Genomic DNA, 285,461 nt, shown 5'->3' on the forward strand with positions numbered 1-285,461 from the left:
ATCATCTGGGCACTTTGTGCATTTTTTCGTATCTGGGAATACAAAAAAGCAATATTTCTTTAACATTCTCACTTTTCAAGAAACACCTGCTTTAGATGTCACCTGATATATTTTCTCAGGTTTTCGCGGGTGTTTGTATGTAGGTCTTTGGTTATTCGGGTCTTCTCCCACGTAAAATTGACACTTCCAATTTTACGTGGGAGAAGACCCGAATAACCAAAGACCTACATATACATATACATATACATATACATATACATATACATATACATATACATATACATATACATATACATATACATACATACATACATACATACACACACACACACACACACACACACACACACACACACACACATATATATATATATATATATATATATATATATATATATATATATATATATATATATATATATATATATTTTTCTTCTAACCAGGTTTTCCCTATGTAACCGAGGTTTTTTGTAGCTCCAGCTCAGTAGAATCACATCTACTCGGTTCTGGGCTTTTTTCCTTTCTAACAGCTAGCAAGCTCTAACTGCTAGGTGGGAGACCTAAATAGATCCATTTCTAGCTCGTTTGCTTTCATCAGTAGGCCACACCCATATCTTATGTATCCTCCCTGTAAAGGTACAGTATCAATTTTCTTACTTCTTCGTAGGGTTTATGTGTGTTTTTCTTCTAGCCAGGTTTTCCCTACGTAACCAAGGTTTTTTGTAGCTCCAGCTCAGTAGAATCACATCTACTCGGTTCTGGGCTTTTTTCCTTTCTAACAGCTAGCAAGCTCTAACTGCTAGGTGGGAGACCTAAATAGATCCATTTCTAGCTCATTTGCTTTCATCAGTAGGCCACACCCATATCTTATGTATCCTCCCTGTATATATATATATATCTTTAGCCAGGTTCTTCCTACATAAACCAAGATTTTTATGCAGCCCTAATTCAGTGAAATCCGAATCCACTAGTTTCTAGGCTTTTTTTTTTCCGGCAGCCAGCAAGCACCCTGCTGCCCATTGGGAGACTAAGGAGATTAACATAGATCTATTTCGGATTTATAAGCCCTCATCAGTTAGCCACACCTTCATCCCATGTATCCTCCCTGTAAAGGTACAGTATTTGTTTTCTTTTCTTTTCGTAGGCCTTTATGTGTATTTCTCTTTAGCCAGGTTCTTCATTCACAAAAAAATTGTAATATGCAAGTCTTGGCGTATTCGGGTCTTTTCCTGTGTAAAATTGAGAGTATCTTGGTGACGTTTCGACGAGGTCCCACTCATCATCTTCAGGCTGGTGTCTTCGGCATCGTGCTTGTACGAGCAAAGCGTGATCGGAGATGCCGTCTCTCTATAAATACTGGTGGGGAGGTGGGGAGTGCTGGTTTTGTTGTTGTAAGCGGGTTGGTTGGCTGTGTTGTTACATCTTGATTAGTTGATGGAGTTGATGTTTGCAGATTAGTTGACTGTTTCGTAACATCCTGTGTGGGTGTGGTCCTAGCTGTGTGCCCATTAGTCTTTTGTATTTTAATGACTTGGGTAATGGGTTGTGTGGTAGCATCCTGAACTCTAGTGTTGTGACATCCTGAGTTCTGTGAGTTGAAGGAATTCTGTGAGTTGAAATCCACAAGTCTTAAAGTTGCCAAGGTTGGAGACCCTTGCTATAAAGCACTATACATAAGTTTAAGTGCTACTGCTATTCTCCTGCTGTCGTGGTTCCAAGTAACAATACCAGTTAGTTCAAGACTCTGAGGCAGTTGTTTTCTCAAAAATCCTGTTTATTGAGTACATCAGCCCTGTTCTGACCTAGGACCTTTCCTTAGAAAGCATGAAGCAAAATCTTAATTCTGGCCAAACCTCTTTTATTTAAATGACTGTGAATTACTGTCATTCACAGTCAACAAGGCTTTGACAAACAGTCTTTCAGAGGAATGTTTATTAACACCCACCATATCTTACTTGGAATGCTGCCAGAGAACCAAGTTCCAAATGTAGGGCAAGGCCAAACTTGGCATAGATTCTATTAGAGTCACGAACAATACTTTCCAAACTTGAATCGACCAAATGAACTAATTAACTGCAAAAGCACACATCCCGTTTGCTCCTCTTTTATGTCCTATGGAAGGGGCCAATTATCTCCAAGGTGTGGCCTTACTTCCGAGTCGACCTGTTTTCTTAATAGTTCTTGTCTTCTGGCAGCTCTGTGCATGCACACACTGGGAACAGGCTCCAGATGTTCTTCTGCCTCGCTGCTGTCTATCTCCCTCTCTGCCTCCAACACAGAGCCCTCATCAGAACTTTCCGCAGCCCCCAGGACTGGCCCAAGTTCCTCCCCAACCTCCTCACTGTCTGACTCTGCTGCCAGCTCCGCTGGCCGCCGGCGGGCCACAACAGGCACGTTCAATTGTAAAGCCAACTCTGAATAATTTCTGTGCTTTGGCATACTTAAAGAATAGATAGATAAAATAATAGAGTCGTTTCAAGAGTTGACACCTGTTCATTGAGTGGTAGCTGTGAGTCTAGGAGGATCTCTAAATTGTGCACCACCTTCATCCAGGAGAGTGCCACCCTATTCAGAGTAGGAGATGATTGATCACTAGGCCTGCGGAAGTCAAAACCAGAAAGTTACTCAAACTTGCATGACCTAAAACTATTCCAGATTTTCAGAGTTCAGATTTTCCTAAGAGAAGTAAACACAGAAGGACAGTTCCAAACTGAGAAGTAGAAGAGATACTTCCTGGGGCAGAAGGAACCTTGCACACTCTGCCAAATCACCATATGAGCCATGGTGGCACAGTGGTTAGAGTGCAGTACTGCAGGCTACTTCTGCTGATCACCGCTGCAAGCAGTTTGGCAGATGGAATCTCACCAGGCTCAAGTTTGACTCAGCCTTAAATGCATCTTGCAACATGAACCTTGACCTAAAGCCTCTGAATAATCCAGTACCCTTTCACCCAATGTCACCCACCTTCCTGAGTGGAGATGGTCCCCTCTGGACAAGGAACACAGTCATAGCAGCAAATTGGTCTTCCTTCTCGAGCCCGCTTGAAAAATCCAGGACGACAATTATCCACACATTTGGACTGAGGCAGAGACTAAGCAGAAAAAGAAAAATGCCAAAGAAAATGCATCAAAACTAATCATGTATGGAAAATGAAGGTAGACTTAACATTGGCCAGGCAATCTCTGGGCTTCACTTAGGCAAATATGAAATCTTTAACTAGCTCAAGACAGATGTAGGAGATATAACCACTTGCAGACTGTTCATTTCTGTTTGCTTTGGGCATATTACATTGTAGGAAAGAACTTTTCTACTTGATAAAGTCTGGAGGGATGGATTTGAGTAAAGATTTAAGTTACAACCAATGGGTTCTTCCCTATGGTTGTATTATCATGCATTCCTCCATTCTTCATATGTATGATGATCTATTCATGTTAAAAATTAGAAAAAAAGTATTTTAAAATTGTTTATTTTATCAGATTTATTAAAATACAATAAAAGTGTGATGAAGAAAAAAACCATTGGGACACCTTAATAGAATAACAGAAGACAGAGTTTGAAGGGACTTTGGAAGTCTTCTTGTCCTGCTCACCCTGGTCAATAGTACAGTGACTAGGCTTAGACCAGTTGAAATGGGTCCTAAGGCTTTGGCAAAAGTGAAAAGACACCAATATTTTCCTCACCACATTGAGCAACTTCAGTTGTGAGACTGCATCTTGGTTAATAGTAAGACTCTGTCTTGCAAAACTCCCCAGGTGCTCTTTCATAAGATATTCCTTGAAGAAAACCACCATACTTATGATGTTCAGATCTGCTGCTACATCTCCATTGTGGTCCAAGTACAGTTTCCTCCAGGAAAGATTGCAAAACTCATTCTTCTCCAGAAAGGGATGGAACTAGAGTTGAACATTCAAGAATTTTAAGAGGAGAAACCTTGCTTTCTTATCACAGGTGGTCTTTTCATGCTGGAATCTTTATTCTACATTTGTCTAATGTGCAAATATGCTTAGCTGGGAGAACAAGGTGTTCTGAAAAGTGAAAAATGTTTCTATGTGGTGGTGATATGGTAATTTTAGTACATTGTTAAGTTACATTAACAGAAGTTTGCAAGGGGGAAATTACTATCGTGTTTTCCCCGAAAATAAGACCCTGTGTTATATTTTTTTGAAACCTGACATAAGCGCTTGGCCTTATTTCCATGCACTGAAAAGCCCGATTGGGCTTATTATCAGGGGATGTCTTATTTTGGGGAAAACAGGGTAATCTCTCACGAATAGTTTTTACAGCACAAACGTTTAGGAAGGATCCTTCCTGAGTTTCTTTCTTTGCCTGTTATGTATCTTCCTCCATCTTATCTGATCATTTTTAGGCAGCATCTCTTCCTCCTATCCCCAAAGGTCAATCCCATTAAGGAAGTATAAATGTCCTTATACTTCCTTAATGGATTGTGGGAATTGTGGTGATATAACTTGATTAGGGCAAAGTACTGACAAACTACTTCACGATGTGATAATAAGGAAGCTAGTTAAGTGAGGGCTGGCTAGTACGATAAGTAAATGAATTATAATTGTTTGAAAAATTGTACTCAATTTATTTTCAATTTTCCTCATAAACCTGGGGAGTTATTAATAACAATTATCCCTTAGTTAGCTATAGTTCTATATTTTGATTAACATAGACAGATATAGTTGACTACTAATAACCTGATGCAAGATTTTGTGATGCAAGATTTCTATCAACACGCTTTTAAAAAATGTGAAGAATCCTGTCAGTTCACCATAGTTGCCTATCGGGACGCTGCCATTCTGGTGGGAGGAGGACCCGAAAATATTTTATGACCTATTACTAGCTCTGATCTTTCCTTTACTTTGATGTACCTTCCTGAGAACGGTGGGGGGGGGGAGGGAGGGATGTGCCTGGGGCCATCAGTTTTGTCTCATCTCCAGAAAGACAGGTATATGGCACCTGAGAAAAGCTCTGTATCACCTTCTCAGTTCGAAATTCTCACAATAATTTCATACTTGAAGATTGGCTTAGGACAGACTAGACGATGGGGACAAAGGGGAGGGGTTTCTACAATTTTTAATCTAATGTTTTCACACGGAAACTTTAGATCCTGCCTTCCCTCCTTGCTGTCACTATCTCTCAATAAAAGTTTCCTTTGGAAATGCTGATTATTTCAAGAGTTCTGCTTTCTTGAGGGGATAGAAGAGGCAAGACCTTAGAGATCCAGAAAAATATTGATGATTTACTGATAGAAAGAATTGCAGAAATTAAATCTATTAGAAAAACATCTCATTTTTAGCAGCTAGGACTTGACAAACGATGGGTTGTTAGGTAAGAAAATAAAATGATAATTACAATGCAGATCTATATGTATAATGGTCAATGGTTTTTAAAAATTGGTAGTAACATTTTAAGTTTTAATAATCATATGAATTGGAAAATAATGACATTAATGATGCACTAGAAGCAGTGTGACGGATACCAAACTTTATAATATACAATATTTGTGAAGGTGGTCTCAAAATAGTAGTTGATTGCAAACTGACTTTGAGTTGGTAGTGTGATGTTCATGGAAAGAAGGAAAATGCTTCCATAATTCCTTGAATGTTCTGGTTGGGGTGACCCCAACTCCAGTATAAGGTCAACTTGCAGACAAAGGTCTATGGAGAAGACATTGCACAAAAACTGGATGAGGTTTATGGAAGGACAATGAAGCCAAGTAAGATCTGTCAGGGTATAAAGAGTTAATAGCTGTAACTGATGAGAAGGTGTAAGCAGAGGCAACCAGAACCTGATGCAATGGAGGGTTACTGCTGCTTTAAGAAGCTGGGTAAGAGGCTGCCTATATAAGGGAAGCCATTAGAGGGCATTTCCTTCTCCTCATGCATTCTCCTCATGTTCTCTCATCATGTATATTATTGCTCTCCGTGTATCAGTAGCTGTAAAGGTATTTAACCACGTATAAGTCTGTAAATATTTAACTGTAGAAAAAACCACTGTTATTTATCTAAAGGCTCTGTGTGCTGTGTGCTGTGTTTTGCTCCTAGGTTTATCTCATAATACTAGTTATGCTGCCTAAACTCTGACAAGATCAAAGGAGCTATTAACCTCAATGAAAGACAACGATAATAGCCATATTGGTCTACTGGAGTGGAAAATTAGGAATCTGGTTATTGGATGATTGTTGGGTCCCCATACCTGCCATGGCTGCAGCCTTGGAATAGCCAATCTCTCTTCACCCTCCTTTTTCCCCCTCCTGGATCTGGAAGAATATGCAGCTTTCAAGATATGGGCCAGAGTCTTAATGACACTGTAAAGATGGTGGTAAGTTCGGATCCATATACTGTTCCTTTTCTGTTGGTTTTCCAGTGGTGCTTTCTGGGTGCATCTCCTTCGGTCTTTGACAGAAAAGACATTCTTTGAAACAGAACAGAGAAAATAACGATCTTCAAATTCCTGTTCCACGAATACGTCAGGTTGAAAATAATAATCTTTTGGCCTTTTTTTTTCCTGAAAAGCAAAGGTCCAAATACTATGTATATATCTGAACAGTTTGTTCTGTATTATTTTATATGTCCCCAAGAATGTTGTGATCCAGACTTTCCCTTCAATGGGCCCTGGAAAATGGTTAAATACTGTATGGAAAGGAAAAATTCTCTCCCGAAGAGAATCATATTCCACAAAATGAACAAATACATTGACTTGTCTCCACTTAGTGACGGCATCCCTGAAGTATGATATAAGTGTAGTCCATGAGAATAGTTGTGATACAACAACACAAATCCCATTCCTGAAAAGCACAGGAGACAAAGTTCTCATGAAATGCTCTCCATTCTCTGTGTCTGAAGCAAAGAGACCAATCAAGGTCCATCTGAAATGCAGGAGCACCTGGACGATTGCTGGGTAGTGGAATCCTAATTTGGGGAAAATCCGGTAGAAAAAAGGGAATTGATTTTTTTCACTCAGAGTCTCTGAAACAATTTTGTCACTGATCTGGAAAAGCAATGAGGAATGCTGTGTTATATTTGGGGACTGATCAAGTCAAAAATATTATTTTACTTTTAATAAATCCCACTTGGTTTGGATGAAAAATTATTGTTGATTGCTCTTAGACTGTATATTTCCCTGTTTCTTTGTTTCTAATGCAAATTATATTTATATATCATCTCTACCATCAACTGAACTGTTTTGTTCAAATAAAGAACTCTATTATACATGGGGATGCGGTGGCTCAGTGGCTAAGATGCTGAGCTTGTTGACCGAAAGGTCAGCAGTTCAGCGGTTCAAATCCCTAGTGCCGCATAACGGGGTGAGCTCCCATTACTTGTCCCAGATTCTGCCAACCTAGCAGTTTGAAAGCAGTTTGTAAAAAATGCAAGTAGAAAAATAGGAACCACCTTTGGTGGGAAAGTAACAGTGTTCCATGAGCCTTAGTCATGCTACTTCAGAATGACTAGCACATATGTGTGAGGGGAACTTTTACCTTTACCTTTATTATACATACATTTCGATTTTTGATCACACAGCAAATACATTGTTTTAATATAAAGATACCAATAGGTCTTTCATCTAATGTGCAGTCCAAGATATTGACTTCTTACACAGTGGAATTCAAATCATAGGTGCGTTACATCCTCTATCTCTCAAAAATCCACAAATATAACTTTCTTCGCTATAATTTTTATATATAATTTTATATAAAATTATAATTTTCTAATTTTAGTTTTCTAGTATGATTTTGATTGCTTATTTAGAATCCTATCACTATCACTAAGTGTTGCATCTTGATTCTTGTATTTTTTATACACACTGAGCTTTTGCACCAAAGACAAATTCCTTGTGTGTCCAATCACACTTGGCCAATAAAGAATTCTATTCTATAAGGGAAGAGGATGTCAGCACTTCAAGCTGCATTTCCTCTAGTGCTGACATAAGAAGGAGAAGCAGAGGCATCAAAACTTGACAGAGAGGTTCCATAAACATTTTTTCCAGCTGCTCAAATCTTGCTGGAGTAAATACTGTCCAAAGATGTTTAGGCATTTCTGAGTTTCAATACTGAACAATTAGGAAGGGATGTTTGTAGCAGCTCATCCATTTCAGCTTCCCAACCTTACCTACATTAGCTGTTTCTTTCCCTGCTTGAGGATCAAAGATTCTTTGTGCAACAAACTTTCTATCTTGTTCTCCAGTTGCGGAAGAGACAGAGAGACCACAACTCCTAAAATAATTTGTCTGTTGTACAATCCAGTAGGTCTTTAATTGAAATTTTGTCTGTTCAAACAGACACAAATTTGAGAATCTGTCAGTTTCCATAGCTTCAATTAGAGATTGAAAATATTTTTTTTTTTTGCTAAGATCATGTACAAAATATGAGCTTCCCATTATAGAACACTCTTTGATTGGATCCAGAGCCTCTCCTCACCTTCAGAAGAAGCTCCCATAACAATGGGGATGGTGTCATAAGAGGATATGTCTGTTTTGAACCTTTCTCCCTCCCCATTTTGAATCCCAATCTATATTTGTGACACCTACAATGGCCATGGTGAAAAGCATCTTTTGAATTCCATAGAGAAGATATGGTTGAATCTATTGCTCACTGACAACCACCACACCTGTTTTACCAGCTAGAGAAACACACACAAACTAACCTGTGGGACTTTGTAGGGGCCTACTAAGGTTGACATCTGGATGGAGATGTCCCTGGCAGCTCCATCAAGAAGAGCCAAAAGGTGGTCCTTCCTTCCACAGCTGTAATTGGGGACGTTGGCTTCTCCGGTTGAGAGCATGTCCAATAAGGCATCTGAAGTGGCAATGGCATTCATATTTTTCTCATGGATGTTGTAGCCCAGAGTGAGATTGAACAGAAGCTGGAGATTATTGTTGACCACTTGAATGGCAAAAATGAAGCCAAGGATTCTAGACTTATCAGTAGACAAGCTACTGTAAAAAAATATTCATGCCATCATCATGATCATCAAATATCTTTATTTATTTCTCTTTATCTTCAGAAGCCTATTGAGCCTTAATCCAATTTTGATCCCAAATGAGAGACTAATTACAGTCACCCATACCTATTTAATTTTTATGAATGTTGAGAAGAGTGGATGGAGATAGTCTTCCAACAAAGTTAATAATCACAAATAGATCATTATTTATAGTAGGGCTTATTTTTGTTTGTCCAATAATCAGTATTGAAAATCATTGAATCATTAAAGTAGAAGCTCCAAAATAGGAAGGAGATAATTCATGTGGAACCCAGAAAAAAAAACTCTATAAACAAGTCAGTCTTTATTTTATAAGCATTTGGATTTGAATATCAATGAACGGTCATAAAAATATAGGAATAGTCTGGGCAGAGGTGAGTATAACTCTTCTAATAATTCAGTTTTGAATTGTTGAAATCAAGATTGGATGTGAAGGGCAAAATAGTCTGAATTCTTTCAGGATTTTTTTCTGCCTGATCTTTGGTTTTGGGACTCTTCCATAAAATAAGACAAAACAGAGAAGCCATGGAAATCAACCAATTCATGAAATTAGACATGTTCTACAATCTAGGAGTAAATGAAATAAAAAGAAAAATAGAAAATTATTAGAAATGCAAATGGAAGGAATGCAATGCCATCATAATGAATAACTTACGAGTGAGACTGACTATATGGAGCCCTGTTGTAAGACAGCTTTGCGTGTGATAGCTGTGCTGCAGTGGTGAGCACACTAATGATATGGTCCCCTGGCTTGTAATATGAATTTTCTCCAGTCTGGTGCTCCAAGGTTAGTGGACACTTCAATCTACGTTTCCCAGAGACTGGCTGGGATACCAATAGTATCAGAAGTAGAAGCAGGATCTCCATAATTTATACAGCTGACTCATCACCTTCCCATTTCTAAGCAAGAACAAGAAGAGATAGTAAAACTCCAAGCACTTTCACAAGATGGAAATGCCAGTGGCTTTCTCGATTTTGACAGAGACAAGCTGAACTTCACTTGGAAAGTAGAGAAAATACATTAAAGGGCACAGCCCCTGCCTCTTCCAAAACCTATGCCATGCAGAGCGGAACCTGAGGCACTTATCCTTTTCTAAGATCCCTTCCATGTTGCTTCAGTCTGATGTTTATATGAAAGGCAGTCACTGGAGAATAGCAGAAGAGGTCTCAAAGGAAAGGGATGGTGATAATTACAGTGAGAAGCAACTTCTCCTCTGGGGTTCCTGAACTTCTCTTTGGCTCCATGTGCAGAGAGGTAGCTGGAGAAACCATGTTACTGAAAGAACAGATACACCCTTGGAGGCAGAGGTGGTATTCAGCAGGTTCTGACCAGTTCTGGAGAACCGGTAGCAGAAATGTTGAGTAGTTCAGAGGACCAGTAAATACCACCTCTGACTTGCCCCACCCTCATCTATTCTCAGCCTCCCGAGTCCCAGCTGATTGGGAGGAAATGGGGATTTTGCAGTATCCTTCCCCTGGAGTGGGGTGGGAATGGAGTTTATACAGTATCTTTCCCCCTCCACACCCACCAAGCCACGCTCACAGAACCATTAGTAAAAAATTTTGAATCCCACCACTGCTTGCAGGCACTGTTCTGTCATGGTTATGGTCCTTCCTGTCTTGTCTAGAAAGTGATGCTGAAGTTCAATACTCAATGGATAGTCTTCTGAGTTCATTCAACATGATATCTTGTCACTACAGACTGTTGGAGTGGGTACCCAGAAGTGTGAGCTTGGTGCCAATGTAGGTTGATGACACTTAACTCTAGTGCTTCTAATGCCAAGGAAAGAATCCAAACACTTGAACCCTGTCTAATGTTAAGAGTGGGATATGTTTCCGATTTCCTTTTCTATTATACCTTCATACAGTAATCTTAAATTACAGCCGAATTGCTTATGTCTGAAGTTAAACTTCATTTCCCATCTGTTGCAGAAAATCCATTTTTTGATAATAGCTGACTAAGATCCTCAAACCCTCACGGCTTAAACCTTAAACTGTCTCCCGTGGACCTCACCCCATTCCTAAGCGGTCCGTAAAACGGTGCATAACCGCACTAATGTGCTTACCGTCCCTGTCCTACTGTCCCCATTTATTTGTATTCATTTTCTTCGTTCATGTCCATGTCCATGTTCATACTTTTATACCTGCTATCTTGTATATGTTTGACAATAAATAAGTAAGTAAGTAAGTAAGTAAGTAAGTAAATCCATCCATCCATCAATCATAAATAAATAAATATATAAATAAATAAATAAATAAATAAATAAATAAATAAATAAATAAGATCCAGCAAAATGTCCGGCTGTGAACTGTATTGTTGGATAAATAGGATGAAAGTTGTAGACTGCATAGACATTTTAATTTTTTTCTTGATGCTTTCTATGTGGTCTTCCGTATTCATATTCATCTAAGACACTGATATCCTTTATATTTTGAAGATGTTTTTTTAGTTTATTATATAAACGGTTCTTCTGGTTCTGTTGTCATATTTGGTGGTGTGGTGCCCCTGTGGTCTTCCTGTATGTGCTGTGTGTCACCTCTCTAAAAGTCTTCCATATGTTTGGAAGATGCAATTGAGAATCCTTGTGTTTCCTAATCTATCTGGCTCAGTTTTTGGGGAGATCATATTTCTTAGCTGGAGGAGGGCGCATTGTGTGTAGATATATCAGGGGTGAAATCCAACAGCTACTGACAGGTTCTGGAAAACTGGTAGCAGAAATTTTGAGCAGTTCAGAGAATCGGTAGCAGAAATTTTGAGCAGTTCGGTGAACCGGTAGTGGAAATTTTGAGTAGTTCAGAGAATTAGAAAATACCACCTCTGGCTGGCCCCAGAGTGGGGAGGGAATGGAGATTTTGTAGTATCTTTCCCTTGGAGTGGGGTGGGAATGGAGATTTTGCAGTATCCTCTCCTGCCATGCCCACCAAGCCACACCCACCACACCACGCACACCACACCACGCCATGCCCACCAAGCCACACCCACAGAATACGTAGTAAAAAAAATTGGATTTCACCACAGATGTCTATATGTATGTCTGTGTATATGTTTATATTGTGTATATTGTGTATATTGTGTATATGTCTATGTGTATGTATATATCAATGTGCCCTCCTCAAGCTAAGAAACATGAACTCCACAACAACTGACCCAGATACATATAAATTTATATACAGTACAATAAATATCTACTGCCCTCCAACTCCTATTTTTATCTCCTATGCCTCCACTCCTGTCAATCTGTTGTAAAGAAAGGATACAAACCCCATAATATCTGCAATGAAAAATTAAATGTTATGAGTCTAAGAAACCATTTCACTATTAAGTCCCTACTTTTATCATTAAATATTCCTTAGTGTTTAGATCTGGTCTCAGGATGATAATGTAGCACTTGGGAAAGAAGATGCAGCCCAACAGACCAGTACTTGAAGCCAAGATAGAGAAGACTTGCACGGCCACCATGGACTTTCCTTTTGTGCTCAGGTAGGTGGGCAGGAAGGAGATCCAGACACTGCAGAAGACCAGCATGCTGAAGGTGATCAGCTTGGTTTCATTGAAGGCCCCAGGCAGATTTCTGGCCAGGAAAGCCACCATGAAGCAAATAGCAGCAAGGAAACCCATGTATCCAAGGACAACATAAAACATGATGACAGAGCCATCACTGCATTGAAGGATGATCTCTCCAGGCTGGGAGTGAAGGTCAGAGTCAGGAAAAGGAGGAGAAACTCCAAGCCAGATGGAGCAGATGATAATTTGTCCAGCAGAACAAAAAAGGATGATGGAGTTGGCCAAACCCTTTCCCAACCATCTTCTCACCCTGTTGCCTGGTCTTGTGGCAAGGAATGCCAGCACCACTGTGATTGTTTTGGCCAACATAGAAGACACAGCTACTGAGAAGACGATGCTGAACACTGTTTGTCGGAGAAGGCAGGTGGCTTTCCTTGGTTGACCAATGAAGAGAAAGGAGGACAAGAAGCAAAGCAAGAGAGAGACCAGAAGGATGAAGGAGAGATCCCGGTTGTTGGCTTTGACAAGGGGAGTTTCTCGATATTTAAGGAATAGGATTAAAGCAAAGCCCGTTGTTAGAAACAAGAGTAGAGCAAAAGAGACCAGGATGATGCCGAGATCTTCTTCATAATACAGGAAAGTTATAACTTTTGGGATACATTGGACTCGGTTCTTGGCTGGATATTGATCATCTGGGCACTTTGTGCATTTTTTCGTATCTGAGAAAACAAAAAAGCAATATTTCGTTAACATTCTCACACCTTCTTTAGATGTCACCTGATATAGATAGATAGATGATAGATAGATAGATAGATAGATAGATAGATAGATAGATAGATAGATAGTTAGATAGATAGATAGATAGATTTGTTTTCGTAGATTTTCACGGGTAGAGGTATGCAAGTTTTGGTGTATTCGGGTCTTTTCCCGTGTAAGATTGATAGTGTCTTAGCGACGTTTCGAAGAGGTCCCACTCATCATCTTCAGGCTGGTGTCTTCGGCTTCGTGCTTTTGCGAAGAAAGCGTGATCGGAGCTGCCGTCTCTCTATAAATACTGGTGGGGAGGTGTGGGGTGCTGGGTTTGTTGTTGTGAGCAGATTGATTGTCTGTGTTGTTACATCTTGATTGGCTGATGGAGTTGATGTTTGCAGATTAGTCAGCTGTTTCGTAGCATCCTGTGTGGGTGAGGGCCTTGATGTGTGCCCATTAGTCTTTTGTGTTTTAACGACCTGGGTAATGGGCTGTGTGTTAACATCCTGAGTTCTACTAACTTAACTACTTATTCTACTAAGCTTTCGGCAGCCATTTGCTGACATCATCAGAGTATTAAACTATCATTACAGTGATCTCTGCCTTTATATGTCATTACTCAATTTGGCCATTGGGCGCGTAATAGGCCCTTCCAACTGTCTCCCACTTGTAATTAGCTGTGTTGATTTTGCTGTTGTCATGCTGGTTGATGGAGGCTTAATTCCTACTGTTTCCTCCCTCCTAGCTGGTTTGGCTGCGGGGGAAGATGTTAGCCTGTCAACCATTGCAATTTGCTGTTTTGTCCATGACCTCGTGGTCGGCCCGGTTTGTTACTCATTAATCCTGTCTGTTATAGCTTGAGACAGCTCTGCCAGGTTGCTCTGTATTTGTTCAGGACTGACGATGCCTTCACAGGCTGAGCCTGTGAATTTTCATCCTACACTGGTTGGACTCTGTCCAGGGGTGAGTTCTGCTTACCTTTACTACCGGTTCACAACGGGAGCATGCGCCTTGCGCAAATCACCAAATATGACATGAGGGCAGGTGGGCAGAGCCTCCCGCTGTTTTTACTACTGGTTCTCAAGAACCGGACAGAACCAGGAGCAACCCACCACTGGTCCTGTCTGAGCTTAATGGGACGGGAGTTCTATAAGGAAAGGGCTGTAACAGAATAAGCAGGTTTGTAAGAACCCACAATGTGCCCATGTTTTAAGGAATAGACCTAAAGCATGCCTACTATATCTGTTCTGCTGGCACAATCAGAAATCCTTAGGGTGAGGAGATCCCACAGATACCTTTTCCCAAGCCATGTAAGCCTTTACAAGTGAACTTAATTGCAATTGAAAAGAAATTGGGAACCTGTGAAGCTCATACAACAGGAATGCAATGTAGTTGAACATAGGGGAACTCAACGAGGTACATGCCATCGCATTCTCTCTCCTTGACTACTCTCGCCTTGACTACTGTAACGCTCTCTACATGGGGCTCCCCTTGAGGAGCACCCGGAGGCTCCAGCTGGTCCAGAATGCAGCAGCGCGGGTAGTGATGGGAGCAACATGGCGCTCCCATGTAACACCGCTCCTGCGCGAGCTGCACTGGCTCCCGGTGGTCTTCCGGGTGCGCTTCAAGGTGTTGGTTATCACCTTTAAAGCGCTCCATGGCATAGGGCCTAGCTATCTCCGAGACCGCCTGCTGATACCGATGACCTCCCATCGACCCGTGCGCTCCCACAGAGAGGGCCTCCTCAGGGTGCCATCAGCCAAACAATGTAGGCTGGTGGCCCCCAGGGGGAGGGTTTTCTCTGTGGGGGCTCCCACCCTCTGGAATCAGTTGCCCCCAGAGATAAGAAGAATCCAGGACCTCAATGCCTTCCGTCGTTCCCTGAAAACCTATCTTTTTCAGCAAGCCGGGTTGGCTTAAGAAGAAATTTTTAAAAAAATTTAAATTCTTTTAATTAGTCTGTGATTCTTAATTTTTGGGCCAAAATTTATATATATTTTTAAATGTTTTAATATTTGTATTCTATGTTTTTTATCTTGGCTGTACACCGCCCTGAGTCCTCAGGGAGAAGGGCGGTATATAAATTCGAAATTAAATTAAATTAAATTAAATTCTACACCATTTATATATTCCAAGTGGTATTCAAGACTAACACAATATAGAGCACATTCCAATAATTTAACGCTGCCAGAGACCCAATTTCCAAATGCAGGGCAAGGCCAAACATGGCACAGATTTGATTAGAGTCATGAACTGTTGCTCCTCTTTAATGTCCTATGGGAGGAGCCAATTATCTCCAAGGTGTGGCCTTACTCCCGAGTCGACCCTGTTTTCTTAATTGTTCTTGTCTTCTGGCAGCTCTGTGCATGCACACACTGGGAACAGGCTCCAGATGTTCTTCTGCCTCGCTGCTGCCTATCTCCCTCTCTGCCTCCAACACAGAGCCCTCATCAGAACTTTCCGCAGCCCCCAGGACTGGCCCAAGTTCCTCCCCAACCTCCTCACTGTCCGACTCTGCTGCCAGCTCCACTGGCCACTGGCGGGCCACAACAGGCACGTTCAATTGTAAAGTCAACTCTGAATAATGTCAGTGCTTTGGCATACTTAAAGAATAGATAGATAAAAGAATACAGTCGTTTCAAGAGTTGACACCTGTTCATTGAGTAGTAGCTGTGAGTCTAGGAGGATCCGTAAATTGTGCACCACCTTCATCCAGGAGAGTGCCACCCTATTCAGAGTAGGAGATGATTGATCACTAGGCCTGCGGAAGTCAAAACCAGAAAGTTACTCAAACTTGCATCACCTAAAACTATTCCAGATTTTCAGAGTTCAGATTTTCCTAAGAGAAGTAAACACAGAAGGACAGTTCCAAACTGAGAAGTAGAAGAGATACTTGGTGGGGCAAAAGTAACCTTGAGCAATCCACCAAATCACCATATGAGCCATGGTGGCACAGTGATTAGAATGCAGTACTGCAGGCTACTTCTGCTGATCACCGCTGCCAGCAGTTTGGCAGATGGAATCTCACCAGGCTCAAGTTTGACTCAGCCTTCCATTCTTCCGAGGTTGGTAAAATGAGGACCCAGATTGTTGGGGTCAATATGTTGACTCTGTAAACTGCTTAGAGAGGGTTGTAAAGCACTATGAGGTGGTATATAAGTTTAAGTGTTATTGCTACTGCTATATCCTTCTATCTCATCCTATCACATCTTTTTCTATTTTTGAATCTTTTTCTTTCTCTTTCCATTATCAATTTTTTTTTTTTGAAATTGAGGAACAACAACAAAATAGCCAAGCTTATATGCATCTTTCAACATGAACCTTGACCTAAAGCCTCTGAATAAATCCAGTACCCTTTCATCCAATGTCACCCACCTTCCTGAGTGGAGATGGTCTCCTCTGGACAAGGAACACAGTCATAGCAGCAAATTGGTTCCCCTTCTCGAGCCCGCTTGAAGAATCCAGGATGACAATTATCCACACATTTGGACTGAGGCAGAGACTAAGCAGAAAAAGAAAAATGCCAAAGAAAATGCATCAGAACTAACCATGTATGGAAAATGGAGGTAGACTTAACATTGGCCAGGCAATCTCTGGGCTTCACTTAGGCAAATATGAAATCTTTAACTAGCTCAAGACAGATGTAGGAGATATAACCACTTGCAGACTGTTCATTTAGTTCTTTCTTTTTGCTTTGGGCATATTACATTGTAGGAAAGAACTTTTCTACTTGATAAAGTCTGGGGGGATGGATTTGAGTAAAGATTTAAGCATTAAGTTACAACCAATGAGTTCTTCCTTATGGTTGTATTACCATGCATTCCTCCATTCTTCATATAGTTATGACTTCAAAGTATGATGATCTATTCATGTTAAAAATTAGAAAAAAATATTTTAAAATATTTTTAAAATTTTAAAATAAAAATTTTAAAATATTCTATCAGACTTATTAAAATACAATAAAACTGTGATGAAGAAAAAAACCAGTAGTATCTGGAAAAGTTTCTCCTGGACTATGTGAAATATTATAAAGTCACATATCCCCCCCCCCCGGTTTCAAAGTAGTCGAAAACAGTCTCCCAATTAAAATACAAAGAAAACCAAAAGGTGTTTTTTCAAAAGACAACAGGACTTGGTTTTCCCGCACTAAAGTGCAGAGGGAAGACAAAAGGGCCATGATCTGGGTCCTAAGCAATAGTCACCCGGAATCCATGTTGTACATGACTGAATCAGCTTAAAACAGGGTTCCCTTTTACAGCATCTGAAGGAGGCCATAACAGAATAACAGAACAACAGAGTTTGAAGGGACCTTGGAGGTCTTCCAGTCCAACCACCTGCTCATCCTGGTCAATAGTACAGTGACTAGGCTTAGACCAGTTGAAATGGGTCCTAAGGCTTTGGCAAAAGAGAAAATACACCAATATTTTCCTCACTGTATTGAGCAACCTTAGTTGTGAGAGTGCATCTTGGTTAATAGTAAGACTCTGTCTTGCAAAACTCCCCAGGTGCTCTTTGATAAGATGCTCCTTGGAGAGAACCACCAAACTTATGATGTTCAGATCTGCTGCTACATCTCCATTGTGGTCCAAGTACAGTTTCCTCCAGGAAAGATTGCAAAACTCATTCTTCTCCAGAAAGGGATGGAACTAGAATTGAACATTCAAGAATTTTAAGAGCAGAAACCTTGGTTTCTTATCTCAGGCGGTCTTTTCATGCTTGAATCTTTATTCTACATTTGTCTAATTTGCAAATATGCTTAGCTGGGAGAACAAGATGTTCTGTGAAAAGTGAAAAATGTTTCTATGTGGTAATGATAGGGTAACTCTAGTACATTGTTAAGCTACATTAACAGAACTTTGCAAGGGGGAAATAACTATCATGTTTCCCTGAAAATAAGAACCTGTCTTAAAGTTTTTAGAATGTGCTTGGGGCAATCTGTTTTGACTTGGCTCCAGAAAGACAAGTACATGGTACCTGAGAAAAGCTCTGTATCACCTTCTCAGCTCAAAATTCTTACAACAATTTCATAGCTGGAGATTGGCTCACGAGAGACTAGACAATGGGGACAAAGGGGAGGGTTTTTTACAACTTTTAATCTAATGTTTTCATGCGGAAACTTTAGATCCTGCCTTCTTTCCTTGCTATCACTATCTCTCAATAAAAGTTTCCTTTGGAAATGCTGATAGTTTCAAGAGTTCTGCTTTCTTGAGGGGATAGAAGAGGCAAGACTTTACCGATCAGAAAAATATTGATGATTTAATGATAGAAAGAATTGCAAAAATTAAATCAATTAGAAAAACATCTCATTTTTAGCAGCTAGGACTTGACAAACGATGGGTTCTTAGGTAAGAAAGTAAAATGATAACTACAATGTAGATCTATCATTCAGATTTGATTTCTACTTTTTCTCATTTTGTTATTTATGTATAATGGTGAATGGTTTTTTAAAAATTGGTAGTAACATTTTAAGTTTTAATAATCAAATGCATTGGAAAATAATGACATTAATAATGCACTAGAAACAGTGTGATGGATAACAAATTTTATAATATACAATATTTGTGAAGGTGGTCTCAAAATAGTAGTTTATTGCAAGCTGACTTCGAGTTGGTAGTGTGGTGCTCATGGAAAGAAGGAAAATGCTTCCATAATTCCTTGAATGCTCTGGTTGGGGTGACCCCAACTCTAGTATAAGGTCAACTTGCAGACAAAGGTCTACGGAGAAGACATTGCACAAAAACTGGATGAGGTTTATGGAAGGACAATGAAGCCAAGGAAGATCTGTCAGGGTATAAAACGTGAATAGCTGTAAGCTGATGAGAAGGTGTAAGCGGAGACAACTGGAAGCTGATACAATAGAATGAGGCAGCAGGGTTACTGCCGCTTTAAGAAGCTGAGTAAGACAAACTTGAGCAGTAACCAGACGTAAAGAACAAGAATTAAAGAAGCAACAAAATCAGATAATAACTCAAGAAATTGCAACTACAAATATGGAAGCTGTGGGAGGAGCTAGACCGAAGAGGAAATTCCAGGAGGACTTCCAGTCGGTGCTTCATAAGCTTTCGGGGGCCAAGGATGGCAAATAAATTTTTGACCTGGAATGTTAATGGCTTAAACTCACCACAAAAGAGGAAGAAAATATTTCACTATTTGAAACAGTTTAAAAATGATATAATTTGCTTGCAAATTATAGAACAAGTGATCAGAAATACCTAATAAATGCTAGACTGGCCAAACATTTTGTTGCATCAGCTCCTGAGAAGAAAAATGGTATAGTTATATACTTAAGAACAGATTTAATGGCTAGATTAATTGAAGCAGATCCACAAGGAAGATATATAATGATTGAATTATTAATAGAAGGGAAGAAAATACTTTTAGTGGGAGTATATGCACCTAATCAACAACAAGAGAAATTTTATAAACTTTTGCATAAAAAATTAATACAAATGGATTACAAATCATGTATAATGATGGGTGATTGGAATGGTGTATTGGACACTAAAAAAGACAAAAAGACCCTTTTGCCAAATATTCAAACACGGGCTAAATTGCCTAAATCTTCTTTTGACATGATGGATGATATGGAGTTGAGAGATATATGGCGTGAATGAAATTTTAAAGAACAGGATTTTACTTTTTTTTCTGATAGGCACCAAGCTTTTTCTAGAATTGATTTTATACTAATTACAAATGATTTTCTTTCCAGGGTAAAGAAGACGAAGATATGTCCAAGAACTTTAACAGACCATAATCCGGTGTGGATGGAATTAGAGTTTGGGGAGGGGTCTAGGAGATCTTGGAGACTGAATGATTTATTTCGATATGAGGCAAATGTGATAGAATGTAAAAAGTTAATGAAAGAATTTTTTGTTTTAAATATGCATAAGGGTACACCTGTGGAAATGGTATGGGATGCAAGTAAAGCATATATGAGAGGAGTTTTAATAAATTTGAATAATTCTTACAGACGTAGACAGGGGAAAAAATGGAGGGAATTGGAAGAGGAAATAAAAAAGAAGGAACAGGCGTCAGTGGATAAACCAGATGACAAGAATATAAAAGAAGCCATTACAATATTGCGAGGACAGTTTAATATGTTGATGTCAGATCAAGTTGCAACGAACTTGCAATATGCTAAACATAATACTTTTTGTAATGCAAATAAACCAGGCAGGTGGTTAGCATATATGTTAAGGAAAAAACAAAAATCTCATACAATAGAAAAAATAGAGTATAAAGGTAAAGAGGTGTATCAACAGAATATGATTAAAAAAAAGATTTTTAGATTTTTATACGAGGTTATATGCTGGTGATAATATACAAGGTAATGATATAGAGAGATATTTGCAGAAGGAGAATATTCTTGCAATTACTGATGAACAAAGGGAAAGATTGAATGTATTAATAACCACTGAGGAAATTCTTTTAGCAATTAAACAATTAAAAAGTGGAAAGTCTCCTGGCACAGATGGTTTGACAGCAGTGTATTATAAAAATTTTCAATTAGAAATGGTAGAACCTCTTAAGGAGTTATTTTCTAAAATACAACGGGGAGGAGAAGTGCCACCATCCTGGAGAACAGCTTTTATTTCCCTGATTCCGAAAGAAGATCAAGATCATAGTCAACCCAAAAATTACAGACCCATATCATTGCTTAGTACAGATTATAAGATCTTTGCAAAAATTTTGGCAAATAGACTAAATAGTCAGTCTATTTAGTCAGTTATGCAACAAGTGATTCATAAAGATCAAACTGGATTTATACAAGGGAGACAAATGAAAAGTAATGTAAGACAAATTGTTAATATACTGGAGTATTTGGGGAAGAACAACCAAATCCCTGCAGTGCTTATGTTTTTGGATGCAGAGAAAGCGTTTGACCGATTGAATTGGCAGTTTTTAGTGAAAGTAGCACAAAAGATGCAGTTGGGAGAGCATTTCATACAATCTATTAAAGCAATATACCAGAAACAAACAGCACAAATAATAGTTAATGGTAGTCTCACAGAAACTTTTAAAGTTGAGAAAGGAACAAGACAGGGATGTCCCTTGTCTCCACTATTGTTTATTTTGACTTTGGAAGTATTGCTGAATAAAATACGGGACTTGGATAACATACAGGGTATTAAGATCAGGCAACATGATTATAGATTACGAGCATTTGCAGATGATTTGGTTGTAACTTTAACCCAACCAGTAAATTCAGTTACAGGTCTGATGAATATAATTAGGCAATATGGTCAAGTGTCAGGGTTTAAAATAAATATAGGGAAAACAAAGATGATAGCTAAGAATATGAATGCAAATCAAAAAGAAGAATTGGAAAGAGTAACAGGATGCAAGATAGTGAAAAAGATTAAGTACTTAGGAATCTTTATTACAACGTCAAATGGGAAATTATACAAGTATAATTATGAATTGTTATGGCATAAAATACAGACAGAGATGGATAAATGGAAAAAATTACAATTGTCTTTGTTGGGAAGAATAGCAGCAGTTAAAATGAATGTTTTGCCCAAGTTTCTATTTCTCTTTCAAATGATGCCAATAGTTAAAAAGGATGCAAATTTGGAGGAATGGCAGAAAGGCATTAATAACTTTGTTTGGGTAGGGAAGAGACCGAGAGTTGAATTAAAAATAATGCAGGATATACGTGAAAGAGGAGGTTTGAAATTGCCCAATCTAAAATTGTACTATGAAGCAGCTGTTTTGTCAGCAATTAGTGACTGGATTAATTTAACAGATGGAAGAATATTGAATATTGAAGGGTATGATTTGCTATATGGTTGGCATGCCTACCTATTTTATGAGAAGAAGGTGGATAGGAATTTTAAAAGTCACATATTAAGGAATGCCCTCCTGCGTGTTTGGAAAAAATATCAATATAAATTGAATGGTAAGATACCCATGTGGGTAGTACCCAGACACGTGATAGAAAATATAAGTATAGAACAAAGACAAGATGTAATTACTTATAAAGAACTTCTGATTACAGAAAGAAATGTACTATAGTTAAAGTCTCTGAATGTATTAAGAGAGGAAAGGACAATTCAAACCTGGTTTCAGTATGTACAGCTGCAGAATAGGTGGAAAAAAGATCAGAAAATTGGTATTACACAAAGTGAAGAAAATTTGATAAAACAAATTAGGGACCAGAGTAAAATGCACATAAAAAGGTTGTATAATATATTGATAGAAATAGACTTGGAGACAGAGTTAGTTAGAGATTGTATGATAAAATTGGCACAAAATTTTGAGGAACCAATAACGATGGAAACATGGGAAAGGATCTTGGTAAGAAATGTAAAATTTACACAAGCTCGAAATTTGAGAGAAAATTTTTATAAAATGTTTTATAGATGGCATTTGGATCCTAAAAAGTTAGCTTGTATGTACCCAAACCTACAACCCAACTGTTGGAGATGAGATTGTGTTGATGCTACCTATTTTCATGTTTGGTGGACTTGTAAAAAAGTTAAAGCATTTTGAATAAAAATATGGTGGGTTATTCAAAATATTTTTTAAAAAAGGATAAAGTTTACTCCACAGTTGTTTTTGTTAGGTATAATTACAGATTGTACAGCTATAGAGACTAATTTGATTCTGAACTTAATAACTACAGCAAGACTCTTGGTGGTGCAGTACTGGAAGAAGGAAGATTTACCTACTATTCAAGAATGGATATTAAAAGTAGTAAATTTAGCAGAAATGGTGAAAATTTCAGCATATCTAAAGGACCATTCAAATGAGAAATATATGTTAGAATGGAGAAGATGGATGATTATATTCAAGGCAAATATCGTACTAAAAATTTTCAAATAGCTTATGAATGATCAAAGAGATTTTATAAAGTATTTAAATTTAGTTTAGTAAAAGGGGAGTTAAAAGTTCAAGAGGGGGATAGGAGGCTATAGTTAATTAGCTTATATTAGCTTATGATTGTCAAATGTTATACCCTGTATTTTGCTCTGGGGGGGAGGGAGGGGATGGGGAGGGTGGAAGGGGAGGAGGGAGGGGGAAGGGGAAATGTCTGTAAAACTTTTTAAAACTTTTCAATAAAAAAAAAAAGAAGCTGGGTAAGAGGCTGCCTATATAAGGGAAGCCATTAGAGGGCGTTTCATTCTCCTCATGTTCTCTCGTCGTGTATATTATTGCTTTCCATGTGTCAGTAGCTGTAAAGGTATTTAACCACGTATAAGTCTGTACATATTTAACTGTAGATAAAACCACTGTTATTTATCTAAAGGCTCTGTGTGCTGTGTGCTGTGTTTTGCTCCTGGCTTTATCTCATAATACTAGTTATGCTGCCTAAACTCTGACAAGATCAAAGGAGCTATTAACCTCAATGAAAGACAACAATAATAGCCATATTGGTCTACTGGAGTGGAAAATTAGGAATCTGGTTATTGGATGATTGTTGGGTCCCCATACCTGCCATGGCTGCAGCCTTGGAGTTGCCAATCTCTCTTCACCCTCCTTTTTTCCCCTCCTGGATCTGGAAGAATATGCAGCTTTCAAGACATGGGCCAGAGTCTTAATGACACTGTAAAGATGGTGGTAAGTTCGGATCCATATACTGTTCCTTTTCTGTTGGTTTTCCAGTGGTGCTTTCTGGGTGCATCTCCTTCGGTCTTTGACAGAAAAGACATTCTTTGAAACAGAACAGAGAAAATAATGATCTTCAAATTCCTGTTCCACGAATACGTCAGGCTGAAAATAGTAATCTTTTGGTCTTTTTTTTTCCTGAAAAGCGAAGGTCCAAATACTATGTATATAACCGAACAGTTTGCTCTGTTTTATTTTATATGTTCCCAGGAATGATGTGATCCAGACTTTCCCTTCAATGGGCCCTGGAAAATGGTTAAATACTGTATGGAAAGTAAGAATTCTCTCCCGAAGAGAATCATATTCCACAAAATGAACAAATACATTGACTTGTCTCCACTTAGTGACAGCATCCCTGAAGGATGATATAAGTGTAGTCCATGAGAATAGTTGTGATACAACAACACAAATCCCATTCCTGAAAAGCACAGGAGACAAAGTTCTCATGAAATGCTCTCCATTCTCTGTGTCTGAAGCAAAGAGACCAATCAAGGTCCATCTGAAATGCAGGAGCACCTGGACGATTGCTGGGTAATGGAATCCTAATTTGGGGAAAATCCGGTAGAAAAAAGGGAATTGATTTTTTTCATTCAGAGCCTCTGAAACAATTTTGTCACTGATCTGGAAAAGCAATGAGGAATGCTGTGTTAGATTTGGGGTCTGATCAAGTCAAAAATATTACTTTACTTTTAATAAATCCCACTTGGTTTGGATGAAAAATTATTGTTGATTGCTCTTAGACTGTATATTTTCCTGTTTCTTTGTTTCTAATGCAAATTATATTTATATATCATCTCTACCATCAACTGAACTGTTTTGTTCAAATAAGGAGCCCTATTATACATGAGGATGTGGTGGCTCAGTGGCTAAGATGCTGAGCTTGTTGACTGAAAGGTCAGCAGTTCAGTGGTTCGAATCCCTAGTGACGCGTAATGGGGTGAGCTCCCATTACTTGTCCCAGATTCTGCCAACTTAGCAATTTGAAAGCAGTTTGTAAAAAATGCAAGTAGAAAAATAGAGACCACCTTTGGTGGGAAGGTAACAGCGTTCCGTGAGCCTTAGTCATGCTACTTTAGAATGACTAGCACATATCAAGAGCCTTGGTACTACAGTGGTTTAAAGCACCCTGTTATTAACACAGCTGCCTGCAATTTACTGCTGGTTCGAATCTCTCCAAGGCTCAAGGTTGACTCAGCCTTCCATCCTTTCTAAGGTAGGTTAAATGAGGACCCAGTTTGTGGGGGCAATAAGCTGACTTTGTATAAATATACAAAAGTATGAAGGCTATTGCTTAACGCACTGTAAGCCGCCCTGAGTCTCCGGAGAAGGGCGGCATATAAATCAAATTAAAAAAAAAAAAATATGTGTGAGGGGAACTTTTACCTTTACCTTTATTATACATACATTTCAATTTTTGATCACACAGCAAATATGTTGTTTTAATATAAAGATACCAATAGGTCTTTCATCTAATGTGCAGTCCAAGATATTGACTTCTTACACAGTGGAATTCAAATCATAGGTGCGTTACATCCTCTATCTCTCAAAAATCCACAAATATAACTTTCTTTGCTATAATTTTTATATATAATTTTATATAAAATTATAATTTTCTAATTTTAGTTTTCTAGTATGATTTTGATTGCTTATTTAGAATCCTATCACTATCACTAAGTGTTGCATCTTGATTCTTGTATTTTTTATGCACACTGTGAGCTTTTGCACCGAAGACAAATTCCTTGTGTGTCCAATCACACTTGGCCAATAAAAAATTCTATTCTATAAGGGAAGAGAGGTTCCATAAAGATTTTGTCCAGCTGCTCAAATCTTGCTTGAGTAAATACTGTCCAAAGATGTTTAGGCATTTCTGCATTTCAATACTGAACAATTAGGAAGGGATGTTTGTAGCAGCTCATCCATTTCAGCTTCATTAGCTATTTCTTTGTCTTGAAAATCCCAGGTTCTTTGTGCAACAAACTTTCTAGCTTGTTCTCCAGTTGCGCAAGGGACAGAGAGACCACAGCTCCTAAAATAATTTGTCTGTAGGTCTTTAATTGAAATTTTGTCTGTTGAAACAGACACAAATTTGAGAGTCAGTCAGTTTCCATAGCTTCAATTAGACATTGAAAATATTTTTTTTTTGCTAAGATCATGTACAAAATATGAGCGTCCCATTACAGAACACTCTTTGATTGGACCCAGAGCCTCTCCTCACCTTCAGAAGAAGCTCCCATAACAATGGGGATGGTGTCATAAGAGGATATGTCTGTTTTGAACCTTTCTCCCTCCCCATTGTGAATCCCAATCTATATTCATGACACCTACAATGGCCATGGTGGAAAGCATCTTTTGAATTCCATAGAGAAGATATCGTTGAATCTATTGCTCACTGACAACCACACCTGTTTTACCAGCTAGAGAAACACACAGAAACTTACCTGTGGGACTTTGTAGGGGCCTACTAAGGTTGACATCTGGATGGAGATGTCCCTGGCAGCTCCATCAAGAAGAGCCAAAAGGTGGTCCTTCCTTCCACAGCTGTAATTGGGGACGTTGATTTCTCCAGTTGAGAGCATGTCCATTAAGGCATCTGAAGTGGCAATGGCATTCATATTTTTCTCATGTATGTTGTAGCCCAGAGTGAGATTGAACAGAAGCTGGAGATTATTGTTGACCACTTGAATGGCAAAAATGAAGCCAAGGATTCTAGACTTATCAGTAGACAAGCTACTGTAAAAAAATATTCATGCCATCATCATGATCATCAAATATCTTTATTTATTTCTCTTTATCTTCAGAAGCCTATTGAGCCTTAATCCAATTTTGATCCCAAATGAGAGACTAATTACAGTCACCCATACCTATTTAATTTTTATGAATGTTGAGAAGAGTGGATGGAGATAGTCTTCCAACAAAGTTAATAATCACAAATAGATCATTATTTATAGTAGGGCTTATTTTTGTTTGTCCAATAATCAGTATTGAAAATCATTGAATCATTAAAGTAGAAGCTCCAAAATAGGAAGGAGATAATTCATGTGGAACCCAGAAAAAAAAACTCTATAAACAAGTCAGTCTTTATTTTATAAGCATTTGGATTTGAATATCAATGAACGGTCATAAAAATATAGGAATAGTCTGGGCAGAGGTGAGTATAACTCTTCTAATAATTCAGTTTTGAATTGTTGAAATCAAGATTGGATGTGAAGGGGAAAATAGTCTGAATTCTTTCAGGATTTTTTTCTGCCTGATCTTTGGTTTTGGGACTCTTCCATAAAATAAGACAAAACAGAGAAGCCATGGAAATCAACCAATTCATGAAATTAGACATGTTCTACAATCTAGGAGTAAATGAAATAAAAAGAAAAATAGAAAATTATTAGAAATGCAAATGGAAGGAATGCAATGCCATCATAATGAATAACTTACGAGTGAGACTGACTATATGGAGCCCTGTTGTAAGACAGCTTTGCGTGTGATAGCTGTGCTGCAGTGGTGAGCACACTAATGATATGGTCCCCTGGCTTGTAATATGAATTTTCTCCAGTCTGGTGCTCCAAGGTTAGTTGACACTTCAATCTACGTTTCCCAGAGACTGGCTGGGATACCAATAGTATCAGAAGTAGAAGCAGGATCTCCATAATTTATACAGCTGACTCATCACCTTCCCATTTCTAAGCAAGAACAAGAAGAGATAGTAAAACTCCAAGCACTTTCACAAGATGGAAATGCCAGTGGCTTTCTCGATTTTGACAGAGACAAGCTGAACTTCACTTGGAAAGTAGAGAAAATACATTAAAGGGCACAGCCCCTGCCTCTTCCAAAACCTATGCCATGCAGAGCGGAACCTGAGGCACTTATCCTTTTCTAAGATCCCTTCCATGTTGCTTCAGTCTGATGTTTATATGAAAGGCAGTCACTGGAGAAGTAGCAGAAGAGGTCTCAAAGGAAAGGGATGGTGATAATTACAGCGAGAAGCAACTTCTCCTCTGGGGTTCCTGAACTTCTCTGTGGCTTCATGTGCAGAGAGGTAGCTGGAGAAACCATGTTACTGAAAGAACAGATACACCCTTGAGGGCAGAGGTGGTATTCAGCAGGTTCTGACCAGTTCTGGAGAACCGGTAGCGGAAATGTTGAGTAGTTCAGGGGACCAGTAAATACCACCTCTGACTTGCCCCACCCTTATCTATTCTCTGCCTCCCGAGTCCCAGCTGATCGGGAGGAAATGGGGATTTTGCAGTATCCTTCCTCTGGAGTGGGGTGGGAATGGAGTTTATACAGTATCTTTCCCCCTCCACACCCACCAAGCCACACCCACCAAGCCACGCTCACAGAACCATTAGTAAAAAATTTTGAATCCCACCACTGCTTGCAGGCACTGTTCTGTCATGGTTATGGTCCTTCCTGTCTTGTCTAGAAAGTGATGCTGAAGTTCAATACTCAATGGATAGTCTTCTGATTTCATTCAACATGATATCTTGTCACCACAGACTGTTGGAGTGGGTACCAGAAGTGTGAGCTTGGTGCCAATGTAGATTGATGACACTTAACTCTAGTGCTTCTAATGCCAAGGAAACAATCCAAACACTTGAACCCTGTCTAATGTTAAAGAAAATGTTTCCGATTTTCTTTCCTATTATACCTTCATACAGTAATCTTAAATTACAGCCGAATTGCTTATGTCTGAAGTTAAACTTCATTTCCCATCTGTTGCAGAAAATCCATTTTTTGATAATAGCTGACTAAGATCCTCAAACCCTCACGGCTTAAACCTTAAACTGTCTCCCGTGGACCTCACCCCATTCCTAAGTGGTCCGTAAAATGGTGCATAAGCGCATCAGTGTGCCTACCGTCCCTGTCCTACTGTCCCCATTTATTTGCATTCATTTTCTTCGTTCATGTCCATGTCCATGTTCATACTTATACCTGCTATCTTGTACATGTTTGACAATAAATAAGTAAGTAAGTAAGTAAGTAAGTAAGTAAGTAAGTCCATAAATCATAAATAAATAAATAAATATGAACCAGCAAAGTGTCAGGCTGTGAACTGTATTGTTGGATAAATGGGATGAAAGTTGTAGACTGCATAGACATTTTAATTTTTTTCTTGATGCTCTCTATGTGGTCTTCCGTATTCATATTCATCTAAGACACTGATATCCTTTATATTTTGAAGATGTTTTTTTAGTTTATTATATAAACGGTTCTTCTGGTTCTGTTGTCATATTTGGTGGTGTGGTGCCCCTGTGGTCTTCCTGTATGTGCTGTGTGTCACCTCTCTAAAAGTCTTCCATATGTTTGGAAGATGCAATTGAGAATCCTTGTGTTTCCTAATCTATCTGGCTCAGTTTTTGGGGAGATCATATTTCTTAGCTGGAGGAGGGCGCATTGTGTGTAGATATATCAGGGGTGAAATCCAACAGCTCCTGACAGGTTCTGGAAAACCGGTAGCAGAAATTTTGAGCAGTTCAGAGAACCGGTAGCAGAAATTTTGAGTAGTTCAGAGAATTAGCAAATATCACCTCTGGCTGGCCCCAGACTGGGGAGGGATGGAGATTTTGTAGTATCCTTCCCTTGGAGTGGGGTGGGAATGGGGATTTTAAAGTATCCTCCCCTGCCATGCCCACCAAGCCACACCCACCACACCACGCCCACCACACCACGCCATGCCCACCAAGCCACACCCACAGAATATGTAGTAAAAAAAATTGGATTTCACCACAGATGTCTATATGTATGTCTGTGTATATGTTTATATTGTGTATATTGTGTATATTGTGTATATTGTGTATATTGTGTATATGTCTATGTGTATGTATATATCAATGTGCCCTCCTCAAGCTAAGAAACATGAACTCCACAACAACTGACCCAGATACATATAAATTTATATAAAGTACAATAAATATCTACTGCCCTCCAACTCCTATTTTTATCTCCTATGCCTCCACTCCTCTATTTTTATCTAAAGGTTTCTCTTTCTTATGTGGGCATAAGGCTCTCACTCATGCCCTCATAACATTTTCCATCTTAATTCCATTTTAGGCAAAGACTTCCTGTCCCTCTATTTCTCTTCTGTTCAGATATATGATGTGAATAGAGCATATCTCATTTGTTATACTGTCCTTCTCTGACTGCATGAAGGTTTTAATTATTCATTCATTTATTTTACTGTTTGATGATTACATTGGATTTTAATCTCATTAGTTTTACACTCTTCATAGTTTCATTTCCTTTGCTTTTCCTTTGTTTTCCTTTCCTTTCCCTTTCCTTTAAAAGGCCTTGTCAATCTGTTGTAAAGAAAGGATACAAACCCCATAATATCTGCAATGAAAAATTAAATGTTATGAGTCTAAGAAACCATTTCACTATTAAGTCCCTACTTTTATCATTAAATGTTCCTTAGTGTTTAGATCTGGTCTCAGGATGATAATGTAGCACTTGGGGAAGAAGATGCAGCTCAAAAGCCCAGTACTGGAGGCCAAGATGGAGAAGACTTGCACGGCAACCATGGACTTTCCTTTAGTGCTCAGGTAGGTGGGCAGGAAGGAAACCCAGACACTGCAGAAGACTAGCATGCTGAAGGTGATCAGCTTGGTTTCATTGAAGGCCCCAGGCAGATTTCTGGCCAGGAAAGCCACCATGAAGCAAATGGCAGCAAGGAAACCCATGTATCCAAGGACAACATAAAACATGGTGACAGAGCCATCACTGCATTGAAGGATGATCTCTCCAGGCTGGGAGTGAAGGTCAGAGTCAGGAAAAGGAGGAGAAACTCCAAGCCAGATGGAGCACATGATAATTTGTCCAGCAGAACAAAAAAGGATGATGGAGTTGGCCAAACCCTTTCCCAACCATTTTCTCACCCTGTTGCCTGGTTTTGTGGCAAGGAATGCCAGCACCACTGTGATTGTTTTGGCCAATACAGAAGACACAGCTACTGAGAAGACAATGCTGAAAACTGTTTGTTGGAGAAGGCAGGTGGCTTTCCTTGGTTGACCAATGAAGAGAAAGGAGGACAAGAAGCAAAGCAAGAGAGAGACCAGAAGGATGAAGGAGAGATCCCGGTTGTTGGCTTTGACAAGGGGAGTTTCTCGGTATTTAAGGAATATGATTAAAGCAAAGCCCGTTGTTAGAAACAAGAGTAGAGCAAAAGAGACCAGGATGATGCCGTGATCTTCTTCATAAGACAGGAAAGTTATAACTTTTGGGATACATTGGACTCGGTTCTTGGCTGGATATTGATCATCGGGGCACTTTGTGCATTTTTTCGTATCTGAGAAAACAAAAAAGCAATATTTCGTTAACATTCTCACACCTGCTTTAGATGTCACCTGATATAGATAGATCGATAGATCGATAGATCGATAGATCGATAGGTCGATAGATCGATAGATCGATAGATCGATAGATAGATAGATAGATAGATAGATAGATAGATAGATAGATGATAGATTTGTTTTCGTAGATTTTCACCGGTAGAGGTGAAGTTTTGGTGTATTTGGGTCTTTTCCCGTGTAAGATTGATAGTGTCTTAGCGACGTTTCGAAGAGGTCCCACTCATCATCTTCAGGCTGGTGTCTTCGGCTTCGTGCTTTTGCGAGGAAAGCGTGATCGGAGCTGCCGTCTCTCTATAAATACTGGTGGGGAGGTGTGGGGTGCTGGGTTTGTTGTTGTGAGCAGATTGGTTGCCTGTGTTGTTACATCTTGATTGGCTGATGGAGTTGATGTTTGCAGATTAGTCAGCTGTTTCGTAGCATCCTGTGTGGGTGAGGTCCTTGATGTGTGCCCATTAGTCTTTTGTGTTTTAACGACCTGGGTAATGGGCTGTGTGTTAACATCCTGAGTTCTACTAACTTAACTACTTATTCTACTAAGCTTTCGGCAGCCATTTGCTGACATCATCAGAGTATTAAACTATCATTACAGTGATCTCTGCCTTTATATGTCATTACTCAATTTGGCCATTGGGCGCGTAATAGGCCCTTCCAACTGTCTCCCACTTGTAATTAGCTGTGTTGTTTTTGCTGTTGTCATGCTGGTTGATGGAGGCTTAATTCCTACTGTTTCCTCCCTCCTAGCTGGTTCGGCTGTGGGGGAAGATGTTAGCCTGTCAACCATTGCGATTTGCTGTTTTGTCCATGACCTCGTGGTCGGCCCGGTTTGTTACTCATTAATCCTGTCTGTTATAGCTTGAAACAGCTCTGCCAGGTTGCTCTGTATTTGTTCAGGACTGATGATGCCTTCACAGGCTGAGCCTGTGAATTTTCATCCTACACTGGTTGGACTCTGTCCAGGGGTGGGTTCTGCTTACCTTTACTACCGGTTCACAATGGGAGCATGCGCCTTGCGCAAATCACCAAATATGACATGAGGGCAGGTGGGCAGAGCCTCCCGCTGTTTTTACTACTGGTTCTCAAGAACCGGACAGAACCAGGAGCAACCCACCACTGGTCCTGTCTGAGCTTAATGGGACGGGAGTTCTATAAGGAAAGGGCTGTAACAGAATAAGCAGGTTTGTAAGAACCCACAATGTGCCCATGTTTTAAGGAACAGACCTAAAGCATGCCTACTATATCTGTTCTGGTGGCACAATCAGAAATCCTTAGGGTGAGGAGATCCCACAGATACCTTTTCCCAAGCCATGTAGGCCTTTACAAGTGAATTTAATTGCACTTGAAAAGAAATTGGGAGCCTGTGAAGCTCATACAACAGGAATGCAATGTAGTTGAACATAGGGGAACTCAACAAGGTGCATGCCATCGCATTCTACACCATTTATATATTCCAAGTGGTATTCAAGAGTAACACAATATAGAGCACATTCCAATAATTTAACGCTGCCAGAGACCCAATTTCCAAATGCAGGGCAAGGCCAAACATGGCACAGACTTGATTAGAGTCATGAACTGTTGCTCCTCTTTTTTGTCCTATGGGAGGAGCCAATTATCTCCAAGGTAATTATCTACTTATTCCTGTGTTGATCCTGTTTTCTTAATTGTTCTTGTCTTCTCGCAGCTCTGTGCATGCACATACTGGGAACAGGCTCCAGATGTTCCTCTGCCTCACTGCTGTCTATCTCCCTCTCTGCCTCCAATGCAGAGCCCCCTTCCAAGGTTTCCCCAGTCCCCAGGACTGGCCCAAGTTCCTCCCCAACCTCCTCACTGTTCAACTCTGCCGCCAGCTCCGCTGGCCACCAGCGGGCCACAACAGGCACGTTCAAATATAAAGCCAACTCTGAATAGTTCCTGTTCTTTGGCATAATTAAAGAATGGATACTGGCCACCCCCCCATGTGTCAAAGGTCACATTAGCCAACCAAGCAGGTGATTAGCTTCTTTGTACTCCCTCCTGCCAGGGTACATTGGGTTAGCCTTGGTTCTCATGAGTCTTATCATTGTTATGTCTGGCACTTTGGAGGAAAACATTCTACATTCCACAGGTCCACCTCCCCTCCCCCTCATAAGTGTGGCAACTAAGAAACGAAGCAGAGAAAATTATGGCTTCCGCTAGAGTCATTTCAAGAGTTGACACCTGTTCATTGAGTAGTAGGTGTGAGTCTAGGAGGATCCATAAATTGTGCACCACCTTCATCCAGGAGAGTGCCACCCTATTCAGAGTAGGAGATGATTGATCACTAGGCCTGTGGAAGTCAAAACCAGAAAGTTACTCAAACTTGTATGACCTAAAACTATTCCAGATTTTCAGAGTTCAGATTTTCCTAAGAGAAATAAATACAGAAGGACAGTCCCAAACTGAGAAGTAGAAGAGATACTTGCTGGGGCAAAAGTAACTTTGAGCAATCCACCAAATCACCATATGAGCCATGGTGGCACAGTGGTTAGAATGCAGTACTGCAGGCTACTTCTGCTGATCACCGCTGCCAGCAGTTTGGCAGATGGAATCTCACCAGGCTCAAGTTTGACTCAGCCTTCCATTCTTCCGAGGTTGGTAAAATGAGGACCCAGATTGTTGGGGGCAATATGTTGACTCTGTAAACTGCTTAGAGAGGGCTGTAAAGCACTATGAGGTGGTATATAAGTTTAAGTGTTATTGCTACTGCTATATCCTTCTATCTCATCCTATCTCATCTTTTTCTATTTTTGAATCTTTTTCTTTCTCCTTCCATTATCATTTTTTTTTTTGAAATTGAGGAACAACAACAAAATAGCTAAGCTTATATGCATCTTTCAACATGAACCTTGACCTAAAGCCTCTGAATAAATCCAGTACCCTTTCATCCAATGTCACCCACCTTCCTGAGTGGAGATGGTCTCCTCTGGACAAGGAACACAGTCATAGCAGCAAATTGGTTCCCCTTCTCGAGCCCGCTTGAAGAATCCAGGATGACAATTATCCACACATTTGGACTGAGGCAGAGACTAAGCAGAAAAAGAAAAATGCCAAAGAAAATGCATCAGAACTAACCATGTACGGGAAATGGAGGTAGACTTAACATTGGCCAGGCAATCTCTGGGCTTCACTTAGGCAAATATGAAATCTCCAACTAGCTCTAGACAGATGTAGGAGATATAACCACTTGCAGACTGTTCATTTAGTTCTTTCTTTTTTGCTTTGGGCATATTACATTGTAGGAAAGAACTTTTCTACTTGATAAAGTCTGGGGGGATGGATTTGAGTAAAGATTTAAGCATTAAGTTACAACCAATGAGTTCTTCCTTATGGTTGTATTACCATGCATTCCTCCATTCTTCATATAGTTATGACTTCAAAGTATGATGATCTATTCATGTTAAAAATTAGAAAAAAATATTTTAAAATTGTTTATTCTATCAGACTTATTAAAATAAAATAAAACTGTGATGAAGAAAAAAACCAGTAGTATCTGGAAAAGTTTCTCCTGGACTATGTGAAATATTGCAAAGTCACATACCCCCCCCCCATTTCAAAGTAGTCGAAAACAGTCTCCCAATTAAAATACAAAGAAAACCAAAAGGTGTTTTTTCAAAAGACAACAGGACTTGGTTTTCCCACACTAAAGTGCAGAGGGAAGACAAAAGGGCCATGATCTGGGTCCTAAGCAATAGTCACCCGGAATCCATGTTGTACATGACTGAATCAGCTTAAAACAGGGTTCCCTTTTACAGCATCTGAAGGAGGCCATAACAGAATAACAGAACAACAGAGTTTGAAGGGACCTTGGAGGTCTTCCAGTCCAACCACCTGCTCACCCTGGTCAATAGTACAGTGACTAGGCTTAGACCAGTTGAAATGGGTCCTAAGGCTTTGGCAAAAGAGAAAATACACCAATATTTTCCTCACTGTATTGAGCAACCTTAGTTGTGAGAGTGCATCTTGGTTAATAGTAAGACTCTGTCTTGCAAAACTCCCCAGGTGCTCTTTGATAAGATATTCCTTGGACAGAACCACCAAACTTATGATGTTCAGATCTGCTGCTACATCTCCATTGTGGTCCAAGTACAGTTTCCTCCAGGAAAGATTGCAAAACTCATTCTTCTCCAGAAAGGGATGGAACTAGAATTGAACATTCAAGAATTTTAAGAGGAGAAACCTTGCTTTCTTATCACAGGCGTTCTTTTCATGCTGGAATCTTTATTCTACATTTGTCTAATGTGCATATATGCTTAGCTGGGAGAACAAGGTGTTTTGAAAAGTGAAAAATGTTTCTATGTGGTGATGATATGGTAATTTTAGTACATTGTTAAGTTACATTAACAGAACTTTGCAAGGGGGAAATTACTATCGTGTTTCCCCCGAAAATAAGACCCTGTGTTATATTTTTTTGAAACCTGACATAAGCGCTTTGCCTTATTTCCATGCACTCAAAAGCCCAATTGGGCTTATTATCAGGGGATGTCTTATTTTGGGGGAAACAGGGTAATCTCTCACGAATAGTTTTTACAGCACAAACGTTTAGGAAGGATCCTTCCTGAGTTTCTTTCTTTGCCTGTTATGTATCTTCCTCCATCTTATCTGATCATTTTTAGGCAGCATCTCTTCCTCCTATCCCCAAAGGTCAATCCCATTAAGGAAGTATAAATGTCCTTATACTTCCTTAATGGATTGTGGGAATTGTGGTGATATAACTTGATTACGGCAAAGTACTGACAAACTACTTCACGATGTGATAATAAGGAAGCTAGTTAAGTGAGGGCTGGCTAGTACGATAAGTAAATGAATTATAATTGTTTGAAAAATTGTATTCAATTTATTTTCAATTTTCCTCATAAACCTGGGGAGTTATTAATAACAATTATCCCTTAGTTAGCTATAGTTCTATATTTTGATTAACATAGACAGATATAGTTGACTACTAATAACCTGATGCAAGATTTTGTGATGCAAGATTTCTATCAACACGCTTTTAAAAAATGCGAAGAATCCTGTCAGTTCACCATAGTTGCCTATCGGGACGCTGCCATTCTGGTGGGAGGAGGACCCGAAAATATTTTATGACCTATTACTAGCTCTGATCTTTCCTTTACTTTGATGTACCTTCCTGAGAACGGTGGGGGGGGGAGGGAGGGATGTGCCTGGGGCCATCAGTTTTGTCTCATCTCCAGAAAGACAGGTATACGGCACCTGAGAAAAGCTCTGTATCACCTTCTCAGTTCGAAATTCTCACAATAATTTCATACTTGAAGATTGGCTTAGGACAGACTAGAGGATGGGGACAAAGGGGAGGGGTTTCTACAATTTTTAATCTAATGTTTTCACACGGAAACTTTAGATCCTGCCTTCCCTCCTTGCTGTCACTATCTCTCAATAAAAGTTTCCTTTGGAAATGCTGATTATTTCAAGAGTTCTGCTTTCTTGAGGGGATAGAAGAGGCAAGACCTTAGAGATCCAGAAAAATATTGATGATTTACTGATAGAAAGAATTGCAAAAATTAAATCTATTAGAAAAACATCTCATTTTTAGCAGCTAGGACTTGACAAACGATGGGTTGTTAGGTAAGAAAATAAAATGATAATTACAATGCAGATCTATATGTATAATGGTCAATGGTTTTTAAAAATTGGTAGTAACATTTTAAGTTTTAATAATCATATGAATTGGAAAATAATGACATTAATAATGCACTAGAAGAAGTGTGACGGATACCAAACTTTATAATATACAATATTTGGGGATGTGGTCTCAAAATAGTAGTTTATTGCAAGCTGACTTCGAGTTGGTAGTGTGGTGCTCATGGAAATAAGGAAAATGCTTCCATAATTCCTTGAATGCTCTGGTTGGGGTGACCCCAACTCTAGTATAAGGTCAACTTGCAAACAAAGGTCTACGGAGAAGACATTGCACAAAAACTGGATGAGGTTTATGGAAGGACAATGAAGCCAAGTAAGATCTGTCAGGATATAAAGAGTTAATAGCTGTAAGCTGATGAGAAGGTGTAAGCAGAGGCAACCAGAACCTGATGCAATGGAATGAGGCAGCAGGGTTACTGCCGCTTTAAGAAGCTGGGTCAGAGGCTGCCTATATAAGGGAAGCCATTAGAGGGCGTTTCCTTCTCCTCATGCATTCTCCTCATGTTCTCTCGTCATATATATATATATAATTTGATTTATATGCCGCCCTTCTCCGGAGACTCAGGGTGGCTTACAATGCGTTAAGCAATAGCCTTCATACTTTTGTATATTTATACAAAGTCAGCTTATTGCCCCCACAAACTGGGTCCTCATTTAACCTACTGTAGAAAGGATGGAAGGCTGAGTCAACCTTGAGCCTGGTAAGATTTGAACCTGCAGAAATTGCAGGCAGCTGTGTTACTAACAGGGTGCATTAAACCACTGTACTACCAAGGCTCTTGGCTATTATTGCTCTCCGTGTGTCAGTAGCTGTATAATCACATATAAATCTGTACATATTTAACTGTAGATAAAACCACTGTTATTTATGTAAAGGCTCTGTGTGCTGTGTACTGTGTTTTGCTCCTGGGTTTATCTCATAATACTAGTTATGCTGCCTAAACTCTGACAAGATCAAAGGAGCTATTAACCTCAATGAAAGACAACGATAAGAGTCATATTGGTATACTGGAGTGGAAAATTAGGAATTTGGTTATTGGATGATTGTTGGGTCCCCATACCTGCCATGGCTGCAGCCTTGGAATAGCCAATCTCTCTTCACCCCCCTTTTTTCCCCTCCTGGATCTGGAAGAATATGCAGCTTTCAAGACATGGGCCAGAGTCTTAATGACACTGTAAAGATGGTGGTAAGTTCGGATCCATATACTGTTCCTTTTCTGTTGGTTTTCCAGTGGTGCTTTCTGGGTGCATCTCCTTCGGTCTTTGACAGAAAAGACATTCTTTGAAACAGAACAGAGAAAATAATGATCTTCAAATTCCTGTTCCACGAATACGTCAGGTTGAAGATAATAATCTTTTGGTCTTTTTTTTTCCTGAAAAGCAAAGGTCCAAATACTATGTATATATCTGAACAGTTTGCTCTGCTTTATTTTATATGTTCCCAGGAATGATGTGATCCAGACTTTCCCTTCAATGGGCCCTGGAAAATGGTTAAACACAGTATGGAAAGGAAGAATTCTGTCCAGAAGAGAATCATATTCCATGAAATGAACAAATACATTGACTTGTCTCCACTTAGTGACGGCATCCCTGAAGGATGATATAGGTGTAGTCCATGAGAATAGTTGTGATACAACAACACAAATCCCATTCCTGAAAAGCACAGGAGACAAAGTTCTCATGAAATGCTCTCCATTCTCTGTGTCTGAAGCAAAGAGACCAATCAAGGTCCATCTGAAATGCAGGAGCACCTGGACGATTGCTGGGTAGTGGAATCCTAATTTGGGGAAAATCCGGTAGAAAAAAGGGAATTGATTTTTTTCACTCAGAGCCTCTGAAACAATTTTGTCAGTGATCTGGAAAAGCAATGAGGAATGCTGTGTTATATTTGGGGACTGATCAAGTCAAAAATATTATTTTACTTTTAATAAATCCAACTTGGTTTGGATGAAAAATTATTGTTGATTGCTCTTAGACTGTATATTTCCCTGTTTCTTTGTTTCTAATGCAAATTATATTTATATATCATCTCTACCATCAACTGAACTGTTTTGTTCAAATAAAGAACTCTATTATACATGGGGATGTGGTGGCTCAGTGGCTAAGATGCTGAGCTTGTTGATTGAAAGGTCAGCAGTTCAGTGGTTCAAATCCCTAGTGCTGCGTAATGGGGTGAGCTCCCATTACTTGTCCCAGATTCTGCCAACCTAGCAGTTTGAAACCAGTTTGTAAAAAATGCAAGTAGAAAAATAGGGACCACCTTTGGTGGGAAGGTAACAGTGTTCCGTGAGCCTTAGTCATGCTAGTTTAGAATGACTAGCACATATATGTCAGGGGAACCTTTACCTTTACCTTTATTATACATACATTTCAATTTTTGATCACACAGCAAATATGTTGTTTTAATATAAAGATACCAATAGGTCTTTCACCTAATGCGCAGTCCAAGATATTGACTTCTTACACAGTGGAATTCAAATCATAGGTGCGTTACATCCTCTATCTCTCAAAAATCCACAAATATAACTTTGTTCGCTATAATTTTTATATATAATTTTATATAAAATTATAATTTTCTAATTTTAGTTTTCTAGTATGATTTTGATTGCTTATTTAGTATCCTATCACTATCACTAAGTGTTGCATCTTGATTCTTGTATTTTTTATGCACACTGTGAGCTTTTGCACCGAAGACAAATTCCTTGTGTGTCCAATCACACTTGGCCAATAAAAAATTCTATTCTATAAGGGAAGAGAGGTTCCATAAAGATTTTGTCCAGCTGGTCAAATCTTGCTTGAGTAAATACTGTCCAAAGATGTTTAGGCATTTCTGCATTTCAATACTGAACAATTAGGAAGGGATGTTTGTAGCAGCTCATCCATTTCAGCTTCATTAGCTATTTCTTTGTCTTGAAAATCCCAGGTTCTTTGTGCAACAAACTTTCTAGCTTGTTCTCCAGTTGCGCAAGGGACAGAGAGACCACAGCTCCTAAAATAATTTGTCTGTAGGTCTTTAATTGAAATTTTGTCTGTTGAAACAGACACAAATTTGAGAGTCAGTCAGTTTCCATAGCTTCAATTAGACATTGAAAATATATTTTTTTTGCTAAGATCATGTACAAAATATGAGCGTCCCATTACAGAACACTCTTTGATTGGACCCAGAGCCTCTCCTCACCTTCAGAAGAAGCTCCCATAACAATGGGAATGGTGTCTTAAGAGGATATGTCTGTTTTGAATCTTTCTCCCTCCCCATTGTGAATCCCAATCTATAGTCATGACAACTACAATGGCCATGGTGGAAAGCATCGTTTGAATTCCATAGAGAAGATATGGTTGAATCTATTGCTCACTGACAACCACCACACCTGTTTTACCAGCTAGAGAAACACACACAAACAAACCTGTGGGACTTTGTAGGGGCCTACTAACGTTGACATCTGGATGGAGATGTCCCTGGCAGCTCCATCAAGAAGAGCCAAAAGGTGGTCCTTCCTTCCACAGCTGTAATTGGGAACGTTGGCTTCTCCGGTTGAGAGCATGTCCAGTAAGGCATCTGAAGTGGCAATGGCATTCATATTTTTCTCATGGATGTTGTAGCCCAGAGTGAGATTGAGCAGAAGCTGGAGGTTATTGTTGACCATTTGAATGGCAAAAATGAAGCCAAGGATTCTAGACTTATCAGTAGACAAGCTACTGTAAAAAAATATTCATGCCATCATCATGATCATCAAATATTTTTATTTATGTATCTTTATCTTCAGAAGCCTATTGAGTCTTAATCCAATTTTGATCCCAAATGAGACACTAATTACAGTCACCCATCCCTATTTAATTTTTATGAATGTTGAGAAGAGTGGATGGAGATAGTCTTCCAACAAAATTAATAATCACAAATAGATCATTATTTATAGTAGGGCTTATTTTTGTTTGTCCAATAACCATTATTGAAAATCATTGAATCAATAAAGTAGAAGCACCAGAACATGTGACTCAGAAAAGCAACTCTAAAAATAAATCTATTTGTATAAACATTTGGCTTTGAATATCAATGAATGGTCATAAAAATACAGAAATAGGCTGGGCAGAGGTGAGTATAACTCTTTTAATAATTCAGTTTTGAAGTGTTGAAATCAAGATTGGACGTGAAGGGGAAAATAACTTGGATTCTTTCAGGATTTTTTTCTGCCTGATTTTTTGTTTTGGGACTCTTTCATCAAATAAGACAAAACAGAGTAGCCACGGATATCAACCAACTCAAGAAATTAGACATATTCTACCATCCAGGAATAAATGAAATAAGAAGAAAAATAGAAGATTGCTAGAAATGCAAATGAAAGGAATGCAATTCCATCATACTGAATGACTTACGTGCGAAACTGACTATGTGGAAAGTTGAAAGGCAACTTTGCATGCAATAGTTTTGTTGCAGTGGTGACCACACTAATGATATGGTCCCCTGGCTTGTAATATGAATTTTCTCCACCCCAGTGCTTCAAATTTAGTGGACACTTCAATCTACGTTTCCCAGAGACTGGCTGGGATGCTAGCAATATCAGAAGCAGAAAGATGAGGTCCATAATTCATATAACTCTCAATCGCCTTCCCATTTCTAACAATAAGAACAATAAGAAGAGTTAGATGAATTGAAAGCCCTTTCACAAGATGGAAATGCCACAAGATGGTTTTCCTGATTCAGACGGAGACAAACTGAGCTTCACTTGGAAAGGATAGAAAGGTACATTCATGAGCAAAGCCAAAAATTGTATCACATAAAGTGTCTTCTAAGGCATTTATTCTTTTCTAACGAAAAATCTCTTCCATGTTGCTTCAGTTTGATGTTTACAGCAAAGTAGCAGAAATGATCTCAAAGATCAGGATAGTGATAATTACATTGAGGAGCAGTTTCTCCTCTGGGAATCTTGAAGGTCTTTTGGGGTTCCATGTGCAAAGAAGGGTTATGCAGAAAAAAACATGTTGGTGGGGAAAAAAAACAGAGACACACATCTGGGGGACATTGTTTTGTAGTGTTTTGGCTCCTTCCTGTCAGGACATGTACAAAAAGTGATGCTGCTGATAGATAGTTCACCATCCAAGAAACTGATTTTTGCTATTCTGGTATTTTGCCTTCATAGACTTCTAGGGAAGATCACCAGTGATGGGATTCAATTTTTTTAACAACTGGTTCTGTGGGTGTGGCTTAGTTGGGGGTGTGGCTTGGTGGTCATGTGACTGGGTGGGCATGGCTAGCTGGACATGTGACCAGGTAGGCATGGCTATGTGCATAGGGACTACTCAGAGGGCTGAAAATAAGTCATTTCTTACTGGTCCTCGCACTTTTGACTGGTCCTCACACTTATCACCATCCTCACATTTATGCCGGTTGCAGCATTCTTAACAACCGTGTCACTCATTTTACAACTACTTCTCTTCACCATGGTGAAAATATAGGGCACAAAATGTAAAATGTGAGGACAGTCGTAAGTGCGAGGACCCGTCAAAAGTGCAAGGACCGGCCAAACATAACTTTTTCAGCCCTCTGAGTAGTCCATATGCACATAGGGACTACCCAGAGGGCTGAAAAAAGTGTTTTCTCACAGGTCCTCACAGTTTTGACTGGTCATCATTTATGCCCATTGCAGCATTCTTAATTAAATTAATTAAATAAAAATGACTTACTGGAGTAGTCGGAGGCAGTCCGAGGCAGGCGTTCGGGCCGGCTGCAGGGCAAGGTGATACAATCGGGGTAGGTAGGCCGCTGCTGCCCAGGTGGGAGGTGGGCGCAGGTCTACAGGGCTGGCTGCAGGGTGAAGCGATCGGATGGGGTAGGTCAGGGGTCTGAAACATTAAACACTCAACCCTAAACACAAGTAAACACTTAAACACAACCTTAAACCTGAGTGGGCATTGCCAACTCCATATCATTTACTCCCACCCAGGTTTTATGGCTCCCAGTATTGTCTTTTAAACAGGTATCTCTGTGTTTCTCTTTCATCTCTCTCATCTCTTTCTTTCTCCCCCTCTCTTTCTCTCCTTCATCTCTCTTTCTCTCCATCTCTCTTTCTCCTCTCCCGCCCAGGTGATGGCGGTGGCAGCGCACCTACTGCAGCATTGGGTCGCCCCTCGCCCTGAAGGCAGCACCTTAAGTCTGCGCCCCACTGTGCGTGTGCCCACCCAGCTGTGCCTGCAGCTGGCTCAGGTTGCTCTTACTGAGCTTTGCAATGGGGCAGATGGCGCCCCTCCTTCTCCTGGAGCCCATTACGATGTGGAGTATCAGCTGCAGCCTGGGCAGCCAGTGTTCCGGGACAGAGAAAAGTCACGCATCTTCCCCAGCGACAGGATGGGGTAGGGAGGCAGCCACAGGAGAATCCTGCTGGGTCGGCAGCAAGCCGAGACACTTGGATGGGGTAGCCAGAGGCTGCCAGCCCCTGGCTACCCTATCCAAGTGCCTCGCTGGCCACCCAATCCAAGCGCCTTGCTCAGGGGTGGGTTCTAAAAATTTTTACTACTGGTTCTGTGGACGTAATTTATTTTGCGGGTGTGGCTTGGTAGGGGGGGTAATGTGACGGGGTGGGTGTGGCCAACTTTTTTTTTAACTTTTAAAAGCATTTTTTCTACAATCTTAAGAGGTTGCAGAAAAAAATGCTTTTAAAAGCCTCTGGTGATCAAGCAACTCAGCTGGGATTGCCAGAGGCTTTTTTTTTTTTTACTTTTAAAAGCATTTTTTTGGCCAAAGAGGTTGTAGAAAAAACAACTTTTTTACTTTTAAAAGTAAAAAAAAAAAAGCCTCTGATAAGGTGGGCAGGGTAAGCGAGTGGCAACCGGGCCGGGGACTGGTTCAGGGGTGTGGCCAGCCAACATTATTACCGGTTCTTCGAACTACTACAAATTTTTACTACCGGTTCTTGCGAATGGAGCAACCCAGCACTGTTTCCCAGCTCCACTTTCCCGAGGGCAGCACTTGGCTTTACTTGACTGTTCTGCTGCTCTAGCGGTTGGGGATAGTCTGAGGTGGGTGTTTGGGAACAGAGTGGGAGGCCGCCACGGGCAAAGGAAAGCAAAGGAAAGCAGGCTGGGGCACATGGTCGAGGAGCCAAAGAATAACTGCAGGCAAGCTGTGCAGCACTGCGAGCAAGGCCAATAAATAGTGGTGGGTGGGGCGGGGCAGTGTGAGGGGCAGGCGAGCCAGCAATTTAACAAATGTTCCGGTATGCTACAAGGCCAATAAATTACAAAAAAACACCGAACCGTTTGTTAAATTGCTGGCTCGCTCGCCCCTCGCCCGGCCCCGCCCTGCCCACCACTGATGTGATGGGAGTGATGGGGAGGGGCGTGCGAGCCAGCAATTTAACAAATGGTTCATGGGCTGCGAGGGCCAAGGCCAATAAATAGTGGTGCGGAGGGGCGGGGCAAGGGGAGGGGCGAGCCAGTAATTTAATAAACGGTTCAGCCGAACCGCCTAGAACCGGCAGAATTCCACCACTGAAGATCACCCATAAGTATGGAGTTTTGTGCCATTCTAGATTGATGAGACTTAATTCTATTTTTTTTAAAGAGTTTTTATTGAATAAGCAAGATTATAACAATTCAATGTTTTCAGTTTGGCTACGTGCAATTATATTATATACATTATGTAAATAGTAGCGAATAAAGTTTATATAATTTAAAATTTAAATATTCAGTGTTTATACGTTATTACATTGTCAGTTATAGTAGATCTTATTACTTTACCTATGTTTGATGCTGTGACTCCCGATGATGTGGACAGGATTTTGGGGAGACTTAGTATGGCCACATGTTTACTGGACCCGTGTCCCTCCTGCTTCGTGATGTGAGCAGGTTTGACACCCCTGTATTAGAGGACTGGGTCAGTGATTACTAGACTCCCCTTTATTTATTTTATAGAGCCTTGATAGTACAGGGGTTTAGTGCACCCTGTTATTAACACAGCTGCCTGCAATTTCTGCTGGTTCGAATCTCTCCAAGGCTCAAGGTTGACTCAGCCTTCCATCCTTTCTAAGGTAGGTGAAATGAGGACCTAGTTTGTGGGGGCAATAAGCTGACTTTGTATAAAATATACAAAAGTATGAAGGCTATTGCTTAACGCATTGTAAGCCGCCCTGAGTCTCCGGAGAAGGGCGGCATATAAATCAAATTTAAAAAAAAAACAAAACACCCTTGAACACAAACAGAGTAGGGCCTGTTTGTGATTTTCTTTTATATTAGATCTCCATATATTTATGGTAAATCAAAGCTGAGTTTAAAATTATTTCTTCATGAAGGGACATTTCATTTCCCACTTGTTCTGGCAATACAAATTTTTGAATGAGACCTTATTAAGAGACAGGAAAGTAGCAGCCTGTGGACTGTATGGATGGGTAAATTGGGAGAAAGTTATAGATTGGATAGAAGTTTGTATTTATTTATTTTTTCCTTGACACTCTCTACGTCAGGGCTGTCAAACTCACGGCCCATGGGCCGGATGTGTCACACACTGGCCATGCCCATGCCTGGTTTAGTGAAGGGGAAAAAATAATGATATGTCACGTGACAAGACCGTGACGATGTAAGTTTGACACCCCTGCTCTACATTGCCCTTCCAGCATATGCAAGACACTGGAGATTCTTTATATTTTGAAGTTGATTATTTTATTAAATAAACAATTGCCTGGAAGGTCTGCAGCTGAGGTAATGGCGGTGACCACCAATCGGTGAACAGGGAGACCTTATTTCTTGCCACATCCTGCCAGAAGCAGGTTTGGGGTCACCTGGTGGCCCTTGTTCTGGCTGTGTGTATATGCTTTTTGTTCCAATATCTCAGGGGTTGCTACAAAGAAGAAGGAGTCAACCTTTTCTTCAAAGTACCTGAAGAAGCAATGGTTGGAAATTAAGGAGAGAAGCAACCTAGAACTAAGAAGAACTTTCCTGATAGTTAGAACAATTACCATATTTTTGGCATATAAGATGCACCTTTCCCTCCCCCCTAAAAGTGGGTGAAAATTTAGGTGAGTCTTATAGACTGAATATGGGCATTTTTGGCTTCCCGAACTCTCCAAGTGTCATGTTTTCGCCCTCCCTGGCCCCCAGAAGTGCTCTGCACTTCTCCGCATGGCCTGTTTTTGGCAAAAATTGGCCTGTTTTTGGGCTCCCGAGCCCACAGTCCATCGCATTTTCACCTTCCCCAATCCCCAGAAGCACTCTGCACTTTGGCAAAAATGGACCTGGTTTTGGTGAAAACGGGCTGTGTGGAGCACTGCAGAGTGCTTCTGGGGGACCTGCGAGGGCCAAAATGCAATGCATGGAGGGCTTGGGAGCCCCAAAACGCACCGGTTTTTTGTGAAAATGGGCCATGTGGAGCACTGCAGAGTGCTTCTGGGGGCTGGGGAGGGCAAAACCTATTTTTTTCTTGTTTTCCCCCTGTAAACGTAGGTGCATTTTATAATCCGGTGCGTTTTATAGTCCAAAAAAGACGGTAATCAGTGGAACAACTTGCCTCCAGAAGCTGTAAATGCTCCAACACTGGAAGTTTTTAAGAAGAGTTTGGGCAACCATTTGTATGTGGCAGCCCCTCAAACTATGAATCTAGATTCATAGTTCTGTGAGAAGTACAGATGAAGATTGTGGCTAGGTGCTTCTGCCCAACTTTGGCAGGTCAACCATCCTTTCCATAATCACCACTTGGGTAATGTGTTCTCCGGAGGGATTTCTTCAAAAATCATTCAGAAATTTCAGCTAGTGTTGGATGCAATGGCCTGGATGCTCATTGGCAATGCAAGCTTTTGTTGTGGCCCGCCAGCTACCAGCAGAGCTGGTGGCAGACTCAGAATGTGAGGTGGTTGGGGAGGAACACGGGCCATTCTTGGAGTCTGGGGAAGGCTCTGATAAGTGCTCTGCATCAGAGGCAGAGATGGGGCCAGGGCCATCCGACAGTTATCAACTGCCTTCGGAGTAGGATATCAGTGGGGCAGAAGAACAGCTGGAGCCTGTTCCCAGTGTGAGCATGCGCAGAGCTGCCAGGAGAAGAGAACAGCTAAGGAACAAGGGCCGACTCAGGAGTAAAGGCACAGGTGGACAGTGAATGGCCCCTCCCATAGGGAATAAAAAGGAGCAAAGGGGAGGGGAGTTTACAGGAGACAATTAGTTCAATTCATTAGGGTGAAGATCTGTTCCTGACTTCATGCCAAGTAATTACTGCTACAATGTGGTGCTTGGAAGATATTGGCCTGGCAACTCTCTAAGCCTGATAAAGGTCTGTAGTTGTGAAATCTCATGAAAGACTGTTTACCAGGACTTTGCTGGAGAGGAATTCCCTTTAACCTAAATAAAAGAGGTTGTATTGGGATGAGGAGTCTGCTTCATGATCTTGGGAGGCCTAGGTCAGCTTTACAGTCAGACCTGCCTCCATTTAAACCTCTAAATAGAAACCATCCTTTGCTCAATTTGTTGAGAATGGTATAGTTTTATTAGTAATCAAGTGTACTGCAGTAATAAAAAGCCAGAACTGAGAATTGTGCACCAAAATCCCTAAGTTAAGGGAGGGAAATCTTTCCCTCCCTTAACTGCCTCCCATTGCTGACTCCCAGTGACTAACCAGGTTCAAGTAAGATGTTTTCAGAATGGTCACTTCAAATGAGGTGGGTATGCATCTGTCTTCTTCTCCCACCCAGGTGATCTTGAAACAGCATTTTGGGAAGATACAGCAGTCACTTTCATTTTCCCCCAATCATTCCCGTTCCCATCCACCCTCCCCAGAGTCCTTGGCAGACTGTCACCAGATGGTAGCGAAACACAAGCAAGTGTAAGAGGGCAGCTGAAACCAACACTGGTTGCATATCAATTATCAAGTTCAAAGAAAAGTGCTGGTCTTATGCTAAAGAGCACTAGATCTTAGAATCAGGCTATCTCCAAGAACCACACTGATCTGTCCCCGTCCCCACACACACACACACAGCCAGTCGAGGGTTAAGGAAACACTTTGGAACGCATTCAGTTCTTATCTCCGACTTGGCAGCGATAGACACACCGTCTGCCAAGTTACTTTATTTTCACAAACAGACAGATAAGATACGAACGTTCAAGAAAGTCCAAACAGAAATAATATTCCTCCCAGCAGTTCCGGACGAGGCTTTAGTGACTCCAAGGTTTTGCTTTGTTCGTCACAAAAGATCCTTGACCACCACTCTCTATTATATAGTCTCTGGGGTGTGGTCTCTGGGGTGTGGTCCAGTGACTCAGTTCTAATCCCTAGCACGCCTCCCAAGCTGCTGCAAACGTTTATCACGCCTTCGGAGGCGTGCGTCCAGGAATGATGTGTCATTATCACTTTGACTCGAATCAGCTGTCTCCTCTCCCTCGGCCGGCACTTGAGACAATGCCAGAGGGGAGGGGCCTGGAGAGGGAGGCCTGGCTGACTCCTCTTCCTCATGCTCGGAGCTTTCTTCCTCCGATGGGACAGGCTCAGAGGGCGGGGCCACAACACTATCCCCCACCGCAGGGCCCTTCCCCCGGGTCTGACGGTCGGGATGGGGTCGGGACGGGAACTGTTCGTGGAAAGCCCGCACCAGGTCAGGGGCCTGAACGGCAGACGCGTCCACCCAGGTGAAATCCTCGGGCCCGTACCCCTTCCAGGCGATGAGGTATTGGAAGCGCCCCTTCAGCCAACGGGAGTCCCGGATACTGTCCACCTCGTACGTCGAGGCGTCGTCCTCGTCGGCTGCGGCTGGGGGGGCAGGCGTCGGCGGGCGGCGGAGATGGCTCGCAGGGGCCTCAGGGACCAGGAGGGACCGATGAAAAACAGGGTGGAGCCGCATGGAGCGGGGTAGAGTCAACCGGTAGGCCACCGGATTGATGACCGCCTCGATAGGGAAGGGACCGATAAAGCGTTGGGCCAGTTTCCGTACCGGCCGGTCCGTGGGGAGGTGTTTTGTGGACAACCACACCCGATCTCCTACTTCCAGCGGTGGCGTCGCCCGGCGGGCGCGATCGGCAAACCGTTTATAATCCTCTTTCGCCCGGATCAGCTGCCGCCGCACCAGTTGCTGCACCGCCTGCAGCTCTGAGAGGAAGTCCCGGGTCTCGGGAACAGGGGAGTCCATGATGGTCAACGGGAAAAGCCGTGGATGGTATCCGACGTTGGCATGGAACGGGGTCATCTGGGTGGAGGTGTGTTGGGAGTTATTAAAGGCGAACTCCGCCAGGGGAAGGTACTCAGCCCAGTTGTCCTGCTGCTGGTTGACAAAACAGCGGAGGTACTGCTCCAGTATGCCGATGACCTTCTCCGTGCCCCCGTCAGTCTCCGGATGGTGCGACGACGACAGGCACACCTGCACCTCCAGCGCGGCCATCAGGCTTTTCCAGAAGCGGGCCGTGAACTGGGCCCCGCGGTCCGAAACCACCCGGTCCGGCAGGCCGTGGAGGCGGAAGATATGTTGCAGGAACAGGCGAGCTGTGGTGCAGGCCGAGGGCAGGCCGCGGCACGGGATGAAATGTGCCATCTTCGTGAGTGCATCCACCACCACGAGGACGGTCGTGTACGTAGCGGACAGGGGCAGGTCTGTCAGGAAGTCCATGGAGATGGCTCCCCACGGTCTCTCCGGTGTCGGCAGCGGTTGGAGGAGTCCAGGAGGGGGGCCGGACGCGGCTTTGGCCTGTCGGCACGTCACACAGGACGTCACGTAGGCGTGCACGTCGTGCCGTACCTGAGGCCACCAAAAAGTCCGTGTCACCAGGTTCAAAGTCTTAAAGAAGCCGAAGTGCCCCGCCGCGGGGTTGTCATGACACTGGTTCATGACGAGGGCTCGGAGCGGACTCGTGGGCACATACAGCCGACCCCGATGTCTGAGCAAGCCCTCCTCCACGGTCCATGGGGACGCGGGGCCGACGTCCGCTCTCCGCTGCTGCGACCAGTCGTCCCGTCGCTGCGCTTCTAGCACCTGAGCCCGCAGGTCCACCGGTTCCTGGACCGCGGCCAAGGAGTCCGCTGGCAGCACCGTCCGGGGGGGAAGGGAGTCCTTGGGGCAAAAGTATTCCGGCTTACGGGATAGCGCGTCCGCCCTCTGGTTGAGGTTGCTCGGAATGTAGGTGACGTGGAAGTTGAACCGGGCGAAAAACAACGACCACCGGATCTGCCGCTGGTTCAACTTCCGTGCCGTGGTGAGGTGCTCCAGGTTCCGATGGTCCGTCCGCACCTCCACCTGGTGTCGGGCCCCCTCGAGGTGATGTCGCCAAGCCTCGAACGCGGCCTTGATGGCCAGCAACTCCTTTTCCCAGATGGTGTAGTTGCGCTCGGAAGGGTTGAGTTTCCGGGAGTAGTATGCGCAGGGAAAAAGAGTGCCGCCATCCACCGGAGCCTGTAGCAGCACCGCCCCAATCGCCACGTTGGACGCGTCCGTCTCCACCACGAACGGACGGTGTGGATTGGGGTGCCTCAGGACTGGCTCCGTGAGGAAGGCCTGCTTGAGGACCTCGAAGGCCTGCTGCTGCGGGGGCCCCCACTGGAACGGGACCTTCTTCCGAAGGAGCTGGGTCAACGGCAAGGTCAGGGTGGCGAAGCCCGGGATGAAGGTCCGATAGTAGTTGGCGAATCCCAACAGACGCTGGACGTCCTTCACCCGACGCGGGGGTTCCCAACTGCGCAAGGCCTCCACCTTGTGCGGGTCCATCGCGATGCCCTCGGGGGTGATGATGTGCCCGAGGAACTCTATGGAAGTCTGGAAGAAGTAGCATTTCTCCAACTTCGCATAGAGCTGGTGCTCCCGCAGGCGCTGCAGGACCTGGCGGACATGCTGGAGGTGACTTTCCGGGGTCCGGGAATAGATCAAAATGTCATCCAAGTAGATCACCACGAACCGATCCAGCATGTCCCGGAACACATCGTTCATCAAGTGCTGGAAGACCGCGGGGGCGTTGGTCAACCCGAACGGCATGACGGTATACTCGAAGTGTCCGTACCGCGTGCCGAACGCCATCTTCCACTCGTCCCCCTCTCTCACGCGCACCAGGTTGTAAGCCCCTCGGAGATCGAGCTTAGTGAAGATCGAGGCCTCCCGCAACCTCTCCATCAGCTCCGGGATCAGCGGCAGGGGGTAGCGATTTCGCACTGTGATGGCGTTCAAGCGCCGGTAGTCGCAACACAGGCGCAAGTCCCCCGTCTTCTTTTTAACGAAGAGGACCGGGGCCGAGAGCGGGGAGGTCGAAGGCCGGATGAACCCACGGGCCAGGTTCTTTTCCAGAAAGTCCCGTAAGGCGGCCAGCTCGGGCTCCGACATGGAGTACAGGCATCCCGATGGCAGGGGCGCGTTGGGCATTAGGTCCACCGCACAGTCGTAGGGTCGGTGCGGGGGCAAGCGGTCCGCCTCCTTCTCGCTGAACACGTCGGCGAAGGGCGTCAGCTCCGGAGGCAAGGAGACGTTTGGGGCAGAGACATCCTGGCCGGCGCAGGTGTGGCGAAGGTGGTCGACACACTGCAGGCTCGGGAACGAGATGGCGTTTCTCGACCACGCCACCTGAGGGTCGTGTGCCCGAAGCCAGGCCATCCCCAGGACCAAGGGAAAGTGCAGATCCGCCGTTACGTAAAACTGGATCGCCTCCTCGTGGTTTCCAATGGCGAGGCGCAAGGGCTGGGTAGCGGTTTTGATGGGCCCCGCCACGAGTTCCCGCCCATCTATAGTTTCAACCCTCAACGGAGGGTCCACTGGAACCAAGGGGACTTTGTAATGGGCCACAAAGGCCTGGTCCATAAAGTTCGTGGTGGCCCCCGAGTCCACCAGCGCGTGCGCTTGGAGCCCCTCCGACCGGTTAGCCAACAACACCCGGGTGTTCAAAATCAGGTGCCGAGGGGGCTCACAGTCCACAGCCGCCGACTCCGGCGGGGCATGGTCACGTGCCTGACCCAGAGTTTCCCCTAGGCCAGGCCTGGCCCGTTTCCCGGCAGGTCATGCCGAGACTCCGGAACAGGCTTGAGCGGTCCACTCCGCTTCCGGGGACACGAGGCGGCAAAATGTCCCGCCTCGCCGCAATAGAGGCACAACCCCCCTTGACGTCTCCGCATCCGCTCCTGGGCCGTCAGTTGAGGTCTGGCTGCTCCGAGCTCCATAGGCTCCTCAGCCATCGCCACAAAACGCTGTGCGGTCCTGAGCGCTGTCGGTGCGAAACGCGGGGGTGCCGACGCTGTCGATGGTTCCGGAAGAGCCCGACGGGGCCGTCGCCGTTGCAAGCGGGCGTCGATGCGCAGGCATTGGGTCACCAGCGCGTCGAGGGTCGGTGGCGCCTCCACACGAACCAGCTCGTCCTGCATCTCGTCGGAAAGGCCGTCCTGGAAGGCGTCCATCAGCGCCACCTCATTCCAAGCCGAATCCTGGCCTAGCAGTCGGAACTCTGCAATATAGTCCTGCAGGGGGCGCTTGCCTTGGCGGAGGTCCTTGATGCGCCTCGCTGCCATCTGCACCCGGAGGGGGTCCTCAAACATAGTGCGCAGGTGTTGTAAAAAGCCCTGAAAGTCCAGGAGCAAGGGGCTATCTTGCAACAACAGGGGCGTGGCCCATCGGGCGGCAGTGCCCGAGAGGGAGCTGATAACAAATGCCACCCGAGCCCGGTCATCCGGAAAATCCTCCGGCCTCATTGCCATAAACAGTTGGCATTGTCCCAAGAAGGCCGGAAACATCTCCTGCTGCCCAGAAAACCTATCTGGCACATTCACTGGGCATCTCGGACGGGGAGGGGGAGGAGGTGGAGCTGCAGGAGCATTTCCCAAAGCAAGTTGGGCAGTTAGCTGTGCTACTTGCTGTTGCAGAAGCTGATTGGCCTCCAGCATCTGCTGTATCTGCTGCTGCAGCTGTTGGTCCATCGTGGGTTAACGATGGAGTATGTGGTGACGAACAAGATGATCTGTCCCCGTCCCCACACACACACACACAGCCAGTCGAGGGTTAAGGAAACACTTTGGAACGCATTCAGTTCTTATCTCCGACTTGGCAGCGATAGACACACCGTCTGCCAAGTTACTTTATTTTCACAAACAGACAGATAAGATACGAACGTTCAAGAAAGTCCAAACAGAAATAATATTCCTCCCAGCAGTTCCGGACGAGGCTTTAGTGACTCCAAGGTTTTGCTTTGTTCGTCACAAAAGATCCTTGACCACCACTCTCTATTATATAGTCTCTGGGGTGTGGTCTCTGGGGTGTGGTCCAGTGACTCAGTTCTAATCCCTAGCACGCCTCCCAAGCTGCTGCAAACGTTTATCACGCCTTCGGAGGCGTGCGTCCAGGAATGATGTGTCATTATCACTTTGACTCGAATCAGCTGTCTCCTCTCCCTCGGCCGGCACTTGAGACAATGCCAGAGGGGAGGGGCCTGGAGAGGGAGGCCTGGCTGACTCCTCTTCCTCATGCTCGGAGCTTTCTTCCTCCGATGGGACAGGCTCAGAGGGCGGGGCCACAACACACACCAAGATTCTGTAGTGGTGCTTCTTGTCTGGATTTGCAGGGTTAACATCAGATGTGGGTTCTAAAATTTTTTACTACCGGTTCTGTGGGCATGGCTTATTTTGTGGGCATGGCTTGATGGTCACGTGACAATTCTTTAGGATTTAGCAGAGGTACTGATCTACCAGGCTTTTAATTGCTTGCAGAGCTGTACCAGTCTACTCATTTGTTTTTGGAGGCACCGGTCTACTCATTTCTTTTTGGAGGCACCGGTCTACTCATTCGTTTTTGGAGGCACTGGTCTACCACCACACTGCCTTTTAACACTGATCAGCTGTAGGGCGGCCCTTTGAAGCCCCGCGGCAAGAGTTTAAACAGTTTTTTTTCCTTCTAGCCGATCAGCTGGGACTCAGGAGGCAGCAATAGATTGGGGGTGGGGCCAAATAAAAGGTAAGAATAACACGGGGGGGGAGAGAGAGCCCAGCTCCCGAACAAAGAGAACCGGTCCAGTGACGTCATATTGTCATCACTACCGGCTCGGCCGAACCGGGCCGAACTGGGAGGAACCCACCACTGGTTAACATCAATTTTACAAGACTGAAAGTACTTCTCTTAAATCCACTGAATCCATCTCGACTCTTTTCATACATACTCTGCCTCACATATACACTGTTACCCACTGTCAGTCAGAATAATTGCTCAAATTAATTATTAAAAGTTTCAGGGTTATTGGCAGTTGCCAAACTTCAAATTGCTCTAAGTGATGTTCACAGAGTTCTCTTTAGCAGGATAGATTGAGATGATAGAGAAGGGAGTTGCAAAAAGTCATTCAACAATTTCCAATTCCAGAAATATATACATCTGATTTTCTTGGACTACTGCATCCAATCTAAGTGGACATAATTAATATTTTCTTTCAAACACAAGAAATTTTACAATTCTTCCAAAATCATAATAGTGTTATGTCTCATGGTTTTACATTTATTCTGGCTGTAAGATGCTCCTTTGTGTTCAGGTCTGGCCTTAAAATAATAATGTAGCACTTAGGGATAAAGATGCAGCCTAGCAGACCAGCACTGGAGGCCAAGATGGAGAAGATCTGCACAGTGACCATATATTTCCCTTTGGTGCTCAGGTAGGTGGGCACAAAAGTCACCCAGACACTGCAGAAGACCAGCATGCTGAAGGTGATCAGCTTGGCTTCATTGAAGGCCCCAGGGAGATTCCTGGCTAGGAAAGCTAATGTGAAGCAGATGGCAGCCAGGAAGCCCATGTAGCTGAGGGTGATATAGAACATGACAACAGAACCTTCATTGCATTGCAGGATAATCACTCTAAGTTGGGAGTGGAAGTCAGAGTCAGGGAATGGGGGAGAAATTCCAAGCCAGATAGAACAGATGACAACTTGGACAGCAGAAGAAGAAAGGATAATGGAGTTGGCCAAGCTCTTCCCCAACCATCTCTTCATTCGATTTCCTAGTTTTGTGGCTAGGAAAGCCAACACCACTGTGATGGTTTTGGCCAAGAGACTAGAAACGGCAACTGAGAAGATGATGCTGAAAAATGTTTGTCGGAGAAGGCAGGTGACTTTTCTTGGTTGACCAATGAAGAGAAAAGGAGGCAAGAAGCAAAGCAGGAGGGAGACAAGGAGGATATAAGACAGGTCTCGATTGTTGGCTTTGACAATGGGAGTTTCTAGGTATTTAATGAACATGAGTAAAACAAATCCTGTGGTTAGGAACAAGAAAAGGGAAAGGGAGACAAGGATAACTCCCAGATGTTCTTCATAGGAGAGGAAGCATATTCTTTTTTGGATGCATTGAACTCGGTTCTCAGTTGGATATTGATCATCTGGACACCTTGTGCATTTTTCAGTATCTGAGAAAACAGAAAGTAATATTTCTTGCACAGTGTCTAATTTAAAAAGGTATTATCTTGCTAGGATTGAGTTGAAGTCAATTCCTCCCATTCAGATCCATACAGCCTTTGCATGCTGAAAAAGCTAAAAGCCTCTGATGATCCCAGCTGAACCGTGCGATCATCTGAGGCTTATTTTTTTTACTTTTAAAAGCATTTTTTTTGGCCCCCCAAAAAAGAAAAAAAATGCTTTTAAAAGTTTTTAAAAAAAAGCCTCTGATGATCACACAGCTCAGCTGGGCATGAGGGGGGCGCAGGGATTTTGCTACCGGTTCTCTGAACAACCGGCTGCCATCGCTACCGGATCAGGCGATCCGGTCCAAACTGGAAGCATTTCAACCCTGGTTCAAGCTTTTCGATTGCTTTCTTGATGTTAGAAGACAGGCAGTACAAGAGTTAACTTTGTTTGTTTGTTTGTTTGTTTATTTATTTATTATTTTTAATTTGATTTATATGCCGCCCTTCTCCGGAGACTCAGGGTGGCTTACAATGTGCTCAGCAATAGCCTTCATCCTTTTGTATATTTATACAGAGTCAGCTTATTGCCCCCACAACTGGGTCCTCAATTTACCTACCTTAGAAAGGATGGAAGGCTGAGTCAACCTTGAGCCTTGGCGAGATTCGAACCTGCAGTAATTGCAGGCAGCTGGTCTTAATAACCAGCTTAATAACAGGGTGCCTTAGACCACTGTACTACCAAGGCTCTTATTTATTTATTTATTTATTTATTTATTTATTTATTTATTTATTTATTATTTGTCAAGTACATATTAGATAATATATATAAATATAAACATGAATTGAATACATAAAATGAATACAATTAAAGGGAACATTAGGACAGGGATGGTAGGCACGCTGGTGAGCTTATGCACACCCCTGACAGACTTCTTAGGAATGGGGTGAGGTCAACAATAGACAGTCTAAGATTAAAGTTTTGGGGGTTTGGGGAAGAAAGCACAGAGTCAGGTAGTGCATTCCAGACATTGACCACTCTGTTGCTGTAGTCATATTTTCTGCAATTGAGTTTGGTGCAGTTTACTAAATTTGTATCTATTGTGAGCTCGTGTATTGTTGTGGTTGAAGCTGAACTAGTCATTGACAGGTAGGACATTGTAGCAGATGATTTTATGAGCTATGCTTAGGTCATACTGAAGGCGGAGTAGTTCTAAATTTTCTAAGCCAAAATTTCAAGTCTGGTAACATAAGGTATTTTGTTGTGAGTGGAGGAGTGGAGGACAAGTTGACTCAGCCTTCCATCCTTCCAAGGTCAGTAAAATGAGAAATGAGGTTGTTGGGGACAATATGCTGACTCTGTAAACTGCTTAGAGAGGGCTGTAAAACACTGTGAAGTGGTATATAAGTCTGCTATTGCTATAAATTGACACAAAGAGATATCTTGCATAGAACATCGGTATCCTTTGTGCCTCATGTGGATTCTCGCTGTTCCACAATCAAAATCACAAAAGCCCATAGGGATCTTAATCATGTCATATTAGACCTTTGACCTGCAGTCATTACTGTGTCTACGTGATAAGAGGGGTGACTGTACAAGTGACACCAGAGCAATAGTTCAGATGATAATGTGTCTGTTCCATGAAATCTATGGGGTATAGAAGACCAAATGTTTCTTGGCTTGGAAGTGGGATGGATTAGAACCGCCAAGGCCTTACATGGCAGGAGAACATCTCCTTGTTGGGATCATTTTTGCAACACATACTCAATTTACACTAAGCAGTTTCAATAATAAAGTTGGAAGTGATCTTGGAAGTCTTCTAATCCAAACTCCTGCTTCAGCAGGAAACCCTATAACATTGCAATAGTGATGAATATCTGTAGCTCGGGTGTAGGATGAAGGTAAAGGTTCATTCTTCAAGCCTGTGAGTTGGTTTCTGAAGACCCTTTACAAGACCTTTATTTGACACACACACAGCTGACTCATCACATCAGAAAACCCTCACCTGACATATCCACACAGGACCCATCACAAGATTTAAGATTTTTTTTGATCAGTTCCCTACTTTTATCATTAGATGTTCCTTAGTGTTTAGATCTGGTTTTAAGATGATAATGTAGCATTTGGGGAAGAAGATGCAAAGCAGCAGACCAGCACTTGAGGTCAAGATGGAGAAGACCTGCACAGCCACCATGGACTTTCCTTTGGTGCTCAGGTAGGTGGGCAGGAAGGAGACCCAAACACTGCAGAAGACCAGCATGCTGAAAGTGATCAACTTGGCTTCATTGAAAGCTCCAGGGAGGTTCCTGGCCAGGAAAGCTACAGTGAAGCAAATGGCAGCTAGGAAACACATGTAGCCAAGGACAACATAAAACATGGTGACAGAGCCTTCATTGCATTGAAGGATGATCTCTCCAGGCTGGGATTGAAGATCAGAGTCAGGGAATGGGGGAGAAACTCCCAGCCACATGGCACAAATTAAAATTTGACCAGCAGAACCAGAAAGGATGATGGAGTTGGCCAAGCTTTTCCCCAACCATCTTCTCACTTTGTTCCCTGGTTTTGTGGCAAGGAAGGCCAGCACCACTGTGATTGTTTTGGCCAACACAGAAGACACAGCTACTGAGAAGACAATGCTGAACATTGTTTGTCGGAGAAGACAGGTAGCTTTCCTTGGTTGGCCAATGAATAAAAAGGAGGACAAGAAGCAAAACAGGAGGGAGACCAGGAGGATGAAGGACAGGTCCCGGTTGTTGGCTTTGACAATGGGAGTTTCTAGGTATTTAAGGAATATGATTAAAACAAATCCTGTGATTAGGAATAAGAGTATGGCAAAGGAGACCAGAATAATGCCCAGATGTTCCTCATAGGACAGGAAGGTTATTCTTTTGTGGATACATTGGTCTTTGTTCTCAGTTGGATATTGATCATCTGGGCACTTTGTACACTTTTCAGTATCTGAGGAAAGAGAAATCAATGTTTATGCAGCAATCTCTCCTTCCAAATGACTCACCTCTCAGTTTAATGCACATTATAGAATGGAAAGGAGAAGGGCCCTAGGGCCTGAACAATGTCCCCCAACAAAATCAACAGAAATCATCTGTGAAGAAGAGAAACATTGCTAAAGTCTGCCTCTAATTCTCAATCTCCAATGCTGGTCCAGAAAGGTACCTTTGTTGATAGTAATAAAAGCTTATGAGAGATTCAGAAAAGACAGTATAGTTTTACCACCCCACATCCTGAGCTCTGCAGAGGTCATTGGCAAGAGCAACCGGTGTCGTCTTTCTGCTGTAACTCAGACAACAGGCTGGGTACTATACCTGAGCAGCCACCATTTCGCATCAAATTGTCCTAAAAATATTCCACAGTGTATGAAAGTTTGTGTTTTATGGTTGGGCCTATGGAGAGGCCCCTGGGAAAGGGGTTTGCTACTGCCTCCTTCTGGACAGATGGTGGTACCATCCATTCCTGGGAAAATACATTAACTACTTTACTTTTATAAGTGTATAAGATGCACTCCACCCCCATAAAACGTGGGGGGAAATTGTGCTGTGTCTTATACACTGAATGTTGCTGAAGCCCCACCCACCCGCTGTCCCCCACCCTTTGGCTATTTTTGGCCTCTACACGTCACATTTTTGCCCTCTGCACACTCCCTTTTAGACCCGTTCCAGGCTGTGGAGATTGCCACAGAACATCACTGCCGATCACCGTCTCCGTGCGTTTTTGGCCTCCTCACACCTGTTTTTGGCCTCAATGCATTTTCCGCTGTTTCCAGGAAGCAGGGATCAGTGGTGCGCAGAGACCAAAAACGTGGTGCACAGAGGTCAAAAATGTAATGCGCGGAGGTGGTGATGGGCTGTGGCGATCCCTGCAGCTTGGAACAGCTGATTGGCAGTATTCCGGGAGGCCGATCCAACTGCCAATCAGCTGCTTGCACTGAATCAGACTGTGATAACTTGCTGAAGCTGACCAGACTGTTTGCTGTTTGCTACAAGGACACTAGCTAGATGAATACTGATGGATACTTGTAGGCAGAATTTTTTCCCTTGTTTTCCTACCCAAAAACTAAGGTGCGACTTATACGCTGGAGTGACTTATATTCTGAAAAATACAGTACTTAAAGTTGAGATTAACTCCAACATTTGATTTTTTCTGTTGAATAATTGTGATTCGTTCAACAGAGCTGATCTTAGTTTTTTAGGTTTCATTGATCTAATTTGGGTTTGTAAAATATTTTATTGTTGGCTTTAGAGAATGCCACCCAGAATAAATGGAGAACTCAGGATTGTTGAACTGGGCTATAAGCAATATCGGTGCTTTACTTCTCAATCTATAAGACAGACAGATTTTATCCCTGCTAATAGAAAAATTAGTTTTGTCCCTCCTCTCACAGTGAAAATCCCTAATGGATTTTATGATGGGTGCTCAATTTAGTTTTCTCTTGTCCCTTGAACCCAACTGCTTACCTCCATGTTCCTCGTGACTATACATTTCTCTTTATAAGGCTGTATAAGGCTTTATAAGGCTGTATAACCTTAATAAACATTGAATAAACAGGTTACTCAATTGATTGAGTAAGGTATTTTATTTGTTTGTTATATTTATATTCTGCCTATCACATGTTTGATGGCTTTATATCCTTTGGCCCATAATGTAAAGTTGATTTGGGTGAGAACAAAACATTGATCTGAAACTGTTTCTCAACTTTCAAAGAATTTAGATGTTCCTAACAAAGGTAAACATGGAAAGACTGACTACTAGTCCAAACTGACTAGTAGAAGAGAGATTACCTCTGGCTAAAACGTCCACCATGTTCTTCTTGCCTCGTCTTCAAGAACTTTTTCTTATTCCTCCTACTCTGAAATAAATTGTTGACTATAAAGAGCAACAGCAAAATATTCAAGCTTACATATATCTTTAAAGTGCACTTTGGTCAAGATCTCTGTATACCTCCAGTATCCTCCAGAGTCACCCACCTTCCTGGGTGGAGATGGTCCCCTCTGGACAAGGAATGCAGTCATAACAGCAAACTGGTTCTCCTTCTCGAGCCCGTTTGACAAATCCAGGATAACAATTTTCTACACATTTGGATTGAAGTAGAGACTAAGCGGAAAAATAGTGAATGCCAAAGAAAATACATTAGGGCTCACCGTTCCATGGGAAACTGAGGTCAACAAGAACATTTATCAAGTAGATTATGGGCTTCTTTTAGATAGATATGAAATTTCTAATTAGTTTCAAATGGTTGTAGGAGATATGACTGCTGGCAAATTCTTTATTTAATTCTTTCTTTTGCTTCTGACAGATCAGCTTGCAAGAAAAGTCTTTTGTACTTAACAAAGTTGGGAAGAATGAAATAGATAAAAAAATTAAGCATTGTGACAAAAAATGGGTTGCTTCTCATGGCTGCTTAAAATCCATTCCTCCATTCTTTATATATTTATAATTCACTATTTGAATCGTCTATCTCTGAATTTGTAAACAGAGCAAATAGTTTCATATTTGCTCATTGAGATTGCAATTGTGATCTACTTTTTTTTACCATACACTAAATAAATAAATAACCTGTCCTGTCAGGAGACCCTGATCCCAACCATTCTGTTTTTAATTCCAAAGATGATTTCTTATTGGAACCGAAAGGACCTCCATCCAGTCTTGATTCAGTTATAACCTGAATTCAGGCACAGTTCAACTGAATTGCCTTCTTCTTTGCTATTTGAGCACAAGGAATAATTGAACCTGAGGGATTAGCAAGACAATCTCCAATACTTGTGGGTTACTCTTTAGTTAGAGATTCTAATAACAGAGGGGACACAAAAAAGCCATGATCTGTATCCTAAAGAATAATTCCCCAGCATCTGAGTCTGGATTTAGCTGAATCATCTTAAAATAGTACCGGTAAAGTATAATATTTGTAGGCCAGGGTTGAGTTGAGGGATCCTTGGCGCTCTCTAAGCTTGGTTGTTTCCTTGCAGATGTTTCATTGCCCAAACTATCTGTTAGCATTGATGATGTTGCCTAGTTTGGGCAATGAAATGTCTCCTAGAAATGTCTATGGAGATTCTCAGTCATCCAATGGTGCTTTTTCAAGAGGCAACTGGAATTTCTTATCTTCCTTTGAATATGTTTCGTTTCTCATCCAAGAAGCTTCCTCATCACTGACTGGATGATGGGGAGAGCTTAAAGCAGCCTCCCATATTATAGCATCTCAAGGATACCTTGGTCAATAGTGTTGCAGCCTACCAAATAGTCTGAGGAAACTATAAAGTTTCTACTTCCACATTAAATTCTCATGGAAAATCCTCCACCTAGCTGACTAGCTTACTTGAAATATGTCCTGAGGCTGTGAAAAAAAAAATAGAATAATGTCACCCACCTTTTTGAGCTACTTTAGCAGGAAAAGATCATATTAGTTGATAATAATATTCACCTAAGAAAATTATAAGTTTTATTCTACACATTCAATTATCAGTGAAATTCACCCACCTTTGTGACTGGGTCATAAGGCTTTTGAAAACAGAAAAAAAGGCTATATTTCACCCACCATGTTGAGCAAGGAAAGAATCTGTTGGCTGATGATAAGTCGCTGCCTTTCAAAACTTCCCATTTGCTCTTCAATATAATCCTCCTCGGGGAAAACCACCAAGCTCATAATATCCAGATCTGCTGTCAGATCTCCATTTGGGTCCAAATACATTTTCATCTCTGAAAAATTGCAAAATGCATTCTTCTTCAGAAAGGGATGAAGCTAGAATGGAAACAACCAGAAAGTTTAAAAGTGGAAATCTTTGGTATCTTATCCTTCTTGGTCTCTACATAATTGAACATTTGACTTGTTCTAATACAGTTGTCTAAGTAGCAGATATTCTTGAGATTCTAGATCTAAGATGTTGAGACTCTAGGAAGAGTGCAGAGAAGAGCAACAAAGATGATTAGGGGACGGGAGGCTAAAACAAATAAAGAACGGTTGCTGGAACTGGGTATGTCTAGTTTGATGAAAAGAAGGACCAGGGGTGACATGATAGTAGTGTTCCAATATCTCAGGGGTTGCCACAAAAAAGAGGGAATCAAGCTATTCTCCAAAGCACCTGAGGGCAGGACAAGAAGCACTGAAAGGAAACTAATCAAGGATAGAATCAACTTAGAACTAAGGAGAAATTTTCTGACAGTTAGAACAATTAATCAGTGGAACAACTTGCCTCCAGAAGTTGTGGATGCTCCAAAAGTAGAAACTTTAAAGATATTGGACAACCATTTCTGAAATGGTTCCTGCCTGAGCAGGGGGTTGGACGAGAAGGCCTCCAAGGTCCCTTCGAATTCTGTTATTCTGTTATTCTTAATTGGAAGAACAAGTTTTACCATTGTCTTCAAAGAGTTCTGTGAAATTTTTCAATCATATATAAATAAAATATATACTGAAAAAATAATGAAATGTAGGGAACAGTCTAGAGCAGAAACTGAACTAACAAAGAAATCAAGAGATTATTCTTAAACTCTATGAAAACCACAGGGAGATTATGCAAAGAATGGATAAAGGACTTCCAGTTTGGTGTCACGGTGAGACACTCAGGGAATTTGTGGGCTCCGATGAGCATCACGAAAACCCCGGCTGACAAACCGCCGCTGATGGGTCTTCAGACCAGAACCGTCCTGCAGGGACGGGGTATAAAGAGAGGTGCTGACTAAGAGGAACAGGCAAGTTCCTCGGAGGTCGGAGGGAACTCTCTGTTATTTGGCAGTGGGGGGCGGAAGCCATGGCAGCTCCACGAAGCTGGGACAACCGGACTAAGTGATGTGCAGGAGGAAAGTGGATTGAAATGGAGCTCTTTGAAGGCAGGTGAGTGACAACCAACCCCGGCTTGTAACTACGCTTAGAGCAATATTTTTAACTATAAGACCCCAAGCCATAAAACAGCGGCTGAGCAGCAAAGGGGCATGAAAAGTTTGAAATGTAACTTCAAAGAAACAAAAACTCAACAAACAACTGATTTTTGAACAGAACCAATTGAAAAAATTAAATATTGAGACATGGTTAAAAGACTGGACAGAATTTTAAAATTTGGACTGGATTTTAAAAAAGAAGAAGATTTGATATTTTTAAAATTAAAAGAAGAAGAGTAATCAAGTTGGACTGTTATATAAAGAATGGATAATCTTTGAAGAGAGGAAGCATTTGGATCACCTTGAAATTTATGAGCATAAAATACTAGAGGGACAATAATGAACCCATACATACAGGAATTTATTTTAAAAATACACACATCGTCCTTTCTAAATCATCAGTGCTTAATATTAAAATATATCTCTTGGGAAGATTATGCCCCAAGCAACTAGGTTGGCCAAACCTGTTGGCCTTTGGTAGCACAAGTAGGTTGAGATAGTTCCAGTCTCAGCCCCTCTGGAGCCGCCAGTGCTTCACCGGGTGCAAACGAACATGCACATACGAAAAGGAGGATTTGTTCCAAAACCCGGTTTAATGGAGGAAACATAGCAGCATACAGTAGAGATTGAGCTGCTAAGCAAAACGAAGTCAGAGACGCCCTGGCTCTCCACCCGTACTGTTTTATAGGGCGTGGATAGTTAACTATCATTAAGCAGGCAATGATTTCTCACAGCTGTCACAATCAAAGCTGCCGCTTGTTCCATTCATGCTCGTCGCAGACATAGGACATCATTCCCCTCCGCACTATTATCTCTTCAGCAGCTGATTTACATTCCCATTCCAACCTCCCTCTTCTTGCCTTCCGTCCATCACCCACTATTAGGGTACATGGTGTCCTAACGCAACACCCCCCTCCACCATGTTTTGTTGCTGGAATCCTTCAGTATTCTCCGGATCCCCTTCATGGTCCTCAATACCATCCATCAAGGTGTTGGGTTGTTGAGGGGTTTTTGATACTCAACATCCAGTTCTTCTCCTTTGGATTCCTTTTTCAAAAGAACTAAGCTTGATGAATCCATGTAATGTCCCCTTACCTGCCATGCCTGAAGTCTTGAAGGCACCAACCTCTTCTTCCTTCTTCTCTTGGATCTAGAGGAATATGCAGCATTCAAGGCATAGGCCAGAGTCTTAATGACACTATAAGCACGGTGGTCAATATAGTACATGTCATTGTGTATTTTCCCTTCGGTCTCCAGGGGCTCTTTCTGTGTGCATCTTCTTCGGACTTTGACAGAAAGGATGTGCTTTGAAAGAGAACAGTGAAAAGACCGATCTTGAAATTGTGGTTGCACAAAGATAAATGGCTGAAAGGTATCATCATGCTCTCTTTCCTGTATATAAAAGTGCCAAATACTGTGAACGTATTCGTAAAGTCTATGACTTTTCACTGGCAAATCTCCAAAAAGTGTGATGATCCATATTTTCCCTTCAATGGGTTGTGGCAGACCTTCAAGTGCAAAATGAACATGGTGAATTCCATCCATCATGGTACGAAAGTCTGTAAAGAAAACAAAGACATTGACCTGTCTCCATTTAGAGATGGCATCCCTGAAGGATGCTGTAGGTGTAGTCGTTGAGAATCGTTGTGATATAACAACACAAATCCCATTCCTGACAAGCATTGGAGTCAAAGTCCTCATAAAATTCTCTCCCTTCTCCGTGTCGGAAGCAAAGAGTCCAATCAAGGTCCATCTGAAATAGAGCAGCAGTTGGACGATTGCGGGATACTGGATCCCATTTTTGGGGGCCATCCGGTAGAAATAGGGGAATTGTCTTTTATCACTCAGAGCCTCTGAAACAAATAAACAAGTAATCTGAAAAAGGAATAAAGAATGCAGTGTTATATTTGGGGTGAGTTCATGTCCAAAATATTTACTTTGAATAGATCCAACTTTGTTCTAATGAAATAATAAAATGGCTTATTGTTGATTAGCCATTGGCCATATCAAGATACAGAATATAAAACAGGGATTAAGAGAGTGAGAGAGATGGGGGTCACTGTTGCAGTGATAGAATGTATTTTCCACAGGGCTCTATGGAAGTTCTCCAAATTCCTTCTGCCAGAGGGTCGGAGGGACCTACGCCACACTGGAGGGGTGGTGAAGAAGAAAGGACACTCCACAAGGATATTGCAAAGTCCTTCTTTGATATGGAGGAAAGTTCTCAAACCGGCAGGAAGAAAAAGACAGCCTGATTGAGGCTGTGACTGCCCGACCGGAGAAGAATCAGTGAAGATTGGGGAAGAACAGTGTGGGTGAGAATTTTCCAACTTCTGTTGAGGAATTTTCCCCTTTTAAACCTGGCCTGAGTGGGACTGTAAAAGAAGGATGTGACTTTGTCTATCTTCCACCCCCTGAGAATAATGGCAAATAAGCACAAATATAAAATAGATCCAGATAAGAAATTTGAATTATTTGAATTATTTGAACTGTTTGAGAGAAATAAGCTTTAAAAGAGGAAATCTGGACTGGTTATTCTAAGGATAATATTAATTGGATTAATTGGATTTCATTGAAGTAAAACTTTTTTTTTGGAATATAAAATTCGGGCTCTGGAACCCCTAAAGGAAAAATATTTGATGTATGTTAAAGGAAGTTAAAGGAGAGAAGAGAAATAGAGCAACAGTGACACCTGCTGGTTGGGAAAAAACTGTTATCGAGAGAAAGTGAAGAAAAGAAATTGAGATTAACAATTGACCTTGGGTGGTTTATGAAAAGAACATTGTTACAAGGCTCAGATAAACTGCCTGCACCTGTTTACAGAGCTGTTTACAGAGAGAACTGCAGAGAAAGAGAATGGAAACAGTGTAATTTTTAAAAACTGTAGCTCATGTAGTAAAAACATGAGAGTGATTTTAAATACATTGGAGTATTGTGTAACACACCCTGGAAAACAAGTGGCATTGATTTTCCTAGATGCACAGAAAGCATTTCACAACGTTAATTAGCAATTTATGCTATTACAATTAAAATATATGGACTTTGGGGAGAGATTTATTAATATGATTAAAGCAATATACCACAAACAATCAGCTAGGGTGAATGGCAAACGGGAGTGATGAATAACTTTGATAGTGACGAATAACTTTGATATTAAAAAAAGCACCAGACAGGGATGACCCCTGTCCCCTTTGCTATTTATTCTGACTCTGGAAGTCTTAGCCAGAAATATTCGACAAGATGAAGAAATAAAAGGAATGGAAATAAAAAAAGAGAAATATAAGCTACAGGCATTTGCAGATGACTTGGTCTTTATTTTAGAAGCCCCTTTAGGAACTGGAGTGGTTAATCAGAAAGATAGAAGAATATGGGGAAGTTGCAGGATTGAAAATAAATAAAAACAAGACAAAGATTTTGGTTAAAAATCTCACAGATACACAAAAAAGAATGTTGATGGAAAGAATTGATATACAATTAATTGATATAACAATTAAAGAGGACAATTATATGAAACTGATGCAACAAATTAAACTAGATTTGGAGAAATGGAAAGATCTGCAACTGTCATTAACAGGAAGAAAAAAGAATATTTTACCAAGACTATTATATTTAGTCCAATATTTGGCTAGGGAAAAAAGCAAGAATAGGTTTGAAAGTGTTGCAAGATTCCCCAAAAAAAAAAAAAAAAAAAAAAGAGGGAGTTTGTACTACCAGGCCTCGGTACTTACATGGGTGAAAGAATGGATCAATTTGTGGCATAAAAGACTATTAACTTTAGAAGGACATGACCTGCAACTAGATTGGGATGCTTTTTTTATGGTATGGGAAGAATAAGATACCTAGTTACTTTCAAAGACATTCTGTTAGATATGCACTGTTATCAGTAGGGCTTAAAATTAAAGAACAACACTACTTGAAAATACCAGTCTGGCAATGGAAGCATTGATACATCCTAATCTTATTAATATGGAAAAAATTGTAAGATATAAAGATATTTTGAATGAAAAGGGGGAATTAAAAACCAAGCAGGAACTTAATAGTCAAGGGATGGACATCGCATGGTGGCCAAATATGCAGATACAATCTCGATATCAGAAAGATGTATGGTTTCAATAAAGAGTTAACAGAATTGAACCAGATACTAACTGGAACGGATGAAAAACTGATAAAGAAAATATATTGTAACTTAGTAAATATCAAACTGGAAAGGTTTGATACTGGTAAAGGAGACAATGATCGTTTGGGTTAAAAAAATTGGATATGCAATAGAACTAGACAAATGGCAGAAATTGTGGGATAGAAATGTTAAATCGACTATGTCAACTGCATATAAAGAAAATTTGTATAAAATGTTTTTATAGATGGCATTTTGCACCAACAAGACTGGCAAAAATGTATAAGGATAGATCTGCTAAATGTTGGAAATGCAACCAAATACCTGTTCATATTTCCATATGTGGTGGACATGTCCAAAAGCCAAAAAATACTGGACGGAAATACATGCTTGGTTGGAAAAAATGATAAGACAACATATAGAGATGAAACCAGAAATATTTTTATTGGGCATTCTGCTGGAAAGATATGACAAAGGGACTATATACTTGATTTTATATGTATTAACTGCAGCTAGAATTGTACATGCTCAACAACGGAAGTGTGATGAGATCCTGACAGATGAGAGTGTAACTAAGAAAATATTAGAACGTGCAGAAATGGATAGACTAACATTTACTATTAAGGACAAAGAAGAAACTGAACACTTTTTGACATGGGACTTATTTTACCAATGGTTAGAAATGCGGGGATGTAAAAAGGATAAATGTTAAAACAGAAATTGGATAAAATAGACAAACAAGATATTATTGTTATTATAGTATCAATGTTGTGATGAATGTTATTGTAAACATTTTGGTTATGATTGCCAAAAACAACTGTACCCAGACAACACGCTATTTGATTGAAATGGAATTTTTATATGTTGTTCAAATAAAGTAAATAAAACAGGTTTTTTAAAAAAGGAATGCAGTGTTATATTTGGGGTGAGTTCAAGTCTAAAATATTCACCTTTAATAGATCCAACTTTGTTCTAATGAACATAAAAGAATGGCTTAGAATTGTTGATTAGCCATTGGCCATATCAAGATACAGAATCTAAAACAGACAACATTAACAACATGTACACGGATATGGCTGCTTCAGTCCTTATCCCTTCACCACTAGGAATCCCTATCCCTATCCATGACATCTACAATGGCCATGGTGAAAAGCAGCTCTTGAATTCTATAGAGAAGGTATGTTGGATCTGTTGCTCACAAACCACCATTCCACTCATTTTACCTATAGAGAAACACACACACAAACCTGTGGGACTTTGTAGATGCCTACTAATGTTGACATCTGGATGGAGATGTCTCTTCTGGCTCCATCAAGAAGAGCCAAAAGATTGTCTTTCCTTCCACAACTGTAGTTGGGAACATTGGCTTCTCCAGTAGAAAGTGTGTCCAACAAGGCATCTGAAGTGGTAAGTGTGTTCAAATAGTTGTCATGGATGCTGTATCCAAGTGTTAGATTGTGTAGGAGCAGGGAATTCTTGTTGACCACTTGAATGATGAAAATGTAGGGTTGCATTCCTGCCATATTAGTGTTTCTAGTACTGTACAAATATGTTTATGTTACCATCATGAACAACAGAAACATCAAAATAAGCCAATATTAATAAAAAAAAATGAGAGGCAAATTATAGTCACATATCACCATTTAATTTCCAAAATTGTTGAGAGGATGGGATGGACATAGCTTTAAACCAGGGTCAATAGTCACAGATATATCCAATGACCACGATTCATAGCCATTCAGTCAAGTACAGCTGCTAAATCATTAAAGCAAGAACATGGATGCATAACTGAGCCAGCTAAGTAATTCTAAGAATAAATCATTCTTATTCTACAAGTCAGGCAATGAATGCAACTATAAGGACAGGCAATGAATGCAACTATAAGGACAGGCAATGAATGCAACTATAAGGACAGGAAATGAATACAACTTTCCAATAACTACATGAAATCAAAATAAATATGAATAGGATGAACTCATACCCTGTGAATTCTGTGTTTGTCTTTCTCAAACTCTTTTAGGTTTCCTTCTGCCCATCCTTACATTTGAGTCTTTTACAAGATAAGGCAAATGAGGAGAGCCTTATAAATCAAAATATACATATCCTACAATTTAGAAATAATTGGAAGAAAAAGAAAGGAAGAAGAGTAGTAGAAATGCAAATGAGGGGAAATGCAACCCCATCCCATTGAATGACTTACAGAGAAGAAATATAACGAGCCCCGTTAAATTGTAACAGCTCAGGAGAAGGATTTGTTGCAGATTCAAACACAGTAATGATATGATCTCCTGGCCCGTAATAGTTCCACGGCTTTCCTTTGTCCTGCTGCTTCAAAATCGGGGGGCATTTGGTTGTGAGCCTCCCAAAATTTCTTTCGGTCAGCCCAAGCATCAGAAGCAGTGGCAGGAGGTTCATTGCTCCTTTGGCTGAATCAGTCACTTCAGTTTCTAAACCATAAAAAGGCTTTGAAGCATTCAAAGCACACTCACAAATGGAAAAGCAAATGATTTTCCTGATTCAGACAGAGACAAACCAAGTTTCACATGGAAAGGAGTGAAAGATACATTCAACAGACGAGACTTTGCCTGTCCTAAATGTTGCGCATAACATTCAGGATGACTGGAGTCTGATGCAAGATCTCTTCCATATTGCTTTAGTCTGATTTTTACATGAAAGGCAATGGTTGGAGAAGTAGCAGAAGACGTCCCAAAGACTGGGATGGTGATAATTATATTGAGAAGCAACATCTCCTCTGGAGACCTTTGAGTTCTTCTGAGTCTCCATGTTCAAAGGGAGGGCTGGAGAATAGCATGTTAGTGAAAAATCACAGATTGGCCTCTGGGAGTACTGTTTTGCAGTAGTTCTGGCCCTTTCTACTGGGATACCTTAGGAAATGAACATTGGAGGATGAGAGTTCAACTCCCAGGGGAAATTCTTTGTTGATCAGGATATGATGATCAGGATTCATTCATTAAAATGACTGAATTAAAGGGAATAAACAAATTGTTAAAATGTGTACCTGTCGTACCCATGGAGGCATGACAGGAAACCACAGAAAGAGTGTTTCAAAGGTGTTTTTTTTTTTTAATAGGCAACTTGACTTTCTGGTTTTTCTTTGAAGACATTTTGCTTCTCATCCAAGAAGCTTCTTCTGCTCTGAAGAATGGTGGGGATTGGAAGGATTTATACTCCTTGCAGACAGCTGGTCATTTGCCTTGTTTTAGTGGGTCGTTAAGATCACCTGGAGGTTTACCTGTGTCATCAGGGTCACCTGAGTGGTGGAAATGGGTGTGGAGCCTTCTTGGAACTGTTGAAAGGACTGTGTTGAAGAATGGAGATCGATGATATCTTATCCTTCCCCCTCTGTTGTGAGAGGGCTGTTCAGTTTTGACATAGATGGCCTCTTTAACATGGTTGTCCCACCTTTGGGACAACCATGACTTGGATGAATGAAAATCTTCCCTAGACACAGATATGGTGCAATATCTGAGAGCTTATGCACCGGAGACAATTTTCTTATGTGTACAAGTACACTTGGTCAATAAAGAATTCTGTTCTGTTCTGTTCTGTTCTTTTTATTTTTATTTTTTAAATTATTTTTATTATTCATATTTCTATGCCGCCCACTCTCGGAGGACTCTGGGTGGCTTACATCAAAGACAGTATACTAAATAGCATATTGCCCCCAACAATCTGGGTCCTCATTTTACCCACCTCGGAAGGATGGAAGGCTGAGTCAACCTTGAGCAGGTGAGATTTGATCCGCTGATCTGCTGAACTAGCAGTCAGCTGAAGTAGCTGCAGTACTGCACCCTAACTACTGCACCACCTCGCAATATCTGAGAGCTTATGCAAATTCCTTATGTGTACAAGTACACTTGATCAATAAAGAATTCTGTTCTGTTCTGTTCTGTTCATAGGCTTGCTAAATATGCTTCTTTCTGATATAAATAAAGTCCATGCAGGATTGAAACTGATTACAAGTATTCACGCAAGTGTTTAAATCTGGCTGTGTCCTGACTCTCAAAATAATAATAATAATAATAATTGTAAGTAAAGGACAAGGAAACGATTAAGCAAAACAAGAAAAGTAAAGAAAATTCCTGGGAATGAGAAATCCAGATCGTCTTTTTTTATATAGAATAAAATATTTTGAGGTCTCCTTTCATAGAAAATCATTTTTGAAAGGAATTATTCAGTCTCTGCTCTGATTCAACCATTATCCCTATGCCAAATGAAATTGTTTGGTTGTAAGGAATTCTAAATGTAGTAATCATCATTAACACTACATTTTTACTCTATTTTGATATAAGCTGCTCCTTAGTATTAAGATGTAGCCACAGGATAATAATTTAACATTTGGGGATGAAGGTGCAACTCGGCAGCTCAGCACTGGAGGCCAAGATGAAGAATGCCTGCATGGCCACCATGAATTTCCCCTTGGTGCACAGATAGGTGGGCACAAAAGAAATCCAGACACCGCAGAAGACAAGAAGGATGAAGATGATCAGTGACAGAGAAAATGGGGGTACAGAGAGATTGTTTTATAGGGGGACTGTCCTTAGATCTCTAAATAGAAAGAATCCTTGGCTTCATTTCTTGAGAAAGGCATAGTTTATTAGAAGCCAAGTGTATTGCAATATTGCAAAGCCAGAACTGAGAATCATGGGCCAAAATCCCAAAGTTCCACGTTCCCCTCCCTTAGCTAACTCTCCTTGCCCATCCCGGAATAACCAATCAGGTTCAGGCAAGAGGTTTTCATAATGGTCAGTCCAAGCTCAGTTTGGTATCCTGTTCCGTACTTCTTCCAGCTGGGTGACCTTGAGGCAGCATCTCAAGGATATAAATCACTTACTTTCATTTCCCCAAGCCTTCCCTCCTTCAGTCGTCCTCCCCACAGTTCATGGCAGCCTGTCACCGCATAGCAGGGAAGCACAAGCAAGCAGAAGGTGGCAGCTGACAGTGTGTGACACTTGAGGGGCATGTGTACATGTTCACTTGAGAGAAGGGGTTGCATCTTTTTGTTTGTACTGTGAGTGTTATAATTATTTTTACATGGTGTAAAGCCTCAGGAAAGCCCTCCTGCCATTTTCTATTTAAGATTATTTTTCAATCCGCATGGTACAATGCTGAAAGTTTCCAATTGGAGACAAGAGGATCAAGTGGTTTCTTTTGCTAAGAGGCTAATCTAGTCTCAAGTTTTCTTTTTTCTTTCCTGCATTGAGCCTTCACAAAGGTTGTTGCACTCCTTCTGGGTGAAGCTTTACAATAGGATCATTCCTCCCCCTGCCCAGATTTTTAATTTTTTTTAATTTTTTAATAAAAATATCAAATCAATGAGTGAACAGTGTGGCACCTGGGCATCATACATTCCAATACAAATAAAACTGATCAGATTAAACATTATTATTACATTCAATCAACTTATGTATTTATAATAACAATACACATCTATATTAGGTTACAATCTATCATTATTCAAGTATTCCACCTATTTCTCATTATTACTTTCATGTTATCAAATAAAAATGTATACATTATTATTCCCTTTATTTCTATCACTTATTCTAGCTTTTAATCATGTCACCCTATATTAAAAGGCTTTTTCTTTCTTTCCTGTCTAACTACTAATCATGTCACCTGCCTTAAAAAAAAAGAGAAAAAAAGAGAGTGGAGAGTGAGAGTGACTAAAAGACAATTCAAAGCAGCGATAGAGAAAGGGAGTCATCCATCCATCATCTCTTGCCCGCTTTATACTTTAATTGCTATGCTTTAAAAGAAAGAGAGGAGAAAGGGAAAGCAGAGAGGGACTCCTCCTGGTGCCGTCGGCCAAACAATGTCGACTGGCGGCCCCTAGGGGGAGGGCCTTCTCTTTGGGGGCACCTACTATCTGGAATGAGCTCCCTCCGGAGATACGGAGGATCCCGGATCTGCGCACTTTCCGCCATGCTTTGAAGACACTCCTATTCCAGCAGGCCGGCCTGGCCTAATTTTCTCCCCTTCTTTTAAATTTTTAAATTGAAATTTTAATTTGTTTTAAATTATTGGGAATTTTAATTGTCTCGGGCAAAAATTATTTAATTTGGTTTTAATTATGTTTTTTAACTTTTGTATTTATGTGTTTTATTTTGTGCCTGTTCACTGCCCTGAGTCCTTCGGGAGTAGGGCGGTATACAAATTTAATAAAATGAAATGAAAAATGAAAATGAAAAGTCAAAACAACAATAAAGTTTAACACTCAGTTCCATTCAAGTACACTGAGAGGTTATCAAAAGCCCTTTATGTCCTCTTTCCAAATTCGATCCTCTCATATAATGTTCAAATTTCTCTTTAATTGAATCACTTCTTTGTGGTTTTCCTTTTTGTCAGCAGGTGGCAGTCTCCACTTAGATTTCAGTTTACTAGTTTATTGTTATTTGGATTATATAACAAATATAAAGATAAAAGCAGAGTAAATTTTGTATATGGATAATTCTAATATTTAAAAATGACTTCCCAGTATGGCTTCTCCCCATTTTAAGAGTCACTTCTCTGTTTATTTAAATATCTGTTTTTTATTCTTCTGCACCTTTCATTTCCAGTTAGGTATTTCTTCAGCTCACTCCAAAAACCTTAGGCACCACTTTAACCCATGGTTCTGGGCAAATAGTTCTGGTTTATTTCTTGGTATAATTTAAAACAAAGGAAAATCCTTTCCCCCAGTTCCACCATGTCTCACCTTCTCTCCTGCACCAGTCTTAGCTGTAATTCTTCAGTTGTCCCAGCTTTGTAGCAGCCATCTTTAGGCTGCTTCTTCTTCTTGCCGTGTCTGAGAGGGAAAAAAGACCCCAGACCTGAAGGGAGAGCTGCAACTCTCCCCAACCTCACAGGGTGCACCCCTCTGCTTCAACACCCCTGCAGGGTGGCTTAGGCTCCCTCCAGAGCCCACAAACATGAAGAATTCAGCATAGGGAACACAGAGACCCATTCCTCTGTGGGATGGAATGACCCATTCATCTGGATGTCTGGGGTTATACAACAGAGTCTATAAAAGATATTTATTTATTTATTTATTTATTTATTTATTTATTTATTTATTTATTTATTAAATTTTTATACCACCCCCTCTCCCAAAGGACTCGGGGTGGTGAACAGCCAAAATTAAAAACACACAATACAAATATTAAAATACATTAAAACGAAATTAAATTATCTTTGGCTTCTCCAATTTAAAACCCCTTGCCCATAAAATTCCCCAATTAAAAGATTTTTAACCCAGCCCGGCTTGTTGAAATAAAAAAGTCTCCAGGGCCCGGTGGAAGGTCCGGAGGTCCGGGATCAGTCGTATCCCTGGGGGTAGCTCATTCCAGAGGGCAGGTGCCCCCACAGAGAAGGCTCTTGCCCGAGGGGTCGTCAGCCAACATTGCCTGACAGACAGCACCTTGAGGAGGCCCTCTCTGTGGGAGCGTGTTGGCCGGTGGGAGGTTATCAGAGGCAGAAGGTGGTCTCGTAAGTAACCAGGTCCTAAGCCATGGAGCACTTTGAAGATGAGAACCAACACCTTGAAGTGCACTCGGAAGACCACTGGAAGCCAATACAGCTCGCGCAGGAGAGGTGTCATGTGGGAGCGCCATGTCGCCCCCATAAGTACCCACGCGGCTGCATTCTGCACCAGTTGGAGCCTCCGAGTGCTCCTTAAGGGGAGCCCCATGTAGAGAGCATTGCAGTAGTCCAGGCAGGAAGTAACAAGGGCATGAGTGACCGTGCATAAGGAGTCCCGATCCAGAAAGGGGCGCAACTGGCGTATCAGGCGAACCTGATAGAAAGCCCCCCTAGCCACAGCCGTCATATGCTCTTCTAAAGACAGCCGTGCGTCCAAGAGGACAGCCAAGTTACGCGCCCTCTCCGTGGGGGCCAATGTCTCGCCCCCAATAGTCAGCGATGGCACCAGCTGACTATATCGGGACGCCGGCAGCCACAGCCACTCAGTCTTGGAGGGGTTGAGTTGGAGCCTGTTCCTCCCCATCCAGACCTGCACGGCCTCCAGGCACCGGGACATCACTTCAAGGGCATCGTTGGGGAGGTCTGGGGTGGAGATGTACAGCTGGGTGTCATCAGCGTACAGATGGCACTGCACCCCAAAACCAAGGATGATCTCGCCCAGCGGCTTCAATTAAATGTTGAACAGGAGAGGCGAGAGGACCGACCCTTGTGGCACCCCACAAACCAAGTGCCTTGAGGTCAACTTCTGCCCTCCAGCCAACACAGACTGCGACCGGTCGGAGAGATAGGAGGAGAACCACCATAAGACAGTGCCTCCCACTCCCAACCCTTCCAACCGGTGCAGCATGATACCATGGGAGAGTGATGAATCAACACCAAAGGCATGAAACTCTGAGATCCCATAAAGTCTATGTTGTCATGTAACATCTGCAGAAATAACTGTAGTAGGTCATGCAGAATGTTGCAACTGAGGGGTATCAGCATGTTCTTGACAATCAGCTCTTCTGTCCTCACCTGCCTTTGAGAAAGAGAAGAATACTATGCTAAGAAGTTCCACATAAGAATTTATTTCACTATCAGTTCCCTACTTTTATCATTAGATGCTCCTTGGTGTTTAGATGTGGTCTCAAGATGATAATGTAGCACTTGGGGAAGAAGATGCAAACCAGAAGACCGGCACTTGAGGCCAAGATGGAGAAAACTTGCACAGCCACCATGGACTTTCCTTTGGTGCTCAGGTAGGTGGGCAGGAAGGAGACCCAAACACTGCAGAAGACCAGCATGCTGAAGGTGATCAACTTGGCTTCATTGAAGGCCCCAGGCAGATTCCTGGCCAGGAAAGCTACAGTGAAGCAAATGGCAGCTAGGAAACACATGTAGCCAAGGACAACATAAAACATGGTGACAGAGCCTTCATTGCATTGAAGGATGATCTCTCCAGGCTGGGATTGAAGATCAGAGTCAGGGAATGGGGGAGAAACTCCCAGCCACATGGCACAAATTAAAATTTGGCCAGCAGCAGCAGAAAGGATGATGGAGTTGGCCAAGCTCTTCCCCAACCATCTTCTCACTTTGTTCCCTGGTTTTGTGGCAAGGAATGCCAGCACAACTGTGATTGTTTTGGCCAACACAGAAGACACAGCTACTGAGAAGACAATGCTGAACATGGTTTGTCGGAGAAGGCAGGTGGCTCTTCTTGGTCGGCCAATGAATAAAAAGGAAGACAAGAAGCAAAGCAGGAGGGAGACCAGGAGGATGAAGGAGAGATCCCGGTTGTTGGCTTTGACAATGGGAGTTTCTAGGTATTTAAGGAATATGATTGAAACAAATCCTGTGATTAGGAATAAGAGTACGGCAAAGGAGACCAGAATGATGCCCAGATGTTCCTCATGGGACAGGAAGGTTATTCTTTTGTGGATACATTGGACTTTGTTCTCAGTTGGATATTGATCATCAGGGCACTTTGTACACTTTTCAGTATCTGAGGAAAGAGAAATCAATGTTTATGCAGCAATCTCTCCTTCCAAATGACTCACCTCTCAGTTTCATGCACATTATAAAAAGGAAAGGAGAAGGGGCCTAAGGCCTGAACTCTGTCCCCCAACAATATCAACCGAAATCATCTGTGAAGAAGAGAAACATTGCTAAAGTCTGCCTCTCATTCCCAATCTCCAATGCTGGTCCAGAAAGGTACCTTTGTTGATAGTAATAAAAGCTTATGAGAGATTCAGAAAAGACAGTATAGTTTTACCACCCCACATCCTGAGCTCTGCAGAGGTCATTGGCAAGAGCAACCGGTGTCGTCTTTCTGCTGTAACTCAGACAACAGCCTGGGTTCTATACCTGAGCAGCCACCATTTCCCATCAAACTGTCCTAAAAATATTCCACAGTATATGAAAGTTTGTGTTTTATGGTTGGGCCTATGGAGAGGCCCCTGGGAAAGGGGTTTGCTACTGCCTCCTTCTGGACAGATGGTGATACCATCCATTCCTCGGAAAAGACATTAACTACTTCAAGTTGAGATGAACTCCAACATTTGAGGTTTTCTGGAAATCCCTTAAAAATGTGATTTGTTCAACAGAGCTGATCTTAGTTTTTAAAGTTTCATTGATTTAATTTGAGTTTGTAAAATATTTTATTGTTGGTTTTCAAGAATGCCACCCAGAATAAATGGAGAACCCAGGATTGTTGAGCTGGGCTATAAGCAATATTGGTGTTTTACTTCTCAATTTATAAGATGGATAGTTGGAGTGTTGGTGACGAGACAGATAGATTTTAGCCCTGCTAATAGAAAATTTAGTTTCGTTCCTCCTCTCACACTGAAATTCCCTTAATGGATTTTACAATGGATGCTCAATTTAGTTTTGTCTTGTCCCTTGAACCCAACTGCTTACCTCCATGGTCCTCGTGACTACACATTTCTCTTTATAAGGCTGTATAATATTAATAAACATTGACAGCTTATTCAATTGATTGAGCGAGGTATTTTATTTGTTTGTTATATTTATATGCTGCCTATCACATGTTTGATGGCTTGTATCCTTTGGCCCATAATGTAAAGTTGATTTGGGTGAGAACAAGATATTGAGCTGAAACTGTTTCTCAACTTTCAAAGAATTTAGATGTTCCTAACAGAGGTAAACATGGAAAGACAGTTCCAAACTGACTAGTAGAAGAGAGATTGCCTCTGGCTAAAATGTCCACCATGTTCTTCTTGCCTCATCTTCAAGAACTTTTTCTTATTCCTCCTATTCTGGAATAAATTGTTGAATATAAAGAGCAACAGCAAAATATTCAAGCTTATATGTGTCTTTAACATGCACTTTGATCAAGATCTCTGGTATCCTGTCCTCCAGTGTGACCCACCTTCCTGGGTGGAGATGGTCCCCTCTGGACAAGGAATGCAGTCATAACAGCAAACTGGCTCTCCTTCTCGAGCCCGCTTGACAAATCCAGGATAACAATTTTCTACACATTTGGATTGAGGTAGAGACTAAGCAGAAAAATAGTGAATGCCAAAGAAAATACATTAGGGCTCACTGTTCCATGGGAAACTGAGGTCAACAAGAACATTTATCAAGTAGATTATGGGGTTCTTTTAGATAGATATGAAATTTCTAATTAATTTCAAATGGTTGTACAAGATATGACTGCTGGCAATTTCTTTATTTAGTTCCTGCTTTTGCTTCTGACAGATCAGCTTGCAAGAAAAGACTTTTGTACTTAATAAAGTTGGGAAGAATGGAATAGAGAAAAAAATTTAAGCATTGTGACAAAAAATGGGTTCCTTCTCATGGCTGCTTAAAATCCATTCCTCCATTCTTTATATATCTATAATTGACTATTTAAATCATCTGAATTTGTAAACAGAGCAAATAGTTTCATGTTTGCTCATTGAGATTGCAATTGTGATGTGCTTTTTTTTACCATACGCTAAATAAATAAATAACCTGTCCTGTCAGGAAACCCTGATCCCAACCATTCTGTTTTTAATTCCAAAGATGATTTCTTACTGGAACCAAAAGTCTTGATTCAATGTCATCGGATTCAGTTAAAACCTGAATTCAGGCACAGATCAACTGAATTGCCTTCTTCTTTGCTATTTGAGCACAAGGAATAATTGAACCTGAGGGATTAGCAAGACAATCTCCAATACTTGTGGGTTACTCTTTAGTTAGAGATCCTAATAGCAGAGGGGACACAAAAAAGCCATGATCTGTATCCTAAAGAATAATTCCCCAGTAAATTAATTTAATTTAATTTATCACATTTCTATGCCGCCCAACTACCAAGGAACTCTGGGCAGCTTACAGCAAAAATAATGCGAACGATGAACATAGAAAAATTATTTAAAAATACTATAAAAACATTTTAAAAACATTAAAAGCCCATGCACACCATTCACGGCCGGATCTCGCAAGATTGCAACAGGGAGATCAAATATAAGGAAGACAGAAAAACTTACGAAACACAAAGAGTGAAACATGAATTAGACAAAATTATATTAGGATCAGAAGAGAAGCTAATTATCAAAATTTATAAATTTCTATTACAATATAAAATGGAGGAAGAGATAGTGAAGAATACAATGATTAAATGGGTGCAAAACTTTAATTATACAATAGATCTGGAGAGATGGGAAATAATGCGGCAAGTAAATACAAAACTAACATTATCGGTGGCATACAAAGAAAACCAGTTGAACATGTTTTATAGATGGCATTTGCCACCGACAAGACTTGCAAAGATGTACCCAAACTATAGCTCAAAATGTTGGAAATGCAAGAAATCCCAAGGAACATATTACCATCTATGGTGGACGTGCCTGACAGCAATAAAAAAAAATTGGGCAAATACTAAGAAGTGGATAGAATAAATAACAAACCAACAAATAGAAAGAAAACCAGAAACATTACTGTTAGGAATTTTTACAAGACCATATTCCAAGGAAATAAAATATTTGATGCTACACATCTAAACAGCAGCACGAATAGTATATGCAAAAAACTGGAAACAGGAAAGAACTCCAACTGAGGAAGAATTGATAGATAAGATTTTAGAATGTGCTGAGATGGACAGATTAACAAAAGAAATTAAAGAAAAAGAAGAGACAGATTATTATAGAATATGGAATAAATGGTATAAATGGCTTAAGGTGAGAAATAAAGAATAATAACTATCAGGGGAGAAAATTAGAAGTATAAAATATATACATAACAAATGTATGGAGTGGAATAAAAATTGGAATGGACAAAAACAAGTAGTATAAATAAAAAAGATTTTTTTTAATATAACATGAATATAGAAATGTATAATATTAAAGATATAATTAAAATATGTATATAATAATTGTAAAAGAAATGTATAAAGCTAAGTCATGAAACATCATGAACTTATACGATTTATAGTAACCCCAAAAACGTCAGTGTTCCAGAAAAAAACCCACTCCAAGTAAAGATGCGGAAGCAAACATTTTCCAAAGTCCTCTTTCCTAAAATAGGCAAACTGGCACATCTGGGAAAACCCGAATCTGAAAAGCCCGGGTTTTCCTTCAGTAAATCAAAGCTCCCAAAACCATCTGCTTTTCACCCCAGTTGGTCACATGCTCCAATCAACGTCCGTTCCATCCTGATCCATCCCCCTGATCACTCCTCCTCCAGATGCGGGATCGCCCTGACCTTGACTGACAGGAAGAAGGCTATTATGTCTACTAACTCCTTCTCCTACTTTCCCACACATGAGAAGGTGGCAGCATTGGAGCTTCCGGCCTAACGTGGCTTCCAAAGCTGACAGGCATCCCCCCCCCTGCAAAAAGAACCCCTCCTCCAGACAAAACACAAAAGAAAGTGATTAACCCAGTGACTGTCCAACTTAGACTCTCACGCATCTTAGGGAAAGTACACCCTGTTTTCCACAGTAGCTTATTGAAACTGGTCAGAGAATCTACCCTCAGACCTTTGCCAGCTGCTCCGCCCCCTCCTTTAATAATACAAGGGGAGACTCATTATGAGGTGAAGAAAATCCTGGACTCTAGACTCTATAGGGGTTGATTACAATATTTAGTGGACTGGAAAGGCTACCTTTTGGCTGAAGCTACTTTGGTTAAGAGTTAGGATGTGAATGTTGATGCGTTTGTGAAACAGTTTCACGACAAATTTCCTGATAAACCGAAAGGTCCTCCTGGGGGGGGAGGGTGTTAAAGGGATTGTTGCTAGGCGTTAACCCTTTTTTTGTGTGTTTTGTCTGGAGGAGGGGTTCTTTTTGCGGGGGGGGGGGAGACGCCTGTCAGCTTTGGAAGCCACGTTAGGCTGGAAGCTCCAATGCTGCCACCTTCTCATGTGTGGGAAAGTAGGAGGAGGGATTAGTAGACATAATAGCATTCTTCCTGTCGGTCAAGGTCAGGGCAATCCCGCATCTGGAGGAGGAGTGATCAGGAGGCTGGATCAGGATGGAACGGACATTGATTGGAGCATGTGACCGACTGGGTGGAAAAGGGGATAGTTTGGGGGGCTTTGACTTATTGAAGGAAAACTCGGGCTTTTCAGATTCAGGTTTTCCCAGATGTGCCAGTTTGCCTATTTTAGGAAAGAGGACTTTGGAAAATGCTTGCTTCCGCATCTTTACTTGGAGTGGGGGTTTTCTGGAACGCTGACATTAAGCTTGTTAAAGCTAAAAAACTTATTTTTTTTTAGGGGGAAGAAAAGGACAATGGGGGGGGGGAGAAGAAGAAAGAAATGAAGACATGGGGAAGAAAGATAAAATAACTGAAAACCCCCCCCCACAAAGAAACAATGTTTAAAAGAGATAAATTATGTATATGTTGTATGTTATGTGAATGTTATATATATGTTTTAATAAAATTACAATTTTTTTTAAAATAAATTCTCATGGGAAATCCTTCACCTAGCTGACTAGCTTACTTGAAATGTGTCCTGATAGAATAATGTCTGAATTTCACCCACCTTCTTAAGCCACTTTAGCAGGAAAAGATCATATTAGTTGATAATAATATCCATCTAAGATAGTTATAAGTTTTACTCTACACATTCAATTATCAGTGAAGTGCACCCACCTTTGTGACTGGGTCATAAGGCTTTTGAAAACAGAAAAAAGGCTAATATTTCACCCACCTTGTTGAGCAACTTTAGGAAGGAAAGAGTCTCTTGGCTGATGATAAGTCGCTGCCTTTCAAAACTTCCCATTTGCTCTTCAATATAATTCTCCTCGGGGAAAACCACCAAGCTCATAATATCCAGATCTGCTATCAGATCTCCATTTTGGTCCAAATACATTTTCATCTCTGAAAAATTGCAAAATGCATTCTTCTTCAGAAAGGGATGAAGCTAGAATGGAAACAACCAGACAGTTTAAAAGCAGAAATCTTTGGTTTCTTATTTGAATATTTGAATTGTGCTAATACAAAGGGACACGGTCGCTCAGTGGCTAAGATGCTGAGGTTGTCAATAGAAAGATCGGCAGTTCAGTGGTTCAAATCCCTAGTGTCGTGTCATGGGGTGAGCTCCCGTTACTTGTCCCAGAAGGTTTCCCTTCTTCTCCTTTGGATTCATTTTTCAAAAGAACTAAGCTTGATGAATCTGTGTAAGGTCCCCTTACCTGCCATGGCTGAAGTCTTGAAGCCACCAACATCTTCTTCCTTCTTCTCTTGGATCTGGAGGAATATGCAGCATTCAAGGCATAGGCCAGAGTCTTAATGATACTATAAGCACGGTGGTCAATTAGGTACTGATGGCTGTGACTTTTCCCTTCGGTCTCCAGGGGCTCTTTCTGTGTGCATCTTCTTCGGACTTTGACAGAAAGGATGTGCTTTGAAAGAGAACAGTGAAAAGACCGATTTTGAAATTGTGGTTGCACAAAGATAAATGGTTGAAAGGTATCATCATACTCTCTTTCCTGTATATAAAAGTTCCAAATACTGTGAACGTATTCGTAAAGTCTATGACTTTTCACTGGCAATTCTCCAAAAAATGTGATGATCCATATTTTCCCTTCAATGGGTTGTGGCAGACCTTCAAGTGCAAAATGAACATGGTGAATTCCATCCATCATGGTACGAAAGTCTGTAAAGAAAACAAAGACATTGACCTGTCTCCATTTAGAGATGGCATCCCTGAAGGGTGCTGTAGGTGTAGTCGTTGAGAATCGTTGTGATATAACAACACAAATCCCATTCCTCACAAGCATTGGAGTCAAAGTCCTCATGAAATTCTCTCCCTTCTCCGTGTCTGAAGCAAAGAGTCCAATCAAGGTCCATCTGAAATGGAGGAGCAGTTGGACGATTGCGGGATACTGGATCCCATTTTTGGGGGCCATCCGGTAGAAATAGGGGAATTGTCTTTTATCACTCAGAGCCTCTGAAACAAATAAACAAGTAATCTGAAAAAGGAATGAAGAATGCAGTGTTATATTTGGGGTGAGTTCAAGTCCAAAATATTTGCTTTGAATAGATCCAACTTTGTTCTAATGAACATAATAGAATGGCTTATTGTTGATTAGCCATTGGCCATATCAAGATACAGAATATAAAACAGGGATTAAGAGAGTGAGAGAGGTGGGGGTCACTGTTGCAGTGATAGAATGTATTTTCCACAGGGCTCTATGGAAGTTCTCCTAATTCCTTCTGCCAGAGGGTCGGAGGGACCTAAGCCACACTGGAGGGGTGGTGAAGAAGAGAGGACACTCCATAGATCACCAGGAGATTGCAAACTCCTTTTTTGATCTGGAGGAAAGCTCTCAAACTGGCAGGAAGAAAAAGACAGCCATTGTGTGCCTGACTGAGGCTGTGACTGCCCGACCAGAGAAGAATCAGTGAAGATTGGGAAGAACAGTGTGGGTGAGAATTTTCCAAATTCTGTTCAGGAATTTGCCCCTTTTAAAACTGGCCTGAGTGACAGTGGGACTGTAAAAGAAGGGGGTGGATTTGTCTATCTTCCACCCGCTGAGAATAGTGGTGAATAAGCACAAAGATGAAATAGATCCAGATAAGAAATTTGAATTATTTGAATTATTTGAATTATTTGAATTATTTGAACTGTTTGAGAGAAATAAGCTTTAAAAGAGGAAATCTGGACTGGTTATTCTAAGGATAATATTAATTAGATTTCATTGAACTAAAACTTTTTTTTTTAAATATAAAACTCGGGCTCTGGAACCCCTAAAGGAAAAATATTTGATGTATGTTAAAAGAAGTTAAAGGAGAGAAGAGAAATAGAGCAATAGTGACACCTGCTGGTTGGGAAAAAACTGCTATCGAGAGAAAGTGAAGAAAAGAAAGTGAGATTAACAATTGACCTTGGGTGGTTTATGAAAAGAACATTGTTACAAGGCTCAGATAAACTGCCTGCACCTGTTTACAGAGCTGTTTACAGAGAGAACTGCAGAGAAAGAGAATGAGAACAGTGTAATTTTTAAAAACTGTAGCTCATGTAGTAAAAACATGAGAGTGATTTTAAATACATTGGAGTATTGTGTAACACACCCTGGAAAACAAGTGGCATTGATTTTCCTAGATGCACAGAAAGCATTTCGCAACGTTAATTAGCAATTTATGCTATTACAATTAAAATATATGGACTTTGGGGAGAGATTTATTAATATGATTAAAGCAATATACCACAAACAATCAGCTAGGGTGAATGGCAAACGGGGGACATGACGAATAACTTTGATATTAAAAAAAGCACCAGACAGGGATGACCCCTGTCCCCTTTGCTATTTATTCTGACTCTGGAAGTCTTAGCCAGAAATATTCGACAAGATGAAGAAATAAAAGGAATGGAAATAAAAAAAGAGAAATATAAGCTACAGGCGTTTGCAGATGACTTGGTCTTTAAATTAGAAGCCCCTTTAGGAACTGGAGTGGTTAATCAGAAAGATAGAAGAATATGGGGAAATTGCAGGATTGAAAATAATAAAGATAAGACAAAGATTTTGGTTAAAAATCTCACAGATACACAAAAAAGAGTGTTGATGGAAAGAATTGATATACAGAGAGCTAAAAAAGTTAAGTACCTAGGAATACAATTAACAGCAAAATGTATAACAATTAAAGAGGACAATTATATGAAACTGATGTAACAAATTAAACTAGATTTGGAGAAATGGAAAGATCTGCAACTGTCATTAACAGGAAGAAAAGCTACTATAAAAAAGAATATTTTACCAAGACTATTATATTTATTCCAATATTTGGCTAGGGAAAAAAGCAAGAATAGGTTTGAAAGTGTTGCAAGATTTAAAAAAAAAAAAAGAGGGAGTTTGTACTACCAGGCCTCGGTACTTACATGGGTGAAAGAACGGATCAATTTGTGGTATAAAAGACTATTAACTTTAGAAGGACATGACCTGCAACTAGGTTGGCATGCTTTTTTTATGGTATGGGAAGAATAAGATACCTAGTTACTTTCAAAGACATTATGTTAGAAATGCACTGTTATCAGTATGGCTTAAAATTAAAGAACACTACTTGAAAATACCAGTCTGGCAATGGAGGCATTGATACATGCTAATGTTATTAATATGGAAAAAATTGTAAGATATAAAAATATTTTGAATGAAAAAGGGGAATTAAAAACCAAGCAGGAACTTAATAGTCAAGGGATGGACATCGCATGGTGGCCAAATATGCAGATACAATCTCAATATCAGAAAGATGTATGGTTTCAATAAAGAGTTAATAGAATTGGACCAGATACTAACTGGAATGGATGAAAAACTGATAAAGAAAATATATTGTTACTTATTAGGTATCAAACTGCAAGTTCAGATCCCCCAGGCTCAAGGTTGACTCAGCCTTCCATCCTTTCAAAGGTAGGTAAAATGAGGACCCAGATTGTGGGGGCTATAAGTGGACTTTGTATAAATATACAAAAATATGAAGGCTATTGCTTAACGCATTGTAAGCCGCCCTGAGTCTCTGGAGAAGGGCGGCATAGAAATTAAAGCAAAAAATAAAAAACCTGGAAAGGTTTGGTACAGGTAAAGAAGACAATGATTGTTTGGGTTAAAAATTTTGGATATGCAATAGAACTAGACAAAAGGCAGAAATTGTGGGATAGAAATGTTAAATCGACTATGTCAACTGCATATAAAGAAAATTTGTATAAAATGTTTTATACATGGCATTTTGCACCAACAAGACTGGCAAAAATGTATAAGGATAGATCTGCTAAATGTTGGAAATGCAACCAAATACCTGGTTCATATTTCCATATGTGGCGGACGTGTCCAAAAGCCAAAAAATACTGGACAGAAATACATGCTTGTTTGGAAAAAGTGATAAAACAACATATAGAGATGAAACCAGAATTTGAATAACATAAAAATTCCATTTCAATCCAATGAGAAGCGAAATGTCAGACAACACACTATTGGATTGAAATGGAATTTTTATGTTATTCAAATAAAGTAAATAAATCAGTAAAAAAAAGAATGCAGTGTTATATTTGGGGTGAGTTCAAGTCTAAAATATCCACCTTTAATAGATCCAATTTTGTTCTAATGAACATAATAGAATGGCTTAGAACTGTTGATTAGCCATTGGCCATATTAAGATACAGAATCTAAAACAGACAACATTAACAACATGTACAAGGATATGGCTGCTTCAATCCTTGTCCCTTCACCACTAGGAATCCCTATCCCTATCCATGACATCTACAATGGCCATGGTGAAAAGCAGTTCTTGAATTCCATAGAGAAGGTATGTTGGATCTGTTGCTCACAAACCTCCATTCCACTCATTTTACCCACAGAGAAACACACACACAAACCTGCGGGACTTTGTAGATGCCTACTAATGTTGACATCTGGATGGAGATGTCTCTTCTGGCTCCATCAAGAAGACCCAAAAGATTGTCTTTCCTTCCACAACTGTAGTTGGGAACATTGGCTTCTCCAGTAGAAAGTGTGTCCAACAAGGCATCTGAAGTGGCAAGTGTGTTCAAATAGTTGTCATGGATGCTGTAACCAAGTGTGAGATTGTGTAGGAGCAGGGAATTCTTGTTGACCACTTGAATGGCGAAAATGAAGGGTTGCATTCCTGCCATATTAGTGTTTCTAGTACTGTACAAATATGTTTATGTTACCATCATGAACAACAGAAACATCAAAATAAGCCAATATTAATAAAAAAAATGAGAGGCAAATTATAGTCACATATCACCATTTAATTTCCAAAATTGTTGAGAGGATGGGATGGACATAGCTTTAAACCAGGGTCAATAGTCACAGATATATCCAATGACCACGATTCATAGCCATTCAGTCAAGTACAGCTGCTAAATCATTAAAGCAAGAACATGGATGCATAACTGAGCCAGCTAAGTAATTCTAAGAATAAATCATTCTTATTCTACAAGTCAGGCAATGAATGCAACTATAAGGACAGGCAATGAATGCAACTATAAGGACAGGCAATGAATGCAACTATAAGGACAGGAAATGAATACAACTTTCCAATAACTACATGAAATCAAAATAAATATGAATAGGATGAACTCATACCCTGTGAATTCTGTGTTTGTCTTTCTCAAACTCTTTTAGGTTTCCTTCTGCCCATCCTTACATTTGAGTCTTTTACAAGATAAGGCAAATGAGGAGAGCCTTATAAATCAAAATACACATATCCTACAATTTAGAAATAATTGGAAGAAAAAGAAAGGAAGAAGAGTAGTAGAAATGCAAATGAGGGGAAATGCAACCCCATCCCATTGAATGACTTACAGAGAAGAAATATAACGAGCCCCGTTAAATTGTAACAGCTCAGGAGAAGGATTTGTTGCAGATTCGAACACAGTAATGATATGATCTCCTGGCCCGTAATAGTTCCACGGCTTTCCTTTGTCCTGCTGCTTCAAAATCGGGGGGCATTTGGTTGTGAGCCTCCCAAAATTTCTTTCGGTCAGCCCAAGCATCAGAAGCAGTGGCAGGAGGTTCATTGCTCCTTTGGCTGAATCAGTCACTTCAGTTTCTAAACCATAAAAAGGCTTTGAAGCATTCAAAGCACACTCACAAATGGAAAAGCAAATGATTTTCCTGATTCAGACAGAGACAAACCAAGTTTCACATGGAAAGGAGTGAAAGATACATTCAACAGACGAGACTTTGCCTGTCCTAAATGTTGCGCATAACATTCAGGATGACTGGAGTCTGATGCAAGATCTCTTCCATATTGCTTTAGTCTGATTTTTACATGAAAGGCAATGGTTGGAGAAGTAGCAGAAGACGTCCCAAAGACTGGGATGGTGATAATTATATTGAGAAGCAACATCTCCTCTGGAGACCTTTGAGTTCTTCTGAGTCTCCATGTTCAAAGGGAGGGCTGGAGAATAGCATGTTAGTGAAAAATCACAGATTGGCCTCTGGGAGTACTGTTTTGCAGTAGTTCTGGCCCTTTCTACTGGGATACCTTAGGAAATGAACATTGGAGGATGAGAGTTCAACTCTTGGGTGAAAGACTTTGGTTGTTGTTTTTTAAATTTGTAATTTTATTAGAACACATATTGGACATTTACACAACATACAACATATAAATAACTTATCATATTTAAGCATTGTTTCTTAGTGGTCTTCCAGTTATTACTTTATTCTTCTTCCCCTTTATCTTAATCTATTACTCCATCTTCTTCCCCTCCTTTTCCTTCCCCCCCTCTTTTTTTCCTTTTTCCCCTATAGATAACATTTTAGTTATCTCTTTACTATTATACATTTCTACCTTCATATTATACACATTTTTATTTCACTCCGCACATATGATACATCTCTATTTTGTACTTCTATTTTTCTCTCCTAATAATTATTATTCTTTATTGTTAGTTTTAAGTCAATTATACCATTTATTCCTTATCCTATAATATTCTCTCTTCTTTTTCCTTAATTTCTTTTTGTTAATCTGTCCATCTCAGCGCATTCTAAGATCTTATCTATTAGTTCTTCCTCTGTTGGAGTTCTCTCCTGTTTCCAGTTTTTTGCATATGTTATTCATGCTGCTGTTAAGTTGTGTAGCATCAAATATTTTATTTATTTGGAATATGGGTTTTTTTCCCCATTTTTTTTAAACATAAAACATAAAATACATCTTTTTAGAGCAAGGGTTTGATCCGGCACAAAATGAGTACAATTATTCACATTCTCTCAATCAATTTTGTTCCAAATTTTATCCAGTTACATCTTTAAAAAAAAAAGAAAAAAGAAAAAAATCTTATTCTAAACATTTATCATTCTACTATTACACCCAAAATTCTAAACAATAAACACCGTTCTAAATCTTTATCATTTTAACAATCAATATTTCATATATATTCCTCAATCCAACACCCGTTGCCTCAAATTATATTTTACTTCTCTTAAATGACATCTAATATCCATAATCTTGACAAAAAGTATTTTCCTCCTCTCTTAAAGTCATTTCATAAACAACCAACATTTCCTTCTATAGTTTGTTACTTCCACAATACTTTATTTTATTTACTTCAAGTTTATTCTCATATTTTATTGAATCTAATTTTTAACTGGTTCATAGTTTAAATATCTATTTCCCAGCTGTATTTTCCAATACTGCTGTCTGTATTTATTTAAATTGGTTCACAGTTTAGCTACTATTCTCCAGTAAAATCTCTTCCACTTCCTCCTAAATTTATTTTTTAGCTGGTTCACATCTTAATCAGCTGCTTTCCAGCAATGCTTTCCTCCACTGGAATATGGTTTTGTAAAAATTCCTAACAAGAATGTTTCTGGCTTCTTTTCTATTTATTTATTTTATTTATTTGTTCAACTTGTATGCTGCCTTTCTCTGAAGACTCAAGATTTGTTGTTCTGTTATTTGTTCTATCCATTTCTTAATGTTTGACCAAAATTTTTTTGCTGCCGGACACATCCACCATAAATGGTAATATGTTCCTTGGGATTTCTTATATTTCCAACAAATTGCGCTGTTGTTCGGATGTATCTTTGCCAGTCTTCTCGGTGACAGATGCCATCTGTAAAACATCTTCAACTGGGTGAAAGGCTTTGTTGATCAGGATTATGATGATTAGGATTCTTTCATTGACATATCTGAATTAAAGAGCCTAAATGAATTGTTACAATGTGTGCCTGTCTGTAGCTCAATGGAGGCATGACAGGAAACCAGAGATAGGATGCAATATCTGAGAGTTTATGACCAGAGACAAATTCCTTGTGTGTACAATCACACTTGGCCTGTAAAGAATTCTGTTCTGTTCTGTTCTGTTCTGTTCTGTTCTGTTCTGTTCTGTTCTACTCTACTCTACTCTACTCTACTCTACTCTACTCTACTCTACTCTTAAGCTTGCTAAATATGCTTCTTTCTAAATGTACTTGTTGAGCAATAACACTATAGCAACTTCTGTTTTTAATTACTTTCATGCAAAGAGCTTTATTTCCTGCTTTATTCTGTCCCCCTTCCCCACACAGGCAAACACACAACCAGGCACGCCTGCCAAGATTTTATTAAGCAATCAGACTAGAAACCCTTGCAGATAAGAGTTTTGGCAGTAAACTGCGAAATGCCTGCCAAATCAGTTTTCACTCACAGTCAGCAAGAGAGAGTTTCTCCTCAGTCCATTTCAGTAGCAAAAAGTAATCCACGAAGCCAGAATTGGCCAAGGTCCAATCCAGATTTCAGGTAATGCGATGTGACTCTCAGGTTTTTAACTTTGACTGTCACAAAGCCTGAAGAGCAATCACACCCACTTTTATTCCTTGTGGGGTGTGGCTCAGTGACTCAGCTCAATCTCTGGCCCTCCCATGCCTCTTTCGTTGCTGCGCACACTTCTCCCTCTGACGCTGCCTGGGATCAAGCCAGGATTCATCATCCTCACTCCCTATCTGTTGTTGTTCTGATATGTTTTCCTCCTGGCATATCCCAGGCTGTTCCTCTTGGCCTTCGGATGGAACCTGAGGCATTGCCAGAGAGGAGGGTCCTGGAGAGGGAGGCCTTATCAGTTCCTCCCCATCACCTTCTGAGTCCTCTTCCTCTGTTAGGACAGGCTCGGGGTCACAACATGCTTGTGTAACCAAGTAAAGTATAAAGGCATGCTGAAGAAAGCATTTAGGTTCTTCAAGCTTTATGGCAGGACCCACCTTTGTCCAGATTTGAATAAATGTGTGACACAGAGAGAATTGGATTCTGTCTCTTTGTTCTTGGCAGGCCAGTCATAAGCCTCCTGCTTAACAACTTCTGATGTCGTTCTGGATGGTATCTTCTCTTCTTTGCTTTTCAACATTAACAGAGACCACTCGGGAAGGTCACACACACACCCATCCTTGGTGTTTGGTACCACTATATGCTGATGATAACCAGCTCTATTGCTGGATGGTCACTAGAGAGGAAACTGGGTTCCAGTACTTTATTTCTGCACAGTAAACACTTGGGATCCAAGTTCAAATCCAGCATGTCTACTGATATTCAATAATCTGTTTTTATAACATAAAATAATTGTCAACTGTCCGACTAGTGAGAACCCAACTAAGGAAACTCGCTCGGGAGCTTTGAATTCCAAAAAGTAACACTTTATTGGATGCACCATTTTGGTACTGAAGAATCAAAACCAGCTCTGGTTTTCCCATGCAAATGTTTGTTTAGTTAAATAATAGCTTCCCCTTCTCCCCACCCCTGGATGATCTCATTGTCCAATTATAAGATGTCCTTTTGTTATGGAAACAGTCCAGGGGTGAAATCCAGCAGGTTCTGACAGGTTCTGGAGAATTGGTAGCGGAAATTTTAAGCAGTTCGGAGAACCGGCAAATACCACTTCTGGCTGGCCCCAGAATGTGGTGGGAATGGAGATTTTGCAATATCCTTCCCCTAGGAGGGAATGGGGATTTTGCAGTATCCTTCCCCTGCCATGCCCACCATGCCACACCACGCCTACCAAGCCATGCTAGAATCGGTAGTAAAAAAAAATTGGATTTCACCACTGGAACAGTCCATCTCTTTCTTAAGCACCTGCAGTGGTGACCTTGATGGTTGTCTCATGGTCTAGGCACACATAATAAGTAAATAATTGAGCCTGGATGAGAATCCAGGTGAATCAATAAACATCAAGCACAATAGAAACCATAATCATTTTATTCATTTTATTTTTCTTGTTTAATCTTTTAGTACAATGGATATAAATAAAGTCCATGTAGGATTCAAACTGATTACAATCATGCACACAAGTGTTTATGTCAGGCTGTGTCCTAAAAAATAATAAATTGTAAGTAAAATAAATTACGGAATTGTAAGTAAAGTCAAGGAAAATATTAAGCAAAAGAAGGAAAAAATAAGCAAAATTCCTGGGAATGAGAAACCCAGATCAAGCTTTGTTATATAGAATAAAATAAAATATTTTTATGTCTCTTTTCGTAGAAAATCATTTTTGAAAGGAATTATTCAGTCTCTGCTCTGATTCGATCACCATCCTATGCCAAATGAAATTGTTTGGTGATAAGGAATTCTAAATTATCATCTTAAAATTAAAAACAAAACAAAACATAAGACTACATTTTTATTTTATTTTAATATAAGCTGCTCCTTAGTGTTGAGATGTGGCCTCAGGATAATAATGTAACATTTGGGGATGAAGATGCAACCCAACAGCCCAGCACTGGAGGCCAAGATGGAGAAGACCTGCACGGCTATCATGAGTTTCCCCTTGGTGCACAGATAGGTGGGCACAAAAGAAATCCAGACGCTGCAGAAGACCAGCATGCTGAAGGTGATCAGCTTGGCTTCATTGAAGATTCCTGGCCAGGAAAGCTACTGTGAAGCAGACGGTAGCCAGAAAGCCCAGGTAGCCCAGGGCTCCATAAAACATGACAATTAGTTGATTGAAAACGAGTCTTCATTCCGCAGATGATGCCGCTAATGAGAAGGTCTCCTAGCTTGCCATGACTCAATGGCTGTTCCCCATCCCGCTCCAGAGTCAAGGGGCAGTGGGTCTTCCACATCCTGGAAGCTGTGCAGGGTAGGAAGAGGAGCAGCAGAAATAGCAGGAGTAAGAGGACCATCCTTCCTATGTTTGTACTCTCTCCTGCTTTGTAACTGTATTCATATCATTGTTAGCAGAACATCTTTGAAGATGAACCTGCACTGGCTTCTGTAGCCCAGACAAATAAAAGATTAACACCCGGAGGATGAGACAATATCCATCTACATACTCCCAGTGGTCTTCCGGGTGCGATTCAAGGTGTTGGTTACCACCTTCAAAGCGCTCCATGGCATAGGACCCGGGTACCTTCGAGACCGTCTTCTGCCACCAATAGCCTCCCACCAACCAGTCCGTTCCCACAGAGAGGGTCTCCTCAGGGTGCTGTCAGCCAAGTTATGTCGGCTGGCGACACCCAGGGGGAGGGCCTTCTCTGTGGGAGCCCCAGCCCTGTGGAATGAACTGCCCCTGGAAATACGTAAGATCTCCGACCTCCGGGTGTTCCACTGCGCACTGAAGACCCTGTTGTTCCGCCAGGCAGGGCTATCAACATAATAATTTTAAATTGGGGTATTTTAAATTTTTGGGATTTTAAATTGGCCAAATCTATTTAATTATTTTAATTTTTAATTATTGTTGTGTCCTGTGTTTTTAAATTGGCTGTACACCGCCCTGAGTCCTTCGGGAGAAGGGCGGTATAGAAATAAATAAATAATAATAATAAATTATTATTATTATTATTATTATTATTATTATTATTATTATTATTTATCGGTTAATCTTTAGTGAGATTCACAGCCTTTGAGGCTGGTTAATAGCTCAGCAGCTCGAGTCCTAACCAAGGACCTAGGAACTGTTAAGGTATCGTCGGAGGATGTAAGCTGTTCCGAGTAAGGTGGTTTTTTGAAGAGTCAAAATGTTCAAGTCCGGCAAATTTAGAATTTCTAAATAGCGGGGTAGCCCTTTGGGTATTGCTCCGAGGGCTCCAATTACAATCGGGACAACACACGATTTCTTTTTCCACAGTCGCTCAACTTCAATTTGTAAGTCCCGGTACTTTGTGATTTTTTCTTGCTGCTTATCTTCAATTCGTGCATCACCAGGTATTGCAATGTCAATGAACCATACTTTTTTCTTTTCAACTATTGTTATGTCAGGTGTGTTGTGTTATTATTATTATTATTATTATTATTATTATTATTATTATTATTATTATTATTATTATTATTATTATCCGCTCTGCCCAAAGCCTTACCTAAGATGTTTATGCAGCCCGGATGATGGATCACGCCATCTTGCTCTTCAGATTGTTGGGAAGGAAAATCCCAAGGGACGTGGCATTGCGATGAAACAAGAGATTACTGTGATTTGGAAAATTATAAGCAGAAGAAATATCACTCGTGTAACTTCCTCAAGAGTGTAGTTTCCAAAGTACTCCACTGGGAAAGAAAGTTTAAGAATGCTAGTGGGCCCTATGTTTTACAAATATACTGTATGTAAGATAATCCATTGGGATTCTTTTCACAAATCTGGGATTGCTCACCATTCAAAATATCATTAATTTAACTAAGATCATACACACAGTATTAACTTCTTATCTCTACTTCAATTTCCCTTTGTACAAAGACCCTTTGATTGGGTATAGTATCTGTCCTGTCTTTTTATAGTTTTATCAATTTACCGCTGGTAAATTAAGTAATGCTGTGAATGTCTTATATGAGTGCCTGGATGCTGTGAATATCTTGATGGGAAACAATAGGCTTCAGCTGAATTTGGGCAAAATTGAGTGGCTTTGGGTTTTTGAGCCTGCCGGTTCTAGGATTACTCCATCTTTGGAGCTGGATGGGATTTCTCTGCACATGACAGACCATATATAGCCTTGCGATTTATATTGACTGTTTCCTAATATGATTTGTTTGCTTATTTGTTCCCTATGACTATCATTATGTGTTGTACCTTATGATTCTTAACAAATGTATCTTCTCTTTTATGTACACTGAGAGCAGATGCACCAAGACAAATTCCTTGTGTGTCCAATCACACTTGGCCAATAAAGAATTCTATTCTATTCTATTCTATTCTATTCTATTCTATTCTATTCTATTCTATTCTATTCTATTCTATTCTATTCTATTCTATTCTATTCTATTCTATTCTACTCTACTCTACTCTACTCTACTCTACTCTACTCTACTCTACTCTACTCTGTTCTAGTCTATGAGCATCTAGAGTTCCTACTGGACTCATGACTTCTGCTTCTGGGTTTGTCAAAAACAGATCATGCCAGACAAACAAAAGGACAAATTTAGTGGATCAGAGAAATGCAGTGGATATAGTTTACTTGGACTTCAGTAAGACATTTGATAAAGTAGACCACAATCTACTACTTGATAAGATAGAAAAATATGGGTTAGGCAACATTACCGCCGTGTAGTCCTTAATGGAACTGCATCTACATGGAGGGAAGTATGTAGTGGGTTACTCCTAGGCTCTGTCTTAGGCCCTTCAATATGTTCATCAATTATTTGGATTAGGGGATAGATGGGGAACTCATCAAATTTGCAGTTAACACCAAGAATAGCCAACACTCCAAAAGATTAAGATACAGAAAGATCTTGACAGACTTGAACACTGGGCCCTATCTAACAGAGGGATATTCAATGGTGAAAAAGTAAGGTTCTACATTTAGGCAAGAAAAAAACAAATGTACAGGTATAGGATAGGTAGTACCTGGTTCAATAGTAGTAATTGTGAGAGGGACCTTGGAGTCCTAGTGGACAATCACTTAAATATGAGCCAGCAGTGTGCTACAGCTCCCAAAAATCCAATGCAATCCTAATCTGCATTAAGAGAAGGATAGAATCAAGATCACATGAAGTTTTAATAACATTTTATAATGCCTTGGTAAGGCCACACTTGGAATACTGCATCCAGTTTTGGATACCACAATGTAAAAAAAAAATGTTGAGACTCTAGAAAGAGTGCAGAGAAGAGCAACAAAGATGATTAGGAGACTGGAGGCTAAAACATATAAGGAGTGGGTGCTGGAATTGGGTATGTTTAGTTTAATCAAAAGAAGGTTTAGGGGTGACATGAAAACAGTGTTCCAATATTTGAGGGGCTGCCACAAAGAATGGGTGTGTGTGTGTCAACCTATTCTCCAAAGCATGGAAACTAATCAAGGAGAGAATCAACCTACAACTAAGGAGAAATTTTCTGAATGTTAGAATAATTAATTGATCAGTGGAATGACTTGCCCCCAACAAACTGGGTCCACATTTGACTGACTTTGGAAGGATGGAAGGCTGAGTTAGCCTTGAACCAGAGGTGGTATTCAGCAGGTTCTGACCAGTTCTGGAGAACCGGTAGTGGAAATTTTGAGTAGTTTGGAAGTATTATAGTTTATTTAAAGTCCAGACTGTAATCTTTCCACTTTAAATCTTTCTTTCTTTAATATAGAATCCAATAGTCTTAAACAGCCTTAGAAGTGCTAACGATGTTAACAATCACTTTCACTATAACTTTCACTTTTCCCATGCCCTGTTACAGTTCAGGCACCATGTTTCCTTTCCTTTTTGAAGATCTTAGAAGGAAGAAATATTGATATAGAGTTAAAGTTCAGTACTTGCAGTTACTAGGACTCCTGTTTTTGTTCTGCCTGCTTTAAGATTATTTTGAAGCTAAATGTTGATTGCAGGGGTGGTCACGGCGTCTTGTTCTGCTTAAGCAGAAAAGTCCCGGATCCGGAGCTCAGTCGGACTACCAGGGAGCTCTCACCCTCCAAGCCCCAGAATTACTCCTAGGGCTTTTGGGGAACTCTACCTTTGTCTGGCTGCTTGCCTTCCTCTCTTCTCCCGAGGGGAAGGTTTCCAAACCGCCAGACAGCTGATTTGCGCTGTCTTAGCGGTTTTAACAAGATCGCAGAGCTGACGATCCAAAAGGAGCATCTGCCAGCTCCTGCGGTGCCACCGGAAGTCCATATAAATAAAAGAAGTTTTGTGGGACTAAGATTGTGCTTTATACTTTCTAAGGAAGCCTAGATCAGAACAGTAAATTGGGTCCAGATTACACATTCCTATGGATGCTCTATGGTTGCTCCAAACCACCACTTCAGGAATCTTTACTAGAATAGGAAAGGTTGGTAACTCTTAAAGAAGAGATGCTACAGGATCTCTTCTAAGGATGTTGGCATTGGAGGTTTCACGGAGTTTCATTTTATAAAAAAGACTCTATTTGTAAAGCAACACCCATTGAAGACATCGAATATATCCTTTTTGACTGCAAATTCTACTCCGAAGGGCTGCTTATTTAGACTCTTATTTAAAAATGAAAAAGTACTGGGGCACCCAGGAGAAACTGACTGACATTCTGCAGAGAACAAAACTGCATATGATTATTAGAACTGCACTCTTTATATCAAAGGCCATTTTGAAGAGAATGGAATATTGTGATCAGATTGGGGTAAAAATAGTAAGATGATTTAATACCAGCATATCCTATTGTTTCTTTGCATCTACTTGTATATCTATATTAATTTTAGATTTTGATATGGTTAAGTAACTAAAGCAATAGTTTCTATTCTGTATCTAGAATCTTTATCTTGTATTCGTCTACCAAATTCAGCACACAACTGAAAAATGTCTTTATTTTCCTGAACTGCAATGTCTACAGGTAAATGAGGCTGTTTACATTTCCTTGATTCAAAGATGCTTTTTCAAGAGGCAACTGGACTTTGTTTTTCCTTGAAGATATTTCACTTCTCATCCAAGAAGCTTCATGTCAGCGTTGCAACGCTGGCATAGAAAGGGAGCAGAGGAGAACGAAAGATAAACTCTGAAACTTTTGCCTGATAAATCCCTTTGAAGCCTGGTTGTCGTGGAGATGAGGGGAGGGGGCACATTCCTGGGAAATGATGAGGAAAAGAAGTCTGAAGAATGACTTGGAAGACAGCCAATGAGAAGCAGAGATTTGGGGATCGGAAAGGGAGGGATTGGGAGGCAAAAGGTCAGCCTTGTCCGCGCGGAGTCATGATCCGGTGGCTGAGCTCAATTAAAGAAAGATTTCCTTAAAGATTGGTAGTTTGGAAATTCATTTAATTTTGAGATAGCACCACAGTCTGACACTTCTTCAATTCTGACTGAATGGTGGGGAATGGAAGGATTTATATCCTTTGCACTCATCTGGTCATTAGCACTCTTTCTGAGAGTTGTTGAGGCCACTTGGAGGTTTATCTGTGCCCTCAGATAGGTGATGTCAAATCCGTCCCCCTCTGTTGAGAGAGAATATAGATGGCCTCTATGACCCTCTGTCAAACCAGTGGTCCTCTATGTCCAGGAATATGGACTTTTCTGTCTTCGAAAGAGTGGTCTTTGTCTTTCAAATGCAGGTGGACTGCTGAATCTTGTCCTGATGGGCTTGTTCTCCTATGTTGTGCCATGTGTTTGTGAAGTTGTTGTTTTGTTTCTCCAGTGTACACAACTTGAACATTTCTCACTGCATTGTACTATGTATATCACATTGCTCAGTTTGTGTTTGGGTGTTGTATCCTTGGGGTGGACAAGTTTCTGCATTAGTGTATTTTGGGGTTTAAAGTGTGTATGTATGTTGTGTTGTTTGAAAATCTTCCTGGGCTTTTCAGATATTCCTACAACATATAGAATGACTACATTGCTTCATTTATTGTTCTCTTCTTTGTCTGTTATGGAGGAGCTTCTTCTGGGTCTTTCTGTGGATTTGATTATAGCCCAGTTGGGATAGCCACAACTTCTGAGGACTTCCTTGATGTGTTTTTAGTTCTTTTACTTTTCCCTCTTTGCTGATAGGCAGACCTTCAGCCTGTTGGTGTAGTGTTCTGATCACTCTCATTTTGTGCTCCTGCGGGTGGTGAGAGTCAAAATGTAAATTCCATCCACTCACTGGTTTAGGTACATGGATGATACTTCGGTCAAGATTAAAACACAGGAATTGGAAGCCTTCACCAGACACATCAACTCTGTAGACAGATATGTCATGCTCACATGGTAAGATATTAAGGAAAATAGTCTGACCTTCCTGGACTGTGCATTACACATTAAGGATGTCAGAAATCTTAACATTGAAGTTTACAGAAAACCCACACAAAGCTTCTTGGATGAGAAGCAAAATGTCTTCCTCAAGGAAGAAACAACCCAGTTGCCTTTTGAAAAAGCACCTTTGAGGTAGAAGGAATTAATTCCCTGGGTGTTAAACTATGTTCTTCCAGCATCACCTTCTGGATATGTCCTAGCTGAAAAGATTACAACCACTGGAGAACAGTTCCCCAGGGGTGTATCTGTGATTCTTCACCAACATGCTTTTCTCCAGATGCCTCTCTGCACATGGAGCCCTGAAGAAGTTCACAATCCCCAGAGAAGAGGATACTTGTCACTGTATTTTTCACCATCCTGCTCTTTGAGACCTCTTCTGCTACTTCTTCAGTGGCTGCCTTTGATGTAAACAGACTGAAGCTACCTGAAAGAGATCTTGCATCAGAAAAGGATATATGCCTCAGGTTACAATCTGTGTGGCACAAGTTTTGGGACAGGCAAAGGCTGTGCTTCTGAGTGCATGTTTCTTTCCTTTCCAGATGAAGCTTGGTTTGTCTCTGTCTGAATCACGAAATCCATTGAAATTTCCATCTTGTGAGATTGCTTTGAATTCTAACTCTTCTTTGTTGTTCTTCCCATTTAGAAATGGGAAGGGAATTGATTCATCCCTATGGATGATGGAACTCCTGCTTTTGTTCCTGATGCTGCTGTTGTCCCAGCCAGTCTCTGGGAAGCTTAGAATGAAATGCCCACTGATTTTGGAACAACAGGATGAAAAAAATCCGTGGAGCTGTTATAGACCAGGAGATTATTTTATTGGTGTGGTGACCACTGCAACAAAAGAATTGCGTTTAACATTGCCTTTCAATATGGCTCCTTTTATTCAATTTGATTCGTAAGTCATTCGGTGTGCATTCCCTTCATTTGCAGTTCTAATACTCCTTTATCCCCCTTTTCTTCATATTTTGCTTACTCGTATATTGCAAGACATTTCTAATTTCTTAAACTGTTTTGAGTTCCATGGCTTCCCTTTTTTGTCTTTTATATAAGAGACTCAAAGATGTGGCAGAAAAATACCTGAAAGAAGTCCAAATTAGTTTACTCTCTGCATCCAGTCCTTCATTCATCACTTGAATATAGACTTTTGTTTAAAGTAGCTATAATTGCCTCTGCCCAGCCCACTTCCATATTTTTTATAACTGCTCATTGATATTCAATGTCTGATCCTTATAAAAATAAAGGTTGATTTGATGTGAGAGTTTCTTTTCTGGGTCATTTATGAAACGTTCTCTCAATTTTCTGATGGTTCTACTTTTAATGACTGAATATTATTAAATGCGGTTTATTGGACCAATGAAAATTAGGACTGCTACAAGTAACAACTCTTTGTATTTTTGAATCTTAACTCTGGTGGCCGTCTATCAATAACTCATCTCCTCAACACACATTAAAAATTAAACGGTAATAACTGATCTGGGTTTGGATCAGTATTGACTTAAAACTCAATAAGCTTGTGGAGACAAAGAGGACTAAATAAATAAAAAATGGTTTTTGCTGCTGATGATAACAACATAAATTCTTTTGTATAGTACATCTTCTGATCACTCTAGAATTCTACGCTTCATTTTCACAACTGAACTTGTCAACAAGAATGTCCAGCTCCTACAAAACCTCACACTGGGCTACAACATCCATGACAACTATTTGAACCCACTTGGCACTTCAGATGCCTTGCTGGACATGCTGTCTACTGGAGAAGCCAATGTTCCCAATTATGCCTGTGGAAAGAATGACCACCTTCTGGTTCTTCTCGATGGAGCTGACAGGGACATCTCCATCCAGATGTCAACATTAGCAGGCACCTACAAAATTCCACAGGTTTGTGCGTATATGTGTTTCATTATCTGATAAAGTGTGTAGAGTGGTGGTGGATGGACAATGGATCTAACCAACCTTCCCTATGAAATTTGAGAGCTGCACTTCACCATGGTCATTGTGGATGTCATAGCTAGGAATAGGGATCCAAAGTGGGGATGAGGCAAGGATCAAAGCAGTCCTCTTCTCTCATGACCCCATCTCTGTATGTATCCCTGAAATATCACACAGAATTCTTTGTTGCTTTTTCAGATCAGTTATGCAACTGCTTCAGAGGCTCTAAGTGATAAAAGCCAATTTCCCTTTTTCTATTGGATGCTCCCAAAAGTAGGGATTCTCTTTCCAGCAATTGTCCAACTGCTTCTCTATTTCAGATGGACCTTGATTGGTCTTTTTGCTTCAGACACAGAGAATGGAGAGAATTTCATGAGGACGTTTACTCCTGTTCTTGTCAGGAATGGAATTTGTGTAGTCATATCACAAAAAATATCAACGACTGATGCTACAGCATCCCTCAAGGATGCCATCTCTAAATGGAGACAAGTCAATGTCTTTGTGCACTTTTTAGAATATGTTTCCCTCTGGGATAGGCTTCTTCCTTTCCATTTAATACTTCAAGGATTGCCAGAACCCATTGAAGGGAAAGTCTGGATAATCACACCTATTGGGGAATTGTTAGTGAGAAGGCATACATTTCTCAAATATGTCCATAGTATTTTGTCCTATGCTTTTCAGTGGAATGAAAAGACAAATGAGGGTTCCTTTGAACCAGATCTTTTTGTGGAACCACAGTTTGGAGATCAGTCTTTTCACTGTTCTTTTTCAAAGCACATCTTCTCTGTCAAAGGCCGGAGAAGATGCATGCAGAAAGCACCTCTGGAGACCAAAGAGGAAAGGAACAGCATCTGGTTCCGATATACTCGCCATGTTTACAGTTTCATTAATACTCTGGCCCATACTTTGAATGCTGCATATTCCTCCATATCTAGGAGAGGAAGGAAGGAAGGTCAAGAGAGGTTGTGGGCTTCAAGGTTGCAGCCATGGCAGGTATGGGGTTCCTGCAGGTTCCATCAAACTTCATTCATTTTGACTAAGAGACAAAAGAGAAGAAGGGAAACCATCTCAAGCTCCTTGTGTTACAAAAAGCTGACAGTTTTGGCCATTATAATTGCTCTGGGTATAACATTCCAAGTGAGTGGGAATGTTATACATAAAATGTATCGCTCATGAATGGGCACCATGAGCGATACATTTTGTATCAGTAATGGAGAATATTTGTAGCTCAGGGTTGAAATGTGGGGGCCTTGCTGTTCTCTGATCTTGGTTGTATTCTTGCAGATTTTTATTACCCAAACTAGGTAACATCTTCAGTGCTAATATCAACTCGCAAAGCATCCCTGGCCTGCTCTCAAGTTGCCATAGGCAAAGGGGATGGGAAACCAATGAAGCAACATGGCAGTCAAAGACAGGAGCACATTCCAGACATATCTTTCTCAAGGCTGTCTTCCAGGGTTACCCACAGTGGCTGGAGGGTCGAGGCTCAAGGCTCATGATTTAATTAGGGCATCCGTTGGAACCCTGACAGCTAGTGGACCCTTCAGATATATTTTGATATAAATACTGCTAGTTGTAAAGCAGACGTATGCATTTTTGAATAAATTCCTATACTTATGGGTTTGTGATTAGCACTGTAGAATTTTACCATCATTAATTTGAAAGAGACCCTGAAACCATCTATCCCAACCCTTCATCTCTGCTGGAATCACACTTTATACTTCTCTGACTGATGGCTGCTCGGTCAATGAAGGGAGATTGAACTTCTCTGGTTCACTGGCTCCTCGGCTTCTCCTTTTAGGATTTTTCTGCTCTCATTCAGCTAGTACCTCCTTTCTAATGACTAAGTTTAATTTTCCATGTCCCACTCTCTGGAATAACAGTGGAAAGATTTTAAGCTTCTCTATAACATCTTTCAGTGATTGGAAGAGTGCTGTATCCTCTCTTAAAGACAATCTCTTTATTTGTTGGTTGGTTCAATTTACTTTTGACCTGCTCTAGAATTTTCTTGATAATTGAAAAAAAAATTCAATAATATTATGTCAAAGATACATTTTTGTCAAGATACGATTGACAAATTGTGCTGAACCTTTTCTTGGCAGCTGTGTACATTCAGAAAGGATCCTCACCAACTTTCCATGCTGTAAAAAGAGTTAGCAAGACATTTGCAATTGTTATGAGATTTATGTGAAGTTTCCGAAAGATGTCCTAATTAATACATGAGCCATGAGCCGAACTTCAAAAGAAATACAGTCATTTATTTGGAGCACCATTTCGGCAATATTCAGATGCAGTTAGAAGTAATCCCATGTAGATTTACGTTCCCCTATGACCCAGTCTCTCCCCTCCTCTCTGGCCATGTCATAAATCACATTCTCCAATTAACCACTTTGGCTGGCTGTGAAATCCAACACCTTCCTTCTGATTGCAGTCAGGAAGAATGTATGGAATGCACTTCAGTTAGGGAAATCAATCAGCTCTATCAGTTCTCCCTCCCACCTTTGCAAGTTGACATTTTATAGTTTTCTTGTACTTCCAACTAAAGGCATTTGTGAGTTAGAAAACTGTAGAAGAAACATTCAAAAGGGAATAGACCACAGACTAAATGAGAAATCAAGCTTTCTGCTTTTAAAATTCTCAGATGGTTTTATTCTAGTTCCACCCCTTTCTGGAGAAGAATGAGTTTTGCAATCTTTCCCAGAGGAAACTGTACTTGGACAAAAATGGAGATGTAGATGCAGATCTGAACATTATGAGCTGTGTGGTTCTCCCACAGATGGATATCACTGTGGAACAATTGGGGACTTTTGAAAAACAGAGACTTATTTTCAACCAAGATCATCTGTCACGGCTAAAATTGCTCAACAAGGTAGGGGAAAATATCGGTCACTTTTTTTCTTTTTCCCAAAGCCTTTTCAAGTGGGTTAAGCCTGCATAGAAGAGAAGAGAAGAGAAGAGAAGAGAAGAGAAGAGAAGAGAAGAGAAGAGAAGAGAAGAGAAGAGAAGAGAAGAGAAGAGAAGAGAAGAGAATTCTTTATTGGCCAAGTGTGATTGGACACACAAGGAATTTGTCTTGGTGCATATGCTGCCAGTGTACATAAAAAGAAAAGATACATTCATCAAGAATCATAAGATACAACACTTAATGATAGTCATAGGGAACAAATAAGCAATCAAATCATATCAGGAAACAGTCAATATAAATAGTAAGTATACCAGCAACAAGGTTACAGTCATACTGTCATAAGTGGGAGGAGATGGGTGATAGGAACAATGAGAAGATTAATAGTAATGCAGACTTAGTAACTAGTTTGACAGTGTTGAGGGAATTATTTGTTTAGCAGAGTGATGGCATTCGGGACAAAACTGTTCTTGTGTCTAGTTGTTCTGGTGTGCAGTGCCCTATAGTGTCGTTTTGAGGGTAGGAGTTGAATCAGTTTATGTCCAGGATGCGAGGGGTCTGTAAATATTTTCACAGCCCTCTTTTTGACTCGTGTTTACCAAGGTGGATGACTTTCACTGAGAATTAAATGTAGGGAATATAACCATTATAGTTTTGTTAGACTGTTTGGGAGGCTCCAGTACTATTCACAAAGATGTCATTCATATGCTATAATACAGAATTGTTTTATGTTCATGTAGCCATATCCAAAATGGGTAGTGAGATGATGATTTTTTCAGGACTTACAGCCCTTTTGTGTCCCTTTTGCAATCCAGTATCTCCCTAAACTGAGAGAAAGAGAGAGACTCTCAGGTGTTGGGGATTGTAGAACTGATTGTAGAATGTCTTCAAAGAAAAAAAACAGTAGGATCTGCAAAAAAAAAATTAAGAATCCCAAAGATGCTTTTTCAGGAGGCAACTGGACTTTTTCATTTTTTCTTTGAAGATGTTTCACTTCTCATCCAAGAAGCTGCACGATGGGGGCTGGAAGGATAATCCTAAAGAGCTGAAGAAGTTTGGATGAGAAGTGAAATATCTTGAAAGAAAAAAAACAAGTCCAGTTGCCTCCTGAAAAAGCACCTTTGGGATTCTTCAAAAATTCTTTGCCGATCCTACTGGTCCAAAGTTTCTTTCTTTATCATAATTTTCTTCTCTTTTAATAAACTGAATAGAAGAAAGATTAATAAATATTTTAGAACAAATTTTATTGTAACATTTTATTGTAAAAATTAATATGAATAGATCGTCATATTTTTTAAATGATGGATACACGGAGAATGGAGGAATGTATCAGGGGTGAAATGTAAAATTTGTTACCACCGGTTCTGTGGGCGTGGCTTGGTGGAGGGGGGTAATGTGATTGAGTGGGCGTGGCCAACTTTTTTTTTTTTAACTTTTCAAAGCATTTTTTCTTTTTTTTTTATTGCAAAAGTTTTACAATTACATTTTCACCCCTTTTCCCCCCCCCACCCACCCCAAACTTCCCAACCTCCCTAACCCTCCCTAACCCTCCCCTCCCCCCAGACTTCCCTATATTATACTCATATCTGGTAAAAAAATAAAAAAAAACCCTTAATATAAAACTTGTGTAAAAACTTGAACCCCTCCCTCCCCTTTATAATTTTTCTTGTTACCCTCATTACATTAAAATATTTCTAATACATTATTTTCAAATAAAAGCTATTTGATACTTTCTAGTTTGATATTTGTTCTGAACATATTCTATCCACTTTTTCCATTCCCATTCATAAGTCTCTTGTGAACAATCTTTTAAGTATGCTGAAATCTTCGCCATCTCTGCAAAGCTGGCCATCTTCAAAGTCCATTCCTCAATAGTGGGCAAGGCTTCATTTTCCAATATTTACCTATCAACAATCTTGCTGCTGTTATCATATACAATATCAGTTTTGTTTCACCCAATGTAAAACCCTTAACTATACCCAATAAAAACAATTGTGGAGAGAATTGAATTTTTTTCTTCAAAACATTCTGCATGACCCACCAAATTTTTATCCAAAAAGCCTTAACTTTCCTACAGGTCCACCAAACATGATAATATGTAGCATCCAAACATTCACATCTCCAACATTTTGGCTGAACATTAGGGTACATACATGACAACTTTTTGGGATCTAAATGCCATAAAGCATTTTTTCTAATGCTTTGAAAAGCCTCTGCCGATCAGGCAACTCAGCTGGGATGGTCAGAGAGGCTTTTTAAAAAATACCTCTCTGACTTTAAAAAGTCTCCTCTGATGATCCCAGCTGAGTTGCCTGATCGGCAGAGAAGTATTTTTTAAAAAATACCTCTCTGTCGATCAGGCAACTCAGCTGGGATGGTCAGAGACTTTTCAAAGCATTTTTTTTTTTACCACATCTTCAGCCAAGAGGTTGCAGAAAAAAATGCTTTGAAAAGCCTCTGATGATCCCAGCTGAGCTGCGTGATCATCAGAGGCTTTTTTTTTATTTTTAAAAACATCTTGCATCAGAAGAGGTTGTAGAAAAAATGCTTTTAAAAGTAAAAAAAAAAAAAGCCTCTGGAGATCCTGCGGCTCAGATGGGCATGGAGGGGGCAGGGATTTTTGCTACCGGTTCTCTGAACCACCCACCGCCATTGCTATTGCATCGGGCGATCCGGTCCAAACTGGGAGCATTTCACCCCTGGAATGTATGTTAATAGGGCTGTGAGGGGGAACCCACTAGTTGTTGCTTAATGTACATATCTTTTCTCATTTCCATTCCTCCAGCCTTTATTAAGTAGAAAAGTCTTTTAATGCAATTTGATATGCCAGAAGTAAAATGGGAGAAGCTAATAGTTGTATCTCCTGCAATAATTTGAAACTAGTTAGAAAAATACTTCATCTAGAATATATCTAAGTGAAGCCCAGAGTCTACTTAGCTGATGTTCATGCCAACCTCCATTTTCCATGGATGTTGCTCCTGACCTATTGTCTCTGAAATTCCTTGTTTTTCTGTTTAGTCTCTCCCTCAATCCAAATGTGTGAAAAATTGTCATCCTGGATTTTACAAACAGACTCGGGAAGGAGAGCCAGTTTGCTGCTACGACTGCATTCCTTGTTCGGAGAGGACCATCTCCACTCAGGAAGGTGGGTGTCATCAGAGGCAAGGATGCTTGTTTGATCAATGTGCATGTTAAAAGAGACACATCGAAGCTTGACTGCTCTGTTGTTTATTTTCAACCTGCCCAATTTCTATTATAATGAGAGAAATTAGGAAAAAAAAATCTTGAAGGATGAGGTAGGAAGAGATACCAAGGGGAATTGGACAAGATTACTTTTGGTCAGTGGTGGGATTCAACCGGTGTAACAACTAGTTTGCTGAGTGTGCGCTCCGTGGGTGTGTGGTTCCTTTGAAAACAGCACTAAAAATTACATTGTACTGCAGCCCTGGTGAGTAAACAGCTGAGGTGCGGCAATCTGCTCTGGCACGCCTATCAGCTGGGCTTCAAACAAAGGAAATATAGGTCAGTATAGTGCAGGAGCGGGAGGGAGGGCCAACCTGATCGTTGGAGTGAACTGGCTCACTCTCAGCTGTTTGGCGGAGCTAGGGGTTCGCCCGAACAGGTCTGAACCGGCAGAATTCCACCCCTGCGTCTGGTACAGGAAATCTCTTTTCTATTTATCAGTTTAGAAGAGTCTTTCCATGTTAACCTTTCTTAGGAACATTTGAATTCTTTGAAGCTTGAAGAAAGGATTTAGGTCAATGGCTCTTGTTCATCCATATCAAATTAACTTATAGGACAAAGGGACATAACAGAGTTGGATAGGACCTTGAGGTCTTCTAGTCAGGCAGGAAACCCTATCTCATTTCAGACAAATGACTGTCCAATCTTCTCATTTTCAGAAACTAAAGAGTTTGCAAAGACAGATAATGGACTCATTTTCTCTTCTGGAATTACTTCAGGAATTAATCTTCTTTTTGTTTAAATAAAATTCAAATTCACATGGCCATCCATCCCACACAAAGTGACTCTGGGTGGCATACAATAAAACCAACAATAAAACAATTTACAAAGCCAGATTAAAACAATGAAACATTTTTTTTAAAAAAAATCAAAATTACAAGATGGGAATATGTGGAAATATTACCTATGCGATCAGCACACAGGGTCCCTGTTACCAGCGGATCCTCTAGCCTCAACATCTTCATAAATGATCTACATAAGGGAATAAAAGGAGAACTCATCAAATTTGTAAATGACACCAAGTTGAGGGGAATTTCTGGCAAGGAGCTTTGATGACATAGTGGTTAGAATGCAGTATTGCAAGCTAACTTCCCACAGATTGGAGTTCAAACCTGATGGGCTCAAAGTTGACTCAGCCTTCCCTCCTTTTGAGGTCAGTGAAATGAGGACCCAGATGGTTAGGGGCAATATCCTGACATTGTAAACTGCTGTAAAGCACTATGGGGTGGTATATAAGTCTCAGTGCTATTGCTATTACAGTTTGGGAATATAGTCAAGATTTAGAAGGATCTTGATAGACTGGATCACTGGGCCCTATCGAACGTCAACTCGTAAAGCATTCCTGACCTCCAAGGTGCAGTTCAGTGGTGAAAAAAAAAAAAATAAGGTCCTGCATTTAGGCAAGAAAAACCAAATGCATAGGATTAGTGATACCTGGCTCACCACTAGAAACAGTGAGAGGAAATCTAGATATCCTAATGGACCACCATTTAAGTATTTGTTTGTTTGTTTGTTTGTTTATTTATTTATTTATTTATTTATTTATTTATTTATTTATTTATTTATTTATTTATTGGTTCGGTTTATATGCCGCCCTTCTCCGGAGACTCAGGGCGGCTTACAATGCGTTAAGCAATAGCCTTCATACTTTTGTATATACCTGCTTAGTAGGGCTTTCGGTCCCCCCTAAGCGGTGTTCTTTTTTATACAAAGTCAGCTTATTGCCCCCACAAACCGGGTCCTTATTTTACCTACCTCGGAAGGATGGAAGGCTGAGTCAACCTTGAGCCTGGTGAGATTTGAACTTGCAGTAATTGCAGGCAGCTGGTGCTAGTTAACAGCACTTTTACTCTGCTGCGCCACCAAGGCTCTTGGTGGCGCAGGCACAAGGATCAAGTATGATCTAGCAATGTGCTTCAGCTGTCAAAAAGGCCAGTGCAGTCTTAGGTTCATCAACAGAGGATTGCATCAAGATCATGAGAAGTGATAGTACTACTCTATATTATACTAGTGAGGCTATACTTGGAATACTGCATCCAGTTCTGCTCACACAATACAAAAAAGATGTGGAGACCCTAGAAAGAGTGCAGAGAAGTGCAGAGAAGAGCAACAAAGATGATATGAGATCTGGAGGCTAAACTAGGGGTGAAATGCTCTCAGTTCGGACTGGATTGCCCGATCCTGTAGTGATGGAGGCAGGTGGTTTGGAGAACTGGTAGCAAAAATCCCTGCCCCCCGCCCATGCCCAGCTGAGCCGCACGATCATCAGAGGTTTTTTTTTTAACTTTTAAAAGCATTTTTTTCTACAACCTCTTCAGCCAAAAATTGCTTTTAAAAGTAAAAAAAAAAGCCTCTAATGATTGCGCAGCTCAGCTGGGATCGTCAAAGGCTTTTGAAAGCATTTTTTTTACAACCTCTTCACTGAAGATGTTGTAGAAAAAATGCTTTTAAAAGTAAAAATAAAAAATTGGCCATGCCCACACAGTCACATTACCCCACCACCAAGCCATGCCCATAGAACAGGTAGTAACAAATTTTAGATTTCACCACTGGGCTAAACCATATGATGGACAGTTAATGGAACTAAGCATGTCTATCTTAACAAAGAGAAGGATTAAGGGTGACATGAAAGCTGTTTTACAGCTTACAGTGCTGAAAAAGGAGGCTTAAGAAGGTAAGTAGAACAGTGAGGGGGGGAAATCTGTGCTGCATGATTTAGTTTCGCTAGAAAGCAGGATTTCCTGCTTTTTTTTTTACTACCACTTCACCTAAACTGGTAGCTTTTATTACTACCGGTTCACCCGAACCGGTAGCATTTCACCCCTGGCCTAGCCTCATTTCCGCCCTTTCTTTTTGACATTTAGAAATAATTTTTAAAAATCTTTTTGTTGCAACAGGATATGAGGCTCTTTTATTAACACGACTGTGAATTACTTTCATTCACTTTTCATTAACTGTTTGCTTTGGCAAACAGTCTTTCAGAGGAATGTTTATCAACACCCACCGTATCTCACTTGGAATGCTGCCAGAGAGCCAATTTCCAAATGCAGGGCAAGGCCAAACTTGGCACAGAGTCTATTAGAGTCACAAACAGATCTTTCCAATCTTGAAATGACCGAATGAACTAATTATTTCCTGCAAAAGCTCATGTTCCATTTGCTCCTCTTTTATGTCCTATGGGAGGGGCCAATTATCTCCAAGGTGTGACCCTACTCCCAAATCAACCTTGCTTTCTTAATTGTTCTTGTCTTCTGGCAGCTCTGTGCATGCGCACACTGGGAACAGGCTCCCGCTGTTCTTCTGACTCGCTGCTGTCTATCTCCCTCTCTGCCTCCAACACAGGGCCCTCGTCGAGCTTTCCCCAGCCCCCAGGTCTAGTCCATGTTCCTCCCCAGCCTCCTCAATCAGAGTCAGATGTTCGACTCTGCTGCCAGCTCCGCTGGCTGCCAGTGGGTCACAACAAAACTTTGCCACTTTGTCTGCCTTTTCTGTTGAAGCCCCTGTTCTATAGAAACCCCACTTGTTGAGATATGACAGATCTTTACCCTTCTAACCTTCCAGAGAAAGATAAAATGTAGTGGTCTTGTTGAAAGGTAGCACTGGTGACAGGTATTTCTCTTTTGGGTTTCATTTTTCTTATTCTTCATATCATTGTATTTATAACTTGTGACTGTGTATGTATATTTGTATGTACAGGTTCCTATTTAATATTTACAATGGCTTTCTGGTTTCTTATTACTACCTGTCATAAAAGAAGATCTATCTTCAAATATGAAAGGGGAGTTTGTATAAGAAATATTACTTTCTATTTTCTCAGATACTGAAAAATGCACTAGGTGCCCAGATGATCAATATCCAACTGAGAATCGAGTCCAATGTATCCCCAAAAGAATATCCTTCCTGTCCTATGAAGAACATCTGAGTATTATCCTTGTCTCCTTTGCCCTATTCTGGTTTCTAACCACAGTCTCTGTTTTAATCATATTCATTAAATACCTAGACACTCCCATTGTCAAAGCCAACAACCGGGATCTCTCCTATATCCTTCTTGTCTCCCTCCTGCTTTGCTTCCTGTCTCCTTTACTCTTCATTGGTCAACCAAGGAAACTCACCTGTATTCTCCGACAAACAGTGTTCAGCATTGTCTTCTCAGTAGCCGTGTCTTCTGTGTTGGCCAAAACGATCACAGTCGTGCTGGCTTTCCTGGCCACAAAACCAGGTAACAGGGTGAAGAGATGGTTGGGGAAGACCTTGGCCAACTCCATCATTCTTTCTTGTTCCATTGTCCAAATTACCATCTGCTCCATCTGGCTGGGAGTTTCTCCCCCATTCCCTGACTCTGACCTGCACTCCCAACCTCGAGAGATTGTCCTTCACTGCAATGAAGGATCTGTTACTATGTTTTATGTTGTCCTCGGGTACACGGGTTTCCTAGCTGCCATTTGCTTCATAGTGGCTTTCTTAGCCAGAAACCTGCCTGGGGCCTTCAATGAAGCCAAGTTGATCACCTTCAGCATGCTGGTCTTCTGCAGTGTTTGGGTTTCCTTCCTGCCCACCTACCTGAGCACCAAAGGGAAGTACATGGTGGCTGTTCAGATCTTCTCCATCTTGGCCTCCAGTGCTGGGCTGCTGGGCTGCATCTTCTTCCCCAAATGCTACATTATCATCCTAAGACCAGATCTAAACACTAAGGAACATCTAATGATAAAAGTAGGCAAGTGATAGTGAAATTGTTTTTAGGCTCATAATATTTAATGTTTTATTGCAATATTTAATGTTTTTATTCTGACAATTAAGGTTATTTTAAAATGAAGAAATTAAAATTATCAATATAAGAATAATGAAATTTAGAGTTCCATGGCTGTGTTGTTGAGTCATCACTCTTCCAAAACCATATCTGGACATGTCCCAACAATAATGACCCCCAGGTAGGTCCCTTAGGTAAGAAAGATCCTCGATTCCATTTTGTTGACATGATAGGTTCTTTTACTAATGGATACTGGTTGCAGCAAAATCAGGCTAGAACTAAGTTTTCCACGTGAAAAAGATAGAAAATGTTTCTCCCCATGACTACTCCATCTTCAGCCAATGAAGATTCACTTAGGTGTTTTGAGAATACTGAGCAAACAAAACAGGTAGGCTGGTAGATTCCTCAAAGAATAGTTTTATTTGATATGTCATATTGGCACAGGCTGATGAAAACCGACTCTGAAAGTTCCCGCAGTTTTCACCTAAGTAAAAGTAAAAGTTTTCCCCCTCCTCAAACAATCAGTCACATGGTCCAATCAGGTTGCCTGATGACATCATTTTCCTTCTTCTGACGAGGTGTGAGAATGTCCTTGGTTACCAAGAGAAAATATTTTATTTTGGCTACAAAACCCCAGCTATCTCTAACTCCGCCTCCCTATCCCTCAGCTCCGTGTGGCAACACTGAAACTCCAAGATGGCTTTGGTCAGGTCAGCTTCAGGGTTGACAGTGGGCCTGTGCCATGGAGATGCAGCTGACCCTGCAAAGTGGCATTCAATGATCCAAGAAGTGGATCCTGCATTTGCGGGAATATGCTAGGAAGAAGAAGATCGGCATTGATGCAAGGCTACCAGTTCTGCAACTTGGGCTGAGACTGGAGGCGGAATGCTATCAGCTTCTATGATGGAATGTGCTGTCCTGCCTTGACTCACCCCTCCTCCTTTGATGAAACTGGGATCATCACAATAAAGTCCAATATCTGCATTAATATTTGGTTCCTCCGCTAAATCTTCCCTTGGCTTTGTTGCTGCTTTCATAAAGGCTAAACAATCCTGATGTTCTGTCTGAGTGACAGGAGAAATTGGGCTGGATTTTTAATGGATATTGGGACAATTTGGTGTGCTTTGGGAAGCAGACCAAATGTCTCCAACTACGGATCTTCTCTCCATCACCATCAGGTGCCCCTTTTAGTGAATCCACCATGACGCCGTTCTAGAACAAGGTGTACATATCAACATTTCCATCCCTCTAGATAAGAAACTGAATTCCCTCTCCAAATGACCCAGATGTAACATGAAGAGAAGAATTCCCAAGTGTTCCTTAAAAATACTTGGCGGTATTTTGGAGGCAGATTCACAGATACCTTCAGAGATGGGAAATCCAAAGGGGAAACACCTCATTGAGGAAATTGATGCAATGAGACCAAGAGCTACAAAGGACCCCCAAACTATTTTCATGTGGTCTTATGGATATCTTCATGTGATACCATGATTAGTATCGAAGGCCAGAGAGAGGTCAAGTAGGGGAAGGATGGATGCATAACTTCCATTCCACCCTCACCACTCAACATAAGAGAGCATAAAACACAAAGCATGGAGGGTCATCTTATCCACTAGTCTCAGTTAATTATGAAATGCATAGAAGAGAAGATAACATCCAAAAGAATATAAGAACTCTTTATTAAGCTTAAAAATGGAAGATGAACAGGTGAAAGGGAGAATGATAGAATTTTGGGTACACTATAGAATTAGATAATTGGCAAATACTGTGGGAAAGAAACTATAAATTGACGATGGCATCTACGTATAAAGAAAATCTGTATAAAATGTTCTATAGGTGGCACTTACCACTGGCAAGGTTAGCAAAAATGTTTAAAAACATGTCTGCCAAATGTTGGAAATGTAATCAAATACTGGGCACATACTATCACATGTGGTGGGTGTGTCCAAAAGCCCCCCTCCAAAAAAAATTGGACACAAGTGCATATGTGGTTAGAAAAAGTGTTAAGGCAGCATATAGATTATAAACCAGAACTATTTTTATTAGGCATAATATCAGAAAAATACGATAAAGGGAATGTATAAAGGGAATACGATAAAGGGAATAGGTGAGGAAACACCTATGGAAGAAGATCTAATTTAAAAAATATTAGACTGTGCAGAAATGGATAGACTAACATTGAAGATAAAAGAAAAAGAAGACACAGAATATTTTTGAACTTGGGATTTTTTTAATCAATGGCTGGATAGTAGAGGTAGGAACTAGGAACTGAAAAAGCATTATTATGTAAACAAGTTGACCCAGACAGTATGTTGTTCACCAAGCACATATTGTATGTAAAGAGAAAATATGCAAATAAATTCGAAAAAAAAAAGAGAACTCTTTCACCTGGGATTGAACTCTTATCCTCCAACATTCACTTACTACCATGTCCCAGTAGGAAGGGCCACAACCACTGCACAATTGTGCCCTCAGGGCTATACCTGTGATTTTTGTACTAACATGCACTTCTCCAGCTGTCCCTTTGCACATGGAATCCTGGAAGAAGTTCATGGTCCCCGGAGAAGTCGCTTCTCCCTGTAATTATCACCATCCTGTAGTTTGAGACTTTGTCTGATATTTCTCCAGTGACTGCCTTTGATGTAAACTCAGACTGAAATAACATGGAAGTAATCGTGCACCAGAAAAGGATAAATAATTCTAGTTATGTTGGGTGTTTTGCACAAGATTTAGGACAGGAAGCGGATGTGCACTTGAATGTACCTTTAGAATAGAATAGAATAACAGAGTTGGAAGGGACCTTGGAGGTCTTCTAGTCCAACCACCTGCCCAGGCAGGAAACCCTACACCACTTCACGCAAATGGTTATCCAACATCTTCTTAAAAAATTCCAGTGTTGGAGCACCTTTCTCTCTTTTTCCTGTGAAGTTCAGTTTGTCTCTTTCTAAACCAGGAAAGACACAGGCATTTCTTCTTGAGGTTTAGAAACAGAGAAGTGGATGATACACGCCAAAGAGGAATGGACCTCCTGCTTCTGCTTCTTATGCTGCTGCTGGTTCTCACCCACAGAAACTGTGGCGGGCTCAGACCCAAATGTCCCCTGACTTTGAAGAAGCAGGACAAAGGAAACCCATGGAACTATTATGGGGCAGGAGACCACATTATTAGTGTGATCGAAACGGTAGCAAAACCTTCTCCTGAGCTATTACTGTTCAATGGGGCTCATTTCACTTCTTCACCTCCGTAAGTCATTCAGTGTGATGGACTTGCTTTCTCTCTGTTTGCATTTCTAACACTCTTCCTCCTATCTTTTCACTTATTCCTAAATTGTAGGGTTATGTATAAAATCCTGGGTCGTTTTGATTTATAGGGTTCTCCTCTTTTTCTGTAACTTCTATGAGACTCAAATGCAGGAATGAGGCAGAAGAAAATAGAAAAGAACCAGAGAAATGGAGAGGCAGAAGTCCAGAGGATCTTCTCCTTTTCCAGTACTGACTTCACTCCTTGAGTAATATATTTTTTTTAATTTCATGTAGCTATTAAAAGAGGAATAGTTTGCTCTGACTTCACTGCCAAAAGTCTTATTTTTATGGTGGCTCTACTTTAATGGTTGAATGAAATTGAATCCAGCTGTCAGAACTTTTACCTTACGCTTACGTTCTGCTGTTGCTTGGTTCCAGTCTGCCATGAACTCTGGGGTGGGGGGACTGGATAGGAAGGGGGAAAGCTTCACTGTTCACTGTGTCTCCCTAAGACATGGCTTATTATCAGTGCACAACATATGTGCAATGAGATTGGTTGAGCTCCTTTAGTGAGACAGCTGGGAATGGAATGCAGCTGCATACCAGCCCACCAGTAGTAGGTTCCAATTAGCTTTGCTACCGGTTTGGAACTGGGAGCGTACATGTGCACGCTCACCTCACTTGTCCACGGCACTTCTGCGCATGTGCAGAGCATCTGTGATGACGTCCGTGCGGGTGGGCGGAGCCTCCCGCCGCCACCACTACCAGTTCCCCAAACTAGGGCGAACCGGTAGAAAGCCACTACTGCAGCCCACATTCCAAAAACATTTTTTAAAAAATTGATTGAGCAATGGGGGTCAGCACTGGGAAGTACTTAAAGTGGAGGAAAACTACACCTGGAGATTTTGGCATGCAAATTTCAGTTCTGGCTTTGCTTTACTGCAATTCATTTTCCTTTTACAACAAATGAAACCAAGAATTGTTTTTACTTAGGAGTTCAAGCTGAGCACCTACTTACTAGCAGATGAAAGTTAGTACTACTAAAAATAAGGGGTTACTTGCAATTCTTAACCCTAGTGGAAGAATATCCCCATCCCATCTTCTCAAAACTGACAAAAGATAATAATGGATGACTAACATTTTGACTTTGGTTTTTGGATCAATATTGGTCTAGACTCAACAGACTTGTGGAGATAAATAGGAATAATAATAGGAAGTACATCCGTACTTCCAGAGACATGTAATAAGAGGTGCACTATATAAAACATGGCAAGATATCAGAAGGCAACACTATAGTAAAATCCCACGATGGTTGTCGCCTATGGAGGCGCTAATTTATCCAAACACTATAGAAATAGGAAAGATGCGGAAATATCAAGAATTGTTGAGTAGTGGGGGAGACCTACTTACGAGACAAGAACTGGAAAGACGAGGCATTATGATTGATTGGTGGCCATATCTTCAAATTGAGTCAAAATATACAGCAGACCGGAGACATTATGATTTTCAAAGCCAACCAAGTGAACTAGATAAAATTTTAAAAGGCACAGATGAGAAAATAATATCTAAAATTTATGGATATTTAATAAGGTATAAATTAGAGGAGGAAACAGTGAAAGAAAACATGGTAAGCTGGGCAAGAAATATAGGTCACAATATAGAGTTAGATAGATGGGACAAGCTATGGGCAGAAAATTATAAGATGACACTGTCGATTCCATACAAAGAAAATTTATACAAGATATTTTATAGATGGCACCTCCCTCCGGCACGTTTGGCTAAAATGTTTCCAAACACATCACCAATGTGTTGGAAGTGCAAGACACAAATGGGGACATATTACCATATTTGGTGGTCTTGCAGGAAGGCACAACACTACTGGCAAGAGATTAAGAGAATAATCGAAGAAACAACGAGGCAAAGTGTAGAAATGAAACCAGAATTCCTTCTATTTGGAATGACTACACCACAGTGTACCAAGGAGATAAAATATCTTACCATCCACATATTGACAGCGGCACGTATAGTGTACGCTCAGAATTGGAAATCCGAGATAATACCAACAGAAGAAAAAATAATAACAAAAATAAATGAATGCACAGAGATGGATAGGCTCACAAAAGAGCTCCAAGATAAAGAGAACACTGACTTTTATTTAGTTTGGCAAAAATGGTACACATGGTTAGAAAGAAGGATAGGGCCAACAACATAGGACATTAGGAGAACATAACTCAAGAATTGTAGAAATAGATACATGAGATGAGCCGTAGGATTGTATAAATAAATGGTTAATATGTTTGTAGAAAGATACTGCTGAACTTCAATGAATATATTAAGGTATAAGCAAGTGAATTTGTAAATAGTATGATTAAGGAAAATTGGTTAAATGGACATTAATCACCGATGCGAAGGTTTTCTAGAAGTTAGTCGATTGACTCTTTGTTAATGTATAAGTGTTTACATGTATTTGTGTTTTATGTTTGTTTATGTTAATAAAACTTAAAAAAAAGGAATAAATTACAATATTTTATTCTTGCTGTTTCTGGTGGTGATAACATGAAAATATTTCTACAGTATGAGACATATTGAGACATATGAGACAAAAATGCTTCCCTTCGTTTTCTCCATTCAATTGGTCAAGAAGAATACCTGGCTCCTGCATAATCTCACACTCGGCTACAACATCCATGACAACTATTTGAGCACCCTTGGCACTTCTGATGCCTTGCTGGACACACTCTCTACTGGAGAAGCCAATGTCCCCAACTACAGCTGTGGAAGGAAGGACAATCTTCTAGTTATTATTGATAGAGGTCTCAGGGAAATTTCCATACAGATATCAACATTAGTAGGCACCTACAAAGTCCCACAGGTTTGTGTTTCTGTATCTCTATCTAGTAAAGTGAGTGGGGTTAGGGTTGGGGGGTGGGTGGGTGAGCAATACCATGCTTTCTCTATTGAATTCAAGAACTATTTCTTACTTGGGCCATTGGAGACATCATGGCTATTTATCTATATTTATTTATTATAGAAACTTAATAAATAAATATAGATAAATAGCCATGATGTCTCCAATGGCCCAGGTAAGAAATAGTTCTTGAAGTTTCTACTGTACGCTGCCCTGTATGATGACTCTGGCTAGGGATTGGGATCCAGAGTGGGGAGGGGGCAAAGATCAAAACAGCCATATCCTGCCGTGGGACCATATCCATTGCTTTGGAGGCTTCAGCTTCACACTTCTGATTGTGAGGAGAGCCTCTATGTCCAATCAAATATTTTCTGTAGAAAACGAGATCTAGCAGTGATAGAAGCTAATATTTTGTACATGATCTTAGCAAAAAAATAATAATAATGATATTTTCAATGATGAACAAATTCCAGATTCATAAAAATATAATTCCAATGGATTCTCTTACCTACTCTTCATAAAACATATAAGTATGTCTTACAGAGTCATCATTAGCATTAATTGATTATTTTATTAAAATGTTACATTTTAACACATTAGTTAACACTTTAACTAATTTTACCCTAATCTGTTCACAATCATAAAAGTTGCAAAGAGAAAGAGAGTCCATAGTTAGGATTTCCTACTGAGCCGTGGTGGCGCAGTGGTTAGAATGCAGTATTGCAGGCTACTTCTGCTGACTGCCAGCTGACAGCAGTTCAGCAGTTTGATCTTGACTGTCTCAAGGTTGACTCAGCCTTCCATCCTTCCAAGGTGGGTAAAATAAGAACCCAGATTGTTGGGGGCAAGAGGCTGAGTCTGTAAATTGCTTAGAGAGGGCTGTAAGGCACTATGAAGTGGACTATAAGTCTAAGGGTTATTGCTATTGCTCCTGGCTGAATCATTAAAAAAAAATATGCTGGCCGGCGAGGCCCTTTATTGGCAGGTCGATTTACATATATAAATAATGGCTCCCATATCCCAGATGGATAGAAGATGGGAATAGCTGTTCCTACATTTTAAAAGAAGGGAAGAAAAAAGCCTTTGGAAAATGAAATCATAGCCATGATTGGTTACTTAACGGAGAGCCATTAGAGCAAGTAATACCTTTACTAACTTAGAGAATTTTCTCTGAGACGGGTGACAAACAAAAGCTAAGATTAAATGTTAATCAAGGTATATAAAATAAGACCAAGCCCCACTCCCTTCTAGCATTGATGATGTTATTTTGTTTGGGAATGAAATTTCTGCAAGAAAACAACCAAGCCCAAAGAGCACTAATTTAGATAATTTGTTCTTTGTCTCAAATCAGAGCATATGTTTATTGGTGTAAAATTAAAGCAATGGCAAATTTTCTGTTAGGAAAGACAACATTTAAATGAAAGACCTCTTGAATTGTACAAATTATATTTGGAGCAGTGGTTTCCCTGCATCTTGTGTGCCTAGAGAACAAAGTAAAATATTATTACCCAAAAAATCCAGGAAAAAAAAAAGAAGAGAAAGATATAGCCGTCCACAGTAAGCTGGCACATTGAAATGGATAAGTCATTGTAAATTGACCTTCCAAATTGCCAAGTATTGAAACACAGAAATACTTAAACATCTTAGCATGGTATTTACTCAAACAAGATTTTAGCAGCTGGACACAATGGTTAAATATGGAAGGTTTAACTTAGTCCATTATAGTGAATTGGGGTGTATTTGCTTAATTTCTTTTCTTAATATGTGTCTTTTATTCCATTTTATATACAATCTTATGTTTTATGTTTTATATTCTGTATCTTGATATGGGCTAAGGACCAATCAACACTAAATAATATATTGTCATGAGAATCAAGTTGGATTTATTAAAAGGTAATATTCTGGATTTTATCTGACCCCAAATATAACACAGCATTCTTCATTTCTCTTTCAGATCACTTGTAGATTTGTTTCAGATGTTCTGAGTGATAAAAGTCAATTCCCCTATTTCTACCGGATGGCCCCCAAAAATGGAGTCCAGTACCCAGCAATTGTCCAACTGCTTCTCCATTTCAGGTGGACCTTGATTGGACTCTTTGCTTCAGACACAGAGAGGGGAGAGAATTTCATGAGGACTTTTAGTCCTGTGCTTGTTAAGAATGGAATTTGTGTGGTTGTATCACAACAATTTCCAGTAACTGAACACAAAACACCCTTCAAGGACACCCTCTCTAAGTGGAGACAAGTCAATGTCTTTGTTTTCTTCACGGACTATAATACCATGATGGATGGATTTCAAGCTGTCCATCTTGCACTTGAAGGTTTGCCAGGACCCATTGAAGGGAAAGTCTGGATCATCACACTCTTTGGAGAATTACCAGTGAAAAGTCACCGAGTTTACCAATATGTCCATAGTATTTGGAACTTTCAGATCCAGGAAAGAGGGTATGAGAAGACTTACCAAACACATATCGAGGTGGCACCCCTACATAAGTGTTTTCACTGTTCCGTTTCAAAGCACATCTTTTCTGTCAAAGGCCGAAAAAGATGCACCCAGAAAGCACCACTGGAGACTAAAGACAAAAAGAATAATTACAAACTTGGAGTTGACCCCCGTGTTTACAGTGTTGTTCGGACTCTGGCTTATGCTTTGAATGCGGCATATTCCTCTATATCCAGGAGGAGAAGGAAGGAGGGTGAAGAGACTTTGGGGGCTCCAAGGCTTCAGCCATGGCAGGTACGGGGTTCCAACATGAATCCATCAAACTTAATCCAAATAATAAGAAGGGGAACCATATCAATCTCCTTGTACTGCAAGAGTCCAATATGTTTGACCAGTCTGATCTCTTGACTCATAATGTTCTCAAGAGCAGGAACTATGAGCAATATATCAGAGATATGAGAAATAAGTGCAGAGAAGAGCAACAAAGAAGCAATGGATGGAAACTAATCAAGGAGAGAAGCAACTTAGAACTAAAGAGAAATTTCCTGACAGTTAGAACAATTAATCAGTGGAACAACTTGCCTCCAGAAGTTGTGAATTATCCAACACTGGAAGTTTTTAAGAAGAGGTTGGATAACCAGTTGTCTGAAGTGGTGTAGGGTTTCCTGCCTAGGCAGGGGGTTGGACTAGAAGACCTCCAAGGTCCCTTCCAACTCTATTATTATTATATTCTATTCTATATTGGAAGAATGTTGTATCCTCCCTTTTCCAACTATGAGTTTATGTTAGTTTGAAAAGTGCTCCTAGATGCTTTCTGATTTTCCTGTAGACAAACATGACCCTTATTGTTTTAACTCAAGGCTAAGAGCAGCTCCTTTAATCACTGCCTTGGCTTCATTGCCCTTCTGTAAATCTGATCCGGTTTTTATACAGTCTCCTCCAAGTATGGTTCCTGCAAGGGAACCTGGTACTTATGTTGGGGTCTCTCCAAACCAGAACCCATTTCCTGAGATACTTTTTTAATTATTATTATTTGATTTATATGCCGCCTTTCTCCGGAGACTCAGGGCGGCTTACAATGTGCTCAGCAATAGCCTTCATCCTTTTGTATATTTATACAAAGTCAGCTTATTGCCCCCACAACTGGGTCCTCAATTTACCTACCTTAGAAAGGATGGAAGGCTGAGTCAACCTTGAGCCTTGGCGAGATTCGAACCTGCAATAATTGCAGGCAGCTGTTCTTAATAACAGGGTGTTTTAGACCACTGTACTACCAAGGCTCTTATGGATGCATTTGCTTCTTTCCATTACTATTATACTGCCAACTCACATTCAGTTTGCAGGAAATCATGAATATTTTTCTGGTACTTTGGTATTTTTAAAAAGACATCAAAATAGCTTTAGCTACAAGATGGTATTAATCTTGGATCACAAAATCATCATTTATGAACTCTATCTGTCTGTATTAATAAAAATGTAGAATAGATGATGGAGGATTAATTGTTATTCATAACTTCCCAGTTTTATGAACCCTGCGAATTATTTGAGTACAATTTTATAGTCAATTTTTATCCATTTAATTATCCAGCCCTTAACTAGGTTTCTAATCATGATACAAAAAGTAATTGGTCATTACTGTGCTGAAATCAAGCCTTTCCACAATCTAATAAGAAATATCCCAACACCTCAATCAACAACTAAAAAGCCACACAACAGGCACCATATAAATACCACACAGAGAATAGCACAAAGCACACACTCTGCTGGAGAGAAGTTCTCTGAGGATGGGCTCTGGTCCCAGTGACTGACCCACATTGGATCCTGTAATAAGAAAGTATAATTATATGTGAGAATGATTCGGGGGATTGGGGAAGAGATGTTTCCTAGAGTATGGTTTGCTAAGAGGGGGGCACGGCTGCATAACAGTAGAGAAACAATAGAGCCTTGGTAGTACAGGGGTTTAAGGCACCCTGTTATTAAGCTGGTTATTAAGACCAGCTGCCTGCAATTACTGCAGGGTTCGAATCTCGCCAAGGCTCAAGGTCGACTCAGCCTTCCATCCTTTCTAAGGTAGGTGAAATGAGGACCCAGTTTGTGGGGGCAATAAGCTGACTTTGTATAAATATACAAAAGGATGAAGGCTATTGCTGAGCACATTGTAAGCCGCCCTGAGTCTTCGGAGAAGGGCGGCATATAAAACAAATAAAAAAAAAAAACAAGTCTATGGAGATTCTCAGTCATCCAGGTAATGGATGTCCAAAAGGTATTTTTTTTTCAGGAAGCAACTGGACTTCCTTGTTTTTGGAAGGGACCTTGGAGGTCTTCTAGTCCAACCCTGCTCAGACAGGAAACCCTATACCATTTCAGACAAATGGTTGTCCAATCTCTTCTTAAAAACGTCCAGTGTTGGAGCATTTACAACTTCTGGTGGCAAGTAGTTCCACTGATTAATTGTTCTAACTGTCAGGAAATTTCTCCTTAGTTCTAGGTTGCTTCTCTCCTTGATTAGTTTCCATCCGTTGCTTCTTGTCCTGCCCTCAGGTGCTTTGGAGAATAGCCTGACTCTCTCTCTTCTTTGTGGCAGCCCCTGAGATATTGGAAGACTGCTATCATGTCACCCCTGGTCCTTCTTTTTATTAAACTAGATGTGCCCAATTCCAGCAACCACTCTTCATATGTTTTAGCCTCCAGTCCCCTGATCATCTTTGTTGCTCTTCTCTGCACTCTTTCTAGAGTTTCAACAAACCTTTTCAGATATTCAATTGAGTTAGATAAATGGCAGCAGCTATGGGAAAGGAATTATCAATTAACAATGTCCACAGCATATAAAGAGAATCAATACAAAATGTTTTATAGATGGCACATGCCACTTGAAAAATTGGCAAAAATGTTTAAAGATAAATCAGCTAAATGTTGGAAATGCCACCAGACACCAGGATCGTATTATCATATGTGCTGGACGTGTCCAGAAGTGAGAAATTACTGGATTAAAATTAAAATATGGTTAGAAGAAATGATACAACAATGTAATGATTTAAAACCTGAACTGTTCCTATTGGGTATCTTACCAGAGAAATTTAGTGAAGGAAATACATATTTGATTATACATGTCATAACTACAGTGAGGATAGTATTTGCGCAAAGATGGAAAGCAGAGAAAATCCCTACAGAGGGAGAAGTAATTAAGAAAATATTGGATTGTGCAGAAATGAATATAATTGACTCTGATAATTAAAGAAAGAAAGGAAATGGAATATTTTAAGATATGGGGCAATTTTGAGCTACGTAGGAAAAAACCCCGACTAGAAAAGTATTATACATATGAACCTACAAATTAAAAGAACAAAATAAAAATAAATATTTGACCTTTACAGGGAGGAGTCATAAAATAAGGGTGTGGCTGGCCGAAGAAGTCTCATAAGACAGAAATAGTACTATCCCAGTCTCCCTTAAATCTCACAACAGACAACACAAAATGTCCGACAAAGCCTGAAAGTGGTGATTTGAGATATCACCCCACTATGGTTATACAAACATCTTGAGCTACGTAGGAAAAAAACCCTGACTAGAAAAGTATTATATATATATATATATATATATATATATATATATATATATATATGGTAATGTAATGAAATGAGTGAAGAAGAAAGAAGAGAAAGCAGATAGATAAATGTATCAATAGATAAGCAAGAAATGTGGGAGAAATGTTATAATAAATGAAATGATAATATTAAGATATGATAACTAGAGGAGGAATAGGAAGAAGACACAAAAGATGTACTCAGATGATACACTGAATGATTGATTATGTATTGTATGCTTGTTTGTCTATAAAATAAATTTATAAACAACAAACTTTTTCTTTGAAGACGTTTTGCTTCTCATCCAAGAAACTTCTTCAGCTCTGACTGGTGGGGAATGGAAGGATTTATCTTCCTTGCAGACAGCTGGTTATTTGCATCCTTTTAGAAAGCGATTGAGGCCACTTGGAGATTGATCTGTGTCCTCAGGGTCACCAGAGTTGTGCAAATGTTGGCTGCAGGATTTTTCTGCCCTGTGTCCCTTCACTGTCATTGGAGATAGTCTGTGTTGTCTGCATCTCAAACTGAAGTGCTAATAGTTCCTGTAGTCTGCAATTTTTCTGGAACTCTATGAAGAATCTCATAAACCTTTAGCTGTGCATTTTAGGATGCACAGCTCCTAAATTCTCACTTTGAATGGTGTGAGAGTATGAACGGATTTCCAAAAATATTGTGTCCTGAGGGGGGGGAGGAGATGGGACTTATGCCCTCCTGCAGCACTCTGCCATCCAAAATGGGGCACAGGGGGCATGAGGTGTCCCCACGCACCCTGTTTTCAGCCTGGACAGCCTCCTGCAGCACCCTGTCAGCCAAAATGGGGCAAAGGGGGCACAAGTGGCCCCCACATGGCCTATTTTTGGCTTGGATGGCCTCCTGCAGCAATTTGGCAGCCACAATCCCCCCATGCTTTGTTTTGGCTGGCAGGATGCTGCAGGAGGCCATCCAGGCTGAAAATGGAGTGCATGGAGGCTGCGGACCGGTCCTTTAGCAATAGCACTTAGACTTATATACCACTTCACAGTGCTTTTACAGTCCTCTCTAAGCGGTTTACAGAGTCAGCCTCTTGCCCCCAACAATCTGGGTCCTCATTTTACCCACCTTGAAAGGATGAAAGGCTGAGTCAACCTTGAGCCAGTGAGATTTGAACTGCCAAACTGCTGGCAGCCGGTGATCAGTAGAAGTAGCCTGCAGTACTGCATTCTAACCACTGCGCCACCATGGCTCTTTCCAGGCCAGCCCCGCTGTCTGGATCTAAGCTCCCAGTGGGCCAGATCTGACCTGTGGGCCTTGAGTTTGACACCTGTGATATAGAATAAGAAATTAAGGTTTGATTTAAAATTCCTGGATTTTTCCATTCTAGTTTCATCCCTTTTTACAGAAAAATGAATTCTGGAATCTTTCTGAGATGAAAATGTACTTGGACCAAAATGGAGATCTGGTAGCAGATGTGAACATCTGGAGCTTAGCAGTTTTGCCAGAGGAACTTTACAATGAAGCGGAAGTGGGAAGCTTTGAAAGGCAGAAACTTATTATCGATGAAGGTGCTCTTTTCTTTCTAGAGTGGCTCAACAGGGTGAGTGAAATATGGAGATCTATTTTTTTTTTAAATTCAAAGATGCAGGATACATTTCAAGTAGGCGTCAAGTAGAAGAATGACATCATAAAGAACACCGGGAGTTTTGAAAGATAGAGAGTTTTTATCAACCAAGATTATTTTTCACAACTAAAATTGTTGAATAAGGTGGGCAAAATATTGGTGTCCTTTTTGTTTTCCAAGGTCTTAGGACACATTTCAAGTGGGCAAAGCCTAATCACCTAGAAGGATAACCTTCACTGAGATTTGAATGTGGGGAGTGGAAAACTTATAGTTTTCTTAGACTCTCCAGGCACTCCTTTCCCAACCGTATCCATTAGTGCCTTCTGCCGTGCCCTTAAAACTTTCTTTTTTCAACAAGCCGGGCTGGCTTAATTCTTTTTAAAGGTTTTTTAACTGTTTTGTTTTGTTTATCATTTTAATTAATGGGGCCAAATCTATCTATCTATCTATCTATCTATCTATCTATCTATCTATCTATCTATCTATCTATCTGTCAGATGTAAATGCCTTATTCTATAATGTGTAAATAATATATGAACGGGGTATCAGGGGTTAACTTATTCTTCACTTCTTAATGTATCCATGATTCACCACTCCCACATCTAGCTCCACCCATTGTATATATAAGGAGCTGTTTGCCCCCATTTACTTGCTTCTACCTATGAATATTCAGTGAATATAGAATGCCTATTGTAAATAAAAGGAGATATATTTAAACCTTTAACTCTTACTAAATTTATTGAGTCTGATCCTGAAAAATATTGCAACAAGCTGGTGGCAGAGGATGGTTAATTGACTCAATAAAAATTAAAAATGTCTAAGAAAGATAGGCCCAACACCAGGGCATACAGTAAAGAAATAGAAACAGAACAAGAAATAATCAACGAATCCACAAATGCGATTTCGAGAGAATCTGAAGAATACACCACTGAAGACGAAGAAATAATAGATGAAAATGATGATGAGGAGGAAATCGAAATAAAGTATAACGAACTCAGGTCAGAAATATTAAAACTATTGAAAAGCCAGAAGAATGATGAAAGTCTCATCGCGGACCTCCAAGATATGCTGAAGAACAGCGGAGCAGCGAGAGAGAAGCACATCACTAATGAAAAATCAAAAGACACCAAAATAGTGAGTGATATGACTACAGAAAATATTGTTGTGAAAAAGAAAACCGGTGATCCCGCGCAAAATTTTGAATGGCAGCCATCTTGGTTTCAACAGACCTCCAGGGTGAGCGAAGCAGAGCCAATCAGAAAGCTCAATTCAAAATTTCTGGCGCGAAAAACATCAGACAACGAAAATGAAAAAGAAGACTCTAACACCTCTGAAGAATCGGAATCAGAAAGTGAAGAGGATTCAACAAACAATCAAATAAAATCAGCAATGAAAACGCTTTTTGCTGCCTTTGGACCAAAACTAAAAATAACAAAAAAACTGACGAAGAAGCGAGCGGTCAAGCCAATGCCTCAAGACCTGCCCGCTCCCATTCTGACTACGAGAGCGACGACGCCTGAACCCAGAGAGCCCTGCCGATACCGCCCCACGCCACAGACCGAAGCAAGCACCAACGCCGTCAAAAGAAGAAGGAGAGCAGCCGCCATCGTCAAGACTCCCAAAATCGAGCCAGAGACCAATTCGTCTGAGGAGGAGCAGAACGAGCAAGCCGCAATGAGGAGAACCTCTCACGATGACTCCGTGGAAGAAATGAACAACGCGCATGCGCAAGACTACGCAGACGGTCCGGGAAGACATGAACTGGCGAGGAGACCGTGCAGGCTCGTTGCGAGCATCCCCACACCGTTTTGTAACTTTCTGCATTTGCGAGACCACGGACTACCTCAGGTTGTAAGTAATGGACCTAATAATGTCGGAAATTTACCCAGTGACTTCCCAAAGCTAAGGGTAGATGGCATTAATTTGCAAGAATGGTATCAGCAGCTCCAGGTTGTCTTTATGAAGGAAAACTTACTGTTTTTTATCACTAGTCCCCCAAAAAGACCTTGGACTCTAAAAATAGACTGCTTACACCATAGAGCATTTTTCTTATTAATATCTAGCGTGTCTCCTGCAATGTATCATAGCATTAAGCAAAATATGACTGTGTCAGAAATTATTCAATGCATGTTCAATTTGTTTTACAGTGACAGCGTAGCTACCACCACAAGGATGTCTAAAGATTTCTTTTCATCTAGGATAAAACCAGGGGTTTCCATAAGTGAGCATTTAATATCTTTAAACAAAATAAGAGCTGAGCTGCATTTAAGGGGGGAGGTGATTTCAGATCAAACAATGAAAAGTGTTATTATCAACTCACTTGATTCATCATGGGACAATTATATGTCACATTTAGACACAATCAATCTAGGATACTTATCCATAGAAAGTCTATCCAATAAATTAATAGCAGAAGACAATTCAAGAAGGAATCGTTCTAACAATCACATAGAACACAAAACATATAGGAAAGTAGCTTTCCAAGAAAAATATAATGAAACATTTAAATGTCATAACTGTGGATCCAGGGAACACAATAGAAGGGATTGCCCCAAAATTTCAAAAGAAAGACATAGGTCAGAATATAGAAACAAATACAATTATAGACAGTCTTACATGGATAGACATAGATACAGAAGCCCACCAAATTACAAAGACAATAGAGGGGGCAGAGATAATTCAAAGGATAGAAAATCTGGTTCATTGAATGGATTAAATAAACAAGACAACACTAACACACAGCAGAATGAAAATAGTAATTGGCTTATTGATTCTGGAGCAACTAATCACACCACTAATAACAAAGATATATTGTCTTCATTTGTAGAAGATAAATTTGTAATAAAGGTAGCTAACCAAGAAAAGGTTCAAGTATTAGGCAGAGGGAATGTAATACTGCCAGGTCTAGGAAAAATAGAGGGGGTATTGCTAATACCTGAAATACCTCATAACATACTAAGTGCCATAAAACTAAGTAGAGATTCTGATATTAACATAGTTTTTTCTAAAGGAAAGGCGACTTTAGAGAAAAATAAAATAGATATAGGCACTGTAATAATTAAAGGAGGCCTACCTTATCTGATAACAAAGGAAAAATGGTTACACAACATTGATTCAAATATGGAAGATTGTATTGAAGTAGATGATGAAAACATTAACAACAGTGACAATGATGAATGTAAAATATCTCATGATCACAAAGATGTACACAATGAAAAAAAAACCAAAAATAGGTAAGCCAATTCATGATGAGTGTGCTCACATCTTACATAGGAAGTTAGGACATGCCAGTTTTCCTGTAGTACAAAAAATGACTGAACACGCAGAAGGTGTCAAAATAAAAAATTGTGAAAACTATTTGGAATGCTCAGTATGTAAATCTACAAAACTAAAGACTAGCCCCAGACCAAGAAAATCCACCAGATCAACCAACCAAATTTTTGATTTAGTACACATGGACTTAGTTGGTCCACTAACTCCATCAATCACTTACAGAAAACGTTACTTCTTAACCATAGTAGACGATTATAGCCGTTATGGATTTGTCTATACATTAAAACACAAAGACGAAACCTTCCAAAAATTTAAAGAATTTTATAAACGCATAGAAACACAACACAATATCAGAATAAAACAAATTATGACAGATAGGGGATGTGAATTCATGTCTAAAGAATTCTCCCAATGGTTAAAGGACAGAGGAATGTTACATTACACGTCTAGTCCATTTTCTGCGTTCCAGAACGGGATTGCAGAGAGGAAGAACTCAACATTACAAACCATGATTAGATGCACATTGGAAGATGCTGGCTTAAGCAAACAATTCTGGTCAGAAGCCCTACATTATTCCAATTACACACAGAATAGAACCTGGTCCAGCATAGTAAATAAAACACCATATGAAGTAATGTATAATAGAAAACCAAAATTGGCACACATGCACATATTTGGGGTCACTGCAGATGTACACATACCTAAGCAATTGAGAAGAAAGGGAGAAAACGTGTCCAGAAGACTCAGATTTATGGGATACGAGACAGGTACTAAAGGGTACAGATTCATTGATAGTAATAACAAATTTATAGTCTCCAGAACAGCTGTATTCCATGAACAGGCCAACTGGTCTAAAATACATCTTAATGAAATATTTCCAAGTGACAACAAAGATACAAAATCTCAAGAGAAAGGGACCATAGAAAAGCAAAACATCAACAAATATAAAAACAAAACCAAAACATGGACAAATAGCCAACACAAAATAAAGACAGACACACTAACTAAAAAGGAAGCAAGATATTTGCATGATAACAATAGTAAACCTGAAAAAACAATTAGAAACACCAGAAATCAGATGCCAAATAAATATAAAGACTATGTAATGCATATGGATGATGAACCAAAGACACCTAATACATATGAGGAAGTGTTAAAACTCCCTCGTGAAAAAAAAGAAAAATGGGAATTAGCAATGAAAAAAGAAATGGAAAGCTTACAAGGACTAAATGTATTTACACCTGCAATCGCACCAAAGGATAAAACAATTATTGGTACCAGGTGGATATATAAAATTAAGAACTTAGAGGGAGGCAATACCCTATACAAAGCTAGACTAGTTGCACAAGGTTATGCACAGAAATATCCGGAGGATTACACTGACACGTATTCCCCCACAGTAAGAACAGAGAGTGTCAAAACAGCTCTAGTGGTAGCATCAGCACTTAATCTCGATGTATTCCAATATGACATACAGACAGCGTACCTACACGCAAAACTAGATAAGGAAATATATGTAAGAGCACCCCACAGTCAATACACAAACAGAAATGAGACTTGGTTGTTAAACAAGAGTTTATACGGGTTAAAACAATCTGGTAAACGATGGTATGATTGCTTAGTAAAAGTACTTAAAACCATGGACTTCAATGCCACCACTGCTGATAACTGTTTTTTCGTTAAAAAGGGTGATGATTACATAGAATTTGTATTAATCTATGTGGATGACATTTTATACATAGGAAAACATAAAGAGAGAAGAGAAACTTTTGTAACCAAGCTAAATGAACATTTCTCATTGAAATCTCTAGGCAAAGTGAACAAATATCTTGGTGTTCAAATTAACAAAACAAAAAGAGGTTTCAAACTTACTCAAAGAGATAAGATCATAGAGCTCTTAAACAAATGCAATCTAAGTAATGCCAAACCTTGTGATACTCCTATGCAGACTGACTTTCTAAGAAATACTGATGAATCATCCCCTGAATTCAAAGATAACACATTTTATAGATCAGTCATAGGTTCACTTCTTTATATATCTAATTGGACAAGACCAGATATCGCCTTACCCCTCAATTTATTATCCAGACATGTCAGCAAGCCAACAATGTACCACTGGGAAGCTGTTAAAAGAATATTAAGATATCTGAAAAGTACACTAGACTTTTGTTTAATGTTGGAACCTAACGATAATAAAGAACCAAAGCTTACATGTTATGCGGATGCAGACTGGGCTGGAGACACCTCGTGTAGAAAAAGTACATCTGGTTATATATTCCTCTTAAATGACTGTCCAGTTTACTGGTACACTGGTAAACAAGAATTAGTGGCCACTTCAACGACAGAAGCAGAATATGTTTGTTTATCTAAAGCTGCAAATAACCTTGTATGGTTTAATGATTTGATTTCAGATGTTTGGAAAAAACCTGCTTTGCCTTTTGTTATGCATGAAGATAATAAAGCAGCTATTGAAATATCCAGATCAGACGCCATTGGACAAAGGTCCAGACACATAGATATAAAATTTAAACATGTGAGACAATTATCTCAGGATGGATTTATTAAAGCAGTGCATTGTGAAACTTCAGAACAATTAGCTGACATATTGACAAAACCTTTACCTGCTAAGCAGCATAAATACTTAACTTCTAAATTATATGTTTTGTACTGTCCTGAATCTGAATGTAATTGGTGTTGTGTAACGAATCGGCATTTAGAGGGGGATTTGTCAGATGTAAATGCCTTATTCTATAATGTGTAAATAATATATGAACGGGGTATCAGGGGTTAACTTATTCTTCACTTCTTAATGTATCCATGATTCACCACTCCCACATCTAGCTCCACCCATTGTATATATAAGGAGCTGTTTGCCCCCATTTACTTGCTTCTACCTATGAATATTCAGTGAATATAGAATGCCTATTGTAAATAAAAGGAGATATATTTAAACCTTTAACTCTTACTAAATTTATTGAGTCTGATCCTGAAAAATATTGCAACACTATCTATCTATCTATCTATCTATATATTTAACTGTGTTTTAATATTTGTATTTGATGTTTTTATTTGGCTGTTCACCGCCCTGAGTCCTCAGGGAGAAGGGCGGTATACAAATTCAAAAATAAAATAAATAAAATAAATAAATTAGCAGTAGAAATGAGAAAGCCTTGTTGTGTCTAGTAAGGCATTCCAACCTCCTTCTCCCCTTCCCCCTCTGTGTGGCAACTGAGGAACAGGAAAATGGCTTCTGCCAGTTTCAAAGTTGACACGATCATCATCAAAGTTTAAAATCATGGATATTTGAAGAATGGAGGAATTCATGTTAATACAGCCATGAGAAAGAACCCACTGATTGTCACTTAATGCTTAAATCTTTTTTCTCAATTCCATCCTTCTAGGATTTATTAAGTAGAAACTCCTTTATTGCAATGAGGTATGCCAGAAGCAACAGGGAGGAAATAAATGAAAAATCTGTTGGTTGTTGTATCTCCTGCAATCATTGTGAACTTGTTAAGGATTTCCTATTTATCAAAGGGAATCCTGTGGGCTAACGTTACTTTTGAGCACCATTTTTCCTGAATGCTAACATATTTTCTTTGGCATTCCTTGTTTTTCTGCTTAGCCTCTGCCTAAGTCCAAATGTGTTGAAAACTGTCATCCTGGATTTTTCAAACAGACTCGCCAAGGAGAGCCAGTTTGCTGCTACGACTGTGTTCCTTGTCCGGAGGGGACCATCTCCACTCAGGAAGGTGAGTGACACCCCATGAAACAGTACTAGATTCATCCAGAGCATTTGGAAGCACAGCTAAACTGGATTATTTTCTTGTTGCTTATTTTCAAGTTGCCCAAATTCTTTCATTATGGGAGGAGTAAGAAAAAGATCTTGAAGGATGAGGTAGGATGAGATAGAAGGACATGGTGGATCTTCCAAAATAAATCTATCTTCTACTTGTCAGTTTGGAAGTGTCCTTTCATGTTGTCCTATTTTAGCAAAAACCGAATTCTTTAAAATATGAGGAATGGTTTCAGGTCAATAGATCTTCCTCACCAATACCAAATTTTCCTTACGGGGCAAAATATATACCCCACCCCTCTTTCTCTTTCTCCCTCCCTCCCTCCCCCTCCTTCTCTCTCAATGTTCTGACCCAGCCTTAGCAGAAGCAAGAAACAGACTCCATGTCACAAAAAGCTCCTCTTTATTGTGAAATAATTGCATTCACCCACTGAAAAGTCCAGGCAATAGTCTTTCAAGTAATTAGCAGCAGCAACAAGTCTTATCAGTTCCTTGCGATAATTGCAAGGATGTGAGTTCCCAGCTGAAAGGTTGCAAAGTAAGTTCTGGAAAGCAGTCTTTGTGGCATGAAACACCATGAGCAAAATCTTCAGAAATACGAATTGTTGTTTCCTATGACAACCACTCCCCTTTCCTTCTATTTATTTCCTAGCCAGGGAGGGGCCATTCAGGATCCACATGTGCTTTGCTTCCTGAGTTGGCTCCTTGACCGCCGTTGTTCACCTCTCCTACTAGCTCTCTGCATATATGCATCTGGAACAGGCCCCAGCTGTTCTTCCTCCTCACTCAGATCAGCCTCCAAAGGCAGCTGCCTCTCCGGTGGCTGGGAAATGTCGGACGGGTCTGACTCTATCTCTGCATCTGATGCAGAGCATCCATCAGAGTCTTCCCCAGACTCCAGAACTGGCCCAAGTTTCTCCTCAACCTCCTCATTGTCCGAGTCTGCCACCAGCTCTGCTAGCATCTGACAGGCCACAACACCCTCTCCCTTTCTCTCTCTCTCTCTCTCTCTCTCTCTCTCTCCCTCCCTCTCCCTCTCCCTCTCCCTCTCCCTCTCCCTCTCCCTCCCACTCTCTCTCATCCCCACTCCTTCCCTCTCTCTCTCTCCAATAAAATTGCCTCTTTTTTCTCCAGTGCTCTAATTCTCCGTGTTATAATTTAAGAGATTAAAAAAAAAAAAGAAAAAAGACAAAGAAAAGATTCTATCTGTATTTCTTTATGGAAAAAAAAAATCCTTGCATACACAATAGGGATTAAAAGGAAGCAGATCTAAGATAAAGAAAGGGAAAAAGGGGCATTAATCTTTTTTTAAAAAAAATTCACATCATATCCATTTTTATACCATCATGGAGCCCACTTGGTCTTTAAAATTGTTAGCAAACCTATAATCAAAATATTTTGCATCACCATCTCATTTTATATTTATATTTGGGCCTTGGGAACCAAGTCCAAAGCAAATGTCTATGGAGATTCTCAGTCATCCAGGTGATGGGTGTCCCAAAGGTGATTTTTTTCAGGAGGCAACTGGACTGTCCAGTTACCTCTTGAAAAAGCATCTTTGGAAATCCAAAGCAAGTGATATTTGTTTTTATACCATGAAATCACATGTACCAGTTACAAATGATTTGGAATATAATGGCACTCACACCACTGTTGGGTTCCCCCAGACTCTTACTGTATTACACCCCTGTTGTGTGAGCTTGACAGGTACCCAGTTTCTTTCCAAGTAAAATTGAAAATCCATAAATTGAACTTTAAAGCTTGGCATGGCATAGGACCAGAATATTGGTGGGAAACCCTAACCCTAACCCTAACCCAAGCCCCATCCCCATCCCCATCCCCATCTCAATCCCCACCCCGAGCCCAAGCCCAAGCCCTAGCCCTAACCCTAACCCTAACCCTAACCCTAACCCTAACCCTAACCCTAACCCTAACCCTAACCCTAACCCTAACCCTAACCCTAACCCTAACCCTAACCCTAACCCTAACCCTAACCCTAACCCTAACCCTAACCCTAACCCTAACCCTAACTCTAACAACTCTAACTCTAACTCTAACTCTAACTCTAACTCTAACAACTCTAACTCTAACTCTAACTCTAACTCTAACTAACTCTAACTAACTCTAACTCTAACTCTAACTCTAACTCTAACTCTAACTCTAACTCTAACTCTAACTCTAACTCTAACTCTAACTCTAACTCTAACTCTAACTCTAACTCTAACTCTAACACTAACACTAACTCAAACTCAAACTCAAACTATAACACTAACACTAACCCGAGCCCTAGCCCTAGCTTCTCCTTGAGGTTATCTGCTCATCTCATTACAGCGAATATGAAAGGCATGCTCCAGGTCTATTTCCTAAAACTTTGCCACCTTGCCTACCTTTTTTGTTGCATTCCCTCTGTAAGGTCCTGCCTCTCCACTCTTCCCAAGAAAACAGGACAGTTATTACAAAAGGAGCTTTTATTGAAATGTTTGTGATAACAAGAGAGCTAGGCAAGAACTGAACCTTCTCACTTAAAACCAACTATTTCAAGCAATGCTAACCAAACCCCTCCCATACTTCATCATTGCAGGAAAACAGTAATTTCATATAGATATTAACACAGTAATGTAGGAAACAGAAACAGAAATTTCATATACAGATCACTCCATTCCTCCCCTCTTCCTCCCACCAAAATGCCAGCATCCCTGTAGAAATACCTGGGACCTGATACCCTCCCCCATTAAAATCTGACAGACCCTGTCAGTTAAAATGTTATCTCCCATGCAGCTCCCCATACCAGTCTAGCAAGGGTTAAACTGCCCAAGACCACTAAACCTTAACCTCACTTCACCCCTGACTCCTCCCCTTGGGTATATAAGGTTGCCACCTGGGCACAAGACCCAGTTCCAGCCATGACCCCGTGAGAAGATCAGGTAGAGATTAATATATGCTTGAACCTGAAATGTACCCTATGTATGAATAAACTGAATATACCGATTGTCTGGTTATCCTGTGAGTTATTGGGCTAGATCTGTCAATCCTCAACAGACTCCTACCCTGCTAACCTTCCAGAGAAATGACTCTTCCCACAGGCATTGGAATAAGGTGAGGTCAGAGCAGGATGAAAGTGTGGGTGGACACAGTGAAGGGTAGTTGTGTTCCACGTATTACTCTTTGGGGTATTATTTTGTTATTCTTTATATAATCATACATATACTGTAATTGTTTATGCGTATCTTTATGTACAGACTCCCTTTTTACCATTTAATTAGGGATTTCCTGTCTCTCAGTATCAGCTGTCATCTAAGCATGCCTTTCTTGAAATGTGAAAGGAGAGTCTATAAAAGAAATATTACTTTCTGTTTTCTCAGATACTGAAAAATGTACCAAGTGCCCAGATGATCAATATCCAAGCCAGAACCGAATCGAATGTATCCCCAAAAGAATGTCCTTCCTGTCCTATGAAGAACATCTGAGTATTATCCTTGTCTCCTTTGCCCTATTCTGGTTCCTAACCACAGTCTCTGTTTTAATCATATTCATTAAATACCTAGAAACTCCCATTGTCAAAGCCAACAACCGGGATCTCTCCTATATCCTCCTCGTCTCCCTCCTGCTTTGCTTCCTGTCTCCTTTACTCTTCATTGGCCAACCAAGGAAACTCACCTGCCTTCTCCGACAAACAGTGTTCAGCATTGTCTTCTCAGTAGCCGTGTCTTCTGTGTTGGCCAAAACAATCACAGTGGTGCTGGCTTTTCTGGCCACAAAACCAGGAAATCGAGTAAGGAGATGGCTGGGGAAGAGCTTGGCCAACTCCATCATTCTTTCTTGTTCCACTATCCAAATTATCATCTGCTCCATCTGGCTGGGAGTTTCTCCCCCATTCCCTGACTCTGACCTCCACTCCCTGCCAGGAGTGATCATCCTTCAATGCAACGAAGGTTCTGTCACCATGTTTTATATTGTCTTGGGCTACATGGGCTTCCTAGCTGCCATTTGCTTCACAGTGGCTTTCCTGGCCAGAAACCTGCCTGGGGCTTTCAATGAAGCCAAACTGATCACCTTCAGCATGCTGGTCTTCTGCAGTGTTTGGGTCTCCTTTCTGCCCACCTACCTGAGCACCAAAGGAAAGTCCATGGTGATTGTGCAGGTCTTCTCCATCTTGACTTCCAGTGCTGGATTGCTGGGATGCATCTTCTTCCCCAAGTGCTACATTATCATCCTGAGACCAGATCTAAACACTAAGGAAAATCTAATGATAAAAGTAGGGAACTGATAGTGAAATTGTTTTTAGGCTCATGATATTTAATGTTTTATTGCAATAATTATTAATAGTTTTGTATGCTTCCTTTTATTTTGACAATTAAGGTTATTTTAAACTGAAGAAATTAAAATTATCAATATAAGAATAATGAAATTTAGAGTTCCATGACTGTGTTGTTTAGTCATCACTCTTCCAAAACCATATCTGGACATGTCCCAACAACAATAACCCACTGTCAGAACTGCCCCAGGTAAGTTCCTTACGTAAGAGTACTCTGCTTTGAGAAGGAGACCAGATTTCTCCAACTATGGATCTTCTCTCCATCACCATCAGGATGGTTCTGGTAATCTCCTTTTAGTGCTTCTTTTAGTGAATCCACCAAGACTCTGTTCTAGAACAAGGTGTACATATCAATGTTACCCTCCCTCTAGATAAGAAACTGAATTCCCTCTCCGAATGACCCAGATGTAACATGAAGAGAAGGATTCCCAAGTGTTTCTTCAAAACACTTGGCAGTATTTTGGAGGCAGATTCACAGACACCTTCAGAGAGTCCAAAGGGGAAACACCCCACTGAGGAAATTGATGGAATGAGACCAAGAGCTACAAAGGACCCCCAAACTATTTTCATGTGGTCTTATGGATATCTTCATGTGATACCACGATTACTAGTATCGAAGGCCAGAGAGAAGTCAAGTAGGGGAAGGATGGATGCATAACTTCCATTCCACTCTCACCACTCAGCGTAAGGGAGTATGAAACACAAAGCATGGAGGGTCACCTTATCCACTAGTCTCAGTTAATTATGAAATGCATAGAAGAGAAGATAACATCCAAAAGAATATAAGAACTCTTTATTAAGCTTAAAAATGGAAGATGAATAGGTGAAAGGGACAATGATAGAATTTTGGATACATTATAGAATTAGATAATTGGCAAATACTGTGGGAAAGAAACTATAAATTGACGATGGCATCTATGTATAAAGAAAATCTGTATAAAATGTTCTATAGGTGGCACTTACCACTGGCAAGGTTAGCAAAAATGTTTAAAAACATGTCTGCCAAATGTTGGAAATGTAATCAAATACTGGACACATATTATCACATATGATGGATGTGTTCAAAAGAAAAAAAAGAAAAACAAATGGACACAAATGCATATATTGTTAAAAAAATGTTAAAACAGCATATAGATTATAAGACAGAACTATTTTTATTAGGCATAATACCAGAAAAATACGATAAAGGGAACATATATTTAATATTACATGTTTTGACAGCAGCAAGAATTGCATTTGCACAACATTGGAATAACGAGGAAACACCTATGGAAGAAGATATAATTAAAAAAAAATACTAGACTATGCAGAAATGGATAGACTAATACTGAAGATAAAAGAAAAAGAAGACACAGAATATTTTTGAACTTGGGATTTTTTTAATCAATGGCTGGATAGTAGAGGTAGGAACTAGGAACTGAAAAAGCATTATTGTGTAAACAAGTTGACCCAGACAATTTGTTCACCAAGCACTTATTGTATGTAAACAAAAAATATACAAAGAAATTGAAAAAAAAAGAGGAACTCCTTCACCTGAGATTGAACTCTTATCCTCCAACATTCATTTACTACCATGTCCCAGTAGGAAGGGCCACAAGCACTGCACAATTGTGCCCTCAGGTCTATATTTGTGATTTTGTACTAACATGCAGTTCTCCTGCTGTCCCTTTGCACATGGAATCCTGGAAGAAGTTCATGATCCCCAGAGAAGTTGCTTCTCCCTGTAATTATCACCATCCTGTAGTTTGAGACTTTGTCTGATATTTCTCCAGTGACTGCCTTTGATGTAAACTCAGACTGAAGCAAGATGGAAGTAATCTTGCACCAGAAAAGGATAAATATTTCTAGTTATGTTGGGTGTTTTCACAAGATTTAGGACAGGAAGAGAATGTACACTTGAATGTACCTTTCCCTCCTTTTCTTGTGAAGCTCAGTTTGTCTCAGTCTAAACCAGGAAAGCCACAGGCTTTTCCATCTTCTGAGAGTGCTTTGAATTCTTCTAACTTCTTGAGGTTTAGAAACAGAGAAATTGCCGATTCAGGCCAAGGAGAAATGGACGTCCTGCTTCTGCTTTTTATGCTGCTGCTGGTTCTCACCCACAGAAATTGTGGCAGGATCAGAACCAAATGTCCCCTGACGTTAAAGAAGCAGGAGAAAGGAAACCCATGGAACTATTACGGGGCAGGAGACCACATCATTAGTGTGATCGAAACGGTAACACAACCTTCTCCTGAGCTATTACTGTTCAATGGGGCTCGTTTAATTTCTTCACCTCCGTAAGTCATTCAGTGTGATGGATTTGCTTTCTCTTTGCATTTCTAACACTCTTCCTCCTATTTATTTATTTATTTATTTATTTATTTATTTATTTATTTATTTATTTATTTATTTATTTATTATTTTGTGAAGCATGTATTTCATTACAGATACAAGTGTAAACATAATTATAAATACATGTAAAGGATACGAATAAAAGAAAACATTAGGACAGGGATGGTAGGTATGCTGGTGCATTTATGCACACCCCTTGCAGTCCTCTTAGGAATGGGGTGATGTCTACAGTAGACAGTCTAAGGTTAAAGTTTTGGGGGTTTGGGGAAGAAACTACAGAGTCAGGTAGTACATTCCTGGCATTGACCATTCTGTTACTGAAGCCCTATTTACTGCAGTCTAGTTTGGATCGGTTTACCATGAGTTTGTATCTATTGTGTGCTCTTGTATTGTTTTGGTTGAAGCTAAATTATTCATTGGCTGGTAGGACATTGTAGCAGATGATTTCATGTACTATGCTTAGGTCAGACTGAAGACGGCGAAGTTCTAAGTCGTCTAAGCCCAAAATTTTGAGTCTTTTTTTAGTTCATTTATTCCTAAATTGTAAGTTTAGGTATAAGATCCTGGGTCATTTTGATTTATAGGGTTCTTCTCTTTTATTGTAACTTCTATGAGACTCGAATGGAAGGATGGAGCAGAAAAAAATCCCTAAAAAGTACCAGAGAAATGGAGAGACAGAAGTCCGGAGGATCTTCTCCTCTTCCAGTACTGACTTCACTCCTTGAATAATATTTTTTTTTATTATTTCATGTAGTTATTAAAAGAGGAATAGTTGCCTCTGCTGTCCCATATTAAATGCCTTCCCCTTATAGGAATAAGGATGATTTGATTTTTGAATTGCTTTGGTGATTCATTTATTCATTGATGGTCTTGTTTTTATGGTGTCTCTACTTTAATGGTTGAATGATGTTTAATCCTGCTGTCAGAACTTCTGCCTCATGCCTGCCTTCTGCTATTGCTTGGCACCAGTCTGTCATGAATGCGGGGGTGGAGGGCGGGGGGGGGTGTTTGCTCTCCCTGGGCTCTGGAGGCTTCCCTTGAGTCTCCAGGAGGGTGAAAACAGCCTTCCCAGGCTCCACCCTCCCCAAGCCTCTGTGTGCACCCTGCACTTACCTGCATCCAAAACAGGCTGTGTGGGGACTCCTGGAAGGGGCAGGGTGGGGTGGGAGGGGCCAGCCAGGAGTGGGATTTGGGCATTCTCTGAACTTCACAAAATCTTAGCTAGAGTTTCTCCTGAACCCCTCCAAACCCACAGCAGCCCACACCTGGGAAAGCTTCACTGTTCACTGTGTCTCCTTAAGACATGGCTTCAAGATGAGGCAGCTGGGAATGGAATGCAGCTGCATACCAGCCCACAGTCAAAGGGACCGTTCCAAAAACATTTTTTTAAAAAATTGATTGAGCAATGGGGACCACCAATAGGAAGTACTTAAAGTGGAGGAAAGTTACGCTTGGAGATTTGGGCACGCAATTTCAGTTCTGGCTTTGCTTTATTGCAATTCACTTTCCTTTCTCCACAAATGAAACCAAGGATTATTTTTACTTAGGAGTTCAAGCTGAGCACCAGTTTACTTGGCAGATGAAAATTAGAAATAAGGGTTTACTTGTGATTCTTAACCCTGGTGGAAGAATATCCCCATCCCATCTTCTTAAAACTGACAAAAGATAATAACGGGTGACTAAGATTTGACTATGGTTTTGGATCAATATTGGTTTACAATAGACTTGTGGAGATAAATAGGAATAAATAAAAATATTTTGTTCTTGCTGTTTCTGGTGGTGATAACATGAAAATATTTCTACAGTCCAAGACATATTAATCTGGCAAATCTGATATCCTTCGTTTTTGCCATTGAATTGGTTAACAAGAATACCTGGCTCCTGCATAATCTCACCCTTGGCTACGATGTCCATGACAATTATTTGGGCACCTTTCGCACTTCTGATGCCTTGCTGGACACGCTCTCTACTGGAGAAGCCAATGTTCCCAACTACAGCTGTGGAAGGAAGGACAATCTTCTGGTTGTTATTGATAGAGCTCTCAGGGAAATTTCCATACAGATATCAACATTAGTAGGCACCTACAAAGTCCCACAGGTTTGTGTTTCTGTACCTCTACTTAGTAAAATTAGTGGGGTTAGGGATTGGGGTGGGAGAGCAATAGATCTAACCATGCTTTCTCTATTGAATTCAAGAACTGCTTCTAACAGGGTCATTGGAGACATTCATAGCTATCAAGGATCCAAGTAACAGTTCCACATCAAGCAAAACTCCAAGGCAGGTTGATTCCTCAAAGGATAGCTTTATTAGAAATATGACATTGGCACATATCTAGTGAAAAGTGACTCTGAAGGGTCCCACGGTTTCCCCCTAATTAAAAGTGAAACAATTAGTCACATGGCCCAAGCAAGGCACTGTCCAGGTTTGGTGACATCACTCCTCCTTCCTCTGACCAGGTGTGAGAACGTCCTTGGTTCCCAAGAGAAAGTATTTTATTTTGACTACATAAAGCCAGCTGTCTCTAAACCCTCCCCCCTCCCCAGGGGTGAAATCCAGCAGGTTCTGACAGGTTCTGGAGAACCAGTAGTGGAAATTTTGAGTAGTTCGGAGAACCGGAAAACACCAGCTCTGGCTGGCCACAGAGTGGGGTGGGAATGGAGATTTTGCAGTATCCTTCCCCTGCCACGCCCACCAAGCCACACCACACCCACCAAGTCATGCCCACAGAATTGGTAGTAAAAAAAATTGGATTTCACCACTGCCCCTCCCTATCTCTCAGCTCTAGTGTGGCAACACTGAAGCTCCAAGATGGCTTCGGCCAGGCCAGCTTCAGGGTTGACAATAGCTATATCTATATTTATTTATTAAGTTTCTACAGTATGCTGCCCTGTTTGATGACTCTGGTCAGGGATTGGGATCCAGAGTGGGGAGGGGCCAAAGATCAAAGCAGCCATATTCTGCCATGGGACCATATCCATTGCTTTGGAGGCTTCAGCTTCTCACTTCTGATGGTGAGGAGAGTCTCTGCGTGCAATCAAAGTTCTTTGGTACAAAAGTGATGGAAACTAATATTTTGTACATGATCTAAGCCAAAATAATGATATTTTCTATGATGAACAAATTCCAGATTCATAAAAAAAATAATTCCAATGGATTATTTTACCTACTCTTGATAAAGCATATAAGCATGTCTTGCAGAGTCATTATTACTATTAGCATTAATTGATTAGTTTATTAAAAATGTTAACACATCAGTTAACACTTTAACTAATTTTACTCTAATCTGTTCACGATCATAAAAGGTTCAAAGAGAAAGAGAGTCCATAGTTAGGATTTCCTACTGAGCCGTGGTGGCGCAGTGGTTAGAATGCAGTATTGCAGGCTACTTCTGCTGACTGCCAGCTGACAGCAGTTTGGCAGTTCGATCCTGACCGGCTCAAGGTTGACTCAGCCTTCCATCCTTCCAAGGTGGGTAAAATGAGGACCTAGATTGTTGGGGGAAAGAGGCTGACTTAATAAACTGCTTAGAAAGGGCTGTAAAGCACTGTGAAGTAAGAACTATTGCTATTGCTATTGGCTGAATCATTAAAATACTGGCTGGTGAGGCCCTTTATTGGCAGGTTGATTTACATAAATAAATAATGGCTCCCATATCCCAGATGGATAGAAGATGGGAATAGCTGTTCCTACATTTTAAAAAAGGGAAGAAAAAAGTATTTGGAAAACGAAATCATAGCCATGGCTGGTTACTTAATGGAGAGCCATTAGAGCAAGTAATATCTTTACTGACTGAGAGAATTTTCTCTGAGACTGGGTGACATACTGAGACAAAAAAGCTAAGAATAAACAATAGTTAATTAAGGAACCACACTCCCACCAATGGATGAATCACTACAAATGGACCTTCCAAATTGCCAAGTATTGAATCACAGAAATATTTAAATATCTTAGCATGGTATTTACTTGAACAATATTTTAGCAGCTGAGCACAATGTTTAAATATGGGAGGTTTAACTTAGTCCATCATAGTGAATAGAGTTGTATTTGCTTAATAAATTTTCTTAATATGTGTCTTTTATTCCATTTTATATACAATCTTATGTTTTCTGTTTTATATTCTGTATCTCGATATGGGCTAAGGACCAATCAACACTAAATAATATATTGCCATGAGACTCAAGTTGGATTTATTAAAAGGTAATATTCTGGATTTTATCTGACCCCAAATATAACACAGCATTCTTCATTTCTCTTTCAGATCACTTGTAGATTTGTTTCAGATGTTCTGAGTGATAAAAGTCAATTCCCCTATTTCTACCGGATGGCCCCCAAAAATGGAGTCCAGTACCCAGCAATTGTCCAAGTGCTCCTCCATTTCAGATGGACCTTGATTGGCCTCTTTGCTTCAGACACAGAGAGGGGAGAGAATTTCATGAGGACTTTTAGTCCTGTGCTTGTTAAGAATGGAATTTGTGTGGTTGTATCACAACGATTCTCATTGACTGTACGCACAGCACCCTTCAAGGATGCCATCTCTAAGTGGAGACAAGTCAATGTCTTTGTTTTCTTTACAGACTATAATACCATGATTTATGGAATCTATGCTGTCCATTTCATACTTGGAGATTTGCCAGGACCCATTGAAGGGAAAGTCTGGATCATCACACTCTTTGGAGAATTACCAGTGAAAAGTCACTGAGTTTACCAATATGTCCATAGTATTTGGAACTTTCAGATCCAGGAAAGAGGACATGACAATACTTACCAATCACCTACAATTGTGGCACCCTTACATAAGTGTTTTCGCTGTTCTTTTTCAAAGCATGTCTTTACTGCCAAAGGCCGAAAAAGATGCACCCAGAAAGCACCACTGAAGACTAAAGACGAAAAGAATATTTACCAATTTGAAGGTGACCACCGTGTTTACAGTGTTGTTAGGACTCTGGCCTATGCTTTGAATGCGGCATATTCTTCCATATCCAGGAGGAGAAGGAAGGGGGGTGAAGAGGCTTTGGGGGCTCCAAGGCTTCAGCCATGGCAGGTACGGGGTTCCGACAAGAATCCATCACACTTAATCAAAAAGAAAAAGAAGGGGAACCATATCAATCTCCTTGTACTGCAGGAGTCCAATATGTTTGACCAATCTGATCTCTTGACTCATAATGTTCTCAAGAGCAAGAACTATGAGCAATATATCAGAGATATGAGAAATAAGTGCAGAGAAGAGCAGCAAAGATGATTAGGGGACTGGAGGCTAAAACATATGAAGAACAGTTTCAGGAACTGAGTATGTCTAGTTTAAGGAAAAGAAGGACTAGGGGAGACATGATAGCAGTGTTCCAGTATCTCAGAGGTTGCCACAAAGAAGAGGGAGTCAAGCTATTCTCCAAAACACCTGAGGGTAGGACAAGAAGCAATGGGTGGAAACGAATCAAGGAGAGAAGCAATTTAGAACTAAGGAGAAATTTCCTGATAATTAATAAGTGGAACAACTTGCCTGCAGAAGTTTCAAATGCTCCAACACTGGACGTTTTTAAGAAGATGTTGGATAGCCTTTTGTTTGAAGTGGTGTAGGGTTTCCTGCCTAGGCAGGGGGTTGGACTAGAAGACCTCTAAGGTTCCTTCCAACTCTGTTGTTCTATGATTCTAAGAATGTTTCCAAGTTAGAGAACTGTATTAGACAGATTCAAATGTGAAAAACCATCAAGGTGTAAGGCCTGGCCTCTCCCCCTTGTTCAAGAAAGTAAAGACTCTTGAAACTTGGCATTTCAAAAGGAACCTTTTATTGAATAGAGGTGATAGCAAGGTGAAAGAGAAAGCAGACTCTGAGGGCCCTCAGGCTGTGCAGTTAGAATAAAGGAATTAGAAACCCCTCCCAACAGTCCGATGTGGATTCAGCCAATCCACAGGTGCGAAGAGGTTATTGTACCGGTCGCTCTGAGAAAGTGATAAGGGGACTTTCTCAGGGTCATCCTTCAGCTGGCTCTCGACCAATGGAATCCACATGGCCTTCCCTCCCCTTACATTCCCCAAGAGGTGAGAAAAATGCCAGGCAGCATAGGTGCCAGGCTAAAAGGTATAAATCAGTAAATTACAGGATATATTGGGGAGAGAATGTTATAAAGTATAAATGCAATAGTAAATGCAGGGGTCCCCCTCTTCCCTCTTGAGAAGTGGCAGATTCACTGATCTGACATTAGTGGCAACTTCAAATCCCAACCAACAAATGCTCTGTCTTACACATTGGCAATAAATAAATAAATAATATTAATCAGAACATAAAATACAAGCTGGATAGACATGACCTTGTAGACGGCCCTCACTCTGTCAAGGACTTTGGAGTACTCATCTCAAATGATCTAAAAGCCAGAACTCACTGTAATAACATTGCCAAAAAGGCATTAAGAGTTGTTAACCTAATCTTGCGTAGCTTCTTCTCTAGTATTCCAATGGATTCCAATGCCTGGAATGCATTACCTGACTCTGTGGTTTCTTCTCCAAACCCCAAAAACTTTAATCTTAGATCTGTGATGGCAAATTTATGGCACATGTGCCACAGGTGGCATGTGGAGCCATATCTGTGGGCACCCAAGTTTTGCCCTAGCTCACCTCCAGCATGCATGGGTGCACTGGCCAACTGATTTTCAGGCCTTCTGGGCCTCTCAGAAGTCAGAAAACAGTCTATTTCCAGCCTCTGGAGGGCCTCCGGGAGGTGGGGAAGGCTATTTTCGCCCTCTCCAGGCTCCAAGAAAGCATCTGGAGTCTGGGGAGGGTGAAAAATGGGCCTTCTGGGCCCATTGGAAGTTGGGAAACAGGCTGTTTCCGGCCACTGGAGGGCCTCTGGGGGGAGGGAAGGCCGTTTTCATCCTCCCCAGACTCCAAGAAAGCCTCTAGAACCTGGGGAGGGTGAAAAATGGGCCCACCGGTAATCTTTTTGCTGTCACTTGCCAAAAGCGGGAGCAGCACAGAGGAGTTACATGTGTATGTGTGTGGGGGGGGGGGGCATGGGGGCATTGAATTAAGGGTATGGCTACACTCAGGTGTGACCCCCCCATCTCTACCCCTGCTTTTGACATGCGATGGCAAAAAGATTAGCTATCACTGCCTTAGACTCTCTACTGTTGACCTCACCCCATTCCTAAGAGGTCTGTAAGGGCATGAATAAGCGCACCAATGTGCCTACCTTCCCTGTCCTAATGCCCCCTTTTATTCGTATTCATCTCTTGTATTCATAGTCATTTTTATATTTATATCTGTTATCCAATACATGCTTGACAAAATAAATAAATAAAGAAATAAATTAGGATAAGAAATTAATGTTTCATTTAAAATTCTTGGATTTTTCCATTCTAGCTTCACCCCTTTTTGCAGAAGAATAAATTTTGCAATCTTTCTGAAATGAAAATGTATTTGGACCAAAATGGAGAGCTGGTAGCAGATGTGAACATCTGGAGCTGGGTGGTTCTCCCGAAGAACAATTACATCAAAAAGTACCCAGGGAGTTTTGAAAGACAGAGTCTTTTTATCAGCCAAGATTTTCTTTCACAACTAAAATTGTTGAATAAGGTGGGCAAAATATTGGTGTCTTTTTTATGTCTTCCAAAGCCTTAGGACCCATTTCAAGTGGGTGAAGAATAATCACAAAGAAGGATGACCTTCACTGAGATTTGAATGTGGGGAGTAGAAAAGTTGTAGTTTTCTTAGACTGCTTGGAAGGCTTGGGAGCACTATAGTCCAAGATGTCTTTCAGATATTATAATAGGGAACACTGCTTTAAGCTGATCCAGCTATGGCTAAAATGAGATTTGGGGTGATTATTCTGGAATATCATGATATCAAGAATTCAATATCCCTACTGGAATAGGGCAATATGTTAAGGTTCCGACTAATGAACCCAAGCAAATCAGAACTCCGAGACTTCACTCCACTTCAAAGGACTTCTTTATTGAGTACATCATATTGGTACTGCTCAAAGGAAAACCAAGTGTTTCAGTATAATTAAGATAGGAAATAACCCCATCCCCAATTGTCACAGGTCACGTTGACCAATTGAGTCAATTGGCAGGCTCTTCAGGCACTCCTTTCCTGACCGTGTCCATTAGCAGTAGAGATGACTTTGGTTCCCATGAGAAAGCTCTTTGTTGTGTCTAGTAAGGCATTCCAATGTCCTTCCACCTCTGTGTGGCAACTGAGGAACAGGAAAATGGCCTCTGCCAGGTTCGACTCATCATCAAAGTTTAAAATCATGGATATTTGAAGAATGGAGGAATTCATGTTAATACAGCCATGAGGAAGAACCCACTGGTTGTCACTTAATGCTTAAATCTTTTCCTCAATTCCATCCTTCTAATATTTATTAAGTAGAAATTTCTTTATTGAAATGAGATGTGCCAGAAGCAAAAGGGAGGAAATAAATGAAAAATCTGTTGGTAATTTTATCTCCTGCAATCGTTGGGAACTTGTTAAGGATTTCCTATTTATCAAAGGGAATCCTGTAGGCTACTTAGCTAATGTTACTTTTGAGCACAGTTTTTCCTGAATGCTAACTTATTTTCTTTGGCATTCGTTGTTTTTCTGCTTAGCCTCTGCCTCAGTCCAAATGTGTGGAAAACTGTCATCCTGGATTTTTCAAACAGACTCGGCAAGGAGAGCCAGTTTGCTGCTATGACTGCGTTTTTTGTCCGGAGGGGACCATCTCCATTCAAGAAGGTGAGTGACACCACAGGAAAGAACATTAGATTCATTCAGAGCATTTTGATCAATGTGCCTGTTAAAGGAAACACATCGAAGCTGGATTATTTTCTTGCATATTTTCAAGTTGCCCAATTTCTTTCATTATGGGAGAGTAAGAAAAAGATCTTGAAGGATGAGATAGGATGAGATAGAAGGACATGGTGGATCTGCCAGAATAAATCTCTCTTCTGCTTGCCAACTTGGAAGTATCTTTCCATGTTGTCCTTTCTTAACAAAACCCAAATTCTTTAAAACATGAGGTATTATTATTATTATTATTATTATTATTATTATTATTATTATTATTATTATCATCATCTTTATTTATTTATTTATTTATTTATTTATTTATTTATTTATTTATTTTGTATACCGCCCTTCTCCCGAAGGACTCGGGGCGGTGAACAGCCAGAAGATAAAATACAGAAAATACAAAAATTAAAACAATATTAAAAACCAATTAAATTAATTTGGCCCACAGTTAAAACACCCCCATATTAAAAAACCCATAATTTAGCAATTTAAAATTAAAGCAACTTAAAAAATATGGTCAGGTCAGCCCAGCTTGATGAAACAAAAACGTCTTTAAGGCACGGCGGAAAGTGCGCAGATCCAGGATCCGCCGTATCTCCGGGGGCAACTCATTCCAAAGGGTCGGTGCCCCCACAGAAAAGGCTCTCCCCCTGGGAGCCACCAGCCGACATTGTTTGGCCGACGGAAACCTGAGGAGCCCCTCTCTGTGGGAGCGTACTGGTTGGTGGGAGGCTAATGGCGGCAGAAGGCGGTCTCGTAAATACCTGGGCCCTAAGCCATGGAGTGCTCTAAAGGTGGTAACCAATACCTTGAAGCGCACCCGGAAGACCACTGGGAGGCAGTGCAGCTTGCACAGGAGAGGTGTTACATGGGAGCGCCGAGTTGCCCCCATCACCACCCGCGTGGCCGCATTCTGGATCAGTTGGAGCCTCCAGGTGTTCTTCAAGGGGAGCCCCATGTAGAGAGCATTACAGTAGTCCAAGCGGGACATGACGAGGGCGTGCATAAGGCATCCCGATCCAGAAAGGGACGCAACTGGTGGATCAGGCGAACCTGATAATTTCAATAGATTAATATTAATAAGGTCAATAGATCTTCCTCACCCATACCAAATTTTCCTTATAGGGCAAAAGATTGATTGATTGATTGATTGATTGATTGATTGATTGATTGATTTGATTTGATTTGATTTGATTTGATTTATATGCCACCCTATCTCCATAGGACTCAGGGTGGCTCACAACAATAAAATATCCGAATAAAAGTGTGTTAAAATACATGTTAACCCCCCCAGTCCAGGCTGAACAGCCATGTCTTTAAGTCGCGGCGGAAGGTGCGGAGGTCAGGGGCCAACCGTAGCCCCAGAGGAAGTTGGTTCCAGAGGGTGGGAGCACCCACAGAGAAAGCTCTGCCTCTAGGGGTCGCCAGTTGACACTGTCTTGCCGACGGGCACCCTGAGTAGGCCCTCCCTGTGAGAACGCACCAGGTGATGGGGAGCTGTTGCTGGTTGCAGATGGTCCGACAAATATCCTGGACCTAAGCCATGTAGAGCTTTATAGGTCATCACCAGCACCTTGAATCTCACCCGGAGGGCAACCGGCACCCAATGCAAGTTGCGCAGGAGAGGTGTAACATGGACATATTGGGAACCACCCATCATGACCCGCGCGGCTGCATTCTGTACCAGCTGAAGCCTCCGGATGGTCCTCAAGGGCAGCCCTAGGTAGAGAGTGTTGCAATAGTCAATATGGGAGGTGACTACCACATGAGTAACTGTGCGTAGGGCATCCCGGTCCAAATAAGGGTGCAACTGGTGCACCAGGCAGACCTGGGCAAATGCTCCCCTGGTCACGGCTGTTATATGATCTTCTAAACTCAACCGTGAATCCAGGAGGACACCCAAGTTGCGTGCCCTGTCTACCGGAGGTAATACCTCATCCCCTATAGACAAAGATGGAACCACTAGGTCAGACCAGGATGCCAGTACCCACAGCCACCTGGTCTTGGCAGGGTTGAGCCGAAGCCTGTTTCTCCCTCCCTCTCTCCCCCTTCTCTCCCTCCCTGCTTCCCCCTCCCCCTGCCTCCCTGCCTCCCTGCCCCCTCTCCCCCAATCCCCTCCTCTTTCCATGATTAGGAATAAATCTGCCTCTTTTTTCCTTCAGTGCTCAAATGTTATATGTTATAGTTCAAGAGTTAAACACAAATATTATTTGTAGCTCATTTCAATAATCCCTGGTTCAATATAACCACCATAATGGATTCCCTGGTAGGATTGCTACTTGGCCTTCCTACATCTTCTCCTCTTTCCAATTTTCTTGGTTATTAAATAGTGAAATAGAAAGAACTACCGCACCAAAAACAAAAGAAAAGAAAGAAAAAGAAATGAAATGAAATAAAATAAAAAGGTATTTCTCTATGAAAAAAGAACCCTTGCATACACTATAGGGATGAAAAGGAAGCACATCTAAGATAAATGAAGGGGGAAAATGGCATTTTTTTTAAAAAAAAAATCCAAATTACATCCATTTTATATCATCATGGAGCTCATTCAGCCATTAAAACTATTAGCAAATCTATAATGAAAATATTTTACATCATCATCTCATTTTATAACCATTAAAATTTTTAAATCCTTGAATTACTTCAGGAACTAAACTTTTTGTTTAACCCTAACCCCTAACCCTAACCCTAATTTTTTAAAAAACTTATTTATCAAATTTGCACGGCCACCATTTTCACACAAAATGACCGAGGGTGACATACAATAAAACCAAGTATGAAACAAATTACAAAACCAGATTAAAATAATGAAACTTTTTAAAATAACCACAATTGCTAGAAGGAAATATATCAAGATGGTACCACATGACCTAATCAGCGCACAAGGTACTTGTTATCAGGGGATCCTCAGGCCAATTGAAAGAAACACATTTTAAGAGATTTCTAGAAGGCCTCGAGGGTTGGGGCTACTCTCACTTTGGGGTTAGTTTGTTGGCCTGGGAAGGGCCTGGGATCCAATACTTTATTTATGCATAGGAATATATTTGGGCCTTGGGAACCAAGTCCAAAGCAAACGTCCATGGAGATTCTCAGTCATCCAGGTGATGGGTGTCCCAAAGGTGCTTTTTTTCAGGAGGCAACTGGACTGTCCAGTTACCTCTTGAAAAAGCATCTTTGGAAATCCAAAGCAAGTGATATTTGTTTTTATACCATGAAATCACATGCACCAGTTACAAATGATTCGGAATACAATGGCACTCACACCACTGTTGGGTTCCCCAACACTCTTACCGTATTACACCCCTGTTGTGTGAGCTTCACAGGTACCCAGTTTCTTTCCAAGTAAAATTGAAAGTCCATAAATTGAACTTTAAAGCTCGGCATGGCATAAGACTAGGATATTGGTGGGAAACCCTAACCCTAACCCTAACCCTAACCCTAACCCTAACCCTAACCCTAACCCTAACCCTAACCCAAGCCCCATCCCCAGCCCCATCCCCATCTCAATCCCCACCCCGAGCCCGAGCCCGAGCCCTAGCCCTAGCCCTAGCCCTAGCCCTAACCCTAGTCCTAGCTTCTCCTTGAGGTTATCTGCTCATCTCATTACAGCGAATATGAAAGGCATGCTCCAGGTCTATTTCCCAAAATTTTGCCACCTTGCCTGTCTTTTTTGTTGCAGTCCCTCTGTCAGATCTTGCCTCTCCAATCTTCCCAAGAAAGCAGGACTCTTAAAATGACAGTTGTTCCAAAAGGAGCTTTTATTGAAATATTTGTGATAACAAGAGAGCTAGGCAAGAACTGAAGCTTCTCACTTAAAACCAGCTATTTCAAGCAATGCTAACCAAACCCCTCCCACACTACATCATTGCAGGAAAACAGTAACTTCATATAGAGATTAACACAGTAATGTAGGAAACAGAAATAGAAATTTCATATACAGATCACTCCATTCCTCCCCTCTTCCTCCCACCAAAATGCCAGCATCCCTGGAGAAATACCTGGGACCTGATACCCTCCCCCATTAAAATCTGACAGACTCCTACCCTGCTAACCTTCCAGAGAAATGACTCTTCTCACAGGCATTGGAATAGGGTGAGGTTAGAGCAGGATGAAAGTGTGGGTGGACACAGTGAAGGGTAGTTGTGGTTCCACATATTCCTCTTTGGGGTATTATTTTGTTATTCTTTATATAATCATACATATACTGTTGTTGTGTATGTATATCTTTATGTACAGACTCCTTTTTACCATTCAATTAGGGATTTCCTGTCTCTCAGTATCAGCTGTCATCTAAGCATGTCTTTCTTGAAATATGAAAGGAGAGACTATAAAAGAAATATGACTTTCTGTTTCCTCAGATACTGAAAAATGTACCAAGTGCCCAGATGATCAATATCCAAGCCAGAACCGAATCGAATGTATCCCCAAAAGAATATCCTTCCTGTCCTATGAAGAACATCTGAGTATTATCCTTGTCTCCTTTGCCCTATTCTGGTTCCTAACCACAGTCTCTGTTTTAATCATATTCATTAAATACCGAGAAACTCCCATCATCAAAGCCAACAACCGGGATCTCTCCTACATCCTCCTGTTCTCCCTCCTGCTTTGCTTCCTGTCTCTTTTACTCTTCATTGGTCAACCAAGGAAACTCACCTGCCTTCTCCGACAAACAGTGTTCAGCATTGTCTTCTCAGTAGCTGTGTCTTCTGTGTTGGCCAAAACAACCACAGTGGTGCTGGCTTTTCTGGCCACAAAACCAGGAAATCGAGTAAGGAGATGGCTGGGGAAGAGCTTGGCCAACTCCATCATTCTTTCTTGTTCCACTACCCAAATTATCATCTGCTCCATCTGGCTGGGAGTTTCTCCCCCATTCCCTGACTCTGACCTCCACTCCCTGCCAGGAGTGATCATCCTTCAATGCAATGAAGGTTCTGTCACCATGTTTTACATTGTCTTGGGCTACATGGGCTTCCTAGCTGCCATTTGCTTCATAATGGCTTTCCTGGCCAGGAACCTGCCTGGGGCCTTCAATGAAGCCAAGCTAATCACCTTCAGCATGCTGGTCTTCTGCAGTGTTTGGGTCTCCTTTCTGCCCACCTACCTGAGCACCAAAGGAAAGTCCATGGTGATTGTGCAGGTCTTCTCCATCTTGACTTCCAGTGCTGGATTGCTGGGATGCATCTTCTTCCCCAAGTGCTACATTATCATCCTGAGACCAGATCTAAACATTAAGGAAAATCTAATGATAAAAGTAGGGAACTGATAGTGAAATTGTTTTTTAGGCTTATGATATTTAATGTTTTATTGCAATAATTATTAATAGGTTTGTATGCTTCTTTTTATTTTAACAATTAAGGTTATTTTAAACTGAAGAAATTAAAATTATCAATATAAGAATAATGAAATTTAGAGTTCCATGACTGTGTTGTTTACTCATCACTCTTCCAAAACCATATCTGGACATGACCCAACAACAATAACCCACTGTCAGAACTGCCCCAGGTAAGTTCCTTAGGTACATGCACTCTGCTTTGAGAAGGAGACCAGATTTCTCCAACTATGGATCTTCTCTCCATCACCATCAGGATGGTTCTGGTAATCTCCTTTTAGTGCCCCTTTTAGTGAATCCACCATGACTCTGTTCTAGAACAAGGTGTACATATCAACGTTTCCATCCCTCTAGAGAAGAAACTGAATTCCCTCTCCAAATGACCCAGATGTAGCATGAAGAGAAGGATTCCCAAGTGTTTCTTCAAAAAACACTTTTGGAGGCAGATTCACAGACACCTTCAGAGATGGAAGTCCAAAGGGGAAACATCCCACTGAGGAAATTGATGGAATAAGACTAAGAGTTACGAGAGACCTCCAAACTAGTTTCATGTGGTCTTATGGATATCTTCATGTGATACCACGATTATTAGTATCAAAGGCCAGAGAGAGATCAAGTTGGGGAAGGATGGATGCATAACTTCCATTCCACCCTCACCACTCAGCATAAGGGTGTATGAAACACAAAGCATGGAGGGTCACTTTATCCACTAGTCTCAGTTAATTATGAAATGCATAGAAGAGAAGATAACATCCAAAAGAATATAAGAACTCTTTATTAAGCTTAAAAATGGAAGATGAACAGGTGAAAGGAACAATGATAGAATTTTGGATACACTCAGGGGTGGGTTCTAAATTTTTTTACTACCGGTTCTGTGGGCATGGCTTATTTTGTGGGTGTGGCTTGGAGGTCATGTGACTAGGTGGGCATGGCTAGCTGGTCAGAGTCATTTCTGGAAGGTCCTTGCACTTACGACCAGTCCTTGCACTTATGACCCAACTCATTTGTTTGCTTTTAACACTGATCAGCTGTAGGACGGCCCTTTGAAGCCCCGCGGCAAGAGTTTAAACAGTTTTTTTCCCTCTAGTCATCAGCTGGGACTCAGGAGGCAGCAATAGATTGGGGGTGGGACCAAATAAAAGGTAAGAATAACGTGGGTGGGTGGGTGGGTGGGTGGGAGAGCGGGGGGGAGAATTGGTTCGGTGATGACATATCGTCACCGCTACCGGCTCGGCCAAACCGGACTGAACCGGGAGGAACCCACCACTGGATACACTATAGAATTATATAATTGGCAAATACTGTGGGAAAGAAACTATAAATTGACGATGGCATCTACATATAAAAAAAATCTGTATAAAATGTTCTATAGGTGGCACTTACCACCGGCAAGGTTAGCAAAAATGTTTAAAAACATGCCTGCCAAATGTTGGAAATGTAATCAAATACCGGGCACATATTATCACACGTGGTAGATGTGTCTAAAACCAATCTAAAAAAAAATTGAACACAAGTGCATATGTGGTTAGAAAAAATGTTAAGGCAGCATATAGATTATAAACCAGAACTATTTTTATTAGGCATAATACCAGAAAAATACAATAAAGGGAATTTATATTTAATATTACAAAACGAGGAAACACCTATGGAAGAAGATCTAATTAAAAAAATATTAGACTGTGCAGAAATGGATAGACTAACATTGAAGATAAAAGAAAAAGAAGACACAGAATATTTTTGAACTTGGGATTTGTTTTATCAATGGTTGGATAATAGAGGTAGGAACTAGGAACTGAAAAAGCATTATTATGTAAACAAGTTGACCCAGACAGTATGTTGTTCACCAAGCACTTATTGTATGTAAAGAGAAAATATGCAAATAAATTAAAAAAACAAAAAGAGAACTCTTTCACCTGGGATTGAACTCTTATCCTCCAACATTCATTTACTACCATGTCCCAGTAGGAAGGGCCACAACCACTGCACAATTGTGCCCTCAGGACTATACCTGTGATTTTTTACTAACATGCCCTTCTCCAGCTGCCCCTTTGCACATGGAATCCTGGAAGAAGTTCATGATCCCCGGAGAAGTCGCTTCTCCCTGTAATTATCACCATCCTGTACTTTGAACCTTCTCCAGTGGCCAGGAGATCTTCTCCTACTTCTCCAATGACTGCCTTAGATGTAAACTCAGACTGAAGCAACATGGAAGTAATCGTGCACCAGAAAAGGATAAATACTTCTAGTTATGTTGGGTATTTTCACAAGATTTAGGACAGGAAGCGGATGTGCACTTGAATATTCCTTTCTCTCTTTTTCTAGTGAAGCTCAGTTTGTCTCAGTCTAAACCAGGGAAGCCACAGGCTTTTCCATCTTCTGAGAGTGCTTTGAATTCTTCTAGCTTCTTGAGGTTTAGAAACAGAGAAGCCACCGATTCAGGCAAGGAGGAATGGACCTCCAGCCTCTGCTTCTTATGCTGCTGCTGGTTCTCACCCACAGAAACTGTGGCAGGCTCAGACCCAAATGTCCCCTGACTTTGAAGAAGCAGGACAAAGGAAACCCATGGAACTATTACGGGGCAGGAGACCACATCATTAGTGTGATTGAAACGGTAGCAAAACCTTCTCCTAAGCTATTACTGTTCAATGGGGCTCATTTCATTTCTTCACCTCCGTAAGTCATTTAGTGTGATGGACTTGCTTCCTATCTTTTAATTTCACTTATTCCTAAATTGTAGGGTTAAGATCCTGGGTCGTTTTGATTTAAAGGGTTCTCCTCTTTTACTGTAACTTCTATGAGACTCAAATGCAAGGATGGGGCAGAAGAAAACAGAAAAGAACCAGAGAAATGGAGAGACAGAAGTCCAGAGGATCTTCTCCTTTTCCAGTACTGACTTCACTCCTTGAGTAATATTTTTTTTTTTTAATTTCATGTAGCTATTAAAAGAGGAATAGTTGCGGGAACGAGCGTTTGTTCCCTCACCCAGTTCGCTCTGATGTCACCGCCGGAAGTTTTATTTTTATGGTGGCTCTACTTTAATGGTTGAATGAAATTGAAGCCAGCTATCAGAACTTTTATCTTACGCTTACATTCTGCTATTGCTTGGTACCAGTCTGCCATGAACTCTGGGGTGGGGGGACTGGATAGGAAGGGGGAAAGCTTCACTGTTCACTGTGTCTCCCTAAGAGATGGCTTAAATTCAAATCTTTATTGTCAGTGCACAACATATGTGCAATGAGATTGGTTAAGCTCCCTTAGTGAGACAGCTGGGAATGGAATGCAATTTCAGTTCTGGCTTTGCTTTACTAAAATTCACTTTCCTTTCACAACAAATGAAACCAAGAATTGTTTTTACTTAGGAGTTCAAGCTGGGCACCTGCTTACTCGGCAGATGAAAATTAGTACTACTAGAAACAGGGGTTTACTTGTGATTTTTAACTCTGGTGGAAAAATATCCCCACCCCATCTTCTCAAAACTGACAAAAGATAATAATGGGTGACTAACATTTTGACTTTTGTTTTGGATCAATAGTGGTTTAAGACTCAATAGACTTGTGGAGATAAATAGGAATAAATAAAAATATTTTGTTCTTGCTGTTTCTGGTGGTGATAACATGAAAATATTTCTACAGTACGAGACATGTTCATCTGGCAAAAATGCTACCCTTTGTTTTTGCCATTCAATTGGTCAACAAGAATACCTGGCTCCTGCATAATCTCACCCTTGGCTACAACATCCATGACAACTATTTGAGCACCTTTCACACTTCTGATGCCTTGCTGGACACGCTCTCTACTGGAGAAGCCAATGTTCCCAACTACAGCTGCAGAAGGAAGGACAATCTTCTGGTTGTTATTGACAGAGCTCTCAGGGAAATTTCCATACAGATATCAACATTAGTAGGCACCTACAAAGTCCCACAGGTTTGTGTTTCTGTATCTCTATCTAGTAAAGTGGGTGGGGGTACGGGTGGGGATGGGAGAGCAATAGATTTAACCAGTGGTGGGATTCAAGTAATTTAACAACCGGTTGTCTGCCCTAATGATTTCTTCCAACAACCAGTTCACCAAGCTCCTCAGAAAGTTAACAACTGGTTCTCCCGAAGTGGTGCGAATTGGCTGAATCCCACCACTGGATCTAACCATGCCTTCTTTAATGAATTCAAGAACTACTTCTTACCAGAGCCATTGGAGATATCATGGCTATTTATCTATATTTATTTATTTATTAGTTTTCCACAGTATGCTGCCCTGTAAGATAACTCTGGCTAGATTGAGATCAAGAGTGGGGAGAGGGCAAAGATCGAAGCAGCCATATCCTGTCTCATGGCAGGATATGGCTGCTTTGATCTTTGCCCCCTCCCCCCTCTTGAGATCTTACCCATTGCTTTGGAGGGTTTGGATCTCACTTCTGATGGTGAGGAGAGTCTCTGTGTCCAATCAAAAATTTTCTATACAAAAGAAGATCTAGCAGTGATGCAAGCTAACATTTTGTACATGATCTTAGCCAAAATAATGATATTTTCAATGATGAACAAATTCCAGATTCATAAAAATATAATTACAATGGATTATCTTACCTACACTTGAAAATATTCTTGGTCTGTTTTGTGGATGTTTGGGTAGTTTAGGGGTGGGGAATTTGTGGTGGGTGGGTGTATGTTTGGGGATTGTTATGTGTGTTGGACCTGGTCTTTGGTTGTTAAGTGAATTTCGTTGTATCGGTATACTGTGTATATACGTACAATGACAATAAAGTTATTATTATTATTATTTACTTTATTCATTAAACATGAAACTCAGTCAACTGAACATTCAAAAATGCATCACAAATACCACTGACTGATGTTAAATGGTGGATATGGATTGCTGCCAGTGTCCTAGGTATCAACCAAGTACCTTCTTAAGAAGTACCTTCTTAAGATGTACGATGTTCCAAGTAGTGCAGTTTTTTGCAGTTCCGCTGATGTTATTGCAGGAAGCTGCAATTTGTTGATGTATCTTATAAAATTCTTGGACATGGTACCAAGTGCCCCGATGGCAGTGGGTATCACTGTTACATGTTTCATCCACAGCCGTGTAGTTTCGACGGCCAGGTTGCGATATTTCATGATTTGTTCCAGTTCTTTTTCTTCAACTCTGGGATCTCCTGGTACCGCGATGTCAATAAATTGTACGTTTCGGTTTTCGACAACTGTGATATCTGGTGTGTTGTGTTCCGAGTGACGATCCATATAAGTATGTCTTGCAAAGTCATTATTAGCATTAATTAATCATTTTATTAAAATGTTAAATTTTAACACATTAGTTAACACATTAAGTAATTTTACCCTAAGCTGTTCACAATCATAAAGGTTTCAAAGAGAAAGAGAGTCCATAGTTAGGATTTCCTACTGAGCCATGGTGGTGCAGTGGTTAGAATGCAGTATTGCAGGCTACTTCTGCTGACTGCCAGTTGACAGCATTTCGGCAGTTTGATCTTGACTGTCTCAAGGTTGATTCAGCCTTCCATCCTTCCAAGGTAGGTAAAATGAGAACCCAGATTGTTGGGAGCAAGAGGCTGAGTCTGTAAATTGCTTAGAGAGGGCTATAAGTGTTGTGGCTCCATTACCTGAGCCTGTGTCATCAGCAGAAGAGGACTCCGAGAGTGAAGGAGAGGAGTTGGCAAGGCCTCCCTCTCCAGGACACTCCTCTTCGGCAATGCCTTCGGTGTCCGCTGAAGGGCAAGAGATAGGGCCGGGGCCAAGCACGTCCACACAGCCACAGGTGGACAGTGATGAGAGTAATGAGTCTTGGCTGGATCCACACCAGCGTCGCAGAGATAAGCATGTGCAACAGAAGAAAAGGCGTGTCCGAGATTAGGCTGAGTCACTGGACCACACCCCACAAGGTATAAAAGGGAGCATGGTGGCAGTCAAACCTTGTGACGAACAAAGCTGAAAGCTTCCACACCATTCTGCATTGCCGGACTTTTGCTATAGACTTTGCTGGATTATCTTTGGACTTGATTGACTCTGTAATTATTGAGCTGTTTCCTTTGATGTACCAGAAGCGGGGAGAAGTTATCTCTCCTCTTCATAAGTAATAAACTCTTGGCAGGCAGCCACTAGGTTGTTGCCAAGTTCCATTATCATAAGGAAAAGGATTTTGCTGGCTGGTTTGGTCTTTAACTCTTGAACGTCTGTTGGTGTGTGTGCATGTGGGACGGGGACAGAATAGTAAGACACTGTGAAGTGATATGTAAGTCAAAGTGCTGGTGCTATTGGCAGAATCATTTTAAAAATAATATGTTGACTGGTAGGGCCCAGTTTATTGGCAGGTTGATTTACAAATATAAATAATGCCTCCCATATCTCAGATGGATAGAGGATGGCAATTTCTACATTTTAAAGCTGTTTCTACATTTAAAAAAAAAGGGAAGAAAAAAGCCTTTGGAAAACGAAATCATAGCCATGATGGGTTACTTAACGGAGAGCCATTAGAGCAAGTAATACCTTTACTAACTTAGAGAATTTTCTCTGAGACTGGGTGACAAACAAAAGCTAAGAGTAAATGTTAATCAAGGTACATAAAATAAGACCAAGCCCCACTCCCTTCTAGCATTGATGATGCTATTTTGTTTGGTAACAAAATATCTGCAAGAAAACATCCAAGCCCAAAGAGCACTAATTTAGATAATTTGTTCTTTGTCTCAAATCAGAGCATATGTTTATTGGTGTAAAATTAAAGCAATGGCAACTTTTCTGTTAGAAAAGACAACATTTAAATGAAAGACCTCTTGAATTGTACAAATTATATTTGGAGCAGTGGTTTCCTTGCATTTTGTAAGACTAGAGAAGAAAGTAAAATATTGTTGCATAAAAAAATCCAGGAAAACAAAGCAGAGAAAGATATAGCTGTCCTCATTAACCTTGCACATTGCAATGGATGAATCACTACAAACAGACCTTCCAAATTGCCAGGTATTGAAACACAGAAATACTTAAACATTTTAGCACGGTATTTACTTGAACAAGATTTTAGCAGCTGAACACAATGTTTAAATATGGAAGATTTAACTTAGTCCATTATAGTGAATTGGGGTGTATTTGCTTAATTTCTTTTCTTAATATGTGCCCTTTATTCCATTTTACATACAATCTTATTATATTCTCTGTTTTATATTCTGTATTTTGATATGGGCTAAGGACCAATCAACAGTAAATAATATATTGTCACGAGAATCAAGTTGGATTTATTAAAAGGTTCTGGATTTTATCTGACCCCAAATATAACACAGCATTCTTCATTGCTCTTTCAGATCACTTGTAGATTTGTTTCAGACGTTTTGAGTGATAAAAGTCAATTCCCCTATTTCTACCGGATGGCACCCAAAAACGGAGTCCAGTACCCAGCAATTGTCCAAGTGCTCCTCCATTTCAGATGGACCTTGATTGGCCTCTTTGCTTCAGACACAGAGAGGGGAGAAAATTTCATGAGGACTTTTAGTCCTGTGCTTGTTAAGAATGGAATTTGTGTGGTTGTATCACAACGATTCTCAGCGACTGTACACACAACACCCTTCAAGGATGCCATCTCTAAGTGGAGGCAAGTCAATGTCTTTGTTTTCTTTACAGACTATAATACCATGATTGATGGAATTTATGCTGTCCATTTCATACTTGGAGATTTGCCAGGACCCATTGAAGGGAAAGTCTGGATCATCACACTCTTTGGAGAATTACCAGTGAAAAGTCACCGAGTTTACCAATATGTCCATAGCATTTGGAACTTTCAGATCCAGGAAAGAGGACATGACAATACTTACCAATCACCTATCATTGTGGCACCATTACGTAAGTGTTTTCAGTGTTCTTTTTCAAAGCACGTCTTTACTGCCAAAGGCCGAAAAAGATGCACCCAGAAGGCACCACTGGAGACTAAAGACGAAAAGAATAATTACAAATTTGAAGTTGACCCCCGTGTTTACAGTGTTGTTAGGACTCTGGCTTATGCTTTGAATGCAGCATATTCTTCCATATCCAGGAGGAGAAGGAAGGAGGTTGAAGAGGCTTTGGGGGCTCCAAGACTTCAGCCATGGCAGGTACGGGGTTCCATCAAACTTAATCCAAATAAAAAGAAGGGGAACCATATCAATCTCCTTGTACTACAACAGTCTAACATTTTTGACCAACCTGATCTTTTGACTCATAATGTTCTCAAGAGTAGGAATTATGAGAGATATTGGAAGAATGTTGTAGCCTCCCTTTTCCAACTATGGGTTAGTTTGAAAAGTGCTCCCAGATGCTTTCTGATTTTCCTATAAGCAAACATGACTCTTCTTGTTTTAACTAAGGCTAAGAGCAGCTCCTTTAATTATTGCCTTGGCTTCCTTGCCCTTCTGTAAATCTGATCCTCTTTTTATACAAAGTTTTCTCCAAGCATGGTTCCTGCAAGGGGATCTGGTACTTAAATTGGGATCTCGCCAAACTAGAACAGTCATTTCCTGAGATTCTTATGGATACATTTGCTTCTTTCCATTATTACCACACAGCTGGCTCATATTCAATTTGCAGGAAATCTTCAATAGTTTTCTGGAAGTTTGGTATTTTTAAAAAGACATCAAAATAGCTTTGTCTACAAGATGATATTAAACTTGCATCATAAAAATCATCATGTATGAATTCTACCTGCCTGTATTAATAAAAATGTAGAACAGATGATAAAGGACTAATTGTTGTTCATAGCTTCCCAGTTTTATGAGGAACATTGAAAATTATTTGAGTACAATTTTATAGTCAGTTTTTATCCATTTAATGATTGCCATCATCCAGCCATCACTTAAGTAGGTTTCTAATCATAACCTCATGAAGTACGTTGTCAATACTGTGCTGAAATTGAGTTATCAAATCAAACTTTTCCACAATCTAACAAGAAAGGCCCCAATAACCCAATCAACAACTAAAAAGCCACACATCAGGCTATAAACACCACACACAGAATAGCCCAAAGCCCATGCTGTGCTAGACAGAAGTTCCCTGAGGATGGGCCAAAAGCTCAGAAGATTAAACCTCTGGTCTTGGTGTCTCACCCAGACTGGATCCTGTAATAAGAAAGTGTAATTATATGTGGGAATGATTCAGGGGATTGAAGGAAGAGATGTTTCCTAGACAATGGTTTGATAAGAGGGGGACACAGCTGCATAGGAGTAGAGAAAGAAATTCAGAAAGGATCTGAACTTTTCAGGCTTTAAAAAGCATTGATGGGAGATTTGTACTTTCACACTTGCAAGATTCTTTTAATAAAGAATTTAATAAATTACAATAAAGTAGAATTAGCTCACCTGGTAGTGTTACCCATCTGGTTTACATGGCAGAATATTAGCCTAGCAACTTCTTGGCAAATTTTGAAGGACTGAATAATCTGTTTGTTTTGTTTGTTGTGTATTTTTGACCTGTTCTTGAATGCTGCTTATAACTGGCAAATTGTATCAATTATTTATTTTGTCAATATATGATTGACAACATTTGCTGAATTTTGGTTATCTTTGCTTTCTGGTAATCACACAGTTACTTTCAAGGAGTTTAAGAAGTTTCTTAAGAAGAGTTTATTTATTCAATTTATTTGTGACCTGCTATAGAAAGTTCCATATAATTAACAAGATATTTTGTCAATACATATCTAGTCAAAATATGATTGATAATCCTTTGAGCTTTTCTTTTTCCCCCTTTGAATATAGTGGTAACACTTGTTCCTCCAAACAAGAATATTTGTAAATTAGACAACTGTATTAGACATAGTCTAATTAGTCTATGAAGAGAAGGACCAGGGGTGACATGATAACAGTGTTCCAATATTTGAGGGGCTGTCACAGAGAGGAGGGGGTCAAGCTATTTTCCAAAGCACCTGAAGACCAGACATGGATGGAAACTGATCAAGGAGAGATTCAACCTAGAAATAAGGAGGAATTTTTTTTATCAGTGAGAACAATCAACCAGTGGAACAGAAGCTGCCTTTGGAAGTTGTGGATGCTTCATCACTGGAGGCTTTCAAGAAGAGACTGGACTGCCATCTGTCAGAAATAGTATAGGGCTGTGATGGCAAACATACATGCTGACCAGCTGATCGTTGGGTTTACAGCGCTCTGGCTCATGCACACCTTCCAGTTTGGGTACTCTGTGCCTAAAAGGTTCAGTCCTGCTTGAGTAGGGGAGTGGACTAGCTGACCTACAAGGTCCCTTCCAACTCTGCATTGACTACTGCAATGCTCTCTACATGGGGCTCCCCTTGAGGGGCACCCGGAGGCTCCAGCTGGTTCAGAATGCAGCAGCGCGGGTAGTGACGGGAGCAGCATGGCGCTCCCATGTAACACCACTCCTGCGCGAGCTGCACTGGCTCCCGGTGGTCTTCCAGGTGCACTTCAAGGTGTTGGTCATCACCTTTAAAGCGCTCCATGGCATAGGGCCTAGCTATCTTCGAGACCGCCTGCTGCTACCGACGACCTCCCAGCGACCCGTGCGCTCCCACAGAGAGGGCCTCCTCGGGGTGCCATCAGCCAAACAGTGCAGGCTGGTGACCCCCAGGGGGAGGGCCTTCTCTGTGGGGGCACCTACCCTCTGGAATCAGCTGCCCCCAGAGATAAGGAGAATCCAAGACCTCGGTGCCTTCCACCATGCCCTTAAAACCCACTTTTTCCAGCAAGCCGGGCTGCTTAAGAAGAAATTTTTTAAATTTTTTAAATGTTTAATTGGTTTGTGGTTTTTTAAATTTTTGGGCCAAATTTATATAGATTTTAATTGTTTTTAATATTTGTATTTCATGTTTTTAATTCTGGCTGTGCACCGCCCTGAGTCCTCAGGGAGAAGGGTGGTATATAAATTGGAAATAAAATAAATAAAATAAAATAAAATAAAAAGACCATATGGGATAAGAAATTAAGGTGCCATTTAAAATTCTTGATTTTTCCATTCTAGTTTCATCCATTTCTGCAGAAGAATAAATTTTGCAATCTTTCTGAGATGAAAATGTACTTGGACCAAAATGGAGAGCTGGTAGCAGATATGAACATCTGGAGCTGGGTGGTTCTCCCGAAGAAGAATTCTATCATAAAGAAAACAGGGAGTTTTGAAAGACAGAGATTTTTTATCAGCCAAGGTTTTCTTTCACAACTGAAATTGCTGAATAAGGTGCATAAAATATTGGTGTCTTTTTAATGTCTTCCAAAGCCTTAGGACCCATTCCAATTTCCAAAATTTCTAGCTGCTGGCCGTAGTCCAGATAATTGCACTACAATATTGTGACTAGGGATTTGGATCTATTGTTTCCAAAAAGTGCAGAAGACCATTTGAATTTGTTCTTGCCATATAAATTATTGCACAATGCAGATTGTACCTGGTCATCAATTTCATTGGGAGCTTCATCATCACTGTTGCCAGAATCGGAGGCAGTGGGTTCCTCATCGTCCATTACAAAATTTTCATCACAATCCGATTCCACTTCACTCAGATCACTCTCTGCCTCTCCATACCATTTTAGAACAGTTTCTTTGAAGTTTGGAACACCAAATCACAGTCTTTTTGGCGGAAAACCTGGCCCCGATATTATAAAAAAGATCTGCGGTCAAAATGAAATTCAAAACTGAAATTCAAATGCTGCTACAGAAAACACCAAATAACTGATGCAAGCACAATGCTGCATACACTCTTATTGATGGGAAACAAAAGCTATTCGCAACCGGAATGGTCCATTTCTAAAAATAGGGGTGTTCCGAACATTTTGGAAAACTGTTGCGGTCACTATGACCGCAGGTCTGTGGTTATGGGTTATAATCATAGATATTTGAAGAATGGAGGAATTCATGTTAATACAGCCATGAGGAAGAACCCACTGGTTGTCACTTAATTTTTTTTTTTTATTTTTTTTAAATTTGATTTATATGCCGCCCTTCTCCGGAGACTCAGGGCGGCTTACAATGTGCTCAGCAATAGCCTTCATACTTTTGTATATTTTATACAAAGTCAGCTTATTGCCCCCACAAACTGGGTCCTCATTTAACCTACCTTAGAAAGGATGGAAGGCTGAGTCAACCTTGAGCCTTGGAGAGATTCGAACCAGCAGTAAATTGCAGGCAGCTGTGTTAATAACAGGGTGCTTTAAACCACTGTAGTACCAAGGCTCTTAATGCTTAAATCTTTTCCTCAATTCCATCCTTCTAATATTTATTAAGTAGAAATTTCTTTATTGAAATGAGATGTGCCAGAAGCAAAAGGGAGGAAATAAATGAAAAATCTGTTGGTAATTTTATCTCCTGCAATCGTTGGGAACTTGTTAAGGATTTCCTATTTATCAAAGGGAATCCTGTAGGCTACTTAGCTAATGTTATTTTTGAGCACAGTTTTTCCTGAATGATAACTTATTTTCTTTGGCATTCGTTGTTTTTCTGCTTAGCCTCTGCCTCAGTCCAAATGTGTGGAAAACTGTCATCCTGGATTTTTCAAACAGACTCGGCAAGGAGAGCCAGTTTGCTGCTATGATTGTGTTCTTTGTCCGGAGGGGACCATCTCCACTCAAGAAGGTGGGTGACACTCCACGAAACAGTGCCAGATTCGTCCAGAGAATTTTGTGCCTGTTAAAGGAAGCACAGTTAAGATTGATTATTTTGTTCTTGTTTATTTTCAAGTTTCCCAATTTCTTTCATTATGGAAAAGATTTTGAAGGATGAGGTAGGATGGGATTAAAGGACATAATGGATCTGCCAAAATAAGTCTCTCTTCTACTTGTCAGTTTGGAAGTGTCCTTCCATGTTATTCTTTCTTAGCAATAGTTGAATTTTTTAAAATATAAGGAATTGTTTCAGGTCAATAGATTTTCCTCACCCATATCAAATTTTCCTTAAGGACAAAATCTCTCCCCCCTTCTCTCTCTCTCCCTCCCTCCCTCCCTCCCTCCCTCTCCCCTCTCCCCCCTCTCCTATATTAGGAATAATCTGCCTATTTTTTTCTCCAATGCTTTAATTATCTATGTTATAATTCAAGAGTTAAACATAAATATTATTTGTAGCTCATTTCAATAATTCCAGGTTCAGTATAACCACCATAATGGATTCCTTTGTTGGATTGCTACTTGGCCTTCCCACTTCTTCTCGTCTTTCCAATTTTTGGGGTTATTAAATAGTGAAATAGAAAGAATTACAGCACAAAAAAGAAAGAAAAGAAAAGAAAAGAAAAGAAAAGAAAAGAAAAGAAAAGAAAAGAAAAGAAAAGAAAAGAAAAGAAAAAGAAAAGATTCTATCTGTATTTCCCTATGAAAAAAAAATCCTTGCATACACTATAGGGATTAAAAGGAAGCAGATCTAAGATAAAGGAAGGAGAAAGGGGCCATTTAAAAAAAAAAATCCACACATCTATTTTATATCATTGTGGAGCTCTTTCAGTCTTTAAAACTGTTAGCAAATCTATAATCAAAATATTTTGTGTCATCATCTCATTTTCGAACCATTTAAATGTTTAAGTCCTGAGTTACATCAGAAATTAACCTTTTTGTTTAAGTATGTCGGAGTGTGCACAGTGTGACTATGTGAGACAACCCAGGAGCAATAACATCAAACAGAGGTTTGTTATAATAAATAGTGGTTTATCTCTACAAAAGGATATGCATACACATACTAGGCAAAGGAGAAAACAATCAATCAGCAATCTACAGCACAGAAGCAAACATGGAGAGAGAGATATGCCCCAACAGACTCTTAAAGTGGTAACAGTCAAATAACCCTACAGTCTCATTCCTCATCATTACAGTATTACAGCATTATAGCAGCTGGTCAGCTCTTAAAGTATTTCCCTGACAAAATATTTTTTAAAATTTATTTATCACTTAAAGTGACTCAGGGTGACATACAATAAAATCAAGAAGAAAACATACTACAAAACGAGATTTAAACAATGACATTTTTTTAAATTAATAAGATTGCTAGAAGGGAATACACCAAGACATAATCAGCGCACAAGCTATTTGTTACTAGGGGATCCCCAGGCCTATTGAAAGAAACATGTTTTAGGAGATTTCTACAAGGCCTCAAAAGTTGGAGCTACTCTCACTTTGAGGTTAGTTTGTTGGCCCAGCCCATGCTGAGAGAAGTGCCTGGGATCCAATACTTAATTTCTATACAGAAGTAAATTTGAGCCCTTGGGTACCAAGTCCAAAGCAAGTGTATCTGCTGATATTTGTTTTTATACCATGAAATCACTTATACACATACACCATTTACAAATGGTTCAGAATACAATGGCACACACCACTGTTGGGTTCCCTTACATTCTACCATATTTATTTATTTATTTATTTATTTATTTATTTATTTATTTATTTATTTATTTATTTATTTATTTATTTATTTTTTCAAATTTCTATACCGCCCTTCTCCTTTTGGACTCAGGGCGGTGAACAGCCAAGTAAAACCCCTGTTGTGTGTAATATGGTAGCTACCATAGTACGCCCCTGTTGTGTGAGCTGTACAGGCACCCAATTTCTTCCCAAGTGCAAGTAAGTTCATCTTTAAAGCTCTGCATGGCATAGGACGATAATGGCGAACCTATGGCACGCGTGCCACAGGTGTCACATGGAACCATATCTGTGGGCACCTAGCATTGCCCTAGTTCAGCTCCAGTGTGCATGCGCGCACTGGCCAACTGATTTTCGGGCCTTCCGGGCCCACCAGAAGTTGGGAATTGGTCCGTTTCTGGCCTCCAAAGGGCCTCTGGGGGTGGGAAAGACCATTTTTGCCCTTCCCAGGCTCCAAGAAAACCTCTGGAGTCTAGAGAGAGAGACAAATGGGCCTACCGGGCCCACCGGTAACCTTTTTGCTGTCACGTGCCAAAAGCGGGGGGAGCACAAGGGAGTCACATGCATATGCATGGGGGGGGGCACGGGGCATTGAATTATGGGTGTGGGCAAGCATGTGCGACCCCCCCACTGCTCCCCCCGCTTTTGGCACACAACGGCAAAAAGGTTAGCCATCACTGGCATAGGACCATGGTATTGGTGGGAATTCCTTGAGGTGCTCTGCCCATCTCATTACAATGAATATGAAACTCATGCTCCAGGTCCATTCCCTAAAATGTTGTCACTTTGTGGTTCCCTGGAAGCCTGCCTTTTTTGTTGCAGTCCCTGCTCTGTTAAGATCTGACAGACTGCTACCCTTCTAACCTTCCAGAAAAATGTCTCTTCCCACCAGGCATTGGAATAGGATGAAGTCAGAGCAGGATGAAAGTATGGGTGAACACAGTGAAGGGTATTTGTGGTGCCAGGTATTCCTCTTTTGGGTATTATTTTATTATTCTTTATATAATCATATATATACTGTAATTGTATATGTGTATCTTTATGTACAGACTCCTCTTTACCATTTAATTAGGGATTTCCTGTCTCTCAGTATCAGCTGTCATCTAAGCATGCCTTTCTTGAAATATGAAAGGAGAGACTATAAAAGAAATATGACTTTCTGTTTTCTCAGATACTGAAAAATGTACTAAGTGCCCAGATGATCAATATCCAAGCCAGAACCGAATTGAATGTATCCCCAAAAGAATATCCTTCCTGTCCTATGAAGAACATCTGAGTTTTATCCTTGTCTCCTTTGCCCTATTCTGGTTCCTAACCACAGTCTCTGTTTTAATCATATTCATTAAATATCTAGAAACTCCCATTGTCAAAGCCAACAACCGGGATCTCTCCTATATCCTCCTCGTCTCCCTCCTGCTTTGCTTCCTGTCTCCTTTACTCTTCATTGGTCAACCAAGGAAACTCACCTGCCTTCTCCGACAAACAGTGTTCAGCATTGTCTTCTCAGTAGCCGTGTCTTCTGTGTTGGCCAAAACAATCACAGTGGTGCTGGCTTTTCTGGCTACAAAACCAGGAAATCGAGTAAGGAGATGGCTGGGGAAGAGCTTGGCCAACTCCATCATCCTTTCTTCTTCTGCTGTCCAAATTATCATCTGCTCCATCTGGCTGGGAGTTTCTCCCCCATTCCCTGACTCTGACCTCCACTCCCAGCCAGGAGTGATCATCCTTCAATGCAATGAAGGTTCTGTCACCATGTTTTATATTGTCCTGGGCTACATGGGCTTCCTAGCTGCTATATGCTTCACAGTAGCTTTCCTGGCCAGGAACCTGCCTGGGGCCTTCAATGAAGCCAAGCTGATCACCTTCAGCATGCTGGTCTTCTGCAGTGTTTGGGTCTCCTTTCTGCCCACCTACCTGAGCACCAAAGGAAAGTCCATGGTGATTGTGCAGGTCTTCTCCATCTTGACTTCCAGTGCTGGATTGCTGGGCTGCATCTTCTTCCCCAAGTGCTACATTATCATCCTGAGACCAGATCTAAATACTAAGGAACATTTAATGATAAAAGTGGGGAACTGATAATGAAATTTTTTCTTAGGCTCATGACAATTATTTTTTCTTTGCAGTTTGTACCTTCCCTTTCATGTGTTTAATATTAGGATTATTTAAATGTGAAAAAAATAAAAATATGAATATCCATAAATACACTATGAGCCAGCTATAACAGAAGAAAAGAGAAAAATAATAATAAAAAGACCCATATAATATCCATTGGTATCAATCAGGAATTAATTCAAACCTTAAACTTTTTTAAAGTGTAGGTTTTAGAGAAACAGTGCTTCATTTTCTTGGCAAAAATAGATAACAGACTTAACAGATAACATTCTTTAATATTCAGGTTAGTTGCATAAATGCATTATATACTTTAGCGATATAATTTACATCACATCTACATTTTAACTCTTACATTTCTGTCCAAAATTGTTTAAATGTAAACTTTGCTTTGAAGCAAAAATAAAGTTATACAAAAAGAAATAATAGGAATTAGAGTCCTTATATTACTTATAACACCGTATCTCTTCCGCCCTCCCTTCTTTGTTTTTCTGACACACAAGCACTCACACAAATCTGATGCCCAGCAGTCCAATACGTATAAAATATTAATATTTTCTGATGGATTAATTTCACTATTAAATTATAACTAATATATGTTACATTTTTAAGACATTGACCCAAGTTATTCCAGTTTTTCATTTCATAGGTCAGGTATATAAATATTGCTAATTGTCATTCTATTTTTTTTTAAAAAAATTAAACTTTTGTGTTTGGGTCAAGGATCCTAAAATTCCAGGCATACCTTAGATGCTGTTAATGCACCTGGGCCATGCAGTCTTGTCAGTGTCTATTTCAACTGTATTATATTTGCCAAGCATATTTAGAACTCAATGAAATGAAATAAAACACCTGCAAGAAAACACCCAAGCTCAGATATTACCTAGTTGTAAATTGTAAAAGTTCCTTGTATTTCAAAGAAAATATGTACTATGTTCACATGATATAAGAGTAAATTTAAAAAAATCAGATCTACCTATTTCTAAGTGGGAAATAGTTGAAAAACTGGAATTATTATAACTCCCTTCCTTTTCATATCAATAAATCTTGCTAAAGAGAACTCTGTGAAAATCAGTCAATGAAGTAGGCCAGTGATGGCAAACCTTTTTGGCACACACTCGTTGGGGTCGCACTCCAGAAAAACTGAACTTCCGAGTTCTAGCGCACATGCGCGCCTGATAATCAGCTGGCCAGCACACATGTGCAGGCTGGTTTTTGACACTGCTGCATGCGTGAAGGACAGCTGATCATTGCGTGCATATGCGTGCCAGGAACCTGGAAGACAAACAGGCAAGGCCGCATGTGCCGGGCAACATGACTTTGTGTGTCACTTTGGGCACGCATGCCATAGCCCTGGTGGTGCAGCAGACTAAAGTGCTGTTAAGTAACACCAGCTGCCTGCAATTACTGCAAGTTCAAATCTCACCAGGCTCAAGGTTGACTCAGCCTTCCATCCTTTCGAGGTAGGTAAAATGAGAACCCGGATTGTGTGGGCAATAAGCTGACTTTGTATAAAATAGAACGCCACTTAGGGCACCCCCGAAAGCCCTACTAAGCAGGTATATACAAAAGTATGAAGGCTATTGCTTAATGCATTGTAAGCTTCCCTGAGTCTCCAGAGAAGGGCGGCATATAAATCGAACCAATAAATAAACAATAAATAAATAGGGTCGCCATCACAGAAGTCATCACACTGACTCCCTGCAGGGAGGTATGACAACAGTGGGCTGAAAGGCAACGTGAGAGCAATCTGTCTTTGGCAATGGACTGATATTTATGATCTCCACTGCCACATCACATCTCAGCCAGCCTGAGACAAAAAACCGAACAAAACAAATCTAGCTGCTGCCTCCTGAAAGCTTGTAACAGACCATGGATGACAACAGCCACCCCTCTTCCACTCCCCGGAGGCAAAACCACAAACCAATGTGGTCATATTTCTGACCAAGAGGGTGATCCCAACTTTCTGGACACAACCAGGCTTTGGTGAGACATGGTAGATAACATTGTGGACAGCAACAAAATCAGGTCACATCAACTGGCCTTTCAAAAGCAATAGCCAGAACCCAGAGTCATGAACCTGGCCTGGCCTAACTCTCCCTTTTAAATTTTTAAATCGTTTGATTTGTTTTATAAATTGGGTGTTTTAATTTGTGTTTCGGCCAAAATATTTAATAATTTTAAGGGACTTTTAATCTTTGTATGATCTGTATTTTATCTTGGCTGTTCACCGCCCTGAGTCCTCTGGGAGTAGGGTGGTATAGAAATTTGATAAATAAATAAATAAATAAATAAATAAATAAATAAATAAATAAATAAATAAATAAATAAATAAACAAACCTTAAAATGGGACCTCTTTCAAGTGGTGGGCCTGGGATATTGGGCCATTATGGTGAGGAACAGGACCTGCCTATCCTCCCAGCACCCCTTCCCCATCTTAAACCTTCTAGGTGTATATATTACTTTCCCCCATCCTCCTGATAAAAAAACCTGATCCTCAAATAACTTGGACTCTCAGCTGGACCTTCACAGCATATGGAGGTCTTGGTATCCTTACAATTTATATTGATATTGTTTCCTGATTGCTTATTTGTAATCTATGACTATCATTAAGTGTTGTACCTTATGATTCTTGATGAACATATCTTTTATTTTATGTACACTGAGAGCATATGCACCAAGACAAATTCCTTGTGTGTCCAATCACACTTGGCCAATAAAGTTCTATTCTATTCTATTCTATTCTATTCTATTCTATTCTATTCTATTCAGGGAGAAGGGTCACAGAAAGCCTCAGAGATTGGGATGTCAAAAGGGTCTCAACCCACCAAGTATATACACAAAAAAAGATCACACGTTCCCTCCCAAACTAGTTTGGGAAGAAGTCCGACAGTACAATCCACCACACAGTGGACACTGCCAGCATCAAAGCTGCAGACCTCACATTTATTTGATAAAATGATAAACTTTGTATACAATATAAAGGCATCTCAGTGTCTTGCAAGGAAATGGAAGGACAACAGAGAATGTATCGAGGAAGAAAAAAGTCTATCTTTCGTATAACTTTCTCCCAATTTACCCAATGATACAGTCCACAAGCTATCACTTTTGTCAGGATTCCAAGTAATACACCCATTGCAAACAGAACTCCAAAGCAGGTTGATTCATCAAAGAACAGTTTTATTAGGAGATGCCATCTTGGTACAAAGTGGTGGAAAGCTAGCTATGAGTGTTCCCGTGCTTTCCACCTCATTAAAAAGTGAAAATTTCCTGTTTTCCCAAACAATAAATCACATTGTCCAAGCTGGGTGCTGGCTGGTTGCCTGGTTACTTTTCTCCTCCTCCTCTGGCCAGCCAGCTGTTGGAATGGCTCTGACTTTTGTTTTGGCTACAAAACCCCAACTTTCTCTACTCCCCCCCCCACTCAGCTCCAGGCTGCATCAAGCCTGAAGCCATGTGAAGAGAAATCCCCATTGAAAACCTACATAAAAGAAAAGAAAATGGCCACAGCCAGGTCAGCTTCAGGATGGACAACTTTCCTCAATCTTTGCCAGCTCTCATTCCAAAATTGATAATGCTAGAACATACAGTAAATGAAATTTCACTTCAGCCACAAGCAATTTCCAAATCAGCTCCAATTTGGGATTAATATATGGAAATCTAATATGAAAGAAAATCCCAAACAGGCTCCATTTTTAATATTAGACTGGATTTAGGGATATATAAAGTTAAAATCTCGAGTGTTTTCCCGCATCATTAAAAGTCTGTTAGTCGAAATACTGGCTAAAATCCCAGCTTAAAATCCTCCAAAATCCCAACAAACACTTTGTAAGGTCTTTTGAAACTCTGGCTAAAATCCTAACCAACACTTTAAAAGTTTTCTTTTTGGCAACGTTTCGACAAGCTCTCTAACTTGTCATCATCAGGCCCCTACTTTCAGTTTAGAAGCTCCGGAGAAGGGCGGCATATAAATCAAATTAAAAAAAAAAAAAAGACCACAACTTTCATGGTAAAATAGAACAATGTGGGATAGACAGTAACATGACAAAATGGATACATAATTCCTGACCACTCAGCAGGTAGTCCTCAATGGAACTACATCTACATGGAGGGAAGCATGCATTCGGGTGTGTCAAGATTTGGTCTTGGGTCTGATGCTCTTTAACATTTTCATAAATAATCTAGATGAGTGGATAGAGGGGGAAATCATTAAATTTGCAGGTGACACCAAGCTGGGGGGGGGGAAATTGCTAACATTTTGGAAGATAGACTCAAGATTCAGAAGGGTCTTGACAAACTTGAGCAAGATACAGTTCAGACGTTAGAAAAGTAAGGTTCTGCTCTTAGGCATATAACCCCCAAAAAACAAACAAACAAACAAAAAAATAAATAAACAAGTGAAGATGTATTGTCCAAGGAGCATGATAATTTTTTATTTATTTTATTTTACTTTATTTTATTTTATTTCTATACCTCCCTTCTCCTGCGGGACTCAGGGCGGTGTACAGCCGAGATAAAACATAGCATATAAAATTTAAAAAACAATTTAAAAAACAATTAAATAATTTTGGCCCAAAATTTAAAACAACCCAATTAAAACCGAATTCAGTTAAAAACTGAGAGGATGGGATCAAGCCAGCCTGGCTAGATGGAATAAGTGTGTTTTCAGGGCCCGACGAAAAGTCCGGAGGTCTGATATCGTGCGTATCTCAGGGGGCAGGTCATTCCAGAGGGCAGGTGCTTTATTTACCTTGAGTGAGGTAAATAACTTTACCTCACTCAATAATAATAACTGTGAGAGGGATCTTGGAGTCTTAGTGGACTATCATTTAAAGATGGGCCTTAAGAGCCTGTAGTACAGTGGACTAAAGTGCTGTAATAAACACCTGCTACTTGCAATTACTGCAAGTTCAAATCTCTCCAAGACTCAAGGTTGACTCAGCCTTCAAAGGTAGGTAAAATGAGGACCCAGATTGAGAGGGCAATAAACTGATTTTGTATAAATATACAAAAGTATGAAGGCTATTGCTTAATGCATTGTAAGCCATCCTGAGTCTCCGGAGAAGGGCGGCATATAAATTAAAGCAAAACAAATAAACAAAAAAAAAAATAAGTGTGCTACAGCTGAAGAAAAAACAAAAACAAAAAACCCCAACACAGTTCTAGGCTGCATAAACAGAGGGATAGAATCAAGATCATGTGAAGTGTTAATATCACTTTATAATGCCTTGGTAAGGCCACACGTGGAATACTGCATCCAGTTTTGGTCGCCATGGTATAAAAAAGATGTTGCAACAAGAAAGAGCAACAAAGATGATTAGGGGACTGGAGGCTAAAACTTATAGAGAAGATAGTATGTCTAGTTTAATGAAAAGAAGGACTAGGGGAGACATGATAGCAATGTTCCATTTACTGAGAGGCTGCCACAAAAAAGAGGGAGTCAAGCTATTCTCCAAAGCACCTGAAGGCAGGACAAGAAGCAATAGATGGAATCTAACCAAGGAGAGAAGCAACCTAGAAGAAATTTCCTGACAGAACAATTAACTTGCCTCCAGAGGATGTGAACGCTCCAACACTGGACGTTTTTAAGAAGACATTGGACAACCATTTGTCTGAAATAGTATAGGGTTTCTTGCCTAAGCAGGGGGTTGGACTCTGTTATGCTATTCTAATATACCTTGATTCTGTGGAGAAAAACCAGGGAAAGATGATGCTTCAAAGAAAGATTGACAATTGGGTCAATCCTAGAAATGTCCTGCTTTCTCTTCCCTCTCCCCCAACACAAACACAATTACACACACACAACAGAGAGAGTGTGTGTGTGGGTGAGAGAGAGAGAGAAAGAGAGAGAGGGGGGGTGGGAGGGAGGGAGGGAGAGAGAGATGCTAATTTTTGAACTCCATTTCAGCAATTAAACCTCTCAATGTCTCAGGAATTGTGGAAGGGATGAAATGAAAGGGACATAATGAAAGATTGTCTGGGGTGTTGGTTCTCAAATCAAACCCAACTAAAACAGGCTTTCAGAGATTACAACATGGACATTTTATTGTAGAGCTTTGAAGAATTGGAAATGTAAAGAACACAAAGAGACATTTCATGATGCTTAGTGGACACATAAATAAGCTTACACATTTGAATTCAAATACATACATTAATACAGAGAATATTAATGATAGATATTTAACTGAAGCCAGAATGCTTTATTTGACGATTGAGGGATGAAAAGTTAGAAAAATGCTGTAGATGATTATTTCAATATATTTCAATATATGATTATTGTGGTGAGATTACTACATTCAGAAAGTTGGAAACATCCACCCATTGACAGAAGTTGTTGAGATGGGCAAACTGATTGGAGAAAGGGTGAGATCTACATTTATTGATTACTGAAACAGTCTTATTGACTTTTTGCATAAAAAGACCCTCAAAAAAATATGAACTTGCAATTTATGGTTTTAGCGATTGGACAGAATAGATTAAAGAAAATGGAAAGTTGCATTTTAACTTTAGTCAGAGGTTAAAATATAATTACAATTGTAAACAACATTGGAAGCAACTTCTTTATACCTCTATATCTTTATTTATATCTTTCTCTTCTTGCACCTGCCTTGTAATCATTTCAACCAAAATTGCTGGCCTGCTTAGGTACGGAGATCAGCTTGGACCATTTTCTAAGTGTAGCTTGTTGGAAAATGCTGAGACTTGAAATTCCTCTGTCTCACATTTCTTCATTTCTTCTGGTTGTAAGCTGATCCTTCCTATTCAGGTCTGGCCTCAGAATGATAATGTAGCATTTGGGAATGAAGATGCAACCCAGCAGCCCAGCATTGGAGGCCAAGATGGAGAAGACCTGCACAGCCACCATGTATTTCCCTTTGGTGCTCAGGTAGGTGGGCACAAATGTCACCCAGACACTGCAGAAGACCAGCATGCTGAAGGTGATAAGCTTGGCTTCATTAAAAGCCCCAGGCAGGCTCCTGGCCAGGAAAGCCACTATGAAACAGATGGCAGCCAGGAAGCCCAGGTAACTGAGGGTGATGTAGAACATGACAACAGAGCCTTCATTGCATTGCAGGATGACAACTCCAGGTTGAGAGTGAAAGTCAAAGTCAGGGAATGGGGGAGAAATGCCAAGCCAGATGGAGCAGAGGGTAATTTGGACAGCAGAACAAGAAAGGATGATGGAGTTGGCCAAGCTCTTTCCCAACCATCTCTTCACTCGGTTTCCTGGTTTTGTGGCCAGGAAAGCCAGCACCACTGTGACTGTCTTGGCCAAGAGAGAAGAATTGGCGACTGAGAAAGTGATGCTGAAAACTGTTTGTCGGAGAAGGCAGGTGGCTTTCCTTGGTTGACCAATGAAGAGAAAAGGAGACAAGAAGCAAAGCAGGAGGGAGACCAGGAGGATATAAGAGAGGTCACGATTGTTGGCTTTGACAATGGGAGTTTCTCGGTATTTAATGAATATGATTAACTGAAACACTGTAGTTAGGAACAAGAATAGAGCAAAAGAGACCAGGATGATGCCCAGATATTCTTCATACAATAGGAAGGATTCAGTTTTGGGGATACATTGGATTCTGTCCTCATTTGGATATTTATCATCCAGACAGTTTATGCATTGTTCCGTATCTGAGAAAACAACAACACAATATTTCTTTAACTTTCTGACCTTTATATTTCAAGAAATACCTTCTTGCGACAATAGCTGATACCACAAGCATTTTCAAAGAAGCATTTGTTAAGAGCTGAACCAAAAAAAGAATCTGAAGAATAGAATTTTCTATCTCTATGTCTGTCTGTCTGTCTGTCTGTCTGTCTATACCTACCTACCTATCTATCTATCTATCTATCTATCTATCTATCTATCTATCTATCATCTCTCTCTCTCTCTCTCTCTCTCTCTCTCTCTCTCTCTCTCTCTCTCTCTCTCTCTCTTATATCTATTTATCTCAACCTCTATCTCTATTATCTCTCTCTTTCTACCTCTCACCTCTATCTATCTATCATCCATCTATCTATCTATCTATCTATCTATCTATCTATCTATCTGTGTTGCTGATATTGCTGAGGTCTATCAAATTTGGGGAAGTTCTAGGAAATGAATAATTTCCTCTGTAATGTGCAGAACCTTTATAGGAAGCAAGAGCCTTGGTGGCGCAGCAGACTAAAGTGCTGTTAAGTAGCACCAGCTGCCTGCAATTACTGCAAGTTGAAATCTCACCAGGCTCAAGGTTGACTCAGCCTTCCATCCTTTCGAGGTAGGTAAAATGAGGACCCGGATTGTGTGGGCAATAAGCTGACTTTGTATAAAAAAGAACACTGCTTGGGGGGGAGGGAGGGGGCGAAAGCCCTACTAAGCAGATATATACAAAAGTATGAAGGCTATTGCTTAACGCATTGTAAGCCGCCCTGAGTCTCCAGAGAAGGGCAGCATATAAATCGAACCAATAAATGAATGAATGAATGAATGAATGAATGAATGAATGAATGAATGAATGAATAAACAAACAAACAAACAAACAAACAAACAAACAAACAAATAAATAAATAAATAAATAAATATTGGAAGTAAAAAAAAATGAAATAAGTAACTTTTCTAAGCAAACATCCTGAGTCCTGCCAGATGACACTTGTTAATATACTAGATCCTGAGGATGTTTTATCTTACAAAACCTAGTTATCTCACAGAGAAAATTAGTCCTTCAAATAACCGGAAATGGCTGCTGGCAGCAATGTTAAAATGTGTCAAATGAGGTGCACCCATAATTGTCCACTTCACTGTGGACCATCAACACCTTTCCGGTGATCCTCAAGGGGAGGCCCATGGAGAATGTATCAAAATAAGCCTTCCAGTAGGTGGACCTAAAACAATTCTTTGAGTTTCAATGAACTCAGGTGTTCCTAGGGATATAAATGTGGAAGATCACATTCAAAAATAAAAAGCAGAAGAGATATTGTCTCTGGCTATAATGAAGCTTGCTCAATAGTTCACACAATCCTGTCCTGATACATCACGTGATGCTACGATGATGACGCAAGTTTGACACCCTTGCTCTGGATGAATCCACTTCCACAAGTCCTTCCATTATCTTCAGCATGAGCACCTTCTTGAATGGAGATAGTCCCCTCTGGACAAGGAACACAGTCATAGCAGCAAACTGGCTCTCCTTCTCGAGCTCGCTTGACAAATCCAGGTTGACATTTTCCCACACATTTGGACTGAGGAAGAGACTAAGCAGAAAAAACAAGGATTTAAAAAAAAAAAAAACACTAGCGTTAACCAGCCTGACATGCTGACATGTTCTTGAAATAAGATTTAAAGTGACTGCTCAGTTTCTAGAACTGTAGTGATGTGAGATAGAGGTGAGGTCATTAGGACATGTCCCTCAAAATGAACAAGTCAGGCATCTTTTGCTGCAGCATCTGGGACATGGATACAAGTTGTCAGAAGGAGATATTTATAAGGCTCAACTAGATATCCAAGACAAGATCCTTTCTGCTGAAGAATTTCAATAAGGTAACAACAACTGGCATGGAATAACAAATTTGTTCCATGACAGTTGAACAATAACATATCTGTATTACAAATTTGTATAACTATTATAAAACTAGAGGTGGTATTCAGCCAGTTCGAAGCAGTTTGGGTGAACTGGTAGCGGAAATCATGGGTGGCAACTTGTTCCACTGATTAATTGTTCTAACTGTCAGGGAATTTCTCCTTAGTTCTAAGTTGCTTCACTCCTTGATTAGATTCCATCCATCACTTCTTGACCTGCCCTCAGGTGCTTTGGAGAATAACATGACTCCCTTTTTGTTGCAGCCCCTGAGATATTGGAACACTGCTATCATGTCTCCCCTAGTCCTTCTTTTCATTAAACTAGACGTACCCAGTTCCTGCAACCGTTCTTCATATGTTCTAGCCTCCAGTCCCCTAATCATCTTTGTTGCTCTTCTCTGCACTCTTTCTAGAGTCTCAACATCTTTTTTACGTCATGATGACCAAAACTGAATGCAATATTCCAAGTGTGGCCTTACCAAGGCATTATAAAGTGGTATTAACACTTCACGTGATCTTGATTCTATCCCTCTGTTTATGCAGCCCAGAACTGTGTTGGCTTTTTTTTTGGCAGCTGCTGCACACTGCTGGCTCATATTTAAATGGTTGCCCATAGGACTCCAAGAGGTCTGAGTTGCTTAAAAAATATCTTGACTGCCCTTTCATGGGACACTCAACCCCAACAAGGACAAGGTGAATCCGGATTACAAAGCTTATTTCCCACTGGAACCAAAAGGACCTATATCCAATCTAAAGTCAATTTCATTGAATTCAATCCAAACCTGAACTCAGGCACTGGTCAACAAAATTGACTTCTTCTTTTACAACTTGAGGACAGCCTGAGGCTATCATTCCTAGCACTTGAAGGTCTTTTATCATCTTCACATGGCTTCTCCATTTCAACAGTAAGCCATGGTGCGTAGACTTAGTCCAATGAAATGGATCACAGTCCTTTGGAAAAGGGAGAAAAGACATCAATGTTTCTCTTACCCTGTTACGTGACTTTAGCTGTGACAAAAGAGCTTGGTTGATAATGATCCTCTGTCTTTCAAAAGTCACCACTTTCTCTTTGATGAGATACTTCTCAGGGAAAAACACCCAGCTCACAATCTTCAGATTAGCTGCTAAATCTCCATTTTGGTCCAAGTACAGTTCGTATATGGAAAGATTGAGAAATTCAGTCTTCTCCAGAAAGGGATGGAACTAGAATGGGAACATCCAGGAATTTTAAAATTAGTAAACAATTATCCCTTTTTGTCTGTTCTCACTTGAATCTTTCTTCCATTACAGTGGTCTTATTTGAAAGAACAGGTTTTACCCAGTGGTGAAATCCATTTTTTTTTACTACTGGTTCTGTGGGCGTGGCTTGGTGGGCGTGGCAGGGGAAGGATACTGCAAAAATCTCCATTCCCTCCCCACTCCTGGGGGAAGGATATTGCAAAATCTCCATTGCCACCCTACTCTGGGGCCAGTCAGAGGTGGTATTTGCCAGTTCTCTGAACTACTCAAAATTTCCACTACTGGTTCTCCAGAACCTCTCAGAACCTGCTGGATTTCACCCCAATGTCAACTTGCAAAGCTTTCAAGTTGCCATGAGCAGGAGGGAGGGAGAACTGATAGAGCTGATTGATTTCCCTAACTGAAGCTACATTCCATACATGCTTTCTTTCTGCAATCAGTGAAGAGTGTTGAATTTCACAATCAGCCAAAGTGATTAATTGGAGAATGTGATTTATGACATGGCCAGGGAGGAGAGGAGAGACAGGGTCATAGGGGAACGTAAATCTATGTGGAATTAGTTCTAACTGCATCTGAATATTGCCGAAATGGTGCTCCTAAAAAATGACTGTATTTCTTTTGAAGTTTGGCTCATGGCTTGTGAATTAATTAGGGCATCTTTCAGAAACTTCACACCTGGTTTTACCACTATCTTCAAAAATGAAAAAGAAAAATGCAGCAAAATTTGTCAATCATATACTGCCAATTTATGTATTGAAAAATGATAATTTATAAAATTTGTCAATGATAGGAAACATTCTAGAACAGATCACAGATAAATTACACAAATGAAGAGAATATTTATAAATTCGTTGAAAACAACAGGTGATTACCGGAAAGCATGGATTTGTTAAGAAGAAAGTTGCCAGGCTAATATTTTCCCAGAAGACTATACTGGAAACCTATCCAGACCAGCTAATTTTACATTATTGTAAGGTTACTGTCAGATTAATTTTATTTCCATATGATTTTTATACAGCTCCCCATAAAAAAAAGAACCCCTTAATCATTAAAACCTGACCCAAAGGTACATTTTTCAAGAGACAATGGGAGTTTCTGGTTTTTATTTGAAGACATTTCACTTCTCATCTATGAAGCTTCTCCAGCTCTGACTGGACGGTGGAGAATGGAAGGATTTAGACTCCTTGCAGACAGGTGGTCAAATCCTGGTAAAATCTCTAGGGAGTCCCTAGGGAGTTGGGCGGCATAGAAATTATTAAATTAAATTAAATTAAATTAAATTAAATTAAATTATTAAATTAAATTAAATTAAATTAAATTAAATTAAATTAAATTAAATTAAATTAAATTAAATTAAATTAAATTAAATTAAATTAAATTAAATTAAATTAAATTAAATTAAATTAAATTAAATTAAATTAAATTAAATTAAATTAAATTATTAAATTAAATTAAATCAAATTAAATTAAAATGGAATTGCATGACCACCAGTTAAGTGTTTTTCCGCTGACACCGGTCTATCAGGGCAATCTGGTCTACCCAAATATGAGACAGAGCATACTGCTTTCACCTTTCAGCCCCAATCCAGGAGCCTTGGCAGGCAGTCACTTCTACAACAAACTATTTTGTGTTAAATTTAAATTTACCAACAAAGAAATGACTACCAGTTGTTAGCCGATATAAAATTGAATGCCCTAATGTATACAAAATTCAAAACAACATCTTAATGGTTTCTCAAAAGGGGCTAAAAAAAACCCTGAATGGAAGTTAAGAGAGAGATAAGTATGAAGTCTTCCACATAGAAGAAGAAAAATAAAACACGGGACAGGAAGGATGAAGGATTCCACATTTGATATTTGTGAAAATGATCTCAAAATAGTAGTTGACTACAAACCGAATGTGAATTAGCAGTGTGATATCATGGAAAGAAAGCAAATGCATCTATAAGAACCTCGGGAAGTGAATCTTGGTTGTATTGGGAAACCCCAAGTGCTCCTTGCAGGAACCACACTTGGAAAAGATATTGCAGAAAAACTGGATGAAATTTAGGGAACAGTGACATAGCCAAGGAAGAGATCAAAGAAGCTTCCTTTAACCTTGAGGAAAGACATCAAGGAACAGAGCCATGTTGGTCTCCTGGAGCAGAAAATCAGGAGTCTGGGAACACCTGTTTCAACTAACACAATGTATTAGCTGCAAAAAGGAGGCTATAGTAACTATCCAATAATTGAAAAGACATTACAGAGAAGCTAAGATTTGCTGTTATTCCAGAGTGTCAGACATGGAAAAATGAATTCAGTTATAAGAGAGGAGATTCTGAGTGAATAAAGGTAAAAGGTAAAGGTTCCCCTCGTACATATGTGCTAGTCATTCCTGACTCTAGGGGGCGGTGCTCATCACTGTTTCAAAGCTGAAGAGCCAGCGCTGTCTGAAGACGTCTCCATGGTCATGTGGCCGGCATGGCTACATGCCAAAGGCTCACGGAACGTTGTTACCTTCCCACCAAAGGTGGTCCCTATTTTTCTACTTGCATTTTTTACGTGCTTTTGAACTGCTAGGTTGGCAGAAGCTGGGACAAGTAATGGGAGCTCACTCCATTACACGGCACTAGGGATTTGAACTGCTGAATTGCCGACCTTTTGATCGACAAGCTCAGCGTCTTAGCCACTGAGCCACCACGTCCCTTTCTGACTGAATACGAGAGGGAAAAAAGCTTCTTAAAAGAGGGAGAGTTTTAGTGGTGAGCCAGAGTGTTAGGATATGGTTTGAGCCTAACAGTTGTCCAGGCAATATAAGTGTACTGTTACTTTAAGCTGAAACTGTATAATGTGGCTTTAATGCTGAGTCATGCTGTAATCACATAATTACTGGTTGTGAGAATATTTAAGCAAGGTACTGCAACGTGTTCAGTTGCTGCTATGATATGCTGTTGAGAGGTTGCTGCTATGATATGCTGTTGAGAGGTTGCTGCTATGATGCTGCTGTTGATGATAAGCTACCATTGAGAGGAGGTGTTATCTGCTAATAATCATTGGATGGATCTGCAACCATCGTGGTTTGTGAACCAGAATGAGTTTGTTATTCTAACCAACTACTGTTTGTTGGGTAAGAAGATTCTGTAACTACTGGACTGATTTACTGGCAAAGACTTGGAATTTGTTTAAAGACTATGAGACTGTTTTTCTACTATAAAGTAAGCTTTTGATAAACCAGTTTGCATAACTCTTATTCATTGCTCTCAGCAACGTTTCACTGTGCAATCTACTCTGCTGGTTGGTAACACAACAACAATAACCTTAACATTGGTTATGGGCCCAGAGCCAACCATAACTAACTAGGATTGTTAAAAGCTAAACTGAGAGTTGATGTGAATAGTACAAACTGTGTTTGTGATAAACAATCCAAGTGAAGATGGCACTAGAACAAGCAGCAAATTTTTCCATGATAACCCGGCTGGATGGAACAAACTATGTATCCTGGTCTGCAAAATGTACTCTACTTCTGCGTAGAGAAGGACTGTGGGGCATAGTGAATAATCCACCGGATGTAACAGCATGGGATCCTGCTGATGAAGAAGATGAGAAGAAATTAGCCAAGTTTAACAGAGACAATGAATGAGCTCTTTGCATTATTGGACTAACACTGGGTGACCAGCAGCTTGTCCATATTCGTGGCGAAGAGTCTGCTGCTAGGTGTTGGACCAAGTTGAAGAGACTATATGTTCGTGACTCTGTGGGTGCTCATATTTATCTCACACGGAGATTATTTAAACAACATCTTCTGAAAGATGGAGATATGATGGCTCATTTGGAATCCATGACCAGAATTTTCCAGGAGCTGCATGAAAAGGAACTTGTTTTCTCAGAATTACAACAAGTTTATATATTTTTTTCTTCATTGGACGATAGTTATGATGACTATGTTTCTTCGTTAGAGGTTTTGTCCAGAGATGAACTGACATTGGCTGGCATAACCGGTAGGTTATTGGAAGAATTCAAAAGAAGACAAGAAAGGGATCAGTTGAGAGTGCAACAGCCAAAAGAAGAAGAAAAAATGTATTCAACTGCCTATATTGTAAAACGTTGTTTTGCTTGTGGGGCTAAAGGGCATATAGCTAAGTATTGTAAGAATAAGAAAATGTCTGTTAGGAACAATACTAGACCCAAGAAGGACTGTAATTTAGCTATATCAAGTTCAACCACTGATGTTAACCAGGATTGTTGGGTTGTTGACAGTGGTGCTTCTCAAGCAATTTCTAGAAATAGAAATATTTTTGTTAAAATGGAGAAGAGTAACCAGCATGTTAAACTAGAAAATGGCTGGAAGGTTAAGGTAGCTGGAGAGGGTGTTGCTCGTTGGTCATTTAATAATGAACCATTGCCTATGTTATATATTCCTGGGTTAAAATTCAATTTATTGTCTGTTAAATCATTACTGAAATTTGGGTTTACAGTAACATTTAAAAATGAGAAATGCTTTATTGAGAAAGATGGCAAAATTGTTACTGCAAGTTTAGAAAATGATTTATTTGTTTTAAGGGATAACCCAGTATTGGTGGCTAAATCTAAGTCTGTTTATAAGAATGTTAAACCACATGATGAATGTATTCATCTGTTACACCGGAGACTTGGGCATTTAAATTTCAGGACTGAAGGTCCTTATCTTTTATACCTCCTTATCTGAAGGTATAAAATTACATGCATGTAGTAAATATCTAAACTGCAATGCTGTAGTCAGCAAAAAAGTAGGGTTACACCAGCAAACTGTGTTAATGGTTTTAAAACCACAAATCCATTAGAGGTAGTGTTTATAGATCTAATTGGACCCAAGAAACCTAGCATAGGAGGTGCCTGCTATATTCTGAGTATAGTTGACCATTATTCAAGATATGGATTCTGTTATCTAATGAAAACAAAATGTGAAACATTCAAGCATATTAACAACTGGCTACGTTTTGTAGAAAGGAAACAGAAATTTAAAGTTAAATGCTTAGTTACTGATAATGGTACAGAATTTACCAACCAAAGATTAGAAAAGTTTTTGCAGGATGCAGGGATCCAGCATAAACGGTCTGCTCTGTACAGAGCACAGCACAATTCGTTTATTGAAAGACGAGGTCAGACATTACAAGCCATGACTAGAACTATGTTGGCAGATTCTGGTTTGCCTGAAAATTTATGGGGTGAGGCTGTTATGTGTGCTAACCATGTGTTAAACAATGTGGTTCATTCCTCTACAGGTGAAATACCATTCACCTTATGGCATGGGAGGAAACCAAATCTTAGTTACTTACACACATTTGGAACCCCAGCTTGGGTACATATTCCATCTAGTTTAAGGAGAAAGGATCAACAGAGCCAGAAAAATGTTTTTCGTTGGCTATGAATCAAATCATAGATCTTTTAGATTTTGGGCACAAGGAACTACTAGTGTTTACTGTAGTGCAAGTGCTAAATTTCTAGAGCATGAAGGATGGGATAAACTAGAGCGTGCAGATTATAGACATGATAAGAATACTGTTAGTATAGAGCATCATATTCCTGATGATATTCCTGAGGATTTAGATGATGTAAAAACCTCTATCAAGGAGGAAGAACAGGAAGTAGGTTTAGAGGATGCAGTTTTAGGGGAGGAGTCAGATGAGCAATCTGCTGTAAGTCCTGTTTTACCTAGGAGATCAACTAGGGAAAGGCATCCACCTGATTGATATAAAGCAACCGTAGTTTGCCAAGTGAATATTGAGCCTTCAAGGTATGAGGATATCAAGCTTTATCCTGAAAAGGAGCAGAATGCTTGGAAGGAGGCAATGAGTAAAGAAATTAATTCTTTAACTAAGTTAGGTGTTTATGAAACTGTGAAATTGCCACCTGGTGAAAAAGTTAATAGGTTGTAGATGGGTTTACAAAATTAAGAAAAGCATAGATGGCACAGTAACCCATAAAGCTCGCCTTGTAGATCAAGGTTTTTCTCAGACCGAAAATGATTTTGATGAGGTTTTTGCTCCTAGTTTACGTGCTAGTACTTTAAGAACAATGCTAGTGTGGGCGGCTAAGCATAAATATAGCATTAACCATATAGACGTAGAGACAGCATACTTGCATGCTCCATTAAGACACACCATCTATATGAAGAAGCCTTTAGGAGTTGAAACACAAAACCACACTGATTGTTGGAAGTTAAATAAAAGCCTTTATGGTTTGAGACAATCAGGGTTTGAGTGGAACCAATGTATAGTTAAAGAGCTAAATAGGATCGGTTTTCATGAAGGTGTAGCGGATAAATGTCTCTTTAAAAGAGAAACTAATGGTGTAGTATCATTTTTGTTATTGTTTACAGATGATATAACCATAATAACTAAAACTGACAAGGAAGCCATAGATATTGTTAAACAGTTAGAAACTAAATTTAAAATCAGAAATTTGGGAAATATTAGGCATTATTTAGGTCTAGATATAAATCAAACAGCTAGAGGTTATAAAATATCTCAATCTAGCAAAATAAGCCAAATGTTAAAACGTTATGGCATGGAGCTATGTAAGCCAGCTAAAACGCCTATGGCACAGGATTTTCAACAAGGTGAAATCCAAAGTCCTAAATTTAGTAAGGAGATTTACCAGTCTCTTATAGGTAGTCTATCTTATATAAGCAATTGGTCGAGACCCGATATTTCATTTGGAGTAAACCAATTAGCGAGATATAACGCAGAGCCAACTGATAGGCATTGGCAGGCTGCAAAGCGTATATTAAGATATCTGAAAATGACGATGCATTATGCATTGTATCTAGAACCTAACAATGATTTAGTATTGAGTGCATATGCTGATGCCAGTTTTGCTACTGATGTGACCACCAGAAAGTCCACATCGGGTATAGCTATCATGTTAGACAATTGTCTGATTGGCTGGAAATCTATTCGTCAAAAACATATTAGTCTTTCGACTATGGAGGCGGAATTCTCATGTTTGTCACTAGTTTGTACAGATCTGATTTATTATAAACAACTAATGATGGATATTGGTTTAAATATTGATTATCCAATTGTAATACATGAGGACAACCAAGCTGCTATAAAAATGGCTACAAATTTAGCAGTTAAAACTAGAACTAAGTATACTGACATTAGGTATCTGAATGTTCGTCAGTGTATCCAAAGCAACATGGTTAAGTTGGAATATTGTATGTCAGAAGACAATATAGCTGATAATTTTACCAAAGCGCAAGGTGCTATAAAACATAGAACGTGTTGTGAAAGCTATGGATTAAGAATCTAGACTGTATATATTGACCTGTCCAAAGGGGAGAATGTTAGGATATGGTTTGAGCCTAACAATTGTCCAGGCAATATAAGTGTACTGTTACTTTAAGCTGAAACTGTATAATGTGGCTTTAATGCTGAGTCATGCTGTAATCACATAATTACTGGTTGTGAGAATATTTAAGCAAGGTACTGCAACGTGTTCAGTTGCTGCTATGATATGCTGTTGAGAGGTTGCTGCTATGATATGCTGTTGAGAGGTTGCTGCTATGATGCTGCTGTTGATGATAAGCTACCATTGAGAGGAGGTGTTATCTGCTAATAATCATTGGATGGATCTGCAACCATCGTGGTTTGTGAACCAGAGTGAGTTTGTTATTCTAACCAACTACTGTTTGTTGGGTAAGAAGATTCTGTAACTACTGGACTGATTTACTGGCAAAGACTTGGAATTTGTTTAAAGACTATGAGACTGTTTTTCTACTATAAAGTAAGCTTTTGATAAACCAGTTTGCATAACTCTTATTCATTGCTCTCAGCAACGTTTCACTGTGCAATCTACTCTGCTGGTTGGTAACACAACAACAATAACCTTAACAAAGAGAACCAGAGAATTTTAGTCTCCCCTTCACTGATTGTCTTAATCCAAAGACTGAGCAGTCATCAGTCAGAGAAGCTTTAATTGGGATTCCTGCGGAGATGAGAGGCTGAGTTACGTTGAGTGGAAGATTCCTGCAAATGTATAAAGGTAAAATTCTATAATGCTAATCATAAATCCATATGTACAGGAACTTGTTTAAAAATGCACACATGTTTTAAATATTAGCAGTGTTTAATATCAAACAATATCTGTCATAGTTCCTGCTCTTGTGAACACTATCACCTGAGCAATTACTTTGGCCAAACCTTTTGGCATTCTGTAGCACAACTAGAATGAGCCTGACTAGGTAGCACAAGTGGCTAAGACACTGAGCTTGTCGATCAGAAAGGTCAGCAGTTCGGCGGTTTGAATCCCCAGGGGTTGGACTAGATGACCTCCAAGGTCCCTTCCAATTCTGTTAATGTTAATATAGTTCCTTTCCTTCTCCTTTGGATTCCTTCTCAAAAGGAAATTGTTGAATGGATCCTTGTCGGGACCCCTTACCTCCCACGGCTGCAGCCTCGGAGCCCCCAACCTTTCTTTCACCTTCTTCCTTCTCCTCCTGGATCTGGAGGAATATGCAGCATTCAAGGCATGGGCCAGAGTGTTAACAGCAGTGTAAAAATGGTGGACATTCTTGATTGCAATCACATTCTTTTTCTTTTGGGTGCCCAGTGGTGCTTTCTCAATGCATCTTTTCCGGCCTTTGACGTAAAAGATGTGCTTTGAAAAAAAACAAAGAAATGACTGGTCTCCCAAAGGTGGATTCACAAAGAAACTGGGTTCAAAGTCATCCTTTGTCGGCCATTTTTTTTCCTCTAAAGCAACAGTCCAGATACTATTAATATATTTGAGATGTCTGTCATTTTTCAGTGGAAATAGTCCAATGAGTGTGGTGATCCAGACTTTCTCTTCAACGGGTCCTGGCAAATGCATAAATGTTAAATGGAAAGGAAGAATTCTGTCCAAAACGGCACCATATTCTATATAGTGAAGAAAGACATTGACTTGTCTCCATTTAGAGAGGGCAACCCTGAAGTGTGCTGTATCTCCAGTTGTCGAGAATTGCTGTGATAGAGCCACACAAATTCCATTCTGGACAAGCAAAGGAGTCAAAGTCCTCATAAAATTCTGTCCATTTTCTGTGTCTGTAGCAAAAAGACCAATCAAGGTCCATCTAAAATGGAGGAGCACTCGGATAATTCCTGGGTACAGGATGCCTTTTGAGGGTAGAAGTCGGTGATAAAAGGGCAGTTGACTTTTATCATGCAGTGACTCTGAAAAAAATTCAAAACTGATCTGAAAAAGCAATGAAGAATATTGTTGGAATTCTTCATAAATATATCTTAATAAATATGTATTAAAATTAGAATTACATAGGTTGGTTAATTATTTTACAAGTAGCATAATGGACACTAGAATAACATTTCAATATAAATAGACATGAATAGACTGTAGTCCTTCTTTTCATTAAACTAGACATACCCAGTTCCTGCAACTGTTCTTGATGTGATTTAGCCTCCAATCCCCTAATCATCTTTGTTACTCTTCTCTGCACTCTTTCTAGAGTCTCAACATCTGATGAACTTCATCATAAATATTTAAGGATAAAAAATAGTAAGCATATGGGTTAAAATGTTGACCATTGAAAATATTATTTTTGTTAACATTATGTACAAAGGATGATTTCCCATCTCTGCTGTACCTTCCTTTTGTATGGAAGACACTTTGTTTGAACATACAAACAAGACCCAAAGCAATGATGACGATGTCATAAGAGGATATCACTGTTTTGATCCTTGCCTCCTAAACCCTGTAGATCCCAATTCCTAACCATTTCACCTAGAATGGCCATGCTGAAAAGCAGTTCTTCAATTTCAAAGTGAAGATACGGTTGGATCTATCACATACCAACTTACCAGCCCATTCAACTTAACAATAGAAAAACACACATACAAACCTGAGGGACTTTGTAGGGGCCTCCTAAGGTTGACATCTGGATGGAGATGTCATCGGTAGCTGCATCAACAAGAGCCAAAAGGTGGTCCTTCCTTCCACAGCTGTAGTTGGGAACATTGGCTTCTCCCATTGAGAGCATGTCTAGCAAGGCATCTGAAGTCACAAGTCTGTTCAAATAGTTGTCGTGGATGTTGTAGCCAAGTGTGAGGTTTTTCAGAAGCCCAGGAGTCTTGTTGACCACTTGAATATTAAAAATGTAGCGTAGCATTCTAAACTTATCAAAAGGTAAACTAACATAAAAATGTTCAGGTTATCATCATCATCATTAACAGCAAAAGCAAAATACTGTTTCAATTTAATTCTCTTTGCCTTCTGATGCTTAAGCCAATACTGATCCAAAACTAAAGGTAAATGATAGCTAACCATCACCTTTTCTTTTCAATGAGATAGTTTTCCACTAAGGTTAAAGGTAAAGGTAAAGGTTCCCCTCGCACATATGTGCTAGTTGTTCCTGACTCTAGGGGACGGTGCTCATCCCCATTTCAAAGCCGAAGAGCCAGTGCTGTCTGAAGACGTCTCCATGGTCATATGGCTGGCATGACTTAACGCCAAAGGTGTTACCTTCCCACCAAAGGTGGTCCCTATTTTTCTACTTGCATTTTTTACATGCTTTTGAACTGCTAGGTTGGCAGAAGCTGGGACAAGTCACGGGAGCTCACCCCGTTAAGCAGCACTAGGGATTCAAACCGTTGAACTGCCAACCTTTCGATCAACAAGCTCAGCATCTTAGCTACTGAGCTACCACGTCCCGGCCCACTAAGGTTATGAATCATAAATAAATCATTATTTGTAACAGCAGTAATTTTCAGCTGCCAAGTAACCAGGATTCAGAATCATTCAATCATTAAAGTACAATCATTATTATAGGAAGAGGTTGTTTTATAAGTGACCCAGGAAAGCAATTCTAAAATCAACTCATTCTCTGTCCCTATAAGGATCAGGTATTGAATATGAATGAGCAATTATAAAACTATATAAATGGGCTGGGCAGAGGCAACTACAACTCCTTCACTAACTACTTTAAACTAAAGTTGGTATTCAAGTGATAACTCATGATAGGACCAGGAAAGGATCTGTACTATTTCAGGTATTTTTTTCCTGCCCCATTTCTGGATTTGAGCTTTTTCTACAAAATAAGTCAAAAGGGAGGAACAATGGAAATCCAGACAGTTCAACAAATTAGACAGGTCCTACGATATAGGCATAAGTGAAATAAGAAGAAAAGAATGAAAATGTTAGAAGAGCAAATAGAGCAGTGGTGGGTTTCAAATTTTTTTTACTACCAGTTCTGTGGGCATGGCTTGGTAGGCATGGCAGGAGAAGGATACTGTAAAATCTCCATTCCCACCCCACTACAAAATCCCCATTTCCTCCCAATCAGCTGGGACTCAGGAGGCAGAGAATAGATGGGGGTGGGGCCAGTCAGAATTTTTACTACCGGTTCTCTGAACTACTCAAAATTTCCGCTACCGGTTCTCCAGAATTGGTCAGAACCTGCTGAAACCCACCTCTGAAATAGAGGGTTAGGATTACACCACCACACTGAATGACTTACGTGTCAAACTGATTATAAGGAGCGCTGTCGAAAAGCATCATTGTCATACGCACTATTTTTGTTCCAGTGGTGATCATACTAATGAGATGGTCTCCTGGCCTGTAATAGCTCCATGGTTTTTTTCTACTCTGGTGCTTCAAGTTCAATGGGCACTTCATCCTAAACCTCCCAGAAATTGGCTGGACTAGAAGGATCAGAAATAGAAACAGAAGATCCATAATTCATAGGTCTGAATCAGTCCCCTTCCTGTTTCTAAGAAAGAACAAGAAGAAGAGTTAGATGAATTCAAAGCATCTTCACAATTTGGAAATTCTAGTGGCTTTCATGATTCAGAAAGAGACAAACCAAGCTTCACCTGGAAAAGACAGAATGTATATTCAGTAGCATAGTCACTACCTGTCACAAAATCTGTGGCACAATGTGTGTGACTGAGGTATTTATCCTTTTCTGATGCAAGATGTTGATTCTGTCTGATGTTTACCTCAAAGACGATCACTGGAGAAGTAGCAGAAGACATCAGAGGCCAGAATTTTGAAAATTACAGAGAAGCAACTTTTCCTCTGGGAAGACCAAGCTTCTTCAGGGCTCCCTTTCCAGAGGAGTAAAAAAAAAATCTTAGTGAAAAATCATAGCTCCATCCCTGGGGGCATTATTCTGTAGTGGTTGTGGTCTTTTATTGCAGGTCTTATCCAGAAAGTGATGATGGACAACGATAGTTCAACACCCAGATGATTTCTCCTGTTTTTCCAATGTAGCAACTTGTCTCCAGAGACCATTGGGAAAGTTCATCCATCCACAGTTATGGAGTTTGGTGATATTCTAGGTTGGTGGCACTCTCTTCTAATGCCAATTAAATAATCAATATTTTGAACCCTGTCTAATGTGAAGAGTTGGGCCTGTTTGTGATTTTCTTTTCTGTTAGATATCCATTTATGACTCCTGATTACTTGTGACTGAGGAGAAGTTTTATTTCCTTTTTTTATTCTAGAAATATCAATTTTTGGATGAGAGTTGACTAAGAGCAGGAAAATGACAGCCTGTGTGTGGACTGTTCCATTTTCTTAATAGGGAGAAAGTTATAGAGTGGAATTAACTTTTTATTTTTTCTCTCTCTCTTTTGTCCTTCTGTATTTGTTTAACACACTGAGAAACTTTATATTCTGAAGCTTTTTAAAAATTTTACTAGACATAAAAAGGACTGCTATGGCAGCAATTCCCACAGCATGGTCCATGGTGCCATCTGATTTCTTGCCATACCCTTCCAGAAACTGCTTTAATAGCAATCGCAGCGACTTCGATATAAGTCGAAGCGACTTATATACCACTTCACAGTGCTTTACAGCCCTCTCTAAGTGGTTTACAGAGTCAGCTTATTGCCCTCAACAATCTGGGTTCTCATTTTACTGACCTTGGAAGGATGGAAGGCTAAGTCAACCTTGTGGTCCCTCTTCTTTTTCTTGTGTATGTAGTTGGTTGCCCCTTTGGCCTACCCATCTCAGAGACAACCCCAAAGATTGCCAAGTACTTGGTGAATGTGGTTAGGAGGTCCTTTGTTCCTGATGTCACTGAATCATTTTTTTTTTTGTTCTTTTGTGATTACATTTCTTACCTGGAGGGAGAGGACATTGATATGTATACCAGTGGTGGGTTGCTCCCGGTTCGCACCGGTTCGCAAGAACCGGTAGTAAAAAAATTTAGTAGTTCGGAGAACCGGTAATAACATTGGCTGGCCACGCCCCTGAACCAGTCCCCAGCCCAGTCACCGTTTGCTTACCCCGCCCACCTCATCAGAGGCTTTTTTTTTTTGCTTTTAAAAGCATTTTTTCTATAACGTCTTTGGCTGAAAAAATGCTTTTAAAAGTTTTTTAAAAAGCCTCTGATGATCGTGCGGCTCAGCTGGGATTTTCAGAGGCTTCTGAAAACATTTTTTCTGCAACCTCTTCAGCTGAAGAGGTTGTAGGAAAAAAGAATCCCTTTAAAAGCCTCTGGCGATCCCAGCAGATTTGCCTGATCGTCAGAAGCTTCTAAAAGCATGTTTTCCTGCAATTTCTTCAGCCGAGGAGCTTGTAGGAAAAAAAAATCCCTTTAAAAGCGTCTGGTAATCCCAGATGACTTGCCTGATCGTCAGAGGCTTCTAAAAGCATTTTTTTCTGCAACCTCTTAAGGTTGTTGAAATAATGCTTTTTTTAAAAAAAAGTTGGCCACACCCACCCAGTCACATTACCCCCAAGCCATGCCCACAAAATAAGCCACGCCCACAGAACCGGTAGTAAAAAATTTTAGAACCCACCTCTGATGTATACCTTGTCCTATAAGAGTTAACTGGGGGGGGGGGTTGAGTGAGAGAGGGAAGCTGTCAGGAAAGGTAGAACCATCCTGACTGAGACAGGTAGAATGTGGCTCACTCTTTATGATAATCAAAGGTTGTCCCACTGTAGGGCCTTAGGCTTCTACTCACAGTGCCTGGCTACCAGTGTCAGACCTGGAAGCCATCTTTCTACCTTTCAGCCATCAGGCTTCAGGCCTGCCACAAATTCTACTGTGGGAGAATGGGAGGGGGGATTGTATAGAGTAAAGAGGATATGTAGTCAAAATAACATTCTTTCTAGAAAGTCAAGGCCTGGAGCTGTGCTGAGAAGAATGAGGAGGTATCTTCTGTTCCAGAGGGTACCTGATTGGTTCGTGTGGTGGACATGTGGGTGAAAGGCAAGGACTTGAACATTCTTTTGAGTAAGGAAAACCTGGAAGCCTTCAGATTCAGGTTTTCCCAGATGTGCCAATATCTAATCAAAATTAGCCTTGAGGAACCTCAAGCCTTGGAGTTTGATTTCGTTGGGGACTTCAGGTTCCAGCTGTTATTTTGAATGCCATGTTGATGCCTAACAAGTTTGCTTTCTGGACTTTCTGTTTTTCTTTGAAGATGTTTTGCTTCTGCATCCAAGAAGCTTCTTCAGCTCTGACTGGATGGTGGGGAATGCAAAAAAAAAATGCAAATGACTAGCTGTCTGTGAGGAAGGTCCCTTCCAACTCTGTTATTCTATTCTAATATACTTTGATTCTGTGGAGAAAGACCAGGGAAAGATGATGCTTCAAAGAAAGATTGACAATTGTGTCAATCCAAGGAATGTCCTGCTTTCTCTTCCCCCTCCCCCAACACAAAAACAATTACACACACATGAGAGAGGGGGGGAGATATGCTAATTTTTGAACTCCATTTCAGCAATTAAACCTCCCAATGTCTCAGGAATTGTGGAAGGGACGAAACGAAAGGGACACAATGAAACATTGTCTAGGGTGCTCTTAGTATTGGAACTTGCAATTTATGGGTTTAGTGATTGGACAGGATAGATTAAAGAAAACGGAAAGTTGCATTTTAACTTTAGTCAGAGGTTAAAATATAATTACAATTGTGAAGAACATTGGAAGCAACTTCTTTATACTTCTATATCTTTATTTATATCTTGCTCTTCTTGCACCTGCCTTGCAATCATTTCAACCAAAATTGTTGGCCTGCTTAGGTAAGGAGAGCAGCTTGGACCATTTTCTAAGTGTAGCTTGTTGGAAAATGCTGAGACTTGAAATTCCTCTATCTCACATTTCTTCATTTCTTCTGGTTGTAAGCTGATCCTTCCTATTCAGGTCTGGCCTCAGAATGATAATGTAGCATTTGGGAATGAAGATGCAACCCAGCAGCCCAGCATTGGAGGCCAAGATGGAGAATATCTGCACAGCCACCATGTATTTCCCTTTGGTGCTCAGGTAGGTGGGCACAAATGTCACCCAGACACTGCAGAAGACCAGCATGCTGAAGGTTATAAGCTTGGCTTCATTGAAGGCTCCAGGGAGATTCCTGGCCAGGAAAGCCACTATGAAACAGATGGCGGCCAGGAAGCCCAGGTAACTGAGGGTGATGTAGAACATGACAACAGAGCCTTCATTGCATTGCAGGATGACAACTCCAGGTTGAGAGTGAAAGTCAAAGTCAGGGAATGGGGGAGAAATGCCAAGCCAGATGGAGCAGAGGGTAATTTGGACAGAAGAACAAGAAAGGATGATGGAGTTGGCCAAGCTCTTTCCCAACCATCTCTTCACTCGGTTTCCTGGTTTTGTGGCCAGGAAAGCCAGCACCACGGTGACTGTCTTGGCCAAGAGAGAAGAATTGGCGACTGAGAAAGTGATGCTGAAAACCATCTGTCGGAGAAGGCAGGTGACTTTCCTTGGTTGACCAATGAAGAGAAAAGGAGACAAGAAGCAAAGCAGGAGGGAGACCAGGAGGATATAAGAGAGGTCACGATTGTTGGCTTTGACAATGGGAGTTTCTCGGTATTTAATGAATATGATTAACTGAAACACTGTAGTTAGGAACAAGAATAGAGCAAAGGAGACCAGGATGATGCCCAGATATTCTTCATACAATAGGAAGGATTCAGCTTTGGGGATACATTGAACTCGGTCCTCATTTGGATATTTATCATCCAGACAGTTTATGCATTGTTCCGTATCTGAGAAAACAACAAAGCAATATTTCTTTAACTTTCTGACCTTTTATATTTCAAGAAATACCTTCTTGCGACAATAGCTGATACCACAAGCATTTTCAAAGAAGCATTTGTTAAGAGCTCTAACCAAAAAAAGATTCTGAAGAATAGAATTTTCTATCTCTATGTCTGTCTGTCTGTCTGTCTGTCTGTCTGTCTATATCTATCTATCTATCTATCTATCTATCTATCTATCTATCTATCTATCTATCATCTCTCTTTCTCTCTCTCTCTTATATCTATTTATCTCAACCTCTATCTCTATTATCTCTCTCTTTCTACCTCTCACCTCTATCTATCATCCATCTATCTATCTATCTATCATCTCTCTTTCTCTCTCTCTCTTATATCTATTTATCTCAACCTCTATCTCTATTATCTCTCTCTTTCTACCTCTCACCTCTATCTATCATCCATCTATCTATCTATCTATCTATCTATCTGTCTGTCTGTCTGTCTGTCTGTCTGTCTGTCTGTCTGTCTGTAGCTGATATTGCTGAGGTCTATCAAATTTGGGGAAGTTCTTGGAAATGAATAATTTCCTCTGTAATGTGCAGAACCTTTATAGGAAGCAAGAGCCTTGGCGGCGCAGCAGACTAAAGTGCGGTTAAGTAGCACCAGCTGCCTGCAATGACTGCAAGTTCAAATCTCACCAGGCTCAAGGTTGACTCAGCCTTCCTTCCAACGCATTGTAAGCCGCCCTGAGTCTCCGGAGAAGGGCGGCATATAAATCGAACCAATAAATAAATAAATAAATAAATAAATAAATAAATAAATAAATAAATAAATAAATAAATAAATAAATAAATAAATAAATAAATAAATATTGGAAGTAAAAAAAAAAGAAATAAGTGACTTTTCTAAGCAAACATCCTGAGTCCTGCCAGATGACACTTGTTAATATACTAGATCCTGAGGATGTTTTATCTTACAAAACCTAGTTATCTCACAGAGAAAATTAGTCCTGCAAATAACCAGAAATGGCTGCTGGCAGCAATGATAAAATGTGTCAAATGAGGTGCACCCATAATTGTCCACGTCACTGTGGATCACCAACACCTTCCCGGTGATCCTCAAGGGGAGTCCCATGGAGAATGTATCAAAATAAGCCTTCCAGTAGGTGGACCTAAAACAATTCCCTGAGTTTCAATAAACTCAGGTGTTCCTAGGGATATAAATGTGGAAGATCACATTCAAAAATAAAAAGCAGAAGAGATATTGTCTCTGGCTATAATGAAGCTTGTTCAATATTTCACAGAACCCTGTCTCTATCCAACTTCTTCTTTAAGTTTTTTTTTTTTTTTTTTTTTTTTTACTATTCTTTCCTATAGATCATAAATTGTGCAGTATGGAAATTAACAAGAAAGCAGCTGAGCTTCAAACTGTCTTTTAATTTGCAGTTCCATATAAACACTCTGGATCAGGGCAGTCAAACTCGTGGCTTGTGTGCCAGATGTATCACACACTGGCCACACCCCTGCCCAGTTACCAAAGGGAAAAAAAGTCCCGATGTGATGCTACGATTTTGACGCGAGTTTGACACCCTTGCTTTGGACGAATCCACTTCCACAAGTCCTTCCATTATCTTCAGCATGAGTACCTTCTTGAATGGAGATAGTCCCCTCTGGACAAGGAACACAGTTATAGCAGCAAACTGGCTCTCCTTCTCGAGCTCGCTTGACAAATCCAGGTTGACATTTTCCCACACATTTGGACTGAGGAAGAGACTAAGCAGAAAAAACAAGGATTTAAAAAAAAAAAAACACTAGCGTTAACCAGCCTGACATGCTGACATGTTCTTGAAATAAGATTTAAAGTGACTGCTCAGTTTCTAGAACTGTAGTGATATGAGATAGAGGTGAGGTCATTAGGACATGTCCCTCAAAATGAACAAGTCAGGCATCTTTTGCTGCAGCATCTGGGACATGGATACAAGTTGTCAGAAGGAGATATTTATAAGGCTCAACTAGATATCCAAGACAAGATCCTTTCTGCTGAAGAACTTCAATAAGGTAACAACAACTGGCATGGAATAACAAATTTGTTCCATGACAATTGAACAATAACATATCTGTATTACAAATTTGTATAACTATTATAAAACTAGAGGTGGTATTCAGCCAGTTCGAACCAGTTTGGGTGAACTGGTAGTGGAAATCATGGGTGGCAACTTGTTCCACTGATTAATTGTTCTAACTGTCAGGAAATTTCTCCTTAGTTCTAAGTTGCTTCTCTCCTTGATTAGTTTCCATCCATTGCTTCTTGTCCTGCCCTCAGGTGCTTTGGAGAATAGCTTGACTCCCTCTTCTTTGAGGCAGCCCCTGAAATATTGGAAGACTGCTATCATGTCTCCCCTAGTCCTTCTTTTCATTAAACTAGACATACCCAGTTCCTGCAACCGTTAATCATATGTTCTAGCCTCCAGTCCCCTAATCATCTTTGTTGCTCTTCTCTGCACTCTTTCTAGAGTCTCAACATCTTTTTTACGTCATGATGACCAAAACTGAATGCAATATTCCAAGTGTGGCCTTACCAAGGCATTATAAAGTGGTATTAACACTTCACGTGATCTTGATTCTATCCCTCTGTTTATGCAGCCCAGAACTGTGTTGGCTTTTTTTTTGGCAGCTGCTGCACACTGCTGGCTCATATTTAAATGGTTGCCCATAGGACTCCAAGAGGTCTGAGTTGCTTAAAAAATATCTTGACTGCCCTTTCATGGGACACTCAACCCCAACAAGGACAAGGTGAATCCGGATTACAAAGCTTATTTCCCACTGGAACCAAAAGGACCTATATCCAATCTAAAGTCAATTTCATTGAATTCAATCCAAACCTGAACTCAGGCACTGGTCAACAAAATTGACTTCTTCTTTTACAACTTGAGGACAGCCTGAGGCTATCATTCCTAGCACTTGAAGGTCTTTTATCATCTTCACATGGCTTCTCCATTTCAACAGTAAGCCATGGTGTGTAGACTTAGTCCAATGAAATGGATCACAGTCCTTTGGAAAAGGGAGAAAAGACATCAATGTTTCTCTTACCCTGTTACGCGACTTTAGCTGTGACAAAAGAGCTTGGTTGATAATGATCCTCTGTCTTTCAAAAGTCACCACTTTCTCTTTGATGAGATACTTCTCAGGGAAAAACACCCAGCTCACAATCTTCAGATTAGCTGCTAAATCTCCATTTTGGTCCAAGTACAGTTCGTATATGGAAAGATTGAGAAATTCAGTCTTCTCCAGAAAGGGATGGAACTAGAATGGGAACATCCAGGAATTTTAAAATTAGTAAACAATTATCCCTTTTTGTCTGTTCTCACTTGAATCTTTCTTCCATTACAGTGGTCTTATTTGGAAGAACAGGTTTTACCCAGTGGTGAAATCCATTTTTTTTTACTACTGGTTCTGTGGGCGTGGCTTGGTGGGCGTGGCAGGGGAAGGATACTGCAAAAATCTCCATTCCCTCCCCACTCCTGGGGGAAGGATATTGCAAAATCTCCATTGCCACCCTACTCTGGGGCCAGTCAGAGGTGGTATTTGCCAGTTCTCTGAACTACTCAAAATTTCCACTACTGGTTCTCCAGAACCTATCAGAACCTGCTGGATTTCACCCCAATGTCAACTTGCAAAGCTTTCAAGTTGCCATGAGCAGGAGGGAGGGAGAACTGATAGAGCTGATTGATTTCCCTAACTGAAGCTACATTCCATACATGCTTTCTTTCTGCAATCAGTGAAGAGTGTTGAATTTCACAATCAGCCAAAGTGATTAATTGGAGAATGTGATTTATGACATGGCCAGGGAGGAGAGGAGAGACAGGGTCATAGGGGAACGTAAATCTATGTGGAATTAGTTCTAACTGCATCTGAATATTGCCGAAATGGTGCTCCTAAAAAATGACTGTATTTCTTTTGAAGTTTGGCTCATGGCTTGTGAATTAATTAGGGCATCTTTCAGAAACTTCACACCTGGTTTTACCACTATCTTCAAAAATGAAAAAGAAAAATGCAGCAAAATTTGTCAATCATATACTGCCAATTTATGTATTGAAAAATGATAATTTATAAAATTTGTCAATGATAGGAAACATTCTAGAACAGATCACAGATAAATTACACAAATGAAGAGAATATTTATAAATTCGTTGAAAACAACAGATGATTTCTGGAAAGCATGGATTTGTTAAGAAGAAAGTTGCCAGGCTAATATTTTCCCAGAAGACTATACTGGAAACCTATCCAGACCAGCTAATTTTACATTATTGTAAGGTTACTGTCAGATTAATTTTATTTTCATATGATTTTTATACAGCTCCCCATAAAAAAAAGAACCCCTTAATCATTAAAACCTGACCCAAAGGTACTTTTTTCAAGAGACAATGGGAGTTTCTGGTTTTTATTTGAAGACATTTCACTTCTCATCTATGAAACTTCTCCAGCTCTGACTGGATGGTGGAGAATGGAAGGATTTAGACTCCTTGCAGACAGGTGGTCAAATCCTGGTAAAATCCCTAGGGAGTCCCTAGGGAGTTGGGTGGCATAGAAATTAAATTAAATTAAATTAGATTAGATTAGATTAGATTAGATTAAATTAAATTAAATTAAAATGGAATTGCATGACCACCAGTTAAGTGTTTTTCCGCTGACACCGGTCTATCAGGGCAATCTGGTCTACACAAATACGGGACAGACCATACTGCTTTCACCTTTCAGCCCCAATCCGGGAGCCTTGGCAGGCAGTCACTTCTACGACAAATTTAAATTTACCGACAAAGAAATGACTACCAGTTGTTAGCCGATATAAAACTGAATGCCCTAATGTATACAAAATTCAAAACAACATCTTAATGGTTTCTCGAAATGGGCTAAATAAACCCTGAATGGAAGTTAAGAGAGAGACAAGTATGAGGTCTTCCACATAGAAGAAGAAAAATAAAACACGGGGCAGGAAGGTTGAGGCATTTCAAATTTGATATTTGTGAAAATGATCTCAAAATAGTAGTTGACTGCAAACCAAACGTGAATTAGCAATGTGATATCCTGGAAAGAAAGCAAATGTATCCTTAAGAACCTCGGGAAGTGAATGTTGGTTGTATTGGGAAACTCCAAGTGCCCCTTGGAGGAATCACACTTGGAAAAGATATTGCAGAAAAACAGGATGAAATTTAGGGAACAGTAACATGGCCAAGGAAGAGATCAAAGGAGCTGCCTTTAACCTTGAGGGAAGACATCAAGGAGCAGAGCCATGTTGGTCTCCTGGAGCAGAAAATCAGGAGTCTGGGAACGCTTCTTTCAACTAATACAATGTATTAGCTGCAAAAAGGAGGCTACAGCAAATATCCAATAATTGAAAAGACATCACAGAGAAGCTAAGATTTGCTTAGATTCCAGAGTGTCAGACATGGAAAAATGAATTCAGTTATAAGAGAGGAGATTCTGAGTGAATGAAGGTAAAAGGTAAAGGTTTCTCTCGTACATATGTGCTAGTCGTTCCTGACTCTAGGGGGCGGTGCTCATCTCTGTTTCAAAGCTGAAGAGCCAGCGCTGTCTGAGGACGTCTCCATGATCATGTGGCCGGCCTGGCTACATGCTAAAGGATCACGGAACACTGTTACCTTCCCACCAAAGGTGGTCCCTATTTTTCTACTTGCATTTTTTACGTGCTTTCGAACTGCTAGGTTGGCAGAAGCTGGGACAAGTAATGGGAGCTCACTCCAGTACACGGCACTAGGGATTTGAACTGCTGAATTGCCGACCTTTTGATCGACAAGCTCAGTGTCTTAGCCACTGAGCCACCACGTCCCTTTCTGACTGAATACGAGAGGGAAAAAAGCTTCTTAAAAGAGGGAGAGTTTTAGATAATTTCAGTCTCCCCTTCACTGATTGTCTTAATCCAAAGACTGAGCAGTCATCAGTCAGAGAAGCTTTAATTGGGATTCCTGTGGAGATGAGAGGCTGAGCTACGTTGAGTGGAAGATTCCTGCAAATGTATAAAGGTAAAATTCTATAATGCTAATCATAAATCCATATGTACAGGAACTTGTTTAAAAATGCACACATGTTTTAAATATTAGCAGTGTTTAATATCAAACAATATCTGTCATAGTTCCTGCTCTTGTGAACACTATCACCTGAGTGATGACTTTGGCCAAACCTTTTGGCATTCTGTAGCACAACTAGAATGAGCCTGACTAGGTAGCTCAAGTGGCTAAGACACTGAGCTTGTCTATCAGAAAGGTCAGAAGTTTGGCGGTTTGAATTCCTAGGGGTTGGACTAGATGACCTCCAAGGTCCCTTCCAATTCTGTTAATGTTAATATAGTTCCTTTCCTTCTCCTTTGGATTCCTTCTCAAAAGGAAATTGTTGAATGGATCCTTGTCGGGACCCCTTACCTCCCACGGCTGCAGTCTCGGAGCCCCCAACCTTTCTTTCACCTTCTTCCTTCTCCTCCTGGATCTGGAGGAATACGCAGCATTCAAGGCATGGGCCAGAGTGTTAACGGCAGTGTAAAAATGGTGGACATTCTTGATTGCAATCATGTTCTTTTTCTTTTGGGTGCCCAGTGGATCTTTCTCAATGCATCTTTTCCGGCCTTTGACAGAAAAGACGTGCTTTGAAAAAAGACAAAGAAATGACTGTTCTCCTAAGGGTGGGTTCACTAAGAAACTGGGTTCAAAGGCATCCTTTATTGGCCGTTTTTTTTCCTCTAAAGCAACAGTCCAAATACTATTAATATATTTGAGATGTCTGTCATTTTTCAGTGGAAATAGTCCAATGAGTGTGGTGATCCAGACTTTCTCTTCAACGGGTCCTGGCAAATGCATAAATGTTAAATGGAAAGGAAGAATTCTGTCCAAAACGGCACCATATTCTATATAGTGAAGAAAGACATTGACTTGTCTCCATTTAGAGAGGGCAACCCTGAAGTGTGCTGTATCTCCAGTTGTCGAGAATTGCTGTGATAGAGCCACACAAATTCCATTCTTGACAAGCAAAGGAGTCAAAGTCCTCATAAAATTCTGTCCATTTTCTGTGTCTGTAGCAAAAAGACCAATCAAGGTCCATCTAAAATGGAGGAGCACTCGGATAATTCCTGGGTACAGGATGCCTTTTGAGGGTAGAAGTCGGTAATAAAAGGGCAGTTGACTTTTATCATGCAGTGACTCTGAAAAAAATTCAAAACTGATCTGAAAAAGCAATGAAGAATATTGTTGGAATTCTTCATAAATATATCTTAATAAATATGTATTAAAATTAGAATTACATAGGTTGGTTAATTATTTTACAAGTAGCATAATGGACACTAGAATAACATTTCAATATAAATAGACATGAATAGACTGTAGTCCTTCTTTTCATTAAACTAGACATACCCAGTTCCTGCAACTGTTCTTGATGTGATTTAGCCGCCAATCCCCTAATCATCTTTGTTACTCTTCTCTGCACTCTTTCTAGAGTCTCAACATCTGATGAACTTCATCATAAATATTTAAGGATAAAAAATAGTAAGCATGTGGGTTAAAATGTTGACCATTGAAAATATTACTTTTGTTAACATTATGTACAAAGGATGATTTCCCATCTCTGTTGTAACTTCCTTTTATATGGAAGACCCTTTGTTGAACATACAGTCTCTTCTCACCTTCCTAAGCATGAAACAGAAGATCCAAAGCAATGATGAAGATGCCATAAGAGGATATCACTGTTTTGATCCTTGCCTCCTAAACCCTGTAGATCCCAATTCCTAACCATTTCACCTAGAATGGCCATGCTGAAAAGCAGTTCTTCAATTTCAAAGTGAAGATACGGTTGGATCTATCACATACCAACTTACCAGCCCATTCAACTTAACAATAGAAAAACACACATACAAACCTGAGGGACTTTGTAGGGGCCTCCTAAGGTTGACATCTGGACGGAGATGTCATCGGTAGCTGCATCAACAAGAGCCAAAAGGTGGTCCTTCCTTCCACAGCTGTAGTTGGGAACATTGGCTTCTCCCATTGAGAGCATGTCTAGCAAGGCATCTGAAGTCACAAGTCTGTTCAAATAGTTGTCGTGGATGTTGTAGCCAAGTGTGAGGTTTTTCAGAAGCCCAGGAGTCTTGTTGACCACTTGAATATTAAAAATGTAGCGTAGCATTCTAAACTTATCAAAAGGTAAACTAACATAAAAATGTTCAGGTTATCATCGTCATCATTAACAGCAAAAGCAAAATACTGTTTCAATTTAATTCTCTTTGCCTTCTGATGCTTAAGCCAATACTGATCCAAAACTAAAGGTAAATGATAGCTAACCATCACCTTTTCTTTTCAATGAGATAGTTTTCCACTAAGGTTAAAGGTAAAGGTAAAGGTTCCCCTCGCACATATGTGCTAGTTGTTCCTGACTCTAGGGGACGGTGCTCATCCCCATTTCAAAGCCGAAGAGCCAGTGCTGTCTGAAGACGTCTCCATGGTCATATGGCTGGCATGACTTAACGCCAAAGGTGTTACCTTCCCACCAAAGGTGGTCCCTATTTTTCTACTTGCATTTTTTACATGCTTTTGAACTGCTAGGTTGGCAGAAGCTGGGACAAGTCACGGGAGCTCACCCCGTTAAGCAGCACTAGGGATTCAAACCGTTGAACTGCCAACCTTTCGATCAACAAGCTCAGCATCTTAGCTACTGAGCTACCACGTCCCGGCCCACTAAGGTTATGAATCATAAATAAATCATTATTTGTAACAGCAGAAATTTTCAGCTGCCAAATAACCAGGATTCAGAATCATTCAATCATTAAAGTACAATCATTATTATAGGAAGAGGTTGTTTTATAAGTGACCCAGGAAAGCAATTCTAAAATCAACTCATTCTCTGTCCCTATAAGGATCAGGTATTGAATATGAATGAGCAATTATAAAACTATATAAATGGGCTGGGCAGAGGCAACTACAACTCCTTCACTAACTACTTTAAACTAAAGTTGGTATTCAAGTGATAACTCATGATAGGACCAGGAAAGGATCTGTACTATTTCAGGTATTTTTTTCCTGCCCCATTTCTGGATTTGAGCTTTTTCTACAAAATAAGTCAAAAGGGAGGAACAATGGAAATCCAGACAGTTCAACAAATTAGACAGGTCCTACGATATAGGCATAAGTGAAATAAGAAGAAAAGAATGAAAATGTTAGAAGAGCAAATAGAGCAGTGGTGGGTTTCAAATTTTTTTTACTACCAGTTCTGTGGGCATGGCTTGGTAGGCATGGCAGGAGAAGGATACTGTAAAATCTCCATTCCCACCCCACTACAAAATCCCCATTTCCTCCCAATCAGCTGGGACTCAGGAGGCAGAGAATAGATGGGGGTGGGGCCAGTCAGAATTTTTACTACCGGTTCTCTGAACTACTCAAAATTTCCGCTACCGGTTCTCCAGAATTGGTCAGAACCTGCTGAAACCCACCTCTGAAATAGAGGGTTAGGATTACACCACCACACTGAATGACTTACGTGTCAAACTGATTATAAGGAGCGCTGTCGAAAAGCATCATTGTCATATGCACTATTTTTGTTCCAGTGGTGATCATACTAATGAGATGGTCTCCTGGCCTGTAATAGCTCCATGGTTTTTTTCTACTCTGGTGCTTCAAGTTCAATGGGCACTTCATCCTAAACCTCCCAGAAATTGGCTGGACTAGAAGGATCAGAAATAGAAACAGAAGATCCATAATTCATAGGTCTGAATCAGTCCCCTTCCTGTTTCTAAGAAAGAACAAGAAGAAGAGTTAGATGAATTCAAAGCATCTTCACAATTTGGAAATTCTAGTGGCTTTCATGATTCAGAAAGAGACAAACCAAGCTTCACCTGGAAAAGACAGAATGTATATTCAGTAGCATAGTCACTACCTGTCACAAAATCTGTGGCACAATGTGTGTGACTGAGGTATTTATCCTTTTCTGATGCAAGATGTTGATTCTGTCTGATGTTTACCTCAAAGACGATCACTGGAGAAGTAGCAGAAGACATCAGAGGCCAGAATTTTGAAAATTACAGAGAGAAGCAACTTTTCCTCTGGGAAGACCAAGCTTCTTCAGGGCTCCATTTCCAGAGGAGTAAAAAAAAGAAATCTTAGTGAAAAATCATAGCTCCATCCCTGGGGGCATTATTCTGTAGTGGTTGTGGTCTTTTATTGCAGGTCTTATCCAGAAAGTGATGATGGACAACGATAGTTCAACACCCAGATGACTTCTCCTGTTTTTCCAATGTAGCAACTTGTCTCCAGAGACCATTGGGAAAGTTTATCCATCCAGAGTTATGGAGTTTGGTGATATTCTAGGTTGGTGGCACTCTCTTCTAATGCCAATTAATTAATCAATATTTTGAACCCTGTCTAATGTGAAGAGTTGGGCCTGTTTGTGATTTTCTTTTCTGTTAGATATCCATTTATGACTCCTGATTACTTGTGACTGAGGAGAAGTTTTATTTCCTTTTTTTATTCTAGAAATATCAATTTTTTGGGATGAGAGTTGACTAAGAGCAGGAAAATGACACCCTGTGTGCGGACTGTTCCATTTTCTTAATAGGGAGAAAGTTATAGAGTGGAATTAACTTTTTATTTTTTCTCTCTCTCTTTTGTCCTTCCGTATTTGTTTAACACACTGAGAAACTTTATATTCTGAAGCTTTTTAAAAATTTTACTAGACACAAAAAGGACTGCTATGGCAGCAATTCCCACAGCATGGTCCATGGTGTCATCTGATTTCTTGCCATACCCTTCCAGAAACTGCTTTAATAGCAATCGCAGCGACTTCGATATAAGTCGAAGCGACTTATATACCACTTCACAGTGCTTTACAGCCCTCTCTAAGTGGTTTACAGAGTCAGCTTATTGCCCTCAACAATCTGGGTTCTCATTTTATTGAACTTGGAAGGATGGAAGGCTGAGTCAACCTTGGGGTCCCTCTTCTTTTTCTTGTGTATGTAGTTGGTTGCCCCTTTGGCCTACCCATGTCTGAGACAACCCCAAAGATTGCCAAGTACTCGGTGAGTGTGGTTAGGAGCTCCTTTGTTCCTGATGTCACTGAGTTATTTTTTTTGTTCTTTTGTGATTACATTTCTTACCTGGAGGGAAAGGACATTGATATGTATACCAGTGGTGGGTTGCTCCTGGTTCGCACCGGTTCGCAAGAACCGGTAGTAAAAAAATTTAGTAGTTTGGAGAACCAGTAATAACATTGGCTGGCCACGCCCCTGAACCAGTCCCCAGCCCAGTCGCCGCTTGCTTACCCCGCCCACCTGATTAGAGGCTTTTTTTTTAACTTTTAAAAGCATTTTTTCTACAACATCTTCAGCTGAAAAAATGCTTTTAAAAGTTTTTTAAAAAAGCCTCTGATGATCGTGTGGCTCAGCTGGGATTTTCAGAGGCTTCTGAAAACATTTTTTCTGCAATCTCTTCAGCTGAAGAGGTTGTAGGAAAAAAAAATCCCTTTAAAAGCCTCTGGTGATTCCAGCATATTTGCCTCATTGTCAGAACCTTCTAAAAGCATGTTGTCTTGCAATCTCTTCAGCCCAGGAGGTTGTAGGAAAAAAAATCCCTTTAAAAGCCTCTGGCGATCCCAGATGACTTGCCTGATCGTCAGAGGCTTCTAAAAACATTTTTTTCTGCAACCTCTTAAGGTTGTTAAAATAATGCTTTTAAAAATAAAAATAAAAGTTGGCCACGCCAACCCAGTCACATTACCCCCAAGCCACACCCACAAAATAAGCCACGCCCACAGAACCGGTAGTAAAAAATTTTAGAACCCACCTCTGATGTATACCTTGTCCTATAAGAGTTAACGGGGGGGGGGCGGGTTGAGTGAGAGAGTGAAGCTGTCAGGAAAGGTAGAACCACCCTGACTGAGACAGAATGTGGCTCATTCTTTATGATAATCAAAGGTTGTCCCACTGTAGGGCCTTAGGCTTCTACTCACAGTGCCTGGCTACCAGTGTCAGACCTGGAAGCCATCTTTCTACCTTTCAGCCATCACACTTCAGGCCTGCTACAAATTCTACTGTGGGAGAATGGTAGGGGGGATTGTATAGACTGAAGAGGATATGTAGTCAAAATAACATTCTTTCTAGAAAGTCAAGGCCTGGAGCTGTGCTGAGAAGAATGAGGAGGTATCTTCTGTTCCAGAGGGTACCTGATTGGTTCGTGTGGTGGACATGTGGGTGAAAGGCAAGTTCTTGAACATTCTTTTGGGTAAGGAAGCCTTCAGATTCAGGTTTTCCCAGATGTGCCAATATCTAATCAAAATTAGCTTTGAGGAACCTCAAGCCTTGGAGTTTGATTTCGTTGGGGACTTCAGGTTCCAGCTGTTATTTTGAATGCCATGTTGATGCCTAACAAGTTTGCTTTCTGGACTTTTTGGTTTTTCTTTGAAGATGTTTTGCTTCTGCATCCAAGAAGTTTCTTCAGTTCTGACTGGATGGTGTGGAATGCAAAAAAGAATGCAAATGACTAGCTGTCTGTGAGGAGTATAAATCCTTCCATTCCCCAACATCCAATCATAGCTGAAGAAGCTTCTTGGATGCAGAAGCAAAACATCTTCAAAGAAAAACCAGAAAGTCCAGTTGCCTCTTGAAAAAGCACCTTTGGGACAACGGTGACTGAGAAGCTCCATTGACATGTTCCTTATATGGGTGTAGAACTATCTTTCTCCTGCATCACTTTCTGGAGATGCCCTGAGAGGAAGGACAACAACAACGACAGAACAATGTCTCTGTAGATGGATCTTGGGTTAGTTCTCCAGCTACCCCTCTGCACATGGAGCTCTGGAAGAAACTCAGGATCCCCAGAGGAAATAATGCTTCTCACTGTGTGTCAGGGTTCCGATGGATGCCCTAATTAAATCATGAGCCTCGAACCAAGCTTCAAGAGAAATCCAGTTATTTATTCGGAGCTTCATGTCAGCACGTTCCAAGTGAAGCCAACTCTGACCCCATGTAATTTATGGCCGAGACATGACCCTGTTTCTCCCCTCCCCCCAGGATGTGTCATCAGTCACATTCACCAACGGAGCAATTTTGCGGGTTGTCGAGATCACTCCCCTCCAGCCACTGTGGGTAGCCCTGGGAGACAGCCTTGAGAGAGATATGTCTGGAATGTGCTTTTGGTTTTGGCTGCCATTCTGTTTCGTTGTTTTCCCATCCTCCTTGCCTATGGCAACTCGAGAGCAGGCCAGGGATGCTTTGGGAGTTGACATTGTGATTATTGCCATCCTGATCTTTGAAACTTCTTCTGCTATTCCTCCAGTGACTGCCCTTGTTGTAAACATCAGACTGAAGCAACATGGAAGGGATCTTGCATCACAAATATAAATGCCTCTACCCATGTTTTGCACAAGACTTAAGGAAGGCAGGGGCTGTGTTCTGGAATGTACATTTCTCTCCTTTCCAGGTGATGCTTGGCTAGTCTCTGTCTTAACTAGGAAGGTCCCTGGCAATTCCATCTTGTGAGAGTGCTTTGAACTCTTCTTGCTTTCCTTGTTTAGAAACAGTAAGGAACTCCCTATGAGTTATGGACCTCCTGCCTCTGTTTCTGATGCTGCTAGTACCCCACCCAGTGTTTGGAAAGCTTAGAATCAAATGTCAACTGAGTTCGAGGCACCAGGATGGAAAAAAACCATGGAGCTATTACAAGCCAGGAGACCATCTCATTAGTATAGTCACCACTGCAACAAAAGCAGTACATCTAAGGTTGCCTTTCAACATACCTCCTTATGATCAGTCTTATTCGTAAGTACTTCAGTGCAATGCAGATTTAATTCCTCTTTTTCTTATTCACTTACTACTATATTTCAGGACCTGTCTAGTTCCCCGTATCATTTAATTTCCATGGCTTTTCTCTTTTGTCGTATTTTGAGGAAAAGACTCAAATCCAAACATGAGGAAATAAAAACCTTAAAGAATCCAGATTATTTTCCTCTTCTCATTCAATCCTGGGATCTTCATTTGAATACCTATTTTTGTTCAAAGAAAATATCGAAAGAGTTGTAGTTACCTCTTCATAGACCATTTCTATATTTTAATTAGCTGCCTGTTGATATTCAATGCTTGATCCTTACAGGGATAGAGGATAGGTTATTATTAAATTTGATTTTCTGGTTAAGGTATGAAACACCGTCTTTCTTTTAAGGAGGTTCTATTTTAATAATTGAATTATTTTTTCATCCTGGTTACTGCTTATTTGCAGTACTGCTGCAAATAATGGTGTATTTGTGATTCTTAACCCTGGTGGACTGTCTCCATCCCATCTTCCCAACACTCGTACAAATTAAATTTTGACGATCATTTCCTCTAGTTTTAGATTTGTATTTGTTAAGATTTCAGTAGGCTTATGGAGACAAAGAGGATTAAATTGGGGAAAAATGTTCTTCCTGCTGCTGATGAATATAATAAATGGAACATTTTTCTTTTACAGTAGGTTATCTTTTGATATATCAAAAACACTATGCTTCATTTTTGCCATTCAAGTGATCAACAAGAATCCCCAGCTCCTGCACAATCTCACACTTGGCTACAATATCCATGACAACTATTTGAACACACTTGGCACTTCTGATGCCTTGCTGGACATGCTTTCTACTGGACAAGATAATGTTCCAAACTACAGATGTGGAAGGAAGGACAACCTCTTGGCTATTCTTGATGGAGCTTCCAGAGACATCTCCTTCCAGATGTCAACATTAGTAGGACCCTACAAAGTTCCACAGGTTTGTGTTTGCATTTTTCTATCTGGTAATGTGATTGGAGTTGTAGTGGGTGAGTGATAGATCTATCCATATCTCACAGAACTCAAGAGCTGCTTTACATCATGGCCATTGTAGATGCCATAGCTATGGATTGTTATCCACGGTAGGGAGATCGAAGCAGCCATATTGTCTCATGATACCATCCCCACTGTTTTGGGGGCATCTGTTTCATACTTGTGAAGGTGAGGTTTTGTATCCAATCAAATGGTTTTCTGTACAAAATGAAGGTGAAGCAGTGTTTGGAAGCTCATATTCTGTATATAGTTCTAGCCAAAATAATATTTTTTTTCAATGATGAAACTAACATAGAGTTGTGAAAAGTCCCCCAGTTAGTTAGCTTACTGACAGTTGGTATCTTATGGACTCCTAGTGTCTACTATCATTAATTAATCTCTTTTAAATCTTGGTATGATGTCTGTAAATTGTATGGATGATACAGAAATATGATTTGCATTCTTTATTCTTATTATTTTTACACAATATTTTTCTATTTTTCTACTGTTTTAGAATAGATAGAATAGAATTTTTTATTGGCCAAGCGTGATTGGACACACAAGGAATTTGTCTTGGTTCATATGCTCTCAGTGTACATAAAAAAAAAGATACGTTCATCAAGAATCATAAGGTACAACACTTAATGATAGTCATAGGTTACAAATAAGCAATCAAATCATATTAGGAAATAGTTAATATAAATCATAAGGATACAAGCAATAAAGTTACAGTCATACAGTCATAAGTGGAAGGAGATGGGTGATAGGAACGATGAGAAGATTAATAGTAGTGCAGACTTAGTAAATAGTTTGACAGTGTTGAGGGAATTATTTGTTTAGCAGAATGATGGCATTCGGAAAAAAATATATAGGCTTGATAATGTTCTGTGTTTTATATTCAGTATGTTGATATTGCCTAATAGCTAATCAACAATAAACCAGTCTAATATATTTATGGGAACTGAGTTGCATTTATTAAAAACTTTTAATTTGGACTTGATCAAACCCCAAACTTAACACTTCACTGTTTATTGCTTTTTCAGGTCAGTGATATACCTGTTTCAGAGGCTCTGAGTGAAAAAAGTCAATTCCCTTTTTTCCACCAGATCTTCCAGACAAAAGGGATCGAGTACTCAGGAATAGTTCAACTACTTCTCCATTTCAGATGGACCTTGATTGGTCTCTTTGCTTCAGACACAGAAAACGGAGAGAATTTTAGGAGGACATTTACTCCTTTGCTTGTCAGGAGTGGAATTTGTGTTGTTATATCACAAAAGTTCTCAGCAACTGGAAATATAGCACCCCTCACTGATGCTCTCTCTAAATGGAGACAAGTCAATGTCTTTGTTCACTTTATAGAATATGTTTCCCTGGCAGAGAGAATTCTTCCTTTCCATTTAGCACTTAGACATTTCTCAGGACCCATTGAAGGGAAAGTATGGGTCATGACAAGCTTGGGACAATTGAATGCAAAAAGGCACAGACTTTTCAAATACATCCATAGTATTTGGACCTTTGCTTTTCAAGGTAAAAACAGGACACAAGATTATGCCTTTGAACCCAACCTCTTTGTGGAACGACAGTTTAAAGATCAGTCTTTTCACTGTTTTTTTTCAAAGTCTGTCTTCTCTGTCAAAGGCCGGAAAAGATGCACCCAGAGAGCACCATTGGACACTCAAGAGAGAAAAAATAGAAAACGTGTGATAAATAACCAGCGTGTTTACAATGTAGTTAAGACTCTGGCCCATGCTTTGAATGCTGCATATTCCTCTAGATCAAGAAGGAGAAGGAAGGAGGATAAAGAGAGTTTGGTGGCTCTAAGGCTACAACCATGGCAGGTATGGTTTCCTAACAAGGATCCATTCAAATTTAAAATCCAATGTGCAAGGAAGGGAACCATCTCAGCTTACTTGTGCTATTAAAGTGCTTACTTGTGCTATTAAAGTGCTATTAAAGGCCATCAGGTTTGGCCAATCTATTTGCTCAGGTATAATTTTTCCAAAGAATGGGTACTAGTGGTGGGTTCCTCCCAGTTCGGTCCGGTTCAGCCGAACCAGAAGCGGTGACGATATGACATCACCGAACCGGTTCTCTCCCCCGCCCTCCCATCCCCCCACCCACATTATTCTTACCTTTTATTTGGTCCCACCCCCAATCTATTGCTGCCTCCTGAGTCCCAGCTGATGACTAGAGGGAAAAAAACTGTTTAAACTCTTGCCGCGGGGCTTCAAAGGGCCATCCTACAGCTGATCAGTGTTAAAAGCAAACAAATGAGTTGGGTCGTAAGTGTGAGGACTGGTCGTAAGTGCGAGGACCTTCCAGAAATGACTCTGACCAGCTAGCCACGCCTACCTAGTCACATGACCTCCAAGCCACACCCACAAAATAAGCCACGCCCACAGAACCGGTAGTAAAAAAATTTAGAACCCACCCCTGATGGGTACCATGATAGATAAATGTTGATAGGAACACTGCTATTTTTACAAAGGATGTATGCATTTTTAAATACATTTCTGCATATATGGATTTGGACTGATAAAGAGAACATTTGCAGTTGCAGGTTTGAACTGTGGGGTCCTTGATGCTCTCTGAGCTTGGTGGTTTTCTTGAAGACATTTCATTACCAAAATAAGTAACATCAGTTATTTGCTATGAGATGGGCAACAAATACATTCTATGAATGAATGAATGAGTGGATGGATGAACGGACGGATGGATGAAATAACCAATCAATAAATTTATCAGTGCTACAAGGGAGTGCGGATTGCTCACCTTTTTTTTTTTTATTTGATTTATATGCCACCCTTGTATATACTACCTTGCTTGCCCTGTCTCTGCTGATGGGAATAGAGTTATTTATTTATTTATTTATTTTATTCAATTTATATACCGTCCTTTCTCCTAGTGGACTCAGGGCGGTGCACAGCCAGAACTAAAACACATACCAAATACAAAATTTAAAATTATTAAAAGAATTACATACTTTGGCCCAAATTTAAAACAATTCGAATTAAAACCCATTGACAAATTAAAAGCTAAAAAACTAAAAAAGACTAAAAAAAGACTAAGAAAAGCGGTGGAGGTTCACGCCAGCCCTGCTTGATGGAAAAGAAAAGTTTTCAGGGCACGGCGAAAGACCCGGAGATCCGATATCCTTCCTATCTCCGGGGGCAGATCGTTCCAGAGGGCAGGAGCTTCCACAGAGAAGGCCCTCCCCCTGGGGGTCGCCAGCCGACATTGCCTGGCTGACGGCACCCTGAGGAGTCCCTCTCTGTGGGAACGTACTGGTCGGTGGGAGGCTATCGGCGGCAGAAGGCGGTCCCGCAAATTCCCAGGTCCTATGCCAGAGTTGATGGCTCCTAGATTAGTTGTAACAGTAAGATACAGCTGTTTAGTGCCTCGTTTGCCAAAATTTTCCTTGAATGGGATATTGGTTAGTTCTTGATTGCTGGTTTATTGTTAATCTTGGTATTAATCTTGGCTAGTCTGGGCTTTGATTGCTGGTGAAGTGTATTAGTCTTTCTGTTCCCTTTTTGATTGTGTCTTTTGAATGGTATTTAGAATAGAATAGAATAGAATAGAATAGAATAGAATAGAATAGAATAGAATAGAATAGAATAGAATAGAATAGAATAGAATAGAATAGAATAGAATAACAGAGTTGGAAGGGACCTTGGAGGTCTTCTAGTCCAACCCCCTGCTTAGGCAGGAAACCCTACACCACTTCAGACAAATGGTTATGTAACATCTGGATATCATTTAGATAAGCAGAGATCAACCTAGTTTAACATATTGCCTAGTTTGACAATGAAACTTCTGCAAGAAAACAACCAAGCTCAGAGAGCACCAAGGATTTGTAATTAGAATTTTAGAATGTTACTTTAACAAGTAGTTAAAGTAACAAGAGGAGCCTGAGTGGCGTAGGAGGCTAATGCCTCCTACTAAGGCAGCATTTAACATCCAGCTGCCTGCAGTTACTGCGAGTTCAATTCTCACCAGGCTCAAGGTCGACTCAGCCTTCCATCCTTTCTAAGGTGGGTAAAATGAGGACCAGGTTTGTGGGGGCAATAAGCTGACTTTGTATAAAATATACAAAAGAATGAAGGCTATTGCTTAACGCATTGTAAGCCGCCCTGAGTCTCCGGAGAAGGGCGGCATATAAAAATAATAATAATAATAAAAAAAAAACAAATTTCAAGGCACTCCTTTCTCTCTGCAGGAATCCTACTTAAAGCTTCTCACTATATATTCTCATTAATATTCTTATTTAGCTTAAAAATCCTCATCCATTGCATTAGTTTTCTTCTTTTAGAGAATTAAATCATCAAGATAATTTTAAATTTTATACAGGTAGTCTTCAATTTATAACAATTCATTGAGTTATCATCCAAAGTTACAACAACATTGGAAAAAAAGTTTGTTTAAAGTTAGTTTAAAATTTCATTGTATTTATGTCTGATATGCAGTGTGGGTTCCAGACAGATGAGCTGTATTCAAGAATTGGTCTAGCAAATGTTTTGTATTCTCTAGTTAGTAGTACAACATTACCAGAGAAGAAGCTATGCAAGATTAGGTTAACAACTCTTAATGCCTTTTTGGCAATGTTGTTATAGTGTTAGATCTTTAGAAATAAGTACTCCAAGGTCCTTGACAGAGTGAGGGTCATCTACAAGGTCATGTCCATCTAATTTATATTTTATGTTTTGATTTTTTTTTGCCAATGTGCAAGACAGAGCATTTGTTGGTTGAGATTTGAAGTTGCCACTTGTTAGACCAATCTGACACATAGTCAAAGTCTTTTTGAAGGGTAGTTGCATTGTCGGTGGTGTTGAATAGTTTAATATCATCAACTAAGAGAACATAGCTGCTTTTAATATGATCACAAAGGTTATTTATGTAAACTATGAAGAGTGTTGGACCTAAGACACTGCCTTGGGGAACACCGCTATTAACATGTACAGGATTTGATAGAGTGCTTCCTATTTTGACCACTTGTTGTCTGCTTGACAAGAAGGCAGCTATCCATTTATGTAGGAGTCCAGAAATGCCAGAGGATTTTAGTTTTAGAAGTAATTTGTCGTGTACCACTGAGTCAAAAGCTTTACAGAAGTCTATGTAAACTGTGTCTATTGCTTTGCACTGATCAAGACGTGTAGTCCATATGTTTTTGCAATGTAGTAGTTGTAGATTACAGGATAATTTTTTTCTGAAACCCAATTATTTGTTAGAAAGCAGGTTGTTTGTCTCTAGGTGGAGGGTAATAGATTGTTTGGGTTTTTTTTGGTTTAATTTATATGCCGCCCTTCTCCGGAAACTCAGGATGGCTTACAATGTGTTAAGCAATACGTTAAGCAATAGCCTTCATACTTTTGTATATTTATACAAAGTCAGCTTATTCCCCTCACAGTCTGGGTCCTCATTTTACCTACCTTAGAAAGGATGGAAGGCTGAGTCAACCTTGAGCCTGGTGAGATTTGAACTTGCAGTAATTGCAGACAGCTGATGTTAATAACAGTGCTTTAGTCTGCTGCGCCACCAGTTAATGATTGATTCCATGACTTTGCAGGTGACACAACATAAAGAGATTGGTCTGTAAGTTTCAACTAGGCTAGGGTCTCCCTTTTTGAAGATAGGATGATATTTCCAAATTTATTATATTCAAAGCATATCATATTTTATCAACCCTATCTATCTCTATTATATATATATTTATTTATTTATTGCAATTTATATGCCGCTTTTCTCCTGAGGGACTCAAGGCGGCTTACAAAATGACAATTTCCGATACAAATCACAGTAAAATAAAATTAAAATCAACACCCCAATTAAAACAGTTTAAAATTATAACAGTGTACATCCAAACGGATCAGTTGAGTTGACGGAAGAGCCACGTCTTCAGCTCGTGACGGAAGGAAAGGAGGTTGGGGGCTGTCCTGAGCTCGGTGGGCAATCCATTCCAGAGGGTCGGGGCTCCCACAGAGAACACTCTCCTCCTGGGGGCCGTCAGCCAACATTGTTTGGCCGATGGCACCCTGAGGAGGCCCACTCTGTGAGAGCGCACGGGATGATGGGAGAGCGGCAGGAGATGGTCTTGCAAGTACCCTGGGCCTAAGCCATGAAGGGCTTTATAGGTAAGCACCAGCACCTTGAAACGAATCCGGAACGCCACTGGCAGCCAGTGCAGCTCATGCAGGAGAGGTGTTACACGGGAGTATCGAGAAGCCCCTGTAATTACCCGCACGGCTGCATTCTGGACTAGCTGGAGCCTCCGGATGCATCCCAAGGGCAGCCCCATGTAGAGGGTGTTACAGTAGTCTGACCTAGAGGTGACGAGGGTGTGAGTGACCATGGCAAGGGCATCCCGGTCTAGAAAAGGGCGCAACTGGCGCACAAGATGCACCTGTGCGAAGGCCCCCCCTGGTTACGGCCGTCAGATGATCATCCAAGGACAGCCGAGAATCCAGGAGGACACCCAAGTTGCAGACCCTATCGTAGGAAGTAAGGGTCTCTCCCCCTATCACTAAAGATGGAACCTCCAGATCCCGGGATGCCGGCATCCACAGCCACTCAGTCTTGGAAGGGTTGAGTCTGAGTCTGTTCCTCCGCATCCAAACGTGCACCACTTTCAGGCAGTGGGACATCATGGAAAGGGCATCCCTAGGGTGGTCAGGGGTGGAGATGTAAAGCTGGGTATCATCAGCATATTGATGATACCTCACCCAAAACCACGAATGACCTCACCCAGCGGTTTCATGTAGATGTTAAAGAGCAGAGGGGAGAGAACCGATCCCTGAGGCACCCCACAAGTGAGGGGCCTCTGGGAGGATCCCTGACCCCCCGCCCAAACAGACTGCAAGCGACCAGAGAGGTAGGAGGAGAACCACTGTAAAACAGTGCTTCCTATCCCTATCCCCCTGAGCCGCTGCAGCAGGATACCATGGTCGATGGTATCGAAAGCCGCTGAGAGGTCAAGAAGGACCAGGATGGAGGAACAACCCCCATCCCTGGCCCACCAGAAATCATTTACTAGGGCGACCAATGCCATTTCCGTGCTGTGACCATGCCTGAAACCAGATTGGTAAGGATCGAGGTAGTCTGTTTCCTCCAGAAATTGAGGGAATTGCTGCGCCACCACGGACTCAACAACCTTCACTAAAAAGCAAAGGTTGGAGACTGGATGATAGTTGTTAAGAATGTCAGGATCCAGGCTAGGCTTCTTAAGGAGGGGTCAAACCACCGCCTCTTTGAGTGCAGCGGGGAAGACCCCTTCCTTTAATGAAGTGTTGACAACAGCCTGGATCCAGTCTCCAGTCACCTTTCTGGCTGCAGAAACTAGCCAGGAGGGACAAGGGTCCAATAAACACATGGAGGACCCCAGCCTACCCATAATCCTGTCATCCAATGAAACAGGCTCAAACTCAACCCAGATGTCCCCATCAAGACTAGCCCCAGTCTCCTCAGCGGACTCTATCCAGTCAGAGTCCAACCCGGTCCGAATCTGAGTGATTTTATCTTGCAGAAACTGTTCAAAATCCTCAGCTCGGCCCTGCAAGGGATCCTCCCTCACTCCCTGATTAAGGAGGGAGTGCGTCACTCTAAACAGGGCTGCTGGGTGGTTTTCTGCAGATGCAATGAGAGTGGCGAAATAATTATGTTTTGCCACTTCCATCGCCACAAGATAAGACCTAATGTGGGTTCTTGGTTGTGTTTGGTCGGATTTGGATCGGGAGGACCTCCAACCACCCTCCAGGCATCTTTTCTGATGCTTCATTTCCCTGAGCTCCACAGTGAACCATGGAGCCACCTGGGATCTGTGTCAGATCAGAAGCCGCAAAGGCGCGATTCGATCCAGGGCCCCCACTGCAGCTTGTTCCGAGGCTGCCACAAGGGCCTCGGATGAATCGTGGGCTAAGGAGGTGGGAAATGACCCAAGCTCCCTCAGGAACTTTTCGGGTTCCATCAGGCACCTGGGGCGGAACCATCTTACAGGTTCCGCACCCCTGCGGTGGGGGATGGCGGTGGGAAAGTCCAGCCTGAGGAGAGAATGATCGATCCATGACAGAGGGTCGATAGATAAAGTCCCCTCCCCAGGATCATTTATCCACTGTCCAGAGAGAAAAATCAGGTCGAGTGTGTGTCCTCCAATATGAGTTGGGCCCTGTACAATCTGAGTTTGGTCCATGGCCATCATGGAGGCCATGAACTCCACCAACTCAGATGTCTCACCAGCTGACGGCAGGTTGAAGTCTCCACAACCAGAAGGTTGGGGAGTTCCACCGTCAATTCGGCCAGGACATCTAGTAGCGCAGGCAGGGCTGAGGCCACGCACCTGGGGGAGAGGTACGTGACCAACAGCCCTGACTGAACTCCAGGGTCCCATTTCAAAAGAAGGGATTCATACCCGCCTATCTGAGGAACAGTGACCTCCCTAGGAATAAGACTTTCCTTAATAACTACCGCCACTCCTCCGCCCCTCCCCTGGAGTCGCAGCTGGTATAGTATCCAGAAACCTGAGGGACATAAATCCACAAGAGGGACACCACCCTCCGGCCCCAGCCAGGTCTCAGTGATACAAGCCAGGTCCGCATCCTCCCCGTCAATAAGATCTCGAACGAGGAGGGCCTTGTTCACCACGGACCTGGCATTCAAGTACACCAGCCGGAGTCCAGGGCTCCGCACTCCATCACCGTTGGGGGAGCAGGATGAGCTGAGGGGGCAGGAGAGCGCCACCGCTTGAACAAAGCAGGGGTGCTCTCCAAGCCCCTCCTCTTGCCTCCCCTGCCTCTCCCAACTATCACAGGGATTGGAAGACCCCCTCTCCACTGAACCTCTTCATTCCCTCCCCCTCCCTCCTCCCCCCACATCCCTCTGATGGGCCCAATTGCTGAACCATAGGAGCCGCCCCTAGCTCATCTCTCACCACCCGCCTCCCGGGTCCCCTTAAAATTTGGTTAAAAGCCTTAATTAAAAAAACCCTCAGACCGCGCTTAGAGGCATGCCACCACTCGGGGTTCCAAAATCCGTCCTTGAGGTAGGCCTTCGGTAGATCCGAAGGCCATGTCTGCGAGAGGGGGGCATCTCGCAGAGGGAGAAGGGTCGCCGAAGTGGAAGCCAGAATAAACATGAGAGGTGGATATAAGACAGCGACAGGGAACCAAGATGGTAAACAAGAGGGATAGATATGATAACAAGGTAGGAGTAAACCAGGCCGGCATAACCACCACACTCTCACAGCGGTGGAGGAATCCAAAAAGCTGCAGCGAATAGGTCCAGTGGATGATAATGATAATATAGAGCAGTAGATGACCAAGAACTAATGGTTATTCAAAACTATTCAGTTTTATGAGAATTTGAATACAATTTTAAAAACTTTATCCATTTAATTATTACATCATCTAGTCCTAAATTGACTAGCTTCCTAATCATCACATCAGAAAGTAGTTTGTTAATACTTTGCTAAAAACAAGTTATATCACTGAGATTCCCACTATCAATTAAGGAAATGTAATGATACGTGGAAATGACCTTGTGGATGGTGGAAGGGAAAATGAGACTTTCTAGAAATGATCATATAAGGCTGCTGGTGGTGGGGAAGCCGATAGCTGTATAATGGCAAAGGACAGTCATAAAGGATCCTTCCAATTTTTCAGGCTGTAGAATAGTTGGTGAGATATTTGTATTTTCAGGCTTAGAAAATTCTGTTAATGTAATATTAAATAATGTAGAATTAACTCATCTGGTCATGTTTTCCATCTGGTCTACTTGGGAAACATTAGCCTGACAACTTTCTTTTTGACAAATCCATACTTTCTGGTAATCACCCTATTGTTCTGAAGGAATTGCCACAAAGAAAAGGGAGTCTAGATATTCTCCAAAGCACCTAAAGTCAGGACAAGAAGCAATAGATAGAAACTAATCAAGGAGAGAAGCAACCTAGAACTAAGAAGAAATTTACTGACATTTTAGAACAATTAACCAGTGGAACAACTTCCCTCCAGGAGTTGTGAATGTTCCAACATTGGAAGTTTTTAAGAAGAGATTGGACAACCATTTATCTGATATGATATAGGGTTTCCTGTCTGAGCAGGGGGTTGGACTAGAAGATCTCCGAGGTCCCTTCCAACTGTGTTATTCTGTTATTCTATTATTCTGAATTCATGAATAATCTCTTTATCTATTTGTGCAATTTCCTTGTCATCTGCTCTAGAATGTTCCCAATAATTGAAAAAAAATATGATGTTTTGCCAACATATATTTAGTAAATATATGATTGACAAATTTTGCTGAACCTTTTTTTTTTTTTTACTATTGAAGATAGTGGCGACATTTGTGCTCCCAACTAAGAAGTTAAATAACTGTAGAAGAAAGACTTATATCTGAAAAGATCACAGAAACCAAGTTTTCTGTTTTTAAAATTCCTGGATTTTTCAATTCTAGTTCCACCCCTTTCTGGAGAAGAATCAATTTTGCAATCTTTCGCAAATGAAAATATACCTGGACAAAAATGGACGTCTAGCAGTAGATCTGAATATCATGACTTTCGTGGTTCTCCTCAAGAAGGATTCCGTCACGCTGAAACTGGGAAGTTTTGAAAAACAAAGACTTGTTATCAACCAAGAACCTCTTTCTTGGCTAAAGAACAAGGTGGGTGAAATTCTTTTCTCTGTTTCCAAACCTTTAAAGCCCATAAAGACCACATTTTCCATAGATGATTATGTCTACCAATTTTTCTTTGGCATTCCTTGTTTTTCTGCTCAGTCTCTTCCTCAGTCCAAATGTGTGGAAAATTGTCAACCTGGATTTGTCAAGCAGAAGCGAGAAGGAGAACCAGTTTGCTGCTACGACTGCATTCCTTGTCCAGAGGGGACCATCTCAACTCAGGAAGGTGGGTGACACCAGAGAAAAGGGCAAGTTTTGCAAAAGTGGATCCATCCAAAGCATTTTCATGAAAGTGAAAAGACAAATTGAAGCTCTATTTTTTCTTGTTTATTTTCAAGCTGCACAATTTCTTTTAGAAAGGAAATAATAGCAAAAACACCTTGAAGGACAAGTTGGGAAGAGATTGGGCAAGCTTTAAAAAGGTAAAGATAAAGGTTCCCCATGCACATATGTGCTAGTCGTTCCCGACTCTAGGGGCCGGTGCTCATCTCCTTTTTAAAGCCAAAGAGCCAGCGCCGCCCGAAGACATCTCCGGGGTCATGTGGCTGGCATGACTAAACGCCAAAGGCACATGGAACGCTGTTACCTTCCCACCAATTTCTACCTATTTTTCTACTTGCATTTTTTTATGTGCTTTCAAACTGCTAGATTGGCAGAAGCTGGGACAAGTCATGGGAGCTCGCCCCATTACGCGGCAGTAGGGATTCGAACCGCTGAACTGCCGACCTTTCGATCAACAAGCTCAGTGTCTTAGCCACTGAGCCACCACGTCCCTCTATGGGCAAGTTTTACTACTTTACAATACTACTTTACTGTCTCCAGAAGTTGTGGATGCTCCAACAGTGGAAATTTTAAAGAAGAGATTGGACAACCATTTGTCTGAAATGGTATAGGAAACTTGAGCAGTGGGACAGCAGGTTTCCTGAGCAGGGGGTTGGGCTAGAAGACCTCCAAGGTCCCTTTCTACTTTGATATTCTCTTATATTTTTAGTTTGGATGTATCTGGCCAGGAATACATTCTATGGTAGAAATATTGTATTTCTACGATACGATACTGTCAGGTGTGCTTCCTTCAAAGTCCAGGAAAGAATGACCCAAACTCCATGATTTATAGAGAAAGGTACTTTTACTAGAAAATGAAGTGAACGCAACGAAGGAAAGCTGAAATTAAAGCAAAAGGTGCGAAAATTGCATATAGAAAGCATCCCCTCCCACTGTCCATTGTAAATCATCCAATCCAAAGGTCTCCCAGGGGTCAGGTGGAAGCACGTCTGGCAGCATCATCAATCAGGAATGCCATGATCGTTGACCCGACGGCAGCTTCAAAGATTCAGTTTCGTTTCTTCCAAAGTCCTCCAGCACGCTTTGTTGTGGCTCCGTTACCTGAGCCTGTGTCATCGGCAGGAGAGGACTCCAAGAGTGAAGGAGAGGAGTTGGCAAGGCCTCCCTCTCCAGGACCCTCCTCTCTGGCAATGCCTTCAGTGTCCGCCGAAGGGCAAGAGATAGGGCCGGGGCCAAGCACGTCCATGCAGCCACAGGTGGAAAGTGATGAGGGTAATGAGTCTCGGCAGTGTCGCAGAGATAAATGCGTGCAACAGAAGAAAAGGCGTGCCAGAGATTAGGCTGAGTCACTGGACCACACCCCACAGGGTATAAAAGGGGGTGAGGTGGCCATTCAGACTCTGTGACGGACAAAACTAACTACTATTGAGTCACATTGCATCTTTGGAAACAACATTATCAGCCTTGGATTTATTTTACAAACTGGACAATTCTTGACTGTATGTATTTTGTTTATTGAGTAAAGTTCTTGGCAAGCAGCTACTGGATTGCTGCCAAGTGTCTTATCAGAAGAATTGGTTGTCTGCCAGTTTATTTAACCCCCAGCTGTATGTTTGTGTGCGTGTGTGAGATGGGGACAGAACACGCTTTTCCACCCCAGGCCCCCTAGCTCTCCCCCCTCCCGTTTCTTATGGCAGCCAAAGCAATAAAAGCAGAGGCTGACAGATACAGTAGAAATATCAAGTCCTTTGAAATTTGAGGAGTTGTCTTAGGTCCATCTTCTGGAAGCATTATTACAATGCACTTGGGACTCTCCTTGAGGATCACTAAGAAGGTGTTGTTAGTCCACAATGAGATGGTATGGACAGAAGGGTGCACCTCATTACACTTATAATACCACTGCTCTCAGTAGCCATATCAGATTATTTATAGGATTAGCTTTCTCTGCCAGCCAACCATATAATACAGAATAGGTATCTTCCATGTCCAGTATATTAAGAAGTACCATCTGGAATAAGGAGGTATGTCTACAAATATTAACTGGTTCTAACTCTAATAATAGTTCTGCACATTACACAGGAAACAATTCAGGTCTTTTGAATTTGAAAACAATTGAATTTCCCACTTTCATAGAATTTATATATATTTTAGAACAATGATATCTCTCATCTTTGTCTGTGGAGATGTTAAGAATTGCATTTTGGAACATGCCCCTGTTGTCTAAAAAAGGTATTTCTTGAACAGCCGAAGAAGAGAATGTTAAAAAAAAATATTGCTTTTTGGTTTTCAACAGATATGGAAAAATGCACCAAGTGTCCAGATGATGAGTATCCAAATGAAGACCGAGTCCTGCGTATCCCTAAAGTTATAACCTTCCTGTCTTATGAAGAACATCTGGGCATCATCCTCGTCTCTCTTGTTGTATTTTTTTTCCTTACCACAGGCCTCATTCTAATCATATTTATTAAATATCTAGAAACCCCCATTGTCAAAGCCAACAACCGAGACCTCTCTTACATCCTTCTGGTCTCCCTCTTGCTTTGCTTCCTGTCTCCTTTTCTCTTCATTGGTCAACCAAGGAAAGCCACCTGCCTTCTCCGACAAACAGTTTTCAGCATCATCTTCTCAGTTGCTGTTTCTTCTCTCTTGGCCAAAACAATCACAGTGGTGCTGGCTTTCCTGGCCACAAAACCAGGAAACCGAGTGAAGAGATGGTTGGGGAAGAGCTTGGCCAACTCCATCATCCTTTCTTCTTCTGCTGTCCAAATTATGATCTGCTCCATCTGGCTGGGAGTTTCTCCCCCATTCCCTGATGTTGATCTCCACTCTCAACCAGGAGTGGCCATCCTGCAATGCAATGAAGGCTCTGTTGTCATGTTCTACATCACCCTCAGCTATCTGGGCTTCCTGGCTGCCATCTGCTTCGCTGTGGCTTTCCTTGCCAGGAATCTCCCTGGGGCCTTCAATGAAGCCAAGCTGATCACCTTCAGCATGCTGGTCTTCTGCAGTGTCTGGATTACCTTTGTCCCTACCTACCTGAGCACCAAAGGGAAATTCATGGTAGCTGTTCAGATCTTTTCCATATTGTCCTCCAATGCTGGGCTGCTGGGCTGCATCTTTATCCCCAAGTGTTACATTATCATTCTGAGACCAGAACTGAATACAAAGGAGTATCTAACAACCAGAAGAAACGTGAAACTGTGATACAGAGGAATTTCCACTCTCATCATATTCCAATAGACCAAATTTAAAAAATGGTCCAGGCTGTTATCCACTCATCATCAGCAGGACAATGTTTTTGCTTGAAATAATTTGGCAAGATGGCTGGTTGATAATGTACAAACATAAAATGGCTACTAAACTCTTTTAAGCAATCAAGGAAGCATAGCTTTCTTGTTTCCTAATCCCACCTGAGACCTGAAATGCCATATCCAGCTATTTGAAACACGACACTTGTCCAATGGGAATCTTATGGATATTCCAGAAATTATTGGTGGGAGAAGGCTTTAAAACTTTGATTATTTTGGTTTTATCACAGTTTATGGAACTCTTTGTAGGGTTGGATCCAAGATGACAGCGTCATCAGTATAAGGAATGTAGAGAGACAACTCCCAACCAACTTAGGAAGAGAAAAATTTGGATCATGTAACTGGTCACCTAAATTAACATATAGAAGTTAAACTAGAGAGGACCTACAGAATAGGATGATTGAATGTTTCATGGATGTGGTGTGACAGAGGCAGATATAAACACTCAGTCAGAAATTGGGATAATTCATACGTTTCTATTTTTTTTATATGGATCCTGAAGTGATATCTAGTGGACATTGGGAGATGAAGATGGATCCTGGCCTGATCTAGGAGACCTGATTTCTGGCTATCTTGCCCATCCTTTCACTGAAATTGGAATAAGAAAAAGGAAATGCTTTATAGCAATAGCACTTAGAATTATATGCTTCACAGTACATTTACAACCCTCTCTAAGTGGTTTACAAAGTCAGCATATTGTCCCCAACAATCTGGATCCTCATTTGACTGACCTCAGAAGGATGGAAGGCTGAGTCAACCTTGAGCCAGTGAGGATCGAACCCCTGGCAGTACTGCATTCTAAGCACTGTGCCACCACAGCTCCTACAAATTGTAGAGTAGAAGAATAAAGGGCCTGAATGTCCCTTGATTTTATTTCTCCAATGTACAGCTGACCTGAAAAAGAATGAAAATATGACATTAACATTGCACAGTAGTGTGATCTGCTTTGCTTGCCACACCATCTCATCTGGTTTCTGCAAATCAGGAGTTCAATGCTAGTAGACTGTGTGATCTGAAACCTCCAGGTTGGAGATCCGGTTGTCAACTTTGAAACAGATCGAACCTGTGGTGGCCATTTTCTTCATTTCTAAGCTTGACACACTTGGGGGGAGGAGAGAGCTCTGGAATGTCAGACCAGAGATCAACAACTTACTATCTCGTGGGAACCAAAGTCATCCCAACAGGTGCTGGCCAGAGTCTGGAAGAGATTACCAAAGAGATGCCAGAACACCTAATTGGAAAATGTGACCTGTGACAAGGAGGAAGGGAGCTGTCTATTCCTTAATTATATTGACAGTGCTGGGATCAGCCAGATTTTGCTTTCAAACCTGCCGATATGATGTCTATAGAGATTCTCAGTCATCCAGGTCATGGTTGTCTCAAAGGTGCTTTTTCAGGAGGTATCTGGACTTTCTTGTTTTTTTTCTTTTGAAGACATTTTGCTTCTCATCTAAGAAGCTTCTTCAGCTCTGACAGGATAGCTGGCTGCAAGGAATATAAATCCTTCCATTCCCAAATATCCTGTCAGACCTGAAGAAGCTCCTTGGATGAGAAGCAAAACGTCTTCAAAAGAAAAAAACAACAACAAGAAAATCCAGTTGCCTCCTGAAAAAGCACCTTTGGGATTGCCAATATGATGTACTCAATAAACCAGTCCTTTGAGAAAGCTGAAAGTCTTGGAGTGCTGAATTGGTTGGGTTCATTAATTGGAACCTTGACACTGATCTTACTTATGGTTAGCAAGGATGTAGTGGAGAAACCCCTTGTGAATTTTATTTCATTGTTTGATGTGACTTTGCTATATATTCCAGGATTCACATCTATATAGGAGGGAAGGGATGAGCTTCTGCTCTATAGACTTTCAGCTTTAGGTAGATACAAATATTGTTTTGTTTTGTTTTGTTTTTTTAATTTTGATTTATATGCCGCCCTTCTCCGGAGACTCAGGGTGGCTTACAAGGTGTTAAGCAATAGCCTTCATACTTTTGTATATTTTATACAAAGTCAGCTTATTGCCCACACAAACCAGGTCCTCATTTTACCTACCTTAGAAAGGATGGAAGGCTGAGTCAACCTTGAGCCTGGTGAGAATTGAACTCGCAGTAATTGCAGGCAGCTGGAAGCTAAATACTACCTTTAACAGTAGCATTAGTCTGCATTAGTCTGCTGCGCCACTCAGGCGCCACAAAATATTGTGTTGATTGGGGACACTAGAATGCAACCACTCCAATGCCTGGCAAGTCTTGCTGATCTGGGAGTAAATTCCTTTCTCCAAAGACCCATTGGTCAAAATGATTTTGGGGGCTGAAACACAAGATGATTTACAAGGAGGTAGATTAGTCAACAGCCCCAAAACTTGTTTTACTACTTTTAATGGGAGACCGGTGTGATGTAGGAGATGACCAGGTTGAACTTGAGGGAGGGGTCAAACAGATCATCAGTCACGAGTCCCTTTGTGCCCATAAGAGATCTCAATCCAGCCCACTTTGAATTCCTTTGACTCTTATCTACCGCCAATTTCCTTTGGCTGTTAGTAGTTCAGATTCTTGTAGAGAACTTAACTTGCAATAAATCTTTATATCCATTTGAACTGCCTGGCTGTCCTGATTTCCCTGGCCTTTGACATATGAGACATGCTAAAAGTCACCACAATTCTCTCTAGTGAAGCAAATGGGTTAGAACGCATCACCACCAGATGGATTCGTAACTGGCTGACCAACTGTACTAAACGTGTAGTCCTCAATGGAACTGCATCTACATGTAGGGAAGTATGCAGTGGAATACCCCAAGGCTCTGTTTTAGGCCCAGTGCTCTTCAACATCTTCATCAATGACTTGGACGAGGGGATAGATGGGGAACTCATCAAATTTGCAGATGACACCAAGCTGGCAGGAATAGCCAAATACTCCAGAAGATAGGCTCGAGATACAGAAGGATCTTGACAGACTTGAACATTGGGCGCTATCTAACAAAATGAAATTCAGTGGTGAAAAAAACTAAGGTTCTACATTTAGGCAAGAAAAACAAAATGCACAGGTACCGTATAGGTGATGCCTCACTCAATAGTAGTAGACTCCACCATGGAGGGAGGGGAGAAACCTGATGTGACCATGGAACTCTGTGCTTTACTATATCTGTTGGAGGTTGGAGTTCTAGGGTTACTCAACAGTTTGCCTTTGTCTCGCTTACACACACTCATACTTACCTACTACAAATTGTACAATAGAATTTTAATGATTAACCAACCTAGCTGAGGTGCCTAATGATGTCCCTTTTCCATATGTGTAGGAGCCCCAAAGATTCTATCCCCAGTCAGTGTCTCTAGTGGTAAGAGGGTGAAAGTTGTTACCCACAGCGGTGGGTTTCACATATTCTTACTACCGGTTTGCCGCGCGCCTTCTGCGCATTTGCCCAGCCTCAAAAACATGGCTAAATAGGTTGGCATTACATCTGGGTCGGTACCGCGATCACCGCTACCAGTTCACCCAAATCGGTCTGAACCGGCTGAATACCACCTCTGGTTACCCAACCATATATGGAAGGTCCAGGACCCCCAACTTTAAAGAGGGGCTTGATGGATGGGGTATACAAGGGAGTAATGGAGAATCTGGCACCTATTGAACCACTAGTAAGAAAGCAGAGTCTCACTTGGATCCATGGAAAAGAGATGGAAAAGATGGGCTGCTTTGGTGGCGACCTTAAACAAATGCTTCCAGTTTCACTCAGACCTTATTTTCTTATTTTTTGACGTGAAGAAATACAGACAGCCCTGATCTTTAATGGGGTGGGGGGGGATGCAAAGTCTGAAATTCTCCAGTGCCATTTTTAGCCTAAAGCCAAGTTCTCAATCAGAAAAGATTTACATTTAGGGCCTTCTGGGTCAGTGTGAGAAGTGAACTTCAGCTGACTCCATCTGTCTCTGCCCAAAGTCTCCCCTGGAGGATTCGGCCAAAGAGCAGAGATGAAACTTTGAGACTAATAATTTTCCTTCTCATGAGAGATCCCTGGCTAATTCAACTAGTTCTTAGACTCAGATATTGTTGGGCATTTCTCTGGAGAGAAATGGAAGGGAAATAATCCCCATCTGGTTCATAATGATAGGGCAGAGTGAGAATTAAATTGGTCATCAAGAATTGACAGGTTTGGAAGCTCCATCTTTGAAATTGGCCCCAGAGGGAATACCCGGCACCTGTAACTGAAGAAAAATAAACCTGATATTTGTTGGCATAGTGGCTAAAGAGAAAACCCCAGGGGCTAATTAGTGCCTGAGCATGTCACTGATCTGAAACAGCTGCCTGGTAAATGGGAACCAAAAGTTAGTTTGACTTTGAATGCCCAAGGGGGCATTGCTCAAGGGGACCACCACACAAAGACTGGTGCAATCACGTACTAAGTCACGAAGAAGAAAATCAATCTCAGTCAAAAACCAGTCATCAGAACTTTGCAAGGTTAAAATAAAAAAAATCACAAACACAAAATGGGAGAGTGTTTCTGTGTCTTTAGAAATGAGTTGTTGTTTACAGGCACACTTCCAGCTCTGCAAAGGAGCTGTGATAAGTGTCCTGCTGCCTTCAGCCCTATAATTATGGAAACCCTGGGGATTTCTTCCTTTTTCTCTCTCCAGGAACTGTCACCTTGGAAACCAGCCCAGTGAATGGCAAATACAAGCAATAATGCAAAGTTATGTCCTATCCTGAGCCACAAAGCTCTAAAAATATAGAGAATTCCTGGTTGGCCTACAATTTAGACATGGTGTCTCTCAGGCCCCTGTTCTTCTAGAAAGTTATGTTTCAAAATATGATGAATCAGTCCTCCATGATTCATTTCAGTCTATTTCCAGATGCAATGTTAAAATTATGTTAATCAATCTTGACTCAGGCAGCCTCATGGACACATCCAAAATCACTAAGTCTGCATTACTATTACTATTAATCTTCTCATCATTCCTATCACCCATCTCCTCCCACTTATGATTGTAACTTTGTTGCTTGTATCCTTACGATGTATATTGATTGCTTCCTAGTATGATTTGATTGCTTATTTGTACTCTATGACTATCATTAAATGTTGTACCTTATGATTCTTGACGAATGTATCTTGTCTTTTTATGTACACCGAGAGTGTATGCACCAAAGACAAATTCCTTGTGTGTCCAATCACACTTGGCCAATAAAGAATTCTATTCTATTTTTTTTTTAAATTTGATTTATATGCCGCCCTTCTCCGGAGACTCAGGGCGGCTTACAATGCGCTAAGCAATAGCCTTCATCCTTTTGTATATTTTTATACAAAGTCAGCTTATTGCCCCCACAACTGGGTCCTCAATTTACCTATCTTAGAAAGGATGGAAGGCTGAGTCAACCTTGAGCCTGGCAAGATTCGAACCTGCAGTAATTGCAGGCAGGTGGTCTTAATAACAGGGTGCTTTAAACCACTATACTACCAAGGCTCCTATTCTATTCTATTCTATTCTATTCTATTCTATTCTATTCTATTCTATTCTATTCTATTCTATTCTATTCTATTCGACTTGACTCGACTCGACTCGACTCGATTCTACCCTACCCTACCCTACCCTACCCTACCCTACCCTACCCTACCCTACCCTACCCTACCCTACCCTACTCTACTCTACTCTACTCTACTCTATTCTATTCTATTCTATTCTATTCTATTCTATTCTATTCTATTCTATTCTATTCTATTCTATTCTATTCTATTCTATTCTCTCAATAGCCACTTTGGTCTTACGTCTACCCCAAGTTCTAAGATACATTCCCTCTTTCCTTTCATCAAAGTCATTCATTCACTTGTTGGTGAATCCAAGATACAAAACAGAGCATTGTAACCAAATTCAGTAGTTCTTGGTTGTTATAAGAGAAATCATTGATAAGCACTCTTTGGATGCATTTTCTCAGCCAGCTTGATAACCAGAGCAGCGTATTGCCCTTCTTCCCAAACTTGCTAATAAAAATATTGGGGTTCCTCCATTAAATGTTTTAGAGCAAAGGTGTCAAACTCAAGACCCGGGGGCTGGATCTGGCCCTTGGGGTGCTTACATCTGGCCTGTGGGGCCACCCTGGAAACAGCAAAGGACCAGCCCCCGGAACTCTGTTTTTGCTGCAGAGGGTTGCAGGAGGCCGTCGCAGCTGAAAATTGGGTCCGGGGTCCTGTTTTCACTGGCAGAGTGCTCAGGCCACCACAGGTGCCCCTGACACAAGTGATGTCAAGCTGGCCCACTCTGGCCACACCCAACCTGGCTCCTGAGGTCAAACACAATCCTAATGCATCCCTCAATGAAATCGAGTTTGACACCCCTGTTTTAGAGCACCCATCTATCTTTAAAAAGTTACCCAGTTGGTATATACTAGAGGTGTCAAACTTGTGGCCCACAGGCCAGATGCGTCACATGCTAACCACCCCACCGCCATTTTAGGAAAGTGGAGAAAAGTTGCAAGACGCCATGTGATGACAATGTGACGACGCAAGTTTGACACCCCTGGTATATACTGATGACTGCTCTAACAATGAGCTCTGTCCTTCTTGAAGAATCTGTCGGAATACCAGTTCTCCAGGTTTCCAAAACATAAAAGACCAGTCAGTCCATTTTCTTCAGGATATGAAGAGCTGCACAAATGAGGAATGGTCTCCTTATGTAGTTTGTGGGTTCTTCATACCTGGAGATTTCGAAGAAGGGGCTATAGACAGACACTTCTGCTAGATGGTTTGAATTGCTTATTCAGATAATGCAGAGCGTTCATCTAGATGGCTTTTGTAGTCCATTTCAAATCTACTATTTTATTTTCCCACTAGCCCTGACACTGTGTATTCATCCATTTTGTTTATCAATCAATCAATTTATCTATTTATTTGCCCACCTTTTTATTTGAAAGACTTTTCTTTCAAATAACATTTTTCAGAGTTAAATATCCAGTGTGAAAATCAAGAAAAAGCATCAAACTGTTTACTTATTTGATTTAGATTCTGTCTGACTCCAGAATGACCCTGGGTGGCTCACAATATAACAAAGAAAATCCAAATACAATATAAACGAGCATAAATGAAGAACAATTGACCGTATTACAACGGCACTGAAAAAAGTGACTTATGACCTTATTCTACACTTATGACCAGCAGTATCGCCATGGTCATGTGATCACAATTCAGATGCGTGGCAATTTATGATGATTGCAGTGTCCTGTGGTCATGTGATCAACCTTTGTGACCTTCTGATACGCAGTCAATGGGGAAGCCAGATTCACTAACACAATCGTGTGACTAACTTAACAACTGCAGTGATTCGTTTAACAAATGTGGCAAGAGACTTCCAGTTTGGTGTCGCGGTGAGACAGTCAGGGAAATAGCGGGCTCTGATGAGTCCCGCGAAAACCCTGGCTGCCAAACCGCCACCGATGGGTTTTCGGACCAGAACCATCCTGCAGGGACGGGGTAGAAAGAGAGGCACCTCGGATGACCAAGAGGAACAGGCAAGTTACTCGGAGGTCAGAGGGAACTCTCTGTAAGTTGGCGGTGGGGTGTGGCAGCCATCGCGGCTGCCACGAAGCTGGGGCAAACCGGGCTAAGTGATGTGCAGGAGGAAAGTGGAAAGGAACGATGCTCTTTGAAGCCGGGTGAGTGACAACCAACCCAGGTTCGAAACAACATTTGGAGCAATGGTTTTTTACTTGTAAGACCCCTAGCCTTAAAACAGCGGCTGTGGAACTATGGGGCATAGAAGATTTTAGGATGCAATTTTAAAAGAAAAGAAAAAGACCTGACAGAAAAAAAAATGTGGCAAGAAAGGTTTTGAAATGGAGCAAAACATACTTAACAAATACTGTGTTTTCCCAAAAATAAGACCCTGTCTTATATTTTTTTTTTGAACCCTGAAATAAGCACTTGGCCTTATATTCAGGGAGGTCTTATTATTTTGGGGTGCATGGAGCAAGATGGGGCTCCTTTTGCCATCTTACCTGATTTCCAGCTCTGTGTTTAAATATTTTGGGGGAGGGCTTATTTTTTGGAGGAGGCTTATTTTAGCGCATGCGCTCAAAAGCTCGATTGGGCTTATTATCAGGGGGTGTCTTATTTTCGGGGAAACAGGGTATCTCACTTAGCAACATAAATTTTGGGCTTGATTGTGGTTGTAAGAGGACTACCTATAGCAAGTCTGTCAAACCTCCGGCCCACGGGCCAGATGCGTCACATTCTGGCCATGCCCACCCCCGGTTTAGTGAAGGGGAAAAAAGTCCCAGTACATCACGTGATACTGCCATGATGGTATGAGTTTGACACCCTTGACCTAGAGCCTCATATTTTAAAAATAAAAAATGTAAACAAAAAATATCAGTGGTAGCAATCAGTGGTAACAAGGTGCTTTTGGCATAAACAGAGGCTTTATTTTTCTCGATTGAGAACTAGATAAAACCTCAGATGTTCCTTCCATACCAAGCCAGGATCACAAACAGACTTAAGCTCTTGCCTTGTGAATGTCACCATGCTAGATATCCATGAGCCCTGAATCCAAAAGCAGATGCTATAAAGAGCTTTCAGTCCTACTGTATGTGCAAATCAACATTGGCCAATATAATACATAGTTGTTATGAGGTAAATCAAGGAGAATTCATACAACCCCCCACCTAACAAAGGTTAATGAAAGGGAACTGACACATTGGCATAATGTGCCATGCCAAACTATATAAATCAGATATTTATATAACCAGTCATGAACTGGTTCACAGACTTACAAAGGACAGGGTAGATACTGGAATGTGTTAAATAGGCTAAACGTTTTTAAATCTCAGTCAATATTTTCAGGGCCTCTAATGACTGATCAAGGAGGAAACTCCTATTCCTTAGGTGTTTCTATCTAGAACTTTCCTGGAGAAATTTCCTGACAGTTGGAATAATTAATCGGTGGAAAAACTTGCCTCCAGAAGTTGTGAATGCTCCAACACTGGAAGTTTTTAAAAAGAGATTGGACAACCATTTATCTGAAATGGTAGAGGGTTTCCTGCCTAAGCAGGGGGAAGACCTCCAAGATCCCTTCTAACTCTATTCTGTTCTGTTCTGTTCTGTTCCATTCCATTCCGTTCCACTCTCCACTCCACTCTCCACCTCACCGATGATCAGCCTCCACAGCCTCTGCTGCTGCCACCACTCTCTCCAAAGGGGAGTAGATGGTCTTGAGGATGACCTCTGAGCCAGTCCCTGTAGCTCCTTCTGTGGTTGCCATCTTCTCCTCCATTTTTAGATATTTGCTTTAGAATAACAGAGTTGGAAGGAACCTTGGAGGTCTTCTAGTCCAACCCCCTATTTAGGCAGAAAACCCTACACCACTTCAGACAAATGGTTATCCAACATCTTCTTAAAAACTTCCAATATTGGAGCATTCACAACTTCTGGAGGCAAGTTGTTCCAGTGATCAATTGTTCTAACTGTCAGGGAATTTCTCCTTAGTTCTAAGTTGCTTCTCTCCTTGATTAGAACCCATTGCTTCTTGTCCTGCCCTCAGGTGCTTTGAAGAATAGCTTGACTCCCTCTTCTTTGAGGCAGCCCCTGAAATATTGGAAGACTGCTATCATGTCTCCCTTAGTCCTTCTTTTCATTAAACTAGACATACCCAGTTCCTGCAACTGTCCTTCATATGTTTTAGCCTCCGGTCCCCTAAATATCTTGGTTGCTCTTTTCTGCACTCTTTCTAGAGTCTCAACAACTTTTTTACACCATGGCAACCAAAACTGGATGCAGTATTCCAAGTGTGGCCTTACCAAGGCATTATAAAGTGGTATTAACACTTCACGTGATCTTGATTCTGTCCCTCCGTTTATGCAGCCTAGAACTGTGTTGACTTTTTTGGCAGCTACTGCACACTGCTGGCTCCTATTTAAATAGTTGTCCACTAGGACTCCAAGATTTCTCTCACAGTTACCACTATTACTGTTACTATTATTGAACAAGGTACCACATATACTGTACTTGTGCATTTTGTTTTAATCTACAAGAGAAAGAATCACTTGCTTCAGCAATACAAGCACCATTCTTTATAATAATTTTATTTTTAGTTTCCTCTCAAACTAAGCAGAACATTCCATTAAACATTGTTAATGTCATCCTTTCATTCCTTTTCAGGTGAGCTCTGCTTTGAAAGAATCAAATCCAGTGTCATTCAGGTCTTTTACTCTTCTATTTTACTGCTTGGTGGGAGTGGTATGGCTTGGTGGGTGTGGTTTGATGAGCATGGCAAGGGAAGGATGTTGCAAAATCTCCATTCCCACCCCACTCTGGGGCCAGCCAGAGGTGGTATTTGCCAGTTCTCCGAACTACTCAAAATTTCCGCTACCGGTTCTCCAGAACCTGTCAGAACCTGCTGGATTTCACCCCTGAACTGTAATTTAGCTCTACAAAATAATTTAGTTGACTAGTTAGACAATTCAGATTATCCTTCTCCTAATTTGGCTGGGATAATTGGGCTATATTCTCCTTATGTTGCTAAACTTGAGATCTTCCGTGCAATATAGTAAAGACCCCCAACTGCAGATAAGCTATGATACAAGTATAAAAAGAGGAACTTTAGAGCCCCTTCAATCATTTCTGACATATAAACAAGATTCTCATCGCACAAGCATCATGTTTCAAATACCTGTGTGTAGCATTTCAAGCCACAAATAGGCTAAGAAACAAAGAACAAAAGATCAAAAGATTCTATTAAACAAAAGTGAAGGATATTATCTTCCAGCCACCCTTTAATTATTTCAAATAAAATCACTGGCCCAGCTTAGCTATGGAGAGCAGCTTGCACCATTTTTTAAGTTTGGTCTCTTGGAAACTCTTGATATTTGAAATTCCTCGGTATCACATTTCTACATTTCTTCTGGTTGTAAGCTGCTCTTTTGTATTCAGGTCTGGCCTCAGAATGATAATGTAGCACTTGGGGAAGAAGATGCAGCCCAGCAGCCCAGCACTGGAGGCCAAGATGGAGAAGACCTGCACAGCCACCATGTATTTCCCTTTGGTGCTCAGATAGGTGGGCACAAAAGTCACCCAGACACTGCAGAAGACCAGCATGCTGAAGGTGATCAGCTTGGCTTCATTGAAGGCCCCAGGGAGATTTCTGGCTAGGAAAGCTAATGTGAAGCAAATGGCAGCCAGGAAGCCCAGGTAGCTGAGTGTGATGTAGAACATGACAATAGACCCTTCATTGCATTGCAGGATAATCACTCCAGGCTGTGAGTGGAGGTCAGAGTTAGGAAATGGGGGAGAAGCTCCAAGCCAGATGGAACAGATGATAATTTGGACACTAGAACAAGAAAGGATGATGGAGTTGGCCAAGCTCCTCCCCAACCATCTCTTCACTCGGTTTCCTGGTTTTGTGGCCAGGAAAGCCAGCACCACCATGATTGTTTTGGCCAAGAGAGAAGAAACGGCAACTGAGAAGATGATGCTGAAAACTGTTTGTTGTAGAAGGCAAGAGGATTTCCTTGGTTGACCAATGAAGAGAAACGAAGACAAGAAGCAAAGCAGGAGGGAGACCAGGACAATGTAAGAGAGGTCCCGGTTGTTGGCTTTAACAATGGGAGTTTCTCGATATTTAATGAAAATGATTAAAACAAAGCCTGTAGTTAGGAAGAAGAATAGAGCAAAGGAGACCAAGGTAATGCCCAGATGTTCTTCATAAGACAGGAAGGTTATAATTTTGGGGATACATTGGGTTTGATCCTCATTTGGATATTTGTCATCTGGACACTTGGTGCATTTTTCTGTATCTGAGAAAACAAAAAAGCAATGATTCTTTCAAATTCTATCCTTTCACTTTTCAAGGAATCCACCACACTCTCCTATTTATTCCCAGTCCTGCTTTCAAAGTCTTTTTGATATTAATCCTTCTTTAGATAAATTGTGCAGTTTAAAAATAAAAAAGTTGCACTTTGTTTTGTCTTTTAATTTGCGCCTTCATGAAAATGCTCTTGATGAATAAATTTCTTTTTTTTTTCAATTTTTTTTTTTTTTAAAAAACACAGAAATAAACATACAATACATCTTTTTGGAACAGAGCATTGATCCGGTCGTACATTTGTTCAACTTTTTGCTCATCTTTAACAAAAAAAATTATATTCTATTTTTGCCATAATACTTATCACAAATCTCAACTATTACCATCTTATAATAAAATAACTCATATTAACTTGATCAAAGCAATCACCCTTCTATTAATCCACCTTAAATCTTAATTCAATTAATACCTCATAATACATTTCACAATTCTTACCCTAAATACTCACTATTTATAATACAATTCAAATACGTTCATATTTCTAAACCTTATTTACATTTCTAAAACTTCCTTACATTTTGTTATTACTTCATATAATATTCATTAAAACTTTATTTAATTATTACTTCCTCAAATTTAAGTCTTATCTCTAATCTTGAAAATATACCAATTTGACATTTAGATAAAGTTCTTAGTTCAAATAACACAACATAATACAATTCACAATTATTTCCCTAGATTCTGTCTATTTAACAATACCATTATCTAAAAACCCATTACATGAGTCTTATTTAGTAAATCATAATTCTAAATCATTTCAATTTTCTTTTCTTTTTGCTTAAATTAATGTATTATTAAAAATATTCAAATTATTACAATTGTTATAGATATTTAAACAATATCCCAATTATTATAGCCATCAATTTTCTCAAATAATATCATCCAACATCTCAATAAAAATTAATTCATTATGTCCATTGATATATTTTCTTTACATAATCTAATTTTCATTTATTTTTGCTTCCATCTATATTTCAATTCTAAGTATCTGTAACATATTCTTCTCTCCTTTCTATCTTCATTTCTCTCTCCCCTATTTTACCCTATCTATCCCGTTGTTTCCCCTCTCTTTCTTTTCCTCTTATTTCACCATTATTAATCTCAGTATAATCATTAAATCAAAATCCTGGACTCTTCTGTTTAACTCTATATTCCCTGATTTTTTTTTCAACCTTTTTCTTTTATCATTCCACTGTTAATTTCAGTGTAATAATCTTTATTTTTACTGTTAATCCCAGCATAATTATCTTTATTTTTACTGTTAATCCCAGCATAATCATCTTTATTTTTACTGTTAATCCCAGCATAATCATCTTATTTTTACTGTTAATCCCAGTATAATCATCTTTATTTTTACTGTTAATCCTAGCATAATCATTTTATTTTTACTGTTAATCCCAGCATAATCATCTTTTTTTTCATTGTGAATCCCAATGTAATCTCTAGGAACCTCCTTTTTATTATTACTATCCACATATTCAATAACTTCTTCATATTTAATCATATTGTCTTTATCTTCTTTATTTTCAATCTCTGTGTCTTGCTTCTCTGCTTCATTTTCCTGTCTGCTTATGTGTGCTCCATTTCAGCTTTTATATCCTCAAATTTTAGTCCTCCATGCAACATTATAATTATTTCTCTTACTTCCATTTTCCATGGCAAGTACATCAATTTAATCATTTCTCTAATTTCCTGCACCATTTTATTCTTTTTAAATTAGTATTGTTCCGATTATAAAAGTTCTGTTGTATTGCCCCCCCTCTTTTTCCCCCCTCAAAGTCAAGCCACTTGCAGACAAAGAAATCCTCCCCCAAAAGTTCTCACGGCTCTTATCTGTAAAGTTCACACTTTTCCAAAACAAAGACCAAGTTGCAATTTTTCCTTTTTACTCCTGAAGGTGTCTCTCTGCAGTCCACAATTACCAAATGTCAAACAAGTATCCATTTTGTTTCAATCTACATCAACAATCTTATTTGACTTCTCTATTTCTTTTTAGCTTTTAAAAATATCAAAACAATTTTATAGTCCAATTCAAATTTAAACAGCTCTTCTCACTTCTTTTTTTCTTTTTTCTGTTTTAAAATTTATTGTCCATTCTCTTTAATTTTCTTAAAGTTTGAAAAAGAAAGGATCTATTTCTTTCTTTCTGATCCTTTAACCAATCTTGGGGCAATTTCTCTGATTATTTAAAGTTTCAAATAATTTTGTTCAAAATTCAATTTTCCATTGGCTTTTTATCCCTTTAAGATTGCACTTCAGACTCTTCTTCCCCCCTACTCATTAGCTGCTGTTTCATCACTTGGGGTCTTAAGGTTAAAAAAATGTTTTCCTTATTGTTGTTTCAAGCCATGGGTTGGCTGTCACTCACCCGGCTTCCATAAACTCCATTCCATTCATCCCTCCTGCTCAATGCTTAATCCGGTTCACCCAGCTTCGTAGCAGCTGCAATGGCTGCCATCCCCCACCGCCAAGTCATAGAGAATTTCCTCTGACCTTTGAGGAACTTTCCTGTTCCTCTTTGTCTTTCGAGGTGCCTCTCTTTCTTCCCCGTCCCTGCAGGACGGTTCTGGTCCAAAGACCCATCGGCAACGGTTCGTCAGTCCGGGTTTTCACGGGGCTCATCAGAGCCCGCTATTTCCCCGACTGTCTCACCGCGACGCCAAACTGGAAGTGGATGAATACATTTCCACTTCTTTCTTGCCCCTTTCTTTGGTGTCACCCACCTTCCTGCATGGAGATGGTCCCCTCTGGACAAGGAATGCAGCTGTAGCAGCAAACTGGCTCTCCTTCTCGAACCCTCTTCACAAATCCAGGGTGGCATTTTTCTACACATTTGGACTGAGGCAGGGACTAAGCAGAAAAACATGATATGTGAAAGAAAATGTGTCAGGACTAATCATCAATCGAAACTGAAGAAAGGACAGGAATATCATTATTAGAATATCTGTTGTTCTATTTTCTATGTTTCTACTTCCCACATTCAATTCTCAGTGAAAATCATCCATCTTGAAGACTGGCCTTAGCACACTTGAAATGGGACGTAAAGCTTTGGAAAACAGAGTAATATTTCCCCACCTTGTTGAGCAACTTTAGCCGTGACAGAGTATTTTGTTTGATAATAAGTCTCTGTCTTTCAAAAGTCCCCAATCTCATTAGGATGGCATCCTTCTTGGAGACAGCCACCATGTTCATGATGTCCATATCTGCCGTTACTTCTCCATTTTGGTCCAAATACAGTTTCCGATTGGAAAGATTGGAAAATTCATTGTTCTGCAGATATGGATGAAACTAGAATGGAAATATCCATGAATTTAAAAAAGCTGATACAATTGGTTTCTTATCTCATGCAAGCTTTTCATTTTTGAATCTTTCTTCTAAAGGGGCCTAATCTCCAAATATGCTTAATTGGAATAGATGTAACCACAATCTTCATAAGTGAACAAAAATGGTTCAGCAAAATTTCTCAATCCTATATTGACAAAATTGGTCAATTATGGAGAAAATAAGTAGCTGACAAATAAATTGAGCAACATAAAAAGAGATTGTTTATAAACTGCTTGAAAACAACAGGGTGAATGTATTTGATGCAGTGTAAGCTGTTTGAAAAATTATCCCCTGAGCTATTAGAATAGAAAGAAGAGTAGAATAAAACTTTGTTGTCACTTTAAATGCATGCTAATCAGCACACATTAAAATGAAATTTCATTGCATTCAGCTCTCAAAGGATAACCATTATGTATATAACCACATACACACGCATATATGACACAGAGAAACATCACAGTCTAATTAGAATGTTTACATATACATGGCAAAAAAAAAAAGAAATCCTATGAATTTACAAGATGAATGGCATAAGTTACAAAGCTGTTACAGAACCTAGTAGTGCTGCTATAGATACTTTGAAATATTTGAAGCAGCAGAAACAGATCATGAAGTGGGTGTGTGGGATCTCTAACAATGCTTCGAGCTCTAAGCTCATAGCACTTGTAAACAGTATCGTGAATAATGGGAAGTGAGCTTCCTATAATCTTCTCTGCTGTCCTCACCACTCTCTGTATGGACTTTCTATCTGAGGCCCTGCTGCCACCAAACCAAACAGTGATGCAGTTTGTTAAAATGCTTTTTACAATTCTGTAAAAAGTGGCCAGGACAGAAGGAGAGAGAAATGTGCTTCTGATTGGCCAAATATGTTGGTCTTTTGTAGAATAAGGAGGTTGATATCATTTTCTCCTTTGAATTTCTGCTCAGAAATAAGTCTGATGGATATGTGTTGGGACCCCATACCTGCCATGGCTGCAGTTTTAGAAGCTCCAACCTCCCATCACCCTCCTTCCTTCTTTTCCTGGATCTGGAGGAATATGCATCATTCAAGACATGAGCCACAGTCAGAATGATAGTGTGGACATATTGGATATTAACGATCGCTCTCCTGTTTCTTCCCATTTGGGTCTCCAGTGGTGCTTTCTGGATGCATCTTTTCCGGCCTTTGACAGAAAAGCCATGATTTGAGAAAGAACAGTGGAAATACTGATCTTCAGACTGAGGATCAATAAATAGAGTGGGTTGGTTATGATGCAATCCCCAGTCTCTCACCTGAATTTCAAGGACCCATATACTATGAACATATCTGTAAAGTCTGTGCTTGTTTCTATTCCCTCCCCAAAATCCAGTGATGATCCAGACTTTCTCTTCAACCAGTTCTGGCAAACGCATAAGTGTTAAATGAAAAGGAAGAATTCTGTCCAAAACAGGAACATGTTCCATGAAGTGAACAAAAACATTGACTTGTCTCCATTTGGAGAGGCCATCCCTGAGGGATGCTGTATATCCAATCATTGAGAATCGTTGTGATAGAACAACACAAATGCCATTCCTGACAAGCATAGGACTAAAAGTCCTCATGAAATTCTCTCCATTCTCTGTGTCTGAAGCAAAGAGACCGATCAAGGTCCATCTGAAATGGAGGAGCACTTGGATGATTGCTGGGTACTGGATCCTGTTTTGGGGGGACATTTGGTGAAGAAAGGGGAATTGAGTTTTATCACTCAGAGCCGCTGAAGAAGTTATATACCTAATCTGAAAAAGCAACGAAGAATGCTGTGTTATACTTGGGGTCAGACAAAATCAAAAATACTAGCTTTTAAGAAATCCAACTTAGTTTTACATGAACATATTAGAACAGTTTACTGTTGATTAGCCATTAGGCCCTACCAGGATACAGAATAGAATTTTCAATATAAAATAGAATAAAAGAAACAAATTACATAAAAATGTAATAATAATAATAATAATGATGATGATGTATTAATAAGTGTAATAATGAAATATGCTAATCATAATTCTGTATCATCCCTACTATTTACTGCAAACACACTCACACATGCAGATGTCAATTTAACTGTTTTGTTCCAATATTATATATATCTATCTCTACATCCATCCGTCTATCTATCTATCTATCTATCTATCTATCTATCTATCTATCTATCTATCTATCTATCTATCTATCTATCTATCTATCTATGTAACATCTATATCTATCTATCTATCTATCTATCTATCTATCTATCTATCTATCTATCTATAAATTATCTATCTATCTATCTATCTATCTATCTATCTATCTATCTATCTATCTTTATCTATCATCTATTTATCTTCTGTGTCTATCTTTTTTTTTTTTAATTTGATTAATATGCCGCCCTTCTCCGAAGACTCAGGGCGGCTTACAATGTGCTCAGCAATAGCCTTCATCCTTTTGTATATTTATACAAAGTCAGCTTATTGCCCCCACAAACTGGGTCCTCATTTCACCTACCTTAGAAAGGATGGAAGGCTGAGTCAACCTTGAGCCTTGGAGAGATTCGAAACCCTGCAGTAATTGCAGGCAGCTGGTCTTAATAACCAGCTTAATAACAGGGTGCCTTAAACCCCTGTACTACCAAGGCTCTTTTAATCTATCTATCTATCTATCTATCTATCTATCTATCTATCTATCTATCTATCTATCTATCTATCTTTATCTATCATCTATTTATCTATCATCTATTTATCTTCTATGTCTGTCTATCTATCTATCTATCTATCTATCTATCTATCTATCTATCTATGTAAGATCTATATCTATCTCTATCTATCTATCTATCTATCTATCTATCTACCTACCTACCTACCTACCTACCTACCTACCTAACATCTATCTAACACCTACCTACCTATCTAACATCTATCTGTATCTATCATCTATCTTACATCATCTCTCTTTCTCTCTATCATCTATCTATCTATATCTATCTATCTATCTATCTATATCTATCTATCTATCTATCTATCTATCTATCTATCTATCTATCTATCTCTATCATCTATTCCCTCTCTCTCTCTCTCTCTCTCCCTCCCTCCCTCCCTCCCCCCCTCTCTCTCTATCATAGGATCTATCTATGATCTATCTATCATTTTTACCACATAGGATATATGTTCTTTCACTATCCCAAAAAGTTGTTGATTTTAGGTACAGTCTTAGCTACAGTTTTAAGAGTTTGAACAGCCATTTGTCTGAAATGGTATAGAGTTTCCTGCTTGAGGAGGATGTTGGACCAAAAGACCTCTAAGGTCCCTTCCAAATATATTATTCTGTTGCAGTCAAAGATACTGATCCTCAAATAGTAAACATAGAAAATAGAATAACAGAACAGGAAGGGACATTGGAAGTCTTCTAATCCAGCCATCTGCTCAAGCAGAGGACCCTATAGCATTTCAGATAAGTGGCTGTCCAGTCTCTTCTTAAAAACCTCCAGTGATGAAGCACCCATAATTCCTGAAGGCAAACTGTTCCACTGGTTAATTGTTCTCACCATTGATCCTGTACTCCTCCCCACTCTGAATCCTAACTCCTAGCCCTAACAACCTAAAATGGCCATGCTGAAAGGCAGCTCTTGGAATCCATAAATAGGTTACGGTTGGTTCTATTACTCCTACAACTACCATTCTCACTTTAGCAGATAGTGAAACACATAAACAAACCTGTGGGACTTTGTAGGCGCCGACTAATGTTGACATCTGCGTGGAGATGTCCATTTTAGCTCCATCCAGAAGAGCCAAAAGGTTGTCCTTCTTTCCACAGCTGTAGTTGGGGACATTGGCTTCTCCAGTAGAGAGCACATCCAGCAAGGCATCTGAGGTGCCAAGCACGTTCAAATAGTTGTCATGGATGTTGTAGCCAAGTGTGAGATTGTGCTGGACCCTTGCCTTATTGTTGACCAGTTGAATGGCAAAAATATAGCGTAACAGAAATAATTCTTCAAAAAAGAAATCACTGTAAAATGTTCATATTATTATTATTATTATTATTATTATTATTATTATTATTATTATTATTATTATTATCATCATCATCATCAATAATAACAAAATACCATTTTCAATTTTATCTTCTTTATCTCCTTATTCCTTACGAACTCTTAAATTTGTTTTGTATAAAAATAATCCAAAACCAAAATTGTTGAGAAGATGGGAAGGATTCAAAATAATTCAATTACTGAAGTAGAATCATCATAAAAGGAAAAAGATGTTTTATAAGTGGCCCTTCTAAAAAGTAGTCAGCCTCCATTCCTATAAGGATCAGATATTCAGAATGGAATGGAAGGGAAGGGAAGGGAAGGGAAAGAAGAGAAGAGAAGAGAAGGGAAGGAAGGGAAGGGAAGGGAAGGGAAGGGAAGGGAAGGGAAGCTGGAAGGGAAGGGAAGGGAAGGGGAGAGGAGAGGAGAGGAGAGGAGAGGAGAGGAGAGGAGAGGAGAAGAGGGAAGGGAAGGGAAGGGAAGGGAAGGGAAGAGGAGAGGAGAGGAGAGGAGAGGAGAGGAGAGGAGGGAAGGGAAGGGAAGGGGAGAGGAGAGGAGAGGAGAGGAGAAGAGGGAAGGGAAGGGAAGGGAAGGGAAGAGGAGAGGAGAGGAGAGGAGAGGAGAGGAGGGAAGGGAAGGGAAGAGGAGAGGAGAGGAGAGGAGAGGAGAGGAGAGGAGAGGAGAGGAGAAGAGGGAAGGGAAGGGAAGGGAAGAGGAGAGGAGAGGAGAGGAGAGGAGAGGAGAGGAGAGGAGAGGAGAAGAGGGAAGGGAAGGGAAGGGAAGGGAAGGGAAGGGAAGGGAAGGGAAGAGAAGAGAAGAGAAGAGAAGAGAAGAGAAGAGAAGAGAAGAGAAGAGAAGAGAAGAGAAGAGAAGAGAAGCTGGAAGGGATCTTGGAGGTCTTCCAATCCCCTGCTCAAGCAGGAGACCATTCCAAACAGGTGGCTGTCCACCCTCTTCTTAAAAGCCTCCAGTGATGGAGCACCTACAACTTCTGAAGGCAAGCCATTCCACTGGTTAATTGTTCTCACTATTAGGAACTTTTTCCTTAGTTCTAGGTTGCTTCTCCGCTTGATTAGTTTCCATCCATTGTTTTTTGTCTTGCCTTCTGGTGTTTTGGAGAATAGTGAGGACAATTAACCAGTGGAACAGCTTGCCTTCAGAAGTTATGGGTGCTTCATCACTGGAGGTTTTTAAGAAGAGACGGAACCGTCACTTGTCTGAAATGGTATAGGATCTCCTGCTTGAGCTCAGGGCCAGACTAGAAGACCTCCAAGATCCCTTCCAGCTCTATTCTGAGTCTGATTTTTTGTGGCAACCCCTCAAATATTGGGAACACTGTTATCATGTCACCCTTAGTCCTTCTTTTCACTAGACTAGACATACCCGATTCCTGCAACTGTTCTTCATCTATTTTAGCCTCCAATTCCCTAATCATCTTTGTTGCTCTTCTCTGTATTCTGTCCGGAATCTCTTTTATAATACATCTTTTTATAATATGGTGATCAAAATTGGATGCATTATTCTAAGTGTGGTCTTACTAAGGCTTTATAAAGCGATACCACTCATCACCTTCCACTTATGACTGTATGACTGTAATTTTGTTGCTTGTATCCTTACAATTTATATTGATACTGTTTCCTGATGGCTTATTTGTACCCTAGGACTATCATTAAGTGTTGTACCTTATGATTCTTGATGAACGTATCTTTTCTTTTATGTACACTGAGAGCGTATGCACCAAGACAAATTCCTTGTGTGTCCAATCACACTTGGCCAATAAAAAATTCTATTCTATTCTATACTAATACTTTATGTGATTTTGATTTTATCCCTCTGTTAACACAACCTAGGATTGCATTGTTTTTTTTGTTGTTGTTTTTTTTTTTTGACTGTTGTTACACACTGCTGGCTCATGTTTAACTGATTGTCCACTAAGATTTTAAGATCCCTCACACAGTTACTGCTATTGAGCCAAATTTCATCTAATCTGTACTTGTACATTTTGTTTTTTTTTCTTGCCTCACTTTTCTCTACACTGAATTTCATTCTATTAGATAGATTCAATATCAATGAGTCATTATAAAAATATGATAAAAGACTGGGCAGAAGCAACTACATCTATTTCAATTATTACTTCAAATGACAGCCAGTGTTCCAGTCATGATCTCCGGAGTGGATGAGGAGAAGAACATAATTTGGATTTATAATCAGGTTTTTTTTTCTGCCGTATCCTTAGATCTCAGTCTCTTCCACAAAAGAAGACTAAAGAAACAAGTCATGGAAATCAAAATTATTCAGACAGATCATTCAATATAGGAATAGATAGATAGATAGATAGATAGATAGATAGATAGATAGATAGATAGATAGATATAGATAGGTAGGTAGGTAGGTAGGTAGGTAGGTAGGTAGGTAGGTAGGTAGGTAGATATAAAAAAGTGTTAGAACTGCAAATGGTGGGAATTCAACTCCATCACAATGAATGACTTACGAGTGAGATTGACTTGAAGGAACCACGTTGAAAGGCAACATTGCTTGTGATATTTTTGTTGTACTGGTGACTATACCAATGAGATGGTCTCCTGGCCTGTAGTAGCTCCATGGTTTATTTCTATCCTGCTGCTCCAAACTCAGTGGGCACTTCGTTCTAAGCTTCCCAGAGATTGGCTGGGATACTGGCAGTATCAGAAGCAGAAACAGGAGGTCCATAATTCACAGGGCTGAATTAATCAAACAAGAACAACCAAATACTCTCACAGGATGGAAATGCCAGCGTGTTTTCTGATTCTGAGAGACAAATCACCTTCACCTGGAAAGGATAGAAAGATCTATTCAAGAGCACAGCCCTACCCTGTCCTAAAAATTATTGAAAGCGCTCAGCATGGCTAGAGACATTTATTCTTTTCTAATGCAAGATCTCTTCTGTGTTGCTTCAGTCTGATGTTTACATCAAAGGCAGTTCTTGGAGAAATAGCCGAAGAGATCTCAAAAATTGGGATGATTATAATTACAGCGAGAAGCATCTACTCTTGGGATGTTGAACTTCTTTAGGTCTCTATGTGCAGAGTAGATGGAGAAAAATATGTTAGTGAGAAATTGCAGATACACCCCTGGGGGCATTGTTCTGCAGTAGTGGTGGTCCTTCCTACCAGGACATGTCCAGAAAGTGATGCTGGAGGAAGATAATTCAACACTCAGGGACTCAACTTCTGCTGTCTTGTTCAGTGTGGTTTCTTGTCTCCAGAGACTGATAGGGAAAATCACTTAGAGCTAAGGAACTTGGTGCCACTTTACACGGGTAACATTTTAGTTCTGCCTGTCTTCTGACACCAAATAAGCAATCAGTTCCCTTCAACTCTGACTAATGTTAACAGTAATACCTCACTAGGTAAAGGTAAAAGTAAAGGTTCCCCTCGCACATATGTGCTAGTCATTCCTGACTCTAGGGGGCGGTGCTCATCTCCGTTTCAAAGCCGAAGAGCCAGCGCTGTCCGAAGACGTCTCCGTGGTCATGTGGCCGGCATGACTAAACGCCAAAGGCGCACGGAACGCTGTTTCCTTCCCACCAAAGATGGTCCCTATTTTTCTACTTGCATTTTTTACATGCTTTCGAACTGCTAGGTAGGCAGAAGCTGGGACAAGTAACGGGAGCTCACCCCCTTACACGGCACTAGGGATTTGAACTGCTGAACTGCCGACTTTTTGATCGACAAGCTCAACGTCTTAGCCACTGAACCACTGGGTCCCATAGTACCAAACTAGATAACTGTTAAAGTAGTTCTTAATCATGTTTCCAAGTTCTCTGCAGTAGGCTGTCAATTCCCAGACTCTTGGTTGTCTTTTCTCCAAAATTTGATATTCCTAGAACAGATGGGAAAATAAAATTTAAAATCAGCTCCAGTTTAGGATTAATATATGGAGATGTCATTGAAAAGAAAAGCACGAGAAAGCAGGAAGGACTAGAGTTGTTTCATTAATGTAGATTTTAATCAAACTCTGGGTAACCTTCCTCAGCAGTCTCTGGAGAGAAGATAACATGATCCCACACTATAAAACAGATTTTGAGACTCTAGAAAGAGTACAGAGAAGAGCAACAAACATCTTTAAGTATATATGTTAATCTATCACATTCTGCACACCACAAAATTTTGTTGATAATCATCTGATCCGATGGTACTTCCTTCCCTTTCCAAAGCTGCGCATATGCAATTCTAGCCACAGTGGTAATATGTATGAAAAGGTACCAGTCTGCTTTCCTTATGCCCCCAGGGTTTATTCCTAGCAAGTAGACCTCTGGTCTCAGTTGAAAGCTGACTTCTGTAATCTCCATGAGCCAAACTTTTATCTTACTCCAATAATTTTGGGCTTGTAGACAAATAAAATACATACATACAAAATTTAAAAGTGGAATTAAAATCAAATTAAATAGTTTTGGCCCAGACAAATTAAAACCCCAATCAATTTAAAACCAATTTTAAAATTTGAATATATAAAATACTAAAAAACATTAAAAATTAAAAATCTTTTATAAAAGAGGGAGAAAATTAGGCCAGGCCCACCTGGTGAAATAAAAAGGTCTTTAAAGCACGGCGGAAGGTGCGCAGATCGGGGATCCTCCGTATCTCCGGGGGGAGCTCGTTCCAGATAGTAGGTACCCCCACAGAGAAGGCTCTCCCCCTAGGGGCCGCCAGTCGGCATTGTTTGGCCAATGGCATCCGGAGGAGCCCCTCTCTATGGGAGCGTACCGGCCAGTGGGAGGCTATTGGTGGTAGTAGGCGGTCCCGCAAGTACCCAGGTCCTGAGCCATGGAGCGCTTTAAAGGTGGTAACCAAAACCTTGAAATGCACCCGGAAGACCACTGGGAGCCAGTGCAGCTCGCTCAGGAGGGGTGTTACATGGGAATGCCATGTTGCTCCCATTACCACCCGCATGGCTGCACTCTGCACCAGTTGGAGCCTCCGGGTGCTCCTCAAGGGGAGCCCCATGTAGAGAGCGTTACAATAGTCTAGGCGGGAGGTGACGAGGGCATGAGTGACTGTGCGTAAGGAGTCCCGATCCAGAAAGGGACACAACTGGCGGATCAGGCGAACCTGATGAAAAATCCTCCTGCGATTCTTGCTGGTGGTATATGCCATCTGTATAACATTTTAAGTATATTTTCTTTGAAAGACACTGCCATCGTCATTTTCGCATTTCTATTCCATATTTGTTGCCATTTTTCTAGATCTAATGAATATCCGAAATTCCTCCCCCAGGCTATCATCGAGTCTTTAACTATTTCCTCAGCTACAAATCGGGACAGGAGGAGGTTATATACCTTAGTGGTACATTTCTTATCACCTTCCAGGAGGGCCTTATCGAACTCTTGTGGTGAAGTGAAAACTCCCCCATTGGCTTTATCTTTTTGATATCTTGCTTGAATTTGTGCATATGCCCACCAGTCCAAATTGATTCCCCATATTTGTAGTTCTGCTTTAGATCTAAGATTTCCCCCACTGTCCAACAATTCCCTGTATACCATTTCTGACAAATGGCAGTCCAATCTTTTCTTGAAAGACTCAAGTGATGAAGCTCCCACAACTTCCGAGGGCAAGCTGTTCCATTGGTTGATTGCTCTCACTGTCAGAAAGTTCTTCCTCATTTCTAGGTTGAATCTCTCCTTGGTCAGTTTCCATCCATTATTCCTTGTCTGGCCTTCAGGTGCCTTGGAAAATAGCTTGACCCCCTCCTCTCTGTGGCAGCCCCTCAAATATTGGAACAGTGCTATCATGTCTCCCCTGGTCCTTCTCTTCAGTAGACTAGATAGGCCTAGTTCCTGTAACTGTTCAGTGCTCCAATATTTGAGGGGCTGCCACAGAGAGGAAGCAGGTCAAGCTATTTTCCAAGGCACCCGAAGGCCAGAGAAGAAATAATGGATGGAAACTGATCAAGGAGAGATTCAACCTAGAAATAAGGAGAAATTTTCTGACAGTAAGAACAATCCACCAATGGAACAGAAGTTGCCTTCAGAAGTTGTGGGAGCTTCATCACTGGAAGCTTTCAAGAAGAGATTGGACTGCCATTTGTCAGAAATGGTCTAGGGTCCCCTGCTTTGGGGGGGGGTTGGACTAGATGACATACAAGGTCCCTTCCAAGTCTGTCAATCTGTTTATATGATGAAGGACAGCAGAAGTCAATTCCTTGGGTGATGAACTATTTTCCTCCAGCATCACTTTCTGGACCTATCCTGACAGGAAGGACCACAACAGCCCCAGGGATATATTTGTAACTTTTTGCTTAAATGCTATTCTCCAGCTGACCCTTTTCACATGTCTTGGAAGAACTTCAAGATCCCCAGAGGAGAAGTTGTTTCTCACTGTAATTATCACCGTCCTGGATTTTCAGACCTCATCTGCTATTACTGTATTATATCCTGCCTTTGATATAAACATCAGACTGAAGCAACATGAAATGATCTTGTATCAGAAAAGGATAAATGCCTCAGATCACACTGTATGGCACAAGTTTTGGGACAAGCACAGATTGTGCTTCAGACTGTGCCCTTCTCTCCTTTCCAGGTGAAGATTAGTTAACTGGTGTTTTGAATTCTTCTAATCCTTCTTTCCTCTTTTCTTTAGAAACAGAAAGGGGATTGATTCAGCCCTATAAATTATGGATTTCATGCTTCTGATGGTGTTGGTGTCTCAGGGAGTCTCTGGGAAGCTTAGAATGAAATGCCCACTGAATTTCGAGATCTGGGATGGGAAAAAGCCATGGAACTATTACATGCCAGGAGACCATCTGATTGGTATAGTCACCTCTATGACAAGAATATCGCTTGAAATGTTGCCTTTCAACATGGCTCCTACGAGTCAGTCTCATTCGTAAGTTATACAATGTGACGGAGTCGCATTCCCTCCACTTGAAGTTCTAACGCTCTTGTTTTCTTTTTATTTCATTTATTCCTATGTTGTAGGATCTAATGTCTTGAATTGTTTTGATTTCTATGGCTTTCCTCTTTTGTGCAATAGACTCATACCCAACTATGAGACAAATAAATCCAGATTATTTATCCATTCCCATCCAATACTGAGCTCATCACTTGAATCCTGAAGTTGGTTTAAACTAATGATTGAAAAGGTTATAGATGCCTCTGCTCAGCCCTTTTCCATATTTAAATTACTGGTACTTTGGAAAATAAATTGACTCCCTCCTCTTTGTGGCAGCCTCTCAAATACTGGAATACTGCTATCATGTTCCCCCCATTCCTTCTTTTCTCTAGACTTTCTACTGTTGCTTTTCTGGGTCACTAAGGAAACAACCTCTTCATGTTACATTGGTTGTGACTTTAATGATTGAATGATTTTAAGCACAGGTTACTGGGCAAAGGAAAATTAGATCTGTTACAAATAATGGTGTATTTGTGAGTCTTAACTGTGGTGGAAGACTATCTCCATCCCATCTTCTCAATGCTCATAAAATATATATATCATCATGGGTGGTTATCATTTGCCCTTGGCTTTGGATCAGTGGTGAAATCCTCCGCAGTTTGCCACCGGTTCGGTGCATGTGCATGTGTGGTGCACGACGAATGCATACTGCGTAGGCATGGGCAGTGTGCACCAAATGCGTGCTTCACATGGAAAAAGGATGCTTAACAAGGTAAATAGAACAGCAAGGCGGGGGGGACACCTGTGCTGCACTATTTAGATTTCCTGCTTTCTAGCAAATATATATCGCCAGCACAGCTGATCATCGGAAATACCGGTTCGGACCAACCGGTACCTGTTTTTACTACCAGTTCGCTGAACCGGTGGCTTTTATCACTATCGGTTCACCCGAACCGGTGTGAACTGGTAGGATTTCACCACTACTTTGGATCTTTATTACCTTAAGACTCAGTAGGCTTGTGGCAACAAAGAGGATTAAATTGAAAAAAAAATTGTTTCTGTTGATGATGATAACAACCTGAACATTTTTTACAGTAAGGTAAATAATTTTAAACTGCGAATCATGATTTTCGTCATCCAAATGATCAACAAGAACTCCCAGCTTCTGCACAATCTCACACTAGGCTACAACATCCATGACAACTATGTCGATGCTCTTGGTACTTCAGAAGCCTTGATGGACATGCTCTCTTCTGGAGAAGCCAATGTTCCCAACTACAGCTGTGGAAGGAAGGAAAACCTTTTGGCTCTTGTTGATGGAGCTAAGAGGGACATCTCCATCCAGATGTCAACATTAGTACACTCCCACAAAGTTCCACAGGTTTGTGTGTGTTTCTGTATCTGGCAAAGTGTCTGGGATTGCAGTGAATGAGGCATATATATATATAGTGAATGAGCACCAGCGTGCCTACTGTCCCTGTCCTAATGTTCCCTTTATTTGTATTCATTTTAAGTATTCAATACATGCTTATATATATTATCTAATATGTACTTGAGAAATAAATAAATAAAATAAATATATCTAACTATATTTTCCCTACAAGGAGTGCGGTGGATGTTGGGCTTGCTGACTGGAAGATTGGGTGCTGGAGACCCAAGTTCTATGCAATGGAGTGAGCTCCTAACCTTGTCCCAGCTCCTGCCAATTGAAAGCATGTGAACACGAGTAGATAAATAGGTACCACTTCGGTGAGAAGGTATCAGGGTTCTGTATGCTTCAGTTTATAGTTGTACTGCTCACAGAAATCAGGGAAGCATCTTTGACAACTCTGGTTCCTCTGGATAGAGGAATCTTTTACTTTTACCCTTATTTTGTCCATAGAATTCCAGAACTGCTTTTCGCCATGGCCTTTAGAGGTATCATGACTGTGGATTGAGATACACAATGGGGAGGGTGGGGTAAACAGTCCTATCCTCTCATGACACTATTCCTATTGCTTTGGGAACTTCTTCTCCACATTTCTGAAGGTGAGGAGATGCTCTATATCTAATCAAAAAAGTCTTCAGTAAAAAAAAGGAAGGTGCAGCTTTGAAGGGAAACTTTGTACAAAATAATATTTCCATGGTGAACAAATCCATGATTCATGAAATAATTCCAATGATTATCTTACCTAATTTCAGAAAACATACATGACTTATGGACCCGAGCATTAACCACTTTATTAAAAAAAGTTACAAGCACATTATCCAACGTGTCAACTATTTTTCATCCTAATATAGTCATGATCAAATTCATCATAAAAGAGTTGGTGATAAATGGAGCCCCCGAGAGGATATTGATAGATATCACCAATATCTACTATATCCAGTTTGGTGGAAGATGGCAACAATAGTTCGTATTTGTGAAGAAGAAATAAAAAGGAACTTTGCAATTACTGACCCATTATTCTTATAGATGTTGTGACTCAAATTTTGCTGATTTTCTCTTGAGGAGAGTTGAGAGTGAGTAAATGAAAAGTGCAGTCTTTACAGAAGAACAATCAAGTTTTAGACAGAGTAGATTCACTATTGACAATTGTTTTGTCTTAAACCATCCAATTACAAAAAATGTCAATCAATGGAAGCAATGTTTTTTTTTTTTTTTGCCTTTATAAGTACATACAGCATTTGACACAGTAAAGAGAGAACTATTAGGGAGGAAATTGGTTTTCCTTGAAATGTAACTGAGGCTGTTGGCTCTGATCAAAGCCCTTTCTACAAGCATTTATTTGAGAGTCCAGTTGGGCTCAATGGAGGCTTAAAAAGAAGGATCAATGTTTACCAAGGTGTAAAACAATGGTGAATACTTGCTTCATTTTTATTCAGTGTACACATTAATGACTTACCAGGATTAATGAAGGATCCTGAACTACATATGTCTAAGGATCAGGAACTAGAGGTGAATGACAGGAGTTCATCCCATGGTACTTCCAGGGATTGAAGCACTGGAGTGTTTGACCATTTTGACTAGAATCCTGAAGTACATATGCCTAAAGATCAGGAGCTAGAGGTGAGTGACAGGAGCTCACCCCATCCCACGGTGCTACCAGGGATTGAACCATCAGACTGTTGTCCACTTTTGGTTGCCAGATCCAGTGTCATTAAGCCTTCATTGCATCCCAATGAAATGGATACGTTGCTACAAATGGACCCTCCGTCCAAATTACCAATTTTAATGCAAAAATGTTCAAACCTAATAGCATGATATTTACTTGAGCAAGATTTGGGCAGTTGTACACAATGCATAGTAATGGAAGGTTTAACTAAATCCCTTTTACAATAGATCAATTATCTTTTTTTTTTTTAAATTTGATTTATATGCCGCCCTTCTCCGGAGACTCAGGGCGGCTTACAATGTGTTAAGCAATAGCCTTCATACTTTTGTATATTTATACAAAGTCAGCTTATTGCCCCCACAAACTGGGTCCTCAATTTACCTGCCTTAGAAAGGATGGAAGGTTGAGTCAACCTTGAGCCTGGTAAGATTCGAACCTGCAGTAATTGCAGGCAGCTGTGTTAATAACAGGGTGCTTTAAACCACTGTACTACCAAGGATCTATTGTGATCCTTATTCGATCTATCTGTCTATCTATCTATCTATTTATCTATCTATCTATCTATCTATCTATCTATCTATCTATCTATCTATCTATCTATCATCTATCTATCTACATACATTATTTATTCTTATTCTTTTAACTTGTTTTTATTTTATTTTTATGTACAGTCTTGTTAAGATTCTGTACCTTGATATGGTTTAATGAGTAATCAACAATAAATTATTCTAATAAATCCAACTTGAGAAGCAAGTTGGATTTATTAAAATCTAATATTTTGGACTTGATCTGACCTCAAATATAGCATAGCATTCTTCATTGCTTTTTTCAGATCAGTGATGCAATTGTTTCAGAGGCTCTGAATGATAAAAGTCAATTCCCTTTTTTCCATGGGATGCTCCCCAAAGAAGGGATTATGTATCCAGCAATTGTCCAACTGCTCCTCCATTTCAGGTGGACCTTGATTGGTCTCTTTACTTCAGACACGGAGAAGGGAGAGAATTTCATGAAGACTTTTACTCCTAGGCTTGTCAGGAGTGGAATTTGTGTTGTTATGTTGCAACGTTTCTCAGTGACTGGACATTCAACACCTCTCATGGATTCCGTCTCTAAGTGGAGACAAGTCAATGCCTTTGTTCACTACGTAGAATATACTGACATTTGGGACAGAATTCTTTCTTTCCATTTAACATTTGAAGAAATGCCAGGACCCATTGAACGGAAAGTCTGGATCATGGGAACCATTGAGCATTTGATAACGAGACGGGAGAGACTTTACAAATATGTGCATACTATTTGGACTTTTGCTTTTCAGGGGGAAAAGGGGGCAACAGATGATACTTTTGGAACCAAACTCCTTGGGAAATTTGAAGACCAATGTTTTCACTGTTCTTTTTCAAAGCACATTTTTTCTGTCAAAGGTCGGAAAAGATGCACCCAGAAAATGCCACTTGAGCCTGAAAAGGAATGGAGGATTATATGGATCCCATTTCACCTCCATTTACACAGTGTTGTTAAGACTCTGGTCTACGCCTTGAACACTGCATATTCCTCCAGATCCAGGAGGAGAAGCAAGAAAGGCCAAGAGAAGTTAGGGGCTCCAAGGCTGCAGCCATGGCAGGTATGAGGTCCCTACCAGGATCCGTGAAACTCTAAAGCAGAGGGAGAGGAGCAGTGGTGAAATGTAAAATTTGTTACTACCAGTTCTGTGGGTGTGGCTTGGTGGGGGAGGGGAATGTGACTGGGTGGGTGTGGCCAACTTTTTTTTTTTTTACTTTTAAAAGATTGTTGTGGCTGGGGACAGTGTCCATTGAAAGGGAAGCTCCATAGTAACATGGTGGCCATAATGTTGTGACCAGTATTATTGGTGGTTTCCTTTCACCCCATTGGGATAGATCATTAGGCCATCAGCTCAGTGGAAGGAGGTCCAAAGCATTCAGCTCACCTGGAATCATAATGTGAGATAATGACCTGACTTAGAAACAGTGGAAGACTGAAACATGACTATGATTCATAGAAAAGCCATTCCTGATATTGGAATTACAAGGGACAATTTGAAAGGAAATATTCTTTAGATTTGGGTTCTGGCTTGTAAGAGGGCATTTCTTCTGATAACCCTGGAATGATATTGTTTATCATGATTGTGACCTATATTAAGTCTTGCTGAGCAGAAAAGAGGCTCCAAATTTACCTGATAATAAATGTGGGTCTGTCTTTCCATGCCAGTTGGTCAGAGCAGTGGTGAAATCCAATTTTTTTTTACTACTGGTTCTGTGTGGGTGGCTTGGTGGGCATGGCAGGGGAAGGATACTACAAAATCTCCATTCCCACTTCACTCCAGGGGAAAGGTACTGCAAAATCCCCATTCCCTCCCCACTCCTGGGGGAAGGATATTGCAAAATCTCCATTCCCTTTCCACTCTGGGGCCAGCCAGAGGTGGTATTTGCCGGTTTTCCAAACTACTCAAAATTTCCACTACCGGTTCGCCAGAACTTGTCAGAACCTGCTGAATTTCACCCCTGGTTGTTTTTGTGGAGAAAATAGAAAGAAGAAAATCTGTTCGATATCTTAGCAACCTTGAGTTGCTAATATTGTGTCAGTGTAAAACAATACACACACACACACATTAAGTAGCCTTTTAATTTTTCAGACTGTAAAAAGTGTTGGTGGGAGATTTGTACTATAAAACGTATAAGAGTCTCTTAATCTACCCTTACCATAATGTAGAATTAGCTCATGTGGTCATTTTTCCCATCTGGTCTACTTGGGAGAAAATTAGCCTGGCCAATTTCTTCTTGAGAACTCCATGCTTTCTTGTTTTTTCCAAGGCATTTATGAAGAATCTCATTATTTGTTTCTTTTTTTCAATTTATTTGTGTTCCAAAATGTTTCCTTTGATAGACAAATTTGGTCAATTATATTTTGGCAGTATATATATATATTTTCAGTATCTGATTGACCAATTTATCTGAGCCTTTTTCACTTTTTAAAGAAAGTGGTAGCGCTTGTTCTCCCAACTCACAATTTTTGCAAGTTTGACAACTGTAGATGAAAGTTTTGAATGTGAAAAGACCACCTGGGATGAGAAAATAAATGTTCTCCTTTTAAAATTCCTGGATGTTTGTATTCTAGCTCCATCCCTTTCTGGAGAAGAATGAGTTTTGCAATATTTCCCATTGGAAATTGTACTTGGATCAAAATGGAGATGTAACAGCAGATCTGAACATCATCAGTTGGGTGCTTCTTCCCTTATTGGATCCCAGTGACGAGCAACTGGGGAGTTTTGAAAGGCAGACCTTTACGGTCAATAAAGATACTCTGTTATTGCTAACATTGCTCAACATGGTAGGAGAAATATTGGTGTCCATCCTCTAGCTCCAAATGACTAAGCACCCATTAAAAGTTGGCCAAGTCAATTCACCAAGTTGACCTTCACTGAGAATTGAATGTGAGGAGTAGAAATCTCAGTCTTCTTAGACTGCTTAGAAGGCATCAGTACATTAAGTCTTGCTGAGCAGAAATGGGACTCCAGTTTTACCTAATAATAAATGTGGCTCTGTCTTTCCATGCCAGCTGGTGTCACCTAATTGTAGTTCTTCTACAAAAAGATGTCTTGGATGTCTACCTGGACCTTAGAAATAATCTTTTCCAACAAAGAGTCATACTCATACTCCAGCAGCAAAAGGTGCTCAACCTTTTGAGGGACATGTTTCGCACCGATGATGTTATCAGAAGTGGGCTTCAAAAATTTTAGCAAGGGGTTCTCTGCCCAGTTGCTGGGTGGGTGTGACCATGGTGGGCGTGGCCTAGTTGGCCTCCTGCACCATGGCGGAGGTGGTGGTGGTGTTTTTGCCCTCCCTGCGCTCCAGAGGCTTTCCTTGAGCCTCCAGGAGAGTGAAAACGGCCTCCCCAGGCTCTGGAGGCCCTCTGGAGGCCTGTTTCTGGCCTTTCCGAACTTCTGGTAGGCCCATTTTTCACCCTCCCTAAGGCTCCGCATGTACCCTGCACTTACCTGCATCCAAAACAGGCCAAGTGGGGACTCTTGGGAGGGGTGAGGCGGGGTGGGCAGGGCCAGCTAGGAGTGGGATTTGGGGGTTCTCCGAACTGCACAGACTCTTATCTAGAGGTTCTCCTGAACGCCTGCAAACCCCCAGCAGCCCACCCCTGGATGTTACCTACTTTAGGTAATGAAATGTCTGAAAGAACAAAAGCAAGCTCAGAGAGCACCAAAGAGCCTTCATTCAGGGGTGAAATGCTCCTGGTTCAGACCAGATCGCCCGAACTGGTAGCGATGGCGGCGGATGGTTCGGAGACCTGGTAGCAAAAATTCCTGCCCCGCCCCCCATGCCCAGCTGAGCCGCACGATCATCAGAGGTTTTTTTTTAACTTTTAAAAGCATTTTTTCTACAACTTCTTCCGCCGAAAAAATGCTTTTAAAAGTAAAAAAAAAAAAGCCTCTGACGATCGCGTGGCTCAGCTGGGATCGTCAGAGCCTTTTCAAAGCATTTTTTTAAACCACTTCTTCTACTGAAGAGGTTGCAGAAAAAAAATGCTTTAAAAGTTTCTCTGACGATCCCAGCTGAGTTGCCTGATTGTCAGAGAGACTTTTCAAAGCATTTTTTAAAACGATTAGGCAACTCAGCTGGGATCATCAGAGAGACTTTTAAAGCATTTTTTTCTGCAACCTCTTCAGTGGAAGAGGTGGTTAAAAAATTCTTTGAAAAGAGTCTGACGATCTCAGCTGTGTTCCTGATCGGCAGAGGCTTTTCAAAGCATTTTTTTGCATTTGCAGAAAAAATGCTTTGAAAATTAAAAAAAAAAAAAGTTGGCCACGCCCACCCGGTCAAATTACCTCTCCCAACCAAGCCATGCCCACAGAACCGGTAGTAACAAATTTTACATTTCACCCCGCCTTCATTCCAACCCTGAGTTACAAATAGTCTCCTGTTTTCATGATCTCTGTCATCTAACTAGAGTTCAGACACTAGGCACTTGGTTTTATTCTCACATGACTAAGATGGCAGCCAAAGAAATTAAAGAAAATAAACAAAGGCCCTCTCTTTTTAGGTTGACACTTCTACTTGTAAGGACCTTTTTTTATATATCTTAAGGGAGAATATTTTAGACTACTTTCAAAGGGGAGCAGCTTTGAAATGTTTTATGTAGTCTTAAAGAAACCTTTGCACAGTGATAAGCTTCTTTCTTCTTCACAGTTTTATTATATTTTCATAAATTGAATTAAAAAAAACTTTTAAAAATTTAGAGTTGGAAGGGACCTTGGAGGTCTTCTAGTCCAGCCCCCGCTTAGTCAGGAAATCCTATACCATTTCAGAAAAATGGTTGTCCAACTTCTTCTTAAAAACTTTCAGTGTTGGAGCAGCCACAGCTTTGGAGGCAAGTCATTCCACTGATTATTTATTTATTTTATTTTATTTTATTTTATTTATTTGTTAGATTTCTATACCGCCTTTCTCCTTTCGGACTCATGGTGGTGAACAGCCAAAGTAAAACATTTGTACACAAAAGTTAAAATAGATTTAAAATAATTAAATAAATTTGGCCCATAATTTAAAACATTTCAATTTAAAACCAATTTCAAATTTTAAAAACCCACCATAAAATCAGGACAGCTTGGCTAACTGAAAGAAGTAGGTTTTAAGGGCCCAACAAAAAGTCCGGAGGTCTGGGATCACTCGTATCTCTGGGGGTAGATTGTTCCAGAGGATAGGTGCCACCACAGAGAAGGCTCTCCCCCTGGGGGCTGCCAGCCGACATTGTCTGGCCGACGGCACCCTGAGGAGGCCCTCTCTGTGGGAGTGAACTGGCCGGTGGGAGGCAATTGGTGGCAGAAGGCGGTCCCGTAAGTACCCCGGTCCTAAGCCATGGAGCGCTTTAAAGGTGATTACCAACACCTTGAAGCACACCCAGAAGTCCACAGGAAGCCAATGCAGCTCGCGCAGGAGAGGATTAATTGTTCTAACTGTGAGGAAATTTCTCCTTACTTCCAGGTACTTCTCTCCTTGATTAGTTTCCATCCATTGCTTCTTGTCCTGCCCTCAGGTGTTTTGGAGAATAGCTTGAGTCCTGCTCTAAATATTTTAGAAGAAATTTGATTCTATAATGCAACGCGAATACTTCATCATACTTTAAAATGGATATATGAAGAATGGAGGAATAAATTTTAATACAGGCAGGAAAAGGAAACTACTGGTTATCATTTAATGCTTAAAACTTTTCTTAATTCCATCCTTCCTAACTTTATTAAGTAGAAAAGTCCTTTATATCAATGAGACATTGCAAAAGCAAAAGGGACGAGCTAAATGAAGAATCTGTCAGCAGTTTTATCTCTTGCAACTATTTGCTGCTAGTTATAGAGTTTTCTTTGGCATTCCTTGTTTTCCTGCTTAGACTCTGCCTCGGTCCCAATGTGTGGAAAACTGTCGTCCTGGGTTTGTCAAGCAGTCTCGAGAAGGAGAACCAGTTTGCTGCTATAACTGCATTCCTTGCCCAGAGGGGACCATCTCCACTCAGGAAGGTGGGTCACACCAAAAAAAAAAAAAAAAAAGGAGGGGGAGGGCAGTTTTGTGGTAGTGGACTCATCCAAAATATTTTCATGAAAGTGCAAGTTTGAAGATTTATGTTAGGATAATTATTGGAAGAATTATTGTAATATATTCATTAGGGAAGGTATCACTGATTCACAATTTCTGTTGTGTTAAATTATGGATAGCTCTTATCCCATCCATATTCTCTACATGGGGCTCCCCTTGAGGAGCACCCGGAGGCTCCAACTGGTACAGAGTGTGGCCGCGCGGGTGGTTATGGGAGCGACGTGGCGCTCCCATGTAACACCTCTCCTGCGTGAGCTGCACTGGCTCTCTGTGGTCTTCCGGGTGCGCTTCAAGGTTTTGGTTACCAACTTTAGAGTGCTCCATGGCTTAGGGCCTGGTTATTTACGGGACCGCCTGCTTCCACAAACAGCCTCCCACTGGCCGGTACACTCTCACAGAGAGGGACTCCTCCGTCGGCCAAACAATGTCATCTGGCGGCCCCCAGGGGGAGAGCCTTCTCTGTTGGGGCACCTACTATCTGGAACGAGCTCCCCCCGGAGATACGGAGGATCCCGGATCTACGCACTTCCGCCGCACTCTCAAGACCTTTTTATTTCACCAGGCTGGTCTGGCCTAACCTCTCCCATTCTCTTTTTAATGTAAATTTTAATGTAAATTTTAATTTGTTCTTAACCTGGGGTTTTAAATTTGTCTTGGGCTAAATTGATTTAATTTAATTTTACTTCTGCTCTTACATTTTTGTATTCTATGTGTTTTATCTTGTGCCTGTTCACCATTCTGAGTCCTTCAGGAGTAGGGCGGTATATAAATCAAATAAAATGTAAATGTAAAAAATTACCAATGCTCCCGATAGCCATTCCAGATTATTTGCAGAACTAGTTTTCTCTGCTAGTTTACCAGATCTCACAAGATAGAAATATTCTGAATCCAGTATATTAAGAATTGCCAGATTGCAGGATTCAGGAAGTGTAACTAGGAAGATTAACTGATTCATTATTAACCTCTAATACTATAGCTTCTTATGGAGATTCTCCACATTAAATATGAAATCCTACAGTTCCTAAAATTTGCTCAAATTCCATAGATCTCAGATATATATTGATATATTCAAAAATGGTGTTCTGATTAACTTTATTCTGAGGAAATGTTAAAACATGCATTTGGGAAAATGTTCTGGTAAGAGCTGTTGTCCCAAGAAGCTTCTTCTCAAAATGTAAATGGAGAGGTTTTTTTTAAAAAATAATCCTTTTGGTATTCTCAGATACAGAAAAATGCACCAAGTGTCCACCTGATCAATATCCAAATGAGGACCGAGTCCAATGTATTTCCAAAATTATAACCTTCCTGTCTTATGAAGAAAATCTGGGCATCATCCTTGTGTCTTTTGCTCTATTCTTGTTCTTAACCACAGCCCTTTTTTTAATTATATTCATTAAATACCGAGAAACTCCCATTGTCAGAGCCAACAATCGGGACCTCTCCTACATCCTCCTGGTCTCTCTCTTGCTTTGCTTCTTGTCCTCCTTTTTCTTCATTGGTCAACCAAGGAAAGCCACCTGCCTTCTCCAACAAGCAGTGTTCAGCATTGTCTTCTCAGTTGCCATTTCTTCTCTCCTGGCTAAAACGATCATGGTGGTGTTGGCTTTCCTAGCAACAAAACCAGGAAACCAAGTGAAGAGATGGTTGGGGAAGAGCTTGGCCAACTCCATCATCCTTTCTTCTTCTGCTGTCCAAATTATCATCTGCTCCATCTGGCTAGGAGTTTCTCCCCCTTTCCCTGACTCTGACCTCCACGCCCAGCCTGGAGAAATAATCCTGCAATGCAATGAAGGTTCTGTTGTCATGTTCTACATCAGCTTATGCTACATGGGCATCCTGGCTGCCATCTGCTTCACGGTGGCTTTCCTGGCCAGAAATCTCCCTGGGACGTTCAATGAAGCTAAACTGATCACCTTCAGCATGCTCCTCTTCTGCAGTGTCTGGGTGAGTTTTGTGCCGACCTACCTGAGCACCAAAGAGAAATACATGGTGGCTGTGCAGGTCTTCTCCATCTTGTCCTCCAGTGCAGGTCTGCTTGGCTGCATCTTCATCCCCAAGTGCTACATTATCATCCTGAGGCCAGAGCTGAATACAAAGGAGCAAATGACAACCAGAAGAAATGTAGAAATGTGAGGCAGAGGAATTTTAAGGCTCAATAGTTCCACACCTTGAAGTTGATCCAAATTCCTCTCCATACATAAGGGGGCCAATGATTTTGCTTGAAATAATTAAAGAGTGTTTAGAAGATAATGTCCCCAATCTTGATCAATAAAATTCTGAGCTGTCCACTCAGTTTTTTTTTGAATTCTCAAAGAAGCATATCTCTCTAATGCTCTTAGCCTATTGAGGCCCAGGATGCCACATCCAGGTTTTTGAAACATGACATTTGTGCAATGGGATCTTGTTGATATGCCAAAAAATTATGGAGGGCTAAATTCCATTATTTTAGGTTTTTTTAGCAACAAGATTCCTTTAATCCCCATTTGTGGTAGAGTCAAAATCTTCTTTCTGTGGCCATGTTGTTTAGCCTTCCTCTGACAATTGCCATTTGAAATCGGAAAAATGAAATGCTCCATCTGCAAATTGTGTAATAAAAGCGGAAAGTGGCTGAACATGAACTGAGTCTTCGGAGAGGGGTGGCATATAAATTGAATTAATTAAACATCATTGAAATTGTCATTAAGATTGCAAAGGTGGGCATTGGGGAAGGTTGGAGATCCTGGCTGATCTTGGATGGCCTAAAGAAATTAGAGATCTTTCCAGTAGTAGGTGGATTCTCTATAAGAGCATTATACATTCATTCTTCATTTAATCATACTAGAATTCAATATAATCCAACCAGCATCTTAAACTTTAAAAGTGTTGATTTTAACAAACTCAGAGAGAGACTAAGTAAAATTTCACGGATAAAGATCCTAAAGGGAAAAAAAAATGTATGAAACATGGGAAACCCTGAAAAATATGATCATAAAAACCCAGTCCAACACAATACCACTGAAAAAGAAAAACAAGAAATCCAAGAAGAAGCCAGCATGGTTGTGCAAAGATCTCTCTGATAAACTGAAAGACAAAAAAGGTAAGTTAAAAAATGGAAAGAGGGACACATAACTAAGGCAGAATATCAGCAGATAGCCTGAATCTGCAAAGATGTGGTCAGGAAAGCAAAGGCTCAGAATGAACAAAGACTTGCAACAAAAGTCAAAGATAATAAAAAAAAAAGTTTTTTCAATGTATAAATTGTTAAGGAACATGCACAGAGTAACCCTTGCATAGCAAGGTTGTGCACATAAGAAAACCGCTGAGAGTGATTGTGAATAAGTATTGCACAATACAGACACACTGAGTTGTGATATTCTTTTACTTTTAGGAAAAAGCAAAGCAAGTCCAATAAACAATCCAGGTCATACATAGATAAAGATAATAAAATTGTCAATCCAGGGATATTCCAAGAACAAAGTCTTCTTACCAGTTATATGCAGTAAAACAGTTCTTTTTGGAGTTGCAAACAGGAACAAGTACAGCTGTAAAACTGTCAGTAAAACAGTAGAAAAAAACAAGTAGCAATGATCAAGCAGTGATCATGCAGAGAGAACAGGCAGAGAGGAGCAGAGGTAGCAATAATAATATAATAAGAAAAAATAAGCCATGATTCAAGCTTCCTCTTAAGTACATTGTCTACAGAGCTAGCCAATCAGAATACAGTATGATGCAATACAACATTACAGTCTTAAAGCTATACATTACATTTTGACTGCAAACATGCATTGCTGGTTTATATATATTGCGAACCCAACCATTTAGGCAATAGCCATTCCCTAACATAAATAACAAGAAAAAGTCAGGAAACAGTCAGTCCACTAAAGAGAGAAGATGGCAAGGAAGTAACAGGCAGTGAAGAGAAAGCAGAACTGCTTAACCTATTCTTTGCATCAGTCTTCACACAAAAAGAAACTGTAGCCCAACCTACCAAAAGCCTAAGTGTAAAAGACAGCCTAGAACAGTGATGGCTAACCTTTTACATCACCGCGTACTACCTGAGTGCTGGAAATGGCACACAAAACCATCCCACCTGGACCGCGTGGCCTCGCTGGCCTTCATGCACACAGGAGCACCAAAACCCGGAAGAGCAGCTTTCCATCGCGCATGTGCGTGCCAGCACCCAAGCTTCCAGTTTCCAGCACAGATGCGTGCCCAACAAACAGATGGTCATCGCACTTGCATACGATGGAAACCTGGAAGTTCGGGTAGCGGCGCACGGATGCACAACAGAATGCTGCTCTTCCAGATTTTGGCACTCCCATGCATGCGAAGGCCAGCTGACCGGCATACATGTGTGCACAGGAACATGGGAGAGGAGCCAGTAAGGCCGTGTGTCCCATGCGGCATGGATCTGCATGCCACTTCTGGCACAAATTCCAAAGGTTCGCCAACACGGGCCTAGAAAGAAAAATTGAAATAAGCAAGAAAATGTATAGAGAACACCTATCAGATGTTGACGAATATTAAATCACTGGGACCTGATGATTTACATCCCAGAGCTTTAAAGGAGCTGGCAGATGTTATCTCATAAACATTGTATCACGTTTTTCAAAAATCCTGAATTACAGGGAATTGGAAAAGAGCTGATGAAGTTCCCGTCTTGAAATAAAAAAGTGGGGGAGGACACAGACTTTGGAAATCACAGACCAGTCAGCCTGACCTGGGGAGATACTGGAAAAAAAATATCAAGAAATAGATCTGTGAACATCTAGTAGACCAATGGAAATGTTGAAAATCTTAGAAGTTCTTGACCATGTGTCCAAGTTCTCTGCGGTAGGCTGTCAATTCCTGGACTCTTGGTTCTCTTTTATCCAAACATTGATATTTGTAGAACAGATGAAAAATGAAATTTCAATTCAGTCACAAAGTATTTTAAAATCAGCTCCAATTTAGGATTACTGTAGGGAGATCTCATTGAAAGGAAAAGCACAGAAAGAACCTACTCTTAACATTAGGGAGGGTTCAAGGATACGTATAGCCTCCTTTGCATTAGAAGACAGGAAGGTCTAGAGTTGTGTCATCAATGTAGAGTTTAATCAACTTTTGTAACTTTGGGTGACCTTTCACACAGCCTCTGAAGACAAGGCACCCTGAGGAAGGACAGCAGAAGTCAATTCCTTGGGTGACGAACTGTTTTCCTCCATCATCACTTTCTGGACATGTCCCGACAGGAAGGACCACAACAACCCCAGGGATGTATTTGTAACTTTTTGCTTAAATGCTATTCTCCAGCTGACCCTTTTCACATGGAGTCTTGGAAGAACTTCAAGATCCCCAGAGGAGAAGTTGTTTCTCACTGTAATTATCACCGTCCTGGATTTTCAGACTTCATCTGCTACTACTGTACTGACTGTCATTGATGTAACATCAGACTGAAGCAACGTGAAATGATCTTGCATCAGAAAAGGATAAATGCCTCAGGTTACACTGTATGGCTCAAGTTTTGGGACAGCTGCAGATTGTGCTTCAGATCATGCCTTTCTCTCCTTTCCAGGTGAAGATTGGTTTGCCTATCTGAATCAGGAAAGTGGAAATGTTTTGAATTCTTCTAATTCTTCTTTCCACTTTTCTTTAGAAACAAAGGGTTTGGCTCTATAAACTATGGATATTCTGCTTCTGATGGTTTTGGTGTCTCAGGGAGTCTCTGGGAAGCTTAGAATGAAATGCCCACTGAATTTTGAGATCCAGGATGAGAAAAAACCATGGAACTATTACATGCCAGGAGACCATCTCCTTGGTATAGTCACTTCTATGACAAGAATATTGCTTGAAATGTTGCCTTTCAACATGGCTCCTACAAGTCAGTCTCATTCGTAAGTTATTCAATGTGACAGAGTCGCATTCGTTCCACTTGCAGTTCCAACAATGTCATTTTCTTTTTATTTCATTTATTCCTATGTTGCAGGAGCTGTCTAATGTCTTGAATTGTTTTGATTTCTATGGCTTTCCTCTTTTGTGGAATAAACTCAAATCCCAATATGAGGCAAATAAAACCTGAAACGAGTCCGGATTATTTATCCTTTCCCTTCCAATCACTTGAATTCTGAGGTTGGTTAAAAGTAATGGTTGAAAAGGTTATAGATGCCTCTGTCCAGCCCATTTCCATATTTAAATAACTACTGGTTGATATCCAATTTCTGATCCATAGAGGTATAGATCAATAAGAAGAGAGCTGGAAGTGACCTTGGAGGTCTTCTGTTCCAGCCTTCAGCTCAAGGAGAACTTATACTATTTCAGACAAGTGACTGTCCAGTCTCTTCTTAAAAACCTCCAATGGTGAAGCACCCACAACATCTGAAGGCAAGCTGTTACACTAGTTAATTGTCCTCAGTGTTTCTCCTTAACTTCAGGTTGCTTCTGTCCTTGATTAGTTTCCATCAATTGATTCCTGTCTTGCCTTGTGGTGCTTTGGAAAATAAATTGACCCCCTCCTCTTTGTGGCAATAAATGTGACCCTCTCCTCTCAAATACTGGAAGACTGCTATCATATTCCCCTCTAGTCCTTCCTTCTCTAGACTTTCTACAGTTGCTTTTCTAGGTCACTAAGGAAACAGTGGCTAAGACGCTGAGCTTATCGATCAAAAGGTCGGTAGTTCAGCGGTTCGAATCCCTAGTTCTGCATAATGGGGTGAGCTCCCGTTACTTGTCCCAGCTTCTGCCAACCTAACAGTTCGAAAGCACATAAAAAATGCAAGTAGAAAAATAGGGACCACCTTTGGTGGGAAGGTAACATCATTCCATGTGCCTTTGGCATTTAGTCATGCCAGCCACATGACCACGGAGACGTCTTCAGACACCGCTGGCTCTTCGGCTTTGAAATGGAGATGAGTATTGCCCCCTAGAGTCAGGAACGACCAGCACATATGTGCGAGGTGAACCTTTACCATTACCTTTAAGGAAACAATCTCTTCATTTTAATGATTGAATGATTTTACGCGCAGGTTACTGGGCAAAGGAAAATTAGGACTGTTACAAATTAATGGTGTATTTGTGACTCTTAACTATGGTGGAAGACTATCTCCATCCAATCTTCTCAATACTCATAAAAATTATATGATAATGGGTGGCTATCATTTGCCTTTGGCTTTGGATCTATATTGCCTTAAAATTCAGTAGGCTTGTGGAGACAAATAGGGTTACATTTAATTAATTGTTTCTGCTGATAATGAGAACATGAACATTTCTTACAGTACGGTAAATCATTTTAAACTGCGAATCATGATTTTTGCCATTCAAATGATCAACCAGAATCCCCAGCTTCTGCACAATCTCACACTAGGCTACAACATCCATGACAACTATGTCGATGCTCTTGGCACTTCAGAAGCCTTGTTGGACATGCTCTCTACTGGAGAAGCCAACGTTCCCAACTACAGCTGTGGAAGGAAGGAAAACCTTTTGACTCTTGTTGATGGAGCTAAAATGGACATCTCCATCCAGATGTCAACATTAGTAGCCGCCTACAAAGTCCCACAGGTTTGTGTGTGTGTTTCTCTTTCTGGCAAAGTGAGTGGAGTTGCAGTGTATGAGCCATAAATCCAACCATATTTTGTCTAGGAGGGGTGCAGTGACCTAGTGAATAAGATGCTGGGTTGATACTTGTCAATTGGAAGATTGGAAGTTGGAGACCCAAGCACCATGTGACGGGGTGAGCTTCCATCCTAGGCTCAGCTCCTACCAACCTAGCAGTTCAAAAGCATGCAAAAACAAATAGATACATAGGTACCATTTCAGTGAGAAAGCAACAGTGTTCTATGTTTCTCGGGTTCTAGTCATGCTGATCACATGACCATGGAAAAATCTTGAGACAGCTCTGGCTCCCTCTGCTAGGAAATAGAGATGAGCACCAGTCCCTAGGACCGGACAGAGGCAACGGTTACCTTTATTTTGTCTATCAAATTCAACAGTTGCTTTTCACCATGGCCTTTATAGGCATTGTGGCTGTAGATTGGGACAGTCCATGTGGAAGGGGGGGAGAGAAAGCAGTCATATCCTCTTATGACACCATCCCCATTGTTTGGGGGCTTCCACTGTGTCCTTGTGAAGATGAGGAGGGACTCCTTGTTCAATCAAAAAAGTCTTCAGTAAAAAAGGAAGGTAATGCTTTGAGGTGGAGTTTGCAGAAACTCTCTTTTTTTTTTTTTAGAATTTTTTATTGAATAACATAATAGTACAATTCAACATTGTCGGTTTGGCTACGTTCAACCATGTTATATACTTATATAAGTAGTATCTAACAAATTACATAAATATTTTAAGATTAAGATATGAATTACTTATGGGTTATTACTATGTAAGTTATAACGTAGGTTATTACTTAAGATACATATATTACATAAATGGTTTGATACTAACCCCCTTAGCTCAAATTAACATTTACATTTATTTTCCAACCACCTATACCACATTTCCCATACCGTGTAAAATTCCGAGTCCTCATTCTCATTTAACACATGTGTTAACCTGCACATTTCTGCGCATTCTAATATTTTACTAATTATCTGCTCTTCCATTGGGCGTCCTTTCTCTTTACAAAGCTTTGCATATATTAATCTAGCGGCTGTGATGATGTGTGTGATTAAATATTTCTTTTTTTTTCCCGTATGCTCTTTTTGGTACTCCCAGGATAAAAGTCTCTGGCTCCAGATTAATATTTTGCTCTGTTACTTCTTGAATCCATCTTTGTATTGTTCTCCAAAATTTCATCGCTTCAGGACACGACCACCACATATGGTAGAAGGTACCTTGACAGTGGCCACACTTCCAACACTTTGGGCTTGCGTTCGGGTATATTTTTGCTATCCTGGATGGCGCTAAGTGCCACCTATACAGCATTTTATATTGGTTCTCCTTATATGTTATTGCTCTTGTCAATTTGAGGTTACTATTCCAATTGCTTCCCAATTGTCTAAATTTATGTTATGTCCGATATTTTTCCCCCAAGCAATCCTCTGATCTTTAACTATTTCTCCTTCCCTATCATATTCAAGCAGATAAGAATATAATTTGGCTAATAATTTATTCTCTACTCCCATCCATATCTTGTCGAATCCATTGGTCCCCATTTCTATACCACATTCCTCCTTATCCTTCTTGTATCGTGATTTAATTTGTAGATAGGGCCACCAGTCAATGTGGATCCCTTGCTCCTTCAAGGTCTCATTCATTTTAAGATTACCGCTATCATCTAAGATATCTTGATATCTAAACATTTTCTCGATACCCAGCATATTCGGATAAATCATTGTCTCCATTGTGGAGGTCCATTTCAGAATTTTGGTGTAGTGTGCATGTCTAATTTCCTTCCAGGTCTGCATTAGTACATCTCTAATTTTGGGCCTATGAAAGTACGTCCCTGCCCCTTTTTCTTTGTCCCACAGATAGGCATGCCAGCCTTTCTGCAGGTCATACCCTTCCAATGTCAAAATTCTTTTATTTCCTAATGTGGCCCACTCCCTTAACCACACTAGGTTGGCAGCTCTATGGTAAATTTCCCACACTGGGAGCCCGAATCCACCCTTATTCCTTTTTTCCTGTAACGTTCGAAGTGTGATTCTCGGCTTTTTCCCTCCCCAAATGAATTTCCTTGTGGCCTTATTCAGATCTGAGAATTTTTTTTTTTTATCTATATTAACTGACATAGTTGGAAATAGATATACCAGCTTAGGTAGGATGCTCATCTTTATGGTAGCTATCCTACCTAGCAGTGATAGTTGTAGTTTCCCCCACCATTCCAAATCTTGCTTAATTTTCCCTAATAATGGTACATAATTATCTTCTTTTAGGGCCGAACACCTCGCCATTATCCAGATTCCTAGATATTTTATCTTTTTGACTATTTGCAGGCCCAAAGTTTCTTCTAATATTCTCTTTTGCCCTTCTGATATGTTTTTGGTTAATATTTTGGTTTTGGTTTTATTCAATTTAAATCTGGATAGCTTTCCATAATCATCCAATTCTTCCAAGACTTTTTGTCCCATTTCTAACGGTTCTTCCATAATTAATGCAACGTCATCAGCAAATGCCTGAATTTTAAATATTTCACTCCTGATTTCAGTCCTCTTATTTCATTGTTATGTCTAATTCTTCTTAGGAGAACCTTTAAATTATCGAATGCCTTCTGGGTGTCTAGGAAGACTAGTGCCATTTGTTTCTCCGAATGTGTTTCATAGTATTCTAAGGCATCTATCACTACTCTCAGATTGTTCCTTATCTGCCTTCCCGGGAGAAATCCATTTTGGTCAGTGTGTATCCAATTATTTAATATTATCTTCATCCTTCCTGTGATTACGCTCATAAATATTTTGTAGTCTGTATTGAGTAGGGAAATTGGCCTATAATTCTTTATTTGTTTCGAATTGGTACCTTCTTTTACCAATATACGCCTCCCTCCACAAGTCTGGAATTTTGGATCCCCTCAGAGCCTCATTGCATATTACCAACAATTTTGATAAGAGTATTTCTTCCAGGTCTCAATTTTTATACAGTTCTCCTGGGAGACCATCCAGACCTGGTGATTTATTATTGTTTAATTTAGATATTACCCTCCTTAATTCCTCCATTGTAATCTCCCTATTAAGCATTTCCCTTTCCTCCTCTTTTATCTGCGGGAGTTTCTCCTTTGCCAAATATTGTTTGATTTTCTCCTTTGGAGTTTCCTCCTCCTTGTATAGAGCCTCATAATATTCTCGAACAAGTTCAAGTTTATCCTCCTCTTTGTTCAATATCTTTCCTTCCGCATCTTCCAATTGATGGATAATCCCCTTTTCCTTCTCCTTCTTTAATTTGTACGACAGTAACACTTTGAGGTGGAGTTTGTAGAAACTCTTAATCAAAATAATATTGTCCATGGTGAACAATTCTGTGATTTGTGAAAAGAATCCGAATGAGTATTTTACCTACATCTGATAAAACCTATATGACTTATGGATTCGTTGGGAACAGACGAGAGAAGCATTTGTTCTGCTTAAAGCCGTTTTTACAAACACATGTTTGAAACTGCAGTCTGGACTCAATAAAGACAAGAGAACAAAGATAAATACTTACTAAGGGATAAGACAAGGATGCATACTTACTCCATTTTCATTCAGTCTAGACATTAATGACTTACCAGGGCTAATGAAGAGTCCTGAAGTAAATATTGTGCCACCACAATAAGCTTTTCTAAGATGTTCATGAGTAATAAATTGGATTTATTAAAATCTAGTGTTTTGGACTTAATCTGACCCCAAATATAGCATAGCATAGCATTTTCATTGCTTTTTCAGATCAGTGATGCCATTGTTTCAGAGGCTCTGCATGATAAAAGTCTATTCCCTTTTTTCCACCGGATCTTCCCCAAAAAAGAGATTGCATATCCAGCAATTGTTCATGCGCTCCACCATTTCAGATGGACCATGATTGGGCTCTTTACGTCGGACACAGAGGAAGGAGAGAATTTCATGAGGACTTTTATTCCTGTGCTTGTCAGGAATGGAATTTGTGTTGTTATATCTCAACGATTCTCAGCAACTGGACAGACATCACCCCTCAGGGATGCCATCTCTAAGTGGAGACAAGTCAATGTCTTTGTAAACTATATAGGTTATGCTAGCGTTTGGGACAGAATTCTTACTTTACACTTAACATTTGAAGATGTGCCAGGACCTATTGGAGGGAAAGTCTGGATTGTGGAAACTATTGCGTATTTGGTATCGGGACGGGAGAGCCTTTACAAATACGTCCATAATATTTGGAGCTTTGCTTTTCAGCAAAAATCAAGGCCAGATGCCTATGAAGACGATGTTTTTGGAGACAAACACTTAGTGAAATTTGAAGATCGGTGTTTTCATTGTTCTTTTGCAAAGCACATGTTTACTGTCAAAGGCCGGAAAAGATGCACCCAGAAAACTCTCCTGCAGTCTGAGACGGAGTGGAGGAGTCAATTTATTTCTGTTCACTGTCATTTACACAGTGTTATTAAGACTCTGGCCTATACCTTGAATGCTGCATATTTCTCCAGATCGAGAAGGAGAAGCAAGCAGGGCGAAGAGAGTTTGGGGTCTCCAAGGCTGCAGCCGTGGCAGGTATGTAGTCCCTACCAGAATCCATGAAATGCCAAAGGAGATGGAGAAGAACCTTCTCAACCTCCTTGTACCACAAAAGGCCAATCTAATAATTCAGGAAATAAAGTTCTGGAGATGGAGAACAAGAATCTTTGACTGAATCCTGGCAAGATCAAGTGTCTTTAGCTGCATGGTTTTTCAGAACCGGAAATTTAACATTTTTAATTCTGGATGGGGGTGCACTACCTTTGAAAGACCTGTCCATAACGTTGGGATTCTTCTGAGCTCTCGACTCCTGTTCAAAGAGTAGGTGGCAGTCACATCTATGACAGATTTTGCAGAACTATGTCTGGTATGCCAGTTGCATCCTTTCCTGGATGAAGAGGCCCTATGCTCAGTCACTCAAACCCTAGTCATCTTCTGCTGGGAATATTGCAATGCACTCTACATGGGGCTACCCTTGAAGAGCATTCGGAAGCTACTGCTGGTCCAGAGGGCAGCAGGGCAGGCAGCTCTGGGTGTCCCTAGTGTGACAAACTGCACTGGCTCTGGTTTGCATGAGCAGTGTCCAAAATCGCACATGATGATGGTGGTGTGTGCACTTCCGAACTGGTAGGGAGGGTAAGTCGATTTCACCTCGATCTCATCCCAACGGGATTGTCCCAGAGCACTCTGGCAGCAGAAGAGGCATCCTGTGGGTCCTGGCAGCCTTGGAATTCTGGCTGGTGGGATCCAGGGAAAGAGCAATTTCTGCCATGGCTCCTGCTCTTTGGAACATCTTCCCCCTGAGGTGAGATCTGCATCCTCCTTTCTGACCTTCTCTAAGGGCCAGAGGACCTGGTTCCTCCAGATAGCTTGCAGCCCTCACAGGGGTGTGTCATAATGGAGGTGGTTGATGGATTAAAAGAAGATCCCATATCCACCAGAGCACTATTTATTTATTTATTTATTTATTTATTTATTTATTTATTTATTTATTTATTTTTATATGCCGCCCTTCTCCGGAGACTCAGGGCAGCATATAAATTACAGTGCATTAAGCAATAGCCTTCATACTTTTGTATATTTTATACAAAGTCAGCTTATTGCCCCCACAAACCGGGTCCTCATTTTACCCACTTTAGAAAGGATGGAAGGCTGAGTCGACCTTGAGCCTGGTGAGAATTGTACTCGCAGTAATTGCAGGCAGCTGGATGTTAAATGCTGCCTTAGTAGGAGGCATTAGCCTCCTACGCCACTCAGGCTCCTGTGGTGCCACATCCTGTTCCTTTCCTCCCCATCCTTTTAACTCTGTTTTTTTTTACTGTGATTAGAAACATTATTTATGGTATTATTGGCTTTAATGTTGTATGATGCCTAGAGTCACCTCAAGGAGAGATGGGTAGCAAACAGTTCAAATCAATCAATCAATCAATCAATCAATCAATCAATCAATCAATCAATCAATCAATCAATTTCCAAAGAGTGGGCACTATGACACATATATTTATGTTAAAATGACTAATTTTAAAACAATGTGGATATTTTTAAATAAATCAGTATTGGTAGAGTATTATGAGTAGCATTGTAGAATTTTATATTCATCCGTTTGAAGGACGCCATGAAGTCATATAGTAAGTACCTTGTATTCTTTCCACTTCATAAACAAATGGCACAACATAGGAGAACAAATCCGTGAGGACTAGACCCATCTGCATTTAAAAGACAAAGGCCACTCTTTTGAAGACAGCAAAGTCCACATTTTGGACAGAGAGGACCACTGATTCGAAAGAGGGGTCAAAGAGGCCAACTATGTCAAAATTGAACAGCCCTCTCTCAACAGAGGGGGAGGGATACAACATCATTCTAGAGTCTACAATACAATCCTTTCAGCAGTTCCAAGAAGGCTCTATGCCCATTTGCAATACTCAGGTGACCCAGATGGCATAAATAAAACTGCAGGGGGCCTCAACAACTTGCTAAAGGAATGCAAATGACCAGCTATCTGCAAGGGGTATAAATCCTTCCATTCCCCACCATCCACTCAGAGCTGAAGAAGCTTCTTGGATGATAAGTGAAACATCTGTTTTTAAAAAAATGCACCATAAAGTCCAGTTGCCTTTTGAAAAAACTCCTTTTGGACTCTCATAAGACTTGTAAGAGTCCCTTAATGTACCTTACAATAATGTAGAATTAGCTCATTAGTTTCCTATCTGGTTTACATGGGAGAAGATTAGCCTGGCAACTTTTTTCTTGAGAACTCCATGCTTTCTTGTTTCCTCCAAGGCATTTATGAATAATCTCATTGTTTGTTTCTTTGTTCAATGTATACAATGAATGTAGTCCCGCCCACCCACCGGACCCCACCCTTTGTCCTCTGCCTCCCAGCAATTTGGCTCCTTGCAGCAAACAGCCCGTTTCAGCATCAGCACAGCCTGATTAGCACAAGCAGCTGATTATTATTATTTTATTATTATTATTTATTAGATTTTTATACCGCCCCCTCTCCCGAAGGACTCGGGGCAGTGCACAGCCAAGGTTAAAAAACATACAATATAAACAATTAAAATACGTTTAAAACAGAATTAAATCTAAAATGGCTCCCCAATTTAAAATGCCTTACCCATACCCCTATAAAAAGACGAATTTAAAATTTAAAAATTTAAAATTTCCACATTTAAAAAGGGGGAAGATTTAGGCCAGGCCAGCTTGATAAAATAGAAAAGTCTTAAGCGCGCGGCGGAAGGTGCGCAGATCCGGGATCCTACGTATCTCCGGGGGGAGCTCGTTCCAAATCGTAGGTGCCCCCACAGAGAAGGCTCTCCCCCTAGGGGCCGACAGCCGACATTGTTTGGCCGACGGCACCCGGAGGAGCCCCTCTCTATGGGAGCGTACTGGCCGGTGGGAGGCTATTGGTGGTAGCAGGCGGTCCCGTAAATAACCAGGTCCTAAGCCATGGAGCGCTTTAAAGGTGATAACCAGAACCTTGAAGCGCACTCGGAAGACCACCGGGAGCCAGTGCAGCTCGCGCAGGAGAGGTGTCACATGGGAACTCCATGTCGCTCCCATCACCACCCGCGCGGCCGCACTCTGCGCCAGTTGGAGCCTCCGAGTGCACCTCAAGGGGAGCCCCATGTAGAGAGTGTTGCAGTAATCCAGACGAGAAGTAACGAGGGCATGAGTGACTGTGTGTAGGGAGTCCCGATCTAGATAGGGACGCAACTGGCGGATCAGGCGAACCTGATGAAAAATCCTCCCGGACACGGCCGTCACATGCTCTTCTAACGACAGCCGTGAATCCAGGAGGACACCCAAGTTGCGAGCCCTATCCGTGGGGGCCAATGATTCGCCCCCAATAGTCAGCGATGGCATTAGCTGACTATATCGGGACGTCGGAAACCACAGCCACTCGGTCTTGGATGGGTTGAGCCTGAGCCTGTTCCTCCCCATCCAGATCCGTACGGCCTCCAGGCACTGGGACATCACTTCAAGGGCATCGTTGGGGTGATCCGGGGTGGAGATGTACAGCTGGGTGTCGTCAGCGTACTGATGGTACTCCACCCCAAAACCACGGATGATCTCGCCCAGCGGCTTTACATAAATGTTGAACAAAAGGGGCGAGAGGACCGATCCCTGCGGCACCCCACATATGAGGGGCCTCGGGGTCGACCTCTGCCCCCCTGTCAACACAGACTGCAACCGGTCGGAGAGAAAGGAGGAGAACCACCTTAGTACGGTGCCTCCCACCCCCAACTCTTCCAACCGGTGCAGCATGATACCATGGTCGATGGTATCAAAAGCCGCTGAGAGATCTAACAGGACCAGGACAGAGGAGCAGCCCCTGTCCCGAGCCCTCCAGAGATCATCAACCAACGCGACCAATGCCGTTTCCGTGCTGTATCCAGGCCTGAAACCCGACTGGAACGGATCCAGATACGACGCTTCATCCAGGTACTGGGGAAGCTGTCCCGCAACCACACTCTCAACAACCTTCGCCACAAAACGAAGGTTGGAGACTGGACGATAATTAGCCAATATTGCCGGGTCCAGGGAAGGCTTCTTGAGGAGGGGCCTCACCACCGCCTCCTTAAGGGCGGCGGGGAAGACACCCTCACCCAATGAAGCATTTATAATCCCCTGGAGCCAGCCTCGCGTCACCTCCCGGGAAGCCAGCACTAACCAGGAGGGACACGGGTCCAACAAACATGTGGTCGCGTTCAATCTACCCAGAATCCTGTCCACGTCATCTGGGGTCACAGGATCAAACTCATCCCAGATAACAGTCTCAAGACCTGCCTCCGTCACTCTCGCTGGATCTACCCAGTCAGAGTCCAGACCTTCCCGAATCTGAGTGATTTTGTCATACAGATACTGAACAAAGTCCTCGGCTCTTCCCTCCAAGGGGTCCTCCCGCGCTTCCTGGTGGAGCAGGGAGCGGGTCACCCTAAACAGGGCGGCCGGGCGATTATCTGATGACGCAATAAGAGCAGCAAAATGCGTACATTTTGCTGCTTTTATCGCCACTAGGTAAGTCCTAATATGGGATCTAACCAGTGTCCGGTCCGATTCAGAAAGACTAGCTCTCCAACTACTCTCTAGGCGTCTTTTCCGGCGCTTCATCTCCCTCAGCTCCTCGGTAAACCAAGGAGCAAGGCGAGATCCGCGCCGGGTCAGAGGCCGCAAAGGCACGACTCGATCCAGGGCCCCAGCGGCCGCCCTATCCCAGGCGGCCACTAGGTCTCCAGTCGAGGCGTGAGCCAGAACCTCAGGAATTGGCCCAAGCTCCGTCTGGAACCTATTGGGTTCCATCAGGCGCCTGGGGCGGTACCATCTTATCGGTTCCGCCTCCCTGCAGCAGGGTGCCGCGGTACGAAGGTCAAGGCGAAGGAGAGTGTGATCCGACCATGACAAGGGCTCGATGACTACATCCCCTATCTCAAGATCACTCAACCACTGTCCAGAGACAAAAAGCAAGTCCAGTGTGTTTCCCCCAGTGTGTGTAGGGCCATGAATTAGTTGGGTCAGATCCATGGCCGTCATGGAAGCCATGAACTCCCGAGCCACCTCAGACGTCTCGCCCACGGACGGCAGGTTGAAATCCCCCATGACCATAAGTCTGGGGGTATCAACCGCCACCGCAGCAATAACGTTGAGTAGCTCAGGCAGGGTTGCTGCCATGCGGCAGGGAGCCAGGTACGTGATCAGCAAGCCCATCTGAACCCCATGGCCCCACTTCACAAGGAGGGACTCACAACCAGCTGTCTGAGGTACAGTGGTCTCCCTGGGCCTAAGGCCTTCTCTAATAATAACCGCTACTCCCCCGCCCCTCCCTCGAGACCTCGGCTGATGGAATGCGCGGAAGCCTGGTGGGCACATTTCTACCAGAGGGACCCCTCCCTCCGGGCCCAACCAGGTCTCCGTAATACCCGCCAGGTCCGCTCCCCCCTCCTGAACAAGATCACAGATGAGGGGGGCTTTATTTACTACGGACCTGGCGTTGCACAACATCAGACGAAGGCCCGGGCCGTGAGGATCTGTGCAACCTGGCAAACGGGTGGAGCCTTGGGGGCCGGAGCACCCTACCGCTTGGAGACAGCGGGTGCGTGCTCCCTTAACATGATATGGCCCCCTGCTCCCGCCATATCTACCCCTCCCACTCACAGTACTGATGGTAAAAACACAGTCCGAACAAGCTCGACCCCCTCCATTGCCCCCGGGTCCCCCACCCGCCCCGCCGCGCGTCGTGGCCGGGCCCGACCCTCCCCTTGGTGGGTTATCCCCCAAACCCACGCCCCTAATTCCAATACCACCCCCCTCCCCCCTCCCCAAACCCCTTAAAAGGTTAGACATAGACAATTTTAAAAAACCCCGCAACCCCCAAGTGATTGTTGGTTGGATCAGCTTCCCGACCATCAGTTGTTTCAGGCTGCAGGGATTGCCATAGCCTATTGCCACGCACCACATTTGCTGCAAGGATGCAAATTGCTGGGAGGCAGAGACAGATTTTTTTCTTGTTTTTCTCCCCAAAAAAGGTAGTTGCCTTATACTCCGAAAAATACAGTATATTTTGTCCATACATATTTTTTTCAATACATGATTGACCAATTTATCTGAGCTTTTTTCACTTTTGAAGGCAGTGGCTAACGCTTCTTTTCCCAACTCACAATATTTGCAAGTTAGGCAACCGTAGATGAAAGTTTCAAATGTGAAAAGACCACCTGGGATAAGAAACTAAATTTTCTTCTTTTGAAATTCTTGGATGTTCCTGTTTTAGTTCCATCCCTTTATGGAGAAGAATGAGTTTTGCAATATTTCCCATTGGAAATTGTATGTGGACCAAAATGGAGATGTAACAGCAGATCTGGACATCATCAGCTGGGTGCTTCTTCCCTTGTTGGATCCCTTCGATGAGAAACTGGGGAGTTTTGAAAAGCAGAGATTTACAGTCAATAAAGATACTCTGTTATTGCTAAAGTCGCTCAATAAGGTGGGAGAAATATTGGTGTCCATTCTCTACCTTCAAAAGCCTGAGCACCCGTTTCAAGTTGGCCAAGCTCAATCACCAAGGTGGTTGACCTTCATTGGGAATTAAATGTGACGAGTAGATGTATCAGTTTTCTTAGACTGCTTAGAAGGCATCAGTACTATTGATCAAAGGGTCCTTTGCATGTTAAAATATAGAGTACTGTTTTCAGCTGATTCTGCATTGTCCAACATGAGGTGCTAGGTGACAAAGTTTCAGCACACAGGCCATGCCCTTTTCTGCATCCTCTGCAATCTGGAATTTACATAAAACTGATGAGATTTCCAAATACTAATGATTGTGGTAATGATAGACTCATTCTAGAACAAGGAAGAAAGTGTGCTTCTTCCTTGTTCTAGAATAGCAAAGGAGAAGGTAATTCTGTTAAATTCTGTTGCAATTCTAGAAAGAGTGCATTTGAAGAACGGTTGCTGCTAGTTAGTTTAATGAAAAGAAGGACTAGGGGAGACATGATAGCAGTGTTCCAACATTTTAATTACATTTGGGATTGCTCTTCTACCCTCTCTTTTCCCTCTTTTCACACCAAACCTTCTTCTCCTTCTTCTGTGGACCCAGCTTGTTGGGGACAATATGCTGTCTCTGTAAACTATTTAGAGATGACTGTAAGGCATATACATCTATATGCCGGTATATAGGCGCTATTGCTATTGCTATTAATGAGAAGAGAAACAGGAAGAATGTCTAAAGTCAGTCCAACATTTCAGTAGAAGCGCAAGGATGCTAGAACCTCAAGAGTGGATGCAGTACTGAATATCCAGCATAAACAAAACAGTCCTTTCAAATAATTGAGATTTCTAGGGATACTTCCTACCCAATGTACATTACATGGAACAGTTGCTGGAATTGGGTATGTCTAGGTTAATGAATAGAAGGACCAGGGGAGACATGACTGAAGTGTTGCAATATCTAAGGGGCTTCCACAAAGAAGACAGAGTCAAGCTGTTCTTGGAGTAGTACCCTACAATTATATATCAATGGAAAGATAATTTAATCAAGAATGAAATGCAACTTTTATGAAGAATCTGCTATTAGAATAGGAGTTAAAGTATAAAGAAGAAAAGTGAAACACGTAGAAAAAAACCGAGATATACAAAAATTATCACCATGTCAGCTAATACTTAGTTGGGTAACCTTTAGCATGAATTACAGCCTTACGTTTTCTCATGGAGTGAACCAAGTCTTTTAGTTCTGCAGCTATTCTAATGTGAAACCAAGATTGAATGGTTGCTTCTATTAACTGGGTTTTATTGTTGGGTTGCTTCTGACTAGCAAGTTTCTTTAATTGGCTCGGCTTCCTAGATTTCCAATTGGGTTAAAGTCTGGGCTATTCCCAGGCCATTCCAGCAGTGGAATAGGATTATCTTGAAACTCCAAAAAAAAAAAAAAAGTGGTGTTATTAGCCATCAAACCTCAAAAATACACTTTTCCCAAAAGGTTTCCACAATTTTGGCCACTACTGAATATCAATGAGATATTCCAAAAGCTAAAGGGATGAACTAAATGAAGAATCTGTGACTAGCTGTATCTCCTGCAATTATTTGCTGCTAGTTGTAGAGTTCAAACTTAGCTAAATGAAGGCCAGAGACTCTCTTGCGAATATAAATTTTGACCTTTGTTTTCCATGGATGGTGAGTCCTAACACATTTTCTTTGGCATTCCTTGTTTTTCTGCTTAGACTCTGCCACAGTCCCAATGTGTGGAAAACTGTCGTCCTGGATTTGTCAAGCGGGCTCGAGAAGGAGAGCCAGTTTGCTGCTACAACTGCATTCCTTGTCCAGAGGGGACCATCTCCACTCAGGAAGGTGGATCACACCAAAAAAAAGAGGGGGGGCAGTTTTTTGGTAGTGGACTCATCCAAAGTATTTTCATGAAAGTGCAAGTTGAGAAATTGAAGCCCAACTGGGGTTTTTTTGGGTTCATCTTCTGCTCAATTTATTTCACAGGAGGAATAGCAAAAAGAGGGATTTGTTAGAAGTAGGATTGTTTTGCAGACTGGGCACGCTTTACTACTTACAGTTTTATAGTTTGGGTTTATCTGCTGAACAGAATAACAGTTAGAAGGGATCTTGGAAGTCTTCTAGTCCAAGCAGGAGACCCTATACCAGTGATGACTAACCTTTTTGCTGTTGCATGCCAAAAGCAGGGGGTCATACGTGCGCATGCCCACACCATAATTGAAAGTGCCCTACTCCCCCTCCCACGTATGCACACACAACCCCCTGCTCCCCCACTTTTGGCATGTGATGGCATGGTAGGCCAGGTAGGCTCATTTTTCGCCCTCCCCAGGCCCCAGAGGCTTTCTTGAAGCCTGGGGAGGGCAAAAACAGCCTTCCCCACCCTCCCAGAGGCCCTCCAGAGGTCGGAAATGGCCCATTTCCCGACTTCAGGTGGGACCGGAAGGTCCAAAAATCAACTGGCCGGCGCTGGCATGCACACTGGAGCTGAGTTAGGGCAACGCTCGTGTGCCCACAGATATGGCTCCACGTGCCACCTGTGGCATGTATGCCATAGGTTCGCCATTACTGCCCTATATCATTCCAGACAAATGCCTGTTCAGTCTCTTCTTAAATGCCTCCAGCAATCAGGCACCCACAATTTCTGAAGGCAAGACATTGCACTGATTCATTGCAGAACTGGTTTTCTCTGTTAGCTTTTGAGATTTCACAAATCTTCTAAACCCAGTAGATTAAGAATTGCCATATTTCAGGATTCAGGAAGTGTAATTAGGAAGATTAACTGATTCATTATTAACTTCTAACACTGTAGGTTTCTATGTAGGTTCTGCCCAAATTCCATAGATCTCAGATATATATTTATATATTCAAAAATTATATTCTTATTAACTTTATTCTGAGGAGATGTTAAAACATTAATTTGGGAAGATGTTCCTGGTAACAGCTGTTGTCCCAAGGAGCTTCTTCTTAAAATGTGAATGGAGATTTTTTAAAAAAAATAATAATAATCCTTTTGGTATTCTCAGATACAGAAAAATGCACCAAGTGTCCACCTGATCAATATCCAAATGAGGACCGAGTCCAATGTATCTCCAAAATTATAACCTTTCTGTTTTATGAAGAATATCTGGGCATCATCCTTGTGTCTTTTACCTTACTCTTGTTCTTAACCACAGCTCTTTTTTTAATGATATTCATTAAATACCGAGAAACTCCCATTGTCAAAGCCAACAATCGGGACCTCTCCTACATCCTCCTGGTCTCTCTCTTGCTTTGCTTCTTGTCCTCCTTTTTCTTCATTGGTCAACCAAGGAAAGCCACCTGCCTTCTCCGACAAGCAGTGTTCAGCATTGTCTTCTCAGCTGCCATTTCTTCTCTCCTGGCTAAAACAATCATGGTGGTGTTGGCTTTCCTAGCAACAAAACCGGGAAACCGAGTGAAGAGATGGTTGGGGAAGAGCTTGGCCAACTCCATCATCCTTTCGTCTTCTGCTGTCCAAATTATCATCTGCTCTGTCTGGCTAGGAGTTTCTCCCCCTTTCCCTGACTCTGACCTCCACTCCCAGCCGGGAGAAATCATCCTGCAATGCAATGAAGGCTCTGTTGTCATGTTCTACATCAGCCTATGCTACATGGGCATCCTGGCTGCCATCTGCTTCACGGTGGCTTTCCTGGCCAGAAATCTCCCTGGGACGTTCAATGAAGCTAAACTGATCACCTTCAGCATGCTCCTCTTCTGCAGTGTCTGGGTGAGTTTTGTGCCGACCTACCTGAGCACCAAAGGGAAATACATGGTGGCTGTGCAGGTCTTCTCCATCTTGTCCTCCAGCGCTGGTCTGCTTGGCTGCATCTTCATCCCCAAGTGCTACATCATCATCCTGAGGCCAGAGCTGAATACAAAGGAGCAAATGACAACCAGAAGAAATGTAGAAATGTGAGACAGAGGAATTTTAAGTCTCATTAGTTCCACACCTCGAAGTTGATTCAAATTCCTCTCCATACACAAGGGGGCCAATGATATTGCTTGAAATAATTAAAGACTGTTTATAAGATAATGTCCCCAATCTTGATATATAAAATTCTAAGATGTTCACTCAGTTTTTTTGAATTCTCAAAGCAGCATATCTTTTTAATGCCCTTAGCCTATTGGGCCCATGATGCGATGTCCAGGTATTTGAAACATGACACTTGTGCAATGGAATCTTGTAGATATGCCGAAAAAAAAATGGGGAGGGGACCTTTGGGCAGTCTTCAAATTCCATTATTTTAGTTGTGTTTTTCAGCAACAAGATTCCTTCAATCCCCTTCTCTGGGAGAGTCCAAATCATTTTTCTGTGGTCATGTTGTTTACCCTTCCTGTATAATAAAAGTGAAAATTGTTTGAACATCATTGAGATTGTCATTAAGATTGCAACCCAGGTGGGCATTGGGCAAAGTTATAAATCCTGGATGATCTCAGATTGCCTAAAGAAATTAGAGAGATTTCCAGTAGTAGGTGGATTCTCTATAGGAGCATCATGCATTCATTCTTCGTTTAGTCATTCTAGAATTCAATATAATGCAAACACAAGCAATACAATATAATCCAACCAGCATCTTAAATTTTAAAAGAGCTGATTTTAACAAACTCAGAGAGACCCTGAGCAAAATTTCATGGACAAAAATCCTAAATGGGGCGGGGGGGAATGTAAGAAGCATGGGAAACAGAGAAAAATATGATTATAAAAGCCCAGTCTAACACAAAACCACTGAAAAAGATAAACAAGAATTCCAAGAAGAAACCAGCGTGGTTGTATAAAGATCTCTCTGATAAACTGAAAGTCAAAAAGGATAAGTACAAAAATGGAAAGAGGGACACATAACTAAGGCAGAATATCAACAGGTAGCCAGAATCTGCAAAGATGAAGTCAGAAAAGCAAAGGTTCAGAATGAACAAAGACTTACAACAAAAGTCAAAGATAATTTTAAAAATTTTAAATAACAAGAAAAGAAGTCAGGAAACAGTAAGTCCACTAAAGAGAGATGATGGCAAGGAAGGAACAGGCTGTAAAGAGAAATCAGTGTTGCTTAACCTATTCTTTGCATCAGTCTTCACACAAAAAGAAACTGTAGCCCAACCTATGAAAAAGCTAACTGTAAAAGACAGCCTAGAAATAAAAATTAAAATAAGCAAGAAATTGTGCAGAGAACATCTATCTGATGTTGACGAATGTAAATCACTGGGACCTGATGGTTTACATCTCAGAGTTCTAAAGGAGCTGGCAGATGCTATGTCACAAACATTGTATCATATTTTTCAAAAATCCTGGAGCACCGGGGAACTACCAGAGAATTGGAAAAGAGCTGATGAAGTTCCCATCTTGGAAAAAAATAAAAGGGGTGGGGACAGACTTTGGAAACCACAGACCTGTCAGCCTAACATGAATACCTGGGAAGATACTGGAAAAATATATCAAAAAATAGATCTGTGAACAAACATCTAGAAACAAATAAAGTTATAACTAGTAGCCAGCATGTTTTTTTTTTTTATTATTGTTTTGATTTCTATACCGCCCTACTCCCGAAGGACTCAGGGCGGTGAACAGCCAACAATAAAATCCATACATACAAAATTTAAAAGCAGAATTAAAATCAAATTAAATAGTTTTGGCCCAGACAAATTAAAACCCCAATCAATTTAAAACCAATTTTAAAATTTGAATATGTCAAATACTAAAAAATATTAAAAATTAAAAAATCGTTTATGAAAGAGGGAGAAAATTAGGCCAGGCCCGCCTGGTGAAATAATAAGGTCTTTAGAGCACGGCGGAAGGTGCGCAGATCAGAGATCCTCCGTATCTCCGGGGGGAG

At 40.6% G+C, this 285,461-nt stretch overlaps 8 protein-coding genes across 8 annotated transcripts; 5 read left to right on the forward strand and 3 right to left on the reverse strand.

Annotated features, from left to right (window-relative positions):
• Positions 1-54,251: 54,251 nt before the first annotated feature.
• LOC139309778 (vomeronasal type-2 receptor 26-like) lies at positions 54,252-68,678 on the reverse strand. The gene is made up of 5 exons (XM_070933984.1): positions 68,403-68,678; positions 64,137-64,916; positions 61,705-61,908; positions 60,137-60,263; positions 54,252-55,162 (listed from the first exon to the last, which is right to left on the reverse strand). The coding sequence occupies exons 1-5, from the start codon at positions 68,676-68,678 to the stop codon at positions 54,252-54,254; spliced, it is 2,298 nt and encodes a 765-aa protein (XP_070790085.1).
• Positions 68,679-75,713: 7,035 nt separating this feature from the next.
• On the reverse strand, positions 75,714-86,703 carry LOC139309779 (vomeronasal type-2 receptor 26-like). The gene is made up of 6 exons (XM_070933985.1): positions 86,428-86,703; positions 82,835-83,032; positions 82,253-82,307; positions 81,769-81,938; positions 78,005-78,131; positions 75,714-76,618 (listed from the first exon to the last, which is right to left on the reverse strand). Exons 1-6 carry the CDS (start codon positions 86,701-86,703, stop codon positions 75,714-75,716), a joined length of 1,731 nt encoding a protein of 576 aa, XP_070790086.1.
• Positions 86,704-99,325: 12,622 nt separating this feature from the next.
• Positions 99,326-169,451, forward strand: LOC139309780 (vomeronasal type-2 receptor 26-like). Its single transcript, XM_070933987.1, has 6 exons — positions 99,326-99,546; positions 100,241-100,529; positions 100,779-101,573; positions 103,237-103,449; positions 132,145-132,271; positions 168,547-169,451. The coding sequence occupies exons 1-6, from the start codon at positions 99,326-99,328 to the stop codon at positions 169,449-169,451; spliced, it is 2,550 nt and encodes an 849-aa protein (XP_070790088.1).
• LOC139313429 (vomeronasal type-2 receptor 26-like) lies at positions 135,752-136,582 on the forward strand. Its single transcript, XM_070939041.1, has one exon. The coding sequence runs from the start codon at positions 135,752-135,754 to the stop codon at positions 136,580-136,582; it is 831 nt and encodes a 276-aa protein (XP_070795142.1).
• A 22,533-nt stretch (positions 169,452-191,984) lies between the features above and the next one.
• Positions 191,985-204,429, reverse strand: LOC139309781 (vomeronasal type-2 receptor 26-like). The gene is made up of 4 exons (XM_070933988.1): positions 204,163-204,429; positions 202,680-202,743; positions 195,549-196,252; positions 191,985-192,002 (listed from the first exon to the last, which is right to left on the reverse strand). Exons 1-4 carry the CDS (start codon positions 204,427-204,429, stop codon positions 191,985-191,987), a joined length of 1,053 nt encoding a protein of 350 aa, XP_070790089.1.
• A 5,399-nt stretch (positions 204,430-209,828) lies between these two features.
• On the forward strand, positions 209,829-225,200 carry LOC139309273 (vomeronasal type-2 receptor 26-like). The gene is made up of 6 exons (XM_070933327.1): positions 209,829-210,046; positions 210,732-211,023; positions 212,099-212,893; positions 221,493-221,699; positions 221,814-221,940; positions 224,290-225,200. Exons 1-6 carry the CDS (start codon positions 209,829-209,831, stop codon positions 225,198-225,200), a joined length of 2,550 nt encoding a protein of 849 aa, XP_070789428.1.
• Positions 225,201-251,131: 25,931 nt separating this feature from the next.
• Positions 251,132-263,185, forward strand: LOC139309782 (vomeronasal type-2 receptor 26-like). Its single transcript, XM_070933989.1, has 6 exons — positions 251,132-251,333; positions 252,432-252,727; positions 255,274-256,062; positions 257,574-257,786; positions 260,850-260,976; positions 262,275-263,185. The coding sequence occupies exons 1-6, from the start codon at positions 251,138-251,140 to the stop codon at positions 263,183-263,185; spliced, it is 2,532 nt and encodes an 843-aa protein (XP_070790090.1). The 5' UTR covers positions 251,132-251,137.
• A 5,124-nt stretch (positions 263,186-268,309) lies between these two features.
• LOC139309783 (vomeronasal type-2 receptor 26-like) lies at positions 268,310-283,549 on the forward strand. Its single transcript, XM_070933990.1, has 4 exons — positions 268,310-268,567; positions 279,389-279,601; positions 281,334-281,460; positions 282,639-283,549. The coding sequence occupies exons 1-4, from the start codon at positions 268,310-268,312 to the stop codon at positions 283,547-283,549; spliced, it is 1,509 nt and encodes a 502-aa protein (XP_070790091.1).
• Positions 283,550-285,461: the final 1,912 nt, after the last annotated feature.

Source organism: Pituophis catenifer, unplaced genomic scaffold (assembly GCF_029215685.1).
Source record: "Pituophis catenifer annectens isolate HBS135680 unplaced genomic scaffold, rPitCat1.0.hap2 SCAF_2, whole genome shotgun sequence".
NCBI lineage: Eukaryota > Metazoa > Chordata > Lepidosauria > Squamata > Colubridae > Pituophis > Pituophis catenifer.

What these genes read in the sequence shown, in the direction of transcription:
- LOC139309778 (XM_070933984.1), bottom strand. Translation starts at nt 68,678, where the DNA reads ATGGCAGGAATGCAACCCTACATTTTCATCATTCAAGTGGTCAACAAG. An exon ending in GCATCTACAAAGTCCCACAG is followed by an intron (nt 64,917 to 68,402) that starts GTTTGTGTGTGT and finishes TTCCTTTTTCAG; the next exon opens with ATTACTTGTTTATTTGTTTC. An exon ending in CAAGACTTCAGGCATGGCAG is followed by an intron (nt 61,909 to 64,136) that starts GTAAGGGGACAT and finishes TTTCCATTCTAG; the next exon opens with CTTCATCCCTTTCTGAAGAA.
- LOC139309779 (XM_070933985.1), bottom strand. Translation starts at nt 86,703, where the DNA reads ATGGCAGGAATGCAACCCTTCATTTTCGCCATTCAAGTGGTCAACAAG. An exon ending in GGACTTTGACTCCAATGCTT is followed by an intron (nt 82,308 to 82,834) that starts GTGAGGAATGGG and finishes ATATTCCTCCAG; the next exon opens with ATCCAAGAGAAGAAGGAAGA. An exon ending in CAAGACTTCAGCCATGGCAG is followed by an intron (nt 81,939 to 82,252) that starts GTAAGGGGACCT and finishes GCAATTTTTCAG; the next exon opens with AGATGAAAATGTATTTGGAC.
- LOC139309780 (XM_070933987.1), top strand. Translation starts at nt 99,326, where the DNA reads ATGATGGAACTCCTGCTTTTGTTCCTGATGCTGCTGTTGTCCCAGCCA. An exon ending in GCACCTACAAAATTCCACAG is followed by an intron (nt 100,530 to 100,778) that starts GTTTGTGCGTAT and finishes TTGCTTTTTCAG; the next exon opens with ATCAGTTATGCAACTGCTTC. An exon ending in GGCTAAAATTGCTCAACAAG is followed by an intron (nt 103,450 to 132,144) that starts GTAGGGGAAAAT and finishes TTTTCTGCTTAG; the next exon opens with CCTCTGCCTAAGTCCAAATG.
- LOC139313429 (XM_070939041.1), top strand. Translation starts at nt 135,752, where the DNA reads ATGTCCTTCCTGTCCTATGAAGAACATCTGAGTATTATCCTTGTCTCC.
- LOC139309781 (XM_070933988.1), bottom strand. Translation starts at nt 204,429, where the DNA reads ATGCTACGCTACATTTTTAATATTCAAGTGGTCAACAAGACTCCTGGG. An exon ending in GCCCCTACAAAGTCCCTCAG is followed by an intron (nt 202,744 to 204,162) that starts GTTTGTATGTGT and finishes GTATTCCTCCAG; the next exon opens with ATCCAGGAGGAGAAGGAAGA. An exon ending in CGAGACTGCAGCCGTGGGAG is followed by an intron (nt 196,253 to 202,679) that starts GTAAGGGGTCCC and finishes TTGTTTTCTCAG; the next exon opens with ATACGGAACAATGCATAAAC.
- LOC139309273 (XM_070933327.1), top strand. Translation starts at nt 209,829, where the DNA reads ATGGACCTCCTGCCTCTGTTTCTGATGCTGCTAGTACCCCACCCAGTG. An exon ending in GACCCTACAAAGTTCCACAG is followed by an intron (nt 211,024 to 212,098) that starts GTTTGTGTTTGC and finishes TTGCTTTTTCAG; the next exon opens with GTCAGTGATATACCTGTTTC. An exon ending in TTTCTTGGCTAAAGAACAAG is followed by an intron (nt 221,700 to 221,813) that starts GTGGGTGAAATT and finishes TTTTCTGCTCAG; the next exon opens with TCTCTTCCTCAGTCCAAATG.
- LOC139309782 (XM_070933989.1), top strand. Translation starts at nt 251,138, where the DNA reads ATGCTTCTGATGGTGTTGGTGTCTCAGGGAGTCTCTGGGAAGCTTAGA. An exon ending in CATGGCTCCTACGAGTCAGT is followed by an intron (nt 251,334 to 252,431) that starts CTCATTCGTAAG and finishes ACAACCTGAACA; the next exon opens with TTTTTTACAGTAAGGTAAAT. An exon ending in ACTCCCACAAAGTTCCACAG is followed by an intron (nt 252,728 to 255,273) that starts GTTTGTGTGTGT and finishes TGCTTTTTTCAG; the next exon opens with ATCAGTGATGCAATTGTTTC.
- LOC139309783 (XM_070933990.1), top strand. Translation starts at nt 268,310, where the DNA reads ATGATTTTTGCCATTCAAATGATCAACCAGAATCCCCAGCTTCTGCAC. An exon ending in CCGCCTACAAAGTCCCACAG is followed by an intron (nt 268,568 to 279,388) that starts GTTTGTGTGTGT and finishes TTCCTGTTTTAG; the next exon opens with TTCCATCCCTTTATGGAGAA. An exon ending in GACCATCTCCACTCAGGAAG is followed by an intron (nt 281,461 to 282,638) that starts GTGGATCACACC and finishes TGGTATTCTCAG; the next exon opens with ATACAGAAAAATGCACCAAG.